Source organism: Phyllostomus hastatus, unplaced genomic scaffold (genome assembly GCF_019186645.2).
Source record: "Phyllostomus hastatus isolate PE091 unplaced genomic scaffold, TTU_PhHast_1.1 phas_contig_159, whole genome shotgun sequence".
NCBI lineage: Eukaryota > Metazoa > Chordata > Mammalia > Chiroptera > Phyllostomidae > Phyllostomus > Phyllostomus hastatus.
Window position 1 is genome coordinate 6779971 of NW_025333640.1, and position 212760 is coordinate 6992730.

At 41.3% G+C, this 212760-nt stretch overlaps 1 protein-coding gene and 1 non-coding gene across 4 annotated transcripts; both read right to left on the reverse strand.

Annotated features, from left to right (window-relative positions):
* Positions 1-1188: 1188 nt before the first annotated feature.
* On the reverse strand, positions 1189-166864 carry KIF13B (kinesin family member 13B). Of its 3 annotated transcripts, none has more exons than XM_045831810.1 (40): positions 166720-166864; positions 149706-149799; positions 113162-113174; positions 108907-108967; positions 106217-106309; positions 104973-105153; positions 101896-101983; positions 98900-99034; positions 96561-96673; positions 95296-95407; positions 88435-88647; positions 87011-87121; positions 85268-85402; positions 77836-77966; positions 74311-74397; positions 72712-72902; positions 71734-71944; positions 70665-70827; positions 67947-68093; positions 66668-66817; positions 66250-66378; positions 61102-61272; positions 59393-59550; positions 58244-58376; positions 54009-54155; positions 53384-53413; positions 51788-51887; positions 51123-51249; positions 50320-50375; positions 48424-48548; positions 46962-47138; positions 44163-44255; positions 40369-40521; positions 39525-39602; positions 38230-38283; positions 30105-30216; positions 27045-27178; positions 10057-10119; positions 5335-6349; positions 1189-2155 (listed from the first exon to the last, which is right to left on the reverse strand). In XM_045831810.1, the coding sequence occupies exons 1-40, from the start codon at positions 166772-166774 to the stop codon at positions 1866-1868; spliced, it is 5829 nt and encodes a 1942-aa protein (XP_045687766.1). In that variant the 5' UTR covers positions 166775-166864; the 3' UTR covers positions 1189-1865. The 3 variants fall into 3 exon arrangements, with proteins under 3 accessions (XP_045687766.1, XP_045687768.1, XP_045687767.1); XM_045831812.1 differs by lacking the exon at positions 166720-166864 and adding an exon at positions 145341-145386 and having other exon boundaries at positions 149706-149794; XM_045831811.1 differs by lacking the exon at positions 10057-10119.
* On the reverse strand, positions 140453-140580 carry LOC123814252. Its single transcript, XR_006784873.1, has one exon. It is a non-coding gene; the product is annotated as a small Cajal body-specific RNA 15 (non-coding RNA).
* Positions 166865-212760: the final 45896 nt, after the last annotated feature.

Genomic DNA, 212760 nt, shown 5'->3' on the forward strand with positions numbered 1-212760 from the left:
GCTGGGAGTCAGAAGCTGGGGCTTCTGGACACTGGAAACTTCCCTGAACTTTCCCTGGCTTCAGCCTGTTGCCTGTGAGATACTTCTAGACCCAGAACTGGGAACCTGGGCTGAGATAAGGCTTAACAAGGGGCATGCTCTTGACCTCCTGGCCTGCCTCCTCTGAGGACGCGGGGAGGAGCAGGGAGCGGCAGCCGCTGCCCTGCGCAGGTAGAACGCCGCCATGTCCCAGCGGACCCCAGGGTGGGCAGCGCCCGGCCGGCACTCGTCAGCTCCGAGCGGTTCTACCTTGCAGTCCCACCCACCGAGGGTGCCGGGGAGGGGCAGGCAGCCTCACCTGGCTGTCAGTGGTGGTCAGGAGACACAGGACCCAAGGTCCGGCCGGGCATCACTAGTTGCTGCCAGGAGCTAACCAACCCGGGGCCCCTTCCCTGTGGGCCTGAGCACGCGCAGCTGTGTCCTGTGAGTGTCCCCGTGAGCAGCCCACCCAGGGGCAGGAAACCTGGCACTGTTTCTCATGAGGAGCCTCAAATAACTAGAGAACCAAAGATTTAAAGAAGAAAAAAAGCGTCTGAGTGTTGTTTTCAGAGTCTAAACAGGAAAAGTACAGCCAGGCAGCCAGGAGAGCAGTGCACGGACCCAGCCCCGGGCTCCGGAGCCTGTGGAGGCGCTGGTGCCCGAGGGCTCCTGCTGCAGAGGGGCCAGGAGCCCCGGCCGGGCGGAGCCCACCCCTCCCCAGTCTGCAGCGCACCTGCCCTCTGCCCTCTTCCGCAGATGCCCTCCAGGGGAGCCCGGTGGGGCGCCTGGCCTGGTGTGCGGCTCCATAGGGACGGTGGGGCGGGCTCCCTCCCACAGGGCCCAGGGATAGAACTGCGAAGAAGTTAAACTGCCGAAGGACCTTCCCAGACCCCAGGACTGCACCAAACAAGGTCTTATGCCTCTGCCTGCCTTTGTCACTGACTGAAAACACAACATAACTCTCCAAGTTTTCGAGGTCGTCTCAGGGGAAGGCCACCTGCGTATCTTTATTCAAGGAAAATTGGGGGCGGTCATCCCCGGCCCTGTGGGGTCCCTTGCCCGAGGCAGGAGGCTGGCCCTGGGCACTTGCACCTGGGCAGGCGATTGTGACTCGCGAATCATTTCAGATTTTGAAAAATAAATATAAATAAATATATTCCAAACACTCTGTAAGAGAATAAATGGCAAGGAGAAAAACTTTATGGGTATGAAGATGCCACAACCACCACAGAGAAAACCCTCAGAAACGCTGGGAGAAGGACGAGGGACTGGTAGGCGGGCAGACCCTGTGGCCCTCTCCGGGCCACACAGGACCCAACCTTGGGCCAGGAGCCCTGGGGGCCCGACCAGAGGCGCTTGCGTGGTACCTGGTGTGGGGATTTGGGGGGAGGAGCCAGCCCACCCTGGGGGCAAGCGGAGGACCCTGCCTCTGGGAGAAGAGAAGGCACTGGTTAGGGCTGTTCTTTAAATTACGAGGTTAATGGGGTTGCCAGAACAGAACAGGGGCCACAGCAGCCCCAGGTGGGAGGAGCCCCATGACCAGGGGATGGAGGGGATGGCAGGTGCCCTCAGGGCCTCCTTCCCCACAAGCCAGGACCAGTCTGGGTTCCTAGAACCTTCAACCCACTACCCTGAGGAGAGGCCTCCTCCTTGTTGTCTGGGTGGAGGAAGAATCGAAGTTTCCAGGGTCCTGGGAGAAGCGGGGAGGTCACCAGCCCGGTGTCCTGCAGAAAGCCTTCAGTGCCTGCTCCCTCAGGGAAGGGGGTGTGCGGGACAGGGCCGCCCAGCTCCAATCCCAGCCGGGGCTGTCATCGCCCGGCTGTCAGCGTGCACCACGCGGTGCTGGCTCAGCTGGCCCAGGACTTCCGGTCCTCGGGGTTCTTGGGGCTCCTGTCCACCCGCAGTGCAGAGGTGCCCTCGGCCTTGGCCAGAGCTGCTGTCAGGGAGGCCAGGTTGGTGGCGGAGCCGGAGAGAGTGCTGCTCCTGCGGGGCTCAGGGGCGCCCTGCAGCCGGAGCCCCGCACTGCGCCGCCGGCTGGCACCCGCCGCCCTGCGCACCCGGCTGGGCCTCACCAGCAGCCCGTAGCCCGGGTTGCACTTGAAGTACTGCTTTCCTCCGATGGAGCCGTCGTTCTTACCTGAGGGGAGAGGAAAAGAAGACAGAGGTGGCTCCAGGCAGCTCACAACCCCACGGCCCTTCCCTGCAGGACCCCAAGCACCAAGTGGCCTGCACAGGGACTCACCATCCAGCAAGTGAGACCAGTGCCACCTCCCGGGCAGCACACAGCTGTCACCGGGGACAGACACCCCCGGGGCTGCAGGCGTCAGGCTGATACGCTAATCCTCCTGTTTCCAATGCTGCCGAGGCAGAGCTGACACACCTCCCCTCCCCCACCAGGGCACAGACTGTTCTCAGTCTAGATGGTCAAAATGTAAACCTAGGACAAATGTTTTTGGTAGAATAATTTTTGGTACAATAACCTATTAGATGGTAACTAGCAAATTTCCAAATTGTAGCTTGCCAGATGTCATGCTTGATGTGTCAAGATGGAGTGAAGCTTCCTTTGCAAAAGTGAATAAAAAATGCTTTAAGGTGAAGGATGCACCCAGGTGGGGATGGACAGGCTGGAACAAAGGGGCCGCCCTCACCCTAAATGTCTGCACCCATGGTGATGGGAGTGCTGGGGCATGCGGTCTGTGAGCGAAAACGGCCCTGCATTCTCTCCACGCCCTGTCTGCAGACCCTCACCTGCCCTCCTCTCTGCCCCTCCACCCACAGCCCTCAGTGTCCCCGGGGACCACTGCTCCAGGGGTCAGGAATTGAGCCAGTGTTCTCTCCCACTGTGTGGCCGCTGTCATCACGGGGCTCCTGGGTCCCACTATCTTGGGGCTTACCCACCTTGGCTGCATGACCCTGAACACTGACCTCTCAGCTGTGTCTCCAGTCCCAGAGTAGCCCCTCTGCCGCCTCCCCTCCCCTCCCCTGGAGAGAGTCCCCCACACCTCCAGGTCCACGTGTCCAGCAGAACTTGGCTTCCTCCCACCCTGTGCCCTCACCTGCTCTCCCAGGCTCTCCCACAGGGCCATGACCCTTCCTACCCCTGGGGTCTCAGGCCACTCTCAGGGGCCAGCCTGACTCCTTTCTACCCGTCAGGCCACCGCCCCTCAGTCCTGGGCTTCCCCACATCTGTCCTGGCTCCAGGGTGCAGCCGGCCTGGACATCCGCAGCAGCCTCCTTTGTGGTCCTCCTGGCCCCACCCTCACCCCGAGTCTGTGTTCCTAACAGCAGCTGTCTTCCTGTCATACTTTGTCCATCCTGAACTGGCCGCCTCATCTCTAGGATCCCCTCAAATGCAGCGAGCGGGTCCCTGTGCAGAGCCAGTGCCTGCGGTGCCCTCGGCCTGATGCTGCCCCAGCTCCGCTTCCCCCTCACATCACTCCTGCCCCCGTTCCTCGGTATTCCTTACAGCAGGGGCCCCACCCCTGGGCCGCGGACTGGTAGTGGTCTGTGGCCCATTGGGAGCCGGGCCACACCGTGGTAGAAGAGCCGTCTCCCAGGACACTGGGCCCTGGTGCCCAAAAGGCCGGAGACCGCTGGCTTACGGCATTCCCACACCCAACATCCCCCGTCTGCTTGGCCCATTTATTTTCCTCCTAGTGCTTACTACTACCAAAGTTTGCTGTTTGTTTGGTCTTTGTCTCCCCTCTGAAATCAATGTCCAGTGAAACCAGGAACTTTGTTCTGCCCAGGAGGTAACCCCAAGTCCCAGGACAACGACTGAAACGTAGCAGGTGCATCAGTGTTTGCTGGATGAAAGCATCCACTTCCTAATCTTCCTTTAATTCTTAGATTTAATTCCAAATACAAAATTGTTTTCCAATTCCCACTCGCATTTCGGTGGAAATGGAGTTTAAAAAATATTCCAGCCTGTGCTACAATGATCTTTTAGAACCACTTCCAATTTATGATATTCTTTGCTGAAATTATTTTTAAAACCAGTGAGTGACTTCGCAGCTGAGCTGAGGGGCTCAGAGACAGAGTCCCCATGGGACAGGCCTCGGGTGCCACAGAGCAACACCCCCCCCACCCACTCTCCCTCCTCCCTCCCTGCTGGGCTGCTAGCTGCGCCCCACCGCCCCGCCTGGCCACACGGAGCTCTCCTAACAACCCACCTCCACAGCGCCCAACCCTTGCCTGGTGGCCTGACCCTCGTGTGCTGTAGGGGCAGGGAGGGTGGACCTCGGTCTGGCAGCCCTCAAGGCGTTAGACTCAGAGTTAGCTCCTGGGATCCAATCAAGAAAAATGAAAATGTGTGTCCACACAAAAACATACACACAAATATTCCCAGCAGCATTCTTCACAAAAGCCAAAAAGTGGGAGCAACCCAAATGTCCATCAACTGACAAATGGATGCACAAAACTTGGGCCTCCGAGACGTGGGATACCATCGGGCCACACAGAGGAGTCACACGCTACAGTAATGGGCTACGACTGGACACACCTGGGAAACACTAGGTTCAGCGGAATAAGCCAGGCACAAAACTAGCCCACATTCTGTAGGATTCCACTTACATGGAAGTCCAGACTGGAAACATTTCGTGTAACTTTTGAGACAGGAAGACTAGGTAGGTTGACCAGCGTGTAAGGCGGACAACGTGCAGACACTGGGGGGGCAAGCCTGCCCGAATCAGGTGGTGGAAACAGGTGCACAGCTCTGCAGTGCCCCAGAGCCGCCAGCTGGCACATGCAGAGCGGGTTTTATGGCATGTAAGCTTCTCCCAATAGAGGTGTTCTAATGAAACATCTGAAGAGCAGACTGCTTCCTTAAAGACTGCCCTCAGTTTTTCTGGAAATGATGGTCAGTTTGCTTTACGCCGCGATGTCCTAGAATGAGACTGGCTTGCCCTCTGGTCTCAGAGTGTGGGGGAAGCAGCCTGGGTGTCTTAGGAACAGCTGAGCACCCACAGGGACTCAGTGTCTGTAACCTGAGCTAACACAGCAGACAGAGCTACAGTTCTACTTCAAATGCAAATGCAGCTGTGACTAAAAAAAGAATAATGGCATTAAAATTCATTACCAAATTTATAGCTTTTAATTAATGTCTTAGGTTTCTGAGAAATTTCTGGAGACTAAAAAAAAAAAAAAAGGAGAACCTGACTCCTAAAACATTCTGAAAAACTTTATCCAGAAACCACCCCCCCAGTTTGGAAAGGAGGCTCACGGGCGACGGCTGCCCAAGGCACAGGGCAAGGGTCTGGGGCGGCCCTCAGCCTGCTCAGCGCCGCCAGTGCCAGGGCCCTCCCGACCAGCGCTCACCTGAGGGCAGGTCCAGCTCCACGCCGACCCAGGTCCCCTCCTGGAAGTCGGTCGGCCCGATGTACCTGACGATGCCCAGTTTGCTGGTGCCCACGGTAACATACTCTCCTTCCCTGAGCCACTCCGGGACTTCGCTGGTGTCCTCGGAATCGGAGGAAACGTCCAGCTTCTCCAGGCTCTGCCCTCCAGAGCCGCCGTCGCCAGTCCCTCCTGAGGCCGGCAGGTCCTCCTCGGCACTAGCGGGGCTGCCAGGGTCCCCGCCAAGCATGCGTGAGAATGACTTCAGCTCCGAGGTCCGCACCTTCCGGATCCTGAACGGGGATGCTGGAGCGGGCGACTGGGACCAGAGGTCAGGAGGCAGCTGTGGTTTGGAGACGTCCGGCTCTAAGCGGACGTTTGGCCTGGTCTGGTCCTTGGGTCTTCCTAGCGGCGTGGTGGCAGAGGAGCCGTCATCTCTGCTCTGTGGGCTGGGCGACTCCTGGGGGGTGGAAGCGGGAAGACGTGTAGGTGAAGTGCTTGCCTTTTCATTCTGCTTCTCCGAGGGAACCGCTCCCTTGGCCTGGGCCACACTGGCACTGTCACCATCACTGTCACTCAGCAGAGTCTGCCTTGCTGGGACAGCCAGTGACAGAAGACTGCTCTGACCCTCCAGCGGGGCAGGGAGAGTGCGGTCTGCACCTGGGGCAGCAGAAGAAAACCGGGTCTCGGAGTCCGGGCAGGGGACGGGAGGGGGCGAGCCAGGCGTCTGCCCACCCGCCTGGGCCGCACCATCCAGGCCCAGGGCCACGGCGTCAGACAGCGTGGTGGAGGAGACGCTGTGCGAGAAGTACCCGCTGGAGGCCTCGCTCAGGGGGCTTGGCGGCCCATCCTGCGCTTCGGGGACCTGGGTGTTGGCAGTCGTGCTCGGTGGCGAAGGCACTTGAGTTGGTCTGTCCTTGGTCTTCAGCACTGGAGCAGTCTGCATAGTCATGGTCACGTCGGGGGCCACTCTCACCCCGGTGTTCTCCCGGTGACCCTGAAGCAGGACAGGGGAGGTGCGACCGATCAGAGTTCAAGGTTAGAGGTGCATTTCTAGCAGGGGGAGGCATGAGCCTTGCAGTTAGCTGAAACCCCACAGCTCTGCTGCAGGGAGGGCGCTGCTGTGCGGGAGGGCAGCCTGGGTCCAGCCTCTGCTCTGCCACATTGCCCACGGGACCCGCCTCCCCCCCATGGATGCAGAGGGCCCTGCAGCGCTGGGCACACACCCCGGGGGCTGCCTGTTCCGTCCACCCCCACCCCCCGCTTCTGTACAGAGATGCTAACGGATGCCCGGGTCCTGCGATTTATGACGAGAAACGTATGTCCTGTCTTCATCCCCAATTCCGCACAGAGCTCTTTCTAAAACCCTTGGGACTTCCTAAGAGATAAGAGCAATAAAGGTGTCTTAATATTCAGAACAAGTCCCTTCTAACAACTCCTGAGATTTTGTTACTAAAGTGACTTTTAGAAATCCCTGAAGGATGGGGGCAGGACTGCGGGGGGGAGGGGGGGACAACCACGCTTGGAGGGTGGGAACTTTCAGTCCCGCCCCGATTTCTGGGTAGTGAAAGGGGACAGAGGCTGAGTCCATCGCCAGTCACCAAATGGCCGATGACTTAATCAGAAGTTTCCAAGTAACGAAGAGAAACCTTCATAAGGACAGGTTTTGGAGAGTTTCTGGGGGTAGCGAACACGTGGAGGTGTGAGGAGAGAATCGTGCTCAGAGAGAGTGCGGAGTCTTCGCATCACTTCCCCACACCTTACCCTCCGCCTGTCTTCCATCTGGCCATGTCTGAGTCACGTCCTTGTACAATAAACTCATAATCTAGTAAGTAAAACGTTTCTCTGAGTTTTGTGAGCCGCTCAGCAAGTTAATCAATTCCACGGAGCAGGTCATAGGAACGTCCGATTTACAGCTGGACAGTCAGAAGAACAGGTGACAACCTGGACTTGAGGCTGGCGTCCGAAGTGGGGGGCAGCCTGTGAGACTGTGCCCTTAAGCTGTGGGGTCTGGTGCTACCTCTGGGTATAGACAGCATCGGACGGAGCTGAATCCTCAGACACCCGGCCGGTGGTGTGGGAAATAATACGTGTTGGGCTGTCTGGGGTCAGGTCGTGCAAGGCAGGCAAGGCCTCACCACAGAGCGTGGCACACAGTAGGTGCACACAACGATCTCCATCCCCGCACCCCCCAGCACCCCCTGCCTCCCTGAGAACTCTGCTCCCTTGGAAACAGATCCCCTGCCCACCCTGACTCCCCAGGGAGGCCGAGAGAATCGCTAGAATACAGAAGAACCCTCTTCTGCAAAACTGAAGCGATGATCTCATGGGAGGGCCTGAAAGCACTTCAGCTCAGCCTGCCCAGCTCAGGCCCAGAGAAACGCCCCTCGGGCCTGCTGATGTCTGGCTGCTCCCAGCTAAGGCAGCGGGAGGGGAGGAGACAGAGGCTGCAGGCTGTGCCCTCTCCAAGAGGCCATCTTTCAAGCCACGGCTGCAGTCTGGTCCCATGTCACAGGTCAGGAGGCCCTCGGGTCCCAGGACACTCAGACCAGCAGCAGCGCCCCCCCACCCCCCCACTCCCTCCCCCCAGGAGCAGCTGAGGAGGAAGGCGCTGGGGCTGGCCTCCCCCTCTAACGCTGCTCTGTCTGAGTCACTCTGGCAGGGACACGCACAAAGCCCCATCTCGTGGGGAATGACGACAGCCACCGCTCATCCAAATCCTGCTGTTGCTGAGGGGCTTGTGAGTGTTCTTTTGTGGGTAATTTAAGTCATTTGAAGAAGCTGGCAGATTATCTTTCTGTTCCCGGTTCACAATGATGGGGTGAGAGAGACTGGCGGGAGTGGGAACTGGGATGGGGCGGTGGAGAGAATGCCGTTTGGAGAAAGAAATATGTTTTCCAATATTTACGGAAAGATTATTTATATTACAGGAATGGCCATTTTCCATTTGATACACAGGATTTATTTGAACGGGCGAACAGCTGAGATCTATAAGTCTCTTACAGTTACTTGGCTTCAGTCAGCAGTCTGATAAATCACGCATTTTCACGTGGATTGTCATTTATATTCCTGTCTCCGGAGGCCCTCCTTTCCCCACAAGGCACACTTTCAGGGTGCGGAATTAACGGCACCTCCTGAGATTAACAGCCCATTTTTGTGATGGATCTCTGGGCTGCAAAATTTACTAAATCCAATAGATCAATAACTGTCACCAGCATAAATACTCTAAAAGATTAGGCAATCCTTCAATCATTTTTCTCTTGTAACTTATATATGTTTTATTTATTCTTTTATATTTTATTTTTAATATCACTGACCAGGCAGGGAGGAATACAGGAACAAATCACAAGAGTCTAGAGCCTGAACAACAGCTATGACCCTGAGACAGTATGTGTTCCCATGCCCCTCCTGGTGAGACCCCATCACTGCCAGATGACAGCTGTCCGGTAAGGGCCAGCGAGGTTCTGTCCTGAGGGGGTGACGGTCTAGAGACAGTGCCTTAGATTTTCTTGGCATTGTCCTATTTGCTTCCACATAAATCCTTTGGTGTAGGCCAAAGAGTATTATTACATTTACTTCACACCATGGCCCAGGGAGGCTGAAGGTTTAGCCAGAGCCACCAGGAAGGGGAACACCAGGGATCAAAGGTCAGACCGGCAGCCACAGCAAAGAAGAGACCGTAAGTGGCAGGAGGGAGCGCTGATTGCTGCCTTTCTTCCTGCTGAGCCGAAGCAAGCAGCAGCCCCCGAGTCCTTCCGCCCCCGCGCCCCCTGCACCGCAGGAGCCGCTCCCACTTGACTGGCGGGGGCACGAGTGGAAACCTGCCCACCCTCTGTGGGGTATGCCCCCCGCGGACACCTCAGGGACAGCGACTGAGGCCTGGACTCAGCAAAGCACCACGATGGGCACAAGGCCGCCCCGCGCTGCAGAGGCCAGGGCAGGTCGGCGCCCTCAGCAGCCGGGGCTCGTTCTCACTCGGTCCCACTGGCCTCGGGCCCGACCCGTCTCAGGAAAGTAATGCACATCACCCATCGGCGAGAGCGGGGGATCCTGGTCACACCTTCAGTTCCGCTCGTGAACACGGAAGGCATGCTGGATAGAAAAGGGCCTTTCAGAAAGGAGTGAATTCATCGTGGAGGTCTGAATTTTCTTTCAAATGATTTGGCTTTTTTGGCTGTTGTTTTAATAAATAAAATTTCCCTATGAAGATACAGCATTTCCTAAGAGAATGAGCACACAGTGGGAGAAAATAGATTTGCTATTCATAAGATTAGAAGTGCTGTTCATCTGTGGGAGATCATAAGAGACTATTTTTCTCCCGAGCTTAGCATTAGTCTTTTCACGCTGATATCATGAATCAGAATGAAATGTAAAACTGAGAATTAAGCAAACACTTAGAATAAGGAGATTGTTCTGTTTATAGAAATCGCCTTTGCCTGCTGGTGGGCTATTAAAGCAGCAGACTACATTAGCAGTCAAGCACCTAAAAGTTTAGCAATCATATGATTAACAAGTTGAAAATAGCCAAGTGTAACAAGAAAAATATAGAGGCAGAAGACAGTGGCCTATATTATGGTTAATCATCAAAATGGAAAAGCAAAAATAAAACCACCACAGGTGTGGACTCAACAATTATCGCGCCGGCCACCCACTACATGTGGGGCAGCCTCCAGCACAGGCACCACTCCCGCCCAGCCGGCTCACCTCCGCCGTCCTGGTCATCTGGGCGTCCGGCAGGGCGGGCTGCACCAGGATCCGGGGCACCGGCTGAGGAAACAGCGAACAGGCGGGTGTGAGGGACCCAGAGAGGCCGAACAGAGACAACCAGAGGTTCAGCTGGAACAGACGGGAGTCCCAGTCACTGCCAACCAGGCATGCCCAGTGCGAGGGGCGTCACACTACGCAAGGGAATGGAAGAGATAAGGAACGCAGCTAGCGGTCCCCCATCCCCACCCCCACTCAGCAACAGAAGACACAGGTTGGAAAGAGGGATACATATGGTGGACTCACAAACCTCAGGCTCTTCCCACGCATGTACGGTGCAACGGCCGTGTCTGCGGAGACAAGCACTACAGGATTACCGAGAAACAATTGGGAAAGGTCAGGAGGGCGGAACTCAAACTCAGCCCTGATGGCCAGGGAAGACTCACGTGCAAGAGGAGGACTGGCCAACGCAGTCACAAGAAGCCGGCCTGGCTGCAGCACGATTCTGCGCATCAGACAGAGCAGGGCAGAAAGAGGGAGAGGCTTTGGTGCCTGAAACTAACCCACACAGGTAATGTGGCTGGACCGCCACAGAGGCCTGAGAGAGCGAGCAGGAGGCCAAGAGGAACGGCCGGGTGGTGGAGGCACACTGACTGGAGAAACAGTTCAAGGCCAAGTAGGCAGATGGCTAATGAGACTCCGGCAGCAGAGCAGGAGTGAGTGGAAAGAGCCTGGAGAAAGGGTGCAAGCAACATCGCAAGACAAGACTTCAGTACTTGACCTGCCATTCAAGTCATGCTAAAGAAAAAAATTTAAATAATTAGCATCAGGATAAGAAAAAGGGATGCCAGAGGAAGGAGATGGAATCAGAAATTCATCTAGTAGTGGCTGAGTTTACAGTGGCAGCGGGACACCGAAGCAGACACCATGACCTCGAAGGCACCAGGAGTCCACCACTTCGGCCTCTATCCCCTCGGCAAGCCTCTCCCCGCTTCCCAGGCCTCCCTGCTCCGATGCAAGGGTAGGGACCTCCAGGCGCTCCGCTCTCCGAGGGCCCGGTCCTGGCAGGACCAACACTACTCCTACACTACTCTCTCCCTCACGAGAGAGAGTTGGCTGTTGGAGGCTTTGTGTTTCTTGGGTCCGTAAGAAAAGCAGGTGGTCACCAGTCTAAATTGCTCAGAGATATGGATTCCAGATCTTTCCACTCCCCTCCTCTGGTCCTGGGCCCTCCAGGTCCTCCCAGTGGTGTCTCTGGGCTTCTGAGGTGCCTATGTTATTGATGCTTTCTGGGCTGAGCCTACAGACACTAAGACTGGACAGCCAAAGTCTTGCTTACTACAGGACAGGCCAAACTCTTCCCTGAAGGGAAAAGAGCCCACCTAAAACAACGCCTCACCCTGACTGGTGTGGCTCAGTGGGTTGGGCATCGCTCCACAGGGTGATGGGTCACTGGTTCAACCCCCAGTCAGGACACATGCCTGGGCTGCAGGCCAGGTCCCCCGGAGGGGTGAGTGCAAGAGGCAGCCAATCAACGTTTCTCTCTCACATTGACGTTCCTATCCCTCCCTTCTGCTCTCTCTAAAATTAAATAAATAAAACCTTTTAAAAACATGGCTCAGCTAGGGTGGTAGTGACCTGAGTTCACAGCACCAGGTCACCGCATTTCTATAGTGGGAACCATGATAACCAATCAGGCCTTGGGACTGCTTTTGAAAGCAAAGTGTTCAAAGAAATTCATTCTGCTGAAGATAAGGGAACAGAGATCTGAGAAGAGGCACAGAGGAGAAGCAATTAAGTAGGAAACGCTAAGAGGTAAGCTCAACAGATGGAAGAACCTAGGGAAAAACTAAAGGAACATACACTTCACCCTGCAAACCCTGGGAGTTCCTGTGGGGTGGGGTTAAGGCCAGGAAGGGCTAGGATCAGAGTTATGCTTAAGGCAGTGAGAGAGGTCAAGAGGACAGAGGGAAGACACCCTAATGGTGGCAGCAAGTGCACACACAAGGGATTCCACCCCGTCCCTCAGTTCCTTGACTGGGATAGAGCCTGTCCCCTGGACTCTCAGGACACATGGCCCCTTCCCTTGCTCACAACACCTCCTGGTCCGTCCCTCCACAAGCTCTCCGTGTCCCCACTCCCGGTCCGCCCTCACACGAGCTCTCCGTGTCCCCACTCCACCAACAACTGGACAAGTGAGTTATTTTCAAACAAGCAGCCCCCACCCCACCACGCAGTCCTTGAATGCAGGGGCTGCCTCTTTATGCTTATTTTCCGCATACTAGTTGAAGTCCCCACAAGTGGGAAGGTACTCAGAGCATATTTTAGTAAAAGTAGAAAAAAAAACTTTCTTAAGTTTGAACTCCAGAGTACTTAAATTTTTCAGTTAGGCCCTATTTAAAACAGACAGGATTGGGATGAAACATTCCCCCTTAAAGTACAAAACACGAAAATCCTACCAAGGATGGAACTATAGCTAGCCAGGATGAAACCTTTTCTAAGACAATATACTTGGTGCCCTCCTAAATAAAGCAAAGAAATGTAATTTATACTTTTCTTTATGACTCAGAGTAATTAGAAAATTCCAGTAAATGCTTAAAAAATATTAGCAGAAATGAATTAAGGACCAGACAGCAGCGACACTGCACAGGAACCCAGGGGGCCTTGGGGACTCCTGCTTCTCTGACCTCACGGCTCCAGGCCACTAGGCCGGGAACCTTGAGTCGGCCCCTGCCAGACTTCCTGCCACAGCCGCTTCTTACTGAAGCGAAAGGTTCCACACAGGTGCCACCCGACTCCCACCATCCAGACAGAGTGTGAACCAGAAAAAAAGAGGGTGATCGAGCACATCTGAAAACCACGTCAAAACCAAGACCCAATCAGGTCCCAGTGCAATGGCGGCGCTCCGGCCTCCCGGTCCCGCACGAGCAGCGTGTGTGCCTGCCTCCGAGGGCGCTGGGCAGCAGTGGCCGCCAGCTCTGGACAACAGGGCCGCAGGTGGACACTCCTCCAACAGGGAGTGTTTGACACGTGCATGCTGACGAGACTGAGGGTACAGACACACAAAACTGGCCGCGTGTTAATTTTTCTCAGAGCTCCACGACAAGTGCAGAGAGGTCACCACAGGATCCTTTCCACTGCGTGCCTTTCAACTGTGTCTGCAGCACTGGTGACTGCAGCTGTGAGTCAATGGCAAAGTTCAGTTCAACAAAGACGTGTCAGGCCTCACAGTGACAACAGGCACTGGGAAGAACACAGAGACACAGGCTTTGTTCTCAACAGACTGGCGATCTAGTTTGTGGGAAGGACACGCATATAAATAACTAAAGTGTCAAGAAATAGGGCAGACGTTAGAATGGACACTTCAAAAGCAGAGATGATTTGGAGGAGGAACAGACCATGAGTGGCCCAGGCCTAGAACACCTTCACGATGGTGGTTTTATTCTGACAAAGGCCCAGGGCTGACCGCACTGGGATGGCCAAGGAGCCCCTTTGTGTCTGCTGTGTCCCCCTCTGCCCTGGGAAGAGCCACCCAGGCATCCAGAGGTCTTGGGGAGGAGAGAAGGGTCTAGACTGGCAAGCCCTGGGCAGAGGGACAGAGGGTCAGGGCCATGCAGAGGTCTTGGGAGCCTGTGGTTGGTTTTCGCAGGCAATGAGGAGCTGCTGAAGGTTCCTGCAGGAAGCGGTAATAAGAGCTATGTCTATAGAGGGTTAATCCTTAAAGAGGGGAGATTTGAAATGGGGAGAAATAAACTCAGAAGTTGCCTTAATGGCTTGATGGAGAGCTAATAAGAGCCTGAATTTGGATAGTAAGAGGAAAAGAAAATAGAAAAACAAATGTAGATATCTAAAGGAGACTGTTGAATACTTGAAAACAACTGGTTGTAGGTGGGGAAACAGAGCCAGAGACGATGCACAAGAAGTCAGCAACAGTGGAATCAGCAGGAAGAGCATCGGGGATGGGTGTGTGGGGGGTGGGGTGGGAGTGGGGGTTACTTACTTCTATTTTTGGCAATGGCCTGTAATGAATCCAGCAACCTTATTAAGGGTCCCCAAAATACCTACAAAGTATACTGAAATCTTAAGCGCGCCATTTGTCCTTCACACATAACAGCTCAAATTTCCAAATGTGTACTGTCTGCAGTTCAGTGCTCTTTTACATATCCCCCGTGCAGGCGGCTGCCTCCTATTTCAGGAGCTCAAAACACTTCAGATCATAAACTCATTAATCCTTATGACACATCTGGTAACTATTAATAAAAATGACTGCAAAGTATTTTGCAGCTATAAATATTAAGGAGAAGTCCCATGAGGCCAGTGAATATAAGTATAATTATCTACATTTCACACCAAGGCTCAGCGATAGTGACCTAGTGGTTAAAGGCAGTCGGGTGCCGGGTGCGTCGGTGAGAGAGATGGAGAAGGACTGCGCTCTTCAGCGCCGGCTGGCCCTGCAATCACACTGTCCACTGAGCGCTGCCAAAACTGAACGGGTGAGTAGGCTACCGGTGAAAGAGTTGCTTAGAAGTATTTCAGGGGAAAGATGAAGATCACTTCTCTTATCAGATCTCGTCAATTTTTAACTCTGGCTTTCAGACACCACATGAGTGAAAATAGGGCAGATTAGCTCAGGATTTCATAACTAGGCACAAAAGCTATTTTGGAGACCCCTTTGCCTAGAAGAACAAAGTTTGATTGCCTTGGCCCGGCATGAAAGCCCCTCGCTTCTCTGTGAGGCTGCAGCCTGCCCTGGCTTGTGCTCACCCACCCGGAACTCCCTAAACACATGGCTTTGCCACAGCCTTCCTCTCACTGCTCCTGCCCCTGGGGAGTTGTGTTCCACCCGGGGCCATACCCACTTGCTTTTAAGTCTCAGCTCAAGCATGACCTAGTCTTCCTGAAATTGTAGATAGAAATGCACAGAGCCTTCGGGGTGTCAACCCCAGACATACACATATTCCGGCATCTATAACATCATCCCATTTATGTTTATGCATCTCTAAGGCAACCGAGCTCTCTGAAGGGCAGGATTATGTCTCATTTATCTCTTTCTGCAGATAAAACAGTAACTTATTGAATGAATACTCAGATAAGTAAACAAATCAATTACTTAAGTGACATGAAAAAGGCTGATCTATAGAGTTACAAAGAATTTGAAAAAGAATAGACATTCTGAAATTTGGGTACAACTGTAGATAGAGGGGAGAAGAACCATCAGCTGAAGCCAAAAATAATCACTTTGAACCTTTCTTAATAATCACCCCTTAGCCAGAATTTGATAAATTCTTAAATGTCATTTTCTAATGGTTCCTAAGTTAATATAAGTCCCTACATTTTTTTAAAACTCTACCCAAGCATTTAAATCCAGGCATAGGACTATAAAAGAGATGTAAGATTTACTTTAGCTACAAATAATCTGATTTTCATGCTGAGAATAAACTGAGAAAAATATAAGAAACAAAACCAAGCAGGGGCGGTACGTAAAAACAAAGTGCTTCCTAATCTTCTAGTATGATAAATACTTCTGATAAAATAATAAGTAAAATCAGACAAGTACAGTTACCTAAAAATCAACACTTACAATACCTAATCAATATAAGCATGTTTTTTATAGGGTGCATTAACTGGAGGCAGGGGTGGGGCTGGAAGCACGGGAACTGGAGAGTCTCAGGAGGAAGACAGGTAAGCATCCTGCCCTGGTCCAGAGACAGCGCTCCCAGCCCCCGCACCTGAGGTCCCCGTGACTGGTTCTCACATCACATCCAGCTCCCCACATCCACAGGGCCAGCTCCCCATGTCCACGGGGCCAGCTCCCCACACCCACAGGGCCAGCTCCCCACACCCACGGGGCCAACTCCCCACGCCCACGGGGCGGCCTTCCGATGTACAAACTGCTTTCCAGGGTGAGCTGGATAAGAATGTGTTTGCTGCGATGACACCAGCACTTTTTTCCATCAGGCAGTTGTATTTCTCATTTTAAATGAACAACAATACTTGAACTGATCCATCAGTCTTCATTTGTGTAGATCTGACCCCCTCTGGGAGGTGGTAATCCAGTCCAGGTCCACAAGAATTCTCTAAGCATGGCCGCCCAACGAGGGCCCAGGTAGCCACCGCCTGGTCCCCACCAGACACTGTTACCCTACCTGCCACGTGCCCCTTTCAACTGGTGGCATTAAAGTATCGATGTGTCAAGCATGGAAAGGTGACCTCATTTTTCTGACCAACATTACCATTCCTCATGAGGTTTTTATAACACTTGAATAGAGTCTTCCAGTTTTATCTTTCTCACATCCACCCTTGGAACTGCAACCAGAGAAACCTTCCCACACACACACACCTGAGCACGTCACTTCCCTGCTTTAAAGCTGTCGGTGATGCCTCCCTGCCCACAGGCAATTTTTTCAGAAAGGAAATGGGCAAGGAAGGGAGTATGGACAGGGGCTACTCAGTCTATTTCCAAGGTTTGCCGGCCCTGCCTTCACGTCCTTTACAGATTTGTTCAATAACCACTTGCGATTTTCAATCAAATCCAGGAAAAGTCTCTACAGATCACAACTGTGCATTAATTGTGCTTCCTGAATATAAACCTCAGCTGTGCCACCCCCGGGCTCTGCGCCCTCAGACCAGAAGCCCCGCCGCCCGAGCCTCAGTTACCTCCGCACCGGACTCACGACCTGACACCTCCCTCCAACTCGGCCGTCCGCCATGGCGGCCGCCACCCACGTGTAGCTCCTGAGCCCTTGAGATGCAGCCAGTGTGACTGAGGAAGTGAAGTTCTTATTTTACTTAGTTTTAATTGATAATATGTAAATTTTGAAATTAAAGTGCCTTTATGTTTGGAACAGCTTTGGCATGCAGATCTATTTTTTTCAGCCTTATGAACTCTAAATGCAGATCAAGTATTTCCGACAAAAATGTAGGATCTGAATTAAGATGTGCTAGAAATGTAAAATACACACCTGATTTTGAGGACTGTACGGAAGAAGAGACGGGAACATCTCATTAAGCGCTTTAATGCTGATTACAGGAAGAAATGGCCATATTATGAATGTACCGGGTTAAGTTATACTATTAAATTTAATATGACCTGTTTCTTTTTACTTTTTTAAATGAAGCTGCTAGGAAATTTCAAATGACACCAATGCTTTCCATTCTGTTCCTGTCGGACACCACGGACCTGCCTCGGCACTGTCCTGAGCCGATGCGTGTGAAGCCCTGGCGCCCAGCGAGCAGCCAGCCCTGTGCCAGGCACCGCGGCTCTCCTGCTCACCAGGACACTGCGTGTGGTCTTCCAGGACAGTTCTGGGCGGGCCTACGCTGAACACATCTTTACACAATCACAATTCTATTTCATATAAAACAACTTAAAATTTCTACTTGTATTTAGCTGCCCCAAAGCCATTCAGGACACAACATTAATTCCACTTCCTTTCAAACACAGAACCGTAGGTGTTATTAATTTACCCGTTCACAAACATGGTCCAGGTGCCTACCACACTCCAAAGACTGTGCCAGGAGCTGGGGATGCAGCGGGAGCAAACCGAGCACAGCCCCTACGCTCCTCAGATACAGGCACTCGGGGTCTAACATCTGACATTCCTATTTAATTTTAATTACACAGAACAACTAAGAGGCCCATTTCTCTTATCAACAAGTAAACTATTTTATCAGTGTATACAAGTGAATGAGACCATCCAAACTGACTTTTCATTTTACCATATATGTATTCATTCAAGTTATTAGAGGTTTCACATATAGAAAAATTTAAGTACTAATATTTCTGGAGTTGTCAGAAAAGATATAGTTTCTTATTTTTAGAATTTAGTTAATTTACTTTTAATTTTTTTATTTTTTTCCTAAAGACTTATTTATTTTTAGAGAGAGGGGAAAGGAGGGAGAAGGAGAGGAAAACACCAATGTGTGGTTGCCTCTTGCATACCCTCTACTGGGGACTGGGCCTACAACTCCGGCATGTGCTCTGACTGGGAATTGAACTGGCGATCCTTTGGTTTGCAGGCCAGCACTCAATCCACTGAGCCACACCAGCCAGGGCCTAGTTTACTTTTTAGACTTCTACATGATAATTATTTGAACTTATTTAAATATTTATATATTTTTTTAAAAAGAGAATGTAGTATTTATTTACTTCATCCAAAATAATGGTTATTTATTTTTCAAATGTTCATGGAGGATGAAGGATGTTTACTTAAAACACAGAATATTTGTTAATCTAAAAACTTAAAAATAGGGTCTAAATCTAGATTGTCACTAGCTCAGCATGCTGTATCAACTAAAAATGGTTTTTTTGTTTTTACAAAGTTTATTTTATTGATTATGGTATTACAATTTTCCCAATTTTTCCCCCTTTATGCTCCCTTAGCCCTGCAACCCCCAACCCTCCTGCATCCCCCCCCCCCCAGTTCATGTCCATGGGTTGTACATATAAGTTCTTTAAATTCTGTTTCCTATACCATTTTTTACCTCTCCCCATCCATTTTATGCCTACCAATTATGCTTCTTATTCCCTTTAAGTTTCCCCACCATTTCTCCCCTTCCCACTGAAAACCCTCCATGTGATGTCTATTTCTCTGATTCTGTTCCTATTCTAGCTGTCTACTTAGTTTTTGTTTTTCTTTTTTATTTTAAATTCATTTGTTGATAGTTGTGAGTTTGTTGTCATTTTACTGTTCGTATTTTTTGATCTTCAATTTCTTAAATAAGTCCCTTTAACATTTCATGTAATAAGGGCTTGGTGATGATGAACTTTTAACTTAACCTTGTCTGGGAAGCACTTTATCTGCTCTTCCATTCTAAATTATAGCTTTGCTGGATAGAGGAATCTTGGCTATAGATCTTTGCCTTTCATGACTTCAAACACTTCTTTCCAGCTCCTTCTTGCCTGTAAGGTTTCTTTTGAGAAATCAGCTGATAGCCTTATGGACACTTTGTAGGTAACTCTCTCCTTTCCTCTTGCTGCATTTAAGATTCTCTCTTTATCTTTAATCTTGGGTAACTTAATGATGATGTGCCTTGGTGTGTTCCTTTTTGGGTCCACTTCTTTGGGACTCTCTGGGCTTCCTGGACTTCCTGGAAGTCTATTTTCTTTGCCAGATTGGGGAAGTTCTCCTTCATTATTTGTTCAAATAAGTTTTCGATTTCTTGCTGCTGTTATTCTCCTTCTGGCACCCCTATAATTCAAATATTGTAATGTTTGAGGTTGTCTCAGATATTCCTATGCCTCTCTTCATTTTTTTGAATTCTTGTTTCTTCATTCTGTTCTGGTTGGATGTTTATTTCTTCCTTTTGTTCCAAATTGTTGATTTGAGTCCTCGTTTCCTTCTTGTCACTGTTGGTTTCCTGAATATTTTGCTTTATTTCACTTTGGGTACCCTTCATTTGTTCTTTCATTTGCGACCAAGCTCAGTCAATTCTGTGAGCATTTTGTTTACCAGGGCTTTGGACTCTCCCTCAGACAGGCTGGCATTTTCTCCTCATCGCTTAGCTCTCTTTCTGGAGTTTTGCTCTGTTCTTTCATTTGGGCCCTATTTCTTTGTCTCAGGACACCTGTTAAGTTATAAGGAGGAGGGGGCCTTAGGTATTCACCTGGGCGGGGCAACCCTCCTTGCTGTGCTGTCTGTGCAGGAGGGGTCAGAGAGGGAACAATGCAGCTTGATTGCTGGGCTTTAGCCCCACTTTCCAATGAACCATGTGAGATTAAGAGTTTCTCCCACCACGGCAACCACCGTAGCCCACAGTCAACTCTGAGTCTCAGTTTCCGTTCAGCCAGCCCCGGCCAATCGGTCCACCGCCTTGCCACCAGTTCTCTCCGTCTGCCCATCTTAATGGTCTGGTTGGTCTGGTTAACTGTTTCTTTAATTCCTTTGTTGTCCGAGTTCCATGCAGTTTGATTTTCTAGCACTTCTGGTTGTTTATTGATTTCAGATTGGTTGTAATTCTCCTTTTGGTTGTGCAAGGAAGCAAATGGTTTCTACCTATGCCTCCATCTTGGCCAGAATCTTGGTTATTCAGTTAAAAATAGTTTTTATATTTTTAAATTGTTGAAATAAAAGAATACTTTGTGACATGTAAAAATTACATGAACTCAAATGTCAGCATTACAAATAAAGTCTTACTGGAGAACAACAGGCTGATTTGTTTAGTGCTGTCTATGGCTCGTACTGACAGAGACCGTATGGCCCGCAAAGCCTAAAATACCATCTGCCCTGTACAGGAAAGCTTGCCGATCCCTGAGCTACAGAATCGTACCAAAGCCATTCGATGCCTATTTCTGAAAAAATGACAACAACCAGCTTCTCCGCTGCCTCAGAAACTATCTTATTTTCATTATTCTTCAGGTCAGCTACTAACTCTGATTCTGAAAACAACTGGGTCAGCTCAGAGTCTCTAAGTATGTCAATACAGTCTGGGGCAAAGACAGCAAAATACGATTTTGGAAAACTGAAACAGAGACAAGGGTGTTCTATCAGTAGAACAAGTGCCTAAGAATTCCGCCCTGGAGCAGTTGGACGGAAATCACTCGCCTCCGATTTTACAGGAAGCCTGCGTCCCCAAAAGCCCTGCCACGTCTCCCCCGTTACCTGGAGCTCAGTCGCTCCAGCGTACCATAACCAAGTATATTTATTACACGTGGCACAAAAGTACAAAAATGTGCACATACATTATTTGTTCAAGAACCTGAATAATTAAGGAAAACCAAAGGCAAGAAACAAGGCTAGATTCTTTTTCTAGTTTTAGTTCATTAAGATGATGAACCCTTAATCAAGACACAGGGATAGGCATTTATGTGGTTCCTTTCATCCAGGGAGCCCAACATGAGTAGTCTAAAACGGCATTTTCATGCACAAGGGGAGGACCAGTAACTGTTTTGTTTTTTCCCATTTTCTATGTGGACGGACCACTGACGTGAAAGATGGGGTAACCAGACAAGCACCCTTTTAATTAGCACTGCAGATGGGCAGGGTGCTGCTCTCCCTCCTCGAGGCTCGTCCATCTCCCACCCCGGAACCTGTGGGACTCTGGAGCAACCCCCCTATGGCTGACAAGGCCATCGTAGGCAAAGTGCAGGACACTAGAAAGGGGCAGACAGTGGAGCAAAGATAGGCCAGAAACGTGACTGTGCTTTCGATGGTGGATGTTGAATCTGAGCATTAACTCTTTAATTCCCCAGATGAACCAAATAGGCCACTTGGAGTCCCTAAGTTTGAGTTACATAAATAGCTTCATCTGAACACAAACTCTTAGATACATGAAGAAAGCTATTACGCCAAATTAATTCAATCTAACTAATTAGAGAGCAGGAAGTTCTTTCAATTATTGTATGTGCTGTCTGAGAAACACACTTGAATATGAGTACAGATTTCATTAATTGCAGTTCATTATTCTCCAGATTAGTTACTAAACTTGCATCAGAAGGTCAAAGACAGCAATTTTGTCAGCTGTCACCTCGTCCAGTGCACTGTCTTTGTGTTTCTGGGACTCAGACAGGAATTGATTACAAACAAAAACAAATCTCCATAAAAATGAGAAACATAAGTCTTTATGAATATGGTCAAACAAAAAGATTTTGTGAAATATTAGAATCTTTGTTTCTAAATCTTCTGAATAAACCATTAACTTCTACCTTATAAGAAAAGATCCACGAGTCTTTTCAAATGCTGAAATATATGCTCCCCAACTGTAGCATCTTGATCTGAGAACCTGCTGATTCCAAAGAACAAGTTAATAAACATTAATCTTTTCATTAGAGTTTCACCGTGCTTGTATCTTTGCATGAAGGAGGGAACTGAACATTCTTGTTTGAAAATGTCAAGGACACTCTGATTAAAAGTACATTTTTGATAGTAATCATTCCTTCATTATACAACTTCTGCATCTCTTCCAACTAAGCAAACAAGAAAAATACGAGGAATGAGTGGAACAGGACCTATTCCATTCCTTGGTTCTTAACCGGGCTATTTTTACATGCTCAAAATCTTATTCTTAAAAAATAGAAGTGACAGAAATCCCAGCTTTTTTAAAGAGAGTACCCTGCTATCTATAAGTCATTGTGTTTATTCATAGTTGGGACCATTCCCTTCATTAATTTCACTTCTGTCATTCTATGCCTCTCCTGCCTCTGCCTCAGGAGCCAGCCTTCCATGGTTCTTCCCCGCCTTCGGTGCTGCTCTGCCGTGAGTGCTTACACAGCCAGCTCTCTCAGTCACTGTTTGGTCCAACTATAAATAACTCCTTTAATCTTCCCTCATAAATCATTTCTGACGTTACTCTCTGAAATCACTCCACTTGGTCAATGTATTTCTACTAGTGACATATCCAGAACCAAGTACAGTAATCTAAGCATGCTCAATTATGCCAGAGAGAACCCACAGGTAGTGGTTATTTAGGTGGGTTGGTGTTTTTCGGTATTGTTACTGTTTCAGAGGAGTTTTAAGGGTCCAAACTAAACTTGGACAGAAACAGGAAAAGGAAGAAGTTTTAATGGCTTTCACCATAGTTAGGTGGGAAATGGAGAGAGAAATGGTTTTAAACTGGATGAAAAGAGAAGGGGGGGGTAGGGGAGAAGTAAGAATGTGCTACCAAACACAGCCTGTTTGTCGATCCTCAAACCCCTTTGGGACTTTGGGGGGCTTGTGTGCATTGTTTCACATTATAAATCTTAAACAGTGTTATTTATTATCTTATTTATTATCTCATGAAATATTAGTATCAATATTTATCCCTTCCTATTAAAATTGATCCAAATTCTAATTTCTATTTTTAGGTATGTGCACTGATTTCTATTTTTCTGGGTTCTGTCTTGATGTTACTTTAAAACCTACACGTTCTAGCTACTAACTGAACTACCCAGCCAGACTCAATAATAATGCTTGCCTTTAAAAAAAAGAGAGTATGTGTAATCATATGCTGCTTTGGTAGAAGTACATTATTAAGAAGAGGAAGATAACAGTTGCACTATTTTCCAGCATAGTGGCTACCACATCACTTCCGGTCTCCCCGCTTTAAGCGAGGCGCTGGCAAGACTACTGCAGAGTGACAAAGCACCATCATGAGACAGAGCCGATCACCCTAGAACTGCAACGTCGGGAGTGAACCTAGGAGATCACAGAACCTCTTCCTCTGCTCCCTTTGACTCCTGGCAGTAAAGAAACTCTGAGGCACGAACTCATTGGAAATAAACCAAAGTTTTCCCTAGAAGACGTGGTGGCTCCACAAGGAGGGGAGGGCTGGATTATCAAAAAAAGTAAGAACCTCAACTTTTAGGTTTCAAATCCAATTTTCAAGTGAATGGGGTGCCATTAGAGTAAAAAACAGGAAATACTAAAGTAGCTAATACTACACCGTTCTTTTCACTGTCATTTTGAATTTCGCTGGCACTAAAGTGTTGCATTTCCAAGGATAAAAAAATACCATTTAAGTATAAGAACTTAAAGCATATTTAAAGTGACCCAAGTAATGGAACTTCTATATTCATATTGTCATTTAAAATTATAATTTATTCCTCTTAGAGTTTTAGCAGAGATAGTCATGAACTGAGATGAACACAAGCATCTTTGATCAATTAAACCCAAAATGATAAGCCACAGTGTCCTGTTTTAGGAGTGGTTTTTTAGTGGAACTGCACATCAGACTAGGAAAGCAAGTTCATCAGTATGTCTTGTATCTCAAATTCCCACTCAGATGTGACACTCTCACCTCTAACTGGAAACATAGTCCATACCACTGTATGACACCTGGTACAAGCTAACTATCCAATACAATCTACATACAGGTCACAATCAGTCAACCCACATATATTTTGTTGTCAACATGCCCCTGCCCTCAAGAATTACATTCCAGAGGGGAGATAATGAACACAGAGACACAACAGTGACTCTTGAGGAAAACATACAGGAGGGTAACACAGTGCGCTGTGGGCGGTGAAGGCTATTAGTTTAGTCTAGTTTGCCAGGGCCACTCCAACCTCAACGATGCTTCCTCAGAGCAGCCTTTCTTGGCCACTCTAGTAGTGAAACACTCTAAAGAGACCTAGAAGCCATATAAAAACTTGGGAAAACACAGTCCAAGTGGAAGGAAAAAACTCTTAAAACCAAAAAGAACTTCATGTGTTGCTGAGATTAGAAATGAACAAACAAAATATGGCTTAGTATGGTGAACAAAGAGGCGAATAAAGGGAATAAGAGTAAATAAATATCAGGGGATCACATCATATAGGTCACTGTCAAGCAGAGTGAGGAATTTAGATTTTATTCAGTTTCAGTAAGAAACAGTGGAAGGTTTCAAGCTATGAAATGTAAGGCTTTGGAAGGTCACTCTGGCTACTTTGTAACTGAGTGGCAGGCAGACCAAGTGGTAGCAGGTGCAACAGTCCAGAGAGGGTCATGGCAGGGTGAGTGACAGGAAACAGACACGGTCAGAAGGAACAACTAGAAGCGTACCTATGCAACGTTTACAGACGCACAGCTCCTAAGCTGTAAACAACTAGGTGGGTGTTTACACTACATACTAAGATGGGCGTGTCTTTTAGTAAGCATTCTGTGTGTTGGGAGTTGGCAGACTTGTGAGCTGAAACAAATAGTAATGTTTGCACTTGTGAAATGTGAATGCCTGATATGTAAGTAGAGAAGCTGACTGGCCAGGGAGATCCACAAAGCCAGAGCACACGGGCGAAGTCTGGGCTGGAGGGGGGAATGTGAACACTGTCAGTATATAAACAGTCAAAGCCATGGAACTGAACGACATTACCCAAGGAAAGAACTAGGTTTAGAAAGAAAAAGAAAAAGAGGGCCCAGGACAGAGCTCCGGGGCACCTATTACAGCCTGCCAGAATACACGGGCCTGGAAAGGCAATCAGGAAGGACACATCAGGTGAGGAGAGACAGTGCAGAGAAGACGTAGCTCCCTGGTGACCTTGAGAAAAGTTCCTTCAGTGGAGTGAGCAGTTCGCAAACCAGCCGGAATATTTTAGCTCCACTACTGGGCATCTTCGTTAAGTCCAGTTTTGTATTTATCTTTTCATTTATTTATACAATATAAAACCCTGAGGACCACTTCCCCAACAGCTTTGCTCATATGTGCTCAAACAATAAGCTGAATGAGTAAATGCTGCTCTAAGATATTCTAAAATAGTGCAAGATTAACTCTCTTAAATTGGACATCACAAATTAGTTATCCTCCAATCACTAGATTGTTCTTAATATGTTTCTAACACATTATTGTTCTTTGAAAAGAAACAACCACTTATTGTCAAAAGGTAAAAATAATTACTTATTGTAGCAGGTGATCTGACTTGTTAACACCAAAAACTCAGAGTGAAAAAAAAACTCAAAATAGTTAAAAAAATAATTATAACTATAGTAGACTAATGCAATGACTTCTTAATGCCATTCCAATTTCCTTTAATGTATATAACTCTATCTTCACCAAATAGCAATACAAAAATGGTAGTTACCAAACTTTAAAGTGAATATGAATCACCTTGGCTGCTTATAAGGGCAGTTATAAGGCACCCCAGGTAAAGTATGGGTTGAGATCAGGCTGTATATACTTTTTAGTTACCTTTTTTAAAAAAGTTACCATGGAGCCCTGGCTGGTGTGGCTCAGTGGATTGAGCACCGGCCTGTGAACCAAAGGATTGCTGGTTTGATTCTCAGTCAGGGCACATGCCTGGGTTGGGGGGCAGGTCCCCAGCTGGGGGAGTGAGAAATGCATGTTTCTCTCCCTTTCTTTCTCCCTCCCTTCCTCTCTCTCTAAAAGTAAATAAAATCTTTAAAAACAAGTTACTATGGAAATTCTGAAACAGTCCATGAATCATACTTAGCAAAATAATGATGTGGGAGTTTAGCACAGAACAGTGTCTATAATAACACCTGGAAAAAACATCTTTGCCCACCCCAACCCCACTAAGTATCGGACTTGCTATTTCTTTTAGCTCTCTTGGTCACAGATTCATTGTGGCATTTGTCAAGTACCTGTTGTATGCCTAAATGTAAACATTTCCAAAATCTCAATGTTTAATTTGTTCTTCCAGTATGTGTGCATGGATACGTATGTGTATGCTCATGTAACACTAGACTGGAAAATTATACATCCACACAGCAGCCATACAAAACTAAAACCATCACCCCTGCATCTGCATTCATAAACTCAGAAAATTCTTTTCAATAGTTAAGGTCCTTGTCTCAGACAAGGACTCAGCTGCATTTCTGTAACTTGAATGTTTAAGTGACTGTGGAGGAGCTGATGTCAAAAGACCTATTTCAACAGCTGAACTTGCACTGTATGTGTTTTTGAATGAGTATAAATAAATCCTCATTTATCATTTTCTGCTGAATTCACACCTATATAAGTCTAGAAATTGCATTTCCAATAGGCTTCCCATTCACCATCTCAGAAGAACAGTTCCCTGATTATTTGGAAAGCCCTTTAACATTTTCTCTAAAACTCATCCCAAGGCTAAGTTGGGTTGTACAGAACAGAAAAAGGGGAAATAATACAAATGATCACTTTTAATATTTTAAGTGAAAGAACAGGTAAACCACAGTAGAGGAAAGAGAGGTTGAGTGGCAAGGACAGTAATGATATGAAATTGTTTGAAATAAGAAATGAAATCAAGAATTAAAAATAGAATTACATTTTCTGTTTGGCAATACACAAGCAACACTAAGTGCACTTCATAAATTTTACTATTGTTGCTCTAAGTGATATTACCATAAATCACATTAGTAGTGCACTTGGCATTTTTTAAAAGCAAAAAGGATTGAGAGTGTCAATAAGTTTAAACAGCTCTGTTATCTCTGAAGAGAGTGAAAGAGAAATTATCACAAGCTTTTACCAGGTCCAAGAGCCCAGCTCTAATGCCCCTCATTGTTGCCATCACTCTCCCCCCAGCTCCAGGGCAACCAGAGCGTCCCTCTGCCAGCAACCTGTTACGGAAAAGGTTCACTGCTGCTTCCCTGGAGCTTTACCTGGTGTGCTCGTGGAGACGGCTGTTTGCCCCTCTTCTCATCGCGAACGGGGAAGAGAGACTTGAGCAGCTTTGGCATCTGCGGCACAAAGGATTTCACTGGATTCAAGTAGGAGGCCGCTAGGCTACTAAGTCCTGTCAAAAATATTGGAAGGAAAAGAGATAAGGCAAAAACAATTACATAGACATTTTCTTTATTGTAAACTTGACAAGTACCATTTGTAAGCAAATCTAACAACATAAATCGAAAAAGGTTATCTTCTAAAAATTAATATTAAAAACCCAGTATTATTATAGTTACCCCCTCAGGCATGTTGGGGTCTCCTTTTCCAATTAAGGAGCAGCAACTGGGGTAACTTCTAAAATTTTCTAATCTCCAGTGTCCTTGTTCGTAGGCAGAGGGTAATCCAACCCCAGTCCTTGTCACTAACTAGTTCAAGTACTAACTTCTGCCCTGGAGTAAAACAGGGCTTTTCATTTTTAAATCACATAACTGACGACACACACGTGCACCACTCCGCCATCTGGACTTTAAACCCTTCGAAGTCAGGGACTATGTCTTATTCAACTTTAGAGTTTCATGCTATTTCCTGCATGAAAATGATGACACTGACCTCTGAGGAAGAGAGTACTGTTTAAGTTGTTTTTAGAAGGGAGGAACAGAGGTCCTGAACCAACCGCCTTCTTGCCTGCTTTTCACTACTAAAGGCTGAGATCAAATGGGCAGATAATTGCTTATGATATAAGATTTCTTTCCCCTTAGTGGATAAAACTAATTTTTAGGAAAATCTAATCCAACTCATAAATGATAAAACACTGTATCCTTATAAGTGAACAAACAAATATAGGAATACCTAAAAGCCAAAAGAGGAAATAAAATCAAACACTACAAATATTTTCCTTTTCTTTTCCTAGGAATAACTATTTTATTTATAGCTACGAGGGCCTGTACAAAGCTCTATTTTTCCCCACGTGGTTTCTTTCTTTCTTTTTTATTTTTCAATTACAGTTTACATTCAATATTATTTTGTATTAGTTTCAGATGTACACCTTAGTGGTTAGAGTATATGACTGTCTAAAACATTTTTCAATTAAAAAGGAAGAGAAAAGGAAGTCACAGTGAAAAAAAATAGGCCAAAGAGAAACCAATAGCAACATGGAAGATATAACAATAATGTTAGATGTAAAGTAACTAAACATGTAAAATAATTAAAAGGCAGAAATTGTCAGAGCATATTTAAAATAATAGCTAGTCCTCACTATTTACTCTCTATAAACAATCACTTTTAATTTAAAGACAAATACAGGCTAACATTTTAAAACCTGAGAAAAAGATACACCCATGCAAACAACAAGCAAGGGAAAGTTGATGCGGCTGTATTAATAAGCAAGGCATATTTCAAAGTATCTTCTACCAGGGATCTACAGGGACATTTCATAATGAGAGATGTTGCTTCTTCAGGGGGAAAAGAACAATCCTCAATGAGTATATGCCTAGTAACAGAGTTTCTGAGTGCATGATGCAAAAACTGAAATAATTAAAGGGAAAAACAGACAATTTTCCTTTTTTTAAGTATATTTTATTACAGTTGTCCCACTTTTTCCCCCTCTGCCCTCTCCACCTGGTACCCCCTTCCCTCCAGCAATCCACCCCCTTAGTTCATGCCCATGGGTCATGCTTATAAGTTCTTTGGCTTCTCCATTTCCTATGCTATTCTTAACCTCTCCCTGCCTGTTTTGTACCTACCAGTTATGCTTATTCCCTGTACCTTTACCCCATTCTTCCCTCTCCCCCTTCCCCTCCCCACTGATAACCCTCCATGTGATCTCCATTTCTGTGATTCAAAAACAGACAATTTTCACAATCATATTTGGAGATTCAATGCCTTCTTTTAGTGACTGATAGAACAAATGGAAAAAAATCAATAAGGATGGAGATTTGAGATTATCAACCACTTTGACCTAATTGCTATCTAGAACATGATGCCCTGAAACAGAAGAGACATTCTTTTCAAGTATAAATAGAATGTTCACAAGATAGAACAGTCTCAAAAAATTTCAAATGGTGGAAATATTAGAGTTTATTCTCTAATTATGATATTAAATGAGAAACCAATAAGACTCCCCTGATATATGAAAATAAATGAACATGCTCAATCATCCATGGCTCAGAAAATAAATCAGAGGGAAATCAGAAAATATTTTGAATATAATAATGAAAGCACAGCATGCCAAAATCTGTGAAATGAAGAAATAACAGAAATCAATGAAACAGAAAATAAAACCAAAATTTAGTTCTGTGAGAAGACTATGAACACTGATAAACCTATCTCAAAGTATTCAAGAAAAACATAAAGAAAACAAAAATTATCTATAGGAGAATAAAAAAAATCATAGATCTTACAAATATTAAAGGGGCAACAAGGGAACACTGAAACAGTTATTAGCATAAATTTAATAATTTAGATGAAATAGGAAAATCCTTGAAAAATGCAACTTACGAAAATGGACTCAGAAGGAAACGACAAAAAATTAAGCAACCCTATATTAAAGAAAGTGAAGTTATAATTTCAAATCTTCCCACAGAGAAAATTTCAGGCCCAGGGAATGTCCTTGGTGAATCCTGTCCAACAGTTAGGGAAGGAGTTAACACCACACTTACAAAACCTTTCAGAAAAAAAAAATGAGAAAATATTTCCCAAGTCGCTTTATGAGGCCAACAGGATCAGGCCACTAAAGCTACCAAGGACACTGTTATTATGAGAGAAGTACCGACAGACATTCGCTGTAGTCACATGCACAAAGACCCTTAAAAGGCTAGCAAAAGGAAATGTAGGTGTAAAGGATAGCACGTCATGCTCAAGGGCATTTGTCACCAGAATGCAAGCCAAGCTCAACTTTCAAAACTCAATGTAATTTAACCTGTAGAGGCAAAGGGGAAATCCCAGATGGGCATGAACTGGTACGACGGTGGTTACCTGATAGGACGTCCTGATTTAAACTATTTCTGAAAGCTGTTCAAATTTCATGACAGTGATTGACAACTACAAACGGGACTTACCTGGGTCAGGAGAATGGTTATTTTGGGGACCACCAGGGAGGGCTGGGGCCACTGGAGCTGCTCCCCTGGAAACCATGATCTGCGATACATCCTGTTGACTCTCCCACCGGCCCTATTAAGGACAAAATTGGAAATTTCAATTCAAATCAATCATTTAACAACAAAAAAAAATCTAAAGATATTTAAGAAAAAAAACTGTTATACATTACTAAAGCTTTATTCCTTTGAGAGGACATGATCAATATGATTACATAAGTACTTTTCCTCTTGTACACTGCATCTTCTTTACAGTATTAATTTCCCTAATAATGGTGACACCTCACACCTGGATTCCCCTCCAGTTTACCACATGCAGTCTCCTCAGTTCCCTCCTAACATTCCTCCAACTACACCGAGTTGCTTCCCACAAAACATGCACATATCATCACACTCCTTCTGAAATCCTCCCTACGTTCTGCTTCCTGCTCTTCTGCCTCAAGGTGCCCTTTTCCATCGCAGGTTCCTCCTGAAACCCAGAGAAAACTCGAGCGGTGGTGGGTGTCTCTCTTTTCCAGGTGTGTCTCCTTCCACCCGTGCACATATCATTCACAGAAGTAAAAAATCTCGAACAGTGCAGTACCACGCTTCTCATTTTAAGTAGACATTAAAGATAAGTTCCAGGAAAGCCCAAATCAAGTAATCACAAAATCCCAATAATGGAAGTCTCTGAATTAACAAGTTTTATTGTACTCTCAACTTATTTTATAAATGCTCATTACAGAGATTTTGTTGCATAACACCAGAACAATGCCTGCCAGGCAGTGGATTCATTTACAATTCTGATACTTGTGGTGAGGCATAAAAATGGTGACATCATCAAAGCACTTTTAACATCAGTCTCATCGAGGGAAAGAAGTAAACCCCAACCAAATATCACAGGTACAAAAACACCCCAGCAATGGAGATGAGATGCAAATCTTTTAAATGTTTTAGGTTCCTCTGTGATCCTCTGATAATCACTCTGACTTCTATTTCACTGGAGTTAAATAAAGGTATTTTATATTAATTTAGGCCAGTGTTTCACAGATGAGCAACCCTAACGACCACCCAAGTTTTCATTAGTAATCGCCTGCAAAGCCTGTTTCCCACTGCTCCTGAAGATGGATGGAGGTGGAAAAGATCTCTTAGGGTTCAGATATGTATTGGAAACCTATCTGCTTTTAGCAGCATCGTAAGTACTGATCATAAAATCAATAATCCCTAAGTGATCTGGATTCTGTTTACCTTGGAGAACACTTTTCCTTAGGAACACTCTCAGCACTTGATATTTTAAAAAATGGTATGATGCCTAGCATCAGGAAGCAAGGAAACAAAACAGACACGAAGGGATGACTCGGAAAGCCATGACTTCTGAAATACTTCACGGCAGGAGCAACTGCTTTACTATGAATCACACAATGATTTACATACGTTAATGCTTCATTAATGTTTTTTGCATTTACATTTAATTATCCATCTGGGAAACTACAGCTCTGTGTATTCCAGGATGTTACAGTCAGGTGGCTGAACACTAAGGTCAATCTCTTTGGAGCTTTGCAGAGGAGAAGCCTCATGCTTTGTTTACAGTGTTAAGCTCATGCAAGGTTGTTCTGAAGACAACTTAATCTGAGAATAAATTTATTTTCAGATTTTAGATTTTTCTGCCTTCTTTGGCAGCTGACAGAGTGGTATTCTGTCCCTTAGGAAAACTAAGTAGCTGATTTGGAGTCAGCACCTTGGCTGTTTGGTGTATAATAGTCCAATGACAAATAATGTAGGTATCACCTCTCCCCCAAGTGCTCTTGGGGCGCTGCTAGCTTCCCAAGTAATTTTTCCCAGTTGACATTCCCACACACAATGCTACTCCCAAAGCAGAATGAAAGCAACAGCTCTCACTGTCTCATATATTCAAATATCTCAAGTGAGAACATTTGAAAGGATGCACACAGTACCTTAATTAATACCGCCTTAGCCATATTGCTAGCCCTATCGGATAATAAAAAACGGAGACACATTTCACTTCATCCATCTACCTTAACTGTCATCTTAACCTTCAGCAATCTCGAATGCTAGCTGTTCCCAGGTCTCGCCAACCAGACACAAGGACACAGATCGTCTCCAATCACTCTGGGATAGATGGAGCTCTGCTTCCGAGGGGACAACAAATTTGGATGAAAAACCAGGTACATGCTCCTCCCTCCTCTCAGACGCGGGCAGACCTCTGGAGAAGCACTCCGCTGGCATCACTCGCTCCATTCTGTCTCCCCTGCAGTACACGTCCCACCCTCTCGCCAGAAATGAAACCCGTGGTTCAGGGGCTAGCTATACACACTGCCCCCTGGGGACAAAGCATTTGTGTCTTTCCAATAAATTATATATGCTTGATGTTCTAGAGTAATTCTCCCTTTACTGACACGCTGGGGTTGTCGGGGGTGGGGATCAAAGCATCTCGGTTAAAGGTGCTTCTGAGGGAGATGAACTCAGGACAACAAGTAAAAAGCACCTGGCCAGACAATGGACCACTGGACTGTTCTGCTCTCTTATGAACTCAGTTCTCAAAGTAAAAGAGTTTGGTGATTTGTTTTTTGTTGTTGTTGTTGTATATCTTATACCACAGTAATCTACACCCCACCACTTTAAATCTAAAAAGATAAGTCCGTGATCTGTTTCTAACATTCTGCCTTGTCTATCAAACTTCAGAATCAGCCTAGATGAGGGGACAAGAAAGAAAAACTCTGGCCTCGTTTTGAATTCCCACATTAGCGTCACACGTTTTAGGGATTATTTGTGCTCCCAGGCACAAATCTGGGAAATAAAACCCTCTTCGAGACAGCCGTTATTTGTAACAAGCACCGTGCTGAAAGGCAAAACTGAACAGGGAGAAACACAGGAGTCTCTCAGCTGGCTTGAGAATGCGGTTTGGTCCCTACATGCCCTCAGCCTATTATGGCTCTTCTGACAGAGATTCTGCGGGTTTTCTGTAAAGATGTCTGTTTTTCATCAGAAAAATAACAAAGATGTAATAAAGAGAAATGACATTCCAGATACAAAGGTGGCTTCTAATGTGACTAAAGAAGTGTTCACATCTGGCATCAGCCTTTACCAATTAACTCACTCACTGATGGCAGTTCTCAGGAAGGTAATGTGTGCAAAACACACAGTTCAGTTTTGTTAACCAGAGAGATACTCATTCAAGCTTCTGGCTGCTTTTAATTGCATCAAAAACTCCAATCAGAAGATGGTGTCACTGTCTTCTGATACACTATCTTACTAGCTTATTAAAAAAACATAATTCCATCTAAACTGGCTTTAGAAATACCAGTATTTCAATGTTGACAGTGTTCCATGAATTGCAAAAGGTTTCAACACACAGCAAATTTTTAGATGAAAAAACAATCTGCTGAAATCAGCTCTGCACCTAAATGTGAGCCCATCCTGGTAGACTGGTCATAAAATGTTTGCTGCTTCTCTGGCTGGTGTAGCTCAGTGGATTGAGTGCCAGCCTGCAGACCAAAAGGCCACTGGTTCAATTCCTGGTTAGGGCACATGCCTGGGTTGCAGGTCAGGTCCCCAGTTGGAGACATGCGAGAGATTACCGATTGATGTTTCTCTTGCACATTAAAGTTCCTCTCCCTCTCTTTCTCCTTTCTTTCCCCTCTCTCTAAAAATAAAAGTAAATAAAACCTTTTATTAAAAAAGTTTGCAAAATTTTCCTTTGATCTATAAAAAAACTGCCTTAATAATCATGATGAAATATCCAGTAACAGTAAACAGCAACATCACTGCAATTACGGGTATTTTATATTTTTAACTGAAAAGCTTATTAAGAATGATTTCTTGTAGGCCCTGAGGTAACTTAAAAGTTGGGAGTAGTTAATAAAATTAAATGTTGATGGTGCTCAGTGAAACTACTGCAACTGTAATATGTGTCAAGCATCAGTAAAGAAGAGAACGCAAGACCTAACCAGCCAGAACCAAAGTGCTCCAGGTCAGACTGAGGTTGTTCTCAGGACCCCCACGACCTCCTCTCACCTCCCCGGCCCTATCAGACTCCCTGTTCCCGCCCCTGTCTCACCTCTTAGTGTTGCTCTGCTTCCAAATGATCCATCTTTACCATTATATTAAAACTGAAAATCAGGAGAGAAAGGGAGACCTGAACTACTCTGTTGCCATTCCTGCTTTGACACATCTTTTCAGCGAACCTAAATGGTCCAATCCCACCCGGGGAAGACACTGCACATCAAATTCTTCCTGTGTAATTCTGATGGTGTCCGACAAGATCGGGAGAAGAACACATAGATTAATGTAAACAAAAAAACCAGAAAAAAGGGTATGCAAGTTTGCAAGGTAGATGTAACTGATGTAATTATAATTTTCAATTACTTTAAAACAAGTTTTCTAGCATTTTAAGCAACATCAAGTCCAGGGTAAAATTATACTTCTGACTCAACTCTCTTTAACATTATGTACTTTTGTACAAAAAAACCCCAGCTGACTAAAGCCTTAGTGTATCCTGGTGATATACTAACTTTATATACTAAATTTCCACATTGGTACCTGGAGGGGTTGCTAGTTATTTTTACAGCTGCATGGCATCCCATTTATTTAGTTGTGCATGTGTGTGTACACCCAGGCACAGATAACATGTATTTAAGTGGACTAAACCAAGGGACATTTAGTTTGTTCTTAATCATCTGCAATGAAAAACCATGTTACAGTGGACACCCTTATATACAGGCCAGTTCACATGTATATAAGCACTACTGCTATGTAAAGGGATTTAATAGGATTTGGATAATGTGTATGTCTATTAGTTCAAACCCTACCCAATCCTGAGGAACTTTATTATGGGCAGCGTTAATAACAAACTTTGAACTCAAGGCAATGCCATATTTGAAGATGTTGTTCATTGTTTCATTTAAAAGGCCACAGGGAGAACTCTGTTCTTTGCTATTAATGGTGGTGGGGTGGGGAGAGGTTCTTTTTTCACTAGTAAGAAAATAAAATTTTAAGAATATTTATTTCGGCCCTGGCTGGCATAGCTCAGTGGATTGAGCGCAGGCTGCGAACCAAAGCATCGCAGGTTCGATTCCCAGTCAGGGCACATGCCTGGGTTACAGGCCACGGCCCCCAGCAACCACACATTGATGTTTCTCTCTCTCTCTTTCTCCCTCCCTTCCCTTTCTAAAAATAAATAAAATCTTTTAAAAAAAGAATATTTATTTCCATTGAAAATCTTTTAAGATGCTCTGCTTTGGATGACAGAACTACTGAGGGGCCCCTCACCTGCAAACGAGGGAGCCGCTCTGTACTCCCCACTGACGTGAGCCCAAAACTGAAACTTCATGGCTTTGTATTCCTCCCGCTTTGTTCTCTAACATCACAGTTACAACCCTCCATCACATGTATGTCCTCACTTATTACGCAGGCCTGCCCATAAAAAGCTGTCTCAGAACAGTTTGCCTCTGCCTTTCCCCTAGCGAAAAGCAAAAGGTCTCTCTAATTTTATGTGAACATTCATTCACCCTGCAGATCTGGAGATAGGCGAGAAGGCAAGTGATGCCCACGGGACGTGATGATGCTGACCGAAGCCCAGCTACAGGAGGAAACCGTTCAGGGCTCGTGGCTGCCAGGAGTTCAAAGGAAGACACAAAGAGAGGCCCACGGCTGAGCTGGCACCTCCGCCCTCCCTGAGGACCTCCAGTGTTTGTCAGAGGGTGGGACTGCTGTGCTTGGGGAGAGCCAGGAGAGGCCGAGTTTGAGAAAGACCACAAACTGGGGAGGAAAGGGTATTTAATTCTTCTGAAGTGCACGACAACTTAAACTGCATACTGCAATGGAGTGGGGAAACGATGACACGAGGAAAGTCTGAGAGGAAGGAAGGAAGTCAGACCTCCCTCGTCTTTGCTAAACTCCCCAGGCACGCCAAGAAAGAAGACACCAAGATGGCTCAGACACGTGAAGTCCTGGCAGAGGAACAAAAATGTGTCATGTTGCATTATTTAAATGACGTGTCCCGCTAACTTCTCCCCAGTCCTTCACAGAAACTGCCCCGGGAAAGGGCTCCAAAAACTCTTAACTATCACATCAAAATAGTCTTTCCAGTCGTGTTACAGTCTCTAAAGAATCTGGACGGAGTCCTTAAAGCCTTTCTCCCCGTTTCCAAGCCACGCTGCCTCCTGGGTCTCCTTTCCTCTGGGAGGACTCCAGTCAGTCACCCTGGCCGGCTTCTGCTCCTGCCCTTGCCGTCATAGCTTCCCCCTTGGGACAGAATCCCTCCCACTAGTTCAGCTGTGCCCTGAGCTCCCAAAGCCGTCCTCACTCCAGGCTTCCAGATGCCTGAACCAGCACAGACACCTTAATGCCAAAAACTGAACTAAATCATTTTATTCCCCAAGCCTGTCTCTCCCACAGTTCATCTCTGCAGAGTCGCCCAGAAACCCAGATGTCACCCTAGTCTCCTCCCTTGCTCAACTTCATTCTTCATGCCCACAGAATTCTGGAGATTCTATCTCCTTATTTATTGTCAATCTCTCTTTCCCCTCCCCACTGCTGAATCTCCTCCTTTACCTTATCTCGCCACCCTCCAATTAAAATTTTTTGCACACCTTTGCACTGATAACGGCATAAATTTGTACTGCCTACATTATTCTAATGTAATTTTACGGGTCATACCCAGGAACACAAGTGGGGTTTAGGTGAACTGGTAAAAACTGCCTTTGCAATTCCAGCGTGAACATGTTATTGCCCTGTTCCTGCATCAGTGGCTCCCGACTCCTCCTCTGCGCCTTGGCACCTCACGCCAGAACTTACAGTAAGGCCCCTTTTCTCTGTGTCCCACCCCACTGCACGCCCTCTGCTTGACTCACACTGCATGTACTGTCACCCACATAGCACGCGTGTTCACCCCTCTGGGCAGCGTTCACGCTGCTGCTCCAAGTCCTGCCCTGCCTGGGGGATGGGGGGCTTGTCATCTTTTCCGCATGAAACTTACAGGAGTTGTCTCCTCTCTGCCCTCTCTTGACCCCTTACTCCCTCCCCTGGGTCCCTACTCTACCTAGTAGGGTTCCTATCACAGCATCCATGTTCCTTTATTCTATTTATCTGGTGTCAGTGAAGCACAGTGATTTTCTTTCAAGTAGATGCTACTATCTTCTTCATTTACACATAAGGAAATGAAAGGAAAATAGAAAAGGTGAAGACATTTTGGCCACAATTTCCAAGAAACTTTAAAAAAATGCCATCTAGTTTATCTCTGAAAGATTTTACACATACATATCATATTTTTATTTTCATTCTATATCCATCCTTTGAATAATTATGTCTGAAAAGTTTGTGATATAGCATAATATAGGAATGCTAAATGTTTCAAAGCAAACATTCAAATGTTACCTACAAAACTGGTAAGAATTTTTCTTTTTTTTAATTATATTTTGAAATCACTGCCTGATATCAGACTATTTTATATAACACCATTCACTTTTAACCTCCTCAAGGATTAAGATATCAAATACAGAGCATGCTACCCACATTTGAGAGGACCAACATCTGACTAGGGCCTTCAAAAGATATCGGACAAAAAAACCGTAACATGACATTTAGTTATGACGATTTCAAGATATCCCTTTAAGTAAATAATAATGACTTATCTATGCTTAAAACTCTGTTAAATTGGGGAAAGCTATTTTAACAGGTAAATAAATTCCAGCTAACAGATTTTCTGTTCTCTTAACTTTCTTTCTTCTAACAAAAAAAAATACTAACTTTCAGGTATACTTTTCTTATTCCTCATACATTTTCCATCATTATATCAATATTTTACTATTAAAAACCTGATTTGAAGTTCCTTTTCTGACACAAACAGAAGAGTATTTTAAACAGAAATATGAACTCACTAACCAGTTTAACCCCTATGAATTTAGAGTAACAAGAAGGTCTGTTAACTCATATTCTGACTGTCAGATAAAAGAAATGACCTGTGAACACACTCCACCAGGCCTCCCGTGCACGGCAGGGTAGGAGAGCTTCCGGACGACAAGGCGAGGGTGTGACCTCTGGGAAAGAGTCTGAGACTGACGGAGGGTGGCTCGGAGCACGGAGCACGTACCTTGTTGCTGCCTAGGCTGCAGGTCGGAACGAGGTCTTGTCGGCTGCCAGACAGCTGAGGAAGGAATAAAGGGCGATTAGTCCTGGCTGTGTGAAGGCACGCAGACCTGCGGTCCTGGAAATCAGGACGGGCGGACGGCAGCACGGAGGCTGTCAATGGCCAACGGGGCAAACTCAGACTCGTGGCCTCTGCCACATTGTGAGGCACGTGTTTTTTTAACTGAACTGGTTATCAACAGTTTTATGATGGTGGCTTATACAAGATCAGATATCCAGTGTCCACTGAGGCAAGGACCAACTGGGCCTAAGTAACAAATCATTCATTTGCTTACCCCTCCCATTTAGAAGATACCAGGTTACTGGTTATCTTACCCTATCCCGATCTTCGAGTCTGTTTCCTGGGTATTCGCAGCAAATGTATACAAACAAACCATTTCTTTTAAACCACAGGAGATTCTAATACCAAATCTCTGTATATATCAGTCCACTTTAATATATCCTTTTCTGATGGAATGAGAAGATATTAATGTTGAATTACAGTGATATTTCTTAATCTCTGAGAACACTCCCAGTCTTTCAGTCAGAGACCATTCAGTCACTCAGGGGCCCCCTGTCACTACCGTCTCTCAAACGCTAAGGCTGAGGGTCAGCTGCCTTTCGTCACAATGCTTGCCCTGTGGTTTTTCTTGGTGTGAGGTTTAGACAAAGGCAGAATGCTCCTCAGATCCGTATCTTTATCGAAAGTAAGAGAAGGAGAGACAAATCACAGGGTCACAGCATACTTCTTTGTGAAGAATTATTTGTATGCTTAATATGCACATAAATTATACATTTATGTTTTGAAAAACAGCAATAAGCTTAAGACAAACCTAACTTTTTTACCCATTTATACTATCCTGTAAGCAAGTGAGCTTATAACCTAGCCCAGGCTTCTCCTCAATTTAAATATAATTAAGCTCAGAAAATTCAAATGGCTCTCCCTCGGCTCTTGGCCGGTTTTGCTCCAGTTCAGCAAACACCGAACTCCTGGTCACCAAGCTAGGTACTGGGGATATGAGGATACATGAGAAATGCTGGAGAGACACTCACACGAGTACCCTCCCCCGGACACTAGTGAGGACCATGACAAAGGCATGCCAGGTGCTCCAGGGAGGAGAACAGGGGCACTCCAATCAGCTCAGAAAAGGAAATGATACCCAAGATGGGATTTAAAGGATGGCAAAGAGCTCCTCAAGGAAAGGGGAGCAGAGAAGGGAGATCATAAGCAGGGCACTGTACGGGCCTCCAGGTACTCACTCTGTTCACGCTGGGAGAGCTGATGCTCCGCCTACTCAGCTTCCCTTTTCCTGTCAGCTGCTCCTTCACTGCAACTTCCTGTCAGTCGGGAAACAGAGGAACACTACCTGTTAGAGACATACCCCGCAGCCACTGTCAAAGGCAAGCTATGAGCTACCTTCCACAGATAACACTTTCCGAGTTCTGTAGAGGACAGCGCTGCCTGCACCAGAGGAATGGCCCACCAGCGCCGCCGTGCACTGCTGGAAGTGCGTTATACAGCTGACAGGCGAGCCAGACCATTCTCTCCTTCACCTACTGACACCCCCTCCAGCTGACACAAGTCAGTTCCTGAGAAAGATCATGAAAATTAGACCACTCACTGTTATTCTTCATCAGCGTGTTTGGTTAAAAAATAAAAGGTCTTAATGTTGCTAGGTAAAATGAGGTTTAGGGTTTCCCTAAGGATTAAGTTTATTACTGATGGAATTTGTTCTCCCAGAACTTCTAGAAACTTCTCTAATGATACAGCAGGCGTATCCAGCTAAGCAAAGAAGGGCCCACTGTGCCTCATTACTGCATATTTCTTCAGCAACATTACTTCTCCGTATGAAAGAATTTTTAAAATAGTTCTTTAGCCAGCAAGAGTTAAATATTTTCTCCCATTACTTCAAGGTAACTAGATATCATTTAGTGTCCTAGAAAAAGCAACTTTCCAAATGGAGCTTTTGTATCTTCAGAGACTGCACTGGCAGGGTCAAGCTGAATTGCTATGCCCCACGTAAACAGATGCTCCCCGAGTTTACACGTAACAGTGTTGTGAGCTGCAGGAAGCCACACACGGGATCGGGCCCCACTGGCTGACCTGGCGCAGGCGGTCTAAAGTGAGGAGATTCTCCACAGCCAGCACGCTTCTGAGGTATTTCTCAATATACGCCTCTGAGTCAGCAGAAGCCGTGTTTTCAACATTAGCTGCCATTCTTGCTAATGTTTCTCGTTCCTCTACTCCCTGGGCATCCTGGAGAATGGAAGGTTGTGTATTAAAATTGAATACATTGCAGAAGAAAACATTATAAAAGCTTCTCGATCTGCGCAAACACACACACAAACATACACCGAGTACTGAACTAATGAATGGGATGTATTCCCAAGTTCTATTTTAAAGTAAGCTTTGGGAGCTCAAAATGTATTTTCCCACAGAAATCCATGTATAAATGGTGGTCAGGTTGCCTTGAAAGGCTAGTTAAACAGCATAGCTGAAATACCACGTTCTCAACAAAAACTGTTCTGTATTTTATTTCCATCGCAAACAAAGACATTACAGGTTAGAAAGGATTTGGTGGGCTAGCTGGAAATGTAACCACCACAACATTTCAGGAACATATCTTACAGGGCAGGAGAGAAGAATGGGGAGCTGGGGTGACCACTAAGCAGGAGTGGGACCCAAACGCCAGGCACAGGCCAATGTGGGTATGGAGGATGAGAGTGGGAAGAGGCTGGGTTCCCACGCGGGCACTCGGAGGCCTGCTACAGACTGCATGTCCAAGACACGGCAGCCCCCACCACGGGTGTCCCTCCTCAGCGCCGGAGTGGCAGAGAGGAGGAGAAGCAGGAGACCAAGAGGAGAAGCATCTAGGCCAGTGCCCGCTGTGCTTTCTGGTAGAGCCCGACCCGCTCCTCCGCCGTGGGTGGGCCGTGTGTACAAACGGGGTATTCACAAGTCAGGGGGAGAGTTTGCTAATGTGTTTAATCAGGCCAAGCAAACTTAGGTCATAACAAATCACTCTGCTCAGGGAAAATCAGATATTTCACTTGTGAATTTGTTATAATAATGTCAAAAACTACACAATATATATCCATATGTCATTACAACTTAAGATGTCATCAACTTTAAGGGGAAAAAACATCATTTATATACTTCTAAGGAGAAAAAAATTCTGCCGAAAGATTTTAAGATATCATCAGTTATAAGACACATTCTAACTTCAAAAATATTTTTAAAAATGTAAATGAACATTAGAACAGAGAAAATGAAAATAAGGAAGAATTTGGAAGATGGCAAAACTTTTGACTCCTATAATAATGTATCTGAGCCTTTTAATAACCTGGAAAAGAAGAAATCACCTTCCTTTTGTAGATGAGGAAAGAGGAAGGCCAGGTAATTAGCAAAAGAGGCAAGACTAGAACTTCCATCTCCTGCTTCTGATAGAGTGCGTATTTTTTTTAACCACTCAACACAACACTTTTTGGTGTCCGAAGGCAACAGACATTATCCTGATTTCCTAAGAAAGGGGAACCTGAGTTTCAAGAAATGCATCTATCTCCATGCTACCTACACACTTATCAGGATATAAAACATTCCATTTGCCTCAGGAAGTTCATTTATGAGCTTCACCGTCAATCCCTAGCCTTCCTCAAGACACAATAATTTCTTTGACCGCAGACGTTAAGAGTTCCACCTGTTTAAAGTTTCAAATGGAATCATACTGTTTTGTGTTTAGCTTCTCTAACTCAGCGTCGTGACTCTGTGACTCAGCGTCATTCATGCAGTTCATTTCTTTGCATAGCTGGGCAAGATTCCACAGTGTGGAGGTACCACAGTTTATTTCCCATTCATCTGTGGATGGGCATTTGGGTTGTCCCAGTTTCAGGTTATTCTGAATCAGCTGCTACGAATGCTCTTATGCAAGTTTGTACAGACACACGCTTTCCTTCTCTCGGGTAAGGGCGCGGAAGAGGAATTATTGGGCCGTGGGGTATCATTCTGTACTCCCACCAGCAATGGAAGCAACTTTGTTGCTAATTACAAAGAGAGGGGAGGGTGTTTCTTGTTGCCCTCTGGCCTACGGCCCCTTCTTGCCACCAAGCTTCTGCAGTATCATAGGATTGGGTAATGTGAAAATAAAGCCTGCCGACTGAGATGCTTAGCTAATTATTAGCAGGCAGCCCAATCACATGAGGTTGTATGTTTTTCTTTCAGCTGATTCCCCCACATTTCTTCCCTTTAAAGCCGGATCACCCGAAGTATAAGAGCACCCTTAAAGAGGGTAAGGAAACCACGAACAGGAGGGGAGAAGTGAGTGGGACAGAGACAAAGAGGAAAAGGTGACGGTGGCTCACTACAGCTGCCGCTGTTTCTCAGCTGCATTCAGACCATTTGGAGAGTTAAGATATGAAACAACTGGAAACACACAGAAACATTCAGATGCAGAGAACAAACAGCAAGTCTCCAGTTAAACACATAATATACAAAGAGAAACCTATTACAGACCCAAGATTCTGCAGGTAGTCTAACTCCGAAAACAGACTTAACATTTGTTCAGCTGGCTCCAAATTAAATAGTTTAACGGTTAATATTTACTGTGTAAGTCTAACACTTTGAATATCCAGGAAAAAAGTTACTATATGGCAGTGTTTCGTAATACAAGAAATCTAAAATAAAGCCCCAAAACGATGGAATCTTTTTGTTCTTCCAAATGCTGCTCTCTGGATTAAAAGATGTATTTCCTGTATTGTTCAACAACTCAACAGAAATCAATGCACAAATACTGAACCCTCAACAAAGGGAAGGGGGCCGGCGGGAATGGTGTGGCCTAGAGGGAGTGTCCCCCCCCGGGGTCACACCCCAGGGCCCTCTCCTGAGAACGGCATCTGCACCTCCTCACTCCCTCCCCGCTTCAGCCCTGAGCGTGGCAGAGGGACCGCTCTCCCTGCTGCCCATCCCCGCAGGGAAGGCCTCCACTACCACTGGGGCCAGTGCCCGGGGAAATAAGCCTGTCTACATCAGAGGTTACATATTAGGAAGCTGTAAAAACTGTGCCCTCCAATAAGCTTTGGTCCGGGATGTTTTAAAGCTCCATTTGTTTAATTCTTGTAAGTATTTCACTTAGTTCATGAGAGAAATAATAATAAAATCATAACTAAGTTATTATAACAGCAATTACAACTTATAGTTTGGCATATACACAACAATTTGCATGCACAGTCTCATTTAAGCCTTAACCCTGTTCAGAAGGTATCATTAAACTCAGCTGATAAATAAAAAATATTAGGCTCAGAATCACCTACACAAGATTTCTGCTTGATTCCAAAATGACACCCTCAATCTCTCTGCTATGCATCATTACCTCCTTTTGAGGGTTATAATATTACTTTATGTCTTTTAAAAAATATATTGCTTATTAAAGAATAGTTGACATACAATATTACATTAGTTTCAGGTGTTAAACATAGCGATCTGACACTTACACACCTTACAATGTGAGCATCACAGTAAGTCTAGTAACAATCTGCTACCATGCAAAGTCGTCATGGTATTACTATTTCCTCTAAGCTGTCCATTATGTCCCTGTGGCTTTATTTTATAACTGGAGGTTCATACCTCTTATTACTCTTTACCTTTTATGTGTAAAAAGGTGTTGGTTTGCTTTTCAAAACAATGTTCTTCTTTAACAAAATACTAAAACCAGAACTCTTAATGCCAGTAAAGTACATTTTACTGAGCCAAGTTAAGATTAGGAAATTCCTCTAAAAATCTATAGCATTTCCCTAAACATACAGTTCCATTTAGTACATGTTTCTTGGGTAGATGATTTACAGGGTATTAGCTCTTTTTACATGTTTATTTTTAGTAAATTTAAATTTCATGTGATCTTTCACCTCTGGAATATTGGAGACAATTTCAAAAGTCACTCCACAGCCAGGAATAGAACTTCGATGAGACATCTTTTTTAGGAGACTCTGAGCAAAACCCTGGAAAAACAAAATAGAAGATATGGTTTCCCACCTCGAAAACTGAGTTCACATTAACAGAGAAACAGCATAAAGGATACTGAATTCACTCCAGCCAAAAAGAAACAGCATATTTCCAATATACGCAAGTTGAAATCCAAATCCCTAAACACAGGTTTCTCAACTTTGTCTCAGCGCACAAGACCGAGTTTAGGTATCCGTGCATCTACATGTGCGCAGTGGGCGGCAGGTCCTATTCCCAACATGTGGACGGAACAGACCCCACCCTCTGGAAACTGACACTACGCCACCAGTTCAAGCCCGCTTAAAGGCTACAGAAATAAGGCTGTTGACTTCTACACAATAAAATGACCTTCTTGCTAAGATGTAAGCAAGGCCTGGTGACTCTTACACTTTTTTTTTTTTTTTGGCAGCACGATGGACATCTTGTACCATGAATATTGACAAGTTCAGGCATTAAATTCTTGACCAAAGCAGGATCGTTATGAAGAATGATTTAAGAGTGCATGGTCATTGTTTATGCTGACTGCGCTCCTTGCACAGTTCAGAATTGAACTGTTGAATTAATGCATAGATGACTCATTTGAAGATGCTGCTAAGACTGAACATCCTGTAGAGGTTGAAGAGAGCAGGGATGAGGGCAGAATACAATTGGTGAATAAAGATAAGAGAGAATATTAAACTAGCACTGAACCTTTTTCCTCATGCAAAAGGGAAGCAGGAAATATGAGAAAATCTCCAAAGAAAATAGAAAAATCAAACTGCTTCATCTTAGAAACACTATTTTCACAAACCTACTGAATAATTTCAGTCCTATTTAGTAATCTTCAGTTAATTTTTTTAAAAGACTGTAGCTTCTTAGAATGCAAAGAGAACATTTATTTCATCCCTTCACTCTCTTGTCAGCCTTGCAATGTGGAGCCACTGCCAGTCACACTGCTCAGAGTGTAGCTGTGGGTGTGGGGGAACTGTGGGTGCAGGGTAAGTGTGGGTGCAGGGGACGTGTGGGTGCGGGGGACGTGTGGGTGCTGCTGTCATCTTCCTTTCTCGTCTTCTTTGTCTGTGGAATTACCGAAGCCGACATGCATGTACAAGGGTCCTAAAAGGAGGTCCCTGTTCTTGCTGTAAGAAATTAAATCTCTGAAAGAGGGAGGACACCGCCATGCCCTAAAACACTATTATTTCATTCAGTATCAATTTGATATTATCAAATCATTTCAACCGGGGGGAAATGTGGCAAGTCCTTGTCCCAACAACAAAAAATTTAAAAAATAAAAACAAGGAAAACTTGGTGACAGCATGAAGTGCCCTTTCTATTAAAAATTCTATGCAGCTGGTGCTGGCTCTGTCTCAGTGGCTGGCAACCAGAATCTCCAGTTCTGAAGTGGCAAATAACTCTTCAAAACTCTCCCCGGGAACAGTGCGTCTTTTTCAACCCCTGAAAGCTTTCCGAGAAGAGGGAGGCCGAGAAAAGAGTGAGTGGGAGACACACCATATGCATCTATGGCTAACCCGACGACCTGGGTTATACTGATGTTGGATTGCCCAGCTAAAGAGCGGCAGTTTTAACAGCATTATCGCTAGTCTTCATTTCAAAGACTAATATCCGTGTGACATTTAGAACTAAAGATTAATTTTTAGGGATGGAGATTACATCTAGGACTCCATCAACCATGACTGTGCTCTTTTAAATGAAAAGACTTATGTTCATCTGTTCTGGTTTGAGTCAGTGCATTGAGAAGACCTCAGAAGAGTGAGCACAGGCAGTTAAAAAGAATCCCTAGAACCAGCCTCCCAAATCCTATAGTTGCAAAACCAACAACAGAAATACTTCACACCCACCTAGAAATGTTCTGCTGAGCCCCTCACACGGCACCAGGCCCTCTGTGACCTGTCTGCAGCTGCAAGGACAGCCACAGCCCTGGCCTCTGCAGCACACCCTGCCGTGCCCTCCCCACCCACACTGCCCTGCACTGCATTTCCCCCTCCCCAAGAACAGCCAGCAGTGCCTTCCTGGTCTGTACACAAGCAGTTCCCACGCTCCTCTTCTCTCTGAAGCCTGCCCTGACTGCTTCTGTCTGCCTCGTCCCCTCTGCTCCTGCGACCTCCAGCACACAGTGGGCACCTGCATCAGGGCGCCTTCACAGCAAAGCAGAGGCACCTGTCTGTGCATCTGCATAGACCCATGCCAAGGGGCACGGGCTCTCTAAGGACAGAGCCTGCTTCTTACTCACCTTTTACCCCGAAGCCTGACAGGGTACACTTCCTAAATTTATGAATCAGCAGATGAGTGGAGATGACTGAAAGAGAGGAAAGGTATGGAAAGCAAAGGGTGCTTTGCACAAACAAAGGCTAACTGCAGGGAACCTTCTCATCCTGTCGGACCCAGATGAAAAGTCAAAACACACAAAGAGGACTTCACCTGGATGAGGCCCTGTGACACCCCAGAAAATGGCAGTCAAGTGTGAACATGCTGTCAGAAAGATTCTGTGTGACAATCTACTACCGTCTGAGAGGCAGTCAGGGTGACGTGTTCTGGAACTGACGCCAGCACAGTTACAGGACAGGGAGAGTTTCCCTGAAAAGAAGAGCTCAGTGACTCACAGCGCTTGTGGGGACAGGAGGCCAGAGCAGTCACTCCACGGCCCTGCCCTCACGTCAGGCATGTAGTTCAAGTCATTTCTTCAGCTGGGATTAATGCCTCACCTGCCGCCCATGAACACTGACGCAGATCCGTTTGCGTAATACCAGCTGCATGTCAGCTGGATGGCTGAGCTGGACCGTCACCCGCACAATCAGAAACACTCGCTCATCCACAGGGGTGCCTTTACTGAGCTGAGGACAACTGTGCACTGCGGAGTCCCAGGAGGCTTCTGCTTTCACCTGCACAGAAGACAGAAAGAACATGCTTCTCCAACTCCTAACAACAAAAAGCCTGACAAAGAAACACCGTGGCTGGGGCTGCACTGCTGCGTGCCCGTCATGGGGGAGTCTTGAGGAGACCTGCCCTGCAAAGCCGTGGGACAGGAGGATGCGGCCTCAACCAGCCCAGGCTGGGAAGTATGGAGCAGAATGTTCTTGGCTGGCTGGCTGGCTGGCTGGCTTTGAAATTTTTATTTTGAAAAATGTTCAAATATAAAAAAAATTTGCAAATTCAGTACAATGAATTCCTTGTATCTTTCATCTAGTTTCATCAGCTGCTAACACTTGCCACTTTTCCCTTCCTCTTTCTCACAACACATGCACACACAGTACTATTAATATTGTTGTTATTATTTGCTGGATTGCTTTAGAGTAAGTTACAGACATATAACTCTATAGCCCTACATACTTCAGCAACTATCATCTGAGCGCAAGGGCATCCCTGACTTAACCATTGGGCAATTATCATATTCAGGAAATTTAACATCAATATAATATTACTGTATATTGTAACATAGAGTCCAAACTCAAATTTTCCAACCGTTCCAGCCCAGGATCACAAATGACATTTAGTTGTCACTGTCCCTTCAGTCTACTCTCATGTGAAATGGCTCTGCAGCCTTCTCTGCTCACTAGTTACACAGACTTACCAAGGAAGGGTGCAGGCCCTCCCTTTCACAGAGCGGGCAGCACCTGGGTTTGTCTGATTGTTTCCGCCCTGTGAGACTCAGGTTTCACAGCTTAGTTGTACCCCTAGGTGATGTGAGCTTTAAAGCATCCTTTCAGCCTTCTTCCTTAGAATAGTTTCTAATTTTTCTAATATACTCCAAATTTTAAAATGAGCCCCCTCAGATTCATCACTCAGATTCAAACATTATTAGGATTTTGCCACACTGGCTTCACTGATTTTTTTTTCCTTTTTAAAAAGCTTTACTGAAGAATTTCAAAGCAAACCCCAAGCAGGGCGTCATTTCCCTAGGGAGCGGACCGCGGCTGACCTGGCCTGCGCACACTAACGGAGCCTTCACCAGGAGAGGAAACGCAGTGGCGGTGGACGTGACCTGACGGGCCACTCCTGCAGGGGGTGGTTCCCTGCTTTCTGGAAGTCATAATGAAAAGTCTTCATTTATGTTTCTTGAGAAATGTAAGTACTGAAATAACGACCTTGCTGATTGTTTCAAAAGGCTCATGGAAAGGTTAAAGAAACTACTCTTCATCCAGTCCTCCCAAGTGAGGTTTTATTTACCTCCCCATCGTGCTGTTTCACAATCTGCAATTCAAAGAACTCGTCCTCTTCTTCCCCCGTGAGGGTAGCATCCCATCCACCAGCTTCCGGGTCATCAAGATTATCCTGAGAGCTGAAATCATCAGCTGAAATCAAAGCAGTTCCATTCAGTACGAAGATCCTTTTAAAGGATAACCCCCTACCAGTTAAATCTCAAAGTGCTTAGTATTAAAATTCTTCTGCCTCAAATTTCATTCTTTTGGCTCTAAGATCTTACATGACACGGGTGATGACCATTAAAACAGCTCACAGATCTTAGAGACGAACAGTGCCTCGAGAAATTATCTTATCCCATCTCCTACCTTTAAGCCTTATTCTCCATGAAAGAGGCAACTGAAGCCAAAATACCCCAAGGGGTTACTCAAAGTCAGTCCATAAATGTTAATGATAAGATTACAACCCAAACTCCCCACACTTTAGTGCACTGAAGAAACGAGAAGTGAAAGTGATTCCAATTATCTGACAGTTAAGTTCAACAAGAGAAGTCATTGGCTACATGAACCAGAAACTGGAGTGTTGCCCTGTGCTCTCCCAACTCTCTATCCATCATAAGCTTGTGTCTCTTTTAGTATGTGGACTTAGGCTGACCAAGAATGGGCAGAAGGCTGACCAAGGTCCCGATCATGTCTAGGAATATCCATACCAACTGGTCTTCTTTAGAGTTAGTCTTCTCCACTTTCTTACCCTCTCTCCCTCTCTCTCCGCCCCCCCGCAATCCCCCCTCATCTTACCTAGCCAGGAACCCAATGTAAGACTAGGCCAGAGTCACCCTCAGACTCCAAGCCTCAAGAGAACATGGTAGGAGAGGGCGCTGCAGCAATACATGAGAACCGCATCAAGTGGACGGATGGCAGAAATGGGTCTTCCATGTGTCTAAATGAACTAAGGGGGTTGCGATGCTGAAACCTCCGATATCATAACTCACTCCCAGCCAGGGGAGAGAAAAACCTGAGGACATTCAATGTTGTCCATTTAGGGTAGTTCATTTTAATCCATAGTTCTTCTGTACATGTTTTAGGAATTTAACTGCTGACTTTGAACTTATATTTACCTTTAATCCACCTTTTCATCTTTCCCCTCCTTAGACAGAGTATATGTAAGATGTAGCCATATCCAAAATATTTTACATGACAGGAAAATGTCAGAAAAAATGACACATTAAAAAACAGGCAGTCCTGACTGGTATGGCCCAGTGGGTTGCACATGGTCCCACAAGCTGAAAGGTCACCCGTTCGGTTTCCAGGGGGCACGTGCCTGGGTTGCAGGCCCGGTCCCTGATTGGGGGTGTGCGAGAGGCAGCTGATCAATGTTTCTCTCGCACACTGATGCATCTCTCCCTCTCTTTCTCCCTCCCTTCCCCTCTCTCTAAAAATAAATACATGAAGTCTTTTTAAAATAGACAATATAGGAATGAATGACATAAAAACTCACAGAAAAAGTGAGAAACTTATTAGGTAATGCTAAGGAAGCAGCAGATAAAAGAAAACAGGCTACACAAGCAATCACTAGTTATTAGTCCTTTTCAGAGAGAAGTTTCTCCTAAGAATTAAAGAAGAAAATATTTTAAGTGCACTTAACTTCCCAAACTGATGAAAGAACGAAGCACAGGCACAGCACTATGGGTTACAGAATGAAATGTGAGCACATATCACGATGAAACATACCTATTATTGTTACAAGATACTGTTCTTACAGAAAAGTCACTCCTGGCCAAGTGTCAGAGTCCTTTGGCACATATAAAATGAACTTTAATCTTAGGCTTAGAGAACCGCCTAAATGCATACTTTATTAGAATCTAAGGGTTGCACGGACACTAATTCACAGAGGTAGGCCTTCAGGAAGCACCTGCTGACTTACCATTTAGGTCAAGGAATATAACAGGAATGTGTGTTTCCATCCCAGGAACCGGGGTCCTAAAACATAATGAACAAATCACATGCAGACTGTCTCAGCAGCATGTACTTCGTGACACAGCCATAATATAAAGTCAGAGCTGGCCCAGGTCAGGCCAATCACAACTCTGCTGTTGGCTTTGCTATAATTTCACATCAGAGATGCCACAGACTTAACTACAAGTGCTGTGTCTCTCCACCAGTGCTCTCGTGCATCATTACCATGCGCTCTGGAACTAGAAAGCAGTCTTCTAAGACACGTAGACCTGTTTATAAATGAGGCTCCCCTGTGTGAAGTTACTCTCTTATAAAATTATATCCTTAAGGGCCCTATATGGATTAATTTACTATTTTTAATTTCTATAAAGTGGCACAGAAATTTGCTGACAGTACAGTTTCAGAGAGCACCCAAACCAAAAACTCCTAGAGATGCAATTTTACAATGACCGAATGGTCTTTTAAGGGAATGACCCAAGTAATTAACATATTAACTATTTTTTTAAATGCTAAGTGCACTTGTACTAAATATTGATTTAGATTCTCAGAAATCTTAATTATTTGAGCCAATAACAATATTATTTAATAAAACAGTTTTAGGCCATCATTATTCCATCTCATGAAAATAATTTAACACTTCCTCTAATTCAAACAACTTTTTCCCCATATGCTATAATAAGTCTCCCATTAATTAAAGCGCAGGCAAAAATCATATGGAAAGCAGCTGGCTTATTTAGAAGTTCAGCAGGAGACACACGGCGGCATCTGTACCATTCTGCCGGGGCCCCAGGAATCCCACTGCCGGCGGAGGGGACCATGACTGCATTCCTTTCTTCAGTTAGAGTCAGCCTCATCTCCAGCAGCTGAGCTTCGCGGTCAGCATCATCTTCTGTTTTATCTAGAACATCAGGAATGAGGATCCAATAAGGTTATCTCACTTGCTACTTACACTTTTGTCCTGTGTAGCGACGGGCTTTTCCATTTCAATTACTGGTAGATGAGGGTTCATAGAAACTTGTGACTTCCCTAATTCATGATAAAAGCTGTGCGATAAGAAAACCATAAGCGAGAAAGGTTGGTGTGCTCTCGCAGAGGCCATCCTCAGTTCATGGAGAAGCACATGAATGACTCCTCCCGAGTCAGAGCGTTCAAGTGCTTTTGGACAATAAATCAAGAAACGTTATTTTTGAGGGACAATATGCACTTTGTGTGCTGTATTTTCTCTTTCTTTGTTGGGGGCTGTGGGAGACCTATGGGAAGATGTCATTACAATTAGATGAATGTTCTTTTGAACGGATATGGCACAAATAGCATTCCTACGCTCTAGCCATCCCCGTAATTGGTGTCTTAATCTACTTCTAATTCATGTGGTTGCAAATGGGGATTCATTATGCCCTGATACAGGGGAAAGGAAGTATTTAACTTGCTTTTCCTACCATGTTTACTGACAAGCTTTTGCAGTTGTTGATCTAAGTACTCCTGACGTTTTGTTAACGCATTTAGCCATTTTCTACGTAGTCTCTCTAAATCCCGATCCTGGAAGAAAACAAGGAAAATGACAGGATATACAATGCGTAGACAATATATCTGAAACTGATGCTCTATCTTACATTACTCTAATGTGCTTTGAAAATGTTAAGTATCATTACTAATGTCTTTATTACCACCAGTAGTTGACTCCAACCATCATTCAGAATAGAAACTTTCAGAAATTAAAGCATTATTGTTCTAGAGTAAGACTTTCTGAGAGACTTTCTGACATCAGATGTTCTTTGATGTCCAGAACAAGTTTTTTCCTATTGGTTCAATGTGTAAAACTCCAGGCACTTGCAACTAAGATCTTCTACGAGGTCTCTTTAAGCTGGATAAAACCACCACTACTACTCAATAATCTTCATAGTTACATCCCTGAGAACGATCATAACGATTCTTCAAAGTTCTTCACTCCAGCCTTCAGCATGTTTCATTAGTCTTTACAAACAACCTGTAAATGCTTCTTGCCCTTGTTTTGGTGGGAGGAGGGGAGAGGGACCAGGGGCCATTACCAACAGCCAAACATCTCTACCAGTCAACACCTGACTACATACCGATCTTACCTCATTTCCTTTTGTAACGAAGTTACAAGATTGGGTAGATCAGTGGAATGCTGTGGAACTGGTGTGTATCTGGATTTCACTAAGGCACTTAACCAAATAGCTCAAGACATTCTTGTGGACAAGATGGAGAAATGTATAATGAATCTATTTGAATGAAATCAGAAATGACTGAAATATCACATCCCAAGAACAGTGATTAATGGAATAACGTCAGCTTAAAAGAAGTCTCTGTTGTTGTGCCACAGGACTTTGTATTTAACCCCCTCTGACACAACATTTTTATCAGTGACTTATATAGGAAGGCAGACATTTTTATCCAATTAGGATGATGCAAAACCAGGAGAGTGACTACACTGGATGACATAATGGGGATCCGAAGAGCTCTGAGCGTCCTGACAAGACTAACAAGATAAAACTTAGCAGACATAAACCAAATCCTGCAGGAGATTAGGGAAAGGGGAGGGCAGGAGGAGAAACAAAACCCAATGTGTATGACTCCATGCCGTGGGGAAGAAAGACCCGGCCTACAACAAGGAAAACCTCTGGGCGCAAGGCTTGACTGAAGACCAGTGCGACACAGCTCTCCTAGGAAAAGAGGTAGGTGACGCCACTCACGGAGAGACAGAGCAAGGGAGAGAATCTGGAGAGACAGATCTCCAGACTCCTGGACTCCCGGACTCCTGTAGGAAACCTGGATGGGGAGACTCCAGGTTTGGAAAAGGGTAATGGTCACAAATAATTTTCCCACACTAAACTGACTTTCTAGTCTATGGCTTTTGTCTGTCAAACACTCATGGTTCCCCACACTGTTTTAATTTGAGAAAAAGCAATATTTGAACCAAATTTAGTTGTGTCATTATTAAATAACAATACAGGAATGAGTGATTCAGTACTTTAATCAGGCTATTTTGGTGAGGCTAACAGGTGCCTCATTACCTGGTAGCTGTCCATGTCCTCCTCTTCCTCCTAAAAGAGAAAAATACATGATGGAGAACCAAAACAATTGTCCAAGAATCAGTCTACACTAAACAATCTGAATCTTTTCCCATACTTTCTATTTTCTCATTTAATGAATATATTGCTTCATCTTCCACCTGTGCTCACCCTTGCTCTAGGTTTTATAGTGTTCAGGAAGTTGGAGTAAAACCTTGAGTTTCTCCTAGGAAAGTGAAAAACACGTATTTGACCTTTTCTGGAACCAGTACAATACTCCCCCTGCTGCGTCTGTAGTCCCACTCCCCAGGGGAAATCAAACACCTGCTGGCAAATAGTCTTCAGGAGCCAGTAGGGGGTTTCTGCAGAGGGGTGGTGATGGGGGAGGTTAGTTTCTGGCGGCTGAGATGTTTTGTTAACCCTCAGTTTGCCACGTACCAGGGCAAAACCTACAGTGTGGTGCAATGAGGCCATGCAGATACAATACAATTTTTTTTAAAGGCATCAAAGGAAAACAACAGAAATACTGAAAGAATCACTCGCAGAAGGCAGGTTTCTGACAGGTCCCCAGAGGCTCTCTTGTCTGGCTGGGTCTTTCAACAAGAACACCACAGGCACAGACACTTACATGGAAGGTCTCCTGTGTCCTGGGGGATCTGAGTGCTCTAACTTTTACACATCCGATTCCAACAGACAATATGCATTCTTCCATCAGAGGTAACGTCCCGGACTCCTGCACAGTCTTCACTTCCACTTGGACTCGCCGGGACTGCCCCTGCATCACAGACAATTTGAACAGTTTCTTAAAAGCACTTCAATTCCTAAAAGTTTGGTGTAGAGAGACCCCTACAGGCTGATGTTGGGAAAAGCATTTAACTTGGAGCCACTGTCTCATGGTACCTTAAATGTTAAATAGTAAACTACAAATTGAAATATTAATCATGAAAAAGTATTTATCTTTTAAGTATATAGAAAGACACACACAAATATATAGTTTAAATATTTTTCAACAAAAAGAAACATTAAAAGAAAACATTCTAGAGAGCAAACAGCTAGTCAATAAAAAATGTTCAGCTTACTAATAATCAAATACAAAATAAAATGAACAAGATACACACTTATTTCCACTTACTAAGCTTGCAATTATCTTTTTAAAAAGGCAACTTCCAACATTGCCCAAAGTAACTACATACATTATTGGCAGGAATATAAGTTGGTAAAGCTTTCTGCAGAGCAATTTGCCTTAAAAATGTAAGTTTTCCTTGATCTCGCAATTTGACTTTCCAGGAATCTCTTCTAAGTAAATAATCATGTATGTACATAAAGAATTGTAAAGTAATGTGAAGAATAACAAAAAATTAGTTACAAATTAAATGTATAATATTGATAACTACTTACACTCTACTATAGGTAATAAAATGTTAGTCATTAAAATATGGCTGTAGAAAAACGGACAGTTAAAGTTTAAAGAGTATGGTGACAGATGTTAACCAGACTTTTAAAGAAGAGTAGGCTGCCAAACCAGAACATGTAATAGAACTTACTTTAAAAAATAAGCAAAGTAGAAATAAGAATGATTACTACTATCCTGGATCCGCTGCTTTAATCCCAAAATAAAACAATTTTAAAGAGAGCTGCAAAAGGAAGAATGATAAAAGAGAACCTATCTCTTCTTAAGCATATTTTCAGAATACTGTGTGGTTGTATATTTACAACCAATGTGTTTTTTAAATTTCCAGAATTCCCAAATTATTGACTTCAAAGTTGGTTTATAAATCCTAGAATTATAAAATACAATTTAAAAAATGGATTTTGAATATACAATTTCAAGTTAGTTACTCTTCCCCTCTTCCATCAGATTTTAATTCCCAAGAGCTTTGCTTACATTATCAGTAAAACCAGCTAAGGTACTGACCGACCTAACAAACTAGATTTGAAAAGACAGGCTACTGCTGTCTTCTGATTAAATCTTTTCCAAGGACTATGCATCAGATCTTTTGTGAAGAGAGTACCTCGGGAAACATTTTAATTGTTTAGAACAGTTCAGTCATTTTAATTACCTACCTTTTGTTTATTTACTTTGCCTAAGAGATAAAGTGGTCTATTTTAATTTTTAAGTTGATTTTAGGGAGAGAAAGGGAGGGAAGAAGGGAGAAAGAGAGGGGTGGTGGGAGAGAGAGAGAATAAGAGAAAGAGAGAAAGAGGGAGAAACATCAGTTTTTGTTGTTCCACTCATGTATTTCACTGGTTGAGTCTTGTATGTGCCCTGACCGTATTTGATCGGGCTGACACTCTGACCAACTGAGCATCCTGGCCAGGTCGAAAGTGGTCTGCTTTACCTGTGTGCCCAAATGTGGAAAGTGGAATACATACTTGGATACTTTGGGGAGAAATCAAGGTAAGGAAGGGGGAAAAGATCCAGGAATGGCTACACGTCCCATAGAAAAAGTATGTGTAAACTATTAGAATGAACTTCTTACAACTGCTGATATTTGACTATTTTTAAATATACAACTAGAAATTTCATATGTTGACCTAATCAGTTTTCTTCAGCCATTTTTCTGTTCAAGAATAATAGTTCCAGCTTTAAAAGATATTAAATTCAATGAGCCCATCACCCACAGCCCTCCATGAACTAACTGCCTGCCACATGCTTCTATAACCTCTGCTTCCAGCTCCTTCCATGTTATTTTCTACCTAAACTTACCTAATTCCAGCCTCTGTATGTTTATTCTTTATTGTTGCCATTTACATATAAAACACCTTTCCAGCCTTTGCATGATTCTTTCAGCATCCAGGTCAAGATGCACATCCTTCAAAAGAAGTCTTTCCTGATAAACTCAAAATATCTTTGAACATTGATAATAAAGATCACAGGAACTATGACAAATACTCAAATATTCCCTTTACACTGAACCACAAAAAACTTATCTGATCTGGCCTTCCAGGAGATGCATTTCTAAGGCATCTAAAAAAGATATATATAGCTTCAACACATGTTCAGAAAAAGATGTTCTTCACACCCTTAAGAATCCTATTTTATATGTATAACTCATGCTATAATTTAAACTAATTTCCTTTTGCTTTTAGTTCCTTGACCATATATGAATGAATTTACTAAAATTCATTTGCTGGGGTCAGAAAATAAGTGCTTATCATCTTCCTTCTATTCAAACATTGAGGAATTTAAATATTTAAGCAAACTGTCTTTGTCCTTTAACCTGTTCTCATATTTTGCTTTGAATGATTTCAACATTCATTTCCTACAGCTATTCTAGTGTTTCACTATTGTTCTAAAGCATGGAAACTATCACAGGATGCAATATTCTACTAAATGTTGAATTAATGTAAAGCATGGCAAAAAAAAAAGAGTATTGCCAAATCTCCTGAAGAGAAGATATTTTTTCTTTTCTTGAGTGGCACAGACACTCGAGATCTCAACCTGCCTGGGGGTCAGTGATGATTCCCACCTACCTTCCTGCTATACCGATTTCTGGCAGGTGTGCCCATCTACCTGGTGTCATTTATTTAACACCTCCTGTGCTATCATAAATTGACATTTGGTCTCTGTTCTTAGTTCCTGGCAGACAGCTCCTAAAACTCTCGGAGGTTCCTAAGTGTTAATAGTTATAGGCCCATCTTTTAATGAAGTGACTTTTAATTTATCAACTCTTGGAAGACTGCCAGATAGCTTCAAGAGGGGGCCGGTCATCAGAAAGACTAAGCCTTGGTTAGAAGTTGGAGCTCTCAGCGGCACCCCTCGGGGACAGCGGTGAGAGGGGGTGGGGACTGAGTATTGCCAAAGGCCAGTGCTGTCCTCAATCACGCCTACGTCACGGAACAGCCATAAAAACTTGCAAAAGGTGGGGTTTGGAGAGCTTCCTGTTGATGAACAGATCTAAGTGCTGGGAAGCTGTCACACCCAGAGAAGACATGGGCGCTCATCCCATACCTTGCCCACCCATGCATTTCTTTCCATTTGGCTGTTCCTGCACTATATCCTTTATAATCAACTGGTAACAGTATGTAAGAGGCTTTCCCAAGTTTTGTGAGTCATTCTAGCAAGTTATCAAACCTAAGGAGGAGAGTTGTAGGAACCCTTGACTTTGTAGCCAAATCAAACAGAAGCATGGGTAACCTGGGAACCTGACACTTGCAGCTGGTACCTGAAGTGAGGGTAGTCTTGTGATTAAGTCTGCACCCTTAAACCTGTGGGGTCTGAGCTAACTTCGGCAGTTAAGGTCCAAACTGAATTGAATTGCAGGACACCCACCTGGTGTATGCGGAAAACTAGTTGGTGTCAAGAGGAAAAAATACTTCTCACCTCCCATGTACCAAGCACTGTACTTCATGTACAATATCACTAATTTTCACACCAGTCCTACAAAGTCGGTATTATCACCACCTCCAGGTTCCACCTGAGAAAAGGTTCTGAGAGGTGACTGGACTTGCTCACGGATGCTCAGCTAAGCCACGGGAGACCCAAGGCTGAACCCTAGCACATTAAAACTCTGGAGGTTTGTTCTTTCTGCCACGTCACATTATTTCTCCTTGTCTTTGTAAATATTCTAATGCTGCTTAATATGTTTTCCTTATTTTGTACAATTCAATTTTAAGTGGTTCTTTAAAGCTTGTCTCCTTCTTACTTAAACCTAACAAAAGCTGGTTTTAAAATATTATAAATAGAAATATTTTTTTAAATTAAAGAAAATACACATGAAGTAGATGATTTTAACACCAGAAATGGAGTTGGCCATCTAGCTTTAATTACCACTGACATTTCTATAAAAAGAAATCTAATATTCAGCTTTATGGTACCAAGGAATTTAATGTGAACATTCAGAATAACACTCATAATGTTACCTGCCGGAGCTGGAAGATGCCTCCTGTAGGCACGTCCTTTGCAGAAATTACTTCCACAGGGCAGTATTCACCATTCTCATTCTGTTCCAGAATTTGAACCCAGAATTCCATTTTCCTGGTGACTTCACTCCATCTAGGAAATAGTTGAAATTCTTGGAATGTCATACATTTCTAAGTCAATAGCAGGTTAGGCTCTTATACTTGAGAATTAACAACAATAATGATTTCCAAAACAAGTAACTCAATAGAATGATCTGTAGTTCAGTGAGTAATATGCAAGTACATATTAACAAATATAATTAAAAGCAAACTTAAACAAACAGTATCAGAACTAAGGCTGCACTTTCAGGGATCGTTTCTATAGCTCATTTCTAGAAAAGCTTCTCTGAACATTCGGAGCACCAGAACTCTAAATGGTTCCTTTATTTTGTTCAAAAATGTGTGATAATTACAAGTCTATTTCAAAGTGATTATTTAAAAATCTAAACACTGTAACCAGTTGGACAGAAGCAAGTGGAGTGATTATCTTTTCATAAATAGATAAAGGTAGTGCTGTATGCTTTACTGACTTGACATGTATCTTTGCTCACATCAAAGAGCATCAGGGAAAAAAATCTCAATGCCTAATTTAGTATTTGCTAAATGTTCTAAATGCCACAAAACGAAAATCTGGTTCTTATTTATAATAGGTGAAAAGTACAAGTATATGCACTTTCGGTAATTTCTTTTAACTCTTCTTTTTAAAAATCCTGGTCGACAAATGAGCCTGCCCCCTCCCATCACTGAAGCCAGCTGAAAAGAACTTCAAGCTGAAGAAGAACAAGCAAGCCTGAATTCTAGAGTACACCATGGTCCCTTTCTCTACAGTTGATTAATTAGAAGTAATTCATAATGATAAACCATTTATCCTCCAAAAATTTACTTCACTCTTTATTCTTAATTACCCATATATTTAACTCTCTTCTACCACTCTTCCAAGTTCACTTCTCTGAAGAAGTTTAATTGTGCTATTAATACCCTGGCAACACCACCATCCATTCCTGGAAGAGTGATAATGCTGAGGAAAGGAAACCCTTTATAAGTGGCAGTAATAATCCCTATCACTTTGTAAAAATTGTAAATGGAATCAGATGGATATCTTAGATTCACCTGTCCCGAAGACTACGTGTTTTTGCTTGGATAATCCCCAGATCCCACAGGGCTGGGTTTCTCCGAGGATCAGTCACTTTATGGCCATATATTTCAATTGCCAACGCCCCTTCTGAAAGGTGTTCAATAAAGTCTTCAGTGATGTTAACAGAAAACTCCTAAAAGAAAATAATTACAGAAGAGGAAATACTTTCTGGCAACCTTATGACTACTTATACCCACCACCATATATTTACATCCCCACAAAGAAGAGAAAGAGGAAAGAATGTTTCAGTTACAGAACTGCTGTTACAGTACATCCATAATGAATGCTCATGTGGTCTAAGGTTCTAGACTGTAAAAATAATTTAACTCTGATTTCTAGATGTTTCACCTTGAAAATCTATTGTAAAAGATCAGCATTATATTCTATTTTGTCAGCAATACTTTGGGAGCCATTTTAAAGAGTATAAACAATTGTATTAAGAATTACAAAATGAGCCCTGGCTGGCGTAGCTCAGTGGGTTGAGCGCAGGCTGCGAACCAAAGCATTGTAGGTTCGATTCCCAGTCAGGGCACATGCCTGGGTTGCAGGCCACAGCCCCCAGCAACCGCACATTGATGTTTCTCTCTCTCTCTTTCTCCCTCCCTCCCCTCTCTAAAAATAAATAAAAATAAAATCTTTAAAAAAAAAAGAATTACAACAATGGTCTACAATGTCTTGATATAAAAGTTATTATATGCAGTAAGGTAGCAGTGTGTTGGAAAAACAATTTTTCCCAGTTTTTAGGATGCTATCTTCAATAATAGGGGAAGAAGGAAATAAATAATGATCATCAGTACAAAAAAAATTCACCTAATTTTTAAAAATTCTCCCAACCTGTCCATCTTTACAAGATAGATTTAAGACAGCATTTTGCAATAGTTAAGATTAATCTCTGAAACAGTTTATTTTTAAAAGTGATAGAATCTCCATCTCTTTCTCTGTCTTGATCTTTAACATACTAAAGGTATTTCTAGGTTTTAAGCGGATTAGAAAAAGGCTTCTCTCTTGAAAAAATGAGATAGCTTAACTGTGCCACAGTTAGAAAAAAGCATCTGAAATCCGACAGTCCTGGCTCTGCCAGTTACTAGCATGGGCACACGGACGTCTCTGAAGCCGGCCGCTTCTGCTGAGAAAGAGCACACTCATCAAACACAACTGCGGTGAGGACCGAATGAGAGACATTTGAGGGCCTGGAAGAGCAGTGGGTGCTCAGTAAAGTTAGTTCTTGTCCCTCTTCAGTCCTCCCTGTCTCCAAACGACTAGTTCCTTCACCTTTTCAGATGACAATTTCTCCGATAATCTAATACGAAACATGGATTCCTTCTGGGGAAGAGCACACATATGTACACATACATACACATATGTGAGTATATATACGTATTCACAAAAAAGTTAAGTTTTGATCGTGGAGGAGCTAAATGCATTGACACTTTGGTGTTTTTACCCCCCAGCTTTACTGAGACCCCCCATCCTTTACTGAGACATAACTGGCATATAATATTGTGTAAGTTTAAGGTATATTATTGATAGTGAACATTTCAGATTTTTACTACAGTACAATCCCCAGAAATGCTGATCCAAAGCACATATCGGAACAAAGCTATTCAATAAAATGGGCTTACTTTATTGTTTTGTTTTTGCTTGAGTGAATTAGACACGGGCCAGGTCTGGAAAACAAACTTACATGGCAATGATCAAAGACAACCATGCACTGAGGTTCCTTGCTAACAGGAGAGGACGAGGTATCCATTTCAGTCTCAACCATGACCGGCTCCTGCTGGTCCCAGAAGCTGTATTTGCAGAATACAGAGTGGGACAGATGCTGTGGTAATCCAGTGGCTTGGAGTATTTTAACCTGAAAGAAAAGGGAGGTTCTGTTAGTTTCTAGAAAAGTATTTCTTGGAACTTTCTGAGACACATGGACTCCAGTCCTGACTGTGTCGCACTAACTGTGGGTCTATGTTGACCACATCCCATTCACTCTGGGGCTGTATCTCTGCATCTGTGCAATGGTGACAGCAGTCATATTTAGCAAGAGGCTGACCGAGGGTGACATCCTTGACTATAAAGGTGGACATTTTAAAGCATTTATAGGCTAATGAAAAATACAAATTCTAGTTCCTTATAACATCATCATCACCATCATCATCTTATAATAATCAACTCAGAAGACAAAAGTTCTCAAACATCAATACCATTCAATGATGCAAATGTGGCTAATGGATATATCATAAAAACGCAAGATTATCAACAAGAATGATGAATGAAGAACAAAATCAGTATGTGCCAATAAACGTTAAATATTCAGAAAGAGGCAAAAAGGTTATTTGATATTTTAAAGTATAAAAAGAAACAAGGTTCTCAAGTCGAATATTACATGCTACTAGAGCATTTTGGGGAAAACAATAAAGGTATTAGGAATGTATACTTCAGAGATGTGGAGGGGTGAAGAATGATGGAGATCAAAGATGGTACACGCTGACCATTCTCTCTGCACCAACATTTAATGAATGCTTTTCCCATGCACATTTAGGGAGGAGAGACAAATTAAAACACACACACACACACACACACACACACACACACACACACGTGCCCTGGACTGCAGAAGTGTAGGATTTTGTGACAATCACGTGCAATTAGAAATACGTCTAATCAGACCCAAATGTCTCCAAAGAAATACCCATAGTAGCTTTTAAAGTAGCCAAATATTCTAAATATTTCTTTTGATAAGTAGCATCAAATTGAGTTTTTAAGCTAAAGTTTTTGCGACTTTGAATTTGTAATATTTTAAAACTCCTCCAACTATGAAGGAAACTATACCCTAAGATTAAGCTAAACAAAATTCTGATTTTATAACTGACTAGGCCAACTTTCATATGACTGGACACTGACCGTTTGTTTATTCTTCACCTGGTCACATCCTTGCACGTTGTAGAATGCACAACACTAGATCTGAGTGTGTGACAGAAATTGATACAGTTCAGCACCACAAATACAAAGGTCTTAACACTTCAGGAAGCCTTAATAATGACACAGAAAATCTCACAAAGCAAATGATTTTATTTTCTTCTACACCAGGTCCACAATGGGGAAGCAATGAATGGGAACTCCTGCTATTATCCAATTTTTCCCATGATGGCAACAAGAATTTGAAAAATCTAGACAGCAATTCCCTGAAAGACTGTGAAAGATGGATTAACAAACACATTTTATTCATCCAAACCAAATATAGTAATCTGTATTCAGCATTTAATTTTTTGTTAAAATTTTTTTAAACTATTACTTTTTCATTAAGTACTGAAAGTGCTTATTATATTCGTTAAGGTGAGGTAATGTATTTGGGAAGATTACAAGACTTTGGAGTACATAGATCTAAATAAGTATCTCTGTCACTTATTAGCGTATGTTTTTGAGCGAATTACTTAACATCTTAGTTTTCATAGGCTTAGTTTTCCTCCTAGGCAAACAGGACAGCTACCTGATAACAATGGTGTGAGGACGACCATTACCAAGGAACAAAATGAATGAAACACTACCAGGCCTTGAGCACCTCCTTGTGACTGAATTCCATCTGAAAGTCATTTTGTTTCTTAGACATTAGTTCATTTTTAAGGTCGAAATAAACAAGAAAACAAGATTTCACATACTGAGCTCTTCCCTACAGGCAACTTCTCAGGAAAGGGACAGCCAGGAATGAGGAACATCCTGATGTCTAGAACATAGGTTTTGTGCTTTTTTTGTTTTTGCCTACAGAAACCAAAAATCACCACAAGGTGTCAGAATACCACAGGCTTCATTCAGCTTGCCACTGCTAAAGGTACCAGAGCCCAGGAATGTCAGAAAACAGTGATGTCTGGAATTTTAAAAACACACTAATTGTATTTAATGTAATTTAAAATATCAATGTTAATATGTGCGATCTTTTTGTCACCCCAGAAAAATAAATCCAAACTTCTTTTATGGGCCAGTGACACTCATCACCCATGCTATCTTAAGCGTCCTCAGACTGGTTTCATTTTTTCTACCAATATTTTCTTACTGTCATATCGTTTGTTTTCCTCCTTTTATACCAAAGGCTATATTACATGTTCAGAATATGGTCTCTAAAAACTATGTTCCACTAAAAGGAATCAGGTTCCTTGGAAAATGACTGATTTCAGGTCTAGGACAGGAAGTGCCCTGATGAGATCAATTCATCATATCGAAATGCAGGAAAGCTAGCAGAGTCTGAGAGGGTTAGGGTTCTGTCAAAGGACTCCTGAACCAACTGAAGAGGCCCCACTGGCCAAAGATGGGATCATCTGAGCTTCAATACAGGCAATAAATACAATGGATAGAAACCACATCAAATATGTTTAAATCCAAGAGTTCATAATGATATTAAAGCTAAAACAACAACAAAAAAAATCTTCTTGGCTGCTTTTGGATATTAGGATGAAAACCAATGCATTAGTCTGAAAATTAGTAGATAATGGAAGAGATGAACATGTACCCTGCCTTTCCTATACAAACTGTATCTCTGGTTAGCAATACAGTTGGTAATAGAAAGATTCTTTCTATAGAAGAACTCCAGCTAACAAATGAGAGAAAGACAGCATTGTTTCTAATGCCTAATGAAGTATCTAGGTAATAAACACCAACAATTGCTAACAACCCCACAAGAGAACCAAACATAATGTGCTTTCTAATGGAAGAACACAACACTGCCTATGAAGTATCCTTACTACTCCCCTCCCCATATATCACCCGTATATCTAAGTAGCAACTTAAGGAAAATACATCTTAACATGTTAAGCAATACCTATCACTAAAATCTAGACTATGAGAGGATATAAGACAATAACCCACTTTCTATAATAAATAAATAATAAGGTAAGGGCGAATAAAAGAGACAGAGCAAGGACACACACAAGGGACAGCCTAAAGATTAACACAGATAGATTTCAGAGACACAAGTAAGACAATCAAAGAAAATGACTGGATACTTCATGATATTTAAGAAAGTATAAATTTTTATTATGACATAGTTTTACTGGATTTTTAAAAATACTTTCTTTTGAGATACTAAACTATTTATAGATAAAATATGATTTCTGGGATTCCTTCAAAATAATCCAAGGGAAGGGGTCAGCATGGAGGCAGCTCGGGTGTGTGATGGAACAGGACTGACCATGGCTCACAACTGAATGGGAACGTGCTACTTTTGTATGTTTGGTATTTTCCATTTTAAAACATCTTAAGATTTTTTAACTTTATATTTTTAAAAAGCTTTTTACTCAGGATATACTACTTTTTTTCCAGTGATATAGTACTCTTGTACCTTACTTTACTAACAGTGAACTCACGCAGCTCACCTTTCCCACCGTTGCATTTGCTGTCCATCACCTTTAAAGTGGGCCACATGGAGTCATTAACCTATGTCTCTATCTTCGATAACCCCATGCCTTAAAGGACATGTTCTAGAATCAAGTACACTACAATAAAGATTCGCCTTTTAGTGAATTAAGGATTTTCCCCCCTCCCACTAAAGTAGTTGACTTAAACATCTGAGGCCTCCTTAAATATATGCAAGAACCTGCAGAAAATAACCCAACTTTTAACAGCTTCAGCTTCCCCATACCTTGCAGCTAATGCCTACTCAGTTCTTTCATCTTTCAATATCAACTTCCACTCCATAAATCTCTGCTGAGACACAGGACTGGACCTAGGATGGATGATGAAGTGAGAGTTCAGTGTGGGCCTCCTCGACTTCACGTGTGCACGGTCTCCTTCTCACTCATACACGGGAAGTCTCAGGCTGATTTCTTTTCCTCAAAACCTTTCCAACTCTGTGATTCTCAACCAATGGCATGCTGGCCCACTGGAGTGTGTTTGAAAACGTATGAGGGATTTTTTTTCATTGTCATGAGTGACAGAGGTGGCACCACCTCTGCTGACTGAGCAGGAGTCAGAAATGCGATGACCTACCGAAAATCTGCCTAGCAATTTTCCATGAAAATACTACAGCATCCCTAGGGAGCTATTACATAACACACTCTCCTTCAAGTGCACTCTGAATCTCATTTACGCAGAAAATTTCCTCGGACCTTATCATAAGAATTAGTGAATTACCCTCCTTTTGTCCCAGAACATCTCGTCTACTCTCTCAGAGCACCAGTGGTACACAATACTGAGTCGTCTGTCCACTGTGCGTCCCCCTTACACATACCTACGAACCACACAGGTCGCTCCTGGAGGTAGGAAACCTGTCTTAGTCATTGTGTTACCTGGCCCAGTGTCTGGCAGATGAGACTCAACGCACAGTTCATGGATGGCATGCACGGGAAGAGCAGGAAGAAAAGGGGGTTGGAATTAGGGCACGACAATAGCATAAGCAAAGGCACACAGGGGAAAATGACTAAAAAGCATGTGGAAAAACAGGGTAAAGAGTGACTTACGGCAGGAGCTTAGAAACAGGACTAGGGCTGGGATAAATTTCCAGCGTCAGCAGGAATCAAGAGGCCCAAGAAAAAGAGGAAATTTGTGTGAAAAAACTTGGTTTCTCTATAAAGAAATTCCAATAAACACAAATTCATACAATTTTGGAGTGGAATGGCCCAGAGGAAAGAGGTAACTTATCCAAGGCTTCACAGAGGAAGGTAGTGGAAGTACTTGGCTAACCAGTAAGTACATTAGAACATATGATGAAAAACTAAGTACTAAAGATTTATTTAGAGACAGCTTTTTTCAAAATTTGAAAAAGAACACAATATTCATCCTTTAAAAACCCACAATCCTCAAAATCAACCACACTTCTAAGATTTTTAAATGAAATGAAACTGGGACTTACCATGCATGTCAGTTTGTTCTCAGGGGTTTCCTTATCAAAGGAGGCGTCTGTGGCGTCATCCCCGCCAGCGACCCTCTCCTCAATGTCACCACTGGTGCGCATCACCTCTACGTGCAGCCGCCCGGCCACCTGTAACAGTGAGAAGGAAAACGGATGCTTTTTCCAGAATTTCTTCTTTCTTCTGCTTTAGAGTCAAGTAATTAGGTTAATGATATATGGGAATTTAGAAGCCTAGGTTCTAAGAGTCACTTCCCCCCCAAAGTGCTTGGAATAATCACCATGAAGCAATATGAAAACACAACACAGGTGTTATCACACATACAACTATCGCTTGTTATTACTGATGAAAAACAGTAACAACGATATATTGTCAACACCCTTTCCCCTGCAGGATATGAGGCATGAAGCGAAAACGAACCTCTCCTTTCTGGTTGACAATAGGAACAGCATACTGTAACTTCACACGATAGAAGAGGGACTCAAGGAAGACGTTAGCCACACCAATGAGACTGTGGTTCTCCTGCTCATCATAGAATGGATCGGCACGCTTGAAGTACGACCGTATCACCTTTAAAGAGATTCAGAATGCACAACTTCAGAAAATCGATTAAAATAAATGAACTCAACCACTTTTTGATGCACTCTAACAAAGTCATTAAACATGGCTGAATTATCACACTGTATCTCCCCCCTCTCTTTCTCCCTCCCTCCCCCAGCTGCTCATTCCTGTTTTAGGCTATATGGTCAGCATTCTTCAACCATGAGAGAGCAATCCCAATAGTGTCATTACTTTTCTTTCTTTTAATTTTTTTAAAGATTTTATTTATTTATTTTTAGACAGAGGGGAAGGGAGGCAGAAAGAGAGGGAGAGACACATCAAGGTGTGGTTGCCTCTTGCCCGCTCCAGCTGGGGACCTGGCCACAACCCAGGCATGTGCCTTGACTGGGAATTGAACCGGCGACCCTTTGGTTCATAGGCCAGTGCTCAAGCCACTGAGACACACCAGCCAGGGCTCTTTATTTTAATTTTTTTTAAAGATGTTTGTTTATTTTTAGAGAGAGAGGAAGGAAGAGAGAGAGGGAGAGAAACATCAATGTGTGGTTGCCTCTCATGTGCCCCCTACTGGGGACCTGGACTGCAACCCAGGCATGTGCCCTGCATGAGAATCAAACTGGTGACCCTTTGGTTCACAGGCTGGCACTCAGTCCACTGAGCTACACCAGCCAGGGCTCTTTTAATTTTTAAAAATTTATTTTTCAATTACAGTTGACACGTGATACTCTACTGGTTTCAGGAGTACAACACAGTGATCATATGCCTTACTAAGTGACCACTCCAATTAGTCTGGTACCCATCTGACACCATACATAGTGATTACAGTATAGTATGCTGTACTTTACATCTCGTGAATACCTCATTACTTTTATCATTTCTTCTCCTTTATGTAAAAATCTTGTCATGAAAACATATAAAACATACATTGACTAGAAAAGGAAGATGCACAAAAAATGTTATCTTAGGGTTACTAAAATTCTTGATTAAGTAAAAAACTTAAAGGATCAAAATAAATATCCTAGAAACAGGATTACTATTTCAGAAAAAAAGAGCAATTTTTCCCTAAAATGGGCAGTCTCACTGCAAAATGCTCAGTCCCTTTGATGAGTACCCATTATGTAATTATTCTTAAATAACTTACTGGGGTATCTTCTTCACACTCCTTCCACTCCTGATAAAGGTCTCTCATATCCAACAACCTGTTGTCCAACTTTTCCAAAGACCAAATCTGCTTTCCTTTTCCTTTTCTTCTCACCTGGATCGCAGGTTCACTGAGAAGAGAGCCTCGCTGCAAAGACAGTAAAAGTGACTAAGTGACTAAAACACAGAGACACACACCATGGAAGTCAAACCTGAACGCTCTACGCCTACCAGTCCACACCAACCCAAACTGGAACTGCTATCGTTCTTTATTCTGTTAACTGCCAAGCATCCCAGAAATGTCACAAGCTTAACATAATGCCTTTATATCCAACCAACCAAAATTTAAGTTTTCATGGCAGTCGGATATAAGTTTAAATTTAAAACACAAAGGATAAGACCATGTTTAACAGGAAGTCAAAACTATTTTCTTCCAGCTGTCATATGACCAGAGATGCTGGTTGTACTAAATGCCACTGGACTGTTCACTTTAAAATGGTTAATTTTATGTTCCTGTATGTGAATTTGTGCCTCAAAAAATAGCATTTGTTGAAGTTTTCTAGCTTATAAAAGCAATGTGTTTTTCATGTAGAAAAATATTTAAACTTTTTAAAACCACAAAGTAGAAAATAAAAATGCCACTGTATATCTCTTGCAGAGAGACGTATCTATCAGCTTTCTAATCAATTTAGATTTACTGGATAAATTTATCAACTGTTATGAAATGTCTACTTAGACCTTTAGAGAATTGTGAAATACACCAATGACGCTTAGTGTCTTGCCTATAAATCATTTCCAAAAAACCAGAATTTACATAATGAAACAGACTTTAGAATTCTGAAGGTAAAAACCCACTACTGTCTCACCTAATGGCCCTTTTACCTTATATTCAGCCAGCCAGAGAACAAATACAAAAGTCTCATTACTGATCTGTGGGTAGCAGCCTTTCAGAGGGACAATACTAGAACTGGAACTAAGTGGCAATGAGCACTATGCTGCAGCACCATGACGTGGTCCTCCTGCAGATAACTACAACAGGTATTAGGGGTGGGGGGAAAGAAGAAGAAATTTCTGCCCCTTATCAAAAATCACCAGACACAGTTGAGTACAAAGTCAAGAGTAAGGACCAGAAAAAAACAGTATGTATACCATGGACAGGACATTACATGAAATAAGAGTTTTCAAGTACAAACAAAAAAAGTTTGTTGGATACAAATGCGCAAAACCCAGCCTGAGTTTAGGAGAGTACCTCCTTAAGAAATACTTCCTTGTCCAGCTCCTCTCGCTGGCCGAAATCTGAAACTACTAATCTATTAAATCAATAATAGAGGGGATTAATAGCCTTCTGTTAATAATGGCTGCTTCAACTCCAGCAACACGGGTCATCTCTACCAGCAAGACAAAACAAACAAACAAACAAGAATGCCCCGATAAACACACTATCCGGTGTCTGGGAAGAGAGAGATGCCCACAGTGGCTTGAGTCACTTCCAGGTGTTGGCCTGGCTTCCTGAAGGCAGGGTTGCTCCTTCCAACACAGCCTAAGCCAGGACACACAGAGAAGGGCTACAGTCGTGCCAACAGGGAAAAAATATCCACAGTTGTTTTTTCAACTCAGTCCTACAGGATGCAAGAAGACCCTGCTCCACTCAGTCCTCCAGAAGAAGCTGAGCCCTGTACCTTTGACCATGATTGGCCTTCCTCTAACATTTTTTATCCATGAATTCCAACTGTACCTATGGTTTGTCCTACAATACCAACAAGCAAAATAAAGTTCTAAATGAGTAAAATCTTTCAAACCACACACAGGATAGATGTTAAAAGACAAATCTCTACAAAATAATGATTACATCACATTTATAATACCTTTATTACTAAAAACATTAGGCATCATATTTGCCAGATTTATACTGTGCAAAACATTGACCTTGATACTATGATGCTATAAGAGAAAAAAAGAGGTAGTCCCTGTTATCAAATTAGAATAGACCACCCAGGAAGGGTTCATTAAAGCTTTGCTGTGTCGAAGACTGTAAGAGAAACAAACCACACAGACACTCAAATGTTTATCTGAATACAAAATTCTACCTAAGTCATCAGAACTCATGTATGAACCTGATCAAGAGTTAGAAAAGAACCTAAATATGAAAAAAAAAAAGAGTTGTTCCTGAATGGCAGAGAGATAGAAGATTTTGACAGGACTTTCCCCTACATTTTATGAAGTTTATAACATCATACCAAAAGAGATTTGTAATCTTGAATACACATGAAAAATAACTGATAAACAGTTTTTCAGAGCAATCTATTAGCAAAAAGAAAACAACATGGTTTAAGCAAAATAAAAACCTAATATGGTGGTGGCTACAGAGTGGTAACAGAATAAAGGAAAAAATCCACTTTGAGAAAACTCATCAGAAAAGACTTCTCAGAAATAATTTAAACAGATTTGAAGAAAAGTAGCTGAGTGACATAAATCGGTAGGTCTGGGTGGGGGAGTGGAGAGGATATTTCCAGTGGATGATGAACACATATGCACAAAGGCAGGGAATTAAAAGGAAGTAAATTCTACTCAACAGAGCAGGACAAGTACAAAAGAACTAGATTGGGGAGGGTCTAGATGGGGATGAGGCCAAATCCACTGGTGTTTAAATTAACACTGGTGAAATATAAAGCAGCTTTATCCAGTGACATCTGTTTTTTTCCATCAACGGCAAGCTCACCTTGCTGTTGGCATCAAGGCTGGAGGCTAGAATCTGCAGGGTTACTTTATACTCTGTTCTTTTATCCAGTTCTTCTGCAATGTAATTAGCTTCTCTCACCAACAGATTGGCTTTAACAATTTGTTCCCTCAGCCTCATCAGACTGTTATTCAGTGTTGTTTCTCTTTAAAAAAAATGGGGGGAGGGAGGAGACAGCCATCAAGCAGCACATCAGAATATTATACAGTACATGACATCTTCATGCTAAGCTGTCACCCAAGCTTTACAACTGTCTTTCACACACAGGGAATGCATCACCGACACTGACCCGTGCACGCGCTTGTATCTGGGCTAAGTTATATGCACGGGCACATGCTCCTGCAACAAAAGGGCCCTGGATTAGGGAAGTGCTTCAAAACCTTGACTCTGCATACAAATCAACAAAATCTTCAACACTGAAAAATTGAAGATTCCGACTCAGTAGGCTGGGGTGGGGCCTGAGATGCAGTATTTCTATTAATCTTTAGGTGACATAGATGCTGCCTGTGGGCAAACCAAACTTTGAAGAGCAAGAGGTTAGTTAAGTATAGTGTGTAACCATGGATAAGACATTTTAATGCAATGCTAATTAGGCAGTATAGAGACCAAACTTGCAATCTGCATCTCATTAGCACTATGCTTTGCCTACCTGAGTTAATCAGCCCAGATAACCACCTTTCTTTTTTTTCCTTTAAAAAAAAAAAGCATCTACCCAAGCTTCAGAACCTAAAGTATAATACTTTTTAGGTAAAGTATAATACTTTAATGATAGAGCATAACTTCTAAGTACAGATAACCTGTTTATTCAAATCCAAAAGCCATACAAACTGAAGACAGGGCAGCACTGAACACGGGCAGCTTTTAAATAAGTCAGCATAAATTGACAATCTCCACTTTTTCCATAAATGGTTCTTAGCTGTCTCACTCTCTTCTAATATAATTTTTTCTAAAGTAAGGTCTAGATTTCTCCACTCAGTATATCTTACCCTTGTGGGTTGAAAGGGATGAGCACATGCTTATGCAATCACTAAAGGCCCCAGGCACCACCTACCTGTCTTCGGCCCACTGTCTCAGGCGCTGCTGAGCACTGGGGGAGTGGAAAGAAAACCTGTCCACGCTACGGCAGTTCTGCTTCTCAGGAGACAGCCTCCTGCGCAGCTGCTCCAGCTCATGCTCGTACATGAGCCTCTGGCGCTCCAGCGCCGATCGCTTTTCTTCTTCGTGCTGCTGTTCCAGGCTGTTCAATATTGACTGCATTGGATCTAAGTGAGATTTTCATAAAAAGGTAAATAATGAACAAAAGGTAAACTATACAACACGATATACTTCAAAGGTTCTTCTACAACGTTGTTTGTCATCCTAATAAAAATAAGATCTTTAAAGAGTTTGGGATAAACCTAGCTTTCTTTGCTCCCAATTACTTACCTGTTCTGTATGATATGTGCCAAACTATCTTTCTTACAGAAAAAGCAGGTCTAGTATGTGTTCCACACATAACCCAAGATGTAGTTAATGCTGCTGAAATCCACTACAATCATGACCCAATGATGATCAAGTTTCAAACCTGAGAAATTCTATCAGTGAGAACAAAGTTTGCAGTGACTTGTATATCAAGGTAGAAAGAAGGCAAGTTTTTATAAACATAACAAATTAAAGCCAAAGACACGAAAGAATAGAGTACAGAGAACAACCTAATTAATTTTTTTTTGTTAACATTTAAAGCATGTCAGTCATAGACACTTTTAAACTCTCCATCAACTTTAAAAGAAAGAGACCAAAGGGATGGTTACCAGAAGGAAGGGGATGGGTGAAAAGGGGGATACAGTTAATAATATTGTGATAAGTTTACAAGGTGACAGATGATTACTGGAATTAGTGGGGTGATCATACTGTGAAGTGTAAACATGTTGAATCACTATATTGTACACCTGAAACTAATATAAGCAATATAAGATAGTATACCAACTATACTAACATAAAAAATAAATTTAATTTTAAAAAAGATTCTGAAACACGCAACAGGTCTCACCGTTATTAGCCAGAGCCTTCATGGTGACCTCCATCTGCGCGTACTCGTAGTTGAAGTTGACCTCACTGGACACCTCGCTGGAGGAGTCCCCGTCTACGTCCAGCTGCTCAGAACTGGCGTCGTTCTTCATGGAGGTGTCTTGGTCCTCATTCTCTCGGTCTGCTTTCTTTTTCTTCTTAGGCAAATTCAATCTTGGGGAAAAAAGATTATTTTTAAAATGAAGATATACACATTTATTTCATTCATTAAATACTGGCACTTTCTAGATGCCAAGGGGATGTCATGTAAATATAGGGCAATTAGTGGACTCAGTTTACATTCCAGCAGTAGAAATAAAAGACATACGCAAGAGCAAATAGTTGCGGCAGAGAGGATGACACAAGGCCCTGTGACTGGTACAAGCCGGGAACAGTCATAATGAAACAACACAGGACACAAAATGTGCACAGCAGAAGCTGTGAGGGGTAATGCTGAAAAGATCAACTTAACCCAAACTAGGAAGGCCCTGAATACTAAGCCAAGCAATTTACACTTGATTTAGTTTGAGAAAGAAAAAACTGCAAATATTTCCCCCACACTTTGCACCCCTCCACCCTCTCCCTTCAGTCATCAAAACATCAGCTGCCCTGCGAGCAGAGGATCTCCGTGAGTTCTGAGAACGTCAGTGTGATATCTGAAACACAGTGACAGGAAGAGAAATGGACTAGAATTTTACTCTTATACAATATCCAGCCCGCCTTTCCCTGCCAACACAACACGAATTTTGTATGAGAAGCAACATGTGCAGTCCCAGGCTGATTATTTCTTTCTCAGCCTCCCTCTCAGCCAGGCAGCAAATTCCAGCGAATGAGACCGAAGGGGAAGGCTACTGGGGACACGCAGAAGACTTCCGGAGCGCTGTGGCCTTCTTCAGGCCATAGGGAAACATCGTGACCATGACAAGACTTCTGCCACACAGTTTTGGGGGGCTCAGCCAATGCCAACAACCATCTTCCTTTGGATTTCTCATGTTGTCAAAGAAATAAACTGCCAACTTAAGTCACTACAGTCAAGTTTGCTGTTACTGGCAGCAAAAAAAAAAAAAAAACTACAAACCTTTCTTATGAATAAGGAAACTAAAACCACTGCTTTTCCTATTTCAAAAAAAACCCCCTAACAAATAAAAAGATAAGCATGTCAGAAAAAAAATTAATGAATTTATATACCAGATGGCATAACAATCATCTTCCACTGAGAAATAAAAAGGAAAAATGTCTCAGTGAACTCGGTATTTTTCCTGAGTGCATCGTTCACATTCCCTTGGGCTCAAACCATAGAGTGAACAAACATATACACAGGGTGGGGCAAAAGTAGGTTTATACTTGTTCTTACGGAAAATAATAATAATATAGGAATAAACCCTGTTTTGTGTACTCACAATTGTAAACCTACTTTTGCCCCAACCTATATAAGTATATAATTATGGCACATATAGCAAATATATACATACATTAACATATATAATATTTGTGGAGCTATGTTCATTTTTCAATACATATTCCTCTATTTTAGAGTACAACCATCAACCACCTGCTGTGAGAGCCTTGAGTCACGTCATACCTGAAGAAGTGGTTGTTGCCCCACAGTATCCTGTCCCCGTGGTGCAGCTGCACAGGGTTGGACACAGAGGAGCCGTTCACAAACGTCCTGTGGGGAGAAGAGGTCTGACATGTAAACAGTGGTTATTATGCTGTCTCCTTTAACTCTCCACAGAGACCCCATTACTAGGAAAAACTGAATAATCAACTCCCCAAAATAAAACCTGCCCTTGGTGAATTTTATTATTCATATCTACTTCTTTGTTAATTTACCTAAAATGCTTATGGTACTAAGTATAATAATTATCCTGTTTATCAAAGTTCTGAATTTGGTATATAACATAGTAAGAAGTATGGAACCATTAGAGCCAATAACAGAAAGACGGTAACAGTATGCGTTACAACTAAAACAAGTACGTCCAATATCAAGCATAAAAAGAGTCAGTCAACCAACTGGACTCCAGATCTACAGACACCAGTAATAAGAAATGAGACCAATGTCCAAGTCTTCTGCCACTGGCCATAGTAAAATGTCCATACACGGTCAATACACAGAAGATTTGCCAGGCCAACTTGACTGCTTATCTTGACAATGGAGTTCAACAGAAGAAATGGTGGGTAGAAAAATGTTCAACGAAGAATTGGGAGAGGGCAGGAAGTAAACAGAAAATTATTCTTACCACTACAATACTGATATTCCTGGAATACCAGCGTCATCACGCCTCTCTCCTGCTGAGTAACTCATTTGCTTAGATACAGGATAAAGGTCAAGTTCTTTAACTTGACATTAAAGGTCCAAAAAAGGAAACCCCATACTCTGGTTTCTCTTCTGATCATATAAATCTTTTGCCTTTTACAAAAAAAGGAAGTCCTCTTTATTTCCTCCTTTCCCTCTTCTACTGAACTCTCAACTTCAGCAAAAACAAACAAAAACAACCTTTATGTTCTGTCCACTAAACATGACTGACTCTTCCTCCAAAGCTAGCTTCATACCAGTCCTACAAACTGAGATAGGGTTCCCATTCCTCTCCAGTCCCCCAAGTCCTGCTCAGCTCTGTACTGACAATGAGCCTGATTTGGTTTCTACTTCCTGTGAGAGGCTGCTCATCACTCCAGCCTATAGTAGCTTACTTTCCTTAAGTTTCTAATGCACTTCCCCTGCATTATATTGTCACTTATTTTTTCATATGTGCATACACACAAAGTCTGACTCTTTGGCTAGATATCACTTACCTGGTGGTTTTTTAAACCTAAGAATAATTGGTCTTTATACTGCTATCATCTGATTATTCAAAGCACAGGCTCAGAAAATACAGTCATGACAAGAAGGGACCAATTAAAATGAGCAGATTTTAGCCTTTATGATCTAGATTCCTTAAATCCAATGAGAAATTTAATTCAAGGCACACACATACATAGCCTTATTTTAAAAAGCTACAGCAGTTAAGCCATGATTAGTAAATAAAAGCATGAATATAATAACAGTTCTCAAAGCACATTCTGTGCAGGTCCCCAGGGAACAAAGCTATTTTTATAAGGCTCACCTACCCTTTTTCACTGCGTTGACATTTGTACTGACAATGAGCAAAACTGCTAGTGTTTCAGCACAAACCAAGGCAGCGGCACCAAAATACACCAGTAGTCACAGGCTCGTTCACCGCCACACCCTCACAATTGAAAACGAGTTCTGTCTGTGAATGTCCTTGATAGAGCAGAACAACCGTAATGTGTATCACATCTTCACCCTTGAGTGCACAACCTTTTATACATTTTATGTGACAAATGAGAAGCACACAAAAAAGCACTGTGTTAATGCATGCCAAAGTATGATGATTGTCTTGAATAAAAGACATACACAAAGTGGTCTTTTGGCAGACATTTTCTTGAAAATAAACAAAGCCAGCCTGTCACTTCGAGGAAAACAACTGATAGTACTTGTTGCCAACTGCAAATTGCAAGCTTTCAAGTGAAAATGAGAGTTTTGGGAAACTTGTGTCAATATCCTCAAACCAAAGACCACAGGATCATTCCTGCAGTTGAAGAAGCTGGGTCAATTACTCACACAGAGGGACAAGGCATGCCAGGGGGAGCGGGGGTGTCAGCTGGGGGGCACTGAGAAGGGCCTGTGGCAGGATTCAGACTTTAGCTGGAGGATTTGGAGGACAGCCTAAGGAAGTGGGGGCCTTCTCTATACAGAATGCTGTCAGAAAGCAGGAGTAATTCTATGATGGGGTATGTAATAAATGGTGTTGGGTATTTTGTATGTGACATAGTGACCTTGATTTTTCTCAGTGCTCAAACAAAATGATCATGTGGCTGCTCTGTCTTACTGTCACACCCTCGGAGTAACCTTGCCTAAGTTCTCTGTTCTGTGAGATGACTTAATAGGAAAATAGCATGCCCTAGCTAGGGGTGCCAGGCCAGCTTCTGCTCTTTCTTTTTCTTTCTGACTGGTATCCTTCACCAGGAGCTTGATAGCTTCCCAATATCTGAACTTTAGAGATGAAATCAGTGATGATATTAATGATTTTTTAATATTAATGATGAAATGGATTAACATTCAGAAGATCAGTATAAGTCAGTTAGCCATCACCTATAAGTTTAGACAGTCATCCAACAGGGCAGTAACAGTTTTATAGCTTAAGAAAACAAATTAACAAATATTTCATTAAATCACATTATGCCTCTTCATTCATTCACTACTTACTGAGCACTTACATAGATACTAGTCTTAGACTAAGTGCTAAGAATAGAGAATGCAAAAATAAAAAAGGTCCTTGTCCTCTCAAGGAGCTCACAGTCCAAAGGGGTAATAAAGATGAACAGCCCATAAGAATACAATACAGAACATTAACCTAACAGGACACATAAGGTGCACTGGGAATATAGTGGGGGCCCTTAATTTAGACCAAACAGGTAATTCCCCAAAATAGACAATGACAGAGGTAACCCTTGAAGGTCAGAGAGGAGTTAGCTGCCTAAAGAAATGGCAGAGGCAGAGATACAGGAGAAAAACAGGAGGGACATAAGAAATTCTGTATCAGAATAGTAGAAAGCCTAGTGGCTGTGTGGTGTGTAAAACAAGAAAAAGACGAGGGTGCTGGCAGGGGGTCCAGCCCCCCTCATCTGATGAGGATCTGATGAGGGCCTTATTTAAATAAGGCTGTGGCAGTGGGTATAGAAAGGAAGAAATGGGTTTAAGAGATATTAAAAAGTTAACGTGAAACTAACTAACTGGCTATCTTCATTAAGTGAACTTTAAAGCAAACCAAGCCCTGGCTAGGCAGCTCAGTTTAACAACTGAGTGTCATCCCAACATGCCAAGATTGTGGGTTCAATCCCTGGTCAGGGGACATACAAGAATCAACCAACAAATGCATAAGTAAGTGGAACAAATCGATGTTTTTTTCTCTCTCTAAAAAAATCAATAAATAAAACATTTTTAAAAAGCAAACTAAGGTCAAATGTCCTGTATACCATCTGCAACTAATATACTTTCTTCCTCTTAAAAATTATTGTGACATTAACACTAATTAAAATATATTACCTGGTGTTCTTTTGAGGAGTCAGTATAACCTGGCCTTCTGGCATGATGTCTATAATACAGTGTTCAGGAAGAATTCCCATTCCACATAGCTGGATATCTTGGGAATTTGCTGAACCTATCAATGTATGCTCCTACAAAGGAATCAAATTCACTGGTTAATACTATATTCTAACATGTACACAAAGTGAAATCATCGACTCTGAGCCCTATTATATTGATCAATTACCTTAGCTAAGAGATTTTAAAAGCACATGGAACAGCGTGGGGAATTTTCTGGCTTTCTCTGAAACTCATTCTACAAATTCTATTTCCTTTAAGGAATAATGCACCGAGTTGAGTTATACCCTTTAAACCGAAAACTAGTTTTATTGTAATGTCTCTACCATCATCATTATTTTCCGTTGCAATCTTGAGTCCAAGTACTTTATACCACTCTTAGGGCCATGAGCCATGAGTCAATGACAGATCAAAGATATCAGTCTGAAAATTGCAGTTGCTAACACTGCACATCACTTACCTGGTCTCAATCAAGGTAAGTGAAATACAAATATAAAACATTGTTCAAACACAAAGAATTTGAAAAGACTGAATTATTTTGTGAATCACATGGTCTCCCTAAACCTCAGAAAAGATACAATAGATGTGTTCTTGTTACTGTAAGCCACCCACCCAATCACTCAATTCTCTGCACCCCCATCACCAGCGTCACTTTTTGGCAGGTTGCTTAGAAAACTGATGTAAAAATCAAGCTCCCTCTTATGAGCTTCAACATTTGACCAGCTGTCATGATTAAGTGTTGACATGATCTGGATGTGTCCTAGGGCACCTTCTCTTTCTACACAGCAAGGTCAGGGGTCGCACATGAAATACTTTAGGCTTTGTGAGTCACATGCAATACTCAGCTCTGTTCTGGTAGTGTGAAAGCAGCCAGACAATACACAAATGAGTAAGGCTGGCTACTTTCCAATAAAACCTGATTTATGAGTGCTTAAATTTGTACTTCATACCATGTTCATGTGCTAGAGATATTAAGATTCATTTGATTTCTTTCAACCATTTAAACAATGTAAAAACCATTCGTAGCTCCTGGGACATATAAAAACTAGCAGGAAGCCAGATTTGGCCTAGGCTGCTGACTCCTGACCGCAGTGATCTCATCCAGTCCCGTGAGCTTTACATACTGTGTACGTGTAAATTAAATCCCCATCAGGAACGACAGACTTCAGCTGCATTATTTCCCTACCTCTGCTTCCACTACCCTAGTCTCAGTCACCATTATTTCTTGCCTACCAGGAACAACTTGGATGTCTAAAGACATTTCAAAGTGAAAGGGCCGGAGCAGAACTGTTGCTCACCCCTGACCCAAAACCCCACCACTGACCCAATGACTCTATTCCTCTTCCCAGCAGTAACGGCGCTGCCACCACCCAGTTAGTCAACTAAGAAGCTTAAGTGCTGTCTTCCAGTCCTCTCTACCCCCTGGGAGTCTCCCCCAGCCCCACGTCAATCAGGAAAATCCTTGCAGACTCCCCCTCCAAAACGTGTAAGGGATCGGCTCATTTCCCCCCACTTCTACCATCACACGTCCCAGTCTCTCGCCTGGGTGAACACGGGAGCTGCCCACTATTCTTTCACTTCTTTGAGTACACTGGCTGTTTCTTCTGTCTGAAGAGTTCTTCTCCTGATCTTGACACGGATGGTATCTTACCAATTCCATCTCAGCTTTTATGGGCACACCCTCAGAGAGGTATGTCCTGAATTGACAATCAGAAATAGCTACCCCATCACTCTCCTATTCGAATTCCTGATGTAGCTCTGACTGTGTCAGAGATGACATAGCTCTGCCAGCTCCACAGCTAACATGGAAACTCTAGGAGAAGACAGAACAGTTGTACCCACCCCCACTGTAATCTAAGCACTTAACACAGGCTCAGCACTTAAAGGCATTAAAAACTTAAAATACATGAAACATCATTTCCCTCAGCTTTCTTTTCAGACTCAAAGGAAGATGATTCTCTCCTCTTCTTTACAGGTAATACATCTAATTATATTCTGGGTTCCAATTCTTCCCGTCCATCTGGGTCTCTATCTCATAAAAAGGCCTCTTTCCCGCTAGTATTTCCATGTCCCCCTTTCTGGGGGTTTCTTCTCTCAACAACACTGCAGTGGTGTTTCCAAGGAAACAAAGAGATGGGATCCTGAAGCACCCTGTGATATCCTGTTCAGTCCTCAGGGTGTGTATATAACACACAGGACATTCCAGGCAAACGTCTACTGCTCACTATTAGCTGAAGCTTCCTGGTCAATCACATACCTCCCTAACCTGGAAAACAGGGCTTGACCAGGTTGAAACTACAAGTAATGCTTTTGCGACATTCAGGAACAGAATCTATTCCACACCTGTCTCCATTCCCCAATTGGGTTCTGTGAAAAGAGAAGGGAAGAGAAGAGGAAGAGGGGAGGGGAGGGGGAGGGGAGGAGGGGAGGGAGGGGAGGGAAGAGAAGAGAAGAGAAGAGAAGAGAAGAGAAGAGAAGAAAAGAGAAGAGAAGAGAAGAGTCCAAAAAGAAAAAGGGCCCAAGATCACCTAAAAACAGAAAAGAACTCACGGCACTTGCCTGAGGCCATTTCTACATATAATCACTTTCCTCCTCCCCTGAGAAATTCTAGCAGAATTTCTAACAATACCTTTGGAATCCTTTTTTATTCTGGGGGTACAAGTGGAGAATGGCCTTAAACTATAGCCTAGATTGGAGCTTGAATGTAGAACCAGCTCCTAATATGCCACCCAGATTGCAGACAGGCTCATTCCCAGTCTCTGCCCTTATTCCTGTTCTCTTTGCAGGAAACGCTCTCCTCCCTTATCTAAATATGAAATACCTTTCAACAACTACAGGGGCCCGCAGAAGTAAAGGCTGCTTGAGTGTGACTGGTAGGGTAATAACATGGGCATAATAATTTATAGTTTTAATTTGAACATTTCCCTAAAATGTCATATGGTGTGCTTGAGCATGACACTGTTGTTACAGAATTACATGCTTATGATTTTGTAATAAAAGATTTGTAATAAAAAAGGGGCATTATTTGTACCGGACCCTGCACTTCTAATTTCATCTTCTACTTGAAGGTTCGCTATTAGCCAACACTGACCTCTCCCTTCTCTGGGCCCTGACAACACTCAGTACCTCAGGTTACTGTTGGGGACGAAAACAAGGTTCTACAATAAACCTGACCAAAAGTAACCGCACAGGCTGGCCTCACCATAGATTTCCTAACTGGGCAGGTCATGGAGGGTAGTCCCACTCCAGACCTACAAAAAAGGCTTACTTTTGCCTGAAGCAAGCCCTGCCCATGGTTTTTGTGCATCTACATTAACACACCTTTGAAATGCCAGAGAAGTCCTTTTTTCAGATCCCTCAGAGGGAGCAAGTGATCCTAACTATCCTGTACCTTGCCTTCTCCCACCCTCATGTAATCTTCATTCCAAAGTATAAAAGAAATTTCAAAACTGTCATTCTGGGGAGCTCTGGAGATCTTGCCTCCAGGCATGTCATCCGTTTGTCTCAAACAAACTCATAAAAATTCTCCAGTCTGGAGATGTCTCAGGTCGACACTACCCACTGCAGGCACGTTTTCAGACAGCAGCCTATTCGGACGCTTTCATCTTCTCCGACAGTGAGTGCTGTACACAGCACCCAGTGGACGCTAAATATCTGCTGGTAGACTGAATTAAAAATTATCAGAGGTAAGATAGTAACTCAAATGTCTAATTCAAATTCTAGAAGAAAAATTCTATTTTCCAACAAATATATTGAACACCTATTTTGAGCTAAGCACTGAGCCACTACAGACAAAAGACAGACAAGGTCCCAATTACAGAGTTTACACTGTAAGTGACAACTTAAATCTCTCATTTGAGGTTATAATTTATTCTAATCTGGATGATGATTTGCTGGAATTTCAAATATTAGGTTCTAAAAGCTCAACTCTGCCAAAGCCTTACTCCTTGATATTTAAACAAGTTAAACAATAAGCTTTTTGATAGCTCCTATAGTGCTCTAAACACTGCAATAAAAATAACAAAGAGAAAAAAACATCAACTTATCATAGGTTGGTATGGAGGTTTATCAGTAACTAATCAGTAAATAAATTCTGTGAAAGTACAAAGCAATCATAAGTTTAGGAGTAACTAATCAACGAAATACCAAATATTAACTGTGATCATCTCTGTGTGTTTGAATTTGGATGCTAACCTCCCACCCCATTTTTTTTCTAATATGTTTTTATAGAACTTTTTAGGGAAAAAAGTGTTTCACTACCACAGTGTTTTTAGGGTGAAGGGAGCAGCTCTTCCCTTTGGAAGCTTGGCTCGCGCTGGGATAAACCTCCACATTTACCTCACAGCTCCAGGCAGACTTGCTTTGCACGAGAGGGCAGGACCATCAAAATAGTTGTACAAGGAGATCTTAATAAGCAATGGGAAAATCTGCAATTATTCTGTGACCTTTAAAAGTGTCTGTGAAAACATTAAGAATTCTTTCTCTTATTGTTATAACGGAGAGGGAGATGAAAAACAGTAAAGCATGTTTATTTAGTATGCTGTAATTTAGAACATTAGAAACACTGACATTTAAAGCATCTAATTTCTTTGTTAAAGTTTGTCCAGAGTTGTCTGAACAGTGCTGGCCATCTCCTGCACACATATCATAACATGGAATGAGATTATTTTCCATGCCCTGGCAAACTGTTGTACTCCTTTCTAAGCTTCTATCATTTTACCCTTTGTGCTTTCAATGTTGTAAAATATCTACAGGAGTTCCTTTGTGAGTGTTGTCTTGAGACATCTTTATTCTTATCATCACAACCACTTTCACTGTTTACCTCAGGAAGTTCACCTTCACTGTGTTCCTCTGGCTGCACAGCTAGAATCTCACTACTGGCAGCACTGTCAACATTATTTACTAACTCCTGGGACTAGAATTTGTGTATATTACAACTATGGAAAGCAAGGACTGCCTGTACATGCAAATAAGTTGCAAAATTATCTTGTGGCTTATGTTCTATCTATGGTTTGGTCACCATATCTTACCGCTGCCAGTTCTAGACAGGACAAATAAATGGAGGATTCTGTTCTGGATGAATCCAACTTGCATACAACTTGGAACTAGAAAGAACACCAGAGATATTTTAATCCAGTGCCCTCACTTTACAAATGGGGTGCCAAAAGTCACCCAGAGAAGTGAAGTCATCTGCCCAGCATCTCAACTGACTTAAAAAAAAACACAAAATGCTCAGCCTCCGAATTCCTCATCCCACATCGTGATACAGCTTTACTGAAGCAAAAGCTGTTCTTGCACTGAGCTCATCCTGCTGAATGTGCTTGGTCATGAATATACTCTTGTCATGGGGTTAGCTGGGACAGCGAAGAAACCAACACTGCCTCAAACTCGGCCAGAACAGGGCCGACCACACAGTCTGAAACAGAATCCTGACACCTCCACACAATATGACCAGAAATATTTTGACTCCCCTCCAAAAGTCTTTAAATAGTTTCTTTGTTTAACTTTTTAGTTAAGGAACAGATATGAATCAGGTTTTCTCTTGTTGGGTGTCTGTGTTTGTGTGTTCCAATTTGAAATTTGCCACATCAGAAAGAGAAAGAATTCGTAGTTCTGAGAAACAAAAAGGGCCGGATACTTAAGTCCTATTCTAATATTGCACCTCTCCTAAAGCATGTAAATATCTGCAGCTGAAATTCTAACACAAAATGCTGCCAACATTGTCCAGAAGCAAACTGAGTAATGTGATAATACATATTTTTTCAATAGATAAGAATAATGCACATAAGATACCACAGAGATTATCAAATGTGAAAGCGGTATGTGGAAAATGGTATGTGGAATATGACATGTGGAATATTTTACATTTGTACAGTGCTTCGGTTTATACAGTGCTTCTATATGTACAATTGGAACAATCTTCTATATGTACAATCTTCTATATGTACAATCTTCTATATGTACTAACCGGAACTCTGTGAGGTAGCCAGAGAAAACTCCCATTTATAGAGGAAGCATCTGCAGAGGAGGGCAAAGGACTTGACACTGGACTTGAGACTGAACACCTGCAACATAGTGATATGGACTAGAAACACTGGGCAACCCCCTCCCACTCTCAGTACCTGAGAATGCACACGACTGTAAGTATCAAAGACAGAATTTAACTCACAGCGTAATAAAACATGCTATTCAAATCTACACCAAGCAATTATGCTGGATACCTTTGACAAAAACTGGGAAACTAGCCAATGAGTCATGAATTCTTTAATCTCTTTAGAAATGAAACCACACAATTCTCTAACTTTAAAGCAGTTTCCAACTTTAGCAGCTCATTACCTTTACTTTCCTAGTCACCTCAGTTAAACCCACATGTATTATGAGGGGGGAAAATTTCCTCCTAATATTTATTAACCTCCTGCTAAAATCATATAGTCCATTATATAATTCATTTATACTCTGGGCTTGGTAAAAAGTTTTGGGTAGCACCTCATAATTTAGGTAGTCTCAGATTTATAAATTTTTCTCTTGTCTTCCTATATCCTACTATTTATAGCTTTCAGTGTCTATCATTATTCGTTGTTTTCCTTTTCCACACACTGACCCTCCCAGTCTTTTTTAATTTCTTAATTTTTTTAAAAGATCCTCTTTTTATTTTTTTTAAGATTTAATTTTTTTATATTTAGAGGAATGGGTAGAGGGGAGAAAGAGAGGGAAACAACAATGTGTGGTTGCCTCTTGTGCACCCCCTATGGGGACATGGCCTGCAACCCAGGCATGTGCCCTGACTGGGAACTGAACCTGTAACCCTTGGTTCCAAGGCTGGCACTCAATTCATTGTGCCACACCAGCCAGGGCCCATTCTTTTTTTATAATTTGATAATCCAAATTTTTAAATTTTCCTAAAAGTTAGTGGAAATACAAATTTCATATCAAGTGGTCGTATGAACAACTGTCTTTAAACATTTCCTCTTAGGAGCTAACAAACCACACACAAAAAGGCAGGTTTCATATAAACCATAAAAGCTTTAGTCTACTAATGAGTCAGTTTTAAAAGTCATTCCTTAAGTTTTAAAGTTATCCACTTAAGTCTCTGGTATAAATCACATTAAACAATAGTAGTTAAGCTACTTAATTTGTTAGAAATAGTATCAGAATATCATTTTTTATATTACAAGGTTGAATGACATCACTCAAAAACTAAAAAGAAAAACTATTCCAGAAACCCAAGATTTTTCTATACTTAAGCTTATTCAAAGAAAAACAATTGACTAATTCATTATTTTGAATAAGTGTGGTTCTCCAAGTTATAAAAAAAAATGCTGTGAAACACTGTTCTATTTCATGGCAGGAAATACAGCAAAGCCTATTACTTCACCTTTAAATAGTAAACCAGAAGTTCATTCAAAGCAGGATCAGCATTCAGATTAACAAGGAAACACTTATCATCCCCAACTTTAATTCCAGAAGATTGAAGAGATATTCCGAGGCTCTCCAGTTGTTTCTGTCGCTCCTGTAAATGCATTAGAGAAGTATTAACTCCATAGCTACCGATACAGGGAGATATGAAAGGTCTTATGATAGAGTAATTATTGAATAACTTTGTAATTCAAATATGTTAGCAAATATGTTATATTACAGTATTATAGATTATTATCTTTTTCTCTTTCTGAACTATATAATGTTATTTTGTTGATTAAAATTTTTCATTTTGAAAAATAAAGCCACTACAAATAACTACCAAGTATACTACTGAGCCCTCAATTTCCATTCTTGAAAATACCTAACATCCTGAATTCATCTTTCTCATTTAATTCTGTACATGTGAGCAAATGTACATTTGTTTTACTCTACTGAAATGTTTCTGAAGAGCCAGGGTCTCAGTACGATCTCCTGTCTGATCCCTCAGTGACTCCCCAGCCAGGATGAAAGTTCAACTCCCTCCACAGGGTGCACCCGGCCCTTCACTCTGACCCATGTAAGTTACTCCCATCTGCACATCATGTCATTCCTGCTTGCAAAGCCTGTGCTACAGTCACATGGGACATTGTCCAGGACCCTGAAAGGGTTGAGAACGTTCTCTTTAGCTTAAGAGGTTGTACACCAGTATTTTCTGGCGGGAGCATACTTGTTCTCACACTTGGTTAACTTGTCCATTTCTCTATGTGGGCACGAATCCTACCTATCTACTGTGGCTTCCTAGCACCATGCATAACACGCGGTGAGCACTCAAAATGTTGGCCTTATAAATTTATCACAACAAAACTTGCATGTTCATTCAAGTACTATTTTCATAAGGACATGAGCCTTTCTTCCTCGAGGCACTTTTTTTACTGCACTTAAGAGTGCTCAGCCTAGGCCCCAACTCGTGTGTAGGCAATAAATATTGGCTGTTTATTATTTGGAAGAACAAACTAAGGGCAATAAGCAGAAATAAAAGAATAAAAGACTTTTATTAAACAGCTACCATTAGAGCTGTCCGATCACAGACAGTCGGTCCGAAACAGAATGCCTGAGGGGCAGCGAGCCGCACGCTGCCACACACAGGTGGAAAGCAGAGGCTGCATGGAGCAGCCAGCGGGAAGGCCACAGTGGAGTCCCTTATGATTGAGCTGGACACTGCAGGATGTTCTCCAAACACGAATGTTCCCACCCTGACGTCTCACAACTCTCCCTATATTAAGTATTTAAAAAACGAGAGACAGTTACCTCAGATTTAGGAATTTCATATTACTTTTTACTGAGCAGTCATATGGAAACATAGATCTCATAGCCTAATATCTAGTACTAACAATTTTGTGGTTTGGACAACTTTCCTCAGGAGTACAAAATACTTAATAGAAGTGGATGTTCAGAGCCAGGGACTACAAAGTAGCTATTTCATTAAAAACCTTTTTTATGGCCCTAAAAATTATTTATTATATGATGAACAATTAATTGTAATTATGTCTTTTTTTATCCTTCACATAAACTTAGTAAAGTATAAACTCTTGGCTCTAGATTCTTATTAACAGTGCTAGATTTGCCATCTTCAAAGCAAATTAACAAGAACCAGAAGCGCCACCTGAACTGCCGCGCACAAACTGCCGTGCGGCTTCTCTCTAGATCAAGAACCACAAACCTGGGCAATCTCCTCGGTAGTCCTTAATTTCTCCTCCCAGGTCACGGTCATTTCCTGGATTAGCTTCTCGGATTCTTCCAGCCGCTCTTTTAGCTCTGGAGATTTCATTGCCTATAAGCAAAATGTTTATTTCGTGAACTATCTGTACAATACACTGAAAAAAGGATTAGATAAATCCAGAAAAACAAAAGTAATAACCTGTCTCCTCTCACTCAGGTCTCTGATCTTCCTAAGACACAAATGACTGTCGCTGACCGACAGCAACCCCACTGTGTGGCTCCCATGAACAAACCCAATCATCCAAGGTACATCTGAAAGGAAGTCAACTTCTTCCTTTTGACAGTTCAAGTTAAGAAGGGCTTATTTTTAAAGTCCCAATAAGTCATATACCTCAAGTCAAACATGATGCACTCCAGTCTTTACTGATGACTTCAGGTATTAATTCAAGTACATACAGAATAAATTTGTAAAAGTTGCAAACTAGCTGGGGTTATTAATATCAGGAACACAAAAACAAAATGCCAAAGTCTCCTAATGAACTTGAGAATTATCACTATAAAAACAGGAAAATATTCAACAGGCAAAAATACGATCAGGATCTTTGTTTTGACCACATATTTTACCCACAGTCTACCAGAAAACGGGGTTCAACAAAGAAAGGGCTGTGGTCCCAGCCCCAGGAGAGGGTCCCACAGTGCTGGCAAACTGCAGGAACAGAAAGGCTAATGAAAGTAGGAATCGTGTTTCTGATATTTTATTCCTCTTTTGACAAGAGGCTGAGCATCCAGTTGCAGGTGAGAACTGTGTAGGTTTCAAATTCAGTAATGGAACATAAATACCACAACGGAATGTTCAAAGAATACTGGAAAGCGAATACCACTAAATAGACGGGCACCACTGGTATAAAATATATTTTCTACAAACGAAACTGAGCCCCAACATGGAAAACTAAATTAAGGTATGAAAGTCTTCCTTAAGATTTGCATTCTGACTTCAACCAATGAACAAATGATATAAAAATCTATTTAATTCTTCTTCCAAGTAGCCTGTGCCCACTGTCCACCATTTTCTACACTGAAAATAAATTGTATACATTTGTTCAAACATCTCTTTTACTCTCCCTTGTTCTATTATACTTCTTCTCTCTAGTCGGCTAACTATACTGTGGAATGAAACATTCTCCCAATTCTTTTTATTCTTTCCTCCCATTCAACCCTTTAATACCTGTAAAAACTCTCTAAATTCCAATCATGACAACCTGTCTTCCTTTACTTATTACTCATCTCAAATTTCTCTTCCTACAGGAAATTCAAAAATTTTAAGTAAATTACTCATCACTTTCAGCTAAGGGGGACGAATATTCAAGTTCTAACTTTACTAGATTTTCCTAGACCCATAAAGCATTGCTCAGCTGTGCCTTATACCTCTGCTTTGGTTAGCTGCTCTCGGAGTTTCTCTACTTCTTCCCTCAGATCCCGGATAATGCGTGCATTAGGATCCTCATTCACCACGGCGTGGTTCACGATGTTCTTGGCGCGGTCTGCGTACCGCAGAGTGGAAAGGGTCTCGTCATAGTTATCAGCTGCCGGACTCACGGTAGCTACCATTGCCGTCTTACTGTTACCCCCAAGACTGTCCTAGAGAGGGAGAAAGTGAGCAGCATTTTAGAGTTGGAAGAAAACATTCTATGAGAAGGCTGAGGTCAGAAATGGTAAGATAACATCCCACGGTCAGACACACATTTAAGGGCAAGGTCAGGACTAAAACACAGGTACACTGACTCCCTGTCCCATGTTTTTCCTTCTCTGCCAAGCTATTTTTCTGCAGAAGGGAATTTTGGTTTTGAAAAAGGACAGAGAAATACAATAAAGTCTACATTTATTTTAGTTTAAGAAAATTTAATTTTATACAATTTGTTCTCTTTTAACAGACAGCATGATACCACATAAGTCAGCAGACTACTCAGAATTAAAAAAAACAGTAATTTCTTAAGTGCCTAAAAAATCTTCCGTAGAGGAACTGAACAATCATGATATTATTTATCTGATCAAAGAATGACACCTATAACCCACTCCGTAACACCATATATGTAGAATCTCTGAGAAGCCTAAATTATAGCCCAGAAAGTGTGTTCTTACAAGCTATCAAGCACCTTGCAAATTTTTTAAAAACATAATTGAGGGTGCCTGCCTAGCTCAGTCAGTAGAGCATGAGACTCTTAAAAATATAATTGTACCATAAAAAGGTACAATTACAGTCTTATAAAAACAAAAGCTACATTGAGGGTATTTTCATTCTATTCCCTCCGACACCACTTCAAAAACCACTAAAACAGGCTTCAGGTTCTACATGACCACCCCCACAGTCCAGCCGAGGGTGCTGAACAAAGTTACGCATCTTCATCACACTAGAACTGAAAAGTAGAGTGCAATGTCTTTAACACAGGCTCCAACAAGTTCAAAATGCTACTGTCACTGGAGGATATTAAAAATAACTAACTACAACTCCGATCACAAAACTAGACTTGGGAAGTCAACCCACCCCCACTCCACTGCACCACACAACGGCCGTGGCAGGCCGCCTCCAAGATGGCCCTGATGACTTCCACCCCCTGGTGGTAACACCCCTGGGCCACCCTCTTCCCTTGAGTGTGGGCAGGGCTTGTTTATTTGCATCTAAGAAACAGAACACAGCAGAAGCTATGGCACGTCACTTCTGATTATAAAAAGATTGTGGCTCTGCTATGGGTGTTGTTTCTCAATCAATGCCATGAGGTGAGATAGTCTTCTGCAGGAATGAGTTTGGAAACAGCTTCTAAAGCCTGCCAAGAGCTACTTAGGTGAGTAGATCCAACCCTAGTCCAGCCTTGTGATAACTGCAGCCCCAGATGACACTTTGATCATAGCCATGTGAGAGACACCAGCCAGAAACACTTAGTTAGGCCTCACCCAGAATCCTGACCCACAGCGACTGTGAGATGACAAATGACTGTGTTTCCACCTATTAAGGTTTAGGACTACTATGTTGCATAGCAAGAGATAACTATTCATACACTAGTATACCATCCGAGGATGGGAAGAATTACCCAAAAGAAGAGATTCAATACCCTCTTTCAGTAAGAGAATACCACTGAACATAGTCTCAAGATTAGAGAGGATACTCAAAAAGGCCAGTAAGCCAATGTCACCTTTGGACAGCATTAACTGATACAAAATTCTTACCTTTGAAGATACAAAGTTTTTCTAATATCAATGCATCTAAAATTTGTTTGAGCAATCTGTGATTTACACAGATTGTGCATAGACTTTACTCAGTCCTCAGCCTTTGATGAATTGCATTAATAGTATTCCCACTTACCAATGAAAAGACAGAGGTTTGTTCTGACAAAGAAGGTGAAATACTTCGCCTAAAGATCCAGAATTAGTAAACTGAACAATATTCTAGTCCAACTGTACTCTGCCTTCAAGTTCAATATGATTCTTGCTCCCCCACAGATATCCACAGTAACAGAGTAACAAAACATCACTTGGCAACAGACGGAGTTCAGACCTGAGGAATAAGGAAGGTGACCTGACACATTCCCAAATTATTTTGTCCTACTGCCAGAAACAAAATAATTTCTTAGGTATTCCTAATAGTTCAATATAATCACAGATAATACGTCCACTCATTCATCCGTTACTGAAACTTTGGTTTTCCACAGACAACATAGCTGAGATAATTTTATCTTTGAAGAAAATGCACTTCAACACATGAAAAAGAAGGAAATGTAAGTAATCTGGGCTTTAGGAAGCAAAAGCTATCCCTGTGAAGCCTGTATGGGTGTGTGTTTCACTCCGCTTCTAGACTCCGACCTCACATTGTTGGTGCCCCACTTTGGCAACTTCCAGAAAAATGTCGAGAAGAATCCCATGCACATTAGTGGAATTCCAATGCCATATACAAAGACCACAGGAATTGCATCTCAAATGGCAATCCAGTTCACCAGCAGTGCTGTGGTGGAGTGCTGCCCTCCCAGAACCACGGCGTTCTGTTAGCCCACATGAACAGCAAATGCTACTGGGCACAAGGGAATGTGTAACAATAAGTAGCAAAGGAGAAAAGCATGCACATTGTGCTTCAATTTGTGCTGAGGAAAGGAAACCTGGCAAACAACAAATCCTTGATATTTTAAAAGCCCTTGTGCATGAGCAGTAACAATATGCTTATATTCAAAAATGGCCTCAGGCCTTAGCAAAAAGGAAATGGCAACAAAAGACCTGGCACTTATTCAAGGAGAAAGTATAAAGCTTCTTGTTTACTCTTTAATTGTTTCATTAGGCAAATCAGCTGAGCTTTGTTTCGAATGTAGCAACTGCAAATTAAATGGACCTCGGAAAGAAATTTAATTTTGGAAGTCAGAACTGTTTAAAGCTGAAAACTCTTTGAAGTCATTTAATCAAATGATTCCCTTTTAAAGAAGAGAAATTGAGACCCAGGAAGAATGACAGACTTACCAAAGGTCATAACGCTAGTTCAGAGCAGAACTGAAATATCCATTCATTCAGCTTCTCATGGAGTTTACCTTAGAGGGTGATGCGGGTGAGCAAACACTATATGATAAGAACTAAAGTAAGGATAAACACAATATGGTCTGGGAAAACAGAAAAAGTAGAATGCCCAATCTTGAAAGTTTAGGGAAGATTCCCAGAGAAAGTGGCATTTGAGACCTTAAGATGAATAAGCATCACCCAGATAAAGGGGGGCAGGAGAGCAGTGTAGGAGGAAACTGGAGAGACGAAGAAGAGTGTCCTAGTGTGAGAGCAAAGTCCTAGAAGTCCCTTAACTGGAACTGATAATGTCAAGAGCAGAAGATGAATAATGAGAAGTAGAGAGTGGTCAGACTATGAAGGGCCCAGTAAATCACAAGTCATTAAAGAATTTGGACTTGATTGTAAGGGCTTCTGGAGAGTTATTAAAGAGATTAAAATTTTAAAAGAATATGAATTTAGAAAGAAATTGCAACCTCACTTTAAAGAACAAAATGGACAGGGAAAGCTTGAGAGACACCCTGGTTAGCGTGGTTTCACTAACAAGTGAATTGTGGCTCAGTGGACTGAGTGCCAGCCTGAGAACCAAAAGGTCACCAGTTCAATTCCTAGTCAGGGTACATGGCTGGGTCAGGGTCAGGTCCCCAGTTGGGGGTGTGCGAGAGGCAATCAACTGATGTTTCTCTTGCACACCAATGTTACTCTCTTTCTCCCTTCCTTCCCCTCCCTCTGAAAGTAAATAAATAAAATGCTTTTAAAAAAAGAAAGAGCTTGAAGGAAAGGTTTCAATCATCCAAGCAAAGAGATGCAAGTCATCTTCAGTATGTACTGGCAATAAGAATGGGAAAAAGTGGATGAATTTGAAAGATAATCATTATTAAAGAAAGAATTATGAGAGAAACTCCCAGAAACTTGGTTCTTTTTGCCGACACGGTACAGAACTACAGATAAGCAAGCCTACTAGTATGCAAGCAAAGTTTGTTAGTGCTAAGTTCTAACGCAAGAGCAAAAGCAAGGGTGGCAAAAGCAGGGGTGGCAAGAGCAGGGTAGCCAGAGGCCAAGTGGCCAAAAAGGGCCTAGAGAAAGAGTCCTTTATTCTGAGGACTTAATGTAGTTGGCGGGATGGGGAGGAGGGAGTTACACTTTGACTGACAGGTAGAGGTTGCCAGTGTTGCGGGGGGACATGACTACCCAACCTCCCGTGGGTGGGGGTCTGTTAGCTTGAATCCTTATCTTGCTCCAGACTCTATTTGTTCATTTTGCACATGTGACGGGGGCAGGCAATTAACCAAAGTTGTTTTATGGGCTTTTCTTTGGGTACTGTGGGTACCCTTCCCCTTCCCCCATCCAGGCCTTGGCAAGAATACACAGTCTCAAGGTTTTCCTTTTCCGAGTGAGTGCAGACAATACACACAGACTTTCAAGGGCTCCCCCCACCCCACCACCACACTATCATAGTTAACTTGTGTTGTCCGGAATATCTGGCAGTCTTATTGGACCAGGCTCAGGACTACTGGGTCAACAGGTAAGACATGTCTTCCTGTGTTTTCAGCCTCCTGTATTAAGCTCTTTGTTAGACTGCAATGGTGAGGACCCTGCCTTTATTACCCTTCTGGTAGCTCATTCCTAGTTGCCACCGTAACAGGAGCATTTGTTACCAGAAGTTACTTGATATTAAGAGATGCATATTGAGAAAGCTACACAGAAAGGCCAAAATCAGCTTAATACAAAATGGTTCTCCCTGACCACTTGACATATGAGTCAGCACTCTGCCATCTCTGAGGGAAGAGCACTCACATCTATGCTGGACTAAGTGTATCATGAGAGTTTCTCCAACTCTCAGATGTTATAAACATCAAGAGCACTGCATAATCATAATACAAATACAATGCAGAAAAACTTGACAAAAAAATCGCAAACCTTGCCCTGGTTGGTGTGGCTCAGTGGACTGAGTGCCAGCCTGTGAACCAAAGGGCCGCCGGTTCAATTCCCAGTCAGGGCACATGCCTGGGTTGCAGGCCAAGTCCCCAGTAGGAGGTGCACAAGAGGCAACCACACATTGATGTTTCTTTCTCTCCTCTTTCTCCCTCCATTGCCCTCTCTCCAAAAATAAATAAAGTTAAAAAAATTGCAAATCTTATAAACGATGAGCAAGTTTACAAGTTTAATACAAGTTACATTAGAGAATACCAGGATTATACCAGGTCAAACAAGGATCAGGGAGTGATAGACTACTTAAGATTAAAAGAAGGAAAAAGTAATAGGGATATAAAAGCCACTTTAAAGGAGAATGATTTATGTAACAATGGATTCTGAGAGACCTTCAGGAAAGCTGTTTATACCCCAAAATACATTTTGCAAAAATGCCCCTACTTAAGACCTTGCCGCAAAAGTCAAACAAAATAAAGGTCACCTCGTTTTTCAGGGGGAAAAAAAAAAGACAAAAGTCAAGAAAAGTACTGCTTTCTTTAGCATGAGAATTAACACACAGAAAAAACAATTTTAACAAAATTTTACTAAACACAAGATAAAGTGAGCTTTTTAAGAAAGTGTTTTGTTTTATTCAACTATTTCCAACAGTTTCTAGCAATGCTTGGTAATAGTCAAGTGCTTCTCCTTCTAATCAAAAGAAACCTTTGATAACCTTTTTCCCAGGCAGAAAAGCCCTGGACTCCACCCTTGTCTCTCTCTCCAGTACCTCACATGTAACCTAAGAACACCACCCTTTACCTTCCAGGAGTAACCGAGATAATGCACACAAAGCACTTAGCATCGCACCTGTTTCTCCCAGAACAAGCTCTCCTGGCCTTCAGCCTATAAAATGGCCATGAAAAATTACCTAGGCCATTGTAACTGTGTTAACTAACAAAAGATACTTCTTTTTTAAAAAAATATTTTTTTTATTTATTTTTTAGAAAGGGAAGAGAGGGAGAAAGAGAGAGAAACATCAATGTGTGGTTGCTGGGGGCCATGGCCTGCAACCCAGGCATGTTAACTCCTTACGTGAGTTAGGAGTGTCACCAGACTTCATACCCCCTAATTCCCAGGCCAATACCCAACTCACCAAGGCTAAGGGAAACCTGGGAATAATCTCTTTTCCCCAAACTCCTATTGCACATCATTTCCCTAACTCCTACGGAATCACTAACTCACACTATAGTATTTTATGTAAACACTGTTCCCTTACTAGACTCTAAGCAAGTAGAGAGTGAAGAGTGTTTTACACTCCTTTATGTTTTCCTCAGCACTTCATACAGTTTATTTTTCCTTCTCATTTCCACTTCTCTCACTGACATCCAATCAGCCAATGAATGACTATATGACTACTCTGTATTCCTAAACAATACCTATAAAAAGCTAAAAGCAAATTAAAATGATCATGAGTAGTTTTGAAGTTAAACAGAATTACAAGGTCCAAAACGTCAGTGAGACAAGAGGAGTCTGTATGACGGTGGGAACTCCTTTTTTATGCCTCGCTCACCTGTCCGATGAGCACCAGGTCCTCCTTCTACTCCCCCGAATCTGAGGCAGCTGTGAGGGCCGGTATGCCCAGCACCCCACTGCTTCCAGGTTCTGCTGGCTCAGGAAGAAACCTGCGCTTCACCAACTAAAATTGTAATTACCACCTAAAAACCTACAGATTATAAATTTGAACACTGACAGAGGAAAGGATAACTGAAAAGGAGTAATATTCTACTCTTTATTCTTCCTGGTACCAACCACCAAGAGGAGACCAGGAAAGAAAAAATAACTTACTTTGAGCAGCCACGTGAGGACTGAGTCACGATATGGAACAAACTTATTCTTGTTTTTGCCAGCACTCTGATCTGCAAGGGCTGAGATAACCAGACCGAGGGTCGTGAGGGACCTGCATGGAGCAACAGATGATAACAATCATAAAGACCAAGTACGTCAAGTGTCACGTTTCAGCACAGACTGAACATCAAGATGCCTTTGAACCCGCATGAAAATGGCACCGCTGTCAGCATTTAGCTGCTCCGTTTAAAACTACATAAATTCTAACAGCTGATACCTCTCTTATGCTACTGTAAGCAATAAAATTGCTTAGCATAGTTTTTCCCCCATTTTTATAAATAAAAGTGTAAATCATAAACCTTTGGATCAAGATAACGACACCAACATCACACATCTTTAAGAAAGAAGGCCACATAGTACAAATAATCACAGGCAAAAATTATGTACATAACTGCACACACACAGCCATTCGATAATCGCAGGGAGTCTGCATGACGGTGTCCTGTGGCACCGATGATCTCCAGCTGGTCAGCTGGTTACTGGTGACTCCTTATCTCACTGTGTGTCCTTCGGGGAGCCACAAAGACAGAAAAGAACCCTGCCCACAGGAGCTAACGATGTAGCCTGGGGTATAAAATTCAACCATATGAAAGAACCAGTGAACAAAACATTGCTTCATAAAGCCCTAACCTCTTGGAATAAATAAGCAGCACAGCAGCCATAAGTGGGAAAGCCAGACATGGCCAGAACACATGCTGCGGTTTGTTCAGACAGTGAACACAGGTCAAGGTGGACAGACTAATTATCTTTGTTCCTTTCCATAGCTCAGACCAGCAGTCCTCAACTGAAGGTGACTGGGCCCCCTCAGGGAGCAGAGCTGGCAATGCCTGGAGGAAACTTGGGTGCCACCACTGAGGGTGAGGGGAGGGGGTGGCAGAGACTACCACCACCTAGTGGCCAGCGGTGCCACTAAACACCCTAGAATACACAGGAATCAGGAACAAAGAACTGCCAGGCCCCAAATTTCAAGAAGGCTGCTCTTGAGAAACTTCTGGACTGAGACTGTGCTCCTCAGCCCATCAAAGATCCGGCCAAAACATAAAACAGGTCCAGCTTATACAAAAATATACATCTGCAGAAATCTGAAACTATTATTCATTATAGCCTTAATGGGCCCAGAATCTTATTCTTTTAATAACTGCATGCATTCACATATTTGGCTATTAAATCAAAAGCAATAAAAAGTAAGTTCCTGAGAAAATTACTTGTTAATGTTGCTCCCCTCCTTCAGCCTGTCACCGGCAGCTCCAGTTTTCGTTGCTCGCTCACTGCCGGCCAGATCCACCAGGCTCAGCTTGCCCACCTTCTCTCCAGACGTCTAGAAAGTGAGTTGTAAATACGGATACACAGTTAAGCAGTACAAAAGGTGATACCATCTCTACAGAATGAGTTTATTATCAAAATCCTTTACTAAAGAGTTACTGTTATTTCAAAATTAGTCTGTGCTGCTATAAACCAGTGGAAGAAAATTGTACAATCTAGTAAACACAAAACCATACAAACTCTGCTAATCCAGACTAAGTTAAAGTTGTCTCAGAAAAAACAGAGCCTCCCAAAATGAGACATTTTGAAGGGAACTCAATAAAATTTTCATAGGGAAGTATACAAAAATGCTATTTATAAGTTACAAATTTTAATACATTTTGAAGCTATGCTTAAAATTTCAGAAATGTTTACCAATAATTCTAAGGAAAAAATATTTGCAATTCTTAGTAACATAAAAATTAATCTGACTTTTATACAATGGAAGGATCCCTCAAAAACTAAACACTTTCTAAAATGTTTCATATTATTCATATATAATCATTTTCTTATCTCATAATTCTAGGTATTAAATTTACATAGTTCTCTAGTTAGATAGTATATAAATGTATACATACATATACTGATATTCTCCTTTATAAAAAATGTTTTCTAACAATGAAAAATAGAAACAGACTCATAGAAAACAGACCAGTAGTTGTCAGAGGGATGAAAAACGTGAAGAAATTGAGAAGTGCAGATGGGCAGTGAAAAACAGTCAGGAAGGGGTCAAGTACAACACGAGGGACACGGTCACTAATATTGTAATAACTACGTATGGTGTGAGGTGGGTACTGGAAATACCTAAGGGAAGAGTTCGTAAAGTATATGATTGTCCAGCCAGTATGCTGTACACCTGAAACTAATACAAAGTAATACTGAATGCAAAATGTAATTAAAATTAAAATTTAAAAAATGTTTTATATTAAGTCACACATGCAACATTTTATATTCAGCAATACAAAAAATGTGGGAAACTGATGTCAAATCCTATAGGCTGGATCATTTTTTAAACCTTTCCTTTAAAATATACATTTGTATTTATTTCCATAAATAAACATGTTGCCACAAAAGGATATTCAGCTTCCCAAATCAGAAGTATGTTTGGTTTAAAGAAAAAAGTCTTCAGTGTGTTTTTTGTTTTATACTGAAAAGGAAATAGGAAACAAAGAACTTTTTGTTGTTTTACTAATATTGCTGTGATGGTAAAAGAAGAAAAATATGCTTTCAGCAAATAAAAATCCTGCCAAAATAAAGCACTTTGCCAGGGTGATAATTTTAGCTTCTGGTATTTGAAACTGATTTGCTGAGGGTTATACACCATAACAAAATATGCAAAAGTTCATATGAAAAGAGGGAAACAAATGTGCAAGTGAACAGAGGAGTTTTCCATGTGTAGAAGCACATACATCACTGGTTCTGTTTATTCTTACAAGTTTGAAGACCAAATACTCCATATTTATTCCATAAATGCAGCAATCTGACAGTACAATTTCCCTAGTGTAATTTATTCCTTCTGATACTTAGCTGCTTAACTGAAGGTAATATTTCAAAAGTACCTCCACTGAATCAGCTAGGGTATTAACATTAGATTATACCATTAGCCATCATAGTTTATGGCTCAAAAAAATGCTGTGGCAAAGACTTTGGACCATTTGCTTGTGTAACTTCTGCTCTGCCTTCCTTCAGCTAGAGAGGGTGGGGAGCTAACACTATATTACTCAGACTTCCGTGCAGGCCAGCGTTCAGGATGTGGCTTGGGTTCTGTCAGTCAGATATGCTTGATTAAGATTTGGAAAAGAGAAGGAAAGCAGAGGCTATCCTCCACCTCTTTTGGGGTTGTTCAGCTGGGAAGCAGGACTGGGTGCTCCTTGACCACAAAGTCCCTATGTTGCCCTGGATCACAGCTATGGGGCGTGCCTGGAACTCCCAGCTCGTAGCATAGCGGTGGCCTCAGAGGTAGCATCCTGGCCTTTGAGTCTGTGTTGTTCTGGGAATTATTCCTGGAGATTCAGTCTAGAACCCCCTCCTCCTCAGGTGTTCCAACAACTTTGCAGTCACCCAAATCCCCCCTTTAAAGCTCTTTCTGTTTACCCAGCATGGCTTCTGTTTCTTGTCCTGTGTCCTAACTGATATACATGTTTGGTTAGGATTTTAAGTCATCTAACACCTGAAGGGAATAAGATAAACCATGATCTACTTCAAAAACTCTTTTTAATGCATCAGATACCTGACCACCTACCCCAGACTTCACGTCGTACAAAGTGTGCGTGAGGGTGATTTTGAAGACTGCGTGGGATCTGCTGCTCTCCTCGTTCATGTTGGTTGCGGCGACTGTGCGGGATTTGTTACCCTCAGACATCAAAGACTCGATATCCTGAGTGAGAACAAGTCACAGACACGCATTTCATTATCTGCCAATATACAGTAAAACTGCTATACTACAAAAATACAAGTTGCACTATTAGGCAGACGTATTTGGCATTTACACTTTGTTTCTCAGTGAACACGAAACCCCGTAGAGCACGACAACCACACTGCCCATGAAAACAAACAAAACACACTACGTTCTGTGTGTGCGGAGTGGCAGCTTCAACTGGGAGTGAGAAGAGTTTGGACATTAAGTGTTGAGTCTCACAAAATTGACAAATATGCCCTGCCAGTCCTCATCTACCTAATCTAGAAATCTGAAAAAAAAATTAGTTTTTTTAATTACAGAAGTAATAGAAGTTGACTGTTAAATCAATTTAGACTACATGAATAAGCAACAAGCAAAAGTAATATGTTACCCCCTCAAGCAGGCAGAGCATTACCTTACCACTTTGCAGTATACCTTACCAAAACTATTTTTAAAAATAAAAACTTCAAGAGATTAATTTTCTGTACTACTCTGTTGCCATTACTACTAAAACAGAAGACAGCATGGTGCAATACAGAAGGATCACATGATCTTCATTTTTTAAAATGTCATATGCTCTAAAAACAGTTACTTAATCAGTCTGAATTTTACTTTTATAAGTAACAATACAGAGCTCTAACACCATCTACCTTCCAAGGACTTAACTGAGCAACAATAAAGACGGTATGTGTGAAAGAGTTCACTAGTTGCCTTCTTTTATATCCAGTCTCCTGCTCTTTCCAGTAAAGGAACCCAATCTTCAGCTGAGCATATTGCAGCAGAGCTAAGGGACATTTCCCAGACTCCCTTGCAGCTCAGTCTGGCCATATGAGTAAGTTTTAGCGAATGAGAGGTAAAGTATAATACAGGTCACTGGAAATTCTCTTTCAAGGGAGTATGCATGCCATTGCATCCTGGCTCTCAGAGCCACCTCAAACTACGAGAGTGAGGGCATTACCATACAGCTGGCTGAAATCTAGGTTCCTAATGGCATCTTTGGGATCAACATACCAGCCCTTTCACCATTCATTTGTTCACTCAAATATATATTGAAAGCACCTACTATGTGCTGGGTACATTTTAAGACACTGAGGACACAGAATGATCAAAACATAATAATTCATATTCCAAGGAACTTAAATCCTGTTACATTGTTTTTGCTATATATAGCCAAACTTAATCCTAGCTCACATATATAAATAAAAACCTTTGAAAATCCTAAGGTGCTGTATAAATTAAGAAGAATAATGTTTAAGGAAAAAGTCAGTATTATAAATAAAATACCTCAACTTAAAAACATTAACTGCAAAAGGAGATATAGATAGGTACCAAAATGGAAAAAAAAATCATAATTTTCTAGATCCATCCTAACTCCATTTTGGAACCATTAAATCTGACAATCCTGAGGCTCAATGTGAAAGCCTTATCCTATGTAGTCTGCATTTATTCACTGGTCTCTAATCTGTTGTCTCATGCATGAACTATGTATTTAGCCTTTTAATTTTTTAAACAACAAAAGGTCTTTTCACACTTTTCAATCTCTGAACTCTCAAAACAATCTTGATCTCTCTCCAATGTCACACAAATATGCTCTCAAATGGTCATTACTAATGTACTAACAATACCTAACCTTTATATAAATAATCTGGAGTTTCAAAGACTTTTCACATGCATTAACCCATCTGATCTCCTCCAGGAAGCCTTCCCAGACACCACCTGCCCCGGACACCTACATATCCACTTAAGTTAGGTACACTCCTTGAAACTACATTGAACCCTGAATATGCATCTGTCACAGCACTATAAACCATGTTGTTTTATAATACCTGTATAGTATCTGTAAGAAGCTTACAGAAACTTACAGAGGTAATGGACCATCTCAGTCATTTTTTAAAAGATTTTATTTATTTATTTTTAGAGAGAAAAGGGAGGGAGAGAGAGAGAGAAACATCAATGTGTGGTTGCTGGGGGTCATGGCCTGCAACCCAGGCATGTACCCTGACTGGGAATCAAACCTGCGACACTTTGGTTCGCAGCCCACGCTCAATCCACTGAGCTACGCCAGCCAGGGCTCATTCATTTTTTATATCCTCAGCACCTAACACAATAACTGGCACATGACAGGTATTCAATATTTACTAAATGAAATATCAACAATACTTTAAATGATAGAATTGATAAATGAACAAAAAACAAATGAACCTACCTCATTAGGTAGTCAAAACAATTTCTACTTTAAAAACTAGGACAAAGAGGGTGAGTGAAGTTCCGTAAGTGATCCGGAGTCATACGGGAGTTGTACAAAAGGATTAAGTGTCACCAGATCAACATGCACTGACTTTAAGTCAATGTCCACCACATCACCCCACCCCACCTCCCCCATGCACAAAGCTGGAAAGATTGCCGCAGAGCACAACCCTGAAGTCTGGAAATGAAGAAAATTGACAAAAGGCCAGTAAGTGATTCTCTCAGATGAGAACCAGGCTTTGAACTCCACCCACTTAACTCAGTACATTTTATTTAATTAAATCTGCCAAATCATAAGCAGCTTCATTATTTTATGCACTACTAGGGAAGACAAAAAGCTGACATTTACCATTGTAGAGTACATCACAACTTTGGAGTTGGTAAAACACGAAAAAATTGTGTCTCACAACAGATGAATAGGTGTGTCTTACAAATGAACATGCTCTTTCACAGCTTTTTAAGTAAAAATTGTAAAAAATAATTTATTAAGTGATACTGCTGTAATTTTTTAATTTCAAAATAATAATAATCACAAATTAAACAAAAAAATTGCCACACTGAATTTGGTTAGTTCACATAAAGGATGCTGTTACCTTGTAGCTCGTGACAGCCAGTTTAGAAAGTCCATCGACATAGGGTCCCAACACACTGTGCTCTCTGACTTTTAACGTTTGACGGCTTCTGTTCATGCAAAACAAAGGAACAATTTTTAAACAATAACCTGTTTTTTAAAGGACTAAGCTGTGCACCATAAAATACATACTGAATTCAACAAAGATCCCATATAAAGAAACCAACTGACTTGATCCCAGAAGAATTTAAACCAAAATTTTAAATCTTGACTAGTCACGAAAACTCACAATGTGGTAAAATATCACATCACTCAAAAGGGTACACTGTGGGATGTCTATTTACTACCACAAAGAATGCAGGGGCAAATAAACACAAACAATCTAATTGTCACATCACAGAATGTGGTGCAGAGAGCAGAAATTCAGTAAATGTTAACTGCGCAAAAAAGAAAAATCATAGGCCGACCGCGACTGTGACAAAGACAAGCAAAAGACAACAAACAAGGAGTCTGAGGATGACTGAGAACCCTCAAACAGGGCTTATCTCAGGGCTGCCAGGGTTTCTAAGACTGGAAAAAGAGCCACGGCCTTTACCACGTTGATAGACTAATAAGGAAAAAAAACCCATGCATGGTCGTTTCAATAAACGTAGGATAAAGTTTTCAATAAAATTAAATACTCATTCATAATTTTAAAAAAATAAGCCTCTTAGCAAACAAATAACTGATAAGCCCAGGAAAGGACATCTGCCAAAAACCTAGAGCACATACCACAGTTAATGCTATCAACCAAAAATATTAGGAATATTTGCTGATGATTGATTTATGACAGGAATTATATCTCAAAAAACTCTTTAAAAAATAAAGCCATTATACTGTAAAAATATTTGCTGATGGTGGATTACAATTGATTCTTATTTTATGTAACAATATTTTCTAGTGATTTGGACTCTTTTATCACCCTAGGATCAACCACTTAAAACTTTGCTTATTATGATAAAACTGTGCATAAAGCAGACATAGAACAATTATTTAACTTAGCCCTGACTTTAGAATATATTCTAACCCTTTCCTTTCCCTTTTCCCTTTATTTTAAAGACAATGTATACCATATTATCTCCTGTGTAAAACATAATTACATTATTACACATAGTACATGCTGAATTAATAAAATTAGTATTTGAGTAACAAAACAAAGTTATCTTGTCTTTCACTGAAAAGGTATTACTTTTACAGTTTGTTGTTTTTTTTTTTAAAGATTTATTTATTTATTTATTTTAGAGAGGGAAGGGAGGGAGATAGAGAGAGAGAGAGAAATATCAATGTGCGGTTGCTGGGGGTTCTGGCCTGCAACCCAGGAATGTACCCTGGCTGGGAATCGAACCTGGGACACTTTGGTTCCCAGCCCGCGCTCATTCCACTGAGCTACGCCAGCCAGACTTTTACAGTTTTTAATCTATTTACTTCAACTGTTCAGAAACACTACAAAAACCTCCAGAACTTCCACGGGGGACAACAACAGCGAACACTTATCAAGCACTTACTATGCGCCATAAAGTTCTAAGACCTCGAGTGTATCATCCTGGTCTACCTTCACACAGCCCTCTGAGGTATTTGTAATATCATCATACCCTCTGTACAAGTGAGGCCTAGAAAGCATAAGACTTTGGTCAACAGGTAACAATTAATGGACCCAGATCCAGAACCAGGTAAATCCAAAGCCCAAGCTGTTAGTTACTAAATTACACACAAGACAAACATGTAAGAAATTATGGAAGGTTATGAAAAAAACTGTAGATAAAGTTTAAGCTATGCCACACAAGTACTGTGGAATACAAAACACAACAATGAAGCCAGCTAAGAATTTCTGAGTAGCTGTGGGCTGGATCTCTAAGAAAACGATGGTTTTCACAAAGATGAAGGTGTGAGAAAAAGTATTCAGGGTACAGCCAGAAAAAGTACACGGGACAATATTCAGCAAGATGTGGGAGCTTAGACCACGGCCATCCTACCCCTGGCCTCCTTCTGTGCTGTGCTGACTTCCCTGCACACAGCCCTCCAGCCACACCGGACAGCTGGGTCCCTCTCCAAACCTGGAACTTCTCCGAACATACTTTGGCATGGGCTTTCCCCTGTGCTTGATTGGTTCTCACCTAACTTCACTGTGAACAAACTCCTCCTCGGCACAGAATTTATCAAGCATGTTCTAGTGAATCTCCCCTTTCTCTGGGTGAAGACACTCATTTTGATGCAGCAGTGACTCACCGCCTCTAACGCCATCTTCCCATCATCACCTTCTTCATCCAAACATAAGCACATGTCCCCTCATCATCCTCCCCATGTTCTGTAAGCCCCAGCTCATTTGGCTCTTTGACCTTCCAAACACTGCTTTTACATCAATAAGCCACAAGTTGCGGTTATTATCTGTTTCTTTCTCTCCATTGTTGCACTTCCTTAAAATCTGAACTCAGAGAACACTGTGCAATGAACATATTTCCTCAGATACCTCATCTTCCTCACTAGGTTCAGATATGACTACAGAGTGACAACAGCATTTTTTAAGGCTTCCCAATACTTCTGAGCCACTTCTATTTCAAAGTCTGAGTCATAAAATGGGACTTTTAAAAATCCAGATCTTTAAAATTAACTGTCCTAAAGTCCTGGTTCCATACTTATATACCTCCCTCTAACTCCACAGTCTGTCACCAAACAACTGAATTCTCCCTGAAGCTTCTAGGTTAAAAAAACACTAATAGCCTACCTGGTTAAGGACACCAGTAATTTTCATTACACATTTGTTGTTTGTGGCTCTGGACACATACAAGAAGGCAGTGTGATCCAAATGCATGCCACTCGCCCACACTTCTCTGTCCTACCCTAGCTCAAACTTCCAAAGCCCAGAATTGGCTGCAGGAAGCCGCTCAATGAAACTAACAGCAAACCACAACAACAATAACTAGACAACTAGATAAAATCACAAAGACAATACCTAGATAAATAACTCTCTACCAGAATGCAATATAAAAATTTCATTAAGCCAATTTATCAAGTCTGTTTTGGCCCATAATATTACAGTATTAAAGCTTCAAAGTTATTTACCCTTTGGGGTCAAGAAGGTCTCTGACTTTTTCATTATAAATTTCCATATAGGACACTTCTACTTTAAAACTCTGCTCTTCGTTTTCCTCTTTCTGAGTTCGTTCAAAGAGTCCACTACAAAGTCTTGGGATTAGTCCAGGTTGGTCAGCTGTACCCATCATAGTGTAAGATTTTCCAGATCCTAGAAAAAGAAAATCAGTTATTACTGTCTCTTTGAGAAGTTGAAATACATAAACCTCTTTCCAGTGCTCATAATAAATTATTAGCACTTAGGAAAATACCCAAAATAAAATAAGAAATATATCCAAATATAATGATGAGACTAAGTACTGAAGCTTTCCTCCTGCACATGTAAAAGTCAAAAGTAAATATCCTTTAGGAAGAAAACAAAAACCTTCTTTAAGCATCTTCAGAGTTTAAAAAGTTACCTAAAACAAATGAAAAATAAAATCAACTGGGAAGATCCACTGATCAGTCATATTACTGTGCCTGCTCTCAACCACTAACCCCACTACCAAAAATATATGTTTTCCTTACAGGCCCCAGAGCAAGGTAACCTACTTTGGCAATGGTGTAGAAACCAGCATAATTTTTTCTACTATAAAGTTATTTTCTCCGTTGTATCAAGATTACATATTCATTAAAGGCAATTTAGGAAACACCAGAAAATAGAAAGAGAAAAATTCAAGCACTCATAGTCCTTAGTATAATTTTCTCCCCTTTTTATAGAAATGAGTTTATAAACACATTTTTAAATACAAGTTGCTGCTCTTGTCACCTGTCACTTTATCAGTATCATGATACCTAAAACTAGGTCCCAGGTCTTCTCTAAAAGTTTTAACGTGTTAACTCATTCTGACAACCCTGTATGAAAGGTTGTCAACATTTCACAGATAAGGAAACTGAGGTGCAAGTTTCACAGCTAGTCAATGGCAGGAGCAGGGCTGGGGCTGGGATAACCCGGATCAGAGTCGTTGCCCTTGTAACCATCATACACACTGCCTCTTAAAATACAAGCATCTGTCCATGGAGAATAGTTTTCGACTGGACAAACCATAAAGTCGAAACTTAATACAGTAATTCCTTCACTTGGAGTAGATTTCCTTTCCTGTTGACCACAGAGGTACAGAAGCCAAAATGCTCCTTATCAATCATAACTGATAAGATGCTAACAATATGTATCCTTTTTGGTATATTCTCTGTTATAACCCTTAAGGCTTAAAAAAACACATATTTAATGTTACCAGTCTGTCCGTAGGCAAAGATACATGCATTATAGCCATCAAAAGCATTTTGAAGAATATTCTCCCCAAGGCACTTAAAAACATCATCTTGACCTAAAAGACAGAGAGAGAGAGAGAGAGAGAGAAAGGATGTTTTAAGCCAAAACCACACATGAATAATTAAAGAAAAAAAAACTCTCAAAAATGTACTTTTTTTCCAGCTTATCTCCAAAAAAGATTTTTAAACTTGATGAATGCTTCCAAAGGGCAATGTTCTTCAGGGTATTTCTAGTTAGCACATAAGACAAAATGAGTAAAAAGTTCCTGATAATATGAACTTGAATTAGTAAACGCTGACCAAAATCTTCTGCAATGCAAAAAGCTAACGACCTGCTAATTCAGGAAACTGTGATCCTAAGTATACAAAATTTAAACTTCGGACCTAGGTGGACCTGAAATTAACTATATATCACTGAACTAATACTTTATTCAGTACAAAATAGTCACATACATAAATCCGCTCTCCTTTTCCTCAATAATTTTTTTTATTTGGAAACAATTTCCTTTTTATTTTTTAAACAAGTTTATAAGGCAGAAATGGCCTTACCAGGAAGAAAATACTACCATGGAAAAAAATGTCAAGTGTCTTTACAAAAACATACAGTTGTGGTTAAATTCACGGGTAGCTTGTTTTACTTCTGTTGCCAAACACTTGGAACCAGTGGTCTATGGTAGCGAGCAGTGGTTCTCCAGGGACTCTGTTTTTTTTCTTTTCTCAGTGGCAAGTTTAGATTACAGAGTCTAGAATATATACCAGCTAGGTGAGGGTGTAAGATATTGAAAATTTCTTCTAGCTTCCTATCATGGACGTAAATAATAGGGTCAAACACTCCTCTACAGGCTAAATTAAATATGCCATTCAACCTTGAGTCTTGAATATTGTGGTGATATTATGATTTATAATGATATTATGATTTATAAGAAATATATATTTGGTTATTCATTTGCCTTAGGATTTTCTAAGTGTTAAAAGTTATAAATATGTCTTTTTTTATATTAATGAGGTGACTTTTGGGGCAAACCCATGGATGGGAGCTGGTTGGAGGGAGAACCAATCATGTGATTGGAAGGTTGGAACTTTCAGTCCTCCTCCCCCCTGGGGAGAGGGGAGGGGCTGGAGAGAGAATCGATCATCAATGGCCAATGATTTAATCACTCACATCTCATATTTAATGAAGTCTCCCTAAAAACCAAAAGGGACAGGGTTTAGAAAGCTTCCAGGTTGGTGAACACGTGGAGATTTGGCTAGAGAGGTGCACCTGGAGAGAGCATGGGAGCTACCTGCCCTTTTCCCCATACCTTGCCCTATGCATCTCCTCCACCTGCCTATTCCTGAGTTATACCTTTTTATAATAAACTGGCAACCTAGAAGTGAAATGTTTCTCTGAGTTTTGTGAGATACTCTAGCAAATTAGTTGAACCAAAGGAGGTAGTGGTGGGAACCTCTGATTTATGGCCAATTGGTCTGAAGTATAGGTAACAACCTGAACTTGTGACTGGTGTTTTCAGTCCAAGGAGACAATCACCAGAATCTGCAGTTTAGAGCTGGCTGTTTAGAGCTGTTACCTGTCAGAAGCACAGGTAACAACTTGGACATGAGACTGGTGTCTGAAGTGGGACATAGAGGTAAGGGGCAGCCTTAACCTGTGGGATCTGATGCTGTCTCCAGGTAAATAGTGTCAGAATGGAACTGAATTAATTATAGGACATCCACCTTTTGTCTGCAGCACTGCTTGTTGGTGATAAAGGGGAAATATCTCTGGCACCATGAACCAGAATTGGAATCTAGACACACTCTAAATATGAGAGGCCCGGATGCTGTTATGTTTGTTGTGTTTTAAATGCTATAAATAGTATTCCATTATGCCTTACTTCCTAGTTAATTTACCAGATTAGTACATCATCATCATACTTCCGATACTGAAGCATTCCTTAAAGTCATCATCAGGCCAGCTAGACTGAATTAACCTTAACTTTTGAAACAGCTGTAGTACTACTGTTTCTCATGATAAAAGGCAATACAGTATGACACTCAATATCTAAAAGAGATTGCTTAGAACAGGTGTCGTAAGCAGTTAAGAGTAAAGGAAATAAAGGGCTGTCACTGTAGTCCTATACTTGTGGTGAAAAAGGGCTTGAGACAATCATCATTGAAGAGAGGAAGAAAATAACAGAATTCTGGAGCAAATTTAGAAAGAACATGGTATGGTCCTCTTCGTTAGAGAAAACAGAACAAGGAAGGCTTAAATGATTCACTCAGTCACAGCGGGCAGCCAGGAGCAGAGCCTGGCTTACACTTGAGGTTCCATTTTCTCCATGGCTCGTCATTCGTCACACCAAGCTGCCCCTCTAAGCACATCACAGAGCATCTAAGGGAATCTAAGTGACTGCTGTGTGCCACTGGTGCCACACAAGGTCTGGGGATGTGTGTAAGATACCTCAGCCTATTGATCTGTGTCATCTTCAACCATGAACAGTACACTGTGAAGCTCCCATTACCCAACCAATGCAACAACTCTAATGGCAAAGATTACAGGAAATTCTCTATATAGTTTTTAAAGTTATACAAAATAATACTATGATAAATTATGGGAAAATAGTAAAGCACCTTTTCTATATTATCAGTAGTTAAAAGGATGCTATATTCTTACCTGCATACTTTTCTTTGACAGATTCATCCATAGACCAGAAACAATGGTCATATGCAAACACCTGTTGAAAAATGAAAATAACATTGTATGTATTAAGAACACAATCTTAACATGCTTATAATAACAATGTCATAACATTGATAACATTGTTCATGACATGCAATGAAAATAATTTTCTGTCCCATAATGAAAACTATTAAATTACTTACAGTATAGTCTTACAATACACAATAAGCACCCTATAAAAGATAGAAATCTTTACTTCACACGGAAAACTTCATAATGTTAAATGAAAAAAGAGAAGGTTACAAAACAATATGTACAACATGATGGCTACTACACACACACACACACAATTACATACACAAAGTATATTTCTGCATGATAAGTATTGTTTTCTTCTTTGCACTTCTATGTAGTCTATGTTTTTATTTTTCTGAGAAAATAAAAATATTTTTGAAAAACAAAATGTAAAGATGATTACTATACCAAGTTGGAAATAGCTATGAAATAGCAGATTCTTTAAATAAATTATAACACATCCATGTGCAATACTGTACAGCTTCCCGATTGTAAAAGACTGACAAGAATGTTTACATGTTAATGTAAAAGTTACGGGAGTCTGGACCATGATCCCGTATTTGTACAAAAGTCTACACAGATAAAAAGTGGGAAGAACAGACAGTTGGTGGGACATCACAGATGGATTTGTTTAGATCATTTACATTTATTACTTTCTAAAATGGGCACTTTTTTGGAATCTCTGAAAAGCATTTTTCATTTTTTGGATTTCAGGTTTTATAGTTTAGTCTTTTTAAGGATTTGAGGTGTAATTATTTTTAAATTCACTTCAGCTTGCATTCTAACGTTCCCACTCCTGGTGTTTGTTGCCTTGCCTCCTGATGACAGGTTTCCCCTTGTACCCTTGTATCCGGGTCTACAAGTGCATTGGCAGTTTGTGTTTTGTGGATTATGGAGTGCTTATTTTTTTCCTCTCCCTTTGGCCACCTTTATACGATGAGCCCTGATGCCAATCCCAGCTACCGAAGCCCAGATTGAGGTCTTCCCAAAGGCCAGTGACATCTCTACTCCTTCCTATTTATAGACATCAGCTCAGAACTGGTGGCCAAAACCCACTTTTTAAGCCTTCATTCATAGTGGAGCTGCACCCAAATTAGTTTTCACATGGTGAGCTTCTCCAGCCCTCAACCATACACCAGCACCCTTTGTAATCTGCAACAAACTTCTACCACCTCTGAGAGCCTGTGTCTGATCCTAAGGACCAGCAAAGATGCTGCTTCAGTGTCAGCTTCCTGCTGGTCTCCAAAGTTACATATGTTGTTTTTTAATATGATGTGATTTTAATATTTTAAAATATTTTATCTGTCCTGACTATGAGTTTGGAGTTGGCAGGAGAATGTTTGTGTGTGAACTCACAAGGCTATTTGAACCAGAGGTCTGTCTTAATTTTTTAACAAAGGAAGTTAGGTTAGGACGGTAAATTAAATATACCATATATCCCCCATCCCACCTGAAATTAATTCATAATGATGGAGAGATGGAGGGGAAGGACCCAAAAGAAAAAAGAAGGGGGAAAGAAGCGCAAGCTTCTGAAAGCAAAATCGCTTGCTTACACCTGGATCAGAAACTGAGAATCCCTGAAAAAAGCTGCAGTGAGACTGATGGGGAGTGACCCTAAGGAGTGGGAGGCGGAGTGGGAGCCCCAGCGAGACAACAGACAGACCCCACAGCAGCAGATGGCTACACAGAGCAGTTCCGGGAGTGGGCGCACCAGGCCAACAGCTGAATGAGCAAGAGGGGACCTTGGGGCCACCAACAGGATGACTGCTTAAAAATATTTTCCAAAAGGATTAAGAAGTACAAAATGACAGTTACAAAATACTCAAGGATGTCAAGTTCAGCATAGAAATGTAGTCAATAATACTGTAATACTATGTTTGGTGTCAGGTGGGTACTAGATTGATGGGGGGGTCACTTCATCAGTTATAAAAATGTCTAACCACCATGCTGTGTATCTGAAATATGGAATATCAACTGTAACTGATGAAAAATTTTAAATGCCTGGTACCTAGAAATAAATAAATTGATTAAAAATAAAATAAATAAATAAAAACACCTTCAAAGCAGGGAAGGATCAGACCACCCACACTTCGAGCAAAACAGCAGGCAGCGGAGGCACACGTTCCCTGGGATGGGGCGGTGATGTGGAGGACAGGCCGGGAAGGCAAGCAGAAGCCCACTGGCCGGCAGCACCCAATGGGGCAGCGCCCTGGGGCCCGGAAGCTACCACCCAGCTTCAGTACCACATGGTACATTACTAATTTGCAACATTTTTCCAAAGCTGAACATACATCGATCAGTAATGGTGGTGGCTCACTGTGTTAGCAATTCTCCAACAGGGAGAGGAGGAAAAGAAGAAGGAAGGTGGAAGGTGGTCCCAAAGGACCGTGTATCAAAATTTTGGGTAGGGACTGCTTTTCAAACTACATTCATAGCCAGGGCGAGAATCACTTCAGCATGGTAAGATTAACTAAAATGTGAAGCTCAAAGTAAGTTTCTTCTGTTGTAGCTTCCAGGTCTCATCTCTGATCATTTTATTTAATCCCGTGATAAGGTTAAGTAGAAACTCTTCTCCTGGAGCCTGATCCCCTCACTCCCACAGTCCCATCGCCGTGCATGGGCACTTGTCAAAGATCGGGCTCTGGATGGGACTCCTCTCTCCATTATTATGAGTTGCTTTCTTTTCTTTCTCTTCTTAATTTAGAGATTCCTTAAACAACTATATTTCTTATTCTCAATTCCAGTAGAGAAGCTATCACTAAAGTAACTGTAACATGGCCAATAACTCCATGCTAGGTCACTGAGGCAAAAGGCCACTGCGGTACAAGGTGGTTAAGAACCTGGTGGCAGGCAGAAAGGGGACCTGGGGGTTGAACCCAGCCTTTGAGCCAGTGCCTGCTCACCACTAGGTTCTCCACTACTGGTCTCAATTAGCTTTATGCTCCCAATTTTTTGAAAGCCCCACAGCCTGGTACAAAGTTGCAAACTAATGAACTGTTAGTTCTTACTAACAACACTGAATGGTCCTCTTTAAGTTTTAGCAACTTTATAGGGATCTTCCAGCCATGGATTTCCTAAAGCAGACCAGGTCATTTCTTTCTAAATAAACATGTTTGCTTAAAAATTTAAAAAATTAAACTTTTTTCAAGTAACAGAGAAAAAACACAAATTCATTATAACAAAGTCAAATAACACAGAAGCATAAAGTAAAAAATAGAGGCCTTCCATTCACCGAGCATACCACTCCCTACAGGTAAACACTTGATAATGTGGTGTTGGTCCTTCCACGGTTTTTACGTCAGCACACTTCCTCTAAACATTAATATGCAGTTGTATTAAGTAAAATATGAATAGTTTTAAAATAGTCATATATGTTTCTTCATATCTTTACTGTAATCACCAGCCCCGACTCCATCAAAAAATAAGAAAATGAAAATAATCCAGCACTTTAACATAAAAGAAAAGATGAGGTAAAACTAATAAGAGTTAGTTTTTCACAGTCCCAAACAGCCATGTCTATATATATTTTAGCAACAATAATAGAGAATGGAATTACAATTCAACCATACATTCTAAAACAAAAACAAAACTCCAAGAATGCAGATAAAAATCTGAATTTCCTGGAAAGTTCTAAGTAACTTCAGAGAATGGTCAATTCAAAAACACAGCCCTGGTGCCCACTCTGGCACACCTCTAAGTTCCCTGAGCTCAGGGGCTGGCGCGGCCCACTGGAGTTTCTTTAGAATCTGGGCTCAAACCTAAGATGAAAGCATGTCCTCGTGAGAAAGCTGCGGGCCAGGGCGGGTTTCCGTTGGCTTGAGAATGTGTCCCCAGCTGTCTTGGGAGGATGAGTCTGCCTGGCCCAGTCTGACCACAGTTTGGAAGGACAAGTTTTGAGCCAACCCATGGTGAACAGCAAAGCACAAAAGGAATCTGTGTTGTAGCTGCCAGGAGACCGGCCATAATTGGTCAAAATACAAATACAGTTTTTCCATAAACCTCCAGTCTCTTCTATGTCAATAAATGGCTTCCAATTTCTGAACAGACTGAGAGCTCGAGTTACTTTTACAAAAGGGACAAAGAAAAAATGCTTCTGAGAAGAAAAATTATGAATAGTTCAAAAACATGCATGTAAGATGTTTATAAGCATCCCATAATATACCAAATCGCTTACCTTTGGCTGGCTTCTGAGTTCCCCAACGAGATGTCATCGTTGACATGAAAGAAATGAGAGAAGGTTCAAAAACATTTTTTTAGTTCAGAAGACTCTTTTTGAAGGACAAAAATGATAATAAACATCATGTAAATTTTTCTTAAGAGTACAAAATATTAATTTTGAAACCAAATAGCAATTTAAAATAAAGGATCAATTCATATTTATCTATTAACTGGTATGGTAGAATGCTAACTTGTATCTCTCTGGTATAAGAAAGATTACCCAAGCACTGGACAATTTTTAAAGTACTAATATTTCTGCCTTATACATTCTTTTTATTCTTGTATATTTAAAAATTCTTTACTCTTTATCGTCTGATTTAACTTCCAATCAGTTTTGCCTGTTTTGATACAGAAGGAGCTTACTCTGTATCTCTACAGAGCCTTCTACACAAAATGAATTCTGTTCTGCTAAGAAAAAAAAAGGTTACATTAAAGGAACAAGTGATTTTAATTTTTTTGCCAGTGAATTTACTGAATTACTCACTTATTCCTTATTGTCTATGCTTCCCCAGGTGCTTCTAACCTCTCTCCCTGGGAAACTGCCCCTCACATCGCCTCAGGGTACAGGCATGTGTCTCAATCCAATATAATTTTGAGATAGTTTCAGAATTAGAGAAAAAGCTGTATGGAAAGCACAAAGAACTCCCTTCACCCAAACCCACCAACTGCTAACACTGCCAGAGCTACCGTGGCATTCTCCCCTCCCCCCTCCACCCCATGTAAACAGCAACACACACACACACACACACACACACACACAATGCATTTTTCCTTAACCGTCTGAGAGTAAGCTACAGACATGTCCCTTCAGCTCTAAACACTTCAGTGTGTAATTCCTGAAAAGAATGATATTCACTCACAAAACAAAGGTACATTAAAATCAGAACATTTAAAAATAAATGAAGTCATTTTGAAACCAGAATGAAACAGGAACAATGACCGAAGCTTTGGGAAGAGTTGGTCTCTCTCAGAGGATCAGAGGGCCAACTCAAACCTAAAACTTGAAAGAAAACTACACGTGGAAATGCGTCCTTGCAACTGTCTGTACATTTTGTTCTCCCTTTATCTCATAGAAGCCTTTCTCCTAAAATAAATTGAATGTTATTTCTATCAAATGACTTCAAGTAAGAGTGCTAAAACATGAAGGAGCATCTCACAAATGAGTGTCATCTAACAGATTTTGGAGTAACAGCTAATGAGGGGAACACATAAAATAATTTCTCTGGAATAAGAGACAAGGAAAAACTCCCCTAAGAAAAGATTTGTGAAATACTGGTAGAGTTTACTGACACATGCTATCATCTTTTTATGGGTCTTTATAAGGAAAACAGATTCTCGTCAACTGCAGACAGCGTAGTTATAACCTAGCTGGAGGTCAGAACAGAGACAGCATACATGGAACGCCTAATACAGGTCAGGCACATTGCATGCTACTTAATTCTCTCGATAACTCTGCAAGGTGCTTTTTTTTTTAGATTTATTTTTAAATTGTATTTTTAGAGAGGAGAAGGGAGGGAGAAAAAGGGGGGGAGAATCATCAATGTGTGGTTGCCTCTTGCACACCCCCTGCTGGGGACCTAGCCCGCAAACCAGGCATGTGCCCTGGCTGGGAATTGAACTGGTGACCCTTTGGTTTACAATCCGGCACTCAATCCCCTGAGCTACACCAGCCAGGGCGCAAAATGCTCTTACTATTCCAATTTTACAGATGAGAAACTTAAGGCTCAGAAAAGTTAAATGACCTGTCCAAGATATAAGAATAAGCAGTGATGAACCTGCAATACAAAACTAGGCCTCCTGACTCCCAAGTCCATGTTATTTTCCTCTTCCACACTGGTCAAAACAGCCTCTAGACTTCAGAATCTATGAGTCATATCTTAACAACTGCTCCTACTAACAGAAACATTTCCATGTATTACTTTCCTCCATTCTAATGATTACCTAATAAAATGTTACCAATTGGTGCGTATGCCAGTATGAGTTTATTTATTCATATTATTAACAAAAATTCCAAACTGTCTTTTCTGAGAGAAAAATAAGATATCTGTTATGGTATTTCTATTTTAAATAAAATATTTTTATACAAAAATCAGCTCTTCCTAGGTGACAACCATCAAACATGAAACTCAAAAATACATGACACATAGCAGAAGAGTTCATCGGACCAACCTAAATTCAAACATAATAATAAAAACAGAAACAAACCAGTAAATTAATTACAGAGCTAAGTTTCCAGCTAGGGATTCTGGTGCTACAAGAGTAAAGCTCAAATAACCTACAGAGTCATTGGAAACCCAAAGATGTAATTACAGCTCTGTACAAAAATAAATAAGTAAATTAATTAATTAAACAAAGCCTTTCAAAATGTAGCTGCCATCCAATCCAGCAATGCCTCACTTATCCCAAAATTCCTTAATAAGAAACCTCAGCTACCCAGATCACAGTGGAGATTTAGGAAGCAAAGGAAGACTACACCTAACCAATCAAAAGAGATATCACAAGGTAAAAGCATGAAAGTCTTAGTATCTCAGCTGAGCTGAATTATTTTATATTGTGGCTGTGGCTTAAGTTCATTTTGAAATACCTTCAGCTCTGGCCAGGTAGCTCAGTTGGTTAGAGTGTTGGCCCAATACACTGAAGTTGCAGGTTTGATCCCCAGTCAGAGAATATCCAAGAATCAACCAATAAATGCATGAATAAGTGGAACGACAAATCTCTCTCTCTTCCTCTCTCTTCCTTTCTCTCTCTCTAAAAATCAATCAATAATTTTTTCCCCAAAAAAGAGCCCTAGCTGGCATGGCTCAGTTGGTTGGGCATCATCCTGCAAACTGGAGGGTTGCAGGTTCGATTCCCAGTTGGGGTACATGCCTAGGTTGTGGGTTCTGTCCCCCATCAGGGAGCATAGAAAAGGCAATAAATTAATGTTTCCCTCTCACACTGATGCTTTTCTCCCTCTCTGTCCACCTCCCTTCCCCTCTCTAAAATCAATAAGCATGTCCTTGGTTGAGGATTTAAAAGGAAATACTTCCAGATTTACAAAAATTCCAAAAGTAGTACAAAGAATTCCGGTGTACCCTTCATCCAGCTTCCCCAAATGTTGACACGTCATATGGCCACAGTTATAATGATCAAAACCAGGAAATTAAGCATCACAAGATTTATTAAATGATAGAGAGCCAACCTTATAAAATGTTGTCTTTTTTCTTTTTGCCAATTGCCCCACTGATGTCCTTTTTCTGGTCCAGTATCGCATGCCATTGTCATGTCTCCTTCCATCTGGGATGGTCTGACTCTCACGAACCTGACACTTGAGGAGTACTGGCCAGTTATTTTGTAGCATGTCCCTTCATCTGGGTCTGTCTAATGCTTCCTCATGACTAAATTCAGGTTATGTACTTTAGCAAGCACGACAAGAAGTACTGCTGTGCCCTGCTCAGCGCATCACACCGGAAGGCACGTAATAATGGCCATGTCTCCCTACTGATGATGGTCAATCTGATCACTTGGTTATGGTTGTATCTACTAGGTTCTCCACTGTAACATTATTAGTTTTCCCTTTGTACATTTTTTTGTGAGGGAGACTTTGAAACTACATAAATACAATTTCTCATCATACTTTAACCCACAAATTTAAGCATCCATTGATGATGAGTCTTGCCTGGAAGTAGTGCTGTCTCCCAAATGGTGACTATATAGTTACTGGAGATGTCAACAGCCCAGGTGGACAGACATGGATGGAACAGATGGACGTGCTTTTTAGGAAGAGGTCAGCTTGGGAAACAACAAATGATTTGGTTCCATATTTTGGACAGAACTATTATCTGTGAATAAGCTACTTACTTCCTTCTTTTCACTGACCTGGCTTCTGTTCATTTCTCATTTAAATATAAATTACAACAGAAAATTACTCCTAACATTTAGAATGCCACCATGTGAAAAAATGTGGTGATGATTTTATATGTTAATGATTTTTGATAATTTTTATTAATATTCCTGACAATTACAAAAATAACTGATATTGGTTAGGTCCAAAAACAAACCAAGTATCGTGTGTGTGTAAAACACAAAGTGATGCCAGTAGAATGGCAAGTTATAAATCAGTTCCTGCTGCCAACTACCAAAATCAAACATCATATCCAATATTATCATTTCTTTTATTTTTAAAGATTTAAGTTTCCGAAACCTCCACAATTAAATATTTGGAATCTCTGTTTTAACAAGATCCCACTGTACCCCACTCTGTAACGGATGTATGGACCACAAAGAGCTCATTCTAATAGAGCTAAACTACGTAATGATATTGTTGCCTTTTTGGACTTAGCTGGTAGTACCAGCAACTGAACAACAATCTGTGTGGTGATCATCATTTTCTCTTTGTCACCCCTCCCCCAATGTGTTTTTCACAAAACAAATACAGCTGATCTGACTGAAAACTTAGACACTGACTAGCTCACAAAGGAAGCCTATCAATCTTTGCTTATCTAGAGAACTTAAGAAGTACAAACATCACTGAAAGCCCCCACTCATTAATTCCTTGACATGTGGAATATTCCTTTCAATTTAAAGAATTAATTTTAAAAGTATCATTGATAGAGTGGAGTTCTTTGGAGAATAGCATTCAGGGTGTAGAGGGGTTTGAAAATGCTACCACTGAAAGAAGAAATCAAAGAACTAGACCTATTAGCCTGGACCAGAAAAGATCAAAGGAAGACATGATGCCCCTCCGCAGAGGTGAGAAGACTCACCCACTTGGGGTGGCCTGGGGGGAGAGCAGACTTGTTTTAGGTCACTTCAGAGAGTAGACCTTGGTAGGACCTGCTGGACAAAGTTAAAAGAAGAGGGATACTGCTTTAATTAAAAAATGATTAGCACTATGTCAAAAAACAGCTCCCATCAGTGGAATTATCTAAAGAGAGAATAGAAAAACATTTAAAGAGGATGCAGGACAAAGGAGAAATCACACTGGATTACTTATATAACTTTTTATTTACAACAAGAAAACAACTAAGCATTTAACAAGTCACATTTCAACATCTCTATCCGTGACACTTGGGGACCCCACTGATACATCAGAGGTAACACAAGCGACAGTTCGAGCATCATACTCCACATCACACCCTCAAGAAGACTCCTCCACACCAGCAAGCTAGTTAACCTCCTGTCTCCCACAGACCTGCATTCAGAAAATGCCACCCCCACTAACAACTCTGTTTATTTAAGCCCCACTCATGTGAGACAAACTCAGATCAAACTCATTCTCCCTCAAGAATCCTTCCACAAGAACCCTAACCAAAAGTGAGTTTTTCTTCCCCAATTCCTCTAAGTCAAAACAATCTCTGCCGCTCAGGTATTACCTATCATTTCATCACATGATATAAACTTTTTAGTATATGCGTCATCTGCTCACCTAGACTATAAGCTTCTAAAGGACAGCATGTGTCTTTCTGCATTTACCCATACAAGGCTTTTTGCTTATTCAGCAAATAATTTTTAAGCTCTCTAGGTGACCTGGCCCCTGCCTCTGCCTCAACCCCATCTTGCAGCATCTTGCACTATCTTCCTTTCTGATCGGCCCAGTGTGCCCAGTTTCCTAGTCTCAGGGCTTAAATACATGACTTTCTTTCTGCCTTGAAATCTTGGGGCTAACTCCCATTTATTTGTCATTTCACAGCTTAATTATTATTTCCCTATCTGTATCTATCTAAACATTTGTTGAATGAATGAATGGTTAAGCCTGTTAATCCTTTTGTTACACAGGGCCCCAACACAAGGGTGGATTTGACATTTAAGTCCTACCTGTATCTTTCTTAAACATCCCATATAAATTACATCCCTTATGTTATTCTCAGTCACAGTGTTCCTGACAGAATAAAAACATTTCTGCCCTGGCTAGCATGGCTCAGTTAGTTTGGCATCATCCACAAACCAAAAGGTCATCGGTTTGATTCCCAGTCAAAGCACATGCAAGAGGCAACCAATTGATATTTCTCTCTCACATGAATGTTTCTCTCCCTCTATTTCTCCCTCTCTTCCCTTCTCTCTAGAATCAACATAAAAAAATTTTTAATAATAAAAACATTTCCACCACCATCTCCACTCTCTAAAACATCTCTAAAACAATAAAGCAAATAATAAACAAAAACAAGTTCCACCTTCAGTGAAACTAGGATGTAATTATAAATGAAACACATGACATGAAGACAGACAATGCACACACAGAATGCAAAAAGATCAGAAATGAGTGGTGGTCGGTATGCCAGAAGGTAAGGAAATGGGGGGTCTTAAAAAAAATGGAAGGACATTCAGGCCACTACCTACCTCTTATGTACAGCCCTTGGAGAAACTTTTTTGAAGCAATAGAAGGGACAGTTTGACACTTCCCTTCCATCAGAATCTCCCACCCATACAAACGACAACTGGTCGAGAACACGGGGACATCCAAAGAACGTGGCCATGGACTCACAATGTTACAATCACAGAACTCGGGAAATATGAAACCCTGGCTTACAAATTCCATAATTTCCAATTACCGTATATTGGGACAACATAATTCAAAGAATATACTCACTATTACCTCAGTCATTTTCAAATCACCTGTCTTTTCTCATCTGTCAAACACATGAGTAAGTTTTAATTCACTGTCCACATTCATTTATAAGAAAGTTTAAATCTGGCCAAAGAATCAAATCAATTTGATGCATTTGTGAGATTTTTTATAAAGCATTTTTCACACCCTATGTTACCAGAGTAATATACATTCATTTCAGTAATTACATGTTAAACAACTTCGAGGCATATACAGAGAATAGGACAGATTATTGAAACACTCTTAGACTCGAAGTAAAGAAAGCTCTTATAATTTTTATTTCTCTCAGTATCTGTGGATATCTGAGGTTTCAAATTTTATAAATCTGTATTTCTCCAGTTTCTTTTTATTGTATTAATGCAATTGGATTTATTCTTGATTGAACTGGATTTATCTGGAAAAGGTTTTTACTCAACATGAGTTAACTGACTCTCCCATCCTTCACCCTTTCTAGATCGGGATCTAGATCGGGTTCACTGCGCAAACCAGAGTCACACCCTCAGGGTTTATGGGCTCAATAGAGCCTGCGGCTGTATTTTGTTTGTTTGTTTAGTCTTCATAGTATTGACCAAAAACAGAAAATCAGAAGATTCACATTACAATTCTCTTGAAAATTCAGACGATCTGGAAACACTAGGCCTAAATTCCCACACAGCGACATTGCTATCTTCCACATGGCCTGCCAGGCAGGCAGCCGAGTTTTAAATTCCTGCTGTTGAGAAAACAGAACAGGGTTTTCTTCATACTCAAGAAATTAGAGACTTACAAATTCATACCAATAGACTGTTTCCAAATCCAACCCCAAGAATCTAACATGGAGTGCCACCACCATCAAACCAGGACTACACTGCCAGAGTCTGTCCACCCAACTAGATAATGCAATCCCCTTTAACACCCCAACACGTAATCCTGGCTATCAAACCCTAAACCAGGAATCCCACACTCAGATGTCATTCGCAGGAGTAATGTCATCAGAATTAGTAGCTATTAAATAAAATTAAAGCTAAAGTCCTTGTATTTACAATAAGCTTCCCAACTTAAGTCTGAATTCTAGATGTAGGAATTTCTTTACCATATGCCTGGTGCACATATATTTGTGAATGCTCAATAAAAGTTAGATATCATTATTGTAATTTTGATTCATGATGCAATGTTAACTTGGGGTTTCAGTCAGCTAGCAGGCTGACAAAAACTTGAAATTTCTACATCATTACTATAATTAGTCTCCAAATCCATTGCCTAGCAAAGATTCCTTAGCTTTCTCATGTGGAAACTCAATTTTCAAACATGCTGCAACTAAGTACTTCATTATTTACATTACTTGTACTTCATTAGTACAAGTACTTCATTATTGAGCAGTATAAACTGCTCAGTTAACTAACTAAAGATTGCTGTGTTTATCCCTTTCCTGGGACATGGTTTTCATCTTTGAAATGTCTCTCAAACCCATTAACTCTTTCATTCAGCAATAATAACTGAGTATTTACTGTAAGCCAGATGCTACTCACAGAACTGAAGAATTCTAAAGATTTTATAAGATTTTAAATTCTATTATGATAGAACGAATGAATGCATAAATATGTAATATAATAGTGCTATGGAAAACAATGAAACAGGGAAGGGGGATACAGAGGGGAGCTGGGGCTGACATTTTGAACAGCGTGGTCGGGAGAAGCTTCACAGAACGGCGTCTGCACAGAGGCCCATGGGAAGTAACGGAGTGGGCCATACGGTTAGGCAGCAGACGCGGCGACGCCCCATTTCATCTCCCTCTAGGCCCGTCCACCACACAGCTTCCTCACGGCGCTCTCCCTGCTCCAGTCTCTTCTCTATAACTCTTCTCTCACCAAGGCTGTATCTGACCCCCACAGCTGATCAGGTCAGAACTCTGCCTAAAATGCGATTTTCAACCTTTTTCATCTCACAGCACACAAAAGCTAATTACTAAAATTCTGCGGCACACCAAAACATATATTTTTTGCCAATCTGACCAAAAAATAGGTATAATTTTTATTCATTCACACCAGATAGCTATTGTTGTGTGTGCTGTTGTCATTTTTTATCTGGCAATCTAAGGGAAGAGAGGTCAGTGCCCTGACTAAACAGTCCAGTATTACACGTTTTAAAATTCCTTGTGGCACACTGGTCGAAAATTCTGTCCTACAAGATAGAATTCAAACTCCTTAAGCAAGAAAGGCTCTCTATAGTATCACCTCATCCCACCTCTCCAGAGACAGAGATGGGAAATCTGAGAGCTGAGGCAGCTGGAATTTGTTGGTATGAGAAAAGGAAGAAATTCAGAAAAAGAACTCAGGAATCTACATGGGGCCCCCTCCTGTCTTCGACTGAACACCCAGTTGCATGTGCAGAAGGTAAGACTCCAGAGGCCATAAATACTATCTGGGAAAGAACTACTCCTAGACAAGAAGGTGTACAATGAACAACTGCCAGAGCTTGCACTGGGTTACAACCAGCCACACTGGAAAGATCTTCTTGAACACTAGGGAGCATTTGGTATAGAGCCCAGAAAAGCCACAAGTTAAGAGTAGGGCTAAAGTCTCCCCAGTATAGAGGCTGTCCTGGCCCCAATCCAACAAAGCTTTAAAACAAGCCATGATCCAGCAACACACAAGTAAATTCCCCATGAGGAGTTTCCAGTGTCTCACTTCCACCGAAAGTGAGGGTGATAGCTTATTCAATTTGGACAATTCTAACTTAGAATCATGTACATACACACAGAATTATAACAATTGAGCACTAAGCATTATATTAAGTACTTTACATTTATTATATATAACTAGTAACTACCCTATGACATTGTATCCTCACTTTAGACCTGAGTTAATGAGCACTCAAAAATTAACACAGCCCGGACCAGTGTGGTTCAGTCAGTTGGAGCTCTGTCCCATAATCAAAAGACTGTGGGTTTGTTCCCTGGTCCAGGTGTGTATGCGTCCCAGTCTGGATGTGCACAGGAGGCAACCAATCGATGTTTCCCTAACCACTTTTGAGCTCCTTCACAGTTTTTGTGAAGACATTCATTTTTAATCCCTTGGATACCTGAGAGTAAACCTGCAGGGTCATATGGTCAACACATATTTACTTTCCCATTTAATATCATTTTATGTAAAACCGCCTATTTAAAAGTCAGGTCAACCTTTTCTGGATCGAGGTCAATATGAATACATTTATTTTAGTAATTACTACATCCACACTGGATGACTTACCACACATTATGCCAGCACACATTACTGCATTGTCTAACTATTAGAGCATCTATAATCGATTCGTACCATGGATTTGACAGCTGAAGTCCCAAGAAACTTTCAGTGTTGTTGATAAAATAACAAATCATAGGATATTAAAAACTTGCCTTTGTGGCATGATGCTATAGAAAAAAAGTACTCTACACTAGCAGTTAGAAACCTTTCATTGAGTTTCTGTTCTGCTTTGCATTAGCTTTGTCATCCTAGGAGTCATTAACCTCATCAGGCCTCTGCTACTTCAGTAACCAGGTGGGGTACCCCCTGCATACTCTATGGCACACTGCTGTGCAATTTTGTATGGGAAGGGGGCAGGGGACAGAGCTTGGGAGCTCGGCTTGGGTTCAAATCTGGATTCAGTACATGTTCATCCTCTTACCAGGTCCAAGAACTCTTCTCTTTAATCCTCACAACTACCCTAAAGGATGGATCCTATTATCTCCCTCATTTTACAAGTAAGGAAACTAAGGCTCAAAAAGATTAAGTAACATGTTCAAGGTCAACAATTCAAGACTAGATTGGGGATTCAAACCAAGGTGGAAGTAATACTCTGTTGAAGGGACAAAATCAAAAACATGTAGGTCTGGTGAGATCATCAACACTGCATTTTCTTTCCAGGACCAAGTTGCTAAAGTCAAGTATGTGTAGTGGCTCTTCCTTCCCTGCATTTGTTTTCATGTTTCTGTTTTGGTCTTTCTTTCTTCCTTCACAAAGTCTGATTTCCTGAATAGGCAAACAAACTTCGAGGAAATGCCTTCCAGTCCCCAAGCAGACTAAGTGGTATGTTGGGAAGGAGGTAGGTGAGATACAGGTATCTAGGTTATAAAGACTTGTCAAGCCTAACTAACAAACTAGAAAAATACATCAATTCTTGTGCAACAAAGAGGAGGGAGGGGCTACAGGGGACAGGGACATGGGTCAGAGGACAGTGGAAATATCTTACCAAAGACAACAAAACCACCTACATCCTTTGATTATTTCATGTCCCAAGGCAGAACCAACCAACTCTTAGAGAAAGTGTGCCTTCAGACCTTGTGTTCCTCTTCAGACAAGCTAAAATGTTCAGAAGAAAGCAGCAATCTTTGAATGCATTAGCTTAAAGACAAAGAAAAAAAAGCAATGGAAGCTTCTGAATGCAAATTTAGGCTCTTGGAAATAAAAGTAAATGAGGATATAAATTCTTAAAATTAAAATTCAATTTGCACATAACACATAAGTAACCAGTACTGTACATACCACTACTGCAGATGTGTTTTGCACACTCACTTTCATACATGGTTTGAAGATAATCAGATGAAATACCTAAATATTAATCAGTATTCCCATTTCCCAGCAGTGTTGAAAGACTTGCCTAAAAAACTTGCTCGTATAACTGCTGAAATTATTTTGTAAATATTCACCAAGTCTGTAGTTTTCATCTTTATTAATGACAGAAGCCTCCTTTTGTTACCGTGTGTCAAATACCTAGTATAACTGAGTTCTCAACCTCACACCGACCCTATGGCAGATCTTACACTCTCTTTTATAGAATAACAAGGAAAGAAGAGCACAGAGAGGTTAAACAATTTGTTCAGTGACAAAGTTGGGATTCAAACATAAGCTCTCATTCTAAAACTATGCTCTTTCTCCCTTAACATTCTGCTTCTCTTACTCTATGGCAAATGATGTGGGAGAACAAGTTAAAGACAACTTGGCTTATTTCAGGAAACCTGAGAAAGGATGCTTGTTTAAAATGACCTGACTTGGGTTTTTCTGTTTGTTGTGTGTTTCTGCAGATTACAACAGTGCCTGGCACGTAAAAACCAGCACGTGTTAGTGTTTTAATTTTTGATTTGTATTATTTCCTCTCTCTATCTTACTGATCCCATGACTGCCAGTTCAGAACTGGGGTGGGGAATAAAGGGAGTGTTGTGTATGGGCTCCCTAAAATCCCAACAGAAAGAAGCTCTTTCAAACGTAAGACGAGATGAACGCCTTTGACTATGGTGATAAGATGAAGCAAATGTCTTATTTTACTCTGTGGTCAACTAGTGTGGAGAAAATTCCAGAATAAAGGCTGGTCCAGAAGAGACCAGGCACTAGGTGCCTGGTTTAAAATCTCCCAGTCATATCCCACCAACTGGAAATTCATTTGCAATAGTATGGCTTTTTCCCAGGGCGGAGGGCTGTTAGGAACCCCAGCCCAATGGTTCATTATGCTTTGCTGTGTTAATTGGATCTGTCACTCACGAATTCTAAATGTTAAAGTCTGGCAGCTTTTCCTTATACCACCTCTGCAATCCCTCTCTTTTCTCCTCCCATCCTTCTTTTATGGGTATCAAATAATTCCCTCTTGAATTTCTTAAACCTATTTCCTATCTGAAACACCCATTTGTCTTGGGACACTATGAGCACAGTTACATTGTGCTTACTGGATGTGATAAGAGAATTTACACCACTTAAGGGTGAAAATATAAGGTTCCCAGAACTCCCTGAATGTTTCCTCATAACATGCATTAACTGTTTGTTAAAATGTTGTACCAACTGCTCACAGGTGCTCCTTGCAGCCGGCTGCCTCCACACCAGCTCCTTTATCCTGGTATCTCAGCACCTAAATTTAGCCGAGTGCCTGCCAAATTGTAGGCATTCAATGAGTGTTTATTGAAATGAGAGACTAGGAGTTACGTTAACCATGGCTACATCCTGTCTAAAGTAAAATTTCCCTTATAAGCCTCTCCCCAAATCTCCAGACACCACTCTTTCTATGTATATCTTTGTCAACATCTTGTCCTTCCCATATCGTTACACATTAGACTCTAAACTACCAGTTTCCTTAAGAAACCATGATCCAAAAAATAAAAAGAGCCAGAAAATGTAAATTATTCCCCACTGAATTCCAGGTAATAGTTACACAGGAGCAGATCTAGAGAGCAACCACAAGCCAGAAGGCTCTGAGACAGAGATATCTGGATGCAATTAATAGAACGGTATAGCTAAGAATTTGAGTTTCATAATATACTAAAGGCAGAATAAAAAATAAACAAAATAGCAGGAAAGATAAAAGCTAACCAAGTGAGTCCAAATACAAAGCAAACAAAAATGTGGTACAGTCTGATGCAACTGATGGAACTTACGAGACTTCATTTCAACTTTATGTTATTACACACGCCACCAAATAGCCTAGGGGTTGTGATCATGAACCCAGAGAAGGACAAGCAATTCTAAACACTACGTGGTTTAACACTGAGATACAGAGATGGATGGACGGATGGATGGATGGATGGATGGATGGATGGATGGATGGGAGGGCAAGCAGACAGATGGGTGGGTATACAGATGGATACACACATACAGACATATAATATCAACTTAGGAAAAAAGTAATTGGCTTGTGAAAAGGAACAGAAACTGGGAGTCTCATCTTGGTAAAAAAAAAAAAAGGAGTGAAGGGATAATGTTTAAAATTGATATAGTAAGAAATACAGGTTTCAGTGTTATATAAAAACATCACAGAAATGACCAACAGAAGAAACAGAAATAACATAAAAAACAGTAGGAAAAGAGGTAAAAAGCTTGTACATATAAGCTAAAATCTTCAGGGAGTCAATGAATATATGTTTAAGAGTAATAAATGAAGGTGTGCACACATTACCTAGAGTAACTGTCACATTTTTTTGCTCATGTGCCCACAAAAAACCTTGTAAGTGCTTGTACATTTTTATTAAGCTGTCATATAAATTTTTCAAAAAATGACTTCAAATAACTGAAAAGATATAATTTCTGAAAGAGTGTGTTTAAAAATAAACTTTTTAAAATATATCCATCAGTATCCAAATACCATAAATGTTTGTAAATTTGGGTAAAACATTTTATTACAGATACTATCAACTACTTTTTAAATTAGAAAAACTCTTCTTTTATAGTTAGTAATTTTACATCTTCACTTTGCTCCCATGAACTCATATTTCCATTCTACCTTCCACAAAGTACTTTACCCTAATATAAACAAAGACCTTTGTTAACCACCCCATCATTCTTTTATGCAAAAATATCCATATAAATTAAAAATTTTAGTTTCTCTGGTTACTTTTCTTCTGCATTGAGTTAGCAATACAATTAGTAGTACATGATTAATCAGAAAAAAACAAATATATTTCAAATTTTAAAATCTTTTTATTTCTTATTTTAGAGAGAGACAGTGAGAGAGAGTGAAACATTAATTTATTGTTCCACGTATGGTGTACTCATTGGTTGACTGTTACATGTGCCCTGAGCGGGGATTGAACCTGCAACCCTTGTGTATTGACACAATGCTCTAACCAACTGAGCCACTCTGCCAGGACTACCTGAAATTTTGGTAAACATAAAAAGTAAAAACTGTATTAGAAAAGCATCTTTTAAAGAAATGAATCCATGGAATGACTATGACTTATGACTAAAATGAAAGAGCAATGAGCACAAATTCTAGTCTTTTTGTTTCTTTTCCACATAAGCAAAGCCCTGAATACTTGCTCAAATATAAGAGATGAAACCACAAGGTGTATCATAGCAACAGCACTCAAATCTTTGCACTCCTGTCATGACACATGTCCCTCCCCAAAACATATACTTATCTAACATCAAATATTATTTTTAATGACCTATAAGCTAATGAATCAGGTCTCCTGAAAGCAAAGAACTGAAAACTGCCTGACTTACAAGAGGAGTTGTTACCCAAGTCACAGTGTACTCATTTGCTCAGTTTCCTGGATAATGCCAAAGACTTTATCATAACTTATCAAGTTCATTAGTGGAACTTTGCCTAACCTCTGAAACTCAGAAAGGGTTGAGAAAAACCAAATGTGCATTATACCTTCGACAAAATAATACTATGTGACAAACTGATTTCATCATATAGTGTGCTTTAAATATATTTTCATCCAAACACTGAAGCTGCATATTTAGCTGATTCAAGTTATAGAAAAGTGTGCCCTAAAATCTAACTAAAATATAGCTTTATTATCAAATCTTGATCTTACGTATCTTATCAAATCTTGATGATCTTATTATCAAAATAACCAGGTAAATTAAACATATTTTTCTGTAAAATAACCTGAACTTATTTTTAAATATAAACAGAAGTTTAACATTCATTTCAAAGAGAACTATTTTATGGAATACATTTTGTAAGCAATTACTAAAAAATAATTAAAGATTTAAATTATATACGCCTAGTAATTTAAAACGGATAAAGAATGAGATAGAGCAATCTGCTATTTCTCATTAATTTGTAATAATAAAAGCTACTGTGTAACTAAGCTATTTACTCAACAAGGAGTATGAGAAACCCGTAGTATTCCTTGCATTAATATATATATGAACTCTGGTACACTGAGTTTTTTAAAATGATTAAGAATGATAAAGAAGTTCACTAATGGTTTTAAACATTAAGATCAGACTTTTCCTATGCATTTAATGAAGGACAAGCATAAATTGAACTATAAGCCACTCAGCAATTGTCATAAAATGTTAATTATTTTTAGCTTGAAATAAGATGAGAATTGTCACTGAAATATTTCATGGTATGATTTAATAAAAATAGGTTTTAACTACTTTATTGAATACTTATTGAATAAGGTACATCAAAAACCTGAATGAAATGGCATGAAAATTTATCTGTGTTTAGCAATGCATCCTAAAGAATAATTCCAGTTTTCTAGCTTAAAGATGAGTATTCAGAATAGAAAAAAAAATTGTTTCTATTGTCCAGCCTAAAAATCTACAATTTGATAACTGCAATTAACAACAAAACTTAAACAGAATCTACTTACTAAGAAACCACAGTTTAAATCAGACTATTAGTCTGTCAACAAGAAAATGAAACATAAAATTATGGAAGAGAATGCAGAGAACATACCTAAGTAAACATGGGGGTGAAAATTTTAACATTTAGTCTTAACTGACCTGAAAATCCTCACTGTTTTATGGCCAGGGGTGTCCAAGCTGTGGCCCAAAAGCCACACACAGCCCGGGATGGCTGGGAATGTGGCCCAACACAAAATCATAAATTTACTTAAAACATTTATTAGAATTTTTGGTGATTATGTGTTGCAATTTATTTAATGTGTGATCCAAGACAACTCTTCTTCCAGTGTGGCACAGAGATGCCACAAGGTTAAATACCCCTGTTAGACTATAAATAAAATAACTAAAAAAAAGAAAGATTTTACTTATTTATTTTTAGAGAGAGAGGAAGGGAGGGAGAAAGAGAGGAAGATAAAAATATCGATGTGTCAGAGATACATTATCAGTTGCCTCTTGTATGCCCCCATTGGGAACCTGGCCCACAGTCTAGTCATTCCCAGACTGGGAATCGATCTTTCGGTTTGCTGGCCAGCACTCAATCCGCTGAGCCACACCAGCCAGGGCACATCAATACTTCTGATCAGAAATATCAGGGAGTTTGAGATAAAGAGGCATCTCTCCCAGGCCCATGAAAGTGATGAAAGAGCTAGCTAGCATTGTGTGGATGAGCACGCAGGTAAAGGACATCTACGCACTTTCCCTATCATTCACCCAAAGGCTCCTAACAAATGTCTGTCAAATCAATGATGCCACAAGCTGAATTGGGACTCAGCCAATAAAAAGCTTTGTGTTCAGAAACCAATTGACTTAGCCCTCTGTAAATGCAGAATGTGGATTAGGTATGTTTTATAAACTCCCGTTTAGCTCCAATCAAACATACAGACACTGGTTATTTATCTGCCAGGCAATCAGGTAAATTCACATTTTTTGAGCCCTCTTGAATCTGTCTGAGAACTCACTATACAGGCAGAAACCTCTTCTGCACCTCAGAAGTCAGGACCTACTGAGGTGTCTGCTGTACTTCATGTCAAAGATGAATCAATCCTGCTCCAGATCCTGAATGCATTGACCTAAAACTTTCCCTCCCATTTCTCTGAAGTTTTCTCAAACTGGTTGCTAGCAAATGAGACAGATTTTGAATGTCTGTTTTGCTGTGACAAGCTCTAAACTATCTTCTACAACTGTAAGCTTAGTCACCATACAAGGTAACATTTGGAAACCTTTCCACTGGTGTTCCTATCTAGACAAGTGGCCCAGGGGGTACTTGCTGTAAACACTGACTGGTGATTACAATGAAATCCTGCTCATAAGAACACTCTTTAGTCGGGGAGGGACATTGTAACACAGGAATTGATCCAGCCAGGTACATATTTAAAACTGGCTGGTAAAAGTGTCTACTCAAAACACTGGACTTTCATAACTTAGTTGTGGCTGTTTGTCTAACTTGAAAACATAAACGTGTAGATTTCCAAGCTGGAAAATTCTTTTCACTGTTCTTAATGCTCAGTGTTCAGGCCTCTTTTACCACCTCTTGCTGTATCATTTTAACAGTCTCTGACCTGATTTTCCTATCTCCAGTCACGCTCCCGCCTCATCTATCCTCCACATTGTCATCAGTGTAATCTTGTATTGAGTTGTTTTGAGTCCAGTGGAGCCAGACAAGGCCTAGTTTTGACTCTGTGCAAGATACTTAATCTCTCCCTGACTGTTTCTCCATCTGTAAAATGCAAACAATAACAGGACTGTGGTGAGGATTAAATTACTTAACACGTGTAAAGTGCTTATAACTGTGACTACATAATTATGTCACTCACGCGAGGAAGAACCTTCTAGGCCCTGCCCTCCTGCATGTGTGGCCCCATCCTGCCTTTCCCCCTTCCATCCCCACCATCATACTATTCTCTATAACTGAAATAGCTTTATTTCTCAACCAGGCAGAACACAGCTCTAATCATATATTTTTCTGTGATCTCTTTTCCAACCTTAAAGAATTACAGTAATTACAACTTTCATACTTTCTCCCCATTTTTTTCTAACAGCCACAGCACATCTCTGCATGTTTGTCTAGATGCTCTTATTATACTGCACTTATTTTAGAGAAGATGCTTTTGTCTTTATTTTAAAATACTTCAGCACAATCCCATGACACTTCATAGCTTTCTCCTGTGGAATTCTTTGTACACTGTATTCTTTACTTTTATAATACAATGATCCCTACCAAATTATACAAAAAAAGAAAAAAGATAAATGCAAGCGTTAGTTTTAATCAACATGTATGGATAATTAGTTAACACTTGATATCCTAATCACAAATACACACTCCAGGGTTGATTAGGCAGCACATGTAAGATGTAATGAAGAATGCACACTCTAGCCCTGGCCAGTATGGTTCAGTTGGTTGGAGAATCATCCTGTAGCCTGAAGGGACCCTGGATTTGATTCCCAGTCAGAGTACATACCCAGGTTGCAGTTCGAGCCCTGGTCAGGGCATGTACAAGAAGGCAAATGATTGATGTTTGTCTCTCACATCAATGTTTTCTCTCTCTCCCTTCCTCTCTCTCTAAAAAAAGCAATGAAAAAATGTCCTTGGATGAGGATTTTTTTTTAAAGGAAGGCACACTCTAACCCTGGTCAGTATGACTCAGTTGGTTGGGCATCATTCCACAAACCAAAAGGTCACAGGCTTGATTCCTGGTCAGGGCACATGCCTAGGCTGCAGGTTCAGTCCCTGGTTGGGGTGTCTACAAAAAGCAACACTGATGTTTCAGTGTTGTTTCTCTCTCAACACTGATGTTCCTCTTCTTCTCTTTCTCCGTCTCTCCTCATCTCTCTTAAAAAAAAAATCAATAGACACGTCCCAGGTGATAGACACGTCCCAGGTGAGGTTAAAAAAAAGCACACCCTAATAGAGTAGGGACTCTTAACTTGGATAGAATGAACGGGTATCTATGAAGATGGACGGGGGAAAAGTTACATTCTTATTTTTCACTAACTTCTGATACTTAGTGATTACCCTCAATTACACATGTAGATAATGTTAATTATGTTAATAATATTAATAATGTTAACAGTATTAGCAGTGACTGTCACCAATAAAAATCCCAGTTACCTTCATGTCAGTTGTTGCAAATATCTTGCATTTACATGCATCACAACTTTGAAATTAAAGCAATTATTCCCACCAACAGATCCTGTTAGTTAATGCAGTAATGAAGAACACACTACTGTAACATGTATTTTTAAATATCTGATAACTATATTTCACTATATGTGTTTTCCTTTGTAACCCTTTGCATTTTATGCTTTTGAAAGATTATTCCGAGAAGGGTCCATAGACTTTATCGAAGTGACAAAGAGGTTCAGGGCAAAAATACATTAAGAATTTTTTTAAAACAAGTTTTTACATGCCTTCAGCTATCTTTTTTCCTGATCAACACTAGAGGGTCTGTTAACCAGCACAAGGAATGTCAGAAATAGTTTTTCACTAGTAAAATGCACAGTGTTAAAACTACCTACAAACATCACAAACCATATAAAATGAACTAGAAATATAAAACACAGGTACCTCCATTCTTGGGGGAATGAAGAATAAGACTCTCACAAACCTAGCATCCTGTGCCATCGGTATGAATGTTGTTGGCCTAGGACTCCATCCAGACCTGAAGTCAGATTCTGTCACATAATTCTAACCAGAGGCTATCAAATCCCCCTACACTTGTCTCAAGGGAAACTTTCTTGTGAGGTGATCGTCTAAGAGCTGTGACTTCACTGAGCTAGTAGGAACAGGATGCATGACCAATGTTGTGCCTGCCTGCTAATAAACATGTGACAGAATTCAGTCTGAATTTCAGGTCACAAGGCCTCTGGTAGTGTGGCTATGGAGAGAAGTACTGTAAGCTCTCAGCTAGCTCTAATCATAGGAAGTGTCTACTATCTAATTAGAAAGGGACAAAATGGCTTACATCAGTTTATAATACCCCTGCTGGACTAGTAAGGTCCATGAAGCCTGGGATCAAATTTCCTTTTGTTCATCACTGTTTTCTTAGGATCCGCACTGTCCTGACACACAGAAGACAACAGTGTTGAATGAATTCACGAAGGTAATGCGTCCAGCTGTATATGGGTTGTCCTAACTCCAGAATGTAAGGTCCTTAAAAAAAGAGTACATCATATCTATTTTTCCCTTACCAGGCACCTTGCCAGCACTGCCCATATGACATATCAGTCAATACCTGTTGAATGGTATAGTTTTGCTCTAATCTGAATTAACCAAATATATATTTTCAAATGTTTAAGATTAAGAAGACACTCCAGTAAAATCCCAGAAGGCAGTGAGAAGCAGTGAGCACATCTGGCTTTGGAGAGAGAAGCTTAAGTAGACCTGAATTCAAATCCCAGTTCTGCCATTTACTAATTGTGTGCCTCATTCCCCTTCTGAAAATTTTGAGATAATCATAGTGCCTACATCTTTTGATGTAATTTTGTTATAATTGTAGGTAAAACCCTTGAAAAGGAACCAGCACACTGTAAGCAATAATAATGCCTATAAATATAATGCTTTTTATCTTCAACGAGAAGGTCCAAAAACTGAATTCCCTGTTCACTTATAGTGAATTAATTCCCTGGGGCTATGTGACCAGAGTTATTTCCAAGAACTCTGTACTGTCTCTGCATTACTTATACCTTCTAAGCATTCAAAGACCTTGACCACTGAGTTCCTTTTACTACGATAATAATAGCTCTTTGCTCAGAACAAGGAAACCAACTCTGGGCAATATTATGTAAATTGATGCTCTTCAGGGGAAACCCAAGATCCCATAAATAAACACCTTGTAGTTGCCATCTGGAAGGTTAAGAAACTACATTCAGAACTACAGCTTGTCACCTACCATTACTGACAACTAAAAAAAGCCAAAGGACATGATTTGTTATTAGGAAGATGATATGATAGTTTCCCACGTCTCACCCAGCCAATACGTATTTACTGAGCACCTATCTAGCATGCATCAGTGTTGTTTGGAAAAATTATTACTTAAAGTATGACATATTTCAATGAATAAAATGTTTATAAAGAAAGTTGGCCAGAATAAATAAATCAAGAATGACAGCAGCTACAATCTACCAAGTACCTACCATGTGCCAGGCATTTTACACAAATAATTCATTTATGCTCACAGCAATCTTAATGAGATCCGTATTTTGGTGTTACCACAACAACTGTACAGAAAAGGAAACTGAAGCTCACAGAAGTGATGTAAACTCCCAAAGTCGCACAGCTGGTAAGCAGCAGACTCAGTACTCAAACCCTCATCCGAGTCAGGCTTCTCTGATGCCCTTCAACCCACCTTGCGTTTTCCCCTCCTTATCAGCAATGACGACGGTTAAACTTCACTAGCAGTACCTCAATCCTAGGTCCTTTGTAATGCTTATGAAGTTACTAAATTTAAAAATTAATCCATTCTATGAAGAACAGACTTACCCTCTTCCTAGTTTGTAAGCTCAGGTCTTTATTAGCAGTACCACGTCAGGCCGAAATATATCAGATCGACTGACAGTTTAATATATAAGCAGGAGAACCCATTTCTGTACAAACCAAAGGCATACAAAAAGGATATTCTTAGCATGGATTCCTCAGAAAGTGAAGCCTAAAGGCTTATCATGTAGCACAGCCCCAGGGAACAGGGGTAAGGGGAGTGAGGCTTGGGGGGTGTGAGATCATGGCCACGTACAGTTGGTCAGGGTCCAGTCTGCACTGGCAGCGGCCAGGGTTGAAAAGTGATCAAAGGCTCTGGGGAGAGTGAGGCCAAGAGGATCGGCAGCGGCACATGAGAGGTGTCTGATACGGGGACAGAGACGAAATCAGAGTCCAGAGACTTCAGTGAGGCTTATGGAAACGACAAGGCCCAAAGTCTTAGTTCAGTGCCAAGATATGACTCAATCTTAACCAGTCCGTCCCAGTATCCGACTTGTAAGTACCCTTCCTGATAAACAGAAAAGGGTTACCACTGGTCCAGTCTGAGTAAGTCTAACTTTCAGAGAAAGGATTTCCACACAACACGATTTTCCTGGACTACTTGTATAACTTAATGACGATGACTAATGTGCAACAGTGCCAGATGTGTATAAAATGCGCGGTCCCTCCCACTACATTGCAGCTTCCAACCCCCAAAGAGCACAGCACACTGCAAGGGCGGTGACGGCCGAATGAGTGGCACCCAAAGATTTTGCTCACACACGGGGTTTCTGTTGTGGCAACACTTTATGGGAATAAAGTTGAGTAAGGACGTTTATTTGTTACATATGACCAAAACATCAAGTCATGCAATTTTCTACACAGAAGAATATGTAAATCAAACAAACTAATAACATTCAATAACAAAAACAGTAGCTACTATGCAGAGTCTTATGATGGTTTTCATATTGTAAGGTAAAATTTACTTTTTAAAAACTTGGTAATTTTGGAAATGTTTACACCATCTAAAAAGTTAAAAGGAAAAGGTTTACCTTAATAGAGAATTAAATGTACATGTATTATTGCATAAAATTGCTATAAAAATCCCAGTTTGCAAAATAAAGAACTCTAACCAAAACTGCTTATGCATGACAAGTTCAACTTCCAAGAAATCTGTAAGTCCAGCTATATAAAAACTAACAGATGTCCTGAAATTTGAATTACTATAATTCCGAGTAAAAATAAAAATAAAATTAGTCTTTCCATCCTTCTCTCCCTCAAAGTAACTACATTTTGCTGATCTCTGGATATTTGTAAATTTTTTATTAAATTGCTGTAAACTTTTGACATATAAATTTATAATCAAATAATTCCATCTTGTTGTCAGTAAGCAGAATGTTGAGCTGTCAAAGAGTTTTTCCTTTTTTCAGATCAATTTTACTATGTACTTTCTAGCCTTTGTATACTCTTCAATATACTGGCCGACAAAGGAACTTCCCATAACCCAGTCTAGAAGAACTTCCTGGGAGTCTCACACCCAGAGAGCTCTTTCTGGAAAAGTACAGCAGAGCCCACGAGAGCCATCAGAACTGGCCCTTCTTAGGCACTGGAAACTGCAGACCAAAGTCCCCCCAGTAACCAGTACAATAGTTAAATGACTAACCTTGTATTCTCCAACTATGCTCCTGCAGGACCTGTAGAGCCTGCCCCAGCCCTACACCCTGAAGGAAATTTAATTAGGGGTATGCTAAGGACTTTCCGCTCTCCTCCTAGGGTAACAGGACAACATACACGATGTTTGTCAATCTAAAAGTACTGCTTGAAACAAATGAACAAATAAGAAAAACAAGTAAACAAAAACTGATAGATATAAACAACAGTATGGAGCTTACCAGAGGGAAAGGGGATGGGGGCTGGTAAGGGGTAATGGGGGTCATATATATGGTGACAGAATCATATTTACTTTCGGTGGTAGGCACACATTATTTAGATGATGTATCATAGAATTATATACTTGAAATCTATATAATCGTATTACCTGATGCCACCCCAATAAATTTAATAACAAATAAAGTAAAAGTATTACTTGAGCACCTGAGTGCCTAATCCTATGCTAGATACAAACACATACAGATACCCTGTAACTGTAAGTCCTTTGGGATCCTCACTATCTTAATACAGATAATAATTTGAGATGATTCGATTTCCAACCCAAAGGGATCTAAAAACACAGTTAGAGAGGTAAGAAAGATATCTGCAACCAGAAAGGAAAAAGACAGGTGTGTCCTGACTATACGAACTGTCCTACTTGGACAGCTGCCCAAGGGAACTGGCCCGGGAATTCCTCTGCCCTGGTTGCTGCTGTGGGCAATTTCTCTCCATCCTGTCTGCCTATCTTCTGATCTCAGCACAGCAAAAGCAAAAGAACTGCTCTTCTCTACTCACATCTTCCTTTAACTGTTCTATTCCTCCAGAGGACAGAGTTAAGTCAAAGTGGAAACAGAAAGGAAAAAAGATTCCCTCTGTGCTCCTGTGCTGGTGACAAGCATGGGTGACGGATGGATGGGTGGAAAGAAGGGGGAGGAGAAACTTCAGGAATCTGTGGCCTAGGCCTTCTCTTCCAGGTTGTCTGCCTCCCACAGGGAAGGACAGGGTTGTTTCTTCCCCCTCTAGTCTCCAAGAAACTCCAGTTTTCTTCTCCACAACTGCCCCTTCCCTTACCCCTCTAACATTTGAATCTCATTTGAAAGCCCTACCAAATCCAAATCACACCAAAATTCCATTTTAGTTCTTCCAATCCTCTCGCCACTGTTTTCCCAACAAACTGGCTCTGCCAAGATCAAGAGAACAATCAGAAAGGCTTAGAGCCAGGGAACTCCTGACTCCATACCCCAAAAGGTACCAAATAGAAGGTCACACATTTCTTAGCATCATTCTAAGTTGGAACCCTGAATTCATACAATTTTTGCTTAAAATGTCTTAGTTAAATAGTGCTATCTACTTCGGAGTCCAGGCCAGCGCATTATCCTTTAGGATCAGAGATTCTCAAACTCTTTTGAGAATACGCACTCATAGAGCAACCAGAAGCAATCAAAAGATAGTTACTAAGCACTTTCTATTTGCAAGGCGCTGCAAGAGACGAATAAGAAGTGGTCCAGGTTTTCAGGTAGCTGGTCTAAAAAGTGAGGAGGCTCAAACCATACGGAAAAAGGCTAAACAGTACTGCTGCATTAGAAAACAGGGTGAGACTAACACAAAGATGTCACTCAGGCAGGGACATTCCTTAATTAGTAGAAGTAATACATGCTCTAAATTCAAAAGAGAGAGAACAGAAAACAGGAGCAGACTTGAAGGAAGATCTGTCTGGTGTGTTGGGTTCCCAAAACCACTTTGAAGGCTAGGTTGTGATCTAAACATACGGCAATTATGGTCCTAAGGTAATGACAGAGAGAATGAAAAGTAATGTTGGGATAAAACCATTCACAAAAAAAATCAGCAAGATTTGGCATCTGACTAAATAAGAATAATATACCCTCTGTAATAAGTTCACCTATTAATCCATCTACAGAACAAATGACCCAGTTTCTTCAACAACCAAGGAATCAACAAATCAAGACATATAACCCAGTCACAATGTGTGCATCACGTTTGGGTGCTATTCAAAACAAACTCTGGGGGAAAAACTTTACAAGACAACTGGACACATGAACCTTGACTGAAAGTTTGATGCATTTACATAACTATTGTTAATTTTTTTAGGTATAATAATGGCATTGTGGTTATGTTAAAACTAATAAAATATATATTAACATACTTGTAGGTAAAATGGGATTTACCTCAAAATAATATGGGAAGGAGAGTTGGACACATGGACAAGGAGAGTATCACCCCCGGGTTACTGGATTTGGGAGCTGAGTGACAAGCACATAGGAGTGCATTTTACTACTCTGTCTATTCAGGCATATATTTTAAGTTCTCCATAACAAAATTTTTTAAAAATTAAATGGCAAATCCAGCTTTTACCTACTAAATGACCCTTATGTAAAATCTGTATCAGTTTTCCTAAATGTAGAACAAAGGGATTATTGAATTATTTCATAATCAAGGTCAAAACATGAAGATAAACATTTATTATTACTCACTAGCCACATAAGAAATTTTCATTTAATTACAATTATATATAAATTTGGTGTGATAAAAGTGGAGCAAATGTGAAATTTATAATCATACAAGATACTTCTTAACAAACTAAACTTTTTTAAAATTTATTTTTAAATTAGAGTCAACATAAACGTTGTCTTAGTTTCAGGTGTATAACACAGTGATTAGGTATTTCTGTAACTTATGAAGTGATCACCCCAATAAGTCTAGCATGCGTGTGGCACCAGTTATGAAATATCATTGAGTCTATTCCTTGTGATCTACTTTATATTCCCATGACTATATTTATAGCTGGTAATTTATACTTCTTAATTCCTTTCACCTTTTTGCCTGTCTTGCCCATCCCCCTCAACTGGCCATCAGCTGTTCTCTGTATCAATGAATAATAAATTTAACTAGACTCCAGACCCTAAACTACTAATTTGTAAAGAAATTTTTCATTTTAGCTAACTATCACTCATAATAACATGGATAATACTCAAAATTAAACAATAGGATCATTTCAAAGCTGAGTCTGGAAAAACCTAATCTTACAAAGTCCACAAGAGAATAAATGCACTTTCTAGTTTTCAGTTTTATTTTTTGCTTTATTTTTTATTTTACAAATATGTTTATAGACACTGTGTGCTCTAAATATTTAACCACAACTTAACAGAACTAAGGATTAACAAAGATTATCCTATCTCTTAGCTTGATACTTGGCCAAGAGCAGTTGTTTAACTGCCGGACGGATCGTAAAGGCTCCTAAGGTATTGTGATACAGCAACTTCTGGGGGTTGGATTGGTTTCTCAGATCATATTTCCTCATGGAGTACTGCTACCTTCCTTTTTAAAACAGAAGTCTATGTTCTTACACAATATTTGGTTTTTATTAGCAACAACTCCTACACTAGTGATTGAGACAAACAGCCCTAAAAAACAAAAAACAAACAAAACCTACTGCCAAACAAGGACAAATTTTAAAACCTCAATAGTGGGACTTGGCAGTTTCACCTAAACGTTATTTGTAATTAAACATCTTATCTAGTATGTCATATACTACCTGATAATTTTATGATGAATCTAGAATTCTGGGGAAATTTAAAGCATTTCATTCCTATTAGCTGTAACTTGCTTAATCTAGTAACTAACCATATACACATAACCCTGATCCTCAATACATCAACTGCGAATATCCACGTCGTATTTCTGGCACAGTGGTAGAGACTCTCTCTTCTTGTATTAAGAAAGTTTATGCCTTCTTATTGCTGTACCAATAATAGAATAAATGAGATATTTATATATTCAAGGACAATGCTAAAATTACCATAGATTCTACCGTAACAGTCTAATTTTCATTCAGACAGGTTTACTAATCAGTTATTAAACATTCATATTAACAACTTATAAGCCTTTGCTGGTAAAACTCCAAAAAATCTGAATTTATTACTATTCAATTCTCTGTCACCATTAACTATGCAATGATATGAAGCCAACCATATATATTTTATTAGCTTTTGGCTGTTAAGTCTCCCCGGTTCATTTTCACTATACTCAGAAATGGTAACTGATTTGTACACTCAATGGTCATAGTACTTTTTAAGAGAACAATCATCTAAAAGTTCTGAGTGCACAGACCAACGCATTCCCCACTTCACTCTGGCATGATCAGGATGACAGGCTTCCCCAGGAAGAGCCTCTTTATGAAATTAAAACACACCACATACCCTTCTCCAGAAGAGTAAATTCTATTTGGGCAGAACTATTAGCCTCACTCAAGTCATTTCACAGCAAAGAGAACAAACAGGTCTATTGTACATACCATAATTACATTTTGCATGACTTCCTTCAATTAAAATTTTTACTTAAATTAGCATCCTATAGCAGTAGAGAAATTTTAAATGTCATTATCTAATATGACCCAATGATGACTTCCACTAACAAGAAATTAGTCTGAAAAAGATTTGTTTTTTCTTTTTCTTTTGCGGTTGGTAGATAAGTAGATCTTGAATTTATTTTGCAAATAAGACCCATTCTATCTACCTTTTCATTTAGAAGGTTAAAAGCAGATTTCACATATTTCAAAGCAATTACTGGCATAAGGCCATCGGTCCCCTCAGTAGCATTACTCAGTAGATTTGCATGAAAAATGTATATGCATGGGTCAACCTCACTTAATTCTGCATATACTTGAAATATATATTATATTAGGAATATATATATGTACTCTGAACCTCCAAAGAAGAACTGGGTATACTTTGATCATATTAGGCATTCCCTAAATACATAATAATCTTGACTATACTGATGTCTAGTAAACAATCAGAAGGAATAAAAATGTTTTTAATGGCTTTACTAACTAGTGCTAGCTGAGATCAACATCTCAGACATTTTTCTTACCAGACTGGCAGTTATAGCCTTCACATTATCAATTAATCACGAGGTTAAATGTGACCAAATGGGAAGGATAGGAAAAAAACATATTACTATAAAACCTGAAAATCTCTTGCATAACTATGCCATCTACGGCTTATTCTGTCCATGTTGGAGAATCTCTCTAACATGTGCTAAAAAACAAACCACTTCACAAAATACTACAGAAATCAGTGTTCAGGTTCATTAGGATCTTGAAGTCTGACTCTCTAGACATTTCAGAAAATTCTGGTCCTAAAATCTTATATTTGATGGGATAGGGTAATAAGGAAAGAATTATAAGAGAAACTCTAAATTAATGTATTAATGTTTGTAGTGTTAATACACATACACATACACGATAGAAAACAGGGCTAAAAAGAAAATGGATTAACTGACCAATGGACTGAAAAGTGCAATTTATACTGAGGATTTCTTTCCCTTTCAGGTTTCAGTTCTGGTGTTAAAGGGTGGTCACCACTGAACAGGCTCACTGACCCACAGCCTCTTAAAAGAATTGAAAGTACACTAAAACAATGTGCACTGCCACATTCACTTGGAATATATGGCAAATAATAGATTAGGATGAAAAGCTTTTATTTTGTTTTGGTTTTTTCAAAGAAAAGTGGGGGAACAGGGTAGCTGATAAACAAAAGGCAAAAACAAAAAACAATTTGTTTTTGCCTTTAAAAACCAGACATTATATAATACTTTGAGCAGGCAATCATTTGAGTCCCATACCTAATCAGACCTTGTACTAGAAAAAGGCATTCATGTACACTTATTGTGCAATTTACAAATATACATATATTTCACTATATATATATAGAAATTTTAAAGAAACACAAGACCAGGATAAAAAACAAATTCAGCTAAGTGATAACTGTAGTAGAGAGAAAAAGGGTTAAAACTGAGAGGCAGGTCACTGAAGGCTTTGTGTTGGTAACGATTTGTGAAACCGAGTGATAGGTGAGTAAAAGTGTTTTACTCTTTAAACTTCTGTGTACTATATTTTTAAGGTTTTGCTCATTTTTAAAAAACTTTGTAAGAACTACTGCTCAAAGTAAACTAAAACCTGGGATTCCAAATCAGTAGCCAAGGATTGAACCTGGCCACCTGTTTTGTTTGGACCGCACGTTTTGTTTCGCTTTTTACTTGTAACTTGAATGCCTTCAGGCAGGGGTGTGCACTCTGCAATTAGTCAGAGTCACCTCCATTTTCCTTACAGTAAATGAGTTCTTTAAAAGCAAAAGAAATTGGAATGCTCATACATTAATGGTAGGAATATAAAATGGTACAGCTGCTTTGGAAAACAAGCTGGCAGTTACTCAAAATGTTAAGCACCGAGTTACAGAGTTACCGTATAACCCAGCAATTCCACTCCTAGATATGTACCTAAGGGAAAAGGAAACATGTCCACACACAGACTTTTATACAAATGTTCACAGCAGTGGAAACAACCCAAGTATCCATCAACTGATGAATGAATAAACAATAGAATAAAATGCAACATTACTCTTCCATAAAAAAGGAATGTACTGATAAATGCTACAACAAAGGTAAATCTCAGAAACATTATGGTAAGTAAAAGAAGCCAATTACAGAAGACCACACATTGTATAATTGTATTTATATGAAAATGTTCAGAATAGGCAAATCTCAAATCTATAGGGACAGAAAGTAGATTAATAGGGTGATTAAAACATCATAAAATTAGATAAGGGTTTCCATTGCATGAGTTGGTAAATATATGTCAACCAGTGGTTGCTAGTGCCAATTCAAAAGCCAACAGGAACCCCAATTTGGGATGCATGAAAGAGGAGTCTTTATTCAGTGCAAATAGCTCAATGGTGTTACCTTTCAATTAGGAAACAGCACAGATGTGGAAACCACTGCTGAGAGGTGACCCTCAGGATGAGGTGGTCCTTGACCCCCTCTCTGACTAGTCAGTTCTGCTCTGCTCTGGTCAGTCTGGTCTGGGATGCCATGATGGTTCCACTCTACTCTGCTGAGCTGAGACATCTTGGGTGTTTCAGTTCCAGCCTGGAAAAATGCTATCTTAGATGGAAAGGGAAAGTGTGCTCCCCTGAGCCAGAAGGGAGCTGACAGAGAAAAGTCCCAGGGCCCTGTAGCTCAGTTGGTTAGAGTGCCATCCTGACATGCCAAGGTTGCTGGTCCAATCCCTCTTCAGGGCACATACAAGAATCAACCAATGAATGCACCAATAAATGCAAAATGCAAGAACGAATCTCAATCTCTCTCTCCCCCTCTCTTTCCCTCCCTCTCCCTCCTCTAAAATCAGTCAATAAGAATATTTTGGAAAAAAAGGCCCTGGCCCCTGATTGGCTTGTTCTCATGCAAATGAGGACTCCAAATCCTCAGTTTAATTTGTCCAAAAAGCACTGTCCTGATTGGTCAAAATAGAGCTGCTCTCATTGGTCACAGAGGATGCCAATGAGGATATCGCTATGCAGTTTTGATTGGACAGAAAGAGTCTCAGTCCTATTGGCTGAAATACGATCCCAGGAACTCCTATATGTGGGCTGGCTCAAGCAGCAGAGACACAGTGTAGGCAGGGAGGCAGTTCAGTGTGGAAGGCAGGTAGTTTAGTGCAGGTTTCTCCCTGAAGCACAGCTTGAGTGAGAAGCCCTATTCAGCAATGGCTGCTAGGCTGTGGTTTTGTTTCTGGTTTTTGTTTTGTTTTGTTTTGTTTTTTTTAGCCCAATCAGCTACCAGGAGCTCTTCTCAACAGGTATTTTCTTTGTCAGGGTCAACATTAAAAAACCACTGAACTGTTCACTTTAAAGGAATGAATTATATGGCATGTATATCTTGGTAAAGTGGTTTAAGATACCCACTCATTCTTAAAGTGTGTGAATTAGATTAACCCCTAAATGTGGTTCTCAAATTGTGGTCTAAGAACTCCTGGGGGTCCCCCAGGGCTTTTCAGGAGTCCTGAGGTCAAAACTATTTTCATGATACTGAGATATTTGCCTTTTTCACCATGTTGATATTTGCATTAATGGGACAAAACAATGGTAGGTAAAACTGCTGACACCCTCGGCACAGTGACACCGAAGTATACCAGTTTCTGGTAGTCATTGCATCCTTTATCACCACACACTGCACTAAAAAAAGTCCTTTGCACTTCAAAATGCCCTGATTAAGGGGTAAAAATTATTACTCTTATTCACTCTCAACATACACATCTTTTTAATATTATGTGTGACGAAACGGGAAGTAGCTATGAAGCACTTCTGCTACAGACCAAAATATAAAAAAATGTGATTGAGTTGTGAGCCAAACTAGTTTAATAGAAGTGTTTTTACTAGAAACAACTATTTGTTCCTATGGGAAAAAGCATTCACATTTCCAAGCTCACCTATACATAACTTTTATAACAAAACTTTCATAAAGTGGAGGCTGCCATTCTCCATGGGAAATCACACCTTACTCCCTTTTAAAACATTTTGAGTATCTTATTCAACCTTTTAGCCTGAGTTAGCAGGAAAGGCCTGTTTGGCGGGTAGAGGAAGGAATGAGGCAAAAGGCAGGAGATAAAACTTAGCCTAAGGAACTATTTTGAAACCTCTCCCTCACAAAGATAGGTCTGGTCATGTGACCTCCTCTAGTCAAGGAATCCAAAGCAGAAAGAAGTGACACACACCACCTTTGTAGGGGGCAGGGCAGGGCAGGGTGGGGGGGGAGGAGGGAGTTAAATGGTGATGGACAGAGACTTGACCTTGGGTAGTGAACACACAATGCAGTGTACAGATGATGTATTGTAGACTGTGCCCTTGAAACATGGAAATTTTGTTAACCAGTGTTACCCCAACAAATTCAATAAAAAGAAAAAAAATAAAGTTAAAAAAAAAAAGAAACTATTTTATCCTACCATGGCGACAGGCTAACTAGTATTAACATTTTATTCTAGAATATTTTATTCTATTATAGAATAAAATGTTAATATGTTTTAAAATATAACTCAAAATAAGGCTTAAAGATGTATTTTGTTATTTAAAAGGGGACTGTTATACATTATGGAACTATTGTAATTAGTTCAAAAGGGACTGAAAATACTCCTAAATGCTAAGAATCACGCACTGAAAATTACCAGAAATCTTGTAGAAATCTACTAAGAATAGTTAACAAATTAGTCATTTAAAAGATGATTGTACATATGTTGCAGATGAAGATTTGGACCAATCTAGAAAATTAATTTGATACAGGACAAAGAGGTAATTCCAAAAAGACATTTAATTGTACTAGTGGTATAATCAGTGTAGCATGAGGAAATAAATAGAGCAAATCTACCAGTGTGTATCCAGTACTGTATGTATTAAAAAAAGATCGATCTGGTATATTTTAGTCACTACAGTGTTCAAATCACATGCTGTGGTATAGAAAGAGTTCATCTTTAATCTTTCCCATATTTGATAAAATGTCCCTTTGTTCTTACCATTGTTCACTAACGATGTTTTGACCTGGTTTCCCGTTAGTTGATACTAAGAAGAGAAGCCCAGATTGCAAGTATTAATATTTCATTCACTGTAAACATAAAATAAAGACTCCTATCTCTCTAACAGATGGCATGTTAGTTCCTAAGAGCCCTGCCCCATCAACACTGAGCAAACTAGAGAAAATAAAATTTCTGACTTTGCAAAGCTGAAATTTTTACAGAGCTAAGTAATTTCTTTTTTTAAAATCAACAATATTTTTAAAAGATTTTTTCATTTATTTTTAGAGAGAAGGGAAGGGAGGGAAAAAGAGAAGGGAAGAAACATCAATGTGTGGTTGCCTCTCACATGCCCCCTACAAGGGACCTGGCCTGCAACCCAGGCACGTGCCCTAACTGGGAATTGAACCCATGAACCTCTGGTTCACAGGCTGGCACTCAATTCACTGAGCTATACCAGTCAGGATGAGCTAGGTAATTTCTTAATAGGCATATATTAGTACTGAACTGAATACATTTTGGTTTAAAAAATTTTTTACTGCCTTTATGAAGTTACAGTTTAACTCACTAAACATACCATGGGCTGTAACTTAAATACAGGGTGTAATAACAATAATGGTAATGCTCAAATACTATCGAACATTTAGTTAAGATTCATTATAAATAAATAGGCACTGAAATTTTACATATTTTAACCTGTTTAATCCTTTCAACAACCTATATGCAGATACTATTATAATCTCCACTTTACAGATGGATAAACTGAGGCGAAGGGCTCCATATCACATGTGTGAAGTGGTGTAGCTAGGATTAAATCCAGGATATCTGGCTCCAAAGTCAGCATTTTTAATACCATTTGCTTTTACTATTCAATTTTCTGAATTTTAAGCATCTCATTTTCCAAAACAGTTTTGAAATTCCACATATATCATAGCAAAAATGTTTCCCAAATCCCCATGATTGAGCTGTTAAACTGGAAATGGTATACCTATTCATTTAACCATGGTTTCTATCAGTTTTAATGTGCATAAGCATCAAATTATGCAACTTGAAGTTAATGCAAAATTAATCAGAAAAAATATATAAACAATTGTTTCAAAATTTATGTTCATTTTCAACATATACTAACTTCAGTTGTTAAGTTACATATATATATAATTTAACATACATCTATTAGTCATAGTTTTAGCCCTTGCTGATGTGGCTCAGTAGATCGAGTACCAGCCTGTGAACTGAAAGGTGGTCGGTTTGATTGCCCATCAGGGCACGTGCCTGGGCTGCAGGTCAGGTATCTCTCACACACTGCTGTTTGTCTCCCTCCCTTCCCGTCTCTCTAAAATAAATAAATAGAATCTTTAAAAATAAATAAAATTAGTCACAGTTTTCAATTAGTAGAATTAGATATTATTCTAAAAGCAAAGACATTGTGGCTTTTGAAGAAAAAATTTAATTTTAGCCTTTCTGACTAGTGACTCAAACTGACTCAAATCACTTACAGGCTAATTTCAAATCCCTGGCTCTCTAGCTTAAAACCCATAACTTATTTTATGGACTAGTCAGTCATTCTATAAGCTAAACTATATTTAATCTCATATCATATAAAATAGTATTTAATTTGTGCTTTCCTATTTTGCTCAATTTAATGAAGTGAACAACTGAACTGCTATATTTCAAACTTTCCCTTTTTTTTCTTTTCACCCTGATATTAGATTAAAAGAAAAAGCGCTTCTCATAAGGTAGTCTTTTGTCATACTAGTAATGTTCTTATTTTTTTTTATCTGGGTGCTTGTTATAGGGTATGTTTAACTAACAAAAATTCATCAGGTTGCATACACTTTTTCTACATGTATATTACATACTTCAATAAAAAGCTGGCTGGTTTTTTTTACAAAAATCACGCTTCTTGACACCACTTCAAAAAAACCCATTACATACCAACCTTACTGGAAGCTGTCACTGTTTTTATCACACGGTTCTCTACAACACCCAATTTGCATGTTTAGCACGTGGGAGAAAAAGAGCCATGCAAGATATTCTACAGAACCAAAAAGTGCTACTTAATTCTTTCACAAGTCCCCAAGATCTAATGATCTCAAAAGGAAAGAAAACCTTTCTTTTTTAGCTTCTAGGTGCTTATTTTACTGTCACAGCAACCTTACCAGATGCTATGGTATGTCATAGATGAAATGACACACTTGTGGCGGACTGTTTTCCAAAGACAGCACAACAATACATATCCCATCCCTACTGTTTGTTTTTTTTATGAGACAATGAAGCTCCTATTGCACACTGAGAGATGAGTCTGTTTCCTCTTCCTAAAACCATGTAGTTTTATATCAGCCTTGAGCAAGGAAATGTGACAGAAGTGACGCTGCATGACTTTCAAGGTTAGGACATAAAAACAATACTGTTTCCACCTGGCTTTCTCACTTTCTCTGAGATGCCTGTTCTTGAAACCTGCCACCACACTGTGAGGAGGTGTTCTGCTCACTCTCCCAGTGACATCTTCAACCAACAAGCAGCATCAACTACCAGACCTGGGTGACCCAGCCTTGTCCAGAGGATTCCAGCCCCAACCTCCCAGTCTTCCAGTGAGGCCCTAGACAGCATGGAGCAGAGACAAGTCCCACCGTGCCCTGTCTGAATTCCTGATGCACAGAAACCATGAGATAATAAATAATTATGGCTGAAGACACTAGACTTCCGAGGTAACTGGTTATGCTGCAATAGAAAACTAACACTTTATGAGTATGGGACACAGGTAGGTAACCATGCTAGCAACTGGCAAAGCCAGAATTGAAATCTATGTCAGTCTATGTATAAAGCCCAAACTCCTTCTATCATAGGATATTACCAAGTTTGTTCAGCGGTGCCCATATTTCCAAATAAAGCAATAGTCTACAGATTAAAAAGCTGAAGAGCAATAAGCCCCCCAAATTAATGATTTCAATTAATACTCAGGGCAATAGGTCATTTGATTAGCAACCTCAAAATCCCAGGATCATTTTTGACACATCTACACCCTTCACACTCTAATAACAGCATATCTGATAGTGCCCATATGCTAGACACGCAGAAGAACTATCTCTCCATCAATAACAATAAAGCTGGCCATTTATAAAACACTTTATAAAGCACTTTAACAATAATCACTAATTTGATCTCCAGAAAACACCTCTATGAGACAAGTAAAGCAGGCATCACACAGGGGAGACTCAGAAAAGTTAAAAACAGCTACAATAACATAGTTAAGTAAGAATTCTATTTCAGATTTTCTGACTTCAAGTCAAGTGCTTTTGTCAACTCAGTTCAACTCAACTCTAAAGAACATTTATGGTGTATGTGTTTCTATATACAACATCGTTTTCTACAATTATTTATAAAGTCCCTACTTTGTGTAAAGCATCATGGCAGACACTGTCTCTCTAATTTGTGCTCTCCACTTCTGGGATCAGTCCAAAAACATCTCTGATATAGCTAATGTCTATAATGAAGCCAGTCTTTCCCCACTTGGACCCATTCCGTACATTGCCAACTGACTTTTCCTAACCCACTTCCTTAATCACAATATTCAAACACGGTCAAAGGTGACATCTTACCCATACAGGCCACATTTCCTGATCTGCTTTCAAGGTCTTCTATAATCTGATCCCAGTTTATTTAATTAAACTCATTTCCCTGCGTTTATTGAGATAAAACTAATTAATCTCTTCCTTCTTCCTTAAATTCACTTTCTTTGCATCTTCTTGCCCTCCCTCTCATTCATTCTATGGTCCAAATCTGAAAGTGATGCTCAAGTATCACCCTCAACTTCTGACAGAGAGTCCCTTCCCTCCCAGGTCTTAACTTCTACTGGAGAGCTACACTGAACAATCCAAAGCAATACATAATAATTGATTTGGGCAGTAGAGATTGTAGCTTATAGGAATCTAGAAAAGAATCACTAAGGATGGCTGGCAGGAATGCCTTTAGGTAGAAGGGAGCACTTGCAATGGGCTGACTGACACATAGGATTCGAACTGGCAGAAAGTAAAAGCAACCCAAACAGGCACAACCTACAAGCCTTCCCTTCCGCCCCATTTCTTCCCATTTACAGTTTACTTAATCCTCCAGCCATTACCGGCTCCTTCAAAAAGCCTTTCTTAGTTACTTTACCATCTAATCTAAGCTTTCTTCTCTGAGCTTCTAATATAATCTAAAAAAACACATTAGTCATTCCATATTAAAAATCTCATCTCTACAACTGGACAGCAGTATGTCTGTACATAGTAAGCATTCAATATTTGCTAAGATAAACTCAATTCAATAGCCACTGTTGCTTTTAGTCACTTAAAAATCCATTGATCATAACACTGTTTCTTAACTTACCGGGCATCTCCTTTGGAAAGATTAGTATTTACAGGATTAAGAATAACCTTGTTTGCATCTACATCCACCACACATTTGGTATGCAAGTCAATTTCTGCAGATAAAAACAAAAAGGAAAAATAGTCATTTTAAAGTAATTTATTTCAGAAAAAGCATTTGACAAAAATCCAACACTCTTTCATGAGAAACACACTCAACAAACTAGGAATAGAAGGAAACTTCCTCAACCTGACAAAGAGCATCTACAAGAAACTGCAGCTAACACTGCACTTAATGGTGAAAGGCTGCACGGCTTACCCTCTAACAACAGGAATAAGGCAAGGATGTCTACTACTGCTATTCAATATTACACTGGAAGTGCTGGTCAGGGCAGTTAGGCAAGAAAAACAAATCGAAAGCATCCAGATTGGAGTGAAGTAAAAGTATCGCTGTTAGCAGATGATATGATCTTGTGTACAGGAAATCCTAAGAACTCCACTAAAAGACTACTGGAATAAGTAAGTTCTGCAAGGTGGAAGAATACAAGATCAAAATACAAAAATCAGTAGTGTTTCTATACACCAGCAATGAAAAATCCAGAAATAAAGTTAAGAAAACAATTCCATTTATAATAACATCAAAAAGATTTAAATGCTAAAGGAAATTTTTAAAAGAAGTATAAGACATATACACTGAAAATTCTAAAACACTGTTCAGAGAAATAAAGACAAAAAACTGGGAAGACAGTTATGTTCATGAATTGATAGACTTAATACCATTAAGATGGTAATAATCCCCAAATTGGTCTAGAAGATTCAAGACAATCCCTATCAAAATCGCAGCTGGCTTTCCCCCACCAAAAAAGTAACAAGCTGATCCTAAAATCTCTATGAAAATGCATGAGATCCAGAATAGCCAAAACAACCTTGAAAAAGAAAAGCAAAGTAGAAAGGCTTTATTCAATTTCGAATAGGCTTTATTCAATTTGTAGTAAGTTCAATTTCGAACTTACTACAAAACTGTAGTAATCAAGACAATGTGATACTAACATAAGGATTGAAGGACAGACAGATCAATGGAACAGAGACTCCAGAAATATACTGTCACATTTACAGCCAAATGACTTTGACAATGGTGTCGAGACAATCCAATGGTGAAAGTATAGTCTCTTCAACAAGTGGTGCTGGTATAACTGGATATCCACGTGCAAAAGAATGTAGTCAGACCCCTCCCTAATACCACACACAAAAATTAACTCCAACAGATCACAGACATAAATGTATAAGCACTAAAACTATAAAAGTCTTTGAAGAAAGCATAAAGGTAAAGCCACATAACTTGCAGTTAGGTAATGGTTCTTAGACACCAAAAGCACAAGAAACAAAAGAAAAAACAGATAAATTGGACCACATCAAAATGAAAAATGTCTGTGCTTCCTGATATGTACCAAGAGAGTAAAAAGATAACCCTCCCACACAACAAAAAAAAAGACAACCTACACAATCAAGAAACTATCTGTAAATCATATATCTAATAGGGAATTGCATTGGAAAATAGAAAGAACTCTTGCAACTCAATAATAAAAAAAAATCTAATTTTTAAATGGGCAAAAGATCTAATAGATGTCTCTTCAGAAAAGATACAACAATGGCCAATAAGCACAAAAAAAGATGCTCAACATCATTAGACACTAGGGAAATGCAAGTCAAAACCACAATGAGATAGCACTTCACACCAATAACAAAACTATAATAAAAAAGACAGAAAGTAACAAGTATTGGCAAGAATGTGGAAAAATTGGGACCTTCACATATTACTGGTGGAAATGTAAAATGGTGCAGTCACTTTGGAGAACAGTCTGACAGTTCCTCAGAAGTTAAACACAGTGTTAGCATAGGACCCAGCAATACCCACAGGATCTGGCAATGTCTCAAAAGTTAAACATAGAGTTAGCATAAGACCCAGCAATTCCCACTCCTAGATATATATCCAAGGGAAATGATAACCCTTGTCCACACAGAAGTTTGTAAATGAATGTTCACAACAGTATTATATGTCTATTCATAATAGCCCAAAAGCGGAAAAACCCCACTGTCCATCAACTAATCAATGGGTAAAAGTAGGTAGCCATAAAAGGGAACATTATGTGGCAACTAAAAGAAATAAGTACTGATACATACTATTACATGGATGTAGCCTGTGCTAAGAAGCCAGTAACAAGAGACCATCTATCATATGATTCTACTTATTCCAAATGTCTAAAATAGGCAAATAGAGACAGAAAATATACTCGTTATTGCCAAGGATTTGGGAGTGACTGCCAGTAGATATGGCTTTCTGTTTGGGGTAATGACTCTGCACTGAAACTGATTATGCTGACATTTGCACACTTGGAATAAGCATAATAAAAACCACTGAATTGGTTGATTGTGTAATATGTAAATTATATCTCAACAAAGCTTTTTAAAAAAAAACATATAGGCCATGTTTATGTTCTCATATTGTTATAGTCTTACATTTTTCTGACCCGAAGTATGAAACTGTTTCTGTCTGCCTTATCCCCACTACCCAAAGACATTATCTAAGAAAGGAGCTGTACTCCACTGGAGTCATTATGTATTTCCCAAAGAACCTGGGCCACATGTCATACTACCAGTATAACTTGAAAGTACTTCCACTGCTAGGAAATGTCACTTCTTTCTGTTGTTGCAGTTTTAAACTTATATAAATGAGACAAATACCAAAAAAAAAAATTCCCCTCTTACGCCTGCCACAACTCAACTTTTGTTGTATCAGTTATTCTACATTGGTTCTCAAAGATATAACCTAAAAGTACAAAAAAAGAAATCAGTAGTCTTTTTTTTTTAGCCAGTACATTTTTCTGGCAAAGAGAACTGAAAGGGAAGCATCACAGCTGTTTTACTTAGGTGTGGAAGACTAATCATCAAAACGATGTATATTCCACTATAGTCAGCTACCATAAAGTCTAATGCTTTGTGTTTAAATCCTCTCTAGACTGTACCAGAAATGCAGCAAGAAAGTCTCAGCCACACTGCAAAAACTTTTCAAACACAATTTTACTTCCTCCTTTCCCTTAGGCCCAGAGCTCAACAAACGGTATTGGCTGGCCCCTTACAGTCAAACCTGTATTATAACAAACGCATTATCAACTCTCCGGAAACTATACTGTGACTCAATCTATCTCACCATTCACCACAATGTTGGTTATTAGTTTCTTGCAAGAACATTTGGTCTGAGCAGAGGAGCTGCATGTATAGTTCTGTATACGTAAATACACATCTAGAGTGCATGCCTGAAAAACCACAAATCAAGTACTGTCCCCCAAGTAGTGTTTTGCCTTCATTTCAAATGATCTGGAATTGAGGAGAAATCCAAACATTTTTTCTTCAATATTTGTATGCTTTTCCCCTGTCCTTTTCATAGATCTTTTCTCCTCCCTTTCATGACTTCATCAGATACAACTAATAACGAGTAAGTATGAAATGACATAAAAAAGGGTCCCAGCTAGTGTAGCTCAGTGAATTGAGCACCAGCCTGTGAACCAAAGGGTTGCCGGTTCAATTCCCAGTCAGGGCACATACCTGGGTTGCGGGCCAGGTCCCCAGTAGGAGGCACGCGAGAAGCAACCATACATTCATGTTTCTTTCCCTTTCTGTCTCCCTCCCTCTAAAAATAAACGGACAAAATCTTTAAAAAAAGAAAAATTTTTTAAAAATTATATGAAAAAGGAACCAATCCATGGAAAACCCTATATAATACAAATAATTGCCTAGTAAGTAATATATCCAACCTAAAGTCATTTTGCCCTCAAGAATGCAATACTTGCACTGGCTAGCATGTTTCAGTTGGTTGGAGCCTCATCCCATAAAGCAAAGAGTCACAGGTTCCATTCTTGGTCAGGGCACTTGCCTGGGTTGTGGGTTCTGTACCCATCTGAGGCGAGTACTTCAGTAACCAATCACTGTTTTTCTCCCCCTTTCTTTCCCTCCTGTTTCCCTTTCTCTCCCTCCTCTCCCCCCCCTCTCTAAAACAATAATCATGTCCTCAAGTGAGGATATTTTTTAAAAAGTGCAATACTTGTAAGTGTTCCTGTATCTAACTTACATCAAAGGTGGCCTTTAAAATGTAAACAACTATCTTCACTGCTTTATTAGCTCAATTTTAATTACCAAACAGAATCCCCACCCCAGCTCTGTTGATTGATACACAGATATTGAGAAGGCTTTTCACGAAACTGTTTAGAATATGGGTGGAATATCCAGGACACACACCCAAGCAAACAAATGAGTTAGATTTGAAGAGGGTTTTTTAAGGCTCAGGTGTATGACAAACATTTTAACACAAAATGCTACAGTTAGTGTACCATCAAATGCTACTAGTTGGTTGGATTAAATTATACCACTACAAGATTCTAAATATGACACTCTCTCCATGAAAAACTTCTTGTTCTACATGGCTAATCACAAGCAAAGCAGTGATTAAGCAGCAGTAAAAAATTTAGGTCTTAAATTTAATCTGAATTTTTAAAAAACAATTTTAATAAAACACCAAACTCCAAAAGATAAGCATCTTTCTCTTCATTTGGAACAATACTTAGATTAAAAAGATAAGGATTAGCTGCTATTCACTGCCTTTACAAAAATAGCAGTGAAGTACACCCACGTTCATATCCTCATTATTCACAACAGTCAAAGGTGGAAGCAACCCAACTGAATACTGATGAATAAATGGTAAACAAAATGTGGTATATACATTTAACAGACTATCATTCAACCTTAAAAGAGAACAAAATTCTGCTAAGACACAGATGGACCTTGAAGACATTATGCTAAGTGTAACAAGCAATCACAAAAGGACAAACACTGGATGAGCCCACTTGTATGTGGTGCCCAGAGCAGTCAGAGTCAGAGGTAGAAAGCTGGATGCCAGGGTCCACGCTGAAGGGGCAATGGGGAGTTAATGGGTCACTGTACGGAGTTGTCAGTTTTGCCCGATAAAAAAGTTCTAGAGATGAAAAGTGGTGACAGCTGCACAACAATGTGAGTGAACTTAATGCCACTGAACTGTACACTTAAAAATGGTTTAAGAAGCTTAATTTTATGCCATATGTACTAAACCATAATAAAAAAAGTAGCACCAAATACTCATCACTATTGTAATAAGTAACACATGGATAACAGTTCATTCCCAGTGAAGCCTAAAATAATGAGACTGGGATTTAATTAGTACTACGTCCGGAAACTAATAAAAAATCAGAGTGATCTTAAAGTTAAGTAGTACTTTAAGTTTATGTCATGACTAATCAAGTTTTATTTATAGTACTCAGAACCATGAATGTTTTGAGGTATTCATGAGTCCTGAAAACAAGAAAAAGAAACATTTACTTCACTAACATTAAAGATCCTATATTATTTCCCAAACAGGATCCCTTTCTAGGTCAAGATCTTCAAGTTGAATATTAAAATATGTTCAGCTGACAATTCAGCTTATTCAGCCAGCAAATTAGTCACCTTGCCAAACTAGCAATAATTGAAACAAGTCTTTCTTCAGTGCGCAAATCAGCTGCGGCTCGTCCCCAGTGACGTCATAGTAAACGATGGGCAGGGCAGGGGAGACGCCCTTCACAGAGCTCTTGTTCCGTGTGGAAACAGGCGTCACTCAAAATGTGGACAAAATAACTGAGCTGCCTATTTAGTAATCTGCTCTTCTAACTCTCCAGAAAACTACTAATTCTTTTCTAAACAAATCTACTGAGAAATATAAATGTTCCTCCCTTTTCCTACCAGTCACATTCCTAAAAGGCTAATTATAACTTACTCTTAAGTTCACAACTTTTCAAAGGAAAAGAGTAACTTATTTGTAAAACTCACATTTTCATTAAACTGCAAACTTTGCATGCTATGCTATATGGTTCTATTTTCAACTAATTTGTGTCACATGCCTAATACTTTTACATGCTATGCATGTTCATATAAATTAAAAACTCATCATTAATATTTCACGTATAAAGGTCTTGTTTTCCCAAGTGGAATGTAATATTACTGGCAGCAGAGGGAATATGACTTATACTTATTTACTATACTTATAAGTTCCTTAGGATCCCCTTAAGGCCCACTGGCCCAAGGAAAAACAAAATTATGTGATGCTACATAGGAAAAAAGCAAACTGGCGGTTTGCTTTCCAGTAGGAGATATATAAAATAGCTTAATAACCTACTTTTATGTTTTTGCCAGTGAACATGAAAATCTATTCAATAAATAACAGATAAAAATATGAGCTCTAATATGACTAAAGAAAAGACTGAAGAATGAGAGAAGACCCAAGACAGAACAGCTGATAAGGGAAATAGAGTTTATAGTATGAAAATAATCAAAATAATCTATGTGGCCCAAAATATAAAATGTATATATTCAAAAAACTGATCAACTTTATAGGGTTAGGAAATTGGTATTGAAAAACTTATAAGACAAAACCAGAATAGCCAAAACTATCTTGACAAAGAATGGAAAGACTACATTCACCAATTCCAAACATATTACAAAGCGCCAGACAGTGTGATGTGAGGACAGACATATAAGTCAATGTTATAGAACTGAGAGTCCAGAAATATAATGTCACATTTATGGCCAACTGATTTTCAACAAGGATGCCAAGGTAATCCAATGGGAAAAGTACAGTCTTTTCAACAAACGGTTTTGTGACAAGTGGACATCACATTCAAATGGACCTCCACCTCATACCACATTCACAAATTAACTCCAAATGGACCAAAGACCTAAATGTAAAAACTAAAATTATAAAACCCTTCAAAGTAAACATATGCATAAATCCACATGACCTTGGGTTAGGAAATGGTTTCTTAGACACAACATCAAAAGCATAAGCAACAGAAGGAAAAACAGATAAACTGGACTGGACCACATCAAAATGAACAACTGTGTGCTTCAAAAGACACCGTTAAGAGAATGAAAAGGCAACCCACAAGGAAACATTTGCAAATCATATATCTGATAAGAAACTGGTATCTAGATTGTATAAAGATGCCTTGCAGCTCAAAATAAAAACACAACCCAATTTCAAAAATAGGGTTTGAAGAGAGATCTCTCCAAAGATATACAAATGGCTCATAAACACATGATATGGTATTCAATAGCATTAGACATTGAGGAAAATGCAAATCAAAACCTCAGGGAGATACCACTTTATGCCCACCGGGAATGCAATAATCAAAAAGAGGGAAAATAGCAAGTGCTGGTATGAACATGGGGAAACAGGAAGCTTCATATGTTACGGTGGGATTATAGAATGACACAGTCACTTTGGAAAACACTTTAACAGTTCCTTGTAAGTTAGAGTTGCTGTATGACCCAGCAATTCCACTTCTATGGATATACATACCCAAGAGAAATGGAAATGTACATCTACACAAAGTTACACACAAATGTTCACTGCAGTATTATTCGTAATAACCAAAAAGTGGAAACAAGGTATATGCCCATCAACTGATTAGTGGGCAAACAAAATACAACATGTTCACGTCACAGAATATGATTCAGCTTTAAAAAGGAACGAAGGGTTGATTCACACTACAACATGGATAAGCCCTAAAAACAGTATGTTGAGTGAAAGAAATCAGACACAACAGTCCACATATTGTGTGGTTTCATTCATATGAATGCCCAGAATAGGCAAATCCATAGAGACTTGAAGTACATTAGTGGCCGCCAGAGGCTGGGAGGATGCGGAGGGTACTGGAGTCGGGGTGGGTGAAAAGTGACTGCTAATGGAAGAGAGTCTCCCTTTGGGATGATGAAAATGCCCTGGAAATGGGCAGTGTTGATAGTTGCACAACTCTGCAAATATACTAAAAGCCACTGAATTGTACACTTTTGATGTGAATTCAATCTTTTAAAAAACTTAGAAGGAATGACCCCACTGTACTCAACAGATATAAAATATGGTTAGAATCCTTCACCCACATTTCTACAACACTCACTACTCTGAAGATCTCAGCCAACCCAACTCTTTTTACTCTTAATTAATATTCTCACATTGTACCTCATCAAGAAAGTGAAGCACTCCAGGGCTTTCCCATTATAAAATTATCCTCTTTCTCTCATATTGCAAAAATTTCCCTCCTGGAAATTTTTGTCTCTGACAGTCTCAAATTTTTGGCTCTTTCTGTCTCTAACAAAACTCAAATGTCTCCCAGAGTTAAAAAAAAAAATGTCCTGCTCCTAAGCACACTGCTGGATACCACTTTTTACCCTCCCTTTTACGTGGAGCTTCAGGAAAGAATCTCCATGTAACTCACTGCCTCCATGTCGGCATGCCCACTATTTCTCAGCTCACTACCAACACGCCAGACTCACTCATGCAGTCAGTCAAAATTATTCTCCTGAAAACTACCACTGACCGCCATCAAGCTAAATCCACTGAAGACAACTCAGTATTATGAGTGCCACTCCTGTGATTTCTGATTTACTGACCATTTTTAGGACACATCTTTTCCCCGTAATAACTTCCACATTACTTTTCACCTGCTTCTCCTTATGTCTTTGTTCTTGGCCTCTGTGTCCTCCATCCAAATAAAAAACATACCTTGCTTTGGTGTTCTGTCTTCTGAACACAGTAATGACTCCCAAATCTACGTGTATGTCTAGGCCCTTTGTTTCAGACTCATATGTGCAACAGCCGTCTAGATCCATCCAGACTTGGCTGAACTGCAGACACGTAAAGGTCCACAAGTCTGCTGCGTTTCTTCTGGCATGCACTTACATCTTACTCATAGTTATAGGTGCAGTCCATGCACCACATAAGCACTGACAAAATACTCTTGAATGTCCAAAAATAGAACTCATCATTTCCTGTTCCTCCACCATAAAACCTGCTTCTCCCATACCTCTGATATCAGGTAATGACATCAGCATTCATTTAGTCATCTTAATCAGAAGCTTTGAAGTCTTCCTAAATTTCTTAAATTTCAGCTGCTTTCGTATCACCTTGACACATTCTATCTGGATAAATCTAGAATGCAAAGCCACAGAAGCTCTTTACCCAGCCCATCTCAGAAACATGTTTGTAGCCAGTAACTTCGCAGGATTGATTCTTCCTTCAGGGCAAAGAGCAGGCTTCCTCACCACCTTAAAGCAATGGATTCCCCATGCTCAGTATTCCTCAGATGCAACGCAAACCCACTGCTGGCACAGCATCCACCTGGACTTCTCCACATCAGCCCTGTGAGATCTGCAGGCCCAGGGAGGTGCTCACGCTGTTTGCTGGTCCATCAACAAGTTTGGACCCAGAAGTCCCCCGTCTTCTATCAGCACCCGTGAAACAGCAACAAGCTAACCTATAAGTTTGTGGGCACAGTAAAGACACATAGAGTAATTTATCTTCCTAAAGCATCACTTTAACAGTGCCACTGCTCTATTCAAAACCTACAGTCACTGTACTCCTCAAACCAGGACACCCTTCTTAACCTCCTGTTCCTCATTTAAACAACTTCATATCTTTCTACACACCATAAACCTCTCTACATCAGTAAAGGCAACTTACATCGCTCTTCTCATCCCTCACTCCCTGTATTCTTCCAACTTTTCCAAGAAAGCATAAAATTCAAGGGCTTGGGCTCTGGAGTTGAACTGCCTAGGTTCCAACTGCCAGTTTCTCCACTTAGCAGTTATGTGATTTGGGGCAAGTTGCTAATACTTACTTAAATTCCCATTTTCTCATCTGTAAAATGGAATTACAGTGTTAATCTTTCCTAGCATTGTTGTGAGGATTAACTGAAATAATTTAATTTAGTGCTGGGGATCATGTCAGCACACAGTCACCTCTCAATAACGTGAATTATACGGATACTGTCTCCTTCCTGCTGTCTGAACTTTTACATCTAATTTCTTCACTGTTCTTGCAAATATCTTGCTAATACCTATATCCACGTTTCGCTAATTCCTACAATTCCTGTTGTGCACCCCAAGTGCCATGGCTTCCTCCCTGACCACTGACTTCAACTCATTCCTCATCACTCTGAAGGCCCACTCCCATTTCTTTAATTCATAATGCGTTGTCATCACGGCGTTGTGTACATTTTTCTTAAAACTGACCTACCTGTGCATCTCTTATTACTAACATGGCAGAGAGCTCCTCTAGGCAAACATCATATGCTTCTTGTGTATCCTGCACACCTTTGAAACTTATGTAAATTCAGGAATACAAAATCCTCTTAGAAATCATCTCATTCTTCCTAGCCAGGTAGCTCAGTTGGTTAAAGCATTGTTCTGATAAGCCAAGGCCGTGGGTTTGATCCCCGGTCAGGGCACATAAAAGAATCAACCAATGAATGCATAAGTAAGTGGAACAACAAAAATTGGTATTTCTCCCTCTCCCTTCCTCTAAAATCTATAAATAAAAAAATGTAAATGATCATCATCTCCAATATAATAGTAAACATACAGGCTTTAATGGCAAAGTAGGCAAAATTCAAGCTCTACAATACCAGTTTTGTAATTCTGGGTAGTTAGCCTCCCTGAGAATTCTGTTAAATAGAAATTCTATAGCTACCATTTTTAAAGTTTTGTTTGAAAAATAAAACAACTAATAAAAGCACCTAACTCTATAGTTCACAAACAGAAAGCTCTCGAAAAGTAGTTATTATTTTTTCTTCAATCAACTTGTGTTAAATTTAATGAACTAATCAATACCAACTTTTAACGATATTTACAGCTTCGGAGAGTTAAAGCCCGGTTCCAGTTAATCCATGGATTGTGTCAGAGACCAGTTAGCTTCGCACACTTCCCCACAGATTACACTTTATGCCAAGGTTTTTAAAACATGCTCTATATAAGGAGACTTGATCAGCAAGCATAAGGATCAGTAATAAATCCATTTCCCCTCAACAAACATCTCAACTCATCTGCTTAATGAAGTTTTGTCAGTGGTTTCTTCCACCTTCAGAACTTAAGAATTGAAAAAGTTACACATTAGTCATTGTTTTATGGAGCTGAGAGGTAAAAGTAAATGCCAATCCAAACAAATTTTTATATTATTTTATTTTATAAAATTGTACTTTCTCCTCCAAAAGCCTCTGGCCCTACGTGTATAATTTCCCATTTCACTCACCGAGTTGACGAGTTGACGGTAGAAACAAAAGAATGTTGTAATAGATGTGTGTCTCATTCCATTAGCATATCAAGCAGCTGCTAGTATAACAAGTATCTTCTGTTTTAGAAAACATGTCAGACATTTCCATCCACAGTCATCTTTAACTCAACATCAGTTCTCTCTGAAAAGGCCAACAACCACCGACTGGCCTCAGGGTCAAAAACACCTTCCTGTTTCAAGCAGATTCTCCCCTCCTGCTCTGCTCCCTTCATTTCCTAAGGATTACTTGTCTCTTCACGGACTGTGGGCCTTCTAAACTTCCTCCTATTCCCTCGGTTTCACCTTGTTTTTTAACTTTTAAAATTTTTCAGTTATAGTTGACATTCAATATATTAGTTTCAGATGTACAGCACAGTGATTAGACATACATATAATTACAGGTTTATCTCTCTGAGAAGTCCAGTACCCACCTATACTATACAATTATTACAATATTATTGACTATATTCCCTATGCTATACTTTACGTCCCCAGGACTATTTTTATGAGTGCCAATTTGTACTTCTTAATCCCTTTACCTTTTTCACCCAGTAACTGCCCCCCACCCCCACCCCACAACTCCTCTCCCTCCTGGCAACTGTTTGTTTTCTGTTGTCTTTGTTTGTTTATTTTGTTTTTTAGATTCTACATGTGAGTGAAATCATGTGGTATTTGTCTTTCTTTGACTAATTTAAAAAGGGAATCCTCATGGAAAACAGTATAGAGTTCTTCAAAAAGATAAAAATAGAGCTACCTTATGACCCAGCAATTCCACTTCTGGATATTTAGCCCAAGAAATCCAAAACTCGGATGCCAAAAGCTATATGCACCCCTATGTTCATGGCAGCGCTGTTTACAATAGCCAAGATATGAAGGCAACTTCAGTTCTGCCTTGCTTTTGATCCATGACTGCTCACTTAGTTTTGACTGAAGCCATTCACATGGGTTCATTTCCATCTGTGCTCTTAAACGCTGCCCAGCATGTCCTGAATCAGTCATCTACCCAGGCTTGCAATCTGCCCTGAGATCTGGCAATCTTTCCCCTTGGTGTTTGTGTCCGAGACCCACACAGAGCTCTAAAATAAGCTAAATTAGAGCACATGGACCAGCCACACTAAACCCAGACTTCTGGGCCCAGCTAGCATCAGGGCTCCCTGTAATTTTGCCCTGACTTTCTAATCCCACTCATCTTTCTCAGTCAACCTCAGAGAGCCCTCCTCTCTGACAGGCTAAGCTTGTCTCTGCTGCCTAAACTTGCCTCGCTCATTCCTGTTTCTGTGCCTTTGCTCTCAGGCCATATTTCCTCCTCCAAGAACCAATGCCCTTCCCTGTCTCCTCCTCGCACCGATTCCAATCATAAACTCCCTCCTCCAAGTCCAAAGTTCTCCCTCCCCAGGGAAGCCCCATCCAGGGGGCTTTCACTCCTCCAAATTCTTGTATTTCCCTCTCACTCACCTGGCAGTTAATCACCTAGCAATCTGCTAGAGGTGTTTACCTTTAAATCTTATCTTTTCACATGACAGTCATTTCCTCATGAGCAAGAACCATAAAACAAACACACTTTAAAAAAACTGAAAACTACAATACTAGACAACACTAAAAGTTTTTAGGAAATAAAATTCTCCCAAAAAGAACAATCAATCTCATTTTTTCATGTTTCTTTCTAGCCCTTGCCCATTCCTGTTTACATTTTTATAAAGTAATAGTCATTATAGTAGATTGAATAGATTATCATAATAGTAAATTTAGTACAGTTACACATACCGTATTACATTCTGCTTTTACTTCTAACATATAAAACAGTCTTCCCTGGTTTTAATTTTCACCACTTTTAATAGCTATGTAATAGTCTTTCCACTGAGATACTAGACAGTGATTTACTTATACACTGACTTCTGCTGGATATTACATTCTTCGTGTCCTTCATGGCACTGGGTACTATAAAATGCAAAGTAAGCCCTTGAGAAATGCCTATCGAAATAAACAGATATTGTCTGCACTAACTAACATCTGCAATAACCCTTTTCACTGTTTTTCTCTCTAACTAGATTTCTAGTGTAATTTCTGATTTCACCACGCCAGATAGACAGCAAAGGTATTTTCCAAATACTTCTTATGTAGATTTATTTATTTTGGTAGTTGATCCTATACATATTTAAACACGGGAAGCCCCTTGAAGAAACGTAGTAAGATCCCATAATATCTAATACAAGCTAGACACAGGGCAGGCACTCAATAAATATCTAATATTTTTAAACCACCTAAGGCTCCTAAAATGGGAACTTTACAAATTCCTAAACAGGAGAGTATCCACTGATCTAAGTAGTACCATCAATTATGCTTGTAAAACTTGCAGTTCATTTAATAATTAGATTGATTAATTATGTATGAATTGGTGTTCTTTACAGTAGATAGAAAAACACAACCAGAGTTACCTGGTGAGTTGTACAACTGTGGAACATAACATAAATGACAAACAGTATTCATAAATAGAACTCGAGAGCTCATAACAAGTTTACCCCTTTTTCTTTAACTTAAGTTCATATTTCAAACGAACAAAAGCAAAATTAAAACTATGTAAAATTACATGTGCATGTGAACACAAAGCAGAATGGAAATAAGAAAATGAGAGTATGAGCTGTCAAAATGGAAGAATGTCAGAGACTTTTTCCTTTATATTTTTTGCTTTGTTAGTAATGTTAAAATGGGCAACAAGAAAAATATTCCAGACAAAAGCATGTTAGCCATTGCAACTCTTATTTAGCAAAAAATGACTGAAACACTCTTACTTTCATAAATGAGAAATAATAAACCAACTAGCTACCTTAACACCTAAACATAGTCAGATGCTGAATCACGTGAAGAACTTAAGAGTTCACTAAAAGTTTCTTGCAAATTCCAAACAGTGGCTGATGTAATTCCAAATATCAAAGTCTATACAGCAAAACTGCATCACCCCAGTAATCCATTCTCACCTCATTCTTACTTGTGAAGAGAGATTTCTGAGGTTGATTCCTGCACTAATATATTAAGAAAAAAAAATTATGACTAAAAGTTTACTATTTATCATTATTATATGTTATTACTTAATACATTAATTTTCCCAAAAGTAGTAATTGGTCAAAGCAATATGACCCTTTTCAAAATTACTGGAAAGGAATATGGTTTTGTTTTAGCCTTTTTAAACAAACTCTAGCCCTGACTCCTGTCGCTCAGTTGGTTGGGCGTCATCCTGCAAAGCAAAAGGTAGCTGGTTCAATTCCCAGTCAAGGCACATACATGCCCAGGTTGCGGGTTCTGTGCCCAGATGGGTTGCATACAAGAGGCAGCCCATCGATGTCTCTCTCTCACGTGAATGTTTCTCCCTCTCTCTTAAAAATCACTGGCTTTAGAATTTCACTACACTTCATCCCACAGAAACCTCTAGACTTATGTAAACAACTACTTCACAACAAACTAGAAATGGGACCAATAGTCTATGTGCTTTCAGGAAATATAAGGCTATGTAAGAGAGAGCACTAAATGAATGAGGCAGTTTACCACAAATGCATTTCTATTTGCCAAGTAATGGATCTATATCTAAACCTTAAGTTTAACATTCAGCCAAAAAAAAGCTAACATCCATTCCATAGCTAAAATTATAATTCTATGCATCTCTCCAAACTCTGATATTGATAATTACTGCATCCTAATTAATGACAATTTATAAGTAAAAAGGATAGAACTTCCCCTCAAAAACTGAAACCCATGGTGGGAGAAGAGGAAGGATTCCATCTGAGATAGGTCTTCTGTGGTGGTTGGTTAACTGCCCCTTTTTAGCACTGACATATCCAAGATTTTTTTATGAAAAAGAAATTTTAAGAACATGCTAAAATCATCCTTCCAGAATCAAATCCCAGATCAATTATATTTTATGTGGCTTGGGTTTTTTTTATTTTTTTAAAGTTGTCCTACTCACTGTAATGGTAAACAAACTTAAGGTGAATTTTCCTGAACACCGAAGAACAGAAGCTTTTCAAAACTTTCAGAGTTCCTCCAAGTCCTTTCATTTTGTCAGAGCATGGAACTAGTGAGGCCAAGGCTAAACTAGTTTAAGTTCTTAGGGAAAAATTCTTCTTGGTCACCTAACATCCTTAGGCTGACCTAGCAAGGACAGAAGGAATCACCAATTCCGATAGAAGACATAACTCCAAGATAAGAGATAAACCTACTCCCAAGAGGACAAACCAACAAAGTATATCTTAACTGGTTGATCTGTATGCCTCACTATATACAAAAGGCAGCAAAGAAAAGGAACACAAGAAAACAACTCAAAATCTCTACATGGACTTAAACAACGCTTGACATAATGAACAAAGAAGTGGCAAGAACAACTTAGAACAGAAATTTTCAACCTTTTTAATCTCATGGCATGCATAAACCAATTACTAAAATTCTACAGTACACCAAAAAATATATTTTTTGCCAATCTGACAAAAAATACGTATAATTTTGATTCATTCACACCTGACAGCTATTGTTGTGTGGGCTGTTGTCACTTTTTATCTGGCAATCTAAGGGAAGAGAGGTCAGTGCCCTTGACTAAACAGTCAGGTATTGCATGTTTCAAAAATTCTTGAGGCACACGGGTTGAAAATCGCCGACATGGAGCGTGACTCTGGTACTTACAAATGATCCCGATTAGTTAATCTTTTGAAAAGTTATCTCCTGGGATTATAATAGTGACCTCCCCAATAATATAACCTTATACCGAAAAGGTTTTCAAATATATTATCTCATTTAAAGTAACTCACCCACACTAGTTAATCATCCTTTCAGAATCAAATCCCAGATCAACTGTGTTTAACGTGGCTTTGTTTGTTTAAGTTTTCTTAATCACGGTGACAGTAATAAACTTAAGGTGAATATAAATAAAGATGCCAAAACACAGCCCACCTTCTCTTTCGACTGCCATTTGGGGTTCTCTCCAGTCTATCTGTCTAAAGAGGATTTAAGATGTACTTGGTTTATCTGCTTTCTCTACCCTCCCTGCAGAATGAAGAGAATGTCTGAAAGATACAGTTCCACAAGAATCTTGGCACTTAAAACTATTTATTGTTGAGAGATGACCAATATGACTTGAAGCAAAAACAAAACTTTCTCAACAGTCAAAAAAGTGGGGGTAGGGAGGCATCTCTTCTACCCAACGTCAATCAAAGTTATTTACAACTCTCTAAGACCGTCCACATTAAAAGGAAATAAAGTGAAAAAGCAACAGGAGGAATTTTTGCACTTAAGTGCTCTCAGGAGGAGTAAACCAAAGTCCCTGCCATTTTTCCTGCCGCGGGCCACCAAAGTGCAGGGTTAGGGCGGCTGGGCCGGTGACGTAGGGCTTCGGGGTCCCTGGCTGTCCCTGCCAGGCCGGACCGGTGAGGACCCAAGGGGCGGGGGCCGCACTGACAGCTGGAGAGGAGACAGCGGGGACTCCTCGAGGCAAGGGCCGAGGGGGAATGGTGGGGGAAGGAGGAAGAGAGCCCGGGCGGGAGAAGGACTAGGGCGCCCTCCTGGAAGGGCAGGGGAGAGAGAAAGGGCGAGAGGGTGAGAGGGCGAAAGGGCTCTGGGGTGGGTCGGGAGTGCCGGCGGAAGGGGCAGCGGACTGGGATGTGGGGCCCGTAGCGCCCCGGGACTCGGTGCAGACGAGGGGAGGGGCGTCCCGCACAGGCGGGGCGGGAGTGGAGGGACAAGGTTTCGGGGTGCGCGGGCCGCGCTCCAGCCCGGATGCGGACTCCAGGGGCGGGGCGGCTGGACCCCACACGGCGGCCGCCGCGAAGGGGCGCACCAGGCACCTGCCGCCTCCGCTGCGGCGGCCCCGCGCGGGCTCGGTTCTCACCTCTCCGGTTCATGGGCCGGATCCGGACGGCCACTTTCACTTTGGAGTCTCCCATCCTGCCGCCGCCTCTGCCGAGACTCTTGCTGGGCTTCCGTCTGCCGTGGCCACGGGGCAACTCCTCGGGGCTGACCGGGCGATAGGGGGCTGCGGCAGGAGGGGCGGGGCCTGGGGCGGGGCCTGTTGAGGGGCGGGGCGTCCCGCGGGGCTCCCGGCACGACCCCGCTGCATGACGGGACTTGTAGTCCCTGAAGGTGGTCGTGGTCGAGACGGCGGCCTTGGAGGGGGCGTGCAGGGAGAGCTCTGGGCGCTTGGATCACAGGAGACCTTGTAAATGTCCCTCTGCTTCCGTACCATTCTTAGCCTCCTAAGCTGTCAATGAGCTGGTACCTCACCTAAGAACACACTATTAAATAATTGGAATAGGAGACCATGCAACCTCTTCAGACTCATTACCTGCCAACTTAGTGTTTGATTTCTGGCTCAAATTATTTCCTCTACTTAGATTGCCCTCCAGACCTTGCTTACCGAAATCATCCTTAAAGACAAGTCAAAAGCTACTTCCTCTGGAAATCTTTATAGTATTCAGTATCACATATACCACTCCACTCCTTGACCCGCTTCCAGTCTAGTCCTTGGTCTCTGCTACCATAGCAAGAAGAGGCAATCTACATAATAAAAACCCTTCCTCTTCTTTTCCTGAAAAGAAGTCCCTGCCCAATCCCCAAAAACTTTCTAATAGTTCCCTTGTCTCACCCTTCTTCCTTTAAAATCTTTGCATTTTGTACAATTGAGAGCTCCCTTCTGGTTGCTAGATGGAATGCAGCCCAATTTGCCAGTCACTTAGATGTTCCAATATACTCGGTTGAATTTTGTTTTTTGTTTGTTTGTTTTTAAATCAAACATGTCTGTCTATCGTAAGATGGGAAGTATTTAACAGCTCAAAAAAATTTAAAGCCTCTCTTAGGACATGCTTATTGATTCTATAAACAAGGGAAGAGAGAGAGAAACATCAATGTGAGAAACATTGGTCGGTTGCCTCTCCTATGCACACATTGAGCAGGGACGAACCGCAACCTAGGCATGCTCCCTGACCAGGAATGCAGCCCGCAATTTTCTGGTCTACTGGACTACCCTCCAACCAACTGAGCCACACTGTCCACGGTGCATTAGGTTTTTTAAAAAAACCCTAGCAGAGACTGTTAACTCGTGGTCTGTGGCAAGACCTACGTGGTTCCTGCAAATGAGTTCTCTTTGGCACAACAGTATTGACCAATGCATGAAAATCAGTACATTTTTACATGCAGTACTGGGTCTATATTACATATTGGAAATACGGGTTGGACTTGATAAGCAGTGGCCACCATTGTAAGAGGCAGGCCTCTACAGTTCACCCTAGCCCCCTGCAGTCTGTTTTACCACTCACCTGTTTATGATACCATAAGTTTATGACATCTGCTTGGATATGTTTACATGATAATGCAGAAGTCAAAACCAGATGAATAAATACAGAAAGTTGGTTAAGACTTACCCATTTACCAAGCATCCCTCTGTTCAAAGAGCTTCAATAAAAGCTGAGTTGTCAAAAAGGTTAAAAACACCCTTAAAAGGAATGGAATTTTGACACATACCACAATATGGATAAACCTTGAAGACATTATGCTAAATTAAATAAGCCAGACACATAAAAACAAATCCTGTATGATTCCACTTGTATGAGGTACCTAAAGTAGTGAAATGCACAGAGACAGAAAGCAGAATGGTGGTTGCTAAGGCGGGGCAGGGGTGGAGGAATGGAGAATCAGTGTTTAAAGGTTACAGAGTTTTAGTTTGGCAAGATGGAAAAGTTCTGGAGCTGATGATAGTGATTGCTTCACAGCAGTGTGAATGTACTTAATGTCACTGAAATATACATAAAAAATGATTAAAATGGTAAATTTATGCCATGTATATTTTACCACAATTTTAAAAGGTTAGTATAGAATCATTATGTTGTATACCTGAAACTACTGTTATATATCAATTATACCTCAATTTTTTAGAAAAAGGTTAAAAATAGAAAACGTTACCCCTGCTGGCAGGCCCTCTTTAAAAGAAGGGGATTTCTTTCTTAGAGGCACTTCCTCTGAGGTTTTAGGAGGGCCTTCTCAGCTAGAGAAGAAGCAGTGTTAGCACATTAAGTCTTGTGATTTTCCACAGCCCAATAAAGTAAACAAATAAAATAAGGAGAACCAACTAAGAACTGCTATTTAATTTTACCAAGTAAAGTCTTTAAAAACTAATGCACACAATAATTGATGCTGTGGGTCCTGGGCATCCATATTCATTCACTCTGTCTCTCTCTCTCCATCCCTCCCTGCCTCTCTCTCCATTTTCTGATGATAGCTTGAATCTAGCTTTTAAACAGAAGTAAGGCAGGCAGAAAAAGGGAAGCTACACAGTTTCTATGGGAACACTGTGTTTAAATTTAAGATCAAATTTCAGAGAGGAGAAAGCCCCTAAGGAGTTGAAGGAGGGGGCATATCATAGGGAAGAGGTGAGGATTTTCTCTAAAGTTCCAAAACCAGTTCAATAGCCCTGGAAACATCTGATTGGAAGAAACTGTTAAGGGACTGTAGAGGAAAAACCCCTGTGGGCTATTCTCCCTTTGGACTTCTGGTCACACTAGTCTCTCTCTTTTGACTTCTGCAATAAAGGTGAGGAGACAAGATTCTGATGGAATCCTGGGAAAGGACTGAGATGCCAGTGACAACCTGCACCCAGGAGCTCAGGGGCTTTCACAGCAGGTGACTGGAAAGCTGCCCAACCCCCCAGTCTGGGGGTGTGACTCAGACTCCATCAGGTGAAAGGGAAAGTCTTGGTTTCTCTCTTTTCAACTGAGAAAAAGAAGAGAAAACTATTAAATAAGTCACTCCCTTAGATCTTAGGTAAAGCAAATACTTAAGATATCAGTGCAATATTTATGGTGTAGATACTACATTCAAGACTTTCAGGATATTGTAGGTCTGTATAATGTTGAATTTCAGCTGTGTCGACAAGAAGTTTCTTGTTTCTTTTTTGGTCCTGACATTTTGCAAATCTACTTATTCTAAAAATGATTTCTAGTTTACTTTTTGTTGCTTTGATCCACCCTTCACAGTTTCTGATGCTCCCTGCACAGGCTGAGGAAAACACTTGCCCTCTTTTCGTAAGATCGTCCTTGACAGAATCGTGATAGCTAATACACATGTATGCTGAGCGCTCACTGTGAGCCAGACCCTGTCCTGAGCACTGTACGCGAATTGACTCACTCAGTCCTCACACTAACTCTACGAAGTGGTTCCTGTTATTATTCAGAAATTGCAGATGGGGGAACTGAAGACCTGAGCCACTTACCGAATTGTCACTGCAGCACTCCGGTGATCTGACCTCAACTCCACAACCTTTCCCAGTGGGCAGTGTCCACACAGAGCCCAGACATTCAAAAAGACCTACTTTTCTCCATTCATCTTTCCCAAATAGTTTCTAAACCCCCATTATTTTTAAAAAGTGGGAGCTATGTATTAGGTTTTATGTTTTCCCCTTCTATAAAGGAGGGAATGAGCCAATCACTTCATCAAGACCAAAGACCTCTCCGGCATGAACCAGTGTTGACCAGCTTCCCTCAGGGTTCGCTTTGGCAGAGCTCTTCGTTTTCCCAAATAGAATGGTCTCTGCTTGCCTCCCAGGTACACTGTGAGCACAAGGAGAGTGTCTTTTTTCAAGTCCCCTTATCTCCAACACCTGCTACAATGCTTGGTACTTAGTAGGCGGGCACTTCATCCATTTGGGGGAATGAAGGTAGTAACAACACAGCATCATGATGAACCTCAGACAGATTAAATGGCCTGTGTCCAGTCGAGTTGCTAGTAAGCCACGGGGTGGATTGCAAACGCAAATGTGTGATTCCAAAAATCTATGCTGTTTCCGCAAAGAAGGCCACACCTACATGTCCTCTTATGCATTTCTATGTTAGTGTTATCTGTCCTACATCGAGAATTCTTAGTGGAAACCTAGCAGTTTTATTGTAGCTGTATTATTATTATTATTATTATTATTATTATTATTTTGAGGGAAAGAGAGAGAAAAAATATCAACGTGGGAGAGAAGAAACATTGACCTGTTGCCTCCCTTTCACATACAATGCAGGTATTTGTCCTGACCAGGAGTCAAACCCGTAACCTTTTGGTATATGGAACAATGCTCCATATACCAAATTGAGCCACCCAGAAAGGGCTACAGCTGTTATTTATTGATATTTGTTATGGTACTTATTATGTGCCAGGCCTTGTGCTCAGCACCCCATATAGTATATGATCTCATTCAATTTTCACAATAATCCCACGAGGTTGGTGCTCTTGATATGGCCTCTGACAGATCTGAGAATCAGGTGAGGCCAGTTAGCTTGCACATTGGTCTGAATAGGCGGCTCCTGACTGCAAATCCTGGGGCCCCCTGGGTGCCTTGCCTGGACTGTCAAACCATTACTGCGACCTGAGCAGTAATGACCTACTTTTTCCCAAAGTAGCTGGCGCTCTGTGCTTTACTGATATCCCTCAGCCACCGCCACCTGGCAAGACCTCGCCTGCATCCTGCCATGATCTGAGACTGCTCTCATTCGTAACCTCAACCCCACCCAACCTGACTCATTTTCTTACATCCAGGTACCAACACACTATTCTTAAGCCTCCAGTTCCTTCACCTAGCCCCTTTCCTCACGCTCAAGGTCCTTCGTGGGTTTGTTTCCTTACAATTCTACCCAAACCTCCCTCTTGACAGTGTTGCCAACATCACTCACACCCTGTGAATCCCTCAGTTTAGGTCACTTCCCTCCTCTCATGGTCCCATGTTGGCCAAGAACCCAGCTGGAGGAAGCCGCATGTCTGGGCACTTCAAGGCTCTCACCTATCCGTGGTCTTTGATCTCAGTGTGGTGCTTGAAACCCTTTTCCTTGCTCAACTCCCCCTCCCAGGTCTTTTAACATCTTCACCACTCTCTTCAAACCCCAGCCCAACATGGTCACTCCCACATCACACTGCTCCTACCTCACTGCAAAGATCAGGGTTCCCAGATGAAAATTCCCCAAACTCCCTGTGCCCACAGTGTTATCTGTGACTGTATTCAGCACCAACTTCTCAACCTTTCCTTCTCCACAAGCCCCTTCCCCTCAGCTGAGAATCTCCCATGGTAAAACAAGAACAGAAGTAAAACTTAAAGGAAAAAAACAAGCACAACTTTCCCTGAGCTCGTAGTCCACTTCTAATCACCTCCTCCGTAGCCACATTCCCCCACATAATAATCTGCACTCACTGTCTTTTTCCTCTCACCTGTCATTACTCAACCAACTATTAATTCAATTGCATATTCACCCGCCCTCACCTCTCCAATAAAACTGTCATGGCCAAGTGTACCATCAACCTTCTAGTTGCAAATCCAGTAGGGTGTCTTTCGCTCCTCATTTTATTTTATTTCGATAGTTGGTGTTATTGACCATCCCCTTCTTGATCTTGTGATTCCCTTGCTTTTTATGACATCTCTCTGGTCTCCTTGTTTTAATTCATTCATTCTCTTTGTCAGCAAACCTCCCTACCATGTGCTCAGCACTACGGGGTTAAGTACACAGGGTACAAAAACAAAAAAGATGTGGAGGTGGTCTTTAAGGACTATGAAGCTGGGTTAGATTGCTGGAAATTTTGCAACTTCTTCAAGCTGTTTTGCTAACTGTTTGTTTGTCAGGGCTTTGTGGGAATCCCCTGAAAAGACAATGACCTGGAGAAAAGGAGGTTTAGTACGCCTGGTTTGGGAGATCACATGGCAGGGAACACTAAGGACACTCCACCCTGTTCCAGAGCATGGAGGGAAAGAGGAGCTGGACAGCTGAGAGTCAGAGAAAGTGGAATCCTCGGAGAGCAGATGAAGGAAACACTAGTTCCCACCAAAGAGTCGCTGAAGGAGCATAAGTTGCAAAAAGCTCCTGGAAATCAAAAGCTGCAGCTCTTGTATCTGTTTGTCCCACCATCATTGCCATCATGCTATGCTAAGCTTCCCAAAGTCCTCGCTGTCAATGGGCCTGCCCCAAAAGGTATCTCTGGGCAGGAAGTATCTATCCATCCTGTACATGGGACTCACTCTGGGGCCATAGAATGGAGGTTTCTCCTGAAAGGACAAAGCTGTAACCTTGTGGATTTCAGAGATTGAACGGAATTGGCCTAGATTTTTAAAGAAATGTATATGTTTACGGGGTGGGGGGGATTGAATGTGGGAGGTGGGGGTGGGTAGGGCAGGGGAGAATAATGGGGGGGATGGGGATGACTGCAATTGAACAACAATAAAAAAGTAAAAAAAAAAAGAGAAATTTAGATGTTTAGAAGAGTCTTTTTAGGTGTCGGACGTTAAATATGTCCCTGAAATATGCTGGATAGGGGGCACCCAGGCAAGGCCCTCTCTCCCTGGATCTGATTTGGAACAAGGCAGGATTCGTGAGCCCCAGACAGCAAAGGTGCACCTTGAACATTCGATTGTCCATGTATGTCTCCTTTGTGTTCTTTGTGTCCAGTGAAATTGTGTCGAGTTGATATTTCTTTGACCTGTGCTAAGGGGAAGCAGAGGAAGGGACTTTTGGACAGAGCTCTAAATGGGAACAAGTCCACCTCTGAGGCCGTTGTGGCGAGGGCGGTGTGCACGGGAAAGACCACAACAAGAGTCAAATCAGAAGTCCCGCTGAGGGAACCCGTGAGGTGCCTGGGGCCCGCTTCAGGGGAGTCCTTGGTTCATTCTGACCTAACAGCCCTGGGGTTTGCTTTATTGTGGGAGGAGCCGTTCCCCACCTGCTCCTCACCCCTTTCCTGCCTGCTCCCCAGTTGCTGGGGTCTCTCATACCCCACACTTCTGCTTTGGTTACTCTCACTCAGGTTGCTACCTTCCTTAGGATGCCCTCACCCTGCCAATTAAAGTCTAACCGTTCAAACCCCATTTCTCTCCATAAAGCCATCCTTCGCTAACCCTAAACATTACTGTTTCCCCTCTGGGAATGTTTCTAGCACTGTACCATATTAGCATCAGGTTACAAGCCAGCTTAAATAATGCATGCAGGTCTTGTCTCTCTAATTAGATTGAGGACTCAGTAGCAGGATGGCGCCTTCTCATCTCTGGTTTTGCTCCTCGATCTGTTCTAGGGGACTGAGTTGTTCCAGTTTAAAGACACAGAGATGGAAGAGCCAGGAGAGGAGAGATGGCTTTAAGTTAATTATTTTGACTGATAACCTAGAGTGACTAGAAATTCCAGGAATAGAATAAGCCTATGTCATTGGGTAGAAGATCATTTGAACATCACTTTGTCCTCCATATTAAGGAAATGTAAATCCTTCCTAACCACTGAAGATCCAGAACTAAAAGCCCTCCCAAGAGACATAGATTTCACAGTAAACACCCCCAAAGCGTCCACTGTTTGTAGGAACAAAAATTACTTCCCCTTTTGTTGAAAAGTATTGCTGAAGAACAACATCCATAAAGAATCTCTGAAAGGCCTAGTTCATCTCCGTAAATCATTTAGGGACAGAGGTCAGGAGAGGGGCCTCTTTTGGTGTTATTTAAGGCAGATTGAACATTCAGGCCCTTTTAGTGAGCACAAAAGAACACCCATAAAATATTCACAGACTGTGGTCCAAATGCATTGCCTGTTTGAGAGACCCACGCCGAAGGGATTCGATTAGTCGGATCTACAGTTGCAGCCATGGAGGTTCCCACAGCTCCTCAACAAATCTGATTTAGAACTTTAAGGGATTTTCTGAAACCACAAAAGAAAGGGTGGAGTAACCGGGAGGTAAACTATTTTGTCAAAGGCTCCAAGCCTAAGGAGCAGCAACTGACTTTTTTCACTAAGAGGGCTATCTGAGAAATATTCGATGAAATTACAGGGAAAAAAAAAAAGAAATACCCCAGAAATATACCTAGGGAGGAATCTCAAATTTATTATTGATATTTTTTCCAAATATAATTAAATCTAATATTTGATTGTATATATATACTCAATGCAAGGTGCTTGCCTGGTAAGGAATTTAAAAGCATGATAAACTACATTTCCAGAAGGTTAGAATTTATTTGAAGATAATTACAGTCATCCCTCAGTATCAAGGGACATTGGTTCCAGGATCTCCCACAGATACCAAACTCTGAGGACATTCAAGTCCCTTAGTTGGCCCTGAGATCCCTAAGTTACAAAACTGCAGATACAACCAACTTTCGATCCAAGGTTGGTTGAACTCCAGGGATGCAGAAACCACGGATACAGAGGGCTGACTGCTGTTACAGTGGAAAAAATGTCCATAGAATTCCTCCTTCGATACTGGGCAGGTAATTAAGATCCTGTTTTCCCAGGATGTGGTCACATATTGCAGCTGCAGGTGGGTGGGGCCAGAGCCTGGCTGGGGGAGAAAGAAGGACCATTCGGAGTCACCCAGATTCAGATCTAGAAGGTGTCACCTAGGCAGGAAGCATGAGGGTAAGGCATCCAAATCCAGATACTGGAGGGAAGAGAAGGGCAGGGCAAATAACCCAGGCTCCAGAGGATGCCATGCACGGTCCTCATCTTCTAGACACTGGGCATGAAGCAGTTAAAGAGAAACCCAAGACAGCTGCAGCCCAGGGGCTCTGTAATAGGAAGTTAACTTAGAGTTCATTTTTCTGTGCCACTGAGGGAGACTTGTTTTCAGCTGGGACCCAGTCTGGAAGCTGCTCTACCCACTAGAAAGCCAGAAGCTCTAAAAACCTCCCAGGGCCACAGCATGACTCAGAGGCCGCTGAGCAAGGCCCGAAACAGAGTGGGGACAGTGGCTCCAGTCCCCCTTCTTTGCATTGACAATGGGAGGAAAGCAACCTCCCTTAGACACACAGAGCCGTGTAGCCATCCTTCGCCAGTCTAAATTCCAGACAAATTAAAGGCTTACAGGTAAAGACTTGAAAAACTAGAGAAAAACAAAAGTGAATATTTAGCTGATCTCAAGCAAAGAAAGAACTCATCAGTAATGGTAAACATGCGGAGAAACGTTTTCTAGGTCTACGTGGGTGGAGCTAGGACTCAAACTGGGGTCAGAGTTACACCAGAGCCTGACTCCTAACCCTGCTTGGAACCCCTTCCTTAAGGAGAACGTAAGAACAGGTAGCTCGGAAAACAAAGGTTTCTCAGGCATGCCCAAGAAGCTCACCAAATATAGAAAGAACAGGCAACAAATTGGGAAGTTTTGGCAATATATGATAGATGTAGAGTTATAGCCCTAAAGACTTACAAACCAAAAAGAAAAAGACAGAAAGAAGCCAATAGGTATTTTGAAAAACAGGTGGTTTCCGAAGAAAGAAGGGGGAAAATGAACATGTGAAAAATGGTTAGCACCCTTAGTATCAAAGAAATGCACACTTAACAAAGACATAGCATTTACCATCCAACAGATTGACACGCTTTAAAAAATTTTTTTAAATTTTTTATTGATTGATTTGAGAGAGAGAAACATTGATTTGTTGTTCCAATAGTTAGGCACTCACTGGTTGCTTCCGGCACGTGCTCTGACCAGAGCTGGAACCCACAACCTTGACATGTCGGGGGGACTGATGCTCACGAACTGAGCTACCCAGCCAGGGCGACGTTGACAAGTGTTCCACAAAAAGTTAATGCCTAGTTTTGGGTGACGTAAGGTTGGTAAGGTGACAAACGTTTTAGAAAGCCAACCCAGAATACATTCATACCAGACCAAAAACAAAAGTAATAGTAATATAATGTATAATAAGTAATTACACGCGTACATGTTATTCCTTTAACATAAAATATGAAAATCGGTATTAATTTTAAATGATGAGTATGTGTTATTCTGTTATTTATTTATTTTCCTGTTACAGAAATGATATTTAAACAAAACTATGAGAGTGCAGTTTCCATTCAAGACTGCGTTCCCCCAGCCACGAAGATGTGAGCTGACCAGACCCTCTCGGAGTGGGCCGTCGGGAGCAGAGCAGAGCAGAGCTGCTGAGCTGAAGGGGGCCTGGCCCCAGGGGCCAGTGCCCGGGCGCCTCACAGCCCTGCTGTTTCACTGTTTGCACTGAATCGTTTCCTTCTTCACCATAAAAACAAAACAACAGAACAACAACAACAAAACCTTACAATGAGTCTAGTTCACAAGGACAACTAGTTGTAATTAATAATTGGACAAATTGAGAAGTGTGAGAAATATATAAACATAATTTTATAGTATCATTTGGTTCTCTGATACAGTAATTTACTTAACTCTTTAACTCTTCACTGGACATTTACAAGTTTGTAGTTAGATAATACATTAACAATCTTTTATATTTTCTGTAGTTTCATTAAAATCTTCATAAAAATGAAAAATAAAATCTTCATAGAAATCATGAAGATGATTTGAAATGCCATTTTCCATAGCAAAATATCTACATAATAGAACATAGTTTGGAAGGAGAGAATAAAAACTTTTCCTATACCCTCTTAGGTTCATTTGCTGGGGCCTGCATATTAAACTTACACAAGACCAATTAACAGGATAAAAGATACAATTTTTATTTAATATTTATGTGCACAGGAGTTCACAGAAAAGAAGTGAAACTTAAAGAAGTGATTAGAGCCCTGGCTGGTGTAGCTCAGTGGATTGAGTGTGGGCCTGTGAACTAAGTGCAGCTGGTTCAATTCCCAGTCAGGGCACAAGCCTGGGTTGCAGGCCAGGTCTCCAATAGGGGGAGCTCGAGAGGCAACCACACATTGATGTTTCTCCCCCTCTTTCTCCCTCCCTTCCCCTCTGTCTAAAAATAAATAAAGCCTTTTAACAAAAAGTGGTACAACATCATTTACAAACAAAAGAAGTGATTAGACTTGGGGGGATGGCTATAAACTATTTTCACAACGGAAAGGAAGTTTGGACTTTGAGGGGTGAGAAACCATAGAAATCCTAGGGAAGTGAGTAGAAAATATACGGGGGAAATACAGGAAGACATGTTTGTTTTAGTCAGAGCTGTTGATGAAAGCTCACCTCAGTGTGGACTCCCTGTCTTGGGGGATACAGTTATCCTTCTCTTTCTGCTATGTGGGGCCAGGTTGCTGGGGATAGAGCATCTGTCTCAAGGGGAAAATTTATGCCCTTTTAGACAGTTGGGAGGGGACAGAGAAGTCTGCCATTTCTCAAGTGCCTTTACTCAAAATAACATGCCGAAGCAGCAGATTTGAGGGTGGCCTGTCTGGCCCCTTCTTTATCACTGTCATTGCTGTGACTGCCCCGTCACTTGATACACTGTAGGAAAAGCATAATGGTTCATTAATCTCCACCAGAATCAGCTCTACATTGTAAGAGGCCAATCCATTTGTTATCAAAATTTCCTCATTTGTTCTCCCTCAGTGCACTGTAGTTTTAACCTCTGAATCAGGAAACGAAATCAAGGGAACGATAGCAGAATCCGTGTTCCATTGCACAGTATGCTCACAGTAATTCAGCGGCCATTCTTTTCCAGGAAGCATTCACTGGTGGCTTTTGGAGAAACAAAAAATCTTTTGATTGATTTTAGAAGGACTTGCCCTTCTCATCTGGGACTTTCGAGATTCACTCTCCACGTGTGCTTCAACAACCCCTTCCCCACCATGCCTGACCCCACATTACCTTCTGCCCCTGTGTGCTATGCTGTGTTTTGGTTACTTTTCTCCCTAATCAGGTACCTGTGTCTTTCTGTCTGTCATTAAAATCACAGTCATTTAGCCTTTTTCAGTGACATCTGGGTCATGCTGGTGTTGGTATTGTAATCTGAACTCTTAGAAACATGAACACAGCATTCACGATGTTAAAAATTAAGCTGGCACCCAATACAAACAAACTCTCAGTGCAAAAAAAGCGCAGTAGTTAACCCACAGTCAGAGTCAAAGACAGACTTAAGCTCATGAATAAGGCACTGGAGTTGCACAGTTAAGTCATATCACATCTAATGACGTAAAGTGAATGATCTGTTTTTGGGAACCAGAAATCACGGCGACCAGCATTCAGTGACCACGGAAGGTGGAGAATCTATGCTGTATCCATTTGACACTAAAAGCAGTTGCTGCTCTCAGCCCCTGGGCTTTGGCTGCCATGTGAGTTTTGTACTTTTCCCGAGATCTTTCACATCTCTGCTGAAAATAAGGACCCATCGTGTCTTGTGACGGGGTTTCCTGGAATGTGAAACTGTGAGTGCTAAAATAACGGGGACAGTCCCTGTGAAAACAGGAATTTAGATACTTATAGTGGGAAGTGCACACTTAGTTGGTGCGACTTTTCTGGAGAGCAGCTTAGTAGTGAACTTAAAGAGTCTTAATTTAAACACGCTCGTGCCTTTGAACCAGTTGTTCCACTTCTAAGGAATTTATTATCGTAAGGAAATGATTAGAGGAGGCCATAAACATTGATGATAATGTAGGGTCACCTGAGTTTTATTTATCATACTCAAAGATTGAAAATAGTTTAAACTTTCAACACTAGGGAAATAGTTAAATAAACTGATTTTTTTTTACAATGGGATGCAGTCATTAAATGCAATCATTAAAACTCATGGAGGGCCCTGGCTGGTGTAGCTCAGTGGATTGAGTGTGGGCCTGCAAACCAAAATGTTGCTGGTTCGATTCCCAGTCAGGACACATGTCTAGGTTATGGTCTAGGTCCCCAAATAGGGGCACGTGAGGGGCAACCACACATTGGTGTTTCTCTTCCTCTCTTTCTCCTTCCCTTCTCCTCTCTCTAAGAAAATAAATAAATAAAATATTTTTTAAAAACCTCATGGAGGAATATTTACTGGCACAGGAAAATATATCCTAATAATAACTACAAAAACAGTTGATTGCATAATCCAATTTTAACCTAAAATATACATTTATACACACACATAAATACACAGTGAAAGAAAAACTAGAAATACTTCAAGAATGCTACATTTCAGTGGGGGGATTATGGCTAAATTTAATTAATTATATTTTTCATATTTTCCCAATTTTCTGTAATCAACAAATTTTTTTCTGATTTGTTTTGCTTTTGTAACATTTAATTAGTTACTTTTCTGAATTACATATTCAATGACAAAAATAGCCTTATACAAATAAAAATAGGAACTTCTCTGTGCTGTGATGAAATAGGAATAGTCTAAGGCATGACTGGATTTCGTGGTCAGCCACTGCTAAGATAAATGGTTACGACAGAATTTTGATAGACATCATCCCATGTAGGAGTGAGTGATGTCAAGACACAATGGATCACTTCACTGAAATACATTTTGCATAAAATTCAAGCTGGTCTTCATTCAGACGCTCTTCTTCTCAGACTTGGAGTCATTATTTCTCTCATGGATGAGGCAGACAATTGCTGTAATGATCCTTCAGACTCTCGCTTATGGATTTGCCTGATGATTTCTTTAAAATGATCTGGTAAAATGTTACACTACTGCCTGAGGGTTGAGCCATGGCCAACCGTGAATGTGAGCTTTCTGAAATCAGTAAGAACGGCCATGTCAGGAAGTGACTTTTCCACTGCAGACTAGGATGGGACACTGATGACGAAATAAACCACGACACAGTAGGACACTCTGCAAAGAAATTTATCTAAGCTTTCACCAAGATGTAGAGAAGAAATTCATCTCAAAACACCACTCTGCATTATTTATAGTTATCTTTTATGCAATTATGTTTATGCTAACTATAGAGTAAATGGTGCACAGTTCTCCTTCTATAGTATGGATTATTAAAGTCTTGAGTTAAAGAACTCTTTGGGGTGTCATAGTAGATAGATTTGTGAAGTAGGTTGCCCTCAGTTGACAAGCGCAGAGGGGCTAATTGCCCAAAGTCCCTTCTTCTAAACTGGGACTTCCGGTTTAGTCCTGCATGGCCCCAGAGTGAGGAGGGAGAAGATGACCTGTCTGGAGTATATTGCAGGGGCTTTAATTAAAGAGCAAGTTCCTTCCAGATGAGCGATACAAATATCATATGAAAAACCATGCAAATGTGGAATCCTTGCCCCTTGTAACTTCCTTTCTGACTCTATAGTCCAACACGGGCTGGTTTGATTCTGAAATCTCTTTTTTGCTCTCACTGGACAAGTAATTCTGACTTCCTGTTTGGGCCCCATGGGCCAGGTGTGATAAAGGGAGAAAAGCAAAACTAGAGGAGGGAATAAAAAAGGAGTAAAAATCAGGACATTAAGATGGAAAGGACTGTGGCTTTTGCACAGTCTACCAGAATACTCTATGCATTACCCTCAGGTTCCTAAACCACACAGAAAAGGTAAATAGTGTTGGGACTACCCTCCAAACTGCCCCCTTCTCCTTTTTTTGCATTAACTTATTCCAGACTCTTTTCTTCCTTGTTGTTTAATGTTTAGCTTCTCACCTAGTTCTCTATCAGAAAAGTAAGAGGCCAGGACTGGGCTTGAACTGTGGGAAGGAAGTAAAGGCTGGAAAAGCTCAGAAGGCTAAGACCTATCAGGATGGCTATCAGGATGCAAAGTTCCAAGAGCAAAGAAGTGATCTATCCCTGCTAGTCTGGGACCAGGGAAGAGCCCAGAGAAGGTGAGATTCCAGCCCCAGCCATGGGGTGAGTAGGTCAAGGCAACTCAGAAACAGGTTCTCCGTCCAGGATGTTATCAGGAAATCATAAACCAGATCAAGAATTCAGGAAGTTATGAGGTTGAGTTGAGATGTGTTTGTGGCCTGATTTGCAGACAAGCCTTCTTTGCATCCAAAGGTACTTCTTTGTAAACCCTTCAGGGCAGGAACTGGCTTGACCGGGGCCTATACCAGACAAATGGAGAACAGGAAGAGCCAGCCAAGGAGCTAGCACCAGGGAACCGTGTGGTTGCAGGTGAGTCTGTGTGAAAGTTCTACGGGGTGTGACAAGGCAGAGGTGACAAGGGGTGCCACTCAGCACTGGCTGCACGTTAGACTCACCTGGAGAACTTTAAAAAAAAAAAATCCCGGAGTCCAGACACACCCAGACCAATTAGATTGGAATTTGTGGAGGCTGGGCCTAGGCGTTGGCACGCTTTGAAAAGCTCCCCAGCTGACTTTAATATGCAGCCGGGACTGGGAACCACTGAGTTACAGGTAGGTTCTCAGAACTGCTCCAGAAAGTTAATTCAGACAGATTCATTTTCTTGTGACCAACTAGTAATTACAAAACAGGCTTTACAAAAACAGTGTTTAAAGAAACATTTAAACAATAATAAACATATTTTTAAAATAGAGATAAACCAATACGTACTGAAGCTAAGGAATCGGAACTTCAACCAAACTGAGCAAGATCCTGGAGGACTTTTGATCAGGGCAGTGGTACAGTAAAGGCGGCGAGAGTCCGGGAAGCGGAATCGGACACCGACTTGGAGGGAAGCACCAGTGTGGTGCGGCAAACATATATGATCAATGGCAGCCAGCGTCTGGTGGGGCCAGCGCTGCCGCAGTCTTACTCCGTCCTGCCCGTGGTTACCCTGTTCTGTGGATGGAGACCCTGGGGTGACGAAGGCTAAGGGACTTGCCCAGAGTCAGGGGCTGGTGAAGAGCAGAGTCAGGACTGGAACCCGGTAGTCGGACTCCAGCACTCCCTTCACAGTTACCCTGTGTCGCCTCTCTTTTCATGAGTGTCGGTGCCAGTGTAGTCTTTGGGGACACGCAGGTGGAAGTCACAGTTTTTGCCTTCAAGAAGAGGGACGCAGGTGTGGAGAAACACCCACAGTGCTGGGCGGTAAGTGCCTTCACGGCGCTGTGAGAGCGCAAAAGAGGCGCAGTTGAGTCTTCCGAGGGGGCTGACGCTGGAAGAAAGCAACTGTAGACTTGCCTTTGGTCTTAAAGGACAAAGAGGGTGGAAATGGGGAGCCTGGTCAGAAAGTCATCGCGAGGGTCGGGTCAGGGGCCGGGACTGGGGCTGTGGGAACGGGAAGGAAGGGTCACAGGGCTGGGTCAAGGTGAGTATCTCGGTGTGTTCAGGCTGCTGTAAAAAAATACCACGGGCTGGGGGAAATGACAGAAATTCCTCGCTCACAGTTCTGGAGGCTGGGGAGTCCGAGATCAATGCAGACTCTGCGTCTGGTGAGGCCCTGCTTCCTGGCTGGGAACAGGCCCTATTCTGCCTGGGTGCTCAGGTGGCAGACAGGTGAGGGAGCTCCCTGGGGTCTCCGTTGTAAGGGCACTAATAGCATTCATGAGGGCTCTGCCCCTCATGGCTCCAAGATTCCACCTCCTAATGCCACGGTGGGGGTTATTTCAACATGAATGGGGGGTGGGGTGGGGCGGTACATACGTTCAGTCTATACAGGAATGAGGCAAGGGAGGTCCCTAGGATGCAAGATTTAAGGACGTACCCAGTCTCAGGGCAGTCCCCTGTGCTTGTGCTACCCTGAGCATGAGTGCCACCTTAAAGTCTGTGCCTTAGTTTCCCAGTTTGCCTCAGCCAATCTTTTTAATAGTTCCCCCTGGTCAAACCAAGTCCAAGATAAAGAACTAGCTTAAAGACTTTTGTAAGTCATGGGATTTTCTAAGACACATATGGACTCAGCAGAAGGTGGAAGGCAAAGATGTACTGAGCACCAATTATGAACCAGGCAGTATTCTAAGCACTTACATGTGCACCATCTCATTTAGTTGAATGACAATCAGTAGTATTTAAACATTAAAAAAAAACATTTTGGGGTTTGTTAATAAGATACAACTCACTGAGGAGAAACCAATCCCTGGGAAGGCTGGGGTTACTTTCGAGCCTCCAGGCCCCCCAAAAGAGGAACTGAGCTTTCAGCACGTTGACTGGGCCCTTCAGGGAGTGCAGGAGGTCTGCTCCGTGTTTGAGAAGGCTCATCAGACCACAGTGAGCCAGCAAACAGGACAATCTAGCCCTGGGTGTGTGTCCTGGGAGAAGCAGACTCTCGGAGCCATTCCTGGAACCAGAATTATGTCACTACCACCAGCACCAGCCTGGAGATCCCCCAGCCCCAGGAAGCTCCTCAGGAGGTGAGGTAGTGGATGGACTCCACAAAGGGACTCCAACATGAGAGCAGGAGCATCCAGGAGAACACCCACATTCCTACCTGTCCCCTAAATCATGGGCAGGTGGATGATCTTGAGGGTCAGCTTCCTGGTGACGGCTGGTGGAGGAAGAGTCAGAAATGTGAGGACAAGTAGGCAGCCCCTTCACATGAGATTTCCCCACCTTCCTCCTGCAAAGGGGGTCTATGTCTGAACTGAAGCCACACTTACTATATCACTTTTCCCAAAGTTAATGCTGCTGTTTGGCTCTGCAGGGCAATTTGCTCACGTGAAATCCAAGACACTCATCTTGCTTATTCCGGGATGAATAGGTCATGGTTTCTGGCTTCACACCCAGCTGGCCGAGTTACACTGCAGAGCTCTCTTAGGTGATTTTTCCTTAAAAATATTTTTTCGTGGCAAAATACATATAATACAAATTGATCACTTAAACTTTTTTTTTTAAGAATACAGTTTAATGGCATTAAGTAAAAAAAAAAAGTAAGGGGCTTTAAATCCTGGGATGTAAGAAGATGTGACTGCCTTTGTTCCGTCTGTTGCTCTCGAGACCTCAAAGTCATTCTAGAATGGAAAAGTCCAGACATGGGGAGGAAATTTTTTTTTAAGTTTTTTGACGTCTATGCTGTCCTGAGAGGGAAATTCCACCTTTTTTTTTTTTTGGAATTACATAAAGTATTTACATGGGAACCATTGATTCTCTTCATTAAAGCCACATAAAAGCCTAGGCCTGCTGGCTCATAGGACAGAGCAGCCTTGATTTGCTAAAAAGAAAAACAAAACAACTCCCCCCAAAAAAAAACCCAACTAGAGACCAAATTAAAAAAAGACAGAATAACATTTGGTTGATTTAAAGCTTTCTCTGATTTCTTTTTGCTTAGGGATTTGATTACTGTGACCCATCTAGTTATAGTAATAAATAATAGAGGGTTTTGTGGGGTATTTTTGAAAACAATAGCAAAAATACAGTTTTCCCAATGTGTAAGTGCAATACAAAGCACTTTACCTGTATTTAATTCACTTCTCACAACAACCCTATCATGAGTATTATTATCCCTAATGTATAGATGGGGATACCGAGGCACAGAGAAGTTAAGTCACTTGCTCAAGTTTATATGGCTAGTAAATGACAGTGGTCTTAAAAAATTATTTATTTATAGAGAGGGGCAGGGAGGGAGGAAGAGAGGGAGAGAAATATCAGTTGCCTCTCACGCTAGTACCTGGGGACTGAACCTGCAACCCAGGCGTGTGCCCTGGGAATCTAACCAGGGACCTTTCACTTTGCTGCACGGCGCCCAACCAACTGAGCCACACTGGTCAGAGCCACAGTGCTGACTCGTAAACCTTGTAGGCAGCTGGGTCCACAGTCAGTGTCCCTTTAACCAATAACTTAGAGTAAAAAGTTGTAGCCATGAACATATCACTGTGGAGGCCCCTCAGGGATCCTCACCAAGAACTGCCTTTCAGTGAGGCCCCTCCTATGACCCCTCCCCTCCCCTTTGCTGATGTTTGTGGGAGAGGCTGCAAAGTAGAAACAGCATTCTCTGAGAGGAAGGTGTGTTCAGACCGCAGGAGCTATGCTCTTGCAGCCAAGATAGTAGCCTCAGTTTTCCTCATCCATAACAATGGGGCTGAGCACAGTTGCTTCGTGGGCCATCGTGAGGATTAAATAGAGCGTGGTGCAGTGTGGACATAAACCCAACGTGTTCAGAGGATGGTGGGTGGGGGTGTTGAGCTGAATTGGTGCTATTCATTTATTTGCACCCAGGTCTGATTATTGTAGATTCAACTTGATTGAATTGGATGCTGCTAATTTCATTGAAATGGATGTAGCTAATTGTTATTGCTTATTTCAGTGGGTTCTGAATTGTGATAAAAAAAATTTTTTTCTAATAAACATATTTATTTTTTTAAATTATTAAGTTGTTTTTAAGAGAAGAAGCGAGTGAGAGAGAAACATTGATATGTTGTTTCATGTATTTATTCATTCATTGGTTGCTTCTTGTATGTGCCCCCACCGCAGATCCAAGCCAGAACCTTGGTGTATGGGGATGAGGCCCTAACTGAGCTAGCAGGGGAGGGACCTCAAAAGTGTTTGATAACCTTCCCAGCTTTGTGTTATTGAAAACACGGTCAAGGCCTAGTGAAAAACAGACCTTTTAGCTCAGCTCTAGAATCCTCCCTTCGACACCTCCCCCCGACCCCACCACACACATACATGCAGCCCTCATTTCTCTCTCTTTCACAAGGGCTAAGACCTTGGCTAAGTCTTACCAATGACTCCATATAGTTGGGACAGATAGAATGGAGCGCAGGTAGGCTATACTTAACCAGCTAGCTGAGTAATTGTGTCTGAAAAAGGAAATGAGCTGTAAAATGTGTTTCACTCTCTTCCTCCCCTGATAAAATCGAATTGAGCCTCAGATGAACCTAAGGTGAAGAGTCTAGCTGTGATTGTATCATTCTTTCCGTTATTCCCCCCTGCCCCCACTTCCCCGATTTAGTAATTAAAGCGAATCTGGGGCTCGTTTAGCCTCCTCCGTGTAGACACTCAAGGACCCCCTAAAGTGAGTACCGAGGCGGAGGAAAGGTTAACGCTAAGGCAACAGTGCCACCTTGTGACCAAGGCGTATTTTTACTGCAGTCAACGTGCCCCCGCAGTGGACCTTCCTCGAGTCACAGGCAAATACACGTAATATTGCTTTTCAAATTCTCTGAGTTTTGTCAGCTGTTTGTTAACTTGAGCCTTACACATAAACCACATGTCTAAATCATGGATGTGTAGTGCACTGCCCATTTCCACAGGTACCTGGTCAGGGCTATTTGTGTCTTTTGTAAATAAAAATTAGAAACCCAAGTTAATTATTTCTTAATGAACTTACTTTGGCAGACAAAAATATCTCAAGGCGGTTTAGTGTTGAGATGAAAACGGTGGAAATTTTGTTTTGGAAACAAGTTGAAAATCATAGACACAGAAGTATGGTGGTTACCAGAGGGAACAGGGTGGGCAGGTAGTAGAGGGTACAGGGGTCAAATATTGTGACAGAAGATGATTTGACTTTAGGTGGTGGGCACACGATGCAATATACAGATTGTGTATCATCGAATGTATGCTTGAAACCTATATAATCTTATTAACCAATGTGATCCCAATACATTTAATTAACAGAAAATAAAATTTTAAAAATGAAACGGGTAAGTGCTGACCTCTAGTGGCCCTATGCGACATTACAGCCTATAAATGAAGCTCACGGAGAAAAGAGAGGTTGCTTAGTAAGTTGCCGTTGAATGCATCCTGCAAAGACTGCTCTGCTTTCTCCTTTTGCGGATTCCTCAGGACCCTGAAAAATTCACTTTTCACATCCCAGGAGCCACAAAATATCTGCAATTCTCTGATTGATAAAGTACCTAATCCAGCTCTCCTAATTTGCTCCTTTTCTTTTGCCTGCAAGTGGCCTGATTACAGTTTCCTATTCATACAGCAACCAGGCAACCCATTACCCAGGGCTCCTACTAGTCCACTCAGTGCCAGTTTCTTCCTGCCGGGGCAGGAGGTGGAGAATGAAGGGGAAAGGGAACATTGAGCAATTTCCCTTCATCGTGATCATCAAGGGTCGATCGTCATTGGTCTTGTGCCCTCACAGCTAGCATGTATTACTTCATAACACATACTGGCCATTTACTCAAAACAGATTAGTGAGAAAAACCCAAGAAGACATCCACCCCCTCCCTGCCCCCATGTTGACAGCAAGGGAAGCAAGAATAACACAGAACAAAGACTTAGATGGGGAAACAGACTCAAGTCTAACCCTGGCCCTACCCAGATGGCCACGGGCACGGGAAAGTCTCCATTCCTCTGTTTCCTCACCTATAAAAGGAGAGGGTTGGACTACCTGTGCTTTAAAAACAAGTTTAGCTCTACTTTTGTAAGACTTATATTGTCTGGACTCTTCCTGTCATTTCTATTGCAAGTACCTCCTCCGAGGGTTTGCTTATTTGTTAGTTTATAACCATGCCCAGGAAGACAGTGTGGTCCCAAGCAGACCTGTCCAAGATCAGATTGCCTCATATTTGCAGCTCGAATTAGTTCTCTGTTATATAACACGTTGCCCCAACACTTGGTAGCTCAAAACAATAACAGTTATTATCCCACAGATTCCATGGGTTGGAATCTGGCTCAGGGCCTTGCATGAGGCTGCAATCAAGGTGTCAGCTGGGCCTGCAGTCTCACCTGGCGGCTCTGATGGGGGCAGGATCTGCTTACATGCTCACCTGTGTGTGCGGTTGTCGGTAGGCCTCAGTTCCTCATGGCCTGTCGGACTGCAGGCCTCAGCTTCTTCACTTGGGCCTCTCCGCAGGGCAGCTTGGTGCATCACGGTGGCTTGGTGCATCAGAACAAGCTAATGAAACAAGCCAGAGGGAACGCGAGAGCACTAGGTGAAAGTCTTTTTAGCTCGCTCTGGTGGGGGGGAGGTGATACAGCAGCATGATGAGATGCTGAAAGGTTGGACACTGATCACCATACTCTGAAACTCAAAGGGCCTACCTTTAGGGTGGGGATAAGCCAGCCTTCTGTATCATCTGGTGGTTTAGGACACCTTGGGCAAGGCTGGGACCAGCATCTGCACACCAGGCAGGAGCGAATGCAAATCCTCTCCAGGGAAAAGCTGTTTCATCTCAGGTCTCCAACACTTCCCATAAGTAGTTCTTTCTAGCACAGCAGCAACACACACACACACACACACACACACACACTAACTGCAAAAGGAGAAGTGTGGCTGAAAACCAGAAGAAACAAAAGGACAAGACCCACAAAGGCACAAGTTGTTGAAATGGTCAGGGGCAATCAAACCACTATGCTTGCTGTATTTAAGTAGATGAAAAATAAGCTTTAATATCATTATAAGGAAAAGGAAATAAATAGCAACAATGAAGTTAATTTAATGTGAAAAAGAACGATGCAGAGGATCTAGAAGTAAAACATACAATAACTGAAGTTAAGCTCCATGAGTGGGTTCACCACCAGGTTAGACACAGCTGAAGAGAGAATTGATCATTTGAAGAGAGGTCTGGGAAAGTTTCCAGAAAGGAGCCCTGAAAAACAAACAGATAAAAAATTTAGAGAAAAGATTGAGACAGGGCGAAAAATGTCTAACATATATTTAATGAAAGGACCATAAGGAGAGGAGAGAGATTGGGGGAAACAACAATATTTGAAGAGAGGAGAGCTCAGAATTTTCTAGAGGTTTCTAGAAACAATTAGAAATAACACCCCTAAAATGTAAAAATTCAAGACAAACAAGGTGCTTCTATTTAGAAAATTCCCCATGGATGACAGTGAGGCTGAGAAGACCAAAAACAAAGAGAATGATCTTGAAAGCTGTCAGAGCAAACAGATCTTCAAAGGATTGGCAACAAAACTAAGTGCAGAAAGGAATAACATTGTCAATGCATTAAAGTGAAAATAACTGCCACCTTATATATAATGAGGGTATATTTCAAGAATGAGGGTGAAATAGATTTTTTATGACATAACTGAGAGACAGAAGTTTCTACTATCAGAAGATCAATAAAGCAAATTCCAGAGGATATATTTCCAACAGAAATAATGTGACACCAAATTAAGAAATAGAGAAAAAAGTGGTAAATATATCAATAAAATTTAAATGATCATTGATTAGATAAGATAATGTCTTATGAGGATTAAAATACAATTTCAGTACATCAATTATTGTCATATTGTTGGAGAGGGGTAAGTGGAGTTAAAAGTTTCTAAAGATTTGTAATTTTCCAGAGAAAGGATAAGTACTAACTAACTTTAGAATCTGGTAAATTAATTATGCATGTTTTAATTTCTGGATGCTCACTAAATGAATAGAATCAGAGTATATAACTTATAAATCTGCAGGGAGACAAACAGAGTGATAAAACATAATAAAGTAAAAAGAGACAAGAAAACAGGAAAGAGAAACCAAGAATACATGCAGTAATTATAACGCATAAAATAAGGTAGCAGATTTAAACCCAAATACGTAAGCGATGGCATTAAATATAGTTGAACTACATGCTTCAGTTTAAAAACTTCACTGGCAAGTTCAACCAAATATTCAAGAAACACGTAAGTCCAGTCTTATACAAATTTTTTAGAACACGGAAAATGAGGTCTTTTCTAACTCATTGCTGAAGCTGTTATAACCTTGAAACAAACCCTGACAAAGACAGTAGTGAAACGAAAATGACAGGCCAATCTTTCCCAAACAGAAACATTCTAAGCAAAATATTTGCAAATGGAATCCAGCAACATAGAAAAAGGATAAAATATTATCAGCAAGCTGGTTTACTCTGAAAAAGTAGGTTAGTTTAACATTAGAAAAACAATCAGTGTGAATCATCCATTAACAGATTAAAGGAGAAAGGTTTGTGATCAGCATTTCAAAAGAAGGAGAAAAAGCGTGTGATTGAATTCAAAGTCCGTGTATGATAAAAACCCATAACGAAACAGGATGAGATTTTTTAACCTTGTAAAAGATATCCACAAAATAAAACACAACCGAACAAAACAAAAGGCAAAGCTTTGACAAGCAGTGCACCTAAAGGAGCTTAACTTCGCCTTTGATGTGCTATCACCACCCTATTCCACATTGTCCTAGAAGTCCCAGTGAGCACAGCAATACAAGGTAAGCAAAAATAAAAAGGAGGGGCAAAATTTTCATCACTTGTAAATGATCTGGTTGTATGTAAAGAAATTCCACAAGAATTTACAGTTCAAAGATTAGTGTTAATGAATATTTAGCCAATTGACTGGATATAATTACAAAATTAGTTATATTTCTATAATTTTAGTTACAATAAAATGAAAACTATCTGAATATAATTTTCAATAATATCAGGCTTGGCTGGTGTAGTTCAGTGGATTGTGTGTGGACTGCAAACCAAAGGGTCACTGGTTCAATTCCCAGTCAGGGCACATGCCTGGGTTTCAGGCCAGGTCCCCAGTGGGGGCCACATGAGAGGCAACCACACATTGATGTTTCTCTCCCTCTCTTTCTCTCTCCCTTCCCCCTCTCTAAAAATAAATAAATGAAATCTTTTAAAAATAATATAAAAATATGAAGTACATTAAAATATCTGTGCAATGGCTTTACCAAAATAAATAAAAGTCATCATGAGACATTAAAACACACCTAAACCATTGTTAGATTGGAAGGCTCAATATGTCATTTCTACTCAGTTTTTAAAAGTATTTAAGTTATTTTTATTATTGATTTCTAACATAATTGCAGCAATGTAATCAGAGAACATATTCTCTATTATTTCTTTATGTAAGTATGTATTTAAATTTATTTATTTATTTTTCCATCACCATGTACCCCTTTGCACCGTGTCCCACCTCCACCCCATCCCTCTCTGCTCAATTTTATTAGTAGATTCAAGGCAATCCCTGTCAAAACTCCAGACAAAATTTGTTTGTGGAATTTGATACACTGATTCTAACATACAGGGTCTGGCACAAATACTGCCCCCTTTTATTACAAAATCTTTTATTACAAAGTCATAAGCATGAGATTTTGTAATATAACAACATGACACTCAAGCATACCATATGAAATTTTAGGTGAAATGTTCAAATTAAAACCCATATTATTACCTTGCCAACCACACTTAAGCAGGCTTTACTTCTGTTGGCCCTGTATATATGGAAACACAATTGAACAAAACAAAAAACAAAGCTTTGACAAGTAACACACTTAATGAAACTGAACTTTCCCTTTGATATGAGAAACAAGATAAGGACCAAATATTACCACTCTACTCAACAGTGTACTAGGAGTTCTAATAAGCATAGTAATGTAAAAAAAAATTACAAGGGAGAAACAAAATTGATATCATTTGTAAATGATGAAAATTGTGCAGGTACTCACAAAGAGAATGTGTTTGAAGCAAGTACTTAACAAGTTACCAAGAGTTATTATGAAGCTACAATAATTAAAACAGTGTGGTATTAGAATAAAAATAACCAGATTAGACTTTGGAATTGGAAAGATATCCAGAAACACTTATGAACACTTGAAGTGTGCTAGAGTTGGCACTGCAGGATAGTGGGGAAAGAATGCTCTTTCCAGTAAATAATGTCATAATAAATGTGTCCATTTGGGGAAAAAATAAGTTGGATTTCTATCTAATATCATTTCCTGGCAGGTAATGAGTCTTAAGAATGAAAGGAAAAAACAGGAGATACTATACTAGAGAATATTTTAATGATTTTGGAGTAGGAAAGGATTCTTTTTGCATAGGACACACAAAGTTTCTGACTTTATCGTCAGCAAAAGACTATACATATAAAATTTTTGTTGCAGCATATATAATTTGCAAAGGACCAGTATCTAGAACATTAAAAGAATCTCTGTAAATCAGTAAAAGAAGACAACAGGCTTCTCTCAAACAGACAAAACACTTGAATAAAAGGAAATCAAAAAGTCTAATGAATGTGTGAAAAACTGTTCAGCCTTTTAGTAATCAGAGAAATGTAGACACAAACCGCTGTGAGATACCAATCTACATTCAGTTGGGGGAAATAAAAAAAGTCTGAGAAGTACCAAACATTTAAGGAAAAATTAACGCCAATTCTTCACAAACTCTTCCAAAAAAAAAAAAAGAATAAGAAGAAGAGGAGACAACATTTCATTTTATGAGGCCAGTATTGGCTTCATATCAAAACCAGACATAGCTATCACAAAAAAAGAAAGAAAACTACAGACCAACATTTCTTATAAATGTAGACACAAAAATCTTGAACAAAACATTAGAAAACAGAATCCAGCAATATATGAAAAGATTATATATTGTAACCAAGTGGGATTTAATAGTAAAAAAATCAATTAATGTAATACACTATGGGCAATAACCAATGACCATCTGAATACACAAAAATCCTTCAGAAAAATCTTAGCACCCCACAGTCATGGAAGCGCACAGCAAACCAGGAATAGAAGGGGACTCCCACAGTCTGACAAAGGGCCTCCACGAAAGCCCTGACATCGTACGTAATGGGAATGCTTCCTGCCTAAGCAAAGGGGTCAGGCAAGGCTCTTACAGTAGCTCTTGCTACTTTCATTCAACATTGTGTAGGAGTTTCTAGACAGGGCAATTCAGCAAGAAAGTGAAATAAAAGGCATACAGCTCAGAAAGGAGGTAAAACTATCTCTATTTGCAGGTGACATGATCTTGTATATGGAAAATTTTAGGTTATCCACTAAAAATCTTTTGGAACTAGTGGGTGATCGCACAAGGTTGCAGGAGATGGGGCTGACACACAACACAAGGGCTGCTCCCACTTGTACACAGCAGCAATGAGCAGGCCTAAGTGAGATGAAGAAAGTAATTCCATTTGCAATAGCATCAAGAAGAATAAATATCTAAGAATAAATGAACAAAGGCAGGACAAGATGTATACATTGAAAGTCACAAAACATCATTAAAAGTGATAAAGAGGACCTAAATAAATTTAAAAAGCCATCCCATGTTAAAATGACAATAGTCCCCAAATTGATATGCATATCTAATGTGATCACTAACAAAATCCCAACTGACTTTGCAGAAATCATCAAGTTGATCTTAAAATTCATAAGGAAACGCAAAGGATACACGACAGCCAAAACAGTCTTGAAAAAGGACAAACTTGGAGGCCTCACACTTCCCAACCCTGATTATTGTACTGCAAAGCCGCAGTGACAGAGCCAGGGCGATCCTGTACACGGACAGACACAGAGATCAGTGGAGTAGCATGGAGAGTCCAGAAAAAAGCCTCCGAAGGACCTGATTGTTGACAAGAGTTGTCATTTCAGTCAGTGGTGTTGGGACAATTGGACATCTACATGCAAATAGAAATCCGCAAAGAGTGAAATTGGATTCACATTTCATACCATATACACACATGAACTCGAAATAGATACAAACCTAAATGTAAGAGCTGAAACTATAAAACTCATAGAAGAAAACACAGATGTAAATCTGCATGGTCTTGGACTAGGCAATAGTTTTTTTAAATATCACATCAAAAACAAAAGCAATAAAATGTAGGCAAACTGGGCATCAAAAGGTAACACTTTTGTTCATAGGACACCATTAAGAAAGCAAAAAGAGCCCTGGGTGGCGTAGCTCAGTAGATTGAGCGCGGGCTGTGAACCAAAGTGTCGCAGGTTTGATTCCCATCAGGGTACATGCCTGGGTTGCAGGCCATGACCCCCAGCAACCACACATTGATGTTTCTCTCTCTTTCTCCCTCCCTTCCCTCTCTAAAAATAAATAAATAAAATCTTTTAAAAAAGGAAGCAAAAAGAGAATCCACAGAATGGGAGAAAAGTTTTGCAAATCTTACATATATATAAAACAACTCAGTAATAAAAAGATGAATAACCCAATTAACAATGGGCAATGGATCTGAGCAGACATTTCTGCAAAGAAGATATCCAAATGGCCCATAAGCACATGAAAGGATGCTCAACCCTCAGCCACCAGGGAAATGCAAATTAAAACTATAAGGAGATAACACTTCACACCCACTGAAATGATTATTCTAAAAAAATAATACCAAGAGTTGGAGAGGACATGAAGGAACTGGAACCATCATGTGCTGCTGGGGAGAATGTGAAATGGGGCAGCTGTTTGGAAAACAGGCTGTCTCTCCCTCAAGTGATCCAACATAGGGGTGCCATGTGATCAGGACCTCCACTCCTAGGCATAGACACCAGAGAAATGAGGACATATGTCCATATATGACCATGAATGTTCATAGCAGCTTGTTCATAGTAGCCTCAGAGAAGGGAACCCTAATGTCCATCAGCTGATGATGGATAAACAACATGTGGTAAATACAATGGGATATTATTTCAAATAAAAGTGAAATATGAATAGATGCCACAACACGGATGAACTCTGAAAAATGTTGCTACCTGAAAGATGTCACACACAAAGACGTCCACATCATATGACTCCACTATATGGAACATCCAGAGGAGGCAAATCTATGCAGTCAGAAAGCAGATTAGTGGGTGCCTGGGGCTGGGGCCATGAGCCGTGATGCCTAAAGGGTGTGCAGGTTTGTGTGTGTGTGTGGTAGTTAAAAAATCCTAAGATTTTTTAAAACATCAATTCTTCCTTTTTTCAGCTTTATTGATGTACAACTGACAAACCTGTAAGACATTCAAAGTGTACATTGTGATGTTTTGATATATGTATACAAAAATGTTCTGAAATCGATCGTGGAAGCACAACTCTGTGAATATACTAAACACCATCAAATCAAACACTTGGAAAAGGACAAACTGGGTGGTACATGAATATATCTCAGTAAAGGTGTTAAGAAAAACTCTGACAATACTGAGTGTGAAGGAATGTACAGAACTCTCCTGTGCTGTTGGTAGGACTGCAAGTTAGAGGAACCACATTGGAAAGATGTTTGGTGATATCTAGTAGCTGAAGATATGCATCCCTCTAACTCCAAATTTCACTCCTGAGTATACACCTGGGGAAACTTATATACATATATGCCAGAATCCTTAACAAGAATAGCAACACTACTTATAATAACTCCAAACTGGAAAAAAACCCAAATGCCCACCCTCAGTAGCATGAATAATTAAATTCTGGTATAGTTATATAATGGAAGACCACCAAGAAAGAAAATGAATGACCCAGAACTCTTCTCAGCAAACATGATGAATCTTAAAAACTTAATTTTCAGGGAAAGAAACAAGATGCATGAGAAACACAGACAGTCCATTTACATAAAGTCCAAAACCAGACCAAACAGGAGCTTAGCACTCAGAGGTGTTACCGTACATGATAAACCATACAGATGCAAGACAGTGATGTCCTCAAAAGTCAGGAGAGAGCTTACTTCTCCTGTGTGGGCAGGGACACAGGAGGTCCGGGGACCCCGGCGATGCTCTGCTCTGACCTGGCATGAGCACATAGCTATTCCCTCTAATGTGATTAGTTAAACTGTGTATTTATATATTTTTGTCCTATTCTGTGTGTACTTATGTACAATAAAAAAAAAAGCCAAGGAAAAGTTTGAAGAAAGTTTTAGAACAAATAAAGGGGACATGGTGTTACTATTTCAAACCTATTTTTAATGTACTATTTATAGGTGTTTGGAGTGAAGCAGGAAGAATGATATATGCTTACACAGAATACTGCCCTCCTGACTCAGAAGCTGATATATTGCTTTATAAACAAAAGAACTCATTACCTGTAGTGCCTGGAGTGTGACTATGGGCTGAGGTTCAGGGAGGGTTTAGATGAATCGATGGAGGAGAGATCTCGAATGGCGATACGTAGGATAAATTCCTAACCTTTTGAAGCCGATGTCAAAGAGGGTAATTGGATTCTCTTCAACGTGTTTCTTGCTGCTGCTGTCAGATAGAAAGCTAGACTGGATCGATGGAGGGGCTGACCCAGGAAGGCAAATCTCATCCTTTTCTGTAACTACAGAAGACACAATTCTTCCCCAGAGGATCTCAGTCCATGCCAAGTGCCCAGAATGAAGGTCGCAGCTGATCAACCAGAGTTTGCCATGCAATTTAGGATTAGAGTAGGTTCTTGGTCCCTGTTTTCAGAGAATTTACAATCTGATTGGGAAGACAGAAGTGATACCCCTAAATAGAAACTTTAAATTTTGAATCATGTGGTTTTAATTTTAAATGTATTAGGAGGGATGCTAAGCCAGAAAAATTTACAAATCAATAGGAAAGCTATAACAACCCAACAGAGTAAATGGGCAAAGAACCCAAATAGGCCGTTTACAGAAAAAGGAATTCAAGCTTCAATAAGCATATGAAAAGCTGCTCACCTCCACTCAAAATTAAAGACTTGTATATCAAAGCAACAAGTTATTCCTTATCAACTGTCAGTTTGGCAAATATTTACAGGTTTGAAAGTAGCCAGTGTTGGTAAGGATGTAGGGAAACAAAAATTGTTCGCTGCTGCTAAGAATATAAATTAGAGGGAAAAAAAGAATATAAATTAGTATTTACTAAGTTCTACTTAGTATCACAGTTGACCCATGAGCAGCATGGGGGTTATAGATACCCTTGCACTTGGAAATCGGGTATAACTTTTGACTCCCCCAAAAGTTAAATTGTCTCTCAGTGTCTACAGAAGATTGGCTCCATATCCCCCAAGAGATACCAAAATCCACAGAAGTTCAAGTGCTCTGCATAAGATGGTGCAGTCAATGTGCTCAGTAGGCCCTCTGAATCTGGGGACTCCCAACCACAGATCAAAACCGGTACAGGTGTTTATTGAAAACAACAACAATAACAACCCATACATAAGTGCACCCATGCAGCTCAAACCTGTGCAGTCCAAGAGTCGACTGTAGTAATTATTGAATTAACATTTACTAATTATTAATTACACCAGTACAGTTTTTTTGAAGAACAGTAACAACTTAAAACAAACAAACAAACATAAAACCACATACTCCGATCCAACAATCTGAGTACTTGGAATTTAGCTCTTGAATATATTCTATTAAAAGTATGGAAAGCTACAGATACATACAGAGTAATACCCTGTTTTGTACATGGGAAATAGGCATATAGACAATCTTTGGGGAAAAATGGGGCTGGGGAGGAAGATTTATCTTTATTTTGTAATTTGTATATTATCTGAATAATTTACATTTTGCTTTTTTTTTTTGCCTCTGACTTTTATGTTAAACCATTTCAGTCAAGATCTTCGGGAGACCATTAACTCAGCAGATGTTGCTGTGCTCCAGAGTCTGTGCTAGGCAGCAGGGATGAAAACGTGGAGAGATATAACACCTTTGCTGGGAGAGAGCTATGTTTAATTGTTTGCCACAGAAACATTTACAGGTAATTATAATACAGTGAACTGAGCCATACTGGGAGAGGGTGGTTAGTGCTGTCTGGGGAGTGAAGAAGACTCGGATTTTGGAGAATCTGTCAGGGTTCCTGGGTAGAGGAGGGAATGTTGCCCTACGCCAGGCCAGAGATGACCAGGATCCAGCCTGAAGCAATGGCAGTCGGGGCAGAGAGGAGGCAAGGAGTTGGAAAACCTTTTGGGTAGTAGAATTGACCCAGGGTAGGTGGTCCATGGCTTGTGGGTGGGTGGGGTTTGGGAGTAAAGGAGGGGTTATTTTCATGTAATTGGGTTAGGGACATAAGCTGAATTTGGTATTACTTTCAGAGCAGCAGAAACTGTCATGCACACAGACTATGCTACGAGTTGGGACACAAGAAATAGATGACAGTGTCCCTATCCCCATAAATGGTTACAGTCTCCTTGATAAGGAAAATGATATTGGCTTCCACTGATGGCTACTTTAAGCTGGCACTTCAATGCCACCGAAACACGCCCTTTTCCTGATAACCACACAGCCTCTCCCATGCAACATATGTTAATAAACACCATCCAACACCTTCGTGGGCAGCATTGCCACTGCGGAGTCACACTCGGGAAACTTAGCTGGAGGGAAGGCCTCGGGGCAAAGCCCCAGAGAGTCCATGCCTGCGGTAAGGGGATAAAGCCAAAAGAATGTTAAGTGGGAAATGAAAGGAGAGGCATTTGCGGAAGAGAAAGGAGTTCTGAGGCTTAAAAAAATCCTAAAGTAGAAATAAGGGGATTGAAAAAGCACCGAGCCAGCTCTGGTGGGGGTGCTGGTATGGTTGGCTGCGCATGTGTAAGCGCAGGGGGCAGTGGGAACTCTCTGTGCTATCTGTTCAATTTGTGAACCTAAAACCGCTACAAACAATCAAGTTTATCAAACAAAACAAAACCGTGTGAAGGGGAGGATAGGGGCAGGCGGTGACCTTTTCCTCTTCCTAAAATGTCTCTTCCAAGGAAACAGCATCAATTGATGAACTGTAATTCATTCCTCCACTTGACATTTGGAGAAGGCTTGAGAAGCCCGGCCGCAGTGTGTCTGTGGGCTGCAGGCTCAGCCTGCCTCGTCCCAGATGGCTGAAGGCGGTGGCTTTCTTTCCTCGTGTCTCCTGTGCCAAAGATGTCTTTCCAGTGGAGATCCCTCGGCCTCATAAGAACACGAGAGGATAGTGAGCTTTCCTGGGCCCCGAAAGGTGGCACTGGATGGATGAGAGGACCTGCGGCCCAAATGCAGGGTTTCTTGGTGACTTGCACCTCCATTACTGTGTCACAGCTCCAGAGCTCCGTTGACATGTGTCCAGGTAAACACATCAGTATGTGCACCTCAGCAGATGTCCATTTGGCAAGAGCCAGTCCATGAGCCAAAGTGTGGTCTGACCCATGGGACCTTTCTTCCAAAAAACAGAAAGCTGGCCCTTGTGTGAAACCAAGCAGCGTGCCTTTGTCTCGAGGACGACTGTCAACGGACAGGTAGTCACTCTCACCCTCATATGCGGTGGCGGGGGGTGGGGGGGGCCGGGATGGGGGGGGTGGGGGAGGAGGGGCGAGGGGTCAGAGAGTCAGTTACAGTTTATCAACAGTGATAGCAGCCATGCTTTATTTACAAATCTTTCTAGACTATTGACCCCTTGTGGCAATGTTTGCAATGTGACTCTATCAATTAGGATCTCCAGTCGCACTGCTTGAGACCTATAAGCTTTAAAGAGCCTATAAAAAATGTTTGAGACCTGGGAAAAAATGTGTATTTCCAATAAAAAAAATTAAAAATGAAATGAATAGATCTCAAACTAAACATTCACAACATATAAATGTATATCAATTTAATATTGTTAAGTATATTATTCATAAAATTTTATTATAGTCAAAAACTATCTGTAGGTTTGATTTTCTCACTTCATAAGAATTATGGTATATGCTAATGATCGCTGAGAAGTCATAGCCAAATTCAATGTGTTTTTCAGAGCTAAATTTCAAAAGCAACTTATAAAAATCCTTTTATCGTTTTGTGGCAAAACAACGATATTTGATGTGAGCTGGAGGTACGTTTTACTGTTTTTGGGTGACACGGGGCGGGGCCGTGAGAACAGAAGGGACAAGGAATCTCACAGCGGCTGTGCAGGCAAACGTTTACCTGGAAGGGCGCTCACCGCGGTGCGATTCAGAACAGCAAATCATGTCGAACAACCTGAGTTGCCACCAGTGGAGCCTGGTTTAACAAATGATGGGACCACACAGTGGATACTAGCTGACCACTGAAAACGAAGGAGAATATTTAATGATCTAGATAGGCGTTTATAATATACTGAAATGTAAAACCATTTGTGCAATATGACTGCTTTGTTTGTAAAGGAAACGTATTCTTTTTTTAAAAATAATTTATATATGTATTTATTTATTTTTAACATTTTTTATTGTTGTTCCAGTACAGTTTTCTGTCTTTTCCCCCCCACCCCTTCCCCACCACCCCAGCCCTCCCCTGTTTCCACTCCCCCTTGTTATTTTCCATGTGTCCTTTATAATTGTTGTGTAAACCCTTCGCCCTTTTCCCCCCATTATCCCATCCTTCTCCCCCTCTGGTCACTGTCAGCCTCTTCTCAATTTCAGTGTCTTTGGTTATATTTTGCTTGCTTGTTCATTTTGTTGATTAAGAAAAAAATATTCTTAAAAAAAAAAAGACTGGCAGAATCTATACCAACACAGTAATGATTAGCGGTTATCCCTGGATGTAGAATTACAAATGAGTTAAGTGTCTTCTCTTTTCTTAAATTCTCTGTCTTTTCACCCTGGCTGGAGTGTTGTCCCGTAAACCATAAACCGAAAGGTTGCCGGTTTGATTCCTGGTCAGGGCATATGCCTTGGCTGCGGGTTTGATCCCCAGTTGGGGTGCGTGCGGTCGGCAACCGACTAATGTTTCTCTCTCTCTTGTCTCCCTTCTCCACTCTCTCGAATGAGAATAAAATAAACCTTTAAAAAGATTAAAGTCTCTAGTTTTGTTTTTGGAAAGAAATAAAAATGATTTTGAGTAAAAAAAGAAAATAAATAAAGTTCCCTCTATTTTCTCCTGTGAGCATTTCATGTATCCGGAAGGCAGACAGATAAGATGGATAAAGATGTGGAATCATGTGCAACAATGACTCCTTCTCTGATAATTAATGTGTTCTAACTAAAGGAGCCTGTGGATAGGAATGGAATGAGTGGAAACTGCTGATATTTGCCTCTGTCATTTCTGAGGTTGAACACCATGGAAACATCACTTAAATGTAGAGTTTTGACTGAAGAATGGCAATAAATGCTCATGTCACAACCAGCAGTCAGAATAATCCATTTAAAAAATAAATTGAATTTTTCAGTCCTTCAATGTCTTCTCCTTATGCTTGGGATAAGATACCTTTATCTCAGCCAGCTCCTTCTCCCCAGCTCTGTGGGTATCTCCAGGGTCATCTTCAGTTGCTCACACACGCCCATGTGGAAGGCTGTAGCCATGGAAAGATGTCCCTATCACGCTGGCGGCAGCGGGGTGGGGGGGACTACAGAACAGCTTGTGTGGCTCATTCCCGCTGATGTAACATCGAATACATGTATTTTAGTCTGTATACAGGCACAGAACTTTCTGGAAGGATATACTCAAAACTAACAGTAAGTGACCCCTGAATAATGTCATTTTGAGTATCTTAAAAACTATATAGTTTCAAATTTCTACAGATCTGAAGTATCACTTTTACAAAATTGATCTGAGACTCTTACATTGTGTAATTAATTCATGCTTGTTTATGCTAACAGCTCTGCTAGGAAAGAACAAATTAACTAAGGATCTGAAAAGGTAATTTTACAGAAGGAAATGGGTGGGGATTGTTCTAGGGTGGTGGGAAGAAGGGGGGGCTGCTGGAACACTCGGTTTCACTCTGCGACTGTGTGTTCGGTCTCGAGGCTGAGGTGACTGCTGAGAATGTTATACGGGGGACAGAGATTGATTTGTCTTCAGGCGAAAGGCTCAGGTTGTCAACACTGCTGCGGCCGCTGTTCCTCCACAGAAGGGCACAGGCTCCTGCTCCCTTAGGCAAGAATCATAAAAGCACCTAAGGGACCCACCACCTTGGAGGAAGATGCTGATGTGTAGGCAAAGCACATAAAAGAAGAAAACTACATTGTGAGTACTGAACATTCAACATTGAATTTGAAGGGTTGGGGGTGGTGTGGGAGAAAGGTGGTTAACTGGAAGGTTTTAGGGTCAGAGAGGCTTCTGTTTGAAGCCTACCCTTACCACTCACTGGTTGTGGGGCCATCTTAACATTCTGGACCTGGTGCTACACTGTCCAGTTCCCGTGTCAGCGAAGGACTCAGTGCTCCAGCTGCTGGAGCATGGGTGACACATTGTCTTCAGCCGTCCACCCCTTTGGGGTCTGCCTCAGCTGCAGAGCCACCTTGTCCAAAGTCCACCCTTCTGAGGGGTCCATGTCCAATGACTGATGGAGAGGGCGTCTAAAGAGCTGCCCATCCTGACCCATTCTCGCTCCAGAGCTTTCCATGGTTTGGCTGAGGTTGTCATTAGGTTGCATCATAGCTTAGCTTCTCCTCTGCCCACTGCTGTTCCTGTCCCTTTCATTCCACGGGTGTTGATGTCCATAAACATGCTGCACAATAACTCCAACCAGGAACAATCAGGTCACTCAATTATTCTGGGCCTCCATTTCCTTATCCATAAAAGTTAGGATGATAACAATAATGTCCATTGTGGAGAGTTGAGATTATGTGAGATCATGTATGTCAAACACCAAAATACCTGGCATGGGGTAACTACTCAGTAAATGGTAACTATTATAGTTACCATGGTTTCCTAATAACCATAGTTATTAGGAAAGAAATAGTCAATCCCTGACCACCCACCATCATTATTGCAGTTTATCAGATAAGTTAGTAAAAAAAAAAAGAGAGAGAGAGAAAGGTCTTGCTCTGGCTAATGTGGTTCAGTTGGTCCTCCCCTAAACCGAGAGGTCGTGAGTTTGATTGCTGGTCACAGCACATGGCTAGGTTGCAAGTTCTGTCTAGCTGGGGCGTGTATGAGAGGCTATTGATGTCTCTCATGTTGATGTTTCTCTCTCTCCCTTTCTCTCTCTCTGAAATTAATAAATATGTCCCCAGCTGAGGATAAAGAGAGAGAGAAAGAGAGAAGGGTCTTGAAGACATGGACATGGGGACACAGGGGGACATACACTGGTGGAATAAATACAAGAAGGTTTGGAGCAAGGGGGCTACCAAATGAGGGCAGACTAAAGCAGGTCTATCTGCCCAGTAAAAGTCAGTCAATAGACCGCTGGTGTACCAAGGAGTCTCTTACAGGTTTGGTCAGCACAAGGCAGTCCACTTTTGGTCAGCACTAGGCTAGGCCACTTTTGAGCAAGCTGGCCAAGTTGAGGTCGTGGCCTGCAATGCCAAGAGGCAGGCTGGAGCTGTGGTGTCTTCGGGAAGATTGAAGTGTCCTGGACAGTTCATCTTTGAAGACACTATGGAGCCCTCACGCTAACAGGGGAGGGATACAGAGTGGACTCGGTTGTTAGGGGAGCATAAGCCCCTCCCACTGTCACTGCTGTCTTCTGCTGACCTCCACTTGCCCCTCACGTTTCCTGGACTTTGACGTCTGGTTCGTGATCCTCCCCTACCACCTGGCCTGCCATCACACTGCGCATGTGGTGCTCAGTTTTGAGCAGCAGAGTGGATCAATGACTTTATAGTGACGGGGACTTTGTGTTCCCTGGGTTGTTTTTGTGTCTGCCTTGGCTGCATTTTCCTCGAGAAATCTGTGTCCTGGGTATAGATTTGGCTTTGGGAGAGCTGTCCATCTGGATTTGTTTGATTGTAACGTGCTGTCTTGTATTTAAAACTATAGTCGTCCGTGATGAAGAGCAGACCTGTGGCTGTGGTTTTCGAGTCCAGAGACTGCCCTGAGCCTCTGGGGCTTAGGCGAATACAGGAGGCATGCGGTCTGCACCGTCATCTGGTGTTCCGAGCCCCCGATTTGTCCCCCGGCTCTGGCGAGTGAAGCTGGGAGCTGCCTTGGGCTGCCAATCTCTTTACACAGTGCCTATAAATTTTAAAAATCTTACTTTGAAAATATTATTTAGCTAGCACATAATTGTTCTAATGGTTTATTGACACTTAAAAATAATGTTTGCAATACTTCAAGTCTGGACTAGTGTGCATTGATGGTCTACCATCTGGCATTGTTAGGGAATAAGGTAATTCTCTCTCTCTCTCTAAAAAAAAAAAAACAACAACCCATAATCCCATAAATAGAAAAATCACATTGAAGGTAAATCTTTCTACCATATAATATACACCTTTTCACTTCCCCCCAATATTTCTATCGTTATTGAATTCTAATGATCTGTCAGCTCTTTACATACATTATTGCATTCAGTCCTTAATGGCCCTGCAAAATACATAGCACCGCCATTTAGCCAGTAAGGAAAATGTAAGCTCAGAGGACTTATGTAACTTGGCTAAAATCACGTGCTGGGTGAGTGCCAGCATGGAAATTTGAATCCAGTTTTGTCCAACCCCGCAGCCCGTGCTGCTGCTGCCACACTGCGACAGCGTCCTTACTTTCCACACATTAGAGATGATCAAGCACATTTTAACCCTTTCCTGATGCGTTAGAGACACTATTATAAGCATCAGCGATAACACAGTGCTGAAGTACTGATCTAGGTGAGGCCCTTGGTGGAAACAACAGAAATCCAGAGGCACTGGCTTCGGCAAAGGGAGGATTTGTGCGCAGACACAGGGTGCGTTGCCAGGTGGGTGGGCAGGGTGCAGCTAGGGCTCAGGAATATACCGGGACTTGGGACAAATCCATCAGACTGCCTCCATGTCTTATCTCTGCGTTACTCTGTGCATCTATTTGTATTTTTTTCTTTCTCTCTCTGCTGATCAGTCTGAAGGTAGGCAATCCAGGATTGGGGCCATGATCGTAGGACATCATCAAAGATCAAGATACGTCAAAGCTGCCTGCCCTGCCTGTCTTTTGCCTTTGTTCTCATGATCAGGAGATGGCTGCCCTCTCTCTAGACATCAGGTTCTTGTTCCAGGTTCTACTGTAGGAAAGGCGAAGGGCAGTGGGGGATTGCCTTTCATTCAGGGGTGCCCCGGTGAGCAGTCACAGACCTTGCCCTACCTGCAGAGAGCTTATAAACCTTCAGGAAGCATAAACATTGGACAGTTAAACACACAACTGAAGACTGAGTGCCTATGTCTGCCAGAAAGTTGTAAGAACGGTCATATAGCTTTATTTACAACACAAATTTCCCCTGCTACTGAAAGCAGAGCACTCCTCTGAAACCTTTCCTAAGCCGAAATGGCGTAAAGCAAAGAAGCAATTACCATTAATTTACATGGAAAACATTTTGCGTGTTCCCAGACCCAAAAAATAACCTACCAAATCATACCAAATAATGCATAAAGCCTAAAATGACACTAACATAGAGTACAAGCAGGGATGCACCGAACAAATGGAGACGAAGCACAGATGCTCGCAGACACAGTTCAAAGCCGTCGGCCTTGATGCAGAGGGAGACGCCGCCGGCGGGCGGGGTCCCTCTCGCTGCTCGTGCTGCCTTGTATAACGGCTGCAGAGCAAGTGCTGAATGCTGTTTTTGCTTGTAGCCTTGTTTCATAAAAGCAAACATCCTTTTTGGGTTTCTTTCCGTAGGCAAAAACAGGCACAAATGGAGGTCTTTCGCAAAGGCAAAGTGGCATTTTAGTGCTTTTTAATGCCAACTTGAAAAACAGGGCATACCTGTGGCCCCAAACTGACGATAACCAAAATGCCGCCCCCCCCCCACCCCCCCACCCCCCAGCAGAAGGGAAGTTAGTTAAATTGCCATATATTCATAGATTGGGAGACAACTTAGCAGCGCCCACCCAAAACCAAACCCAAAGCCCCCAAACCGCTGCTACACGTGACAGCGTATACATCAGCCTCACAGGCGTCAGGCCGGATGGCAACGCCAGGCACAAAGGACAGACTGCTTCCCATGCAGATGAAGTTCAAGGAGCAGTATGGAAGCCTGGGTAGCGGCTCCCCCTGGAGGGGGTGATTGACTGACAGGAGCTGTGCAGAGCCTTCCGGCGTGCTGAAAGCAGCCTGCTCCTCGGCCTGAGTGCCGCCGTACATGCGTGGAAGTTCATCAAGACGGGCGCCTACTGCGCGCCGGTCTCAGTTTCTGTCACACCTCAATTTGTAAAAGCTAAGTGGCACCTCATAGGGCATTTTCAACAATTCCCCCCAAATAAACAATCAGATAAATAGTCCAGGAAGCATGTCATTGAACTTGAGGTTTTCTCTGTCAGTTCAGGACTGCAGTGCACAGCGGTTCTCAATCCCGGCTGCGGTTCTCAATCCCGGCTGTGCATCAGCATCACTTGGCTTTTATTTTAATTTTGTTAATTTTCATTTGACTTTTGGCATAGGCAATCTATTTACCTGGTTTGCTATCCAGCAGATTTTAAAAAGTACACAGTGAAAAGCTGCCCCCCTGGTCCCAGTCTCCCACTCACACAGAAGCAACTGCTACCCCTAGAGTCTTAAAAGTCCTTCCAGAGATATTTTATGTACATATAAGTACAGACAAATATATGCTTTCATCGCCTACACAAATGGCAGCATGCTGATTTAAACCAGCTTCATTCATGTAATGCTCTATCTTGGAGATTTGTTCCTTGTTAGGTGCGTAAACAACTTTCTCAGTCTATTTTTTTCAATGTGTGGATTTACTATAGTGAAAACTGAGGACTTTTTAAAAATGCCCACGCTCTGGGTTTTCTCCAGATTGAATGCACTGGAGATGAGACCTGGGTATCGTGCGGGAACCCCGGTATGGCTTATCCGGGCCTTTCTTCTTCAGCCCAGACAGCAATGGTGCTGGCTTCCTAGAACTCAGAAAGCTGGCTCAGGGTTTTGAAAAGTCAAATGAATCCCTTCCTTCTGAGGATCAGAAAGCAGTTACAGATAAGACTTTTATTAGCAAGAAACACAGTGACAGGAAATTGAGAAAAGCTGGCTTGGAGCCCTGGGCCTGTGAACAAGAGTAGGGAGGGGCCCGCAAGGTGCCGCTCCACGTTTGCAGACCGCGCAGGACTTATCAGATGGTGAGAAGCCAGCGAAGAGTCAGCTGACGGAAGAAGCTCTTTCCAGACGCTCTGAGCTGTTTGGAAAAGTAACGGAGGAGTTTCAGCCTGTGTGAAAGCTGGAGTGCTGAGAAAAACCGTCCAAACTAGACTCAGAGCGCTTTGGGCTAAATACCTGTCTGTGCACAATATGAGACTCTGCTCTGGGCACATCGCCTTTGAGGAGCTAAAAAAATTGACTAAGTGTAGCATCTAATTAAGAAAGGTATTAGAAACAGAAGAGAAAATGTACTATCATCTAAAAGTATTGCAGTTTTGAGTCTGAATTCTATGTGGAATTTTGGTTGATCAACCTTAGAAAAATATGCTAGGACTCAAAACACACACTGTAAAAAGTTGAGGGAACAGGCCCTAATGGAGATGAGAAAGGGAACAACGTACACAGGTTTTTGAATATTATAAAACTGATGGCTGATAGGCCACCGTTGTTTATTTTGTAAAATCAAATAGATTTCCATATTGGAAACAACCCAAATGTGCTTCAGTGGAATTCTATTCAGAAAAAAAAAAAAAGAAAGAAAGAAAGAAAGAAAAGAAAAAAGAAACAGACTATTGATACGTGCATCCACTTGGATGGATTTCAAATCTCAAAGGTTAATTCTGTGTGGTTCAATTTATATAATATTCTAGAAACAACATCATAGAAATGGAGGACAGATTAGTGGTTGCCAGGGATTGGGGGTGGGAGGGAACTGGTTATGGCTGTAAAAGGGTAGCATGAGGGATATTTATAGCGATGAAACTATTCTGAAGTTTGACTGTGGTGGTGATAAAATTGCATAAACTGAACACACCATGCACACACACACAGACGTATGTAAAACTGGTATCTGGGTGAGGTCAGTGGTTTGGCTGCATCCATGCCAGTGTCCCAGTTGTGATATGATTCTATAGGGTGCATGGGATCACTTTGTAGTATTTCTCACCGCTGTATGTGATTCTACAATTACCTAAAAATCTAACTTAAAGCATTAAACAAACCCAGAATGCTAGTGCTAGAAAAAGTAGAAATGGACAAAGCAACATGGACATTGATTTTTATCCAAGTCCAAGGGGGGCACAATTCATGGCCTTTAATAGAAGTAGATTTAAAACCAATGGAACTATGGTAAGATTTCACACATTGACTAGTGAACTTATGAAATATATTTGCTACGAGTTGTAAGAGGATAAATATATAAGTATACTTTTACAAAGTGATAATGGACATCCAAGACACTAAGATTTTTTGGAAGCTTTCTGAAACTTAGAGCTTGACATCACCAAGAACCACGTGCTTTCACAACGGAGTCTCAGTGTGAGGTGCAGGGATTTTAAAATTAATTCAGCAAACGTTTGCTGAGCCCCTATTAGGCGTCAGGCACTGTCCCAGGTGTTTTGTGTTAGAAAGGCAAAAGACACAACCCTGTCCTCCGGAAGCTCATTACCTAGAGATCTTCTGTAACTTGGTAAATGTTCCACTGTTCAGAAATTCAATGCTGGTGACATTATTTATGGAACAGAAATGAATGTCATCCTGACAGATATTATTTTTAATGATATCCTGATTAATAGTCACACTTGAGGCTATTTTAAAAATGGAAGCCGTCACCATGAAGTGTGATAGGAATTACCCCAAAATAGACCATTTTATCCTCTGTGAATAATTTAGACCCTGGCACTCCAAATGCAGGAAAGAGCGTGAGGGTTGTGAAAGAGCTGATTGGGAGCTTTTAGAAAGTAGGCCCCGATTTTTATTATCTCTGTATCTTTGGCCTGAGCAGTGCGGTATGCACCAGGAGCTCAATAAATGCTGAGTTGATGATCTAAAGGACTTTTCAATTTTTATCAGTTTAGGCTAGAAGGAGCTTTAGGGGCTCTGCCATTGATGACTAGAAATTGGTTTTGACTGGCATCAGGAGGACTTGGGATGGGATAGGAAATAAAAAATAAAAGTGGAAGGGTGGTATGAAAAGCAATTGGCAAAGAAATGACTTGCGGCTGCACCTGTGGGAGGCCTTTGGCAGCCAGAGGCACCCAGGGCTGTGACAGCTCCTCCCTGCACGGTGGCTGCTCCGCTCCCATGAACTTGAGTTTCCCCCTTTTGGGTAAAGGAACAGAACCCCACCTACTCACTCCCTTCCTTCCAGAGGTCGGGTGGGGATACGCTTTGACCGACCTTTTAACTTCTGAGAACATTACAAAAGCAATTCCATGGCAACAATGAATCACTGCGAATACTTCCTCGTGGTGAGCTTTCCAGAAGGCACTTACTGAATAGATGTGGGGCAAGATGTGAACATGGCCTTGGCCTCATGGGCTGCTCCCAATGGCAGTGTTATCTTTGACCCGAAGGAGAAAATAACAAAACACCTACCGATATGGCACAGACTATGCAGTGATAAGGAAGTTGATCTCTGTGATTGTTTTCAGGAGAGGTGGATATTTAGGCCAACACTCTAGGACGAAAAATCCTTACGTGCTTATTCTTTTGTTGACTGTAACATTTTTTTCTTTGGTCCAACCGACGTCGGAAAAGGCCTAGAGCACTGTAGGTTGTTATGACTGCACCTCTCAGACCTGTAACTACAGGTTACAGTCCTGAGAGGGATCAGGACTGACCGAGGGCCCCCTTGGCTTCGCTGTCAAATCCACAGCAGTCTTTGTGCTAAGTCCACGCTTCCCACTGGGAGCTCCCAGCCAATGACTAAGTGTGAAAGGATACTGGACTTTTCTGATGGTTGACTTTGGCTCCAGCACTCCCAGATGGCTTTGCTGAAACTAACTTCCTTCCTCCCTTCCTTCCTTCCCTCCTTCCTTCCTTCCAGAAGTCTTCCTAGACTTCAGGGCACTCTAGGATGCTTCTGTCCAACCTCCCTCCCTTCCTTTCTCCTTCACTTGGGGGTCAGGCTTGCTTGATGATCTCCCATGGCTCTTCAGTTTTTTGGGCTCCCTCCCCATTTGCTTTCCTAGGGGCATTTCTCCTAGTAAATTTGTTGCATGCTTAATCTCTTCTTGGTGTTTGTTTCTCAGAGGACCTGGACTAACACACGTGGTATTGAGAGTGGTCTGAGAAAACAGGGGTCAAGATGGGAATGTGGGGTTGGATCACCCACCACCCCACATATGAAGAAGTTGGGACGAGGGACATGGACAGTGTCTGGTACAGTGCGATAGTTCAATTGCTAAAGATTCACAGTGATGACTTGGGAAATGTCATGGTGGATGGGAATGCTGTGACAGGTGTGATGATGTGAGAACTTGGAAAACACGGCGCATCAATGTCCACAAAGACAAGGGAGTTGATTGGTTACTGCACTTCTACTGATGCAGTTGCAAAAGGATAATGAGAGAGGGCTATTAACAAGCAGGTAATGGCTAAGTGCAAGAGCTAGAATGCTTTGGTGATAGTTCACAAAGAGGCCCTTACCACCTGGAGTGGAAAGGCGAAGACGCTTGAACAGCAGGCTGAAGACCTCAGTGTGAGCCACAGAAGGTACAGGGATGTTTAAAGGCTCAGCTAAGGCAGATCTGCTACACAAAAGGCAGCGCCCTGGGAAAATCTGTGCTATGGACTGAACTGTGTTCCCTCAAATTCATATGTTGGAGCTTTAATCCTTAATGTGACTGTATTTGGAGACAGGGCTTTTAGGAGGTGGTCAGGGTTAAATGACATCATAAGGGTAAGGCTCTCATCTGATAACGCTGAGGTATTTTGAGAAGAGGAAGATACCTCTCCATCTGCAATCCAGGGAGAGAGCTCTCACCACAAACCAAAGCAACCCAGATCAGCCAGCACCTTGATCTGGGTCTTTCCAGTCTTGACTACTGTAGGAAAATGAAAGCCTGTTGTTTAAGCCACATGGTCTGTGGTATTTGGTTATGGCAGCCTGAGCTGACCGAGATGAGCTGGGACCCTGACATATGGGATGGGGCACCTGGCTGGGTGCTGAGGATGTTAACTCTGCAGCCACCCCTGGACCTTCTGGGCTTGCAGATGAACCCCACCCCTCTGTCCCCAGTGAGAGCCAGCACTTCCACTGTGCTAGGATATGCTGCAGAAACCTCTCCCCTATAAGGCGCCAGGTGCTCCCCTAAGGAGCTGACCATACCTCCTCGCCTGGTTGCCAGGCTGATAGCTAGTTAAATCTCAGCATGGATGTAAATCTGACTGGAGGTGTGCACTTAAAGAATTGTTAAAAACTAGACAGCCTGTACTAGCAGGAGCCAGGGGGGCATGTCTGGGATTGGATTTTAGGAGTGTTGGATCAAAGGGGCTGGAGTGTGAGGCTGGATAAGCAAGAATGTATTGACTTGGGGGCACTTTCATAGAACATGAGATTTAACACCTACTGAGCACCCCAGGAGATGGAAAACACTCAGCTGCTTGCTGGGGTGGCTCTCAGAAGCCTGGATAAAAACAGTGGTCAACACCAAGTAAAGTAGAAAATGCTGAGTTACTCTGGAAGATGGTAGGAGGAGGCATGGAGAACAAGTGGGTGTGTTAGCATGGCAAAAACAGGGCAGAAGAAGGGCCACCGTCACAGTTGCACCAGTGTCCCACTGTAACTGTGAATGGACATGTGCAGCCACTCCATGCTCACAAGGGTATGATTAGGGTTTACCAGGGGTGTCCAACCTTTTGGCATCTCTAGGCCACACTGGAAGTAGAAGAGTCGTCTTGGGCCACACATTAAATACATAGTGGCATGTAATCACACAAAAAAATCTCATAATGTTTTAAGTAAATTTATGATTTTGTGTCGGGCCACATTCATAGCCATCCTGGGCCTCATGCGGCTCACAGGCTGCAGGTTAGACACCTGTGGTTAGACCCTTCAGGAATGAAGGTTATACCGTGAGGTAGGCCACCCACACCTGCTGAGTTGAGAGCTGAGGGTGAGGGGGGTTTAGAATGAAGAGTGGAGAAGGGATGAGGATGCCCATTTGTAGCCCCAAGTTCATCTGCAGTGATGGGGGGCTCTGGCTCACCCTCAGGAAGAAAGGCTCATGGGAACTTGGAGGAACTGTTTTCTGAACTTCCTTGTGTGGGGCAAGGGACAGACTGTGGCACTAATGAGAATATGCCTCAAGGACTACCAACCACAAGGACCACGAATGACCTAGTGCCCTGGCTGCTGGGTTCAGAAATCCATTACTGCATTTGCACTGAGGTTGTGCTTCCCACAGGCTACTCCCTGTAAATGACCACGTGCTGCAGGAATGTGAAGACAGGCTGAGTCCTGAGAGACTTCAACTGATGGCCAACTTTGGCTTGAGGACTCCCCAACATCCCTGCAGAACTTTCCTTCTAAGGCATGTAGAGTTTAGGGTGCTTCCACCAACCTCCCTTCCCTTTCTCCTTCCCTCACTTGGGGTCAGACTTGCTTTGCTGTCTGACATGGCTCTTGCAGCCTTCCCTTTGTCTCGCACAGGTGATTTCCCAAATAGAATCCTTATATGTTAAATGCTATCTTAGCATCTGCTCAATCATGTGCTGGTAAACTGAATCTCCAAAACCAAAAGCCTGCTTCTGTAGCATTGGCTGACTTCTGTGGTATAAATACTCCCACCACTGTGGACTTTTACCAATGGTTCTTGCAAAATTCCTGAAGAGCTCTCACAAGTTGGTATAAGCCACTTCAACACACCACTTCATCTGCCTCTTGGGGCTGAGGGTTCTGGACTCACACAGGAGGAATGGATCTGGTGGGGGTGGGAAGGTTGCGATGTGCTTCAGGGTGGGATGAGTCAAAATCTGGAGTGAGACAGATCTGCTCATAGTCACTATTTGACTTCAGTAAGGAAATGTCTTCTCTGTTTGAAAAGTCTCTGGTGTTTCTGACACTTTTTCAAACTGGGATCAACTTATGAACTTACAGAAATCTGGCGTGTAGGTTTGGATGAGGTCTTGTGGGTGGA

Bases quoted from the DNA above. Each gene is read 5' to 3' on its own strand.
- KIF13B (XM_045831810.1), bottom strand. From the start codon at position 166,774: ATGGGAGACTCCAAAGTGAAAGTGGCCGTCCGGATCCGGCCCATGAAC. The intron at 27,179-30,104 runs GTAAGTCCCGTT...TATTTTTGACAG, and splicing joins TAACCATTCTCCTGACCCAG to GACTTAGTAGCCTAGCGGCC. The intron at 2,156-5,334 runs GTGAGCGCTGGT...CTCTCCCCTCAG, and splicing joins GGAGCTGGACCTGCCCTCAG to GTAAGAACGACGGCTCCATC.